The following is a 253,695-nucleotide window of genomic DNA, read 5'->3' as shown; positions in this document are numbered from 1 at the left end:
AGTAGAGGCCGCAACAGTGAGACCCACGTACCGAAAAGAAAAGAAGAAAAAAAGGCAATAGTAAGGTTCCAAATGAGCTGAGAAATGACCTTCTAAAAGGGCTCTCAATCTGGCCTCTGGTAGATGTCTGTCGGGGTTTCTGCCCAGCCTAGACCTTCCTCAGGAGAGAAGACGTTTAGGGCTTACAGTGGGCTGACTGGTGGCCCCAAAGATCTCAGGCTCTAATCCCTGGGACCTGAGAATGTTACCTTACAAGGTAAAGTTTTGCAGATATAAGGATTTTGAGTTGAGACTATCCTCGCCCTAAGTGCCATCTGTAAGTGTACTTATAAGTGAGAGACAGGAGGAGATTATATACAAAGAAGAGGCGGAGGCAGTGACCACAGAGGCAGGACTAGAGTGCTGCACCTACAAGTCAAGGGATGCCAGCAGCTTCTGTGGTTAGAGTCTTTTGAACTCCTTGGCTTTTCAGCTCCTAGGCTGTTAGATTTGAATCCGCAAATGCCCCAAGGAGAAAAGCTGCACCCAATGTCAAGCTTGCGTCTGTGTTTCCCTTCTCTCCAGAACTTGGCCCACATGTCTTGGTGTCTCTCTAACATTCAGATGCCAGCGAACAGATGTTTTCTTACTTTATCCAGGTTTTCTAAAATTTCTTTAGACTTCACCTGATCTTATGTTATTATTGAACTACCATCTCAATTACCCCTAGGAAGAAAATTTACAATTTTTAGAGAAAATGGAACCCTGGTACAGTGTTGGTAAGAATGTAAACTGGCACAGCCACTGTGGAAAACAGTATGGAGGGTTCTCAGAAAACTAAAAATAGAACTACCATATGACCTCGAAACTCAACTCCTTGGTATAAATCCGAAAAAAACAAAAACACGTGTTTTCAAAAACATGCATTTGAAAAGATACATGCACCCCAATGTTCAGAGCATCATTATTTGCAATTACCAAGATATGGAAGCAACCTAAGTGTCATCAAGAGATGAATGGATAGGGGCTTCCCTGGTGGCGCAGTGGTTGACAGTCCGCCTGCCGATGCAGGGGACACGGGTTCGTGCCCCGGTCCGGGAAGATCCCACATGCCGCAGAGCGGCTCTGCCCGTGAGCCATGGCCACTGAGCCTGCCCGTCCCAAGCCTGTGCTCCGCAATGGGAGAGGCCACAACTGTGAGAGGCCCGCATACCGCAAAAAAACCACACAAAAACCCCAAAACAAAACTAAAAAACACCCCGTGGGTAGTCAGAGGAGAGGACCGTCACAGCTCATCCCCCTGTGCCGTGTGCCAGGCATGATCTGAGCACCTGTACACATGTTAACTTATTAAAATACTTCTAACAATCCTATCAGGTTGGGACTACCATCACCCCGCGTACAGACTGAACAAAAGGAAAGAGAATATGGTGTCCTCCTTGTGTTCACAAAGCCCGTTAACTGGCAGAGGCAGGACTTGAAGGCCACAGTCCGGCTCCCGAGTCCATGCCATGCTTTACAGCCTCCAGCTTCTCACGCTCATTCCTAGAGCCACCTGGGAAGGAGGAACCAGGCAACTAAAGACTGGGTTTGAATCAGACTCCACGTCTGACCAGCCACGTGATCCCGAGCAGGGGGCCTCGCCTCTCTGAGTCTCAACCTGGCTCCCTTGCAAAATGGGCACATTAATGGGAACGTCAGCCTTCAGCAACGCTGTGACGAGTATCAGTGTAGCATGTGTGAACGGGCTCTGTAAACTCTGGAGTGTTCTGTGAGGTATAAACTACCCTCTATTCTCATTAGAGGGAATTCATTTCATAACCTGCTCCCGGCTCTTGAACTTTGCTGTGCATCCAGTCAGTGCTGGATGATCTGGAACCAACAGCTGGTCTATTTATGGCTGAAAACCCACAGGTCATAGGAAGACAGCAGCACCCGAGCCCCTGGGTGGCCACAAAGATAAGGTCCGCGTCTCGAGGACCGATGACATGGTGGTCACTGAAGGAACAGGCCCCCTCCTGCCCCTTCCACTAGTGACAACTGAAAACCTTGGTTTCCCCAACACCCCGATCCAAGATCAACCCGACTCTGCCCAATGTTGGAGAAGTACCGGCGTGTCCTGCAGGCCTGGCTGGCCCCCTCTGACTGTGTGTTGCCTCTTTCCACAGATCAGTGCCCTACAGCAAGGCTACAACCAGGTGCTGTGCCAGACCCTGTCTGAGAGAAACTTAGAAATCACCTCCCTGAAGCACGAGGCCGAGAACTTAAGGAGGGAGGCCGCCATCACGTCAGGTGAGGCCCTTCTGCATTCAGGCCCCAGAGCTTCTGCCCTCCCCCTGCAGACATCACCAGTCAACCAGCACACCTGTGCCCGTGACCTGGGTGCAGCCTCAGGGATCACCCGTGTCGGTGCATTAGAGTTCTCCCTCAGTGGAGGTTTCTTGCCACCCAGTTCCGAGGGCAGGGCCTGGTAAATATTTGAGAGAATGGTATCTCTTGGCTACAAGGTCTCCTGAGCACTGGCCCCACCAGGGAGAACACAGGTCGCCTTGTGGCTTGGGTGGTTCCACAAAGCAGCCTGAGTGCAAACTAGAGCGTGGACAAAATGGGGTCACTCCTTTAAGGCACCCATGGTCTCACCCATTTCAGCCGAGTGCACTTGGGCCTAAGGGAAACCATTTTCTAATTTGATCAGAGGTGGTTGCCTGATAAAGGGCTTGGGTTGGGAGAGGGGCAGCCAACGCACAGCTGTAGCTGAGCTTTGATTCCCTGGATTCCTTCATTGCTTCCACATGTTTCTTGAGCTCCTACTAGGTGTCAGGCCCCGTTCCAGGCTCCGGGGAGGGAGAGCCAAGCAAGACAGTCAGATTCCTGTACTCACAGATTCAGGAGGGGGTGACAGACAATAAAAGTAAACGGATGAATAAACAAGCCCACTTCAGAGAGCAGTGGTGCTGTGGAGAAAATAAACTGTGTGTCGTGGTGGCCAGCGCTTCAAGGGGGGAGGCCAAGGGGGACCAGCTTAGTGGGTGTGCAACCATGGAACTCAGGTGGGACTTGAACCCGTGGGCTAGGACTCGAACCCAGTCAGAACCCACTATCTTTTAATCGAGATCACGCATCTGGTCTCGGGACTTAATAAAGCTCACTCAGGTTCTTTATGTCTCATCGCAGAAAGCATTCAGTGAGAGACAAAGTAAGAAGTGGATTTCTTTAGAGAGAAACACACTCCACAGAGTGTGGGCCATTTCAGAAGGCTAGAGGCCCCCAAATATGGGGCAGTTAGTTTTTATGGGCTGGGTAATTTTATAGGCTAATGAGTGGGAGGATTGGGACAACTCTAATATTTTGGGGAAGGGGCGGGGATTTCCAGGAATTGGGCCAACACCCACTTTTTTTTTTTTTTTTTTTTTTTTCTGTACGCGGGCCTCTCACTGTTGTGGCCTCTCCCGTTGCAGAGCACAGGCTCCGGACGCGCAGGCTCAGCGGCCATGGTTCACAGGCCCAGCCGCTCTGCGGCATGTGGGATCTTCCCGGACCGGGGCACGAGCCCGTGTCCCCTGCATCGGCAGGCGGACTCTCAACCACCGCGCCACCAGGGGAGCCCCCCCACCCTCTTTTTGACCTTTATGGTCAGCCTCGGAACTGTCCTGGTGCTGGTGCGTGTGTCATTTCGCTCATGTGTTACAATGAGCCTGTAATGGGGCTCCAGTTCCCCTGGAAGTCGAATCTTATGCCCCCTTGGACCTAGCCGATTCTAACCAGTTCATATTGTATCCTCCACCGCTATGTCCTTCTTTTAGAGTGGACCTGTTTCAGGTGGGAAGGGACAAGCCAAGGGCAAGAGAGGCTGCATGGAGTGAACAGGGGATTGTGGGGCTGGGCAGGGTCGGGGGGTCTGGGTTTTTATTCCAAGGGTGTTGGGAATCCAGTGGAGGTTTTTAAGCAGAAACTGACATGCCTAGAGACCTGAAGAGGATGGGACCACTCACAGACGAGGGGAGGGAGAGAAGCAGGTGACAGGGAGGAGGCAGTGAGCCTCGGAGGGGCACATCACTCTGAAAGCAGCCAGCGCGTGGCAGGAAACATGCCCACAGCTGTAGAAGCCAGGCATAGCATTGAGTCGCACGTGAATCCCCATCTCTGTATGAGTCTGTGCTTCTCTTCTGCCTCACTCTGCAACTTAATCACACCCAGCCCCACCCCCTGCTGCCCCCAGGTCTCTGCTTATTCTCCTCCCTCACTTGGGATGTCCTCAGAGATTTTCTGAGCACCTCCCCCAGGCTAGGTGCTGTTCTGGGCACCAGGAATGGAAGGATGAACTCGCTGGTCCTCACCTTCCTCCCGTATGTCGGCCAGTGAAACCTCATCCAAGCATCAAGCCTGTCTCAGATCCCACCTTCTCCGATCAGGGAGTCGGACAGACCTGGGTTGGGATAACGCTTGAGATGGGCTGGACCCACTCAAAGTGTGGCAAGCCCCAGAGGGATTTCCAAGTAACTGAACTGTGTCCTGGAGGCAAAGCTCATTTTTAAAATGAAATTCTGGAGCATTTTGTGCTTTATTTCATAGACATTCTTGATTGATACCTACCACTAAAACTGGGCCTGATGTTCTTTCAAGAAAAGAACCGTAGGAGATAACCCAATACCACTGCATTTATGCACCCTTCTTCCCACTTTTATTCAAAATGATACTACAATGCAAGAGGGAAGAGATATGGGGAGATATGTATATGCATAACTGATTCACTTGGTTATAAAGCAGAAACTAACACACCATTGTAAAGCAATTATACTCCAATAAAGATGTTAAAAAAAATGATGCTACAGTAATGGAGTAGTTATCTATTGCTGCATAACAAGTTACCCCAAAATGTAATGGATAAACCCCCAACCAATATTTATTATCTCCCCCAGTTTCTGTAGTTCAGGAATTTGAGTGGGGGGTGACTTAGTTCTCATGAGTTGCAGTCAAGATGTCGGCTGTGGCATCAGTCATGTCATCTAAAGCCTCGGGGGGAGCTGGAGGATCCCCCTTCAGAATGGCTGCTCATGTGGCTATTGGCTGGAGGCCTTAGTCCCTGAGCACACATGCTTCTCTCTAGGGCTGCTTGAGTGTCCTCACAACACAGCAGTTGGCTTCCCCCAGAGTGAGTGATTCAAGAGGGAGCAAAGAGTTGGCCACAGTGTCTTTTATGACCAAGCCTGAGAGGAAACAGTCCGTCATTTCCAGAGTATCATATTGGTTACCCATGGCAGCCCTATTCAGGGTGGGAGGGGCTACACAGGGCATGAATTTTAGGCGGCAGGGATCATTGGGGCCATTTTGGAAGCTGGTTGCCGAGAAAAATCATAGGTGCCACGGAACAAACATAATTTAGCCACTTTGTGTTCTTGGGACATACCGCATCATTTGACCCTTACAATAACTCTGTGTGGGACAGACAGTGGGAGGTGAAATAGCTTGTCCAAGACCACCAAGCTAATAAGTGGTAGAGAGGGTTCCAAACTCAGAGGACTGTGAAACCAACCACCCCATCAATAGTGTCCAGCAGTGCCCTCTGGCACACGCCCGTCTCCTGGCCTCTGGAGAAGAATTCCTAGACCTTCCCTGTGCTGGGCCTTTGTTCCCCAGGCCCATGGTGTGGACAGCGTGTCTGTGGCTCAGAAGAAGCATAATAGATTTTCAAATCCAGCAAACATTTTCTAAGCCCTATTATAAATGAGTTTGTTTAATCCCAACAACAAACCCACCTATGAGCATATACTGCCATTGCAAAGTTTAACATTAAACAGAATACGATCTCCCTGTGAGCACGGATGACCACACGGCTGCATCGTGGTCCCAGCACCGCTGGTTCTCATAACTGTCTTCACAGCAGAACGTCTGAAGATCCAGATGCAAACACGCAGACGCTCATTTCTTCCTTAGACTTTAGTGTGTGGAATGTCTCTAGGGAAGATGAACGTGGTAGGCAAGCAAAGAGCTTTTTACATGTAACTTTGACCCTTTGCAAATCTTGCCTTCAATGCTAACTTTAGAATCCTGCCCCTATAGGATAAGATTTCTCAGTATTTGTATGATGTGCCTGTTTCTGTGAGTCAAGGTAAAACCTCAAAGCTTTCATCTCAGGTGGCAACTCAGAGATTCCCAGAGGCTACCCGATAGCTAGGTCTGCATGGGGGTGGGGTGAGAACAGATCTTGAGGTTCCAAGGAAAAGGCACAGTAAGTAATACCTGGAACGTAGTACCATACCCAGTTTGGAGCTGGTGAAAGGCACTGCATGAGCTTTGGGATCAGACAGACCAGGGTCCCATCCCAGAGCTTTCTTTTATTGTAACTTATTTGGCCTCCATTTCCCCATCTGTGAAATGGGGATGACAAAATCGTTTTCCGAGAAGTGGGAGGCTGGTTTTAGTTGTGCTCTTCTGCCTCTGCCCGAGGTCAGCTGCCTGGCCAAGCCCTCTGCATTCGTTTCTCCCAAGCAGAGTGTCTTCCCAGGCATGTGCTATAGCTGTTTAATGTGGTGTGTGTGTGTGTGTGTGTGTGTGTGTGTGTGTGTGTGTTGGGGACGGGAAGGGGATGCAGAGCTGGTGCTAAGTAGAAGGAATCTGCAAAGACAGCACCTGCTTGGCTCTTCTACCTCCTGAAATGCATTTGGATGATTTATGTCCCCGTTTCCCCTTCCTCGTTGACCTTGGAATGAGGTCCCTTCTCCTCTAGACTGTGCTGGCCAATAGCACAAGGGTTCATTACCACCAAGGGTACTGCTCTTGTGAACATTTGAGATGTCTTTTTTTTAATGACATACATCATGTGTGTTAATTTTAGAAAAATAAGTAGATGACATTGAGAAGAAAAAATAAAAAGAGAGGAGAGGAAATTCTACCTTGAGAAATCAGTGTTAATATGTTCATGTCTGTTTTTCCAGTCTTGTTTCTATATATTGCCTAGAAATCAATCAATCAATCATTTTATAGTTAATTTATACTATGCACATTTTTTAAATTTTTAAATACTTATTATTTTTCCATTCTAATAAATCAACGCTCTTATCATTCGTCTTAAAAGCTACATACTTTCTCCTGGATGTACCCAGTGTTATAAGTGGTCTGCTGTTCTAAACAACACTTGGGTTGTTTCCTCTTTTTTTTTTTTTCTTCCACTGTTACTGACAATTCTGTGAAGAGCATCCTTGAAACTACAGATTTACTTATTTCTCCAGTCATTGTCCTTAAGGTACATTCCTAAAGTGGGAATTGCTGGGTCAAAATAAGGCACATCCATCCTTATGCCGTTAATGCCTGTTGCCAAGCCGCCCTCGGGCAAGACAGCTCCTTTTACCCCTCCACACCAGTCGGGGCAGTTGTGTCTTTGAGATGCAACCTGCACAAAAGCCCTAAGATGGACCCCAGCTCACTGCCTCGGGCCCCCTCCACCCTCACCAGTCACAGCGTGAAAACATCCCAATTCCTGCACCCTAAGTACCCAGAGTCTACAAAGCTGGATTTCCCCTGCAGTGAAGTTTGCTGGCTTTTGAAGAGGAATTTAGACGCTCTGTTCCTCAGAACTCATGAGAGGCATGAACTGGGAACAACTGCAGGATCCCGTGCTCCCATCACACAAATGGTCTCGCCTCTCAGAATTCAGAGGTGTGATTGGGTTATACAGCAGGAAACACTCCTGGGCGTGAACACAGGTACTTGGGACCCCCAGCCAAGCCCCCGTGGCCTTGTCCTTTTTCTCCACAGTGCTCAGTGCTGAAAGAAGAGTTACAGAAGGAAGATGCCCAGAAGGAGAAGTGGGAAGCCCAAGAGAAAGAGTTAAAACTCTGCAAAACCGTGCGTTGAACCTCCTGACCCCTCGGTGTCCACTGAAAGCCTAGATTGTGGCCTTGAGGGTTTTGGAGTGGTTCCTTGGCCCATTAGCTAGCAGAAGCTCTGGGGCTTTCTGGGTGTTTGTCTGTTAATTTAGTCTCCTAATTCTTTGATTTGCTGGCCTCAAAGAGATGGGTGAAAAGACCATGGAAAACACACTCTCCCCAGATTTTCTGGGCAGTTGGCTCAAGGCCCCTCATCAGGTTTCCCCTGGGGAAAGGGACGGGAGGTGGCCACCGTATGCTGCTAGAAATTCACCGTGGTCCCTACCCCTGGACTTGTGATGCCCAGACTTTCATGATCCACTGTCACAAGTTTTATCACAGCCCTGAGCACTGCTATTAACACAACTCTTCTTGAAGTATTTTTGCTTAAATACATTCAATTTTACAACAATTCATAAAAACAAAATAAAAAGCAAATGTATCACTGGCCTTGTATGGAAGGCGAACATAAAAATGAATACAATGAAAAGATGACCACTCAATGTTAATGTTCACCCCCTGTACCGGCCCGAACCCTCGTGCACATCACCAGGCATACGTTTTCCATCCGTTGGGAAGCCCGGTGCCTGGGACGGGGGCAGGAGACGTGTGTTCTTCTCTCTGGCAGGAGCACACTTCTCTGCCTCAAATGAGAAAAAAGAAAAATGTCATTGTTCTTTTCTTCCAAACTGTGCCCATTGTGTCTTCCAAACAGCCCTTATTTAGATTGAACTCAAAAATATACCCCAAGGAAAGAGATTCTAATGAGTGGATAGGTATCTTGTACTGTTTAATCCAGGATCCATGCTGATCTTCAAAAGAAACTCAAATTTTCCCTCACCCAGCCCTTTCATTGCATCCGTTGAAAGAAAGTCTACTTTGCCTCAAAGATGTGGAATTGTCCCCCAAGGGAAGGAATGAAGCGAATCCCAGACTAGGTTTCTGCCTTAATGAACCGGATGAAATGAGTTCTGAAGTTGACTTCCCTGTTGTTGGAACTCTTTCAGCAAATCCATGACATGGAAAAAGAAATGAGGAAGCTCAGGGTGGAGCTGAAAAGGAGCAGTACCGAGCAGAGCCTGATCTCTATGACGCTGCGGGAAAAGAGCAAGGTATGGCAGGGACAGGTTGGCCTGGGAACCACTCTGGGGCCAGCACTCCACCTGCATCATCTCTGTTCATCCTCACAATGACCCCATGCGGTCTATACTGGTATTAACCCCACTTTACAGTCGGGAAAACTGAGGCTCACAGAGGTGAAGGAAGTTATCCAAGTTCACTTGCATAAAGTAGTTGTGGCAGAACTTGAATCCAGGTCTGCCTGACTCCAAAGCTCCTGTGTGTAACCACAACCCTAGACTGCCTTCAGATCTTAATTGTGAAATTATCTAAGAAAGAATTGATCCATTAAACCAAGTTTGCCAATGATGTTGTTCCAACTTAAATTCTCATATTGATTTTTTTTCTTTTTGTTCCATCATTGAGAATGTTTTTAAAAATCTCAACATGTTTGTCATTTGTGTGTTTCTTCTTTTAATATGAACGATTTTTGCTTTATATATTTTGAGGCTGTGTTACTAGGTGCATATAAATTTAGAATCCTAATACTTCCTGTAGAGCAAAACTTTAGATCATCATGAAATGTCCCTTTTCATCTCTAGTAGTGTTTCTCCCTTAATGTCTCCTTTGTCATTTAGCTTCATCACTGGCTTTCTCTTGGTTAGAGTTTTCATACCATATCTTTTTCATATGTTCTCTGTCAATTTTTGTCTTAAGGTTTAGACATATGCCTTCAAATAACGTATCATTTTTACAAAATCCAGTTTGACAATCTTTGACTTTTAGTCCATTTATATTATGTAATTACTCGTGTCCTGGGGTTTAAATCTACCTTCTTGCTCAATACCAGATGTACCATCTGTGGTATGTTCCTTTTTCTCTCCTTTCTTGCCTCCTTCTGAGTGGATGGTTTTCTCTTATTCCACTTTCCCCCTCTATTAGCTTGGAAATATTTCACTTTTTTACTATTCTTTTAGTCATAGTAAGACAATAGCATTCATCCTTGACTCACCAAAATCACACATTAATTAAGTTTTTCACTCTTCTACTATTTTCTTAGTAGTCATCCTGAAGACTATAATGTGCATTCTTTTTTTTTTTTTTTTTTTTTTTTTGTGGTACGCGGGCCTCTCAATGTTGTGGCCTCTCCCGTTGTGGAGCACAGGCTCCGGATGCACAGGCTCAGCGGCCATGGCTCACGGGCCCAGCCGCTCCGCGGCATGTGGGATCCTCCCGGACCAGAACACGAACCCATGTCCCCTGCATCGGCAGGCGGACTCTCAACCACTGCGCCACCAGGGAAGCCCTGCATTCTTAACTTACCAAGAGGCAATAGTAGTTGATAATTATGCCCTTCTCCTTGACAGTGCAAGGAGTTTCAAACACCTTAACTTCACTTACCCCCTCCAGATTTATAAGCCATTGCTGTCATTTTCTAAACTCCTCTTGATAGTTAATACCCCACAAGACATTATTAGTGTTTTTCTATAGTCAGTATCATATCCACACATTACCCTTACTGTTGCTTGTCTTTTCTGCATCTCTGATCACCCACCTGGGTTCATTTTTCTTGTGTCTGAAGAATACCCTTTAATGTTTTCCCTCATTGTGGCTCTGCTGATGACAAATTCTCAAATGTGCCTGTGTGTCTGTCTGGAGATGTATATTTAACCTTCACTCTTAAAACACATTTGACTGCGTATTGAATTCTACAAGGGCAACTCTTTTCTTTCAGCACATTAGATACAGCATTAGATGTGTCACTATTGTCTTGTGGCTCCTATTATTCCTATTTAGAAGTCATCTGTAAGCCTAACTGTTGTACCTTTGCATAATCTGTCTTTTTCTCCAGTTGCTTTTAAGATTGTCTTTTCCCTTGATTTCCAGCAGTTTTATTATGGTTTATCTAGGGGTGGATTCAGTTTTATTTACCTCGTTCAGAGTTCGTACGGGCTTCTTGAATCCCTGGTTTGGTGTTTTGCCTTACTTCAGGCGCTTGGGCTCTGTACCACACAGGCAGTGGGGAGCTCCTAAGGCTTCTGAACAAGTGACTGATGCAATGACATTCGTGGACAGTAATCAGGGTGAAAATGATAGTTACAATTTCTCACGTACTAGGCGTTCCCTTGAACATTTCATCTCTTCATCTTCACAACAGCACTGTGATCTAGAAATCATCCTCTCCATTTTACAGATGAGAAAGTCAAGGCTACTAGTTACTAGTAAAGTAACTAGCCCAATGGCACAGTCGGTTTTGTCTGACTCCAGGTTCGTCTGACTTCAGTGACGCTGGCGTAGCAAACAGCCACATGCTACTGTTTACACTGAAATTAATGAAAATTAACTAAAATTTTTAGTTCAGTTCCTCCGTCACACCAGCCACATTTCGAGTGCTCGATCCCCAGGTGTGGCTGATGGCTGCCATATTAGACAACACAGCCTCGCTCAGAGTACCTGTACCGTCGCAGAAAGTTCTGTTGGACAGAGCTGCCTTACAGCTGGGTAACTCTCACAGTACCGTTAAGATTGCACTGGAAGAAACTAAACTCGAGGCGAGGAGGCCAGTTGTCACAGTCCAGCTTGCATGTGAGAGGGGTTGGTGGACAGGCATGAGACCCCCGAGTGTGAGAGAGGGAGCAGGGCGGACGCTGAGGGTGACTCTGAGGCTTGGGGACGGGAACGGGGGCTGTTCATGCAGAACACAGACGGGGCAGAGTCCAAGGCTGGACTTGGCTTTTGCAGCACATGAAAAAGGCTGCTGACATAGAAGTCAGAGCATGTTTAGACCTGGGAGAAAACTAAGGCCCAGAGAGCTTAGATGACTTTTCCAAGGTAATGGAGCTGGGTAGAGGCTCTTCCACTGGACCACACTACTCAGAAGAAAGCTCTTAAGGGCTTTTCTGGGTCTTTTATTACATCCCTGTGATCCCCCTCTTCAGATCCCTAAAAAGACAGCCTGTGAATTTGTTTCAGCACTAAAACGTTCCATTTATTTACGAGAGTTTGCCTCATTTCCTGTTAGTGCCAGGGCCCAGGGCTCAGCAGGTGCATCCAAGAATTGAGCAGCTGCGAGGCCTACACTGGCCAGCCAAGGGTAGCGTGGAGCACTCCCAAGCTTACTGTGCGTTGACTGTTACCTAAGCAAGGGGGGAAAAGTAGGCAAGCTTCTCCACTTTAAATGCCTTCGTTTGCAGGCTGCAATTCTTAATAGACATTGCTTTGGCAAGCCTCCAGAGAGGTTACCACCAGTGAGTGTGCTCCAAGTGGTAACGACAAACAGTTATGATAATAAACCCAATCATAACATTTCCAAGTACCCATCACGAGTTATTAGAACGAGACTGTACGGCGGACATTCCCGTCCACCTTTCATAGGTTACAACAGTACTCAACACACTCACAGAGCCCTTAAGCACTATTCCAAACATTGAATCCCCACAATAACTCTATGCAGTGATACTAGTATCATCATCCCCATTTGACAGATGAGGACACTGAGTCACGGAGCAGTGAAATAACTTTCTGAGTGTCGTACGGCTTGTTAGGGACCGAGCTGGGATGGGAGTGTGCGGTAGAACATAGTTGAGCCCCGGGTGCAGAGCTCGGCCCTTTCCCGTAGTGGGCAACTCCCTGTGAGTTTGCCTCCACCCTGTGCATGCCTGTGACCCCTGCTACTGGGCTGCAGCTGTCCCTACCCCTCTGGGGCTCCCCCACTGCCATTAGCCCCCCCAGAAGAGTTTCCCCAGAGGGCATGATGATCACATTAGCAGCAAGCCCACGCTTTCATCATCCTTTCAGGTGGAAGAGAAGCTTCGGGAGGATTCCAGAAGGAAATTGCTTCAGCTGCAAGAAATGAGGAACAGAGCAAACCTCATTAAAGCCAATTTGGAAAGGGCAGTAGGTCAGGTAGGCGTGCTGCAGAGCCCCTTCACGGGCCCATGCTCTCCACGGAATCCCGCACCCAAGCGGCCGGCAGGGATGAAAGAGGAGGAAGACGGCCTGCCTTAGTTCACCCGCTTATTTTCTATACGAAGAAGTGTCTAGAAAGAACTAGAGCTGAGATTCTATCTAGATCTAGAGTCTGAGCTCTAAACCACGATGCTCTACTACTTCGCTATTAGTTACTAAGCTAAGCATCATTTTTCTGTGTTTTGAAGAAAGTTTCGTGAACCTTTGTCCCGCCCCCAAAGGTAGTGGAAATGACTCCTGTGTTAGTCCTGTCCCCCATCAGCTGCAGTTCCCCTTCTCCTCATTTCAGATGAAGATTAACAGTTCTCGGGAAACTCAGCAGTATTTGCTGCAAGAAGAGTTACGGCAGCATCTGGCAGAGAAGGAGAAGCTGACCGAGGAAAGGCTACAGCAAGAGGAGAAGCTGAGAGCCAGAGTCAAGCGGCTAATGGCAGAGAAATCGGTAAGGTGGTCCCTGTCCTTCTCTTTACTACTGGAAACTGATGAAATGGGCTTTCCTATGAGAAACAGAGGGCATGTACTTAGATGGAGGGATCTCAGCAACTCCTTGTTGGGAGCTAAATTAATTAAAGAGGGTGAATGATGTAGGAGGAATTAACAGGAAGCTTGAATCCTAAAACTCAGAGATCAACTTGAAGAGGCAAGGTTATTGAAATGTCTAGAAATGGTACTTTGTTTATATACCGCAGCTGATTTTATTGATACAAATCCCAGTCGTTACTGCGGGTCCTGGTTTGTGTCTCAGTGAGTGCAAGACCAACCAATAGTATTTCAGTCTTTTGCTTTCTCTTCATGCATATCAGGGGAAACACATGGCCAAAACGGCTACTTACTTTTCCCGAAACCAGCCAATTAGAGGATAGTTTACAGTGGCGCATCTCAACTCAAAGCTGTCCACAGATCATATGGGGATGTTGAAATGCAGATTGTGACTCAGCAGGTCTCGGGTTGGGGGAGCCTGGGATTCTGCATTTCTGAACAGCTCCCAGCTGGTACCGATAGCACAGCTCTGCAGACTACATTTTCAGCCACAAAGTCTTAGAAGAAGGTTTTCCCCAAGTTGGCCGATAAGAACCACCTGGGGCTTCCCTGGTGGCGCAGTGGTTGACAGTCTGCCTGCCGATGCAGGGGACACGGGTTCATGCCCTGGTCTGGGAAGATCCCACATGCCACGGAGCGGCTGGGCCTGTGAGCCATGGCCGCTGAGCCTGCGCGTCCGGAGCCTGTACTCTGCAACGGGAGAGGCCACAACACTGAGAGGCCCGTGTACCGCAAAAAAAAAAAGGGAGGGGGAGGGGGCTTTTTTAAGGATATAGGGTTGAGTGCCTCATAAAAACTGGGAGCTGAAAGAGAGCCTGGCCTCGAAATAGAACTGGTAAGCCATCAGATCTCAGGCATCATCTCTTTTACACACACACAAGCATGCGCACACGCACACACAGGCCGTATCTCCTCTCTGTGTCTCTGTGTGGCTCCCCTGATCTCTGCTCTCTCCAGTCATGTGACAGGAAGGAATGACCTCATGGTCCCCCAGTTCAAAGGACCAGCCCAGGAAGCAAGTAGCATCTTAGAGCCCATAACCCCAAATCCTGGGAGTGACCATCTTAAAAGCCCAGCCCGTGCCAAGTGCCCGATCAGCTATGACCAGGGACAGAGTCACACACATGGCTGCCTGGATCCAGGAGTAGTGCTCAGAAAAGGGTTAGACAGACCCCCTAGAGTATGCTGCATTTTACCCTCCTAAGACATCAGAGACATAAGGCATTCAGTTCAGTAACAGCTTTTCGAGAGAAAGTCCATCCCAATGAAATTGCCTATCATCAGAAACTCCTGGTTCAAAAAAAGATGCAAATGTCAGAAGAAAACGTTATCTGTGTATCTGGAAGAGTGTACACCAAAATGTGAATAAGGTTACCTGTGGGTAGTGTGATAATGGTGGATCATTTTTCCTTCGTTTTGCTCACGTCTATGTGTGTATATAAATATTTTTTACAACAAAGATTTTATTTTGAGTAAAAAAAAATGCCATTTGAGAAATATTTGGGGGTCTCCCTACAATTATAGAGTTTGGGCGTTTGTTGCTCTTGCTTGTTGTAGGTTGGAGCCAGAAAAGGCACCCCAAAGATGGACCAAGGAAGGGAGATGCTGAAGAGAGAAATGTCCAGCAAATCCAGCCAGAGCCTTCTGTTTTCTAAACCTGGTGGAAGGAACTAGAAACGTCGTCCCGCTGGGCCTCACGTGATCCTCCGTGAGTCAGTGTAACTCTTCTGCGTCCAACTACTAAGATGCTTTGTTAGGACATTAAAGGTTGCTACCCTAGTGTGTTGCTTCCTAGACTGGTATTTTGCACAATACTGTATTTTGGAGTGTGTGAGGAGAGGGGTCCTTTTCACAGATATTATGAATGTAAACATACGCAGGCGTATGAAGAATAAGTTTGAAATTCAGACTCCTAGGCCTGGTAGATGCAATTATGTGTTTGGGTAGTGACAAACCCAAATGTCACACCTCCAGGGAGCTCTGAGAAGCCCACAGTTGAGAAAACCCAGGGCGTGTACTGGGGCCACAGGACAGAATGGTAACCTCAGGGCTGTTGGGGCCATGGTATAGTGCATTTATATCTGAATTGATTATAATAAGTGTGAACAGCAACCAGTTTTATCGCTTCCATAACAGTGAGTCATGTTTATAGGGCGCTCTGCGGTGTTCAAAACACTTCTCGTCTAATCCTCTCTCAAGCCCTGGGAGGTAAATAGCATTATGTTCCCCATTTTACAAATGAGGAAGCTGAGGCCAGAGAGGTTAAATGGCCCGTCTAAAGTCACACAGCTAGTAAATTCAAGAATTGGGTCTGGAACCCAGGTTTCTAACTCCATCTCACGCTGCCCATTCTGCCGCACCAAGACAGCCCAGTAGGTCAAGTCCTAGGCCATCAGGACAGACCAAGTACCCAGTCATCAAAGAACACACACTGCCCAGGTGGACACACCCCTTTCCCGTGGTGTTTGAAGAGATCCTCATTTTTGCCTTCTCTCCAGCCATCTGTTCTCTCCCTGCCTTTCTTGTACGGCCAGAGACCACCAAACAAAACAGGAGGAAGAGCCAGAAGCCATGAATATCATTTATTTTTTATTTTTAAAAAGGCACAATAAAAGTATTTTGATATCTTAAAACCAAATGCATTCTTTATACTAATTAAAACTAGAAGGAAATGGGAAAAATGATTTGCATGATCTTCCACTAAAGGTACTTCTTACACAGTGAGAAGGGTGAGCATCACCTGACCTTAAAAATAATCTTGAAAATCCCAGCAGTTTTCCATAAAGAACATATTACTTATACTGTACCATATCCCCCAAATCCAAAACAGCAATCTCCAGCACCAGAAAAGATCACTTGGTCAGGCAGTAGTTAAGTAGCTGGCTCATGTTTGGAAGCCAAATTGTGTGGGAAAAAAAATACTTTGGTTGAATACAAATATTTGAATTTGCATAAGTTAAATGTAATGCCTATGTGGCTCCACTGTATTTGAGGTCTTTCAAAGGACGTGTTCATCTTTATCGTATCAACATTGCAACCCACAATAGCAATGTCCTTTCTTCACTCCTTGAACTAGATGGTTCTTTAGGTGTCTCCTCAGCCACACACCCCTTTCTCTGAGAATGCACATTCCCCAACCAGGTTTACCCTACCTACTGCTGCTCTCTTGGCCACACCTGACTGGCTGATCAGTAGATAGTCTACCCAAGCCAGACCAATCAGGTTTCTCTTCTAACCCAAGCTGGGCCAATCAGCACCTGTGCCCTTGATATTTGGAAGTGGGACATGGAGTTACCACACAGGTCATTAATGGCCCGGAGCTGAAAGTCTTGATGCAGTTCCCAGCTGGGGTGGCCATTTCTCCCACTGTGTTTGGAGAAACAAAGCCAGTGTTAGAAAGAGATGGCCAGGATAGATAAGCAACAGGTAGAGACAAGAAACCAAGCCCCAGGGAATTCCCTGGCAGTCCACCCTGCGCTTTCACTGCCAAGGACCTGGACTCAATCCCTGATCAGGGAGCTAGGATCCCACAAGCCACACCGTGTGGCAAAAAAAAAAGAAGAAGAAGAAACCAAGACGACCCCCAGAGAGACAGTGCAGCAGACACTACAAGCCCCTTAGTCATTGCCTCCCTCTACTGTATAAGCAGCACGTGAAATGCCCTCATTTCCCAGCCTCCCTTGCAGCTAGACCTGGCTGTGTTGTTCAGTTCTGGCCAGTGACATGCAGGTGAAGGCCCTAGGCAGGGCTTCCCTTCTGGAACTAAAGGCAAGGCTTTGCTAGGAGAAAGTTTTTCTCTTTGTCCCTTTGCCTTGTCTCCTTTTCCTCTCCTGGAGCTCGGACTAGGAGCTGGAGAAGCCATGTTGGGGATCACCAGGTAACAAGCAAGAGACCAAAGCCCACCTCAAAGGACAATGGAGTGGAAAGACATGAAAAGCCTGGGTGGGAGCCTAGCGGCATCACTGTGCTCTGCAGTGTACCTGAACTGCTTACCTCTGTACATCCTGTTGTATAAATAAATCAATCCTATCAGTTTAAGCCACTGTGGTCAGATGTACCTGTTTGTGCTGTGGAGCAAATCACTCAAAAGTTAGTGACTTAAAATGGCGACTATTAGTTCTCATGATTCCAGGCGTCAAGCTGGCCACTTGTACTGGTCTGGTTGGTTTGGCTGGGGCTCGTTTAGGGTGGCTTCGTGTACATACCTGCCTGGTCATTGCCAGGCAAGCTGGGTTAGGACAGTGGTTCTCAACTCGGGGCATTTTGCCACCCAGGGGGTATTGGGCAATGTCTGGACACACTTTGGTTGTTAAACTGGGGTGGGGGTGATACTATCATCACGGGGTAGAGGCCAGGGATGCTGCTAAACATCCTGCAGTGCACAGAACAGCTGCCCACAACCAAGACTTATTTGATCCAATATGTCAATAGTACCGAGAATGAGAAACCCTGGTCTAGAAAGGCCTCAGCTGGGACGTCGGATTCTGCCTGGTGTGGTCCCTCATCACCCAGCAGGCCAGACCACGCCACGTGTGGTGGGTACAGGTTTCCAAGAGCAAGAGGAGAGAGAAAGCCCCAAAGCACACTTTTCAAGTCTCCACCTGCCATGTGTTTGCCAACATCTCATCAGACAAAGCAAGCCACATGGCTAGAGTTCATTTGGGAGGGGCTTCAAATTTTTACCATCTACCCACATCCAGGTTTCTGTTATTTAAAGCTGAAGGCAGCGCGCGCCCAGAGCGTTAACGGGCGGGGGCGGGGGTGTGGAGTTGGGAGGTCAACTGGGCCTCCTGGTAGCCTCCCTGAGTTCAACCAATCCAGTGAGGAGAAGCCGTGGGCGGGGCGAGCTCCGCTGCCAGAGTGGCGTGAAAAATTTCCCAAGGCAGAGCGAAAACTTCCTGAGCGACTGAGCATGCCCGCTGGTGAAAGGTCCAGCCCAGCTTTCACCACATCCCAGACTCCAGAGGGACTTTTCTGAAACCCAGAGAATTGACCATGTCCTCAAACAGCTTAAAAATCTTCCATGGCTCCCCCATGCCTCCTCAGGAAAAAAAGATCACACTTCAGTGGGTTTTTTATGCTTCATCCTCAACCAATTTCTTCAGCCACGTCTCCCACTACTTTTGCAAGAACTCTTTTGCTCCACGGATGTTGAAAACTTGCAGCTTCTCATACATACCATGTTCTCTGTGCACAGAGGTTCACCTACCTGCGATTCTCTGCCCAGGCCCTCTCTACCAGGATAATTGCATCTGTGCTTTCTAGGTCTATGAAGACAGTCATGCTTCATCCCTCTGGCATAGCTCTTGTTTTTTTTTTTTTTTTTTTTTTTTTGCATCTTTGTTGGAGTGTAGTTGCTCTACAATGGTGTGTCGGTTTCTGCTTTGTGGCAGGGTGAATCAGTTATGCATGTGCATGTGTTCCCATGTCTCTTCCCTCTTGCGTCTCCCTCCCTCCCACCCTCCCTGTCCCATCCCTCTAGGTGGTCGCGGGGTGCCGAGCTGATCTCCCTGTGCTGTGCGGCTGCTTCCCACTAGCTATCTATTTGATGTTTGCTGGTGTATATGTGTCCATGGCATAGCTCTTCTTATTCTGTGTTGTGAATATACTCTATGTGCTCACATGTCTTATCTTCACTAGAATGTGAGCTACTTGAGGGCAGGGGTCTTGGCATATTTTATACCTGTATGGAACTCTAAGACCGACCAGGGTGCCTGGCACAGGATAGATACTCAATAATTGTTTATTGAATAAATGAATGGATTATGAGCTCCATGAAGGAAAAAAAAAAAAAAGCTGAAGGCATTCCAACTGATGCAGAAAGTTGCCCTGATTCCTGATGACTTTCTGGTTCCTGGTTTCTTTCCTTGGAAAGGCCCATTCCAATGCCTGCCCTTGGGTTCCACTAGGACTTTTTGTATCACTCAAGATTCTCTGGTTGCAACCAACAGAAATCTCCTGTGCCTAACTTAAACAGAAAAGGAGTTTACTGAAAGGAAATGAGGAAGGTTAGAGAATCAAAGGGCAAGCAAAGCGGAGGAGTCTGGACAGGCAGGAGCCATCTTTTCTTCCCCGTAGATGTCCCCTTTTTTGCTTCAGCCGGTTTGAGTTTCTGTTATTTGCAACCAAAATGGCATTTACTAAGACGCTCTGCACAGCCCCAACTGGTAGCTCTGAGAAGCTACCAGCGACCTTTCTTTCCCCTGACGTTGTACCAAGGGACAGCAGGGTACCTGCAGTCCCCCCACCAGAACTCCCAACCTTCTGATCCCCCAAGAAGCTAAGCCAAACAACTTCCTTCCACCCTTGCCAATATGGGCCCATTTGGATTCGTGACTTTGCAGATAAGGTGCCCTTCTCCAGCAACTTGGCAGAGCCAGCAGTGCCTGCTGTTGTGGAAACCGGGGTCATGAAGTGTCTACGGAAGAAAACAGCTTTCCCCGGATCCGTGTTGCAAAGTGTGTTCCTGGTAAGTGGAGTGGTTTCTAATTTTTTAGCGTCTTAGGAATGAAAGCAATACACTAACGATGAGAGGAAACCCAAAATCTGCTAATGCATTTATTTTTTTTTATTATTTTTTTTTTTAAAGTTATGGCTGCATTGGGTCTTCGTTGCTGCACCCAGGCTTTCTCTAGTTGTGGCGAGCAGGGGTTACTCTTTGTTGTGTTGCGCGGGCTTCTCATTCCATGGCCTTCTCTTGTTGCGGAGCACAGGCTCTAGGCATGGAAGCTTCAGCCTGGCTCGCAGGCTCAAGAACGCAGGCTCAGTAGTTGTGGGGCACGGGCTTAGTTGCTCCGCGGCATGTGGGATCTTCCTGGACCAGGGCTCGAGCCTCTGTCCCCTGCATTGGCAGGCGGATTCTTAACCACTGCACCACCAGGGAAGCCCCTCATTTACTCTTAATGCTTCCCCCTGTTGAGGACAAACAGGAGGAAAAAAGAAAGGGCAGGGCTTCCTTGGTGGCACAGTGGTTGAGAGTCCGCCTGCCAGTGCAGGGGACATGGGTTCGTGCTCCGGTCCGGGAGGATCCCACATGCCACCGAGCAGCTGGGCCCGTGAGCCATGGCTGCTGAGCCTGTGCGTCCAGAGCCTGTGCTCCGCAGTGGTAGAGGCCGCAACAGTGAGAGACCCACGTACCGAAAAGAAAAGAAAAAAAAAAAAGGGCAATAGCAAGGTTCCAAATGAGCTGAGAATTGACCTTCTAAAAGGGCTCTCAATCTGGCCTCTGGTAGATGTCTGTCGGGGTTTCTGCCCAGCCTAGACCCTCCTCAGGAGAGAAGATGTTTAGGGCTTACAGTGGGCTGACTGGTGGCCCCAGAGATCTCAGGCTCTAATCCCTGGGACCTGAGAATATTACCTTACAAGGTAAAGTTTTGCGGATATAAGGATTTTGAGTTGAGACTATCCTCGCCCTAAGTGCCATCTGTAAGTGTACTTATAAGTGAGAGACAGGAGGAGATTATATACAAAGAAGAGGCAGAGGCAGTGACCACAGAGGCAGGACTAGAGTGCTGCACCTACAAGTCAAGGGATGCCAGCAGCTTCTGTGGTTAGAGTCTTTTGAACTCCTTGGCTTTTCAGCTCCTAGGCTGTTAGATTTGAATCCGCAAATGCCCCAAGGAGAAAAGCTGCACCCAATGTCAAGCTTGCGTCTGTGTTTCCCTTCTCTCCAGAACTTGGCCCACATGTCTTGGTGTCTCTCTAACATTCAGATGCCAGCGAACAGATGTTTTCTTACTTTATCCAGGTTTTCTAAAATTTCTTTAGACTTCACCTGATCTTATGTTATTATTGAACTACCATCTCAATTACCCCTAGGAAGAAAATTTACAATGTTTAGAGAAAATGGAACCCTGGTACAGTGTTGGTAGGAATGTAAACTGGCACAGCCACTGTGGAAAACAGTATGGAGGGTTCTCAGAAAACTAAAAATAGAACTACCATATGACCTCGAAACTCAACTCCTGGGTATAAATCCGAAAAAAACAAAAACACGTGTTTTCAAAAACATGTATTTGAAAAGATACATGCACCCCAATGTTCAGAGCATCATTATTTACAATTACCAAGATATGGAAGCAACCTAAGTGTCATCAAGAGATGAATGGATAGGGGCTTCCCTGGTGGCGCAGTGGTTGAGAGTCCGCCTGCCGATGCAGGGGACACGGGTTTGTGCCCCGGTCCAGGAAGATCCCACATGCTGCGGTGAGGCTGGGCCCGTGAGCCATGGCCGTTGAGCCTGTGCATCTGGAGCCTGTGCTCTGCAACGGGGGAGGCCACAACAGTGAGAGGCCCGCGTACCGCAAAAAAAAAAAAAAAATTTAAAAGAGATGAATGGTTCAAGAAGATGTGGTACATATAACCAATGGAATACTACTCAGCCTTAAAAAAGAACGAAATTTTGCCATTTGCAGCAACATGGGTGGACTTGGAGGGCATTGTGGTAAGTGAAATAAGTCAAACAAAAACAAATACTGTAGGATATCACCTATATATGGAATGTAAAAAATACAACAAACTACCGAATATACCAAAAAAGAAGGAGAGTCACAGATATAGAGAACAAACTAATGGTTGCCAGCGCGGAGGGGGAGGAGGGTACAATACAGGGTGGGGAGGTGAGAGATGTAAACTTCTGGGTGTACGATAGGCTCAAGGATGTATTGTACAACACAGGGAATATAGCCAATATTTTGTAATAACTGTAAATGTAAAGTAACCTTGAAAAAGTATATAAAAATTTTTTTAAAAGAAATCATATTGAAAATTGGAAACAATTTAAATGTCCATCAACAGGAAAATGCACATATAAATTATTGTATTTCCCTAGATAGGAATCCTACATAGCGAGAAAAAAAAGAAAAAGAAAAAAGGGATGCCAGCAGCCACCAGAGCTGGAAGAGGCAAGGGATGGACTCCTCCCTAGAGCATCCAAGGGAGTTTGGTCCTTCTGAAAAACCTTGATTGCAGCCCAGCTGATGCTGATTTGGGGCTTCCAGCCCCCAGACCCATGAGAGAATACGTTTGTTGTTTTAGGCCACTAAGCTTGTGGGAATTCATCACTGTGTTTAGCAAACCAACACGGGGCTCAATCTTCAACTCATTAGAGACCAGCCCCCCACTTTGATCTGAACACTTCTGGACTCTTCCTATACGGCAGGAGTGCTGTGGGAATTGCACAAAGGACCTTAGTTGTTTTGTATGTGTGGAAACAATCAAGTAGAAAATTATTCACGTTGTTCAGAGACTAGCTCATGGATGTTTAGTACGTAAAATATGGAGCATGGATGCACCTCCGTCTAAAAGGAAGGCAGGGAGAATGTTAGCTGGGAATGGTAGCAATAGGCTGGAGCCCTGAATAGTGCCTAGGAAGACAAGGAAGTTATCTGCAAGAGTAAATTAAAACCAAAGCAGGAGGTCACTTTCACCTCAAAATTCCCGAAGGCACACTCGTCCTGCTTGTTCACTGGTTCAGACTTCTCAGAGCTCTCTATCTTTTCACTACAGAAAAAGCTAAAAAGGTAAAAACCAGAAGAAAGACCCTGGCCCTTCCTTTCCTCTCCGCCGTGTTTTTGTTCTTAGACTAAATATAAGAAAGGCAGAGACAGGGGAGAAAAATCAAAAGCCACCCACCTCACCTGTTCTTGGGCCCTAACTGGCCCCAGGGCTATGAAAGAGCAAAGAAAATTCCCCCCAGCACTCCCACCCCACCCAAAAGGAGGAATCTCAGCAGCCATATTGGTGCCATGTGACCTCCACCCTCTCAAGTCACAGCTGATAGGTATGTGTTCACCTGACCCAGGAGAACCAATCAGAAGCTGGGCTGGGCTAGGCTCATCTCTCCCAGGTCCTGGGTTGGGCAATGTGGTATCAGGGATTAAGGGGCCACAGGTGAGTGAAGCAGGGGACGTACCTCAGCACAGAGAGAAGCTGACTGCTGAAAGAGGCCGACATGAGGATGAGACCTCAGACATAGCTGTGTCCTGATGACTTTCTGGTCTTTGGTCCTGATGCCTTGGAAAGCCCAGCTGTACTTCTGCCCCTGGGTTCCACAAGAAATGCTGTGTCCTCCCAATAAATTCCCCTTTTAAGGTCGGATCCTAAATGTAGTCCATGTCCTTGAAGGCGGGCCCTGCCTTTGCATCATATCAGGCAGTGCTGGGCCCACAGTGGATACTCCACCTGGTCTCAATTTTGATTTTCACTTTTCTCAGACCAGTTACAGTTCTGAAAAGGGGAGCCACAAGCAGATGATTGAGATAAAGATCGTGTTGGGGCACAACTGTGACTGCAGTGCAGAGCGCTGCCTGGTGTGTGTGTGCAGCTAAGTCAGCTGCTTCCACCCACAGGTAAGTATGGAGCTCCACAGATATGTGCCAGGGTACTGTTCTGGGTTCTGGGGACAAAGCATGAAGCCCCGCTCTCCATGGGAAGGGTCCTTGCTTGAACAGTGTTTCCCAAAGTGGGTCCCGTGGCCTTGGGTGACCATGACCATGGTCATTGTGGACTGGCTACTTGCACTGGATCTAATCAACTTGAAAGCCACCAGGGAGCCACGTGCACAGAGAAAGCTGCTCTGCAAGAGGAGACTCATGAAGCAGAGGTTCACGGAGAAAACAGTCCTTCAGAGAAAGAGGCAGTTCTGGGCTCTCCTTAGCCTGGCCTCACTCACTGTCCTATAGGATGCCCCAGGCTACTTTCAATAAAGCCCTATCTTATGCTTAAACGAGTTGCAGTGGGTTTCTGTTGCTTGATGCCCAATGTTCTGAGACGCCTTGGCTCTGGATGAACACGTGTGAGATGGGAACTCTAAACTAAACCCACAACTGTGGAGCAAAACTGAAAATGGGACACAGCTTTATCCCTGGAAATGGATGGATCAATCAGACCACAGGCCATAAATGGGCAGTACACGAAGAGCCCTTCTGAGGATTACTGGTCTCATTTGTTGCCTTAAGGGCCCTGGCCAGGCCCATTTAGCTCCTAGGACAAATTGTGCTGAGTATTTAAGTGTGGAGGTACAAAAGGACAGCCCCTGTTCTGTATGCAAGCGCAGAGGGCGAGAGATGGGCTTTCAACTGGGGAGGACTTTGTTTTAATCCAAGCACTGCTGCTTCCTAGAAGGATGATCGTGAGCAAATAATTGGATCCCTCTGAGCCTTCCTCTCTACACCAGCAAAATGGAGTTTCCTAATTTTTTTTTTTTTTTTTTTTTTTGTGGTACGCAGGCCTCTCACTGTTGTGGTCTCTCCCGTTGTGGAGCACAGGCTCCAGATGCACAGGTCCAGCAGCCATGGCTCATGGGCCCAGCCGCTCCGTGGCATGTGGGAACCTCCTGGACCGGGGCACGAACCCGCGTCCCCTGCATCGGCAGGCGGACTCCCAACCACTGCGCCACCAGGGAAGCCTTGGAGTTTCCTACTTTTGAGCACCTGAGGAAACCACAGGCAAAGTGCCTAAGCTACACCTGACACAGAGTGGAGGCGGGGGTGCGGGGGGGAGTTGCCACGTGGTGGCTGTGACTAGACCACAGTCTCCTGATGGAGAACTTGAAGATACAAGCACTTCTCCAAGTGTGAGCCTCACACTCATTTCTGAAACCGTGTTTTGGGAAAATTCACCAGGCGCCGCCAATAGTTTGCAAGGAATCTTCATATAAAGCCATCTCAGGAAAACGGCAGCAGGGCCACGTAGGTAAGACCAGTTGAGGCAGCCCTGGGGTCAGCCTTGCACAAGGCTTGGTTCCTCAAGGCACGTGATGGCAACTCTCATGACGTCCGTTTTGTTTGTTTTCAGTCTAACGCCGAGTTGTCTGTGTACTCAGAACTAAGTGGCTGGTACTAGGAACCACGGCCCTCAGGAGTTTAGCCACCCTCTTCCTGGTGAGTCCCCAAGCACATTTCCCAGGGTTTTAATGGGAAAACATCCCTGATGAGCTCCATTTGGGAATCTCCAAGTTAAACAGTCTATTCATTCAACACATTTTTATTGAGCACCTACTATGGGTCACATGCTAGGGATAATCTGCAAACAAATGGATCAAGTCCCTGCTGACACAGAGGGCACATCTTGGGTGGAGGGGGGACATAAAATAAACCAATAAATAAAATATGATGCAATGTCAGAAAATGAGAAGTGCTGTGAAGACAAATGAGGCAGGGTAAAGGACAGATGAGAAGGGATCACAAATCTGGGTGATCAGGAAAAGTCTCGAGGGAAATCACATTGCAGAAAAATGACGAGTGAGCCACATGGATACCTGGGTGCCGAGAATTCCAGAAAATGTCTCAAATGTTTGTGCACATTATGAATCTCCAAACAGATGCTGTATGACATCACATTTCCCAAACCCATTTGGCCACAAAACTCTTTTTCCCCACAGAGCATCTTCCAGGGTCAGCTTTCACAGAACACCCTGCAGGGAATGGTGATGGAGCCAAATGTGATATTCTGCAGGGGGAGAAACAGGCCCAGAGCAGACAAGGGTTGCCCATAGTCCTACAGCTCATTGATGAAGTCGTCCATCAGCTTTCTCACTAGGTGGCATTCAGATCTCAGATCACCAGTAAGGGCAAGCCACTAAGATGGCCCAGCAGCGCCTGGCAGTGGTGGCGGTGGGCAGCGGGGTAGAACCAAGTTCATGGGTGCAGGATGAGCCAGGCACAGGCGCCTGGAACCTCCAGCTCAGACCCCCCTGTGTCCACTCCCCGACAGGGAAGCGTGTGCCTCTGATGGGAAGCCTGCACCCCCTCATGACAGCCTCATGGCAGAGGGATGGATGCTTTCCAAAGTTCTTGCCACCTGTGTGGGTGGTGGTTCGCAAGTCACCGTCAGACCATTCAGAAGCACCTTTCATGCTGAGCCGACAGCAGAAAGCCATTCCCCGGTGTCTTTGTAGCAATGCAGCTGGCCTAGGAAGCAATGTCCCAGAGTGCCTGAAGATGGGATGGTACGTGACAGCGAGCCACAGCACATCAGGCTCAGATCCTCCAATAACTGAAGGAGAGTAGTGGTCAGGAAACCTGCTCTCCTTGGACATTGCGAAGCAAGCTGACCCAGAGAGGGAGGGAAAGATAGGGAAATACGAGCACACAATACACAGATGCAAATTTCTCCAGAAAAGCCACTAGAGAGAACATGTATACACGTGCACCAGACACCTTTAAAACGTAGCCCTGGCAACAGGAGTTTCCTTGGGACCAACCCGCCTGACTGCCATGTGTCTCATCAGACCCCTGGAACTCTGCACTTTCCAGGAAGGCAGTTAGGTGGATGACATGCTGATACAAGCCGACCAGCTCCCAGATGCAACATGTGACAAAACGTTCTCAGCTTGCAGTGACACTGTTAAGGATTCAAGCCAACGCCAGAACTGAATGTTCTCACCTCAGATCAGTGGTTCTCAACCAGGATTGGGTTTGCCCCCCAGTGGACATTTGGCAAAGTCACAGTGGCCGGAGGGGGAGCTGCTGCTGGCATCTAGGAGAGCAGGGATTCTGCTAAACACCCACCAATGCATAGGACAGTCCCCACAACAAAGAACTGTTCTACCCCACAGTCAATGGGGCTGAGTTTGAAAAACGCTGCCCTGAACAAAGGAAAATCCATTCTCTTGGGCAGTGAGGATTCCCAGCAGAGAGCCTGGCCACCCGATGTCAGTTCCATAAGAAAGAAGCAGGAAACAATCATCCTTGGAGACCAGTCTGAGTGTGGTACTTACCATTTTCCTTTAAAGAAACAGTCTTTTACAAAGACTGTTTTCCTATCCCTCCCCAGTCCAAAACTATAAATCAAATTCTCCATGGCATGATATAAACAGACTTCTCTTCCCTTTCTCCTTTTCTCTATCTCCAGTCCCAACTCTGTGCATTAAAACCTGGAATTTAATTGTAATATAAAAAATGTGGGAAAGAAAAGAGTCAGTAGTAGTTAGAAACTCAAATTGATTGGGAGAAATTTTAGATTATTTAAAAGCATACTTGGAACTAATGGAGGTTGAATAACCACAACAAAACCAACTAGAATACAATTTGGGAAGCAAAAGTTATGGCAAAAAGCCTTCTGGGCTATAGGTGTTCCTTATCAGAAAAAAGAACCAATGTCAAACAATACAGCATGCATCTCAGAGATCACCTAGGCTCAATACTGTATAAAATTGGAGAAGTGCATGGGAACTTTAAATGCAAGAAAATGTCCTTAGTGTTTATCATCAAGATGACTTATTTCAGAAAGCATCCTTGATGATATGTCCAGTCAAGAAAAATCATCAGCATCTACTTTAACAAAACACAAAAGAGAGAAAAATCATATAATAATGGGATAGCAAGCTTTTTCCTTCACTTTTTGGGTAAAACTTGACAAGCTGTGAATATATGTGTTGGTAAGAGAAATTGTGTGAATACTTGATATAAACAAGTGAGTAAATGTACCTGCCTGGGCTTCCCTGGTGGCACAGTGGTTAAGAATCCGCCTGCCAATGCAGGGGGCATGGGTTCGAGCCCTGGTCTGGGAAGATCTCACATGCCGCGGAGCAACTAAGCCCATGTGTGACAACTACCGAGCCTGTGCTCTAGAGTCCGCGTGCCACAACTACTGAAGCCCATGTGCCTAGAGCCCGTGCTTCGCAACAAGAGAAGCCACTGCAATGAGAAGCCCGCGCACCGCAACGAATAGTAGCCCCCGCTCGCGGCAACTAGAGAAAGCCAGTGCGCAGCAAAAAAGACCCAACGCAGCCAAAAATAAAAATAACTGTACCTGCCTTATCTAAATGCTGCCTCTTTCAAAGCTGAACAACAACCACAAAAAAGATAAAAGCTGCATTTTTTTTTGTTTCTGACAAATTAGTTGTCTGTTTTGAAAATCAGAATCAAAGTATGAGCCCACGAATTGACTTTTTGATTAGGAAAGGAAACACCATTCTAGCAGTTGCCTATGATAAATTCATTTTAGCACCAAGTGGGTTCTTTCAAATCAGCACAAAAGCATGAGAGAGAAAGAATCAGGAATACACATCTCACAGGAGATGCTGTGAGCAGAAGAGAGCAATAATTTGAAAGGTAATGCTAAGTTTATTGAAAATATCCACTCAATGAATTAGAATGGCAAAGAGGAATTGGGACCAAAAATATCTAACTGCTATTTACGATAAAAGTTGATTTTGATGTTTATTTCCCGAGTCTAAAAAAAAAATTTAAGACCTAAGATTTTTCCATTGACCTGAAAGCAGTAAAAATTGTCCATTAACCTTCCCTCAGGCCAATAATAGAAAGGTCTCAAGGGGTAGAATAGGAGCCAGAAATAAGATTGAAGGGGAAACAGTAAGGAGATGCACATCAAATGACTAAATTCTATGGGTAGGTTAAAAACAGACGATCTCATTGTCCTACGTCATGTATAGCCGAATTCTGTGATGTGTACATTTTTATATGTACTTCCTTTCACTGAAACATATAAGTAAGAGGAATATGATTTTATCTCTATGGATTTCTTCAAGTCAGGGTTTCTCAGCTTTGACACTAATGATATTTGGTGCCGGAGAGCATTTACGTGAGGGGGGCCGTCCTGTGCACTGTAGGATGTTTAGCAGCATCCCTGGCCTCTACCTACTGGATACCAGTAGCTCCTCCCTGGTGTGACAATCCAACATGTCTCTAGACATTGTCAAAAGTCCCCTGGGAGGCAAAATATCCCTAACTGAGAGGTACAGCTTTAAGTCTACTGGGGGAAAATGCAGTATGGAGAAGTAGACTAAAAACAGTATCAGCAAGGTGGCAATTTTCATGTTTCTGAAAGGAAGGTGTTGGTAACTGCATTCAGTCACAGGACTGGAAGAATCCAATGACTAAATCATACTGTTCTATGTAATGAAAATGCTACAAAAGGGAGAGTTTTGAACAGGAATGGTGCTCGAGCTCATTTTGTCCAACTTCCTTGTACAGCGAAGGAAAACTGAGAGGCAGAGTTGTTTGTCTAAAGACCACACCAATGCAATACAAACATAGGTGGTTCCAAGTAAATACTGCGTAGTTTCCACCTGGAAAAACAAAAACACGGGAGCCAACCTGCATGAACCCCTGAGGTGGCATAGTACGAGCCTCAAACCACATAATGAGTTCAGTGGATTAAAACACATCTACACTGTTTAAATCAAAGACTCCTAATGATATTTTTTAAAACTCACTGGTCACTTTGGCAGTTGTTTCTTTGAATAATGACACATAGGAGGAAAGAACCAATCTCTTATTCTGCCTTCCCTGAACCAACTGTATTTTATGATAAACAAATAAACAAATGGTTGATGAAGGATTCTAGCTAATAATTACCAAAGGAATAACAATCAGAAAAAAATCACAACTCTGTGACCCCACAAGAAATACGGATCCAGGGAATGATCCTCAAAGGATGCTAAACCTATTAGGTAAAAAGTTGATGGATGAGCTCCAGTGCCCATTTACAAATGAATGGATAAAACAAGGTATATACACACAAGGAAATATTATTCGGCCTTAAAAAGGAAGGAAATTCTGACACATGCTACAACATGGATGAACCTTGAGGATATTATGCTAAGTGAAAGAAGCTGGTCACTAAAAAGACAAATACCGTATGATTCCACTTATATGAGGTCCCTAGCGTAGCCAGATTCATAGAAGTAGAAAATAGATGGGTGGTTGCCAGGGGCTGCAGTAAGGGGAAAATGGAGAGTAGTTGTTTAAGGGGTACACAGTTTCGGTTTAACATGATGAACAGTTTTTGGAGGTTGGTTAAGCAACAATGTGAATATCCTTAACATTAGTGAACTGTATATTTTTAAATGGTTAAGATGGTAAATGTTATGTTATGTATATTTTACCATAATGAAAAATTAAAAATGTTAATTATTGGGGGAAAAAAAAGCCGTTGGAGACGTTGTAATGGATGGCTCAGTCTGTTAGCATTGGACCTACCATTCAATCTCAATATCGTTAAAAACAGGATGACCAGACATTATGTGCTCACTGTGTGATGCAGGATGGATCACACAGTACTGCCTATGAAGGCGTCTGGACAACAAAAAGACTTTGATCTCCTCAGTCCTCTAGATCTAACTATTAGTTTACAGGAAACATGGGGAAAAGAAGAACAAGTTAACTGAAACCAAGAGGAAGTGATCAGCCAAATCCAGGATGTGAATATTCTACAGGACACAAGACCCAGTTTCTCCAACAAATCAGTGGCTGGGGGATGAAAAAGGTCAGAGGCGGGGAGTTGCTGTTACAGAATTAAAGACATGTCAGAGACATAACAACAAAGTGTAATGTGTGGACATTGTCTGGATCCTGATTCTAACAAACCAACAGTAAAAAAGATATTTCTGAGAGAATCAAGGAAATGTGAGCATGGACTGAATATTAGATGATATTCAGGAATGATTATAAGTATTTTTAGCTGTGATCATGTCAAGGCGGGGATAATGTAAAGGAAAAAAAAGTCCTTTCAGTTAGGATGTCTTTATGGGTGAAATGACACAACTTCCTTTAAATTAACCTAGAAAAAAACTCAAAAAGGAAGAAAAAAGAATGAAAGAACACTCGGAAAATGTTGAAGCTGGATGATGAATACATGGAGTTAATCGCAGGCTTCTCTAGTTTTGTGTGTGTTTCCAAAATCCCATAATAAAAAACAATTTTTATGTAGGCAATCTCAAAGGAACATACAGACACACACACAAACAGAGTGAGCTACAACCAAAGCGTAAGCAAATGAGGAAGCCATTTGCGTTTAATAAGTGCAGGAAAAGGGAGATTAAGCATTGGGCCTTGCAAAGTGAGCTAACCAAGTCTAAGATGCCTGTATTAAGCTGGCACCCTCAAAGATGCTCCACACCCTGGCAAGAGGAGGGCTTAAAATTTTTTTTTCTGGTCTTTCAGAAAGCGCAGCCTATGAAAACCTGTAGTTTTCAATGTGGCTCTGGAGGGGAAAGCTAATAATGGCCACAATACTGATGATGATGATGATCACCCTGAAGGTTTGTAACCACGTGGGTCTGGGGCTCAAGTTTACACTCCATGTATTCAGTGAGAAAACTCCAAGTTGAGGAAATAAATGTCAGTGTTCAGAGGTTATTAGCATCCCTGGCATCCAGCTGAAACAAACAAAAAAGACTTCCGAGAGCAAAGCAGCCAGGAATCAGACCCCTCAGGATTCCCACAGATTAAGTTCAATCAAGAATGAGATCACAGTCAAATTACTAAACATCCAAGCAATAAGTCAGTATGAGCCAGAGTAAGCAGACACAACAAACAAGACATTGAGACCCCCCCCCCGCCACTCCCACCCAAAGACTTCAGATGTTGGAATTATCAGATAACAGATTCTAAAATCACTATGTATTCAATATTTTTTTTAAAGAAGGCTTTTAAAATGAGCAAGGAATGAGACTATCAAAATGGCCAGACATTTGTCCTCAGGAGTTTGTGGGAGCACAGGAGAGCTATTTGACCCCTGTACATTTGGCTCTTCCATTCTGGTGGGGAAAACAGATTTCTTTACAGAATCAAATTATGCTGGCAATAAATATTCAAGTGCTTCCAGGAGCCAGAGAGGAAATATGAGCAGTGCATTGGGCAGGCAGAACATAGGCTGTATCTAAAGAGGGAGCCTCTTCTCAACCCCAGCAGATTGTTGATCTATATACAAGAAGAGAGTCCAGGTATTGCCAGATATTCCCATTTTCCCAAAAAAAGGCATAAATCCAGATGTCAATGATCTGTACATGTTGGCTACTGTGGTAGACATCTGGTTTTTGTCACCTAATAACAATTCACCTCTCTTCTAAAATATTATGGGGTAATGATCCCCCTTTGGGGACAACACCTTTCTCCTAGTCTCAGTCCAGTTTCTCAGAGATGGTGTTGATTCCACCTCTGGCTTCAGGGATGGACACGTTGGCTCAAGCTCAGCCAATCAGAGCAGTCTCCTGGGCCACAATAATTGGCTCAGGAATGGGCTTGTGACCCACCCAGAGAAAATGAGAAGCAGTGAGGCCATTGGGGGAAGCTTAGGAAAAAGACTCTTATCCTTCCCTATGGAATTCAAAGCTGAGAAGATGTAAGGGCTGGAGCTTTGGCCGCCTTTTTGTGACCATTATACAGAGATTCTGTCTAAGGTTGGATCCACGTGGTTCAAAGATACCCTGAGAGCTGGAGAGAGGCCAAGGCCTCATGAAATCATCTGAGCCTGAACCCAGAGTTTCCCTCTAGACTTTTCATTTTTGGTAACCAGTGAATTTGCATTCGTGCTAAAGACAATTTGAATAGGTTTCTCTGTCACTCCACAGAAAGAGGCCTCTCCATTCAGCAACTATTTAAAAGTCTTTTAACACGCTGGGAAAGCTAGACAAACATATCTGAGGGCTGACCATGGACCTTCAGTCTGCGGTCTCAGCACCTGGCCAACCCTCTCCTTCTGTACTCCTGTCCCTAGCTTCTCTGATGACTCATCTTCTAGCCTCCATTCCCACTGCTCCTGCCCTGGACCATCCTCTTCTCTCCCTGCTCTGCCTCCGGAAATCCTACTCATCCTTCAGAACTCAAGTCAAATGGGTCCTTTTTTCTTAGCGCTTTCCTGACCACCCCACCCTAAGCCCTACCCGAGGCAGAAGAAGATACCTCTCCCTCCATCCCCAGGCCCCTCTGACCCCCCCCCGATGAACACTCAGCCCTTCTGCTGAGGATCCTAATTACGCAGCCACGTTCCTGTCTCCCCTGCTTCTTGACCGTGATCCAAATTCAGACGCAGATTAGAAGGGATGATATTTGAGGCTTAAGTTTCAAAAAACAATCAGTTCTTAGGAGAAGTCAGAAAACATGGTGAAAGATGAGGATTTGGGTCAGGGATTCGAAAGAAAAGAACAGTTGTTCCGGGGAAAAGAGAGGGTCTATGTGGAGTGCAGTGAGGAAGGAGGAAACACTGGACATATTTAGACCAAACGAAATGATTCAGAGGAAACCTGAGAAGAAATGTCTAGAGAGGAATGAGATTGATCTGACTGTAAAGGAATACAAAAAATGTGTGACGGGAATGACCCAAAACAACAACGACAAAATGCCCAAAATAGGTGCACTGTTCACATGAGAAAAGAATGCAGACAGCAACAAGACGCTGAGAAACCTCCAGAAAACAAGAGAGAAGGTGACAAAGGATGAGGTCATTTCAAACCAGATAAACTGGGAGGCTTTCTATGGATTGAAAGGGGTTTTTCAAAAGCTAGGGCTCATGTTGGCTTGCCCCTGATGGAAACTCAGGGCACCGAGGCCTTCTGGAATTTTCTGTTCAACAGATAGACACAGGGAGGGTCCCAGGAGGCCAGGCAGTTGCTAGATGTACCAAAAGACCTACCATGGGTCAAAGGTCAAAACAAGCAAGGTCTCAGTTTATGAGCCACCCCAGGCAAGCACTGTCTCGCTTTTTACTTCTAAGGACCATGGGACCTTGTCCACAGTTCCCATGCCTCCTACCGTGGGACCAGTTGTTTCTTCATGTGATAAAATACCTAAGCCGGACAGTAGCCAATCACAGCGGCCTTTAACCTTTGTTGGGGACATACCTGGTTGAGGTTCTGAGCCCTCTTCCCAGAAAAATTGCCACAGCCTCAGTCACAACAAAGTTTCCTTCCCGTTTAAGCAGTTTATACCCGCCCTGGGGCCCATCTCTTGAACAATATTTCCTAAACTCATTCACTTAATCAAAAAAACATTTATTGAGTGCCAGCTCCCTGGTACCTGCCAGGCACTGCTGCCAAGTACTGCTCCGGGCACCAAGGATACAGGGATCCTCGCCTCATGGAGTGGACCTTCCAGTTTGTATCTGAGCCCTCAAATGATCAGAATGTCTGGCGAAGCGGCCCGGGAATTCAGTGATTCTGACAAGGGGCTAGAATTAGGACCTGTCGTCCCAAAGAGCCCCAGCTCAAACACCCCTTCTGTAAGGAGAGAGGGGAGGAGTGTATTGAAAGCATGTGCTCTAACTGGGAAGCTCATAGCCTGCTGAGGGAGTGTAGAGGGTACCTGCACTTTGGAAAAATGTTTGGCAGAATCTCGTAAAGCGGGACGTATGTGTGACCCAGAAATTCTACTCCTAGATATATACCCAAGAGATATGTGCACATGTGCAGACCAAAAGGCATACACAACGGCCCCCAATTATCCCTGGTGTTCACACCTCTGTGTCCCCTCCCCTTGAGAGTAGGCAGGACTGTACCTTATTTCTAATCAGTAGATGCTGCAAAGGTGATGGGCATGTCATTTCTGTGACTATGTTACAGAAGATTGTAACTTCCATCTTGCCTGGAGACTCTCTCTATGGACTCTCACTGGCTTTGATGAAGCAAGCCACCTTATGGAGAGGCCCACATGGCAAGAAACAGTGCAGGATCTCTGGCTAACAGCCAGCAAGGAGGTGAGGCCCTCAGACTAACTAACAACCCTCAGGAAACTGTATCCTGCCAACCACCACATGAACTGGAAAGAGGATCCTTCCCCAGCTGACCCTCAGATGAGACCCCAGCCCTGGCCACCTCCCTCATTGCAGCCTGGGAGAGACCCTGAGCAGAGAACCCAGCTAAGCAGTGCCCGGATTCCTGACCCACACAAACTGTGACATAAGTGTATGTTTTTTTGGATCCGTTAAGTTTGCCATAATTTGTTCTGCAGGAATAGATAACAGAGTGTAAAGCAATGCAGCAGTGAGAGTGAATGAACCACAACTACATCAGACAACGTGGTCGAACCTCACATAGTTGAGTGAAAGAAACCAGGCAGCAAATGGAATCTGTAAGATTCCATTTCCATGAAGTTCAAAAACAAGCAGAACTAATCTATGATTGGAAGTCAGACAAGCGGGAGGGGGTAACCAGAAGTGAGCACAGGGAGTCTTCTCGGAGGGGTGGGGGCGGGTGGTGATGTTCTGCTTCTTGTTCTGGGTTCTGGTTAGGGTGGGTGCATACACTTTGTGAAAATTCTTCAAGCGTACACTTATCAGTTGTGCTCTTTTCGAGATGTAGATTATGTTTTGAAAACAAAAGTTTACAAAAATGACAATATGCTGGAGTCAAACAGCCAGGGTTCGAATCTTGGACCTATCACTTACAAGATTTGTAACTGGGCAAGTTACTTGACTTTTCTGAGCCCGCCTCTGTAAAATGGGTTGGGCTAAGAATTAAATAAAACAGTGCATGGCATAGCAGCTGGTACCTAACAAGCCTCAATAAATATTAGCTAGTTTGGTTCACCTCATTCATAATGGTTCATTGTTAATCTCAAAAAAAAAGAAGTAGTGGAGGTTGATTTGCCTGGATGCCTGCAAGTCGAATTTATGGAGTTGTCCTGCAGGTGCCACCCCACAGAGACCAGCTGGATTCTCAGAATCCCTCTAGCAGCGATCAGGGGAGCTCAGCCTGCCTCTGACACCCACACCCAGAAAGGTCCCTGGGCAACAAGCAAGATGATATGCGAGTGTTCTGAGGTCAACTTTGCTCTGGGTTGGGACTGAGACGATGCAAATCAAAGCTCTCCCCAGGATGGCTGTGATCGGGTTGAGATGGTGCTGTCCTCCCACATCATCAAGAAAGCAACAAAAACAAGCAAAGAGACAGACAGCAACGCGGACATTCACAGAAGGAGTCTGTGGTACCGGGCACAGTTTACTACTTCACACATATTAACCCATTTGGTCTTTACAGTCAATGCTGTTATTACCTCCATTTTACAGGTGAGAGAAGTGAGGTACAGACAGAATAAAACAAACAAACAAACGAAACCAGGCCGATCAGAGGTGGGATCAGCACCCTTCATCTGCAGCTTTCAAACAGAACATACAGACTGACCTCCCTGGCAAACCTTTTTTTCTGTGTTGTTGTTTTTTAGAGAGAGTAGTATTTTGTTTTTGTTTTAATTTTTAAAAATTAATTAATTTATTTATTTTTGGCTGTGTTGGGTCTTCGTTTCTGTGCGAGGGCTTTCTCCAGTTGTGGCAAGCGGGGGTCACTCTTCATCACGGTGCACAGGCCTCTCACTATCGTGGCCTCTCTTGTTGCAGAGCACAAGCTCCAGACGCGCAGGCTCAGTAGTTGTGGCTCACGGGCCTAGTTGCTCCGCGGCATGTGGGATCCTCCCAGACAAGGGCTCGAACCCACGTCCCCTGCATTGGCAGGCAGATTCTCAACCACTGCGCCACCAGGGAAGCCCCCTGGCAAAGCTCTGATTTGCAAGAGATGAAGGTCCCAACCAGCCTTGTCTCTATCTGAGAAAACACCTGGGTGATTTCTCATTTTCTGACAGGGGAAGGGGGTGAGCACGGCTGCAGAAGGCCTCAGTGACCAGCTGTGATTTTGTGGTTTGAATTTATTTTTGTGAACCTGTGTGTGTGTGTGTGTATAAAAACCTGCATTTCCTTAGCCCATAGCGTCAGGTTATGAATGGACTGTGGAGCCTCCAATGGCCCTTTGCTCTCCCATCTGACACCTACTCAACAGCTTAGCTACTTCCTGATCTTCGAGCGCTCTCTCTCTCTTTTACACTCCCTTTCTCCTGTTCTAGCTCTTTCCCTGGCTCTCTCTTACCCCTTAAAGGCTGGGCAAGCTCCCTACCTCTTCCAGGCAGGAGGCCAGCATTCATTTCTTGTTGGAATGCAGGGGACAACAAGCAGATCTGGGGAGGGGGCACAGTGAATGGGCTCTCCCAGTCAAGGACAGCCCAGGGAAGGTAACTGCGGCCCAATGAGATTTTATGGGGCAGAGGTCCTGCAGGAAAGAAGCCCAGTGGGTGGCAGGAGAGGTCCCTGGCAAGCCCCAGCTACGTCCTCTTGGCCTCAGCTCCCTCCCCCTCTTGCTGCAGGCACTGCCCAAACTTCAGGACAGCCAGAAGCCCAGATTGTTCAGGGCTGAGGGAAAGCAGGTGGTGAGCATGGGTGTCTCGTGGCTGTGACACCTGTCACCTGTGGTCCCCGGGGAAAATACCTTCCCAGCACAGTCATCTAGATTGAAATCCTTTTCTGGCTGTGTCACCTTGGTCACATACCTCCATGTCTCTTGAGCCTTATTTTCCTGTTCAAGTGGGAGTGATGTGATAGAAATAATACCCATCACGACATTTTTGAGCATTTCTCTGCAGAGCTCCCTGTTCCAGGTGTTTCACACACACCTACTGCCCCAGGTTATGGTGAGGATTAAATGAGATGATCTACAGGAAGGACTGGGACAGTGCCCTGCGGGTGGAAAGCCCGGAGTTAACATCACTCGCTCCAGTATTAGGAGGACAGCTGGGAATGACAAAGCTGGGACATGGACCCAGGCCTTTCAGACACCAACATCCTGATGTTGATGGAGATACAGTACAGCCTTGGTAGCCACCCAGAGCTCAATAAGATTGATTGATTACAGGCATCACCAAGGAGCCCATATTAGCTAGAAACCTCTTTTTTTTTTTTGGCCATGCCGTGTGGCTTGCGGGATCTTAATTTCCCCACCAGGGATTGAACCCGGGCCATGGCAGTGAAAGCACCAAGTCCGAACCAGTGGACCGCCAGGGAATTCCCCAGGTGCAGTATTTTGATCACCCTATCATTGCAAAGTACAACTCTCACTCAGCCCAGGACATGCTATGATAAAGCCATGAGTTATTGGGGTATTTTAGTTTCTGTTTTTGAAATTTAAGTGGATGACATTGAACTGGGTTTTTAGACTTTCACACACCCTTTCAGATGACTGTGGCATCCTGTGGGGAGCGGCAGGATCCAATCAAGATTTGGCAATTTCTGCTCCAGTGAGCCTGAATGCCAGCTTTGTTCTGCGTTTAGTATTTCCTCATCGAGAGATGGACTAATGGTAACAGATGCTCTCCCAAGCCTATCAGGGGGCCATGGGCAGCTCCGGCTCCAGGCTGGCCTGGATGGGCTCCATAGGGTCTGACTGACAGTGAGCAGGGTTGCATTCTGTGCTCATGTTGATGAGACTGAAGACAAGCATGGAGATGGGGGTGGGGCTGGGGAGGGCCAAGGCTACAGAAGCCTAGGTCCTGGGGTAAGGACAGTTCAGCTCAGCAGCTCAAGAGTAGTAGGCAAGGCTGTGGGCGGGTGGCAAGGGTTGGCCCTGTTCATTCACTCATTCGTTCATTCAGGCACTGTTCTAGGTACTGGTGATACAGCAGTGAACAAAAGAGAAAAGAAATCCCTGCCCTCATGGAGCTTAAGTTGGGGGGCAGGGGGGAGTTGGGAGTGAGGAGACTGACAAAAAATAAGAGAAGGAAACTAAATAAATAGCATGTTAGAGGAGTGGTAAGATGAAGGGAAGAGCAATAGAGTGAGGTGTTTGTTTTGTTCTTCATGTTTTTTGGGGGGTGTTTTTTGTTTTGTTTTGTTTTTTTGGGTGGCATCATGGGGCTTGCAGGATCGACCAGGGATCGAACCAGGCAGTGAAAGCACCGAGTCCTAAACACTGGACCACCAGGGAATTCCAAGACCATTTTAAATAGGGTGATATTTGAGTAAAAATCTAAAGGAGCTGAAGGAGATCCCTGGGGGAATTGCCCTGTAGGGAGAAGAAACATTAACTGCAAAGGCCCTGAGGCAGAAATGTGCCTGGAGAGTTGAGCCCGACCCTCTCTGTTCCTCTGAAGTTACCACTCAGGGCCCCGGCCTCTGTGGTCACTCCTCATACATTCCTAAGGTCTTTCTGGTCGAATGGCAGAACCTTCCAGGCTGACTGAGGGCCTGGAAGAGATTTCTAGGGAAAAGTTCTGGGAGGGCTCTGCCATTCAACTGCAGGGTTGAATAAGTCCTGAGGTTTTGCCAAGCTTTTAACAAATGCACAAGGAATTTGCAAGAATGCAACAAATTCATTCCTGGACCATGCTCCAGAGCTGCTTAATCAGAATCTCTGAGGTCTGTGCCAGGGAATGTGCATTTCCAAGAGCCTCTAGGCATGTGGGAGCATCTTTACCATATATTCCATCCCATATCGATTTCCATGATTTTTCTCTCTTATATCTTCTTCTAATTGACTAGAGTGGAGTCTGCCATCTTTCATCTTTCTCAGATGAATATTTTGAGTTTGTCTTGGGGCACCTTGTCAGTCATTTCCTGGCAGGGAAATGAGGCATTCTGTAGGTAGTCAGCGGGGCTGTTCTGCTCCCAGACAGAAGGGGCTGATCTGAAAAGAGGTGACATGGGGTGAGGGGAGATAGTTAGCATTTGCATGTCTTCTCCACACGCTCCATCCCCCCAGCCCCATGCCCATGGGGAGTGCGGGGGGGTTTCTTAAGGATCTGATCCAGGTCAACACTGGGGCCACCGTCTGACCTTGTAGGGACTCAGGTGATGTTTGTAGAAGTAAAGAACACATGAATGAATAAACGCGAGTTTTGACAGGGAAGGACAGGAACAGTAAGGTTGTGGGCTTGTAAATACCCTTTTCCTAGCACGTGGGAGAATCTTCCATTCTTTCAGAAGTGTTCCTTCCACCGCACCTATCTCCCATCTCCACCCCCATCCCCAGAAGTGATGGTCCCCCAGCTTACTCTGTTTTCTCCTCCACAACAGAGAGAACTAGAGATTCGGGTGGGACGGGGGGACTAACCTCCAGGCTTCTCGTGGTTCAGCTCCATTACCCTCCCACGCCTGACCACCCCCTCCTCAACGCACCGAGCCTAGAGCTAAGGTCAGTAGGAAGGATTCTCGAGTCTGCTCCTTCCCCGCTGTAAGACTTGGAGCTACTTCTGTGAACACTGAGCCTGTTTCCCCATCCTGGAAACGGGGCTGGGGACCTCTAGGGGGCAGGTCGGGGAGGGCTCGCAGCGCTGCAGCGGGCTGTAATTGGCCGGGTGCTGCCAGCGCACCTCCCCCTCATCCTCGGGCGCCGCGCACGCCACGCCCCTCCCCAGCTCGGCCGTCATAATGGCGTTGCCGTGGCGACGTTCATACAAAGGCCGGGCGGGCGCGCGGGCTGCGGGCTGTCGCCTGGAGACTCCGCGGGAGGGCGGCAGAGCGGAGGTCAGGGCTTCTTGGCAGAGGACGAGGCGTGGGCTTCTTCCTCAGGCCAGGTGAGAGCGGCGCGCGAGGAGGCGGCGGGCGGAAACCTGGGCCGGAGGAGGCCAGCCCTGCGAGGTCAAGGGCGTTGGGGTAGGCAGGGGACCCGGCGCCAGCCGAGTCCGAACTCTCTGATCCAGGCTCGGGTCGCCAGGAGCACCCCAGAAAAGGTGCCCCAACACCAGCCGTTCCTTCCTAAGTGCAGCCCCTACCTCGCCCCCCAAGGGAGGCGGCACGGGAGCTTTAAGCCTCTCCTGGGCACCAGCTCTTGGATGTCCTGTGGGTATAGCTGGGATTAAGAGAGGAACCCCTGTTTCCCCTGATTTATGGACAACACCCACCCAATGGTCAGAGACACACACACACACACACACCCGCCCCTTACCTGAACTCCCCTTCTTTAAGGAACTTTGAGGCCACTGTAAACCTCAAAAGAAAGTTTGCTCCTATAGCCCAATTCTGAGCCATCCAAAGTGGTCGGGGGAACGCAGATGACTGAAGCCCTTTTGCTCTTTCCTGTGGCTGGTGCTCCATGGCCCTGAGTAAGAACGAATTCACAGAGCTCCACACATTCAAATTACTTTGACAGTGTTTTCACGCAAGGAAGTGATGCACAGGGCAAAATGAAGGTGGAGAAATATTGTCCAATCCAAAAGCTAAAGAGATAGAATTTAGGTTTTCCAAGGAGTCATCTAAGCTAGATACTGACAGGAAAAATGAAAGGGAGTTACTATCAAAGCTTCCTAGCCAGCTGGCTGTACTGACTTGCTTTGAGGTGCCCTTTGTATTTTCATTCACTCAGCAAGTGTTTCCCAAGCACCTACTATGTGTCAGGTTCTGCCCCCCCGCCGCCCCCTACCCTGGAGAAGGGGTAATGCACAGAACTGGCAGGAACTGCAAAGGGTCTGACATTTGACCCTGTTTGAAAGTTAGTAAGTTAGCCTGCCCAGCTTATAGTTCCTGGCAGAAGACAAGAGACTCCTGGGCCAGAAACAAAGAACTTGATTACTCACAGCACAGCCGACATAACAGGCAGCAGAGCTGCATATGCGCATTGGTTCCTGTTGCCCTGAAAGTCCCTCGGGGTGGTGCAGAGCAGCCAGTGTGGATGCTGTGCGCACAGTGGGTCTGTGTCCCAGGTAAGGAACTCCAAACTCAGGAAACTGCAATCTTTGAAAGGGGCTGCTAGCAAACCTGCCCAACTTTTGCCCCAGAAGGAGCCGTTATCTTTATTAGAAACATTACCTGTATCCTCCCAAGCTGTTTGCCATACAAGCATCCTCGGAAAGTGAGTGCAGGACAAAATCTTTCAATGCCTTTGCTCTGAAGATGGGTACAAACACAACATACCCATGAAGAATTGCTTCTGAACAAAATGAACACAGTTCTGGTTTTCCAGGAACATATATGTTAGTGAAAGAGAAACCAACAGCAAGCATAACTAAAGAAAGGAACAAGAACATGTCAGAGAATGATAAGTACAAGGAAGGAAACCCAGCAGGGGAAAACTAGCAGGGGAATAACATGACTGAGGGTGCCTTTAGCCAGAGTGGTCAGGTGGTTGCCCCGAGGGGGGACGTCTGAGCAGAGAGAAGACCCCAGCCTTGGGGACGTCTGGGGTGAGAGCTAAAAAACAAATATGTGCATAATCCAAGTTTAAGTTTTAGATTAGTGGCTTTTCCTGTGGTTTTCCTGCAGAAGAGACATTTCTTGGAAGTTTCCATTTTAGCTTAATTAGACTTGAATGTGTTGCGTGCTAACATGGTCCTCTGCAATTGAAGATTAATAACTGAAGGCAGCAGAGCATGGTTCTTTGGGAAGAGGAAATGTCTTTTCCCCTGTATACATGACAGCGAACTTAATCAAATGTATTTCTCATTATCTGAAAGCATCAATATTTGTGGGACATCCACAGGCCTCAAAGTTTACAAATATAAACTATGCTGCTTATTTTTATTTCTCTTACCCCCAGGTAGGGTCTCGTCTTCCTTTCAGAGGATAGAATGCTGGTTTCAAGGACTTTCTTTTATTACATGTGCCAAGTGTCAGCAGACAGTGCAATTCCCCCACCCCTACTCTGCCTCACCAGCAGCAATGGAGGTTTGTACACTGGTTACATGCAAAGGCCCAGAGTTGTCACACACTTACTACTGTGTGACCTTAACTTCTCTGAGTCTCAGTTTCCTCATTTGTAAAGCGGGACAATACTGACACCTGCCTCGCAGGGTGGTTCTGAGGATGAAAAGAGGCCATGTGTGTAAAAGGATAGCCCAGTGCCTGGCACTTAGTAGGGATTCAGTGATGGAATGATGATGGAGATGTTGATGGAAAGCAGAGCCAGACCGGAGACCCTCTACGGTCAGACCTAGAGATTTTTGTTTTTATCCACAGTTTAACAACTTCACACTTCAGTGACCTTTCAGTTGAAAAGAGACTTTGGGGACTTTCCTGGTGGCTCAGCGGTTAAGAATCCACCTGCCAATGCAGGGGACACGGGTTCGAGCCCTGGTCCAGGAAGATCCCACATGCCTCGGAGCAACTAAGCCAGTGCACCACAACTGAGCCTGCACTCTAGAGCCAGCGAGCCACAAGTAAGGCCTGTGTGCCACAACTACTGAGCCCACGTGCTGCAAGTACTGAAGCCTGCACACCTAGAGCCCATGCTCCCCAACAGGAGAAGCCACCGCAGTGAGAAGCCTGCGCACCGTGAGGAAGAGTAGCCTCCGCTCGCCGCAACTAGAGAAAGCCCGCATGCAGCAACGAAGACCCCACACAGAGACTTTCTTTGACATGGCACTGAGATGGATCAGAATTCAAATATCATGTGAATTATCATCAATATCTTGGAACCAGCTGAAGTCACTGAAATTTTTATGTTTTAAAAAACATGTATATATGGGCTTCCCTGGTGGCACAGTGGTTGAGAGTCCGCCTGCCGATGCAGGGGACACGGGTTCGTGCCCCGGTCTTGGAGGATCCCACATGCTGCGGAGCGGCTGGGCCCGTGAGCCATGGCCTCTGAGCCTGTGCGTCCGGAGCCTGTGCTCCGCAACGGGAGAGGCCACAACAGTGAGAGGCCCGCGTAACGCAAAAAAAAAAAAAATAATTAAAATAAATAAATAAATAAATAAATAAAAAATAAAAAACATGTATAGGGCTTCCCTGGTGGCGCAGTGGTTGAGAATCTGCCTGCTAATACAGGGGACATGGGTTCGAGCCCTGGTCTGGGAAGATCCCACGTGCCGCGGAGCAGCTAGGCCCGCGAGCCACAACTACTGAGCCTGCGCATCTGGAGCCTGTGCTCCACAACAAGAGAGGCCGCGATAGTGAGAGTCCCGTGCACCGTGATGAAGAGTGGCCCCCGCTTGCCACAACTAGAGAAAGCCCTCGCACAGGAACGAAGACCCAACACAGCCAAAAATAAATAAATAAAATTTAAAAACATGTATAGGGTTTACTTTGAAATGCATTAAAATATAAAATGTATAGATGGGTAGATATGTGATAAAGCAAATAGAACAAAATGTTGATTGTAGAATCTGAGTGGTGGTTCTATACAAGTTCACCATCCACTTCTTTCAACTTTTCTGTGTGTTTGACATTTTCCTAATAAAATGCCAGGAAAAGATACGTACAGAGTCTTGACCGTACAGCCAAGCTATAATCTTGATATTTTGTCTTTGGAAATCATTTTTTTTTCAACCTAAATATATGAAGGAATGCGGTGACTTAAAAAGAAAGTATCTTCTAATTCCCATTTCCTTGATGACTGACTCTTCCACACTTTAAGAAGCTCTGTAGAAGTTGGAGTTTCTTGAGTCAAAGTTCAGAAGCCCAAGATTAATAACAGTCACAATCACAGTAGGACAAATGGGTGTTTAGTGTAGCAATCACCATTCTAGATGCTTCACATTTAATCCTCACAAAACTCTTTGGGATACAGAGTATCATTAGCCCCATTTTACAGATGAGGAAACAGAGGCATAGAGAGAGAATAAGTAACTCACTCAGAGTCACAGAGCTAGTAAGTGGTGGGTTAGTAACACTGAGTATTTGATTCTGTCAGATAACTAACCCCAAACTAAACTTAACGGGAGGTGGAGAGCGGTTATCAGTGGAATTCAGATTTGTTTGGTTTTTTTTTTTTTGCTATTGCTTGTTTGTGCTCTGAGTTACATAAAGGATGTCCTCTTGTGATCAGAAGCAAGCTCATCTATGCCGGCTATCACTGTTAAAAGGACAGTCTTAAAAATGTGCGGAATTATCATTGTGATCATTGTTAAATCCAGCTATCCACTCCTACCTCTGCTGACTTCTCCTGTGGACATTATGGTGTATTCCATTCATTCTAAATATGACATTGAATAATTAGAGGACTGTATTTTTCTAACAAAATTGTTTTCTGAAAACCTTTTATAGGGAAAGCAGAGAATATGAAAGCCTATCTAAAGAGTGCAGAAGGCTATTTTGTCCTGAATAAAAGCACTACGATTGGAAGGCATGAAAATTCAGACCTTGTTTTAGAGGTAAGACCTCTTCCTAGCCAGTCCCCGACCCTCCCTACCCCTCACACCACCAAAAGTCCTTACTGTTCTGTGGACTCCAGTCTCTTGTAAAGCACAGCCTCTGGCTAACAGTCCCAGCCTTCCTCGGTGTGCCACCAATAACCAATCCCGGCATGTGCTGGGTCTCCCTGGCACATGTGGTAAGAATGAGCACAGTGCAAAGTGCGATGGGCCCTGTGTCCTTTGCTGACTGTGCAGTGTCCCACCCTGATGGCGTGGTTTGGAAGGTGGGCTTAGAGCTGATGCTTGACCTTCACCTGCTCCGCGTGTGGCAGCCACGGCCACCTGAAGTGCCCAGCTTGAGCAATGGCCTCTCGCCCTTTCCAGAGCTTCTGGAGACTATGGGCCCCTCAGAGCCCTCCCCCGCCCACGTACCTCCAAGTAGTAAATCAGGGTAAGCCCTGCGCATGGCCTCAGCGCTCTCTCACTTCATTTCATTCCATTCTCTGAATTAGCTGTGGCTTGGTCCACAGTCCCAGCTCATTGACAGCCAAGGAAGTTGGAAGAAATTGTAAGTAAGGAATTATAAAAACAGTGGCTTTGAGCCTTTTAACATTTTGAAAGGGATTAAAATATTGAAGCAGAAAGAGAAATGCAATGGAATCCCTTTAGGACTGTGAAAGGCAGACCACTCTCAGACTTCACTCAACAGAGTTTTTTAAACTTTATTTTGAAATAATTATAGATGCACAAATGGTAGAGAGAATGGCACGAAGCATGTGTGGAGTCCTGTGCCATTTTACCACGTGTGGATTTGGGTGTGGCCCTCAGGATATAGGAGTATTCCATCATCAGAGATGTCCCTTGAGATGCTCCTTTTATAGTCACAATTCCTCCTCCCACCATCGTCCCCACGCTCCGAAAAGCACTAATCTGTTCTCCGTCTCTATAATTTTCATCATTTATCTATGACCTTTGCGATTGATTTTTTTTTTTTTTTTTTTAGTCATTGTAATGCCCTTGACATCCATTTAGGTTATTAGCTTGTTCTTTTATTGCTGAGTAATAGTCCACGGTATGGACGTATCACCTATGTTTAACCATTCACTTTTTGAAGGACATTTTGTTTCCATTTGGGGCTATTACAAATAAATGTACCATAAACATTTGTGTACAGGTTTTTGTGTGAACATAAGTTTTTATTTCTCTGTGATAAATGCTCAGGAGTATGATTGCATGGATTAACATATGTGTTTATATAGATTCGGTTTGTAAAGAAACTGCCAGGCTTATCCAGCGTGGCTGTACCATTTTTCATTTCCACCAGCAATGTGTGAGACACATCCTCACCAGCAATTAGCCTAAACACTGTTTTTCATTTTAGCTGTTTTAGTAAGTGTGTAGTGGTATCTCATCATAGTCTTAACTTGCATTTCCCAAATCGATAGTGATGTTAAATGTCTTTTCATGTACGTGTTTGCCTTCTGCATATCCTCTTCAGTGAAATATCTCTTCATATCTTTTAAGTATTTCTAATCGAATTGTTAATTTTTTTACCATTGAGTTTTGAGAATTCTTTCTGTATTTTAGATATGAGTCCCTTGTCAGATAGATGGTTTGCAAATATTTTCTCCCATCCGTAGCTTGTCTTTTCATTCTCTTAGCAGAGTATTTCACAGAGCAAAAGCTTTAACTTTTGATGAAGTCCAGGTAGTTATTTTTTCTTTTATAGATCATGCTTTTAGTGTCATGTCTAAGAACATGCCACCAGGTCCCTGACCCTGAGGATTTTCTCTTATGTTTTCTTCTAAGTGTTTTATAGTTTTATGTTTAAATCTATGAACCATTTTGGGTTCACTGTCGTTTATGATGTGAGATTTAGGTCAAAGTTCATTTTTCTTCCATGTGGATATTTAGTTGTTCCAGAACCATTTGTTGAAAAGACTATCCTTTCTCCATTGAATTGCTTTTGCAAGTTTGTCAAAAATAATCTGGCCATACTTTCTATGGGGGCTACTTCTTAGTTCCCTATTATGTTTCATGGATCTATTTGTCATAATGGATCTACCATTATGAGATAGCCTTGATTACTGTCGCTATGTAACTCTTAAATCAGGTAGTGTGATTCCTCCCACTTTTCTTTAAAAAATTTTTTTAACCTATTCTAGTTCCTTTGCCTTTCCATTTACATTTTAGTGTAAGCCTGTCTGTATATACAAAATATCATGCTGTAATTTTGATTGGAATTGTGTTTAATCCTATATAACAATGTGAGAATAATTGATATACTCCTACATTGTCTTCCAATTCATGATCATGGTATATTTCTCCATTTATTCAGTGTCTCTCATGAGTGTTTTGTAGTTTTCAGCATACGAGTCCTGAACATGTTTTGTTAGATTTACACTTAAGTATATCTCTCTTTTTTTTTTTGAGTGATTGTAAATGGTATTATATTTTTAATTTTGGTGTCCACATGTTAATTGACAGTATATAGAAATACAGTTGATTTTTGTATGCTTCTTGGTATCTTGGAACCTTAACTGCACTTTCTTTTTTTTTTTTTTTTTTTCCGTACGCGGGCCTCTCACTGTTGTGGCCTCTCCCGTTGCGGAGCACAGGCTCCGGATGCGCAGGCTCAGCGGCCATGGCTCACGGGCCCAGCCGCTCCGCGGCATATGGGATCCTCCCAGACCGGGGCACGAACCCGTATCCCCTGCATCGGCAGGCGGACTCTCAACCACTGCGCCACCAGGGAGGCCCTGCACTTTCTTATATAAGGGCTTTTGTAGATTTCTTGGGATTTTATACATAAACAATCATGTCATCTGCAAATAAGAACAATTTTATTTCTCCTTTCAGAAAAGGAGATGTGAATGCCTTGAATCTTCTTTTCCTTGCTTTATTTCCCTGGTTAAGACTTCCAGGACTCTGCTGAACAAGAGCAGTGTATAAATCCTTATATTCACTTGTTCCTGACCTTAGGGGAAAAAAGTCAGTCTTTAACCGTTAAGTACGAGGTTAGCTGTAGGGTATTTATACATGTTCTTACCAAGTGAGAAATTTCCCCCTTTATTCCTAGTTTTCTGAGAATGTTTATTGTAAACGCAACAGATTTAAAGATAACTCCATGAACGTCCCCGTGAGATTCTCCTCCATGATATGGTCTCCCTTCAAGGACACAGAACATCTGTTCAGTGTGCAAAGTGGGAGGAAAAAGAAGAAGAAGAAGAACTGTAGTTTCTTCTTTATCCTAACAAGGCATAGATTTGGGGTAGTTTTATTTCCTGTCTGGCTAAAGTAGAGACAGAGATCTCTGTTTTGAACCGGACTATGATATTAGAAAACTGTAGTAATTTTTAAAAGCACAGGCTTTGGAGATAGACAGAGCTGGGTTTGAATCTCATTAGGCTACTTTGTGGCTGAGTGACTTCAACCAAATTACTTAATCACTCTGAGCTCCTTTTCCCTGTCTGTAAACCTCTTACCTCACAGGGTTATTCTGAGGATTAAGTGAGAAATGCATAGAAAGAGCCTGGCATGTGGTGCTCAGTGAATGACACAATGATCATTATTATGGTCTCCTAAAACAGAGACTGAGAAGAATCCTCAGAGGTGCACAGGGTTGAGATGAGGATCCACTGACATTAATAAGCCATTTGGAAAAGGGAACTAATGAGGACAGTTATTAACTAGACAGAAATTGAGTTGCGTTCATTGTATATAAATAATTCACTGCTGACTGCTCCTCGGACTTAGCTTAAGAAATACGTCACTAGGCTTCCCTGGTGGCGAAGTGGTTGAGATTCCGCCTGCCGATGCAAGGGACACGGGTTCGTGCCCGTTCCGGGAATATCCCACATGCCGCGGAGCGGCTGGGCCCGTGAGCCATGGCCGCTGAGCCAGCGTGTCCGGAGCCTGAGCTCTGCAACGGGAGAGGCCACAACAGTGAGAGGCCCGCGTACCGAAAAAAAAAAAAAAAAAAAAAAAAAAAATTCAGGGATTTATATTACTAAAAAGTCATCATTGCATTTACCCAGAGGTTACATCTAGCAAATAAAAAAGATTGTTTTATTTGCTTGGATCAATCCTAAAGAATAGGCAGTCATGCTTCTAAAGATTTCTACTCATCAGCAAGGCTGACATGTTGTTTTGACTATTGGTATCGTAGTATTTCGACATCATTTACTCTTTCCGATAATGGAAGGTAGTTACATGCTTCTTGTTTTTAAAAATTGGGAGAAAGGAAAATATAAGGAAGAAAATAAAAGTCACTTGTAATCATTTGGCTCAGGGAAATATCAATATTGATATTTGCAGGGTTTTACCTTCCAGACTTTTTTCTATATCCTGTAAGGAGTTTGGTTCCCTAAGGCAATAGGAAGCCTGTTTATAGCCAGGCTAGTGAGAACTGTTTATAGTCAACAGTGATAACTGTTGCTATCACTCATTCATTGCACAGTATTTACCCAGAGCCTCAGCACCGAGCCTAGTCTACGGGTACAGTGATGGCAGAACTGGACATGGTCCCTGACATCAGGAAGCTGCCAGGAGAGAGAGAAATAAGTCAAATGATCCCACAAAGGTGTGACTAATTCCATTCCAACATTGGGGCTGTAAAGGAAAGGAATATGGAAGACAAGGAGGACTTAACTAGACAATAGGAGAAGGGAATGGCATGTGCAAGGGCCCTGAGGTGGAAGAGCATATTGTGAACCCAAGGGACTGAGAGAAAACCAGGGCGTCCAGAAGTCAGAGTGGGAAGGAGGAGGGCTAAGGGACAAGTCGGCCTCCTTCATGTCACCATAAGGGTTTGGATCTTTATCTGAAAAGCAGTGGGAAGAAGGCTTGAAGGATTGTAAACAAGGGGGAGACCTGCCAGTGAACATCCCAGCTGCTGTGTGCAGGCGAGCCATCAGGAGCTCTATTCACAATCTCCCCTCTCCCATTTTACATGGCTCAAAAGCCTCAGCCTTGCTCATTTCACAGCTAAACATTGCAAGTTATAATTTATATGATTTGTTGTGCCTTGTAAACTGTAATCTTTAGAGTTGGATGTGGCTGTTATTTAAACTCTGCTGAGAAAGGGACTCAGTTCTTCCAGAATGAAGAAACACCAAAGCCAGTGGTTTTTGGATTTTCCGCATGTTTAAGAGTGGTTGTTCAACATGAACTCCTAGGCATTCTGACCCCGTGGGTTTGGGGTAAGGCCCAGGAATCTTCACATTTATATGCTCCCCAGGTTCAGGTGGGGGGAATGGAGTCCCCTGGAGTTGGCTCCAGGACCACACTTTGAGAACCCCACCATCAGTGCTCCCTCCCTCTCCGTTCTTGATCAGCAGAGCTCCTGCTTTTGTGTGTGTGTGTGTGTGTGTGTGTGTGTATTCTTTCAATAAACTTTGTTTTGAGGAAAAGAGAAGCGAAGGGTAAACAATGAAGGGCTGACTGACCCTACCCCTCCCCAGGGACTCCCTCAGTCCCACCCTGGGGAAGTCCCAGGATCCCTAGAAGACTGAGCTCTAGGACAGCCCAAGTCAGCGCAGGGCTGCAGCTACGAGGGTGGAGATGGAAGAGAAAAAGAAAGAACAGACATGACAGGGGGATGAAATGCTGGTGTCCACCCCTCACCCTCGGTGATCAGTGTCCTGCCAGCCATCTCCTTTCTCATGGGTGGAGCCATCTCTCCAGCCTGTGTCAGCCCTTCTAGCGTGGGATCTGAGGGTCGTGAAGCCAGACTGATCTCATACACACACCCCAGATCCCATCCAGCCGGATGACTCTCGTCCCTTTTCCTGGCCCCTGCCAGTTCTGGGCTCCCTCTCAGAAAAGAACCAGAGCCTACACCATAATCTTGTTTATTATTATTAAACAAGGCTGCTGGGATTCTCCTATTATTTGCATCATTTCACGGACGTGCAGGTATGTCTGCTCTGTCAAAGGACACATACAGCTGTAACTCTGATGGGCATGGCCAAATTGCCCACCAGAGGTTTCCGGATGTGGTGTCCTGCCAGCAGTGGACGCCCGTCTCCCACTCCCTCCCCAGCCTAGGGTGCTGACCCCCCATTGGATCTTCACTGATCTACGGGGTGAAGTATGGTACCTGTGTCATTTTAATTCACATTTCTGTTATTCTAAGCGAACACCTGCATTTTGAGACAGAAGGTGACAGGTGGACTCTCTGTGGGGAAATCCACGGAATGAAACAGGCCTGGGAGGGTGCACTTGCTGGCTCCCCATCTGCATCGCGCTTGTCCTCCTGCCTGGGTCGTGCTCCCATCCTCCCCCCTCACCCCCACCTCACCCTTGGCTTCTCCCCAAGTGCTCCTTGCTCTGGGGGTTCACCTGTTTGGTCTCACCAGTCCTCAGGGAATGTTTTGTCCCCTGTTTGGGAACTGGCGGCTGGTTTCATTGGTCAGTACCCACCACAGCAACTGATGGGACTAGTTTCTCACCAGCAGATGGAGGGCTTCCAAGAGGAAAAAGTTCAGAGGAAAGGGCTAGATCGTGATCTCATTTTTCTCATTTTTTTTTATTGTGGTAAGATATGCATAACATAAAATTTACCATCTTAACCACTTTTATTAAGTGTGCAGTGCAGTGGCATTAAATATATTCACACTGTTGTGCAGCCATCACCCCCATCCATCTCCAGAACTCTTTGAATCTTGCAGAACTGAAACTGCACCCATGAAACAACAACTCCCCTTGTCCCCCCATCCCAGCCCCCAGCAACCACCGTTCTGCTTTCTGTCTCTATGACCTTGGCTACTCTGGGTATCTCATATAAGTAGAATCATAACAGTATTTGTCTTTTCATGACTGGCTTCTTTCACTGAGTATAATATGCTTTCACTGAGTATAATGTCCATGTTCATCCATGCTGCAGCATGTGTCCGAATTTCCTTCCTTTTTTAAGGCTGAATAATATTCCATTGTGTGGATTCACCACATTTTGTTTATTCATTCATCTACTGATGGACACTTGGGTTGTTTCCACCTTTTGGCTGTTGCAAACAATGCTATGAACATGGGTGTATAAATATCTCTTCAAGGCCCTGCTTTCAGTTCTTTGGGATATATACCCAAAAGTAGACTTGCTGGATCATATGATAATTTTATTTTTAATTGTTTGAGGAACTGCCATGCTGTTTTCCATAGTGGCTGCACCAAGTTACATTCTCACAACAGGGCACAAGGGTTCCACTTTCCCTGCGTCCTCACCAACACTTGTTATTTCCCTTTTTTTTTTTATAGTAGCCATTCTGATGGATGTGAGATGAAAGAAATTTTCGATCATAATCTTTTGAATAGCATACATAATGCAAACAGCTACAGCATACATTTATGGACTACTTACTGTATCTCACATGGCTTTATACATCATCTATGTATGTTCTGTATATATATTTATAGAATTATATCCACAAAACAAATCCTGTGCAGGTGAGAACTACTATTATCATTATTATCCTCATTTGATGACATGGACATGGGACTCAGAAAGGTTAAGGAACTGGCCCAAATCACACAGCTAGACGGGGGAGGTGGGGCTGAGTTTCAGACTGAGCTGACTCAAGCTTCTAAAAACAGAAGCTTCACTTTTTGAGTGTAAATTTAGCTTTGGGAACATCTAATATCTAAATTGGAAATTCTCAGTTAACTGAGATAACAAGAGAATTGAGTAAGCTAGGGAAATTCCACCCTGTGGAATGGAGAATGGGGGTTGTCAGTGAAATGTGAGATCAATGTTCTAGTGATCCTCATTCATGCAACAGACTGAGGTGTTGCCATCTAGGGGGGGATTTGGGTAAAGAGGAAACGTTGACCTGGTGCTTTCCCAGGAAGAGGAGCATTGGGGCTGTTAAGTGGGGGCCCAGCAAGAAACACCACTTATCTCTCCAATCCAGCCAGAGTAAGTTCTCTGCTTATAAGGACTGGTGGAGTTCAATTAGTCCCACCTGGATAACCCAGGATAGCCTCCCACTTTTAAAAAAATTTTTTTAAAGTTTTTGGCTGGGTTTGGTCTTCGTTGCTGAGCACAGGCTTTCTCTAGTTGCAGCGAGTGAGGGTTACTCTTTGTTGCGGTGCACGGGCTTCTCATTGCAGTGGCTTTTCTTGTTGTAGAGCACGGGCTCTAGGCACGCAGATTCAGTAGTTGTGGCACGTGGGCTCAGTAGTTGTGGCTCGTGGGCTCTGGAGCGCAGGCTCAGTAGTTGTGGCACACGGGCTTCGTTGCTCCATGGCATGTGGGATCTTCCCGGACCAGGGCTCGAACCCGTGTCTCTTGCATTGGCAGGCGGATTCTTAACCACTGCAACACCAGGGAAGTCCTTAGTCTCCCTCTTTTAAGAGCACTGATTAGTAACCTTGACATCGGCACAGTCCCTTTGGCCACGTCATGGAGCATATTCCCAGGTTCTGGGGATCAGGGCATGGGCATCTTTGGGAGACCATTCTGCCCACCACATTAATACTACCACCTGACTGGACCGTTGCTTTGGGACTGGTCTGAGAGCTTTCTGGAAGAATCAGTAGAATCAATGCCACAGGCCACGGAGAAAGATGGCTGGATGAGCTGGCAGGTGATAATACCGTTACCAAGAGGGGAGGAAGCAGGACTGGTTGAGTGAGCACCTGAACATCCCTGAAGCAGCCAGGCAGTTTGGGGCCTGGAGATGAGCCAGGGGTTGGAAATACACACCTGCGAATCGACGGGGTGGCACAGTGGCCCCAGCCCATGGACAGAGTGCGGAGGAAACGGACATTTGAGGGGAGAGGAGCCCGGCGTGGAGACCTGGAAGCAGTCAGAGAGGTGAGGGAGCCAGAGAGCTGCTTCCAGGCTGAGGGTATTCATCACAGAGACAGCTTGCTTTGTGCCAGGTACTGTTCTGGGCACTTTCGAGTGTATTAACTCATTTCATCCTTAGGAGGTTAGTGTTGTTTGCCCCACTTTACAGATGAGGGCGTTGAGGCACAGATAGGCTGAGTATCCTGCCTGAGGTCACAGAGGGAGGCTGGGGCACTGGGCACCACGCTCGGGCAGTCTGATTTCAGGACCAGCCTCTCCTGAGGCCTTGCCGGTCCACAGGGCTCTCCCGGGGAGACCGGGGAGGAAGGATCCAGCTGACGGGGAAGCAGAGAAGCTTCTTCTTTCCTTCCAATCCCAGACTCGTCGTCTCACCAGCGCCTGGCCGTTTCCTCATATCCTTATTCTTTTGAAAACCCCATTTTTTTTTTTTACTATTTCTGCACTACATCCCTTTCTGGAGGCAGTGGGGGGATGGGGCTGGGGGATGGGATAGCCTAGAACCAAAAGGTTAAAAGAAATAGATAAAACACACACACACACACACACACAAACACACACACACAAGTTAATTTCAAAAATGTTATCCCACTCCTTTGAACATGTCACCAAGCAGTACCTTTTGTCAATCCTACGAAGCCCAGCTTATCAAACTCATTTTTGCTGCTCAGGGAGCAACCAAAGAGAAGCAAAGAACCGTGCCCCAGGCTGCACAGCTGGAAGGTAGCAGAGGTGGGACTTGAACTCAAGGCTTTCTAACTCCAGAGCCCATCCTCTTGCTCATAATAGAGAACATTTCCCATTTGCCCTATGTTCTCTTCTAAGTGCTTTTGTATGTATTATATCATTTATACATCACCAGTAGCTTATAAGACTGTCCTTTTGTTACCTTACAGATGAGGAAGCTGAGGTATCACTTGCCCAAGGTCACCCTGCTAGGAAGTAGGAGAGCTGGACTCGAGCCCAGTCTAATAACCACCACGTTGCCCTGCTCCCCCAACCCCTGAACCACCAGGCCACGTGCCTCTCTCTGACAACTGTGTCACATGTCACAGGGAGGCCGAGAGCCCGAGGAGGCCCCCGAGGGCAATGGCAGTGGGTTGAGGACCCAGCGGGAGAGGAACCTCTTGAAGCCATTTGACAATAAAGGAAAGGAAGGGGGAAGGGGCGGTGTTTCCAGGCCGAGGGGGTGGTGAGCACGTTCACAGGTTAGACGGAAGTTACACTGTCAAGGTGAGGATGCAGAAGAGGAGATGGTTGAGGAGAGGGACCAGACCAGGGTGGGATGAAGGCAGGACCACCCGGAGGCCCTTGGCAGCTAGGAGAAGCCTTGAGGTTCCCATCTAGGAGCTTCTCCATGCCTGGGAAGTCCAGGTCCTGGCAGGGAGCTGAAGGCACATTCACAGGGGTGTGGAGTGATGGAGGGGAGTTTCCTGAAGGGACTCCATAGGGAGTGGGCAGGGCTCAGAGAAACCACAAAGGATAGTGCAGTGCCCAGAGCTAGTATGAGTGAGGACTGTTCCCACCCCCAGAGCTGAGGGGTGAGGGGCAGGGGCATTTCCTGGGACCCGGAGACCCCGAGGGCTGGGTAGAGTCCTCTGAGGGAAGCTGTGTGGCCCCAGAGAATGGAAGCCAGGGGAGTAAGTACCCCAAGCTCTCTCCTCCCTGCTCTGATCTCTAACCCCCCCATTGGCCAAACCCAACCAGAAACCAGACACAAGGAGCCCATCAGCCCATGGATGTAGCCGCACAGGTGGGCCTGCTGGGCAGAGGGCGCCGTGTAAAGGGATGGAGGAGGGTCGGGAGAAGCAGACGGAGGATGCAGGCAGGTGCAGGAGGTGAAGACCTAGGAGGCTGTTGTCAAAGTAGAATGAAAAGCCTGAGAGCAGGGACCTGCTGGCTGGGGGGCCCAAAGGGCACTGGGCCAGCCTCAGGACAGAAGTGTGAGGGTGGCAGGAGGGTTTGGGGGCCAGGATGGACTTGAAGGAGCTGGTGAGCTTGAGCAGGGCCCAGGCTGGGTGAGCATAGGGCATTACCCATAGGGAGCAAACAGGGAGCAAAGGCTACGTGACTCAAGGAGAGGACGAGACAGAGGATAAGGAAGGCCGGGAGTGGGAGGTTATGGTCTGAGATGGGGCTTCCCAGTGCCAGGTGATGCAAGGTTGAAACCTAGCTCCAAAGGACGGTTCCAGGTACACGTCGAACCTCAGCGACAATGTCAGTGAACCTCAGGGCAATGTCATAACTAAGTCAGCTTCCCGAGGAGGCTTCCTTAAAGCACAGGGGTCGTCAGAGCAGATGGTCATTGTTAATAGAAGTTTAAACGTCTCAATATTTTATGGACTCACTATATACTTTTTAAAGACATTTTCAATGCAGGAGCCTTAAAAAATGCACTTGTTTTGTATATTAGGTCCTGCCTGTCTCCTCTCTCATTATTAAATCACTCTCTACTCTGAAAATCACAGGGTACAAATCAAAGGTACAAGTTTTGGAATTAGACTTGGGTTCAAACCCTGACATTGCCCTGGGCCAGCATCCTGATGTTGAGTGAGTCCCTTCATCTTAGCCATTTTTTAAATCGTGGTAAAATACCTATAAAGTTTACCATCTTAACCACTTTTAAGTGTACAGATCAGTAGTTGTAAGTTATTCACATTGTTGTGCAACCAGCCTCAGAATTTTTCATCTTGCAAAACTGAAACTGTACCCATTAAAGAACAATTCCCCGTTTCCCCTTCCCCAGCTCCTGGCAACCCCCGTTCTATTTTGTTTCTATGAGCTTGACTACTTTATGTACCTCACACAGTGGAATCATACAAAATTTGCTTTTTTGTGACACTTACTTCACATAATGTCCTCACGGTTCATCCATGTTGTAGCATGTGTCAGAATTTCCTTCCTCCTACACTGAATAATATTCCACTGTATGGATGGACCACATTTTGCTTATCCAATCATCAGTCAGTGGGCACTTGGGTGGCTTCCACCTTTTGGCAATTGTGAATAATGCTACTATAAACATGAGTGTACAAATAACTCTTTAAGTTCCTACTTTCAATTCTTTGGGGTATATACCCAGAAGTGGACTTGCTGGATCATATGATAATTTTATTCTAAATTGTTTGAGAAGCCGCTCTACTGTTTTCCATATCAGCTGCACCATTTTACATTCTCAGCAGTGCATAAGTGTTCCCCTACTCTACATCCTTGCCAACACTTGTTATTTTCTGTTGCTGTTTGTTTGTTTTTGATAGTAGCCATCCTAATGGGTATGAGGTGGTATCTCACTGTGGTTTGGATTTGCATTTCCCTAATGACTAGTAATGTTGAGCATCTTTTTATATGCTTGTTGGACATTTATATATCTTCTTTGGAGAAATGTCTATTCCAGTTCTTTGCCCATATTTGATCAGGTTATTTGGGGGTTCTTTTTTGTTGTTGTTGTTGAGTTATAGTTCTCTATATATTCTTCATATTAACCCTTTTTCAGATTTGTGTTTTGCAACTATTTTCTCCCATTCTCTAGATGGCCTTTCACCCTGTTTATTGTGTCCTTTGATTCACAGAAGTTTTAATTTTTGATATAGTTGAATTTATCTATTTTTACTTTTGCTGCCTATGCTTTTGGTATCATATCCAATAATGCATTGCCAAATCCAATGTCATAAAGCTTTCCTCCTGTGCTTTCCTCTAAAAGTTTTATAGTTTTAGACTCTGTTTAAGTCTTTGATCCACTTTGAGTTAATTTTTATACATGGTGTAAGGTAAGAGTTCAACTTAATTCTTTTGCAGTCTTTCCCAGCATCATTTGTTGAAAATACTGCTCTTTCCCCATTGAATAATCTTGGCACCCTTGTCAAAAATCATTGGACCATATATGCAAAGTTTTATTTCTGTGCTCTCTATTCTATTCTATTGGCCTATGTGCCTGACCTTATGTCAGTATCACACTGTTTTGATTACTGTACCTTTGTATGCAGTAAGTTTTGAAATCAGGAAGTGTGAGACCTCCAACTTTGCTTTTCTTTCTCAATAGTATTTTGGCTATTTGGGGTCCACTGAGATTCCATATGAATTTTAGGATGGATTTTTCTATTTCTGCCAAAACTGCTGTTGGGATTTTGAATCTGTAGATCCTGCTGTGTAGTAATGACATCTTAACAATATTAAGTCTTCCAACCCACGAATACAGGGTGTCTTTCCATTTATTTGTGTCTTTAATTTCTTTCAGCAGCACTTTGTAGTTTTCAGTGTACACATCTTTTACCACCTTGGTTAAATTTATCCCAAAATATGTTATTCATTTTGATGCTATTGTAAATGAAATTATTTTCTTAACTTCCTTTTCAGATTGTTCATTGTGAGCATATAGAAACACAGCTGATGTTTGTGTGTTGATTTTGTGTCCTATGATTTTGCTAGTGAATGTTATTTTTTAGTTCTAAGAGGGTTGTGGTTTTTCATGGACTCTTTAGGATTTTGTACAGGTAAGATCATGTTGCCTGTGAACAGAGATAATTTTACTTCTTCCTTTCGAATTTGGATGCCTTTATTTCTTTTTCTTGCCTAATTGCTCTGGCTAGGACTTCCAGCACTTTGTTGAATAGAAGTGGCAAAAGCAGGTATCCTTATCTTATTCTTGAAATTAGAGGAAAAGCTTTCAGTCTTTCACCTTTGAGTATGATGCTACCTGTGGGCCTTTCATATTTGACCTTTATTATGTTGAGGTAATTTCCCACTATTCCCTATTTGTTGAGTGCTTTTATCATGAAAGAGTGTTGCATTTTGTCAAATGCTTTTTGTACATCAATCGAGATGATCATTTTTTTCCTTCTTTCTGTTAATGTGATGTATTACATGGATAAATTTTCATATGTTGAACCATCAAGTCTGCATTCCAAGAGTAAATCCCACTTGGTCATAGTGTATGATCCTTTTTTTTTTTTTTTTTTTGCTGTATGCGGGCCTCTCACTGTTGTGGCCTCTCCCGTTGCGGAGCACAGGCTCCGGACGCGCAGGCCCAGCGGCCACGGCTCACGGGCCCAGCCGCTCCGCGGCATATGGGATCCTCCCAGACCGGGGCACGAACCCGTATCCCCTGCATCGGCAGGCGGACTCTCAACCACTGCGCCACCAGGGAGGCCCTGTATGATCCTTTTAATGTGCTGTTGAATTCGGTTTCCTCCTATTTTGTTGAGGATTGTGGTATCAGTGTTCATAAGAGATATTGGTCTGTAGTTTTCTTGTAGTGTCTTTGTCTGGGTTTGGTATCAAGGTAATGCTGTCCTCTCACTTCGCCTTTTGAGTCTCAGCTTCTTCATCTCTAAGATGGAGATAATAATAAAGTCCCTGTTTAGGGCTGTCATGCAGATTAAATGATAAAAATGCACACAAAATGCTTCAGCAGGGCCCAGTTCACAGGAAGCCCTCAAAATATGTTAGAGGATGATAAGGATAATAATAAAAATAATAATAAATAAATAACAGTTCATCTCATAGTTGGACAGCTCAGTAGGCTGGGGCTTATAGAGTCAGTCTGTATTAGCAGCAGGGCGTCTGTCCAGTAGCAGCATTTAGCAATTTTCCAAGTAAAGGGAGCGAGTGATATTATAGGGCCAAACTAGGAAGCTGTCTCCTGGCCTAACATGTGGTAGAGGCTCACCCGAATTTGTGGAGTCATTTAAAACTTCCTGCTTGCTTTGATTTCTTAATAATGGCTTGACAGTTTTTGAGGAACTGAAAGCAGTGAAGCCTGGCAAGAGACAAACAAAATGTAACACAGAATTTCTCTCATTCATGGGTTATCAAAGGTTCAAAGGACACAAAGATCAATGGCAATGATGATGAAGATGATGTGGGTGACATTTTCCAAAGAACTAATGTGTTTTCATTTTTTTAAATACTTTATTTTTTGAACAGTTTTAGGTTTACAGGAAATTGAGCAGAGAATACAGAGAGTTCCCATATATCCACCCCTCCAATACACACAGTTTCCCCTATTATTAACATCATGCATTAGTGCGGTACATTTGTTACAACTGATGAACCAATATTGATATGCTATTATTAACTAAGTCCATAGTTTACATTAGGGTTCACTCTTTGCGTTGTACGTTCTTTCCTTTTGACAAATGTATAGTGACAAGTATCCACCATTACAGTATCATAAAAAATATTTTCACTGCCCTGAAATCCTCTGTGCCCCTCCTCTTCATTCTGAGCCCCAGAGCCCCCGTGCCCCTGGCAAGCACTGATCTTTTACTCTCCTTATAGTTTTACTTTTTCCAGAATTTCATACAGTTGGAATCATATGGTATGTAACCTTTTCAGACTAGGTTCTTTCACTAAGCAATATGCATTTAAGATTCCTCCATGTCTTTTTTGTTATTTGATAACTCAGTTATTTTTATCACTAGTATTTCATTGTATGGATGTACCACAATTTGTCTATCCATTTACCTTTTAAAGGACATCTTGGTTGCTTCCAGTTTTTGGCAGTTATGAATAAAGATGCTGTAAGCATGTATCCAAAATCAATGAGTCTTCATGGATATAGAGAACAGACTGTGGTTGCCAAGGGGGAGGGGGTTGAGGGAGAGATGGAGTGGGGGGTTGAGGTTAGCAGATGTGAGCTGTTACATCCAGGATGGAGAAACAACAAGGTCCTACTGTAGAGCACAGGGAACTATATTCAATATCCTGTGATAAACCATAATGGAAAAGAATATTTTAAAAAGAATGTATATATATGTATAACTGAATCACTTTGCTGTACAGCAGAAATTAATACAACATTGTAAATCGACTACATTTCAATAAAATAAATAAATAAACAATATAAATGAGTCTTAAAAATCAACAATAAGAAACCAAACAACCCAACTTAAAAATGGGCAAAAGAGCTCAACAGACACCTCACCAAAGAAAATCTACAGATGTCAAATAAGCATATGAAAAGATGTTAAACATCATATATCATTAAGGAATTTCAAATAAACATGAAATATCTCTTCATTTATTTAGACTACTTTGATTTCTTTCATCAACATTTTGTAGTTTTCTTCATATACCTCTTCATATAGCTAAGTATTTTGTTAGATTTATTCCTAAGTACTTCATTTTTTTTTTGGTGCTAATGTAAATGGTGTTGTGTTTTTAATTTCATATTCCACTTGTTCATTGTTGGTATATAGGAAAGCAATTGACTTTTGTATATTAATCATGTATTCTGCAACCTGGGTACAATTGCTCATTAGTTCCAGGAGGGCTTTCTGTCGGTTCTTTGGGATTTTCTGCATAGACAATCATGCCATCTGCAAAATGGGCAAAAGATCTGAACAAACACCTCACCAAAGAAGATTTCTTTTTCCTTCCCAATCTATCTTTTATTCTCTTTTCTTGCCTTGTTGCATTAGCTAGGAGATACAGTACAATGTTGAAAATGCGTGGTGAAAGGGGACATCTTCACCTTATTCCTGATCTTAATTGGAAAGTTTCTAGTTTCTCACCATTAAATATGACGTTAGCTTTAGGGTTTTTATAGATGTACTTTATCAGGTTGAGGAAGTTCCCCTCCATCCCTAATTTGCCAAGAGTTGTTGTGGTGGTTCGGTGGTTTGTTAGTTTATCATGGATGGTGTTTAATTTTGTCAAATGCTCTTTTTGCATCTACTGTTATGATAATGCGATTTCTCTTTTCTACGCTGTTGATGTGATGGATTACATTAATTGATTTCCAAATGTTGAACCAGCCTTGCATACCTGGAATAAATCCCACTTGACTGTGGTGTATAAGTCTTTTTATACATCACTGGATTCAATTTGCTAATATTTTGTTGAGGATTTTGCATCTATGTTCATGGGAGGTATTGGTCTGCAATTTTCCTGTTTTGCAATATCTTTATCTGGTTTTGCTATTAGAATAAGCTTGGCCTCACAGAATGAGCTGGGAAGTGTTCTCTCTTCTTCTATTTTCTGGAAGAGATTATTGAGAACTGGGATCATTCTTTCCTTAATGTTTGATAGAGTTGACCAGTGAACCCATCCAGGCCTGGTGCTTTCCATTTTGGAAGGTTATTCATTATTGATTCAAATTCTTTACTAGATATGAGTCTATTCAGAGTATTTATTTCTCCTTGTGTGAGTTTCAGTAGATTGTGTCTTTCAAGGAAATGGTCCACTTCATTAACTTATAAAATCTGTGGGCATAGAATTATTCATAATATTCCTTTAGTATCCCTTCAGTGTCCATGAGATCAGTAGTGATGCCATCGCTTTCATTTCTTTTTTTTTTTTTTTTTTTGCGGTACGCGGGCCTCTCACTGTTGTGGCCTCTCCTGTTGTGGAGCGCAGGCTCCAGACGCGCAGGCTCAGCGGCCATGGCTCATGGGCCTAGCTGCTCTGCGGCATGTGGGATTTTCCCAGACCGGGGCACGAACCCGTGTCCCCTGCATCGGCAGGCGGATTCTCAACAACTGCGCCACCAGGGAAGCCCTCATTTCTGATTTGAGTAATTTGTATCTTCTCTCTTTTTTTCTTGGTTATCCTGCTAGAGGTTTGTCAATTTTATTGATCTTTACAAAAAAAAAAAAAAAAAGACCAAACAGCTCTTTATTTTGCTGACTTTTCTCTCTTGTTTTCCTGCTTTTTATTTCATGTATTGCTTCTTTTCTTCTGCTTGTGGTAGGCTCATATTGCTCTTCTTTCTCTAGTTTCATAAGGTGGAAGCTTAGATCTTTTCAAATGTATGCCTTCAATGCCATAAACTTCCCTCCAAGCACTGCTTTCACTGCATCTTGCAAATTTTCATAGGTTGTATTTTCATTTTCATTTAGCTCAAGATAAATTTTTATTTCCCATGAGACTCCCTCCTTGACCCATCTGTTATTTAGAGGTGTGTTGTTTAATCTGAAAATATTTGGGGATTTTCCAGCTGTCTTTCTGGTATTGGTTTCTAGCCTAATTCCATTGTGTTCTGAAAACGTACTTTGCATAATTTCTATTCTTTTACATTTGTTGAGGTATATTTTGTGGCCTGGAATGTGGTCTGCTTGGTGAATGTTCCATGGGAGCTTGAGAAGGATGTGTGTTTTGTTGCTGTGGGATGAAGCTGTGTGGTTGCCAGTTAGATCCAGATGATGGTAGTGCTGTTCAGTTCAACTTCATTCTTCCTAATTTTCTGCCTGGTGGGTCTGCCCGTCACTGACAGAGGGCTGTTGAGGTCTCCAGCTACCATGATGGATTCATCTGCTTCTCCTTGCAGTCCTATCAGTTTTTGCCTTCCATACTTTGATGCTCTATTGTTGGGTACATACAATGAAGGACTGTTATGTCTGCTTGGAGAATCGACCCCTTTATCACTATGTATCGCCTCTCTTTATCCCTGATAACTTTCCTTCCTCTGAAGTTGGCTCTGCCTGAAATTAATAGAGCTACTCCTGCTTTCTTCTTGTGTTTCAGTATTTTAAGTGCCAAAGTGTTTGGTAGGAATTTGAAAAGTGGGTAAAGGCACAGTCATTTGAATCAGGCAAACCTGGGAACAAGCCAAGCAAGTCAAAGTGGCTGACTGTGGGCACACTTAATCGTTCTATGCCTCAGTTTCCTCATCTAAGAAATGAGTAACTATCGGACCTACTGTACAGCACAGGGAACTATATTCAATATCTTGCAGTAACCTGTGATAGAAAAGAATCTGAAAAAGAATAGATATTATATATATGTATAACTGAATCACTTTGCTGTACACCTGAAACTAACACAACATTGTAAATCAACTAGACTTCAATAAAAAATTAAATTTTTTTTGAAATGAGGAAGTATCCCTTTGAATTATTGTGAAGATGAAACGGGATAATGCAGTAAAGCACTTAGCAAATTTCCTGGCATTTGTGTAATTACACATAATGTGTCATTAATATATTCTACTAATATATGCAGTTATATTATTATCTATTCATATACTATAAGCTATTATTACTATAAGCTATTGGTTATAATTATATTGTGGGACATTAGTATAGATTTCTAAGTCCAAGTACTCTCTATGAAAGTTGGATGAGGCACTCTGAGAAGAGTAAGTTAGAAAATAGTTGCAAAGTCTCAGGCTGGAGTGGATGGCTCATAGGCAGTGTCCTGAGAAGACAGAAGACTTCGCACGTGCCCTGCAGCCCATAGTCCAGGGCGCCGGGGCCAGGGGGGGATGTGATATTTCCTCCTTGGTGCCGAGTTTTGCTCATTCTTCTTATTAAAGTGGTTACACAGGAGGTTTCTGACGCCACTGACAAATCACTGTCTGGGGTCTCTCTCTTTTGAGGGAAATGTGGTCACACCAGGGCCCCTATTGAAAAATAGATCATCTTTGGTTAGATAAATTCTGATTAGCTTTTAAGAAGCAACAGTAATAATTAAGCACATGGGAAAAACCTTCATTGTACACCAAGGCTTTTAAAAGGTAGTTATAAAACTATGTTTTGTGGTGTGAGCTCAATTGTGTTTAAACTTTTTAAAAAGATTGTAAGCATAGAGAAAAGACTGGAAGGATGTGAACCACCGTGTTCTCGGTGCCTGCCTCTGGGGGACGGGAGTCTAAGTGATTTTAATGTCTTCTTTGTGTTTTTCTCTAGTTCTCATTTTCTGCATTATTACAAAAAACATGTTATTTTAAAAATGAATAGAACAAACAACAATTATTACAAAACCTCCCCTGAACTTTAACACTTGCAGTAAATGGACAGTTGTCACTTGCCAACTGACCTTTCTGGTTTGTGTTGGGCCATTTCTGCTGTCTTGCCACTCGGGACAACCAAAAGGCTACTTGCATGGGATCAGAGAACTATCAAGTGGCCAATTCCTGGCCAATTCCCCCCGAGTTCCCTCTTGCCTCTGTGTTGCCTGACGCCCTACCCCAAAACTGGGCATCTATTCTGGGTCTGCTGTCAGGGTCTGGTGACCCTCCACTCACTAGCTGTGTGGCCTTAGGCAAGTCACTTAACCTCTCTGACCCTCAGCATCCTCCTCTTAAAATGAGGATTGCAGTGACCGTCCAGCCAGATGAAGTGGTTAGCACATTGGGGCCCCCAGTGTCAGTGGCACTAGTTATTCCTTGTTATTCCTGTTATTCCTGGCTCTGACTGTCCCCCTTCTGCATTTCAGTCTGCAGACGTCGACAACCATCACGCACTCATTGAATATAATGAGGCCGAAAGCAGCTTTGTTCTCCACGACTTCAATTCCTGCAACGGCACGTTCGTCAATGAGTGCCACATTCAGAACGTGGCTGTGAAGCTCCTACCCGGAGACATCCTGAGGTTTGGGTCCGGAGGGCTGACCTACGAACTGGTCATCGAAAACCCAGCCTCGGTGAGTCCAGGCCCCTGCGGGGTTGGGGTGGGGTGGGGTGCAGAGGTGCCGTGTTGTGTCACCTTCCGTGCAGCCTAGGGCTCGGGTACGGCCACAGGTGGAGTTCGTCTGGAGCGCGTCACTCTTCCTTTCGCGAGTCTGCGAAGTTCAGCCCCATCGCGTGGGTGCCCGGGGAGAGCGAGTCCTCGCGCCCTCTTCTGGGCATTTCGTGGAATTACATGCAAGGGTTGCCTAGCGACCAGCCCAGAGCGAGAGCGTTTTCCTGAAAAGTGAAGCTTGGCGAGGGGAGGTGGAAAGCAGGTGTGTGCTTTTGAAGATGCAGAGATGGATGCTTCCTTTTTAGGCAGATCAGTGCTCTGCAACTTCCTAGCTTTGTGACCTCGGCCAGGCTTCTCTGTATGCCTGGGTCTGGGTCTTCTCAGCGGTGCAGGGCGTTGAGAGAGTATCTATGTATAAAAAGTCAAAGTCTCTGGCCAGAGTAGACGCTCAAGGCCTGCCAGCTATTATCACACCGGATCAGAAATGTTCCCGGGATCAGGACCTAAAGTATGGCCCCAGGTTAAGCGGAACGTAACCCAAAATTCGCCCAGCAAAGCTCAGTGACCAGAAGTATCTGGTTCAGTAGGGAGGCAGGATGGGGGCTGGTTAGCAACACAGTCCTGGGTCAGAACCCCAGCTCTGCCACTGGCCTACTCGGTGCGCTCTTGCACAAGCCATTGGACCCCTCGGAACCTCGGTTTCCTCATCTACAAAATGGGGCCAACGACAGCAATGACCTTGCAGGCTTATCTCGAGGGCTAAATGAGATGGTTATCATTGTAAACTCCCAGAATAATGCCCATTCGTGGTGAGCACAAAATTAATACCTGTCGTGTGTGTCCCAGAGAGACGGCATGTTAACCTCACTCCCCAGCACCAAGAACCCTGCATGGACTGAGACCTCCGAGGCTTAAAGTCCTTTCGGGGACGAGGCTGGGTATAAATAAATAAAGTTTAGAGAATCTAGACAGAATCCTGGGGTGTGGGTCCACTAGGCAGCCTTAAATACTCACTCAGAGAAGATGAGCACCGTCCCTCAGGCTGCAGGGCCCGTGACACCGCATCCACCACGTTTGGCTTTGAAAACCTGGGGCAGTTTTCTCCTGCTGCTTCTCAGCCCCCTTTTCCTCCTTGGACCAACATTAAAGTGTGCTCACTTGTGGGATGCACTGGGATCCACTGGCCGCCCTGAGGAGGGGCTCCTGACCCAGAAGGTGTTGACCTGATCAGGGGTTCTCAACATGGGTTCTAAGGATCCCCCTCGTCAGAAGCACGTGGGGAGCAGACCCACAGTGCAGATCTGGGCTTCACCCCAGGCCTGAGGACTCATACTTAGGATTCCCAGATGAAATACAGGACACGCAGTTAAATCTGAATTTCAGAGAAGCAACAAATCATTGTTATGTACAGGTGTGGCCCAACTATTGCAAGGAACCACTTATGCTAAAAAAATTATTTGGTGTTTATCTGAAATTCAGATTTAACGGACACCCTATAGTTTATTATATATTGACTTATTCATTTCTTTATTTATGCGAAATCTGGCAACCATACACATCCTCCCTGGGAGCGGGGCCTGGGAATATGCATTCTCACAAGCTCCCTGATGATTCTGATGCACCGCCAATAGGAGGGAAACCGAAATTTAGAATCATCTGTATGGAACACTTACAGAATTTTTTAGGGATCAAAGAAAAGGGGATTTCACACTCCCAAGCCTGAAAATCCAAGTTCATGAAGTTTGATTCAATGTGCCCCAACATGTCTGATTCCAAGAAATTTTCAGGAATGTTCAGTAAAATTACAGGTTCCCAGGCCCCCTCCCTGGGAAATTCTGACTTTGTGCTTGCCCGTGGGGAGAAGAAGAGGGGGAGCAGCAAACAATATCTGCATTTTTTTCTTCTTTTTTCCTACAAAGATATTTATTGAAATATTATTGATAGGGGCATAAAATTTGAAACCTAAATTTCCATCCAAAGGAGGCATTGTTTAATAAATTATATTGTTTAATATATTCTAAGGAGTTTAATATATTATAAGCAGTTCGTTATATATGGAATACTCTTCTGCCTTTTTAAAACACAGCTTTATTAAGATATAATTGACATGCAATAAACAGCACATGTTTAAAGTCTGTAAGTGGATGGGCTTTGACATATGGGTACACCTGTGAAACCATAGCCACAATCAAGACAGTGAACAGCTCCTTCATCCTCCAAAGTTTCCTCCGGATCACAGCATGTGTTTGTTTGCTTGCTTGCTCTTAACAGCTTCACTGAAGTACAATTTACATAACAGAAACTTCACCCATTTGAAGTGTCCAATTCAATCAATTTGAATATATTGATGGAGTTGTGCAGCCATCACCACAACCTGCTCTCAGAACATTTTCCTCCATTTCTATCACCCCAAACCTCGGAGAAACCTTGGAGGTATTTCATTTTGGGGTTTGTTTTTAACTTTTAATTTTCAAAATTATGGTAAAATACACATAAAATTTACCATCTTAACCATGTTTCAGTGTACAGTTCACAGTGGCATTAAATCTATTCACACTGTTGTGCAGCCATCACCCCCATCCATCTTCAGAACTTTGTTCATCTTCCCAAACTGAAACTCTAAGCCCATCACATCAAACCCCCTGCTTCCTTCCTCCCCTCCCACCATGCTTTCTGTGTCTGTGAATTGGACTATTCTAGGTTCCTCATATAAATGGAATCTTACATTGTTTGTCCTTTTGTGACCATCTTATTTCACTTAGTATGATATCCTCATGGTTCATTCCAGTTGAATATTTCATTGTATGGATTCACCACATTTTGTTTACCTGTTCATCCATCCATGGCCACTTCGGTTGCTTCCACTTTTTGGCCATTTTGAGTAAGTTTGTTATGCACACGGGTGTACAACTATGGAATGGGGACTTTATTTTACAAGGTGCTTCTTATATAATTGTGGGAAAAAGTGATGACGACCTCTAACCTTGAGTAGATAAGACGGAAGAAGATGCTTTGTAAGAAGAGAAACCAGGAGAGCAGCAGGAGGAATCACTGGCGTGAACAGCACTGTGCTAAGCAATTCACCTGCTCTCCCTTATTTCACGCTCATAGCAACCTATGAGATGGGTTCTCCCATGATCCCCATTTGACAGACAAGGAATCCGAAACTTAGAGAGGTTAAGTAATTTCCCCAGGGCCACACAGCTTGTCAGTGCAAATTAAACACTATCCCCACTTGTGGAAAAAGGAGGGGAGAAAACCATTTAGTCTGATGCTAGCTGGAGCAGTAGCCTTGACTGGTATTCACACCGAGGAAAGCATACTCTCATGGTCACTCGAATATGCACGGATTTTTTCAATTCTTATTCCTACACGCACTTGCACCTTGCTTCATTCCTCGGTTGACTGCAGGCAGCTGCACAAGTGTTCCCCTGGCCTGTGCCCAGGGCACTTTGCAGGACTCTCCACAGCCCCATCTTCTCAAAAGTGCTCTCTGCCGGGGCGTCCCCAGCTTGAGAAGCTTCCATCCATGATGCTCATATTCATGGAGGGGTCCTTTGCAGCGTCCGTGTGAGGGCAGCCTGTGGACTGCCTGACACCTTCCTACAAATTCCACTTCCTGATGACCCCAACCTGCTGGCTATTTAAAAGAAGAGAAAGGAAGAGGGGAAAAGGGAGAGGTATTGAAGAGCATCTCTCATCAAATATTTTGAAGCCCAGTTTTTCTAAAAATTTCGTGGCCCTCTTGCTTCCAGCCTATTCTTGTTTCCAATTGATTTTGGGGTCCCTGGTGAGGGCGCTGTGTTTCCTCCTTGGATGGAGTTTCCATGGAGGACTGCCCTGATATCATACAGATTAAGTATGATGAGAACTGTTCTTCTCCCGACAAAGAGTTCCCAAATGAAAGCATTTAGTTCAGGTGTTGTGGTGACCCTAACCAACAGAGGAGGGTGTGACAGCATTTTACTGGGGGAGGGGGTGAGGTGCGGGGCGCTTAGGAATCCAGATGTGTTTGCAGATGTCACAGTGGTTAGAGCACGTGCCCTGAGGTCAGGCTGACTCCAGCGCCGTCCCAGCCCTGCTCTTGACCGGCTTTTATACTGGACGTGCACAAATCATCTACCTCTCAGGGCCTCGGTCCCCACTCCTGTAACAATAGTTCCTACCACCTTGAGTGACTGTGGTATTAAGTGGGCAAAGTGCGTAAATTGCTTAGTCCAGCGTCTGGCACCTAATAAGCACATGATAACCCTCAGCTTTAGAGTCAAGCAAACCAGCATGGAGCAGCAAAGATGCCTCCTTTGTAAGTGTCCTTTTGGACAGGGAAACCTCCCAAGACCTGCCCCCGCTAGCAGATAAATACATTTGCAGATAAATTACCCATAGAATAACATACAAGATGGAAAAATATAAAGAAAAACTCTTGTTTGACAAAGTGCATTGGCAGCCAGGTTGTGCCCAGGACCATCCTTTTTTTTTTTTTTTTTGTGGTCGCGGGCGTCTCACTGTTGTGGCTTCTCCCGTTGCAGAGCACAGGCTCCGGACGTGCAGGCTCAGCGGCCATGGCTCACAGGTCCAGCCGCTCTGCGGCATGTGGGATCATCTGGGACTGGGGCACAAACCCGTGTCCCCTGCATCGGCTAGTGGACTCTCAACCACTGCACTACCAGGGAAGCCCCCAGGACCATACTTTGTAAATTATACCTCTCTCATCAAAGTATAACCTAGGGCTGCCATATTGCACAACTCCAGGGTCACCATTCACAACGTAGTCCATGTGGATGGCGCCCACTGAAGCTGTGCAGGACATAACCCGCAGGGCCATCTGCAATGCCCTGAAGCAACCGTTGATTAATCCCATAGAGTCTTGGCACCAGGCGTGGGAAATTGAAGTCCCAGAGTCAGGTGTGCTGCCGTGTTGTGGGTTTTGTTTGTTGTTGCCTTTACTCGTGCTTTCTGAGCTCTGGGAAAGGAGGTGTGGAAACAAGCTGTGCTAGTCACAGTGGCGCCGTTCTTACAAGGCAGCTGAGTAAGGAAACCCACGTCACCCGTATGTATCAATCATGTCTTTCTCTGTTCTGAAATACGGCAAAACGGATGGAAATGGCCAGAATGAAAAAGGAAGCCAGGCGCCACAAATGACGTGCCGAGTTGTTCCATGAGGGGGTTGACAACTCCTTGTCGGCAGCCCCCATCCCCATGACTGCCTGTGTCTGGCCTTCCCTGTAGCCTGCTCTGCCCTGTTCCCAGTCCAGCCAGACTCTCCCACGTGGCTCCTGGATAGTGTCTTCTGTCCCTGCAATGTCATGACGTCCTGTCTTGCGAGAAGAGCGCCCTCTGTCGGCCAATATTTCTTGCTGCTTTAATGGGGAAGCTCTGCAGAACACAATCGAGAAAGCAAGGGCTTTGGAGTTGGATGGACCCAAGTTGAAATGCCAGCTGCAACTGGCTTTACCTTTCTGAGCTTCAATTTCCGATTTCTGCCAAGGAGCTACTCATTAATCCCAGGTCCCCTTTCCCCCTTCAGTTGTTTTTATAGAGGTCCCTGGGACCACCCCTATCATGGCATAAACTGAGGCTCAGAGAGTTTCAGTGACTTCCCCAAGGTTAGGCATCAATCATATAGATCCAGAGGCAGGATTAAAAGCCGGCTCTCCTGAGTCCCTTGGAGCCTTTTCCTAATAGCACGAAGCATCGTGGGGCCGTGAGAGCCCAGGCAGGTCCTTCACTGCCCAGCGGTTAATGAAGGTCTTGCATTTCCCAGTCCAACCTGCAATTTCACACGCTGACAGGGGATGATTCATTATGTGGGTAAAAACGAAAGCCACTGATAATAGGAGAAACTGCATTTTCAGTTATCTGGCTTCCTTGCTTGTTTGGCTCCACTAACTTTTTTTTTGGCTACACCAATGCAGGATCTTAGTTCCTCAACCGGGGATCAAACCTGCAGCCCCTGCATTGGAAGCATGGAGTCTTAACCACTGGACGGCCAGGGAAGTCCCTGGCTCCACTAACTTTTTTTCTTTAATTATTTTTCTTTATTTTATTTATTTATTTTTGGCTGCGTTGGGTCTTCGTTGATGCGCGCGGGCTTTCTCTAGTTGCGGCGAGCGGGGGCTACCCTTCTTTGCAGTGCGCGAGTTTCTCTTTGCGGTGGCTTCTCTTGTTGCGGAGCATGGGCTCTAGGTGCGTGGGCTTCAGTAGTTGTGGCACGCGGGCTCAGTAGTTGTGGCTCGCGGGCTCTAGAGCACAGGCTCAGTAGTTGTGGCCCATGGGCTTAGTTGCTCCGCGGCATGTGGGATCTTCCTGGACCAGGGCTCGAATCCCTGTCCCCTGCATTGGCAGGCGGATTCTTAACCACTGCGCCCCCAGGGAAGTCCACCCACTAACTCTTTACCAGGGATATTGCTGCCGTTCCTGGACAAATTCAGTTGCGCCCTTTCTTCTCCTTTTTTGACGATGGTGATCACACCTGGTGGCTAATGTTTTATGCTCATTTATTATGGACCAGGAAGTGTTCCCAGCATTTCACGTGCACTATCTCACCCACTTCTCACAGACTAAGAAATGGCTGTTGGTATCCCTGTGTCTTACAGACAAGGCACAAAAATGACACACTCGTCAGGGTCCCAGAGACGGAGCAGAGCCGGGAACCGGACCAGAGTCTGTGTGACGCCGGATCCCAAGGTCTTAACCCGAGGTCGGCACGTTATGGCCCAGGGCCAAGTGCGGGCCATCGCCTGTTTCTGTAAAGTTTCCTGGGAACACAGCCATCCCATTCATTTCAGTATTGCCTGTGTTGTCGGCTACAATGGCAGAGTAAGCTGGGCAGATCCTATGGCCCACAGGGCTGGAAATGCTTACTGTCTGGCTCTACAGAAAACGTTGACCAGCCTCTGCCTGTAACACTATGCAGTCCTGCCTCTTTCATTTGACTTGGTTTCTAAAAGAAGAACTTAAAATAGAGGGGGGAGCTGGGGAGAAAGAACTCACTCAGATTGAGCCTTACTGTGTGCCAGGAAATGTGCTGGTTAATTGCTTAAGTTTACTGAGGAATAAGAAAAAACAGACAAGCTGGAAAACTAAATTTTGAACAGTCTTTTCAATACCTCTTTAAAAAAGAGCTGGAAATATGTGGTTCTAAATATACATACACATATATATGCATTTGCAAATATAGTAATAATATAATTACATTGACATGGATCTGATAAATGTACTAGACATTAACATATTATATATACAACAGATGCATATTATAAATTTTACCTGTTTCTTCAACTGGAAAGTTTTCTTTTAAAACTGTGGACTGTTGGGAATTCCCTGGTGGTCCAGTGGTTAGGACTCAGTGCTCTCAGTGCTCTCACTGCTGAGGGCCTGGGTTCAATTCCTGGTCAGGTAACTAAGATCCCACAAGTGCACGGCGAGGCCAAAAAACGAAATAAATGAAACTATGGAATGTCTTCCCTGAGTCACTTTTGAAGCAGAAATTTGGGGTTTGTAGTCTGAAGCCTGCTGTAGCTAGAGAACTATTTATCTATCAAAGTTTCTCTAAGCAGCGTTTTACTACTTGTCTTATGATTGGTTCCTTGGTCTTAAATCATTCTTCTCTGGAGATGCTGCTTTACTTTTATAAGTTGAAAGGTAAATTTGGTGCATGGTAACAGTCTGGTGGGTTTTATTTGAGCATGTCATAACCTTTAAAACAACTTTCACTCTGAGTACATAGTGATGCTTATGCTAAAGTCTCAATAAGCATACTGTCCAGGAAATTTGATTGTTTGCAAGTATCAGAAAACCAACTAAAACTAGCCTAGGCAAAAAAAAAAAAAAAAAAAACTCATGGAACTGAAAAGGCCAAAAGCTGCAGCTTAGGCCCAGCTGGATCCAGGCGCCCAAATCATGGTCAGGAATCTGACTCTTTCTTCCCTGTTAGCTTCCCAATCTCAGACAGACTCTTGCCTCACCTGTAGGAAAGTGGCCACCAGCAGCCCCAGCATCCTACAAAGTAGCAATTCCAGGGATAGAGCCAGCATCTTCATTGACAGTGGCTTGGATCACATGGCTTCCCCTGAAGGAATCACTGAGGCCAGGGGCCAGGAATGCTCTGATTGGCCAGGCCTGGGTTATGGTCTCACCCCTGGGGTGGAAGGGTCAGAGTTCTATGGACTCAGGATTGTCAGGGAAAGGGTGTCTTCCCTGAAAAAAAATTAAGGGGCCCATCCAGAAGATGGAAGAAATGGATGCAGGGGAGGCAAAAACAAAGAAGATGTCCATGACATTAGGAAGCATTCCTATTGCCTAAGTGGAGCCTTCCTAACAGGATTTGCCACTAGGGATCTGGGGGGAGGAAAATGATGAATAATCCACTTTTCCATTGGAAAGGTCCCAGGCCAGTCTCCAAGAAGCAGAGTTGCTCATTTCTCTCCTGTGGTGACTGGTGTGATGAGAAGCTCAGAGTCTGGGCCTTAGTTGTCCATCCCCAAGAAGGGTGGTGTTTCCACGTTCCTGGGACCTCTGAATAGGGCCCGTTGTTGAGGAGGATGTGGCTTTACTGTACCGGGGGTTGAGAAGCCGGCAACTGAGTGAATGACCAGAGAGTATGGTGCCCTTCAGAACAAAGCCTCTTTCTGGTCAAGCTTTGTCATCTCCTACCTGACCTTGTAGGATTTCCTCTACCCTGTGCTCTTACAGGTCCTGTGGGGACTTACTTATGTGATGAGAACTCCTGAGGCTGGGTGTTTTATATCAAAGGCGATTTCCCGAGAACAGTGAAGTGGAGGGCACGGGGCAGCAGACAGCCTCAGTCTCGACCTCTGCAGCAGAAACTCACACAAAAGGACCCCTGAGGCTGTGTTGTCACCAGATGTCTACAGGCGATGCAGATGACATCGGGGGAGGTGGAGACGGGAGCGCGGGCTGAACCCTTAGCATCCTGCTGAGACAGAACCCGGACCCGGCCAGGAACCGGGCCGCTTCCTGCTTCCTCTGGCAGACCACACCCTTTGTTACCAAATCAGAACCACGTTGCTCCTTCTCTGAACTTAGTTGATGATCATTCATTCATTCATTCATTCCGTCTCTCTATCTGGCAAGACCGAATTGAAGCAGGCCAAGTTTAGGGGTAGCAAAAGCTATTTGCAAAAATCCGGCTGTTTTCTCATTAGATTCTATTTCCCATTTTATGGACTGACCAGGAAGCTGATTAGAACTTGAAAGGAAAGGAAAAACCGTAAGATTGAAGATTTACAAGAAAATGGGAAAATTAGATGGGCCAGATCTCCTTTAACACAGCTGGGAAAAACCCAAACGAATGGCTTTTCTGAACAGCTCAAAGGGACTTAATTCTTTTAAGTTCCAAAACCTAAAAATAATGTATAACTTGGCGGTTCTGTGTTCTAAATGTATAACCCTGATTTCTCACACTGAAGCCCCGTACGTGATTTACCCTTTTCTTGGGGACATAGAATTATTACCCGTCTCTGAGTTACGGTGACACCCCGGTAGCTGTTGAGATAAAGGCCATTTGTCCTGGCACCAAGTAGCACCCTCTCCTGGCTTCTGAGATCTACTGGCCATGTTTTCTAGTCTCCATTCTGTCTTTCCAGGTCCATGGCTCCTCCATGCTGGGGTCAGTGTGCTTGCTCGCCACCATCACCCCTACCCCCCAGGCCCTTCCAGACCATGGGAATTAAGCTCCACATCTATGTATGTTAAATTCTTCTGTAAGGAAGCCGGTCTCTTCTCCCTCCTTTATGTATTTACTCACTAATGTATCTATGTCAGTATGGATCCATGTATACTGATTTTACGCCTTGAATTATAATCCAATACTCATTAAATATTTCTTCGCTCAAATTCTTCCAGCCTTGGCCACTGGGAGCTCTTTCAGATTGCTTGCTGTGTCCTTGAGCATCTCCCCACCTTTTCGTTTTGGGCACTTGCTTACTCTCTGCTGTTACAAGATGCACCAGGCTTAGCAGGTGTTTTCCCCATCCCAGCCCCAGAATCAAAGTGCTTTTTATTTACACTCCATTTGCCAACTGTTCAGCTCAGTCAGCGAACACCTACCATGAGTAGCAGGCACTCTGCTGGGTGCCAGCACAGCCAGCAATTGGCTGGTAAATATTTAATGACCAGCTCTCTGGAAAAAGTAAAGTACATGGATGCATAGCATAAGGTTTACTGATATAAAGAATGTGTAGCACAGTCTATCCATGTAACAAAATATACAGTACTCTTTCTCGTAAATTCTGTATAGCCAGCTGAGTCTCACAGAATGCTTTCATTGACTTTAGGTGAACTCTTGTATCCATAGCCAATTTCTCATTGCAGTTGACGAATGAGAGAGTTCCCAACCTGAGCACTCGTGGGTATTTTTGGATATTTTGGATTTATGAATAATACAAGTGAAAAAAGAAAGACGTTAGAACTTCACATGTTCATCAGTGACATGAGTGACTTTGTTGCTGCATCAGATAATAATTTTTAAATACTGGAAGAACGTTTCCCCAATTTTTTGCTCTATTCATAACATAACGGCTAAGACACAACGTGCTTTTGTATAATCTGCATTGTTAACATTTTCTCCATTACCGTCTTAAGTCTAGGCAATCAACAAAACAAACAAACAAACAAAATCAAGCTCTACATGAACCACCATTATTAAACCTATTTATAAAACTTTTTAAAAACCAAGCCCTCATTTATAACATTTCCTGATTTCTATGGTGTAATACGCACTCCACGGTCAATTTCCAGCTCCCAATGACACATCCCTGAATACAGAGAAGGAAAGAGAGGTGTGGTAACACATTACTATGTAACATTTCCAACAGAAACATATAGTAGAGTGAAATAACCTCAAGAGCATAGGTAATAATAAAATAGAGTAAAATAATTAGGAAGGGGTGACTTTTAAGTTTGTATACCAATTGTTTCTGATATAATTTAATGGTAAATTTATGTAAGTTAATTCTTATTAATGGCTGTGTTTATCAACCAGTTGGCAAAATTCCTGGACATTTAACAATCGGTTCTCGTGGGCGGGTACCAGCTGGCCCCAGCACTCCTCTGGTACAGCAGTAAACATACCACAGGTCTTCCCGGATGGAGGCTGGGGTCCTCTGAGCTGCTTCCAGGGCGTGGCATGTACCAGAAAGAATAACACTTCCATAAGACAGTTGTCAGTGTTCCTAGAAAATCCCATTTCTAAGTAGCCCATGTGATGTCTTGTGTTTTTTCACACCATCTAATGTTCATTTCCTTTTTTTAACTTGGAAAATATCCTATCATTCACTAACCAATCGTCTAAGATCCGTTTGTGAGTATGGAAAGCAGGTAATAAATCATGACTTCGAGTAACCTAGAAGTCCTAAGAGCACAGGTATTGGAGTCAAATTGTGTCACCACTTCCTGGCCGTGAGACGTTGGGCAAGTCATTTAACCTCTCTGAGCTTCAGTTTCTTAATCCACACAATGAGGGGTAAAATGCCTCCTGCAAGATTATTCTGGAGATCAGATGAGACCACATGCATTAAGTGCCCAGCACAGTCTGTGGCACATCTGTGGCTTCTCTACACAGTGGCTCATAGTCGTTGTATTGTCGACAATTACTTACAAATGGCAGAGCACATAGCAAGCTCTCCAAGGGCAAGGTCTAAGTTTCCACCTTCTCTGCAGGCTCCAGGGCTTCCTGGCAGAATTCATGTGTACTGTAGGCACTCGATGTGCAAACTACTTCGAATGTTTTTTAGTGTTTCCCGTTCAACTTATACTCTTTACAGGGTTAGAAGCAGATATTGGGGAAATAACACAGAGAACAAATAGATAATTTGAAAAAAAATGGATAGTGATTTCTTGAGTAAATCATTGACCTGTGTTTATTAAAGCTAATATAAATTCAGCCGTGGATGTGGTCATGGTTAATCCAGGTGGTTGACAACCTGCTTTTTTTTTTTTTTTCGGTACACGGGCCTCTCACTGTTGTGGCCTCTCCCGTTGCGGAGCACAGGCTCCAGACGCGCAGGTTCAGTGGCCATGTCTCACGGGCCTAGCCGCTCTGTGGCATGTGGGATCTTCCCGGACCGGGGCACGAACCCGTGTTCTCTACATCGGCAGGCGGACTCTCAACCACTGCACCACCAGGGAAGCCCCAACCTGCTATTTTAAAGGTAGTATGGAAAAGAAATCAGGAGTATCACATATGCTACCTCAAAAACAAAACAAAAAACCCAACCATGGCAACATACCATATGGTCAGAGAACAGACACAAAGAAAGAGAAAAGGCATTAGCGTGTATTTTTAAACTAAAGTTTCTAAAAACAGACTTGAAGACTTCCCTGGTGACACAGTGGATAAGAATCCACCTGCCAGTGCAGGGGACACAGGTTCGAGCCCTGGTCTGGGAAGATCCCATATGTCGTGGAGGAACTAAGCCCATGCGCCACAACTACTGAGCCTGCGCTCTAGAGCCCACGTGCCACAACTGCTGAGCCCATGTGCCCCAGCTACTGCAGCCCATGCGCCTAGAGCCCACACTCCGAAACAAGAGAAGCCACCACAAGGAGAAGCCTGCGCACCACAACAAGAGTAGCCCCCCGCTCGCCGCAACTAAAGAAAGCCTGCACGTAGCAACGAAAACCCAACACAGACAAAAATAAATAGAATTAAATCTAAAATAAATAAATAATAAAAACAAACTTGTTGATAACTGACCTTGACCCCATGCTTCCTGTACAGCCCAGAGCTAGCTTTTAATGTGAGTCTTCTTCTTATGTTTGCTTTTCTCCCTGCCTGTATCGTTGTAGTTGCCAGCAGCAATTTCTGAGAAAACCTTGACCTTCCCTTTGATAAAGCAAGCCGGGAAACTAGAGAAAACCAACTTTAACCATCCAACTAAAGCTACCCTCAACCAACATGCTTCAGAGAAAAAAAAAAAAAAAAACCTTTATTTTTAAATTTTTAAACCCGACGAGCTAGGAGTCTCTGCTGCGTTTATACATCTTTGGCTCCTTCCCACTAGGGGCCCTATCGTTCGGGCTCTGTGTGCTGCAAGCAACAGAAACCAGCTCTAGCCAGCCTCAGGGATGGAGCACTTCAGGGTAGCACCCCAGCCAGTGCTCAAAACCAGCTTCCTTATTTTCCCCACCATGTTCACAGCAGCATAGTTATAATAGCCATGAGGTAGAAACCACCCAAGTGCCCATGACGCTTAATGGATAAACAAAATACACTCTAAACTGTATGGTGGAATATTATTTAGCCTTAAAAATGAAGGAAGGGCTTCCCTGGTGGCGCAGTGGTTGAGAGTCCGCCTGCCGATGCAGGGGACACGGGTTCATGCCCCAGTCCGGGAGGATCCCGCATGCCGCGGAGCGGCCGGGCCCGTGAGCCATGGCCGCTGAGCCTGCGCGTCCGGAGCCTGTGCTCCACAACGAGAGAGGCCACAGCAGTGAGAGGCCCGCCTACCACACACACAAAAAAATAATAAAATAAAAGAAGGAAATTCTGACATGTTACAACATGGATGAACCTTGAGGGCATTATGCTAAGTGAAATACGCCCGTCACAAAAAGACAGGTACCATGTGATTTCACTTATTTGAGGTACTTGGTACTTAGAGTAGTCCAATTCATAGAGACAGAATGTTGGTCACCACGGGCTGGGTGGCGGAGGGAATGGGGAGTTGTTGTCTAATGGTTAATAGAGTTTACGTTTTGCAAGACGAAAAAGTTCTGGAGATCCATCTCACAGAAATGTGACTATACTTAACACCACTGAACTGTATACTTTAAAATGGCTAAGATGATAAATTTTATGTTGCAGGTTATTTACCACAATCTGAAAAATAAATAAACAGCTTCCCTCTCTCCATGTCTGGGCTCCACTCCCTCATGCTGGCTGCATTCTGAAGTCCCACCAGGTCACTCCAGATCCTGGTGTCCAGCCAAGTCTTCTTGGTTCTCCTTGGCTCTGATTGGATCACTTGCCCCACCACTGAACCAATCAGTATGTCCAGGGAGTGTGATTGGTTGATTGCTTAGCCCCACCCACAGCAATGGGCCGACAGATTGGGAGGGAGATTCCTGGAATTTCCAGAAGAGCCAGGTGGGTTGCGGCCTGTCCACTACGGCAGTGGATCACTTGAGGCATGAGATATGAGCACTCCCTTCAGCACCCTGGCAGTTAGTGGGCAGTGAGGCACATCTACCTGAGCATCCCAGCACAAAAGGGAATTCCTCCACACTACCCGTGGTCTCTCGATTTGTTTTCTCTCAGGCGGGGGTAAAACATATTCAAATTTCCCCCTTCCCACCTTCAGCCCTTTCATTCGATAAATCTTTATTAAATCGATGAGGAAAGGTTGTAGGAATGATTGAGGCAAGACAGCCCCAGAGGAGAGGACGGGAAGGGATCGGATGGATGGAGAAGTGAGTGCAAGGCAGGAGCAGGACACCTCAGCTTCTGAAAGGAGAGAAAGGAAGAAAGCTTAGGTGGAGACCGAGGTGCCCACAGTGGAGAGAAATTCGAATCTTCACATAAGGTAACAGAGTTCTGGAACACTGCCAAGTCCGTTCCTGAGACAGGTTTCAACGGGGCCAGTGTCATCATAAATGCTGGGCCAGGTGTCGCCAGGCAATTGGAGTTTGATTTTCCCGAACAGTGTTCTCCCTGACTCCAAAAAAGTCTTCAGGGGAATTCACCAGATTCTTGACTTGGCTGGGAAAGACTGTAGCTAAAAGACTGGTTTGGGAACCTGAGTGAGTGGAGAACCTTCCTCTTGAATACAATCCAGCTGGAGCTATAGGAAGTTCTGTCTGCCAGTGCTCCTATTTCGGAAGCATTCTGTCCTGTTTCTCATTATGTGTCTGCAGTCTGCAGAAAGAGAAACGTGACCGCCACAGGCGGCAAACCTTTGAACTTAGCTTCTTCCTTGAAAAGTGTGTTTTTTTCTGCCAAGAGACTGGGGGCGGGGCAGAGAAGGGAGAGAGAGACAGAGAGGGAAAGAGCTTTCCAGAACCCCAGTCCCACCACCCTCTCCACCACCACCTGAGCTTGGTGAAGTCCTTAACCTCTCCAAGCCTCATTTGTAAGCTAGGAATAAGGAGAGCTCCTCCCCTTCAGGGCTATCGCGAGAAATCGGTGAGTAATTACAGTAAATGGTAGCATTCACGATGTCACGGTTTAACCACTAGGCTCGGGGAGGGACGGCCACAACAGCATTAACCAAGACAAAGCCAGGTGTCAGCACCTCTCAGCATTTGCTTCTCCCGGTGTAGATGGATTTTGATGTGCTCTCTAATGAAAGTAGCTACAGACATCTTCCGCCGGGTCAGATGAAAAAAGGTTCCCTCGATAGATATTTATGGAGCGTCTGCCAAGAATCAGATGTGGCAGATGTTGAGGATCACAGGCTAATGAGCCAGCTGGGTTTCGAGCCAGTTGGGGTGCCTGCCACCCCAGAGCTCTCGGCTTCGGGGAACAGGTGGAATGGGAGTGCCAGGGAGACACACAGTGTGAATGTGTGTGTCCTGGAGAGCTGGGCTTGAATCTCGGAGATGTGTTCATTCATTCTTTCAACCAGTATTTAAGGACCTACTGTGTATGTGCCAAGGGTTTATTCTAGGAGCTGAGGATACGGTGCTGAGCAAGGTAGACAAAAAGCTGTCAGCCTCTCAGAGCTCAGAGGTGGCATTGTACCAGCTCAGACGCTCACTGCCAAATCTGTGATCCTGGGAAAGTCACTAGGTCTTGCTCAGCCTCGGGCTCATCACAGAGCATCAGGGGTATTAAATGAGGTAATGCATGTGAATCTCTTGACTGGGTGCCTGGCACGAAGGCTGCACCCAATAAATGGTGGTGTGATAGTGTGCAAGGTGACCCATGGTGGGGACCGCCATCCCAAATTTGGGGAGAGTGTGGGAGGGATTCTTGGGAGAAGTGACTTATACGCCGAAATCTAGGGCAGCAATTATGTCGCCGGGACAGAAAGGTGAAGACCACCCCAGCTGCTCGTAACCTCCCCTGACCCTCTTGTCTGCCCCTGCAGGTCTCCTTCCCATGGGTGAGGGGCCCAGCACCTTGGCCAAGGCCACAGCCACCTTGGGCCACCCAGCAACTGAACCAGTCACCCTCACCAACACAGACCCCCTTCTACTCGGGCATCTGGACAGCGCCAGTGCAGAGGAGCTGGTCGCAGGGGTCCCCCGAGCCCCCCATGGTCCCACCAGCCTCCCACAGGCGGCCCGTGAGTGCCAGCGAGAAGATGTTCTCCTTCAAGGTGGACAGAGCCGCCCACAGCGTTCCCATCATCAGGCAAGGTACTCATGGGCGCTTCCTTGGCGGCTTAGGGGAGGGGCTTTTGCTAGGAGGATGGGTCTCAGTTTCTGCTTTCCCCTTTTTTTAAAAATTTTTATTGAGGTGCAGTTGATTTATAGTGTTGTGTTAGTTTCAGGTATGCAGCACACTGAATCTGTTCAACATATACATGTATCCACTCTTTTTTAGATTCTTTTCCCATATAGACCATTACAGAGTATTGAGGAGAGTTCCCTGTGCTATCCAGTAGGTCCTTCTTAGTTATCTCTTTTATGTATAGTATTGTGTATGTCAATCCCTCTCTTCCAATTTATCCCTCCCACCACTTATTCCCGGTAACCATAAGTTTATTTTCTACATCTGTAACTCTATCTCTGTTTTGTAGATAAGTTCATTTGTACCTTTTTTTAGATTGCACATATAAGCAATATGGTATGATATTTGTCTTTCTCTGGCTTTTGCTTATGTTCTCTGGTTCTGAAGTAGAACATAATCAAATGTGAAAAAATTGGGATAAGCAGAAAGTTAGAAAACAGTAAAAGATAAGCTGTCACCCTTATCACCAGAATTCTCCCTGTTGACTTTTTGGTACAAACTCCTCCAAGACTGTGGTCTGCCCATCTGCACACATCAGTACCTCTGTGGTGAGTGTGTGTGTGTGTGTGTGTTTGTACATATATATGAATATATATGAATCTGTATCAGAATCTAAATTTATATACTTCAACTCAGATGTACAGACATATTGGTAACTGAAATCCCTCTTGCCTTAGGAGGTTTTTAAATATTTTATTACCATTTTACAGGTAAGAGGAGACTGAGGCTTATGGAGAAAATTACTTCTCCAGAGGTTATGTATTCAATCTAATCTAAAATAACGCTTTTCAGTCAAATTTAAGGCTGGTTATCTCAGTGACTGTCACTCACAGCCTGGTCACTTTGGGGACACACAGCCATCAGGGTTTCCTTCTCCCCCCCTCCCCCCCAGAAGGCCTCATGGCACTTGGGGAGGAGACTTCCTGTCTGTCACCATCCTCTTGGCCTTGCCAGGCTTACTGGCAGAGTAGCTGGGTCGACTTAGTCCCTGGCATGATTCCCAGGTTTCTTCTGTGGCCACTGGTGTGAAGGTCCCATTCTCTGTTTTCCGTGTCCCAGCCCCAGACCCCTCTGAGTCCCCAGGTCTCTCGATGCCTCCACACCCTTCCCTGGTCTCACTCAGGACCACTCACCTAGTCACTTCCCTCAGCCATTCAAATAATAGTTATTATTCTGAAATAAACAGACTAAGGAGCAAATGAAAGGTATCTCTGCAGTTTACATCATCATCATCATCATCTAAGGAACGCTCATGTACCAACCACCCAAGTTAAGAAATTACTCAGCCATTTCCCCCCAGCATTTTTTTAAATTTAATTTTATTTATTTCTTTATTTATGGCTGTGTTGGGTCTTCACTTCTGTGCGAGGGCTTTCTCCAGCTGCGGCGAGCAGGGGCCACTCTTCATCGCGGTGCGCGGGCCTCTAACCATCGCGGCCTCTCTTGTTGCGGAGCACAAGTTCCAGCCGCGCAGGCTCAGTAGTTGTGGCTCACGGGTCCAGCTGCTCCGTGGCATGTGGGATCTTCCCAGACCAGGGTTCGAACCCGTGTCCCCTGCATTGGCAGGCAGACTCTCAACCACTGCGCCACCAGGGAAGCCCCCACCCCAGCATTTTAATGTGAAAACGTTCAAACATACAGCAAAGCAAAAATAATTTTACAGAGACAGCTCTCCTCCTAATTCTACCGCTAACACTTTGCTGTACTCTTTATTACATTTCTGTCTACCCATCCTTCTTGTCCTGCATTAATCCATCTTATTTTTTGGATGCATTTCAAAATAAATAGCACACATCTGTAGTCCTCCCCCTAAATGTTTTAGCACATATACCATTAACTAGAACTCAACATGTTTTGTCTCCTTCATGTAAAATGAACACAGAATGTGTATTAGTTATCATGATTGCATAACGAATTCTCCCCAAACGTAGCAGCCTAAAGCAAAATCAAACATGTGTTATCATCTATACGGTTTCTGTGGGGTCAGGAATTTGGCAGCAGCTTAGCAGGACGGCTGTGGCTCAGGGTCCCTCGTAAGGCTGCAGTCATCTGAAGGCTTGACCTGGGCCAGAGGATCCACTTGGAACACGGCTGCTCACATGGGTGTCAGCAGGAGGCCCCTGTTCCTCACCACATGGGCCTCCCCAGAGAGTGGCTCGAGCATTCTCATGACACGGCAGCTGCTCCTCCTGAGCAAGTGATCCTGGAGGACAAGATGGAAATGGCAACATCTCTTGTGACTAAGCCTCAGAAGTCATGCTCTGTCATTGTTGCAATATCCTGCTGGTTACCCAGGGCGTCACCCTCCAGTGTGGGAGAAGACTACACACGGGCCTGAAGACCAGGAGGCGGGGATTATCAGCAGTCATCTTGGAGGCCGGCTACCACAGCCTGCCCTCGGGTCCTCAATGATTCACACTCCTCCTCCTCTCTCCCGAGGCCCCCCAAAATCTCACCCCAGTAACAGCATCGGCTCAAATTCCAGAATCTCGTCTAAATCAAGTCCAGGTACAGATGGGGCTCATGGGTGTAGTACGTTACGTTCAGCTCATCAAGTACTACTTCCAGAAATCTGAAGACCTCTGAACAAAGGGTCTGTCCCTCACACACCCAGCACATATTGGTGGGACAGACATAGCATCACTGCTACATACACTCCTCTTGTTCCAAAAGAAGAAAAACAGGAAACACACAGGAGTCCCTGGCCCAAAGCAGTTCTGAAGTCCAGCTGGGAAAATATCGGCAGTTCCTTGACTGGGCTTCAGTCCAACTCTTGCCCAGAAATGACTTTCCAGGGCTCTTGGCTCTGCCCCTGGTCCGTGAGTTCCGCCTTCTGAGTCGTCCTCCCTTTCCTATGAAAGGTGTCCCATGGATGTGGCTGCATAGTTTTATAGCCTGCTTCCTGCCTGTAGAAGCTTGGTTGTCCAGACGCTTCTTTGACTTTTGTGGGTCTCTGTCAGTCTGAGTTGGCAGTGCTTCTTATTGGGGTTCATCCTATCAGGCAAAACCCACGCCCACAGACTTTTTTGTCACAAGCCCTTCCACCATGGGCTTCTGCAAAGACTGACAAAGGACAGAAGCTTCTTAGAAGCCCAGTTGTTTGACCGAAGGGTTCTCTTGGACACTGCCCTGGATCTGTATTCTTAACAAAGGATTTTACAACCACACCCTCAGCTTCTTCTCTGGACTGTGTTTTCTTGAGAGTGCCCTTGATTTGATCTTTGCCCAGAACCTGTTTCTTACATTTCATTTGCCACCTGGAGAGGCAGGGAATTTTCAAGCCCAGAACATTGCCCTGATTTAACAGCCCTTCCTTTAACTGTCTCTCCCCCTCACATTTCACTATAAGTAGCAAGAAGTAACCAGGCAGCACCTTCCAAGACTCTGTCTGGGACTCTCTTTAGCTTGACCACTTAGCCTCATCACAAACATTTTCTACCTTCCTCATGACCACAGGCAACGTGTTAGGAAACCTTCTGCCACCACCTAACAAGGATCCCTTAACCCCAGTAACATTTTCCTCACTTTCCTGGAACCCTTCCCTCACTGCCTCCTCAAAGGCCATTGGGCTTCTACTAAGACTATTCACGCTTTCTCAAAGACTCTTGGCCAAAGTCCTCCAGCTTCTGGCCACTGTTCCATCCCAAACCACTCCACATTTTAGGGTTTTTGTTAAATTTTGCACCACTCCTGGTGCCCAAACCTGTATTTGCTACTTATTGTTGCATAACAAATTACTGCAGGATGTAATGGCCTAAAACAACAGTAAACATTTATTATCTCATAGCTTCTCTGAGGCAGGAAGTTGGGAATGGCTTAGCTGGGGGATTCTTGCTCAGGCTTGTCCATGAGGTGGCAGTAATGGTGGTGGCTGGGCTGTGGTCCTCTGGGGGCTTGTCTGGGGCTGGAGGACCCACCTCCAGGATGGGTCACTCCCATGGCTTTTGGTAAGAGGCCTCAGTTCTTCACTAAGTGCACCTCTCCATACGTTGCTTGAGCATCCTCAAGCTGCCAGCTCCTCCAGACAAGTGGTCCTAGCGAGTGAGGCAGAAGCTGCAATGTCTTTTATGATCTAACCTCAGGAATCAAACTGTGTCATTTCTGCAATATCCTTGGTTCCATAGAGAAGCTTTGTTACGGACTGAATTGCATTCCCCCAAAATGCATATGCTGAGGCCTCAATCCCAATATCGCAGAATGTGACCATATTTGGAGATAGTGTATTGAAATAGATGAGTAAGTTCAAATGAGATGATTGGGTGGGCCCTAATCCAAGGGCTGGTGTCCTTGTAAGAAGAGAGAGAGAGACGCCAGGGATGCACGTGCACAGAGAAAAGGGCATGTGAGGACACAGCAGGAAGGTGGCCGTCTGCAAGCCAAGGAGAGAGGCCTAACCCTGCCCACACCTTGATCTTGGACTGCCAGCCTCCAGAACTGTGAGAAAATGAATTTCTTTTGTTAAGACCTCCTGTGGTGTTTTGTTATGGCAGCCCCAGCTAACTAATATAAAGTCCATCCAGTATTGGAGAGGATGATGCAAGGGTCTGAATACCAGGAGACAAGAATCAGTGGGGCCATCTTGGAGACTGCCTACCACACCCTGAAAGGTGTAGATCTTGAATGTGCTCACTGAGTTTTGCCAGTCGTGCACAACTATGTAACCCAAATTCCTATCAAGATATAGAACATTACCATCACCCCAGAAAGTTCCCTCATGTCCCTCCCCAGTCAATTCCCAGCCCCAGGCCCCAGAGGCACCCACTCTTCTGAATTCTTTTCCAGCCATGGATTAGATATTCCTGTTCTAGAATCTCAAGTACACAGAACCATGTAGTACATGTTCCTTTGTGGAAGGCTTTTTTCACTCAGCATAGTATTTCTGAGATTCATTCATTTTGTTGTATGGATCATGTTCTGTTTTATGAACATATATACAGGGTTTTGGGGGTTGTTTTTTTAATGCATCCTTTGGACACATGGCACATGGGCTGTTTCATCTCTTTTTTTCACTCCGCCATTTAAATTTTTCCACTGTAATCACCGGTTTCTCCAGTGCCATGCTGAACTTGGGGCTTCTCTGAAGGACTTGGATTCCCCCTGGAGAAATGAAGGATGAGTCGTATGGCTTAGAGTCACTCACATCTACCTGGGCTCTATCTCCTCAGCCTCTCAGCCAGGTCTCATGTTTCCAAACGTTTGCCCTCGTTCCCCTGACACTCTCGCCATCCTCAGAAAAGGACTTTCATCTTCCCGTGTCATGGGGAGTTCCTTTCTGTCTGGGCCTCTCTACTGCACGCTTTAGAGAAAACTCTGTGCTCCAGTCCTCCATGCTGTCTCTTGACAGAAAACACCTCTTTTTAAGGGTTCCAAGAAAGCTCTTTCCTCTCTTAGCAAAGCTGGGCTCTTCCAATTAAATTGGTTTACTGTTAGACTGTCACCTTGCTTTAGACTTGAAAAATTCTATTTGAAAACCCAAAGCCAAGGATTTATTTTCTGCAGATCAGGTCAGGGTTTCTCAATCTTGGCACAGTGACAGGTGGGTCGCATAACTCCTTGTTGAAGGATCTGTCCTGTCCACTGTAGAGTGTTTAGCAGCATCCCTGACTCCTACCCACCAGAGATACCAGTAGCAACACCACCACCACCACCCCTAACTGTGGTTCTCAAAAATGTCTCCAGACGTTGTCAAAAATGAAAACGTTATTTTGCCTGGGGGAAACTCACCCTGTTCTAGTTAATACTCATCCTTCCTGTACCACAAGGCAATAAAACGTCAGCTCCAAGGCCAAATCTTAATGGCAAGAGCTCATGGGAGGTGGGGAAGAATTACTGAGAAAAGAAAATATGTGGAGTGACTTATTAAAATAGCATCTTGATTCATATATATATATATATTTTTCCCAATAATGGGATCATATGAACCTAACATAGGTAACCTTCTTTTTTTTTCTTTTTTTGGCCGTGCCGCTCAGCTTGCAGGATCTTTGTTCCCCAGCCAGGGATGGAACCTGTGCCCCCTGCAGTGGAAGCACAGAATCCTAATCACTGGACTGCCAAGGAATTCCCTACCTGATTTTTAAAATTCAATAATATGTCATAAACATCTTCCCACTTCAATACATTGACTACATAGTGGTTAAAAGCATAGGCTCTGAATCCAACAAACTTAGGCTCATCCCTTGACTCTACCACTTACCAGCTGTGTGTCCTTGAGCAGGTGACTTGACGTCTCTCTGCCTCATATCTCTCACGTATAAAATGGAGATGGGAATAATAATGCCTATCTCACTGGGTTGTTATGAAGACGAAATCGTATCCTGCCTGTAAGTGCTGAGCACAGCGCCTGGTGCATAGCGAACATTCAGTAAATATTAAAATATTTAATATTTTATTATTTAAATTTTAAATTTTACAATCTTAATAATTTAAATATTTTAAAATTTAAATATTTAAATTTTAAATATTAAAATTTAAAAATTAAGTTATTACCTAACCATGATTGTTATTTAACTTTTATTTACAACTTACAATGTCTGAAAGACACAGTTAAGGTGCACACATACTGCCCCTGCTGCAGACTGGTGATTATTGGAGCGCACCAGGACAGCTGGGGGTTGTTAAAATATTAAAGTAACTTCCCTGCCTTTTGGCCAACAGCTCATGCCCGAAAATTCTTAAAGTGCCTGCGTCCCCGTATCCGCCGTCCCACCGCCCCAGCCCTCCCGACTCTCCCTGGGGCTTCTCCCCACTGGGACCTCCGAAGGATCCAGCATCTAGAGTTAAGCCGGTTTGGTCATACATGGCCCTTAGGTTCTTTTTGATAAATAACAGTAGCCGGTAAAGAAGTTTGGGGCAGGTGAGGGGTAACTGCTCCCGCACCTCCCTGCCTGGGTGTAAGGAAAGCAAGTCTCAGAGCAAATTCTAGCCCCACAAAGACTTTGAGTAAACACACCTTCCCCAGTAAAGGGACCCCATCGATCAGCCTGTTCTGTAAGATTGATGAAGTCCCCGCTCCGGCCATCATCTTGCAGGGAAGCGTCCCTCAAGACAGCCACGACAGGGTCGTAGAGGCAGCCGGAGTCACCCCTAGAGATGGCATCAGACGCCAGAACTCTAAGCTGAGACCTGACAGGGGCCCAGTTAGGGTCAGACCCCGAGGCCCTCCCTGGGGACACAGGCCAGTCAGTACCTTCCTCCAGTGGGAGCCGATTTCTTGAGGAATCTGAGAACAGATGAAATCTTCCTCCTGAAAACTCAGTTTCCAAATTGAGATACACAATCAGTGTAACATAAACCCCAGATTTCAAAGGCTTCATGCCTCGAAGAAAAAGAATATAAAATATCTCCATATTTTTTGTCGATCACGTGTTGAAATGATGCTTTTTAATATATTGGGTTAAATAAAATTGATCATTAAGAATTCCTCTCTTCTTTTTACCTTTTTAACGTGACTACTAGAAAATTGAAAATTGCATTCTGTAGCTCCCTTATTTCTCTATCAGGCACTGCTGCTATAGTCAGTTAGGACTTTGCTGCTCAGGATCCAAGAGAGTCAGATGGGGGCAGTGAGCTTCAAATAAAAGTTTTCTAATCATGGACCTAGCTGGGGAGGTGGAGGGAGAGAAAATGGGCAGCTGCTGAAGTTCCAGGCCCTTCTGTTCCTCGTGCCCCAGGAAACACTGTGGCCAGGGCTGCTCATTCAACACGCAAGGCTGTGCATTCTCTGGGCACCACAGGCCATCAGTTATGTCCACTAGAGGTTCTGGGGTCCACAAAGAGGTTTGAGACCTGGCTGGGGGGCAGGGATCTTTGATTCTAAAATGCATAAATAAAAAAGGCAGAAGCAAAATGAATAAATGATGAATGTCCACAAACATGACAGTGCGTGCTTCATTCATCATTAATGTTAATACTCATTAAAGTTTCATCACCACTGAAAACAATTTGTTCAGTTTCTCACTTCACAAGAAGATAAGAATGTTCAGTGACTGTCCAGAAACCATAGTCACTTGGAAATTTAAAATATGCTGCTTGGGCCCAAGTGATCTCACACGTAGAATTATAGAAATCTTTACAAACGTTTCTACACCAATAAAAAGAAATGTATTCAGTGTTGATGTGAGTGAATTGCGAGATGTCTGATGTGATACAGAGTGGGGTCCCCAAACACAATGCCATAATCCCTGAAAGTCATATAAAAAGGCCTTGTAATACTGGGGTAAATAAGAAAAAATATAGGAAAGCTTAAATGGCTATCAAGTGGATCCTAGTTAAACACGTTTGGCACACTTGGACAATGGACCACAATGCTACCCTGGAAAAGAACCAAGTACAGCTACAAATACTGACATGGGGAGATGTTTTTGATATTGTTAGCTGAAAAGTAAGCTGGATAAGAATCTCTGTCATGTAAATGCATTTTTGTTTTTTGACAAGATATGACTGCAATAAAAAATATAGCTAATGTTTAGCGCTAAATGCTCTACATGAGGGGTCAGCAAACTTTTCCTGTAAAGAGCCAGATAATAAATACTTTAGGACTTGTGGGTCACATGGTCTCTGCTGCAACTACTCAGCTCTGCCTTTGTAGCTGGAAAGCAGCCATAAATAATATGTAAATGAATCACTGTGGCTGTGTTGCAATAAAACTTTATTTACAAACATAGGCAGAAGGCCAGATTTGGCCGCAGGGCCATAGTTTGCCAACCCCTGCTCTATATCATTATTCTATTTAATCTCCAGATAGCCCTTTATAACAGAGACTATCAGGGATCCTGAATTATGTATGTGGAAACGAAGGCTTAGAAAGAGCAAATGACTTGCCCAAGGTCATCAGCTCTTATGCGGCATAGAAAAAAGTCTGGAAAGAGGCACACCACAGTGCATCAGTGCAGTTAACGCTGGGGAAGAGAAATGAGGCAGCTCTTACCCTTTCCAGTCCTCCTGTAATGCTTTCAGTGCATAAGTCTCATGAATGTGAAGGTTAATCTGAAAATATTCTTTAAGACTTTGGGGAAACTCACAGTCTCCTCTGCATTCTCTGTTGATCTTGTGTGTTAGTGTGGACCAACGCGGCGGAACTGTCGGAACAATCAGTGGCCGAGGAAATTCCTGGGGCAGAGCCCTACAGAGAAATTTTTGTGGACCAGGACCTGTCCCAGCACGATAAGGTGAGGGGTCTTGGGGAAGCACAGAGCTACAGCAGCAAGAGGGACCATGGAGAGATTGCCACTGCCTCTTGTTCTCTGTGTCTCAAGGACTGTCCCTTTTTCCTACTTCCAAGAAACCACCTCTTCCTCCCAAGACATTCAGCCAGGTTTGGCCACTGCTCATTTTATCCCAAATAACATCTACAACTACAAGGTACTGAGCACCTACTGTGTGCTGGGCCATGTCCTGTGCACTTGACATTTATTAGCTCGTTAATCTTCACCATCTTCAAAATAGATTTTATCAGCCTCACTTTGCAGATGAGGAAACTGAAGCTCAGAGAGGTTCAGTGATGTGTTCACGGCTGCCCAATGCAAGGAGCAGTGTTAGGATTCAAAGCGAGGTCTGGTTAGCTTCTCAGCGGGTACTTCTAACTCCCACACAGTAATCACTTGGTCAACCTTCAGTGATGGAACAGTGATGCAAAAACACATTCCTAGCAGGAGGAATTGAGCCCTGAAGTCAGGGAGGCCTGGGCCAAGAGACTCGTTAAAGAACCAGAGAGGTTTAAAGCAGGGATGCGAGCAGAACAGGTGGATTCAAGTCAAGCCATCCTGGGAAGGGCCCAGGTCAATTTCTCCCCACTTAGACACGACCTGAAAGTTACTCTAAAAGAAGCAGTCTATAATATCTCGCTTTCCTTCAGGGCCAGGGCCTGCTCCTGCAGCAATTCTCAGAGTTTGTGAGGAGCAGACCTACCTGGGGTTCTTGTCAGACATGGAAATCCAAACCTTCAGGAGGCAGGGGGTTCCAACCAGGCATCCTGGGACCAGACTCTGAAAAATGTTGCAGAAAGGCGAGAAGCCACACTCAGATTCTGTATTTATCGCTGTGTAACAAGCCATCCCAAAACTTAGCGGCTTCAAACAGCAACTCATTATTCCCCAGAATCTATGGGTTGACCTGGAAGGTTCCTTTGCTCGCGTCCCCTGGCCTCACTCATGCGGCCTCAGTCAGCCGCTGGCTTGGCCAGTTTGGTGGTCGGTCTCCATTGGCCTCCTTCCCACATCTAGGGCCTCAGCCAGGACGCCTGGACTGGTGCGCCCCTTTGTGCATGTGGTTTTTCATCACAGCACGGTGGTCTCGGGGTTCCCAGGGGGCCAGAGCAGAAGCTGCACAGCCTGTAAGAACTTGCCTGGAGATCATGCAGCATCACTTCCACTCCATTCCGTTGGTTAAAGCAAGTCACGGGGCCAGCCCAGACTAGAGGGTGGGGAAATAGACTGGATGGCAAAACTGCAAAGTATTTGTTGCCATTTTTCAACCTGCCTCAATTTTAACTCGGAAATATAGTGCAACCACTATAATTTTTTCTATTTATAGAAAATGTTTATAAGCCATTTATCATTTTTTCTATTTATAATAGAAAGAATTCTTTCTCTTTATAAGTCGTTTATACCCTAACTTGCCAGGACTCCTTCAAGTGACAATAAACAAATTAGCTTGAGGGGGAGCATCGATTAGCTCAACTTATTGGAAAATTTAAAGGGCCACTAGCTTCAGGTATGGCTAGATCCAGGAGCTTGAATAATGTCATCAGAACACCTCCCCACTACCAACCTCTCCCCTCTGTTTCCCTCAGAGTCTGGCTTTCTACATGAGGCTGGCTTTGTGTGTCAGAAAAGACAAACTAAGGCAAACAAGCCTACATATTTAAAGTTTATGATCCAAAAGAAGGCAAGATGCTCTCCCTCTGTAATCGATGTGTGAAATCTCTGATTGACCAGCTTGGGCCACATGCACATGGGGAGGTGGGACAGGAAGGAGCAGGGCACATGACTGACAATCCTACCCAGACCCCATGGAAGGAGGAACGCTCCCTCCAGAAGGGCAAGGGGACCCTCACCAGGAAAGCAGAACCCACAGCTGTCCACTGCCCTCTGCAAACTTCTTATATTCCAGCACTGTCACGGGGCCTGGCACTTAGTTGCTGCCCGATGAATGTTTGTTGCATGAAAAATGAATAAGCACCTGGCTGATCATAACAGGGTGAAACAGGGGAAACTGCCCATGAGTAGGGAATATGTCTGATACTCTCTCTTGAAGTTTTGCCACCAACTTTCACAAGGACCCAAAGGAAGGCCCCTGGCAGCAGCTGGCAATGTCAGACAGGCTTTCTCATGAGCAAGGCCCTGTCCTTCCCCAGGTCACGGAGCTAGCAGGTCGTGAGGCTGACTGGACGGCTCTCCTGGGAATGAGCTGGCCCAGAAATTGCCCATTTACCTCCTCCCGTGACTGCTTTGGAAAAGGCCTCTGGGGAATTTTTTCTTCTTCTTCTTCTTCAGTTTTTCTGACATTTTATTGATAACGTCTGGTGAGAAGTTTGGGGGAATTTTTTTTTCCTTTTTTGGAAAACCTAACCAATTCTTTGGCTGCAGAGCTTTATCACTGGAGAGATGGAGGACAGGGTTAATTATACCTGTGGGTACAGTCTACCAGCAATTTTGTTTTTCCAGCCGAAAGTTGACATGAGCCCATGCAAATAAATCAGTATTCCTGTCTCATTTACTTTCCAGATTGAGTTACCTGGAAAAAATTCATACATGAATAGCCAAAAGAGGCAGGAAATATTAGAAGAGAGGAAAGGGAAAACAAATAGTTAAGAATGTTTTAACTTAAAACAAATAACCCTCATTATAGGCAGAATGTGGTCAAACAGAATGTTGTTTTCCTAACTACCTTTCCTAGGTCCCCAGTGTGCTAGGCTGTATATTATAAATGAAAACACTGTAAGTAAACTTTCTAGCAACAAAAATTCCCAAGTGGGATGGTTGTTCTTAATATGAAAGTCTAATTCTCGGGGAAAGGAAAGTTTCCGTACCTGTGAGGTATAGACATCCATTACAGGAGTCTATATACAAGTACATCATTTTAACCCAATTCTTGTCTCTATGAGATTTTCGAAGTGACAGAGATAGCCTTGAAAGTCTGCTTTTTCCCTCCCTGCCTGCCCTCACCTTCCCAAAGAATGATACCATATTTTTCCTGTCTTTCTTTAAATGGGCTCAGCCTTACACCCAGACCCACACCTAGTAAATTTCCCATCTGTCCTCCACCCAGGATGAAATAATTCGGCTGCTGGGAAAAGAAGTCAGCCGTCTCTCCGATTTTGAACTTGAATCTAAATACAAAGACACCGTGATAGCAAGCCTGCAGAACCAAGTGGCCAACCTGAGCCAGAAGCTGTTGGAAACAGCTGCCTCCAGGCAGAAGGAGAGGGTGATCCCGCCCAAGTTTCAGGTTCTGCATGAAGAGGACGATGCCCAACAGAGAGAGATCCAGAGCTTGAAAAACCAGGTAGGGCTCAGAGACAAGTGGGTCGGGGCCTTGGGGTCACAACACAGGGTGACAGCTCTCAGGTAGAGCCTGTTGGGAGCCACCCAGGTAGTTAGAAATGGGCAGTGAGCACAGCATGGTGAGGAGTACAGTTCCAGGGAGTGGAGGGTTGGCAAGTTTCTAGCCTTGTAAGAACAATATTAGATTTGATTAAGTGCCTACCATGTTCAGGCCCCGGTGCAGGTGCTTTGGGTGCATTAGCTTATTTATTTATTTATTTATTTATTTATTTATTTATTTTATTTATTTAATTTATTTATTTATGGCTGCATTGGGTCTTCGTTGCTGTGCACGGGCTTTCTCTAGTTGCAGTGAGCAGGGTCTACTCTTCACTGTGGTGCATGGGCTTCTCATTGCAGTGGCTTCTCTTGCTGCAGACCATGGGCTCTAGGCACGTGGGCTTCAGTAGTTGCAGCATGAGGGCTTCAGTAGCTGTGGCTCACGGACTCTAGAGTGTAGGCTCAGTAGTTGTGGCCCACGGGCATAGTTCTCCACAGCATGTGGGATCTTCCTGGACCAGGGCTCGAACTCCTGTCCCCTGCATTGGCAGGGGGATTCTTAAACACTGCACCATGAGGGAAGTCCCCTCATTAGCTATTTAAACCTCAGTCTTCTGACACATGCCATTCTACAGATGAGGAGACTGAGGCACGCTCAGCGATGCCCAGGAGCTTGTTACAGCTTGCACAGCAAGTGAGAGACAGTGATGTGATTTGGGCTCAGCTCTGCCACCTTGTACACCTCATGCTTTCACACCCACTTTGCATTTCCACCCAACTCCTGTCGCTTCAGTGACCACTTCTCACACCCACCCGGACCCAGCCAGAAAGAGCTGGAGATGGGGAGAAGGAACCCCACAGTGTTCCAAACACTGAGGCCTTTATCAAACCCTGAAGGCAGCTGCTGGTTCATTTATAGGGAATTTCACCAAAAATTCTCCACCCAGAATGTCTGGATTTACCAGTCAACTTCCTTCCTCCTGAAACTAAATCCAAAAGAAAAAAAAAATTTTTCTTAAGTTTTAAAGAACTACTTTAAAATTGGCCACTGATCTGGTACATAAATTATATCTCAACAACGTTGATAAAAAAGCAATTGGAAATTGATGAATTTTGGCCTCAGTGCATAATTCTGCTTAAAACCGTAGTCAGATTTGGTTCAACATGACGGAGTGGAAGGACATGCTGTCACTCCCTCTTTCGAGAACACTGGAATCACAACTAACTGCTGAACAATCATCGACAGGAAGACACTGGAACTCACCAAAAAAGATACCCCACATGCAAAGACAAAGGAGAAGGCGCAAAGAGACAGTAGGAGGGGCGCAATCCCAATGAAATCAAATCCCATCACTGCTGGGTGGGTGACTCACAAACTGGAGAACACTTATACCACAGAAGTCCACCCACTGGAGTGAAGGTTCTGAGCCCCACGTCGGGCTTCCCAACCTGGGGGTCTGGCAATGGGAGGAGGAATTCCTAGAGACTCAGACTTTGAAGGCTAGTGGGATTTGATTGCAGGACTTTGGCAGGACTGGGGGAAAGAGCGATTCCACTCTTGGAGGGCACACACAAAGTAGTGTGTGCATTGGGACCCAGGGGAAGGAGCAGTGACCCCATAGGAGACTGAACCAGACCTACCTGCTAGTGTTGGTGGGTCTCCTGCAGAGGCGGGGGGCAGCTGTGGCTCACCAAGGGACAAGGACACTGGCAGCAGAAGTTCTGGGAAGTATTCCTTGGCATGAGCCCTCCCAGAGTATGCCATTAAACCCACCAAAGAGCCCGGGTAGGCTCCAGTGTTGGGTCACTTCAGGCCAAACAACTAACAGGGAGGGAACCCAGACCCACCCATCAGCAGACAAGCAGATTAAAGTTTTACTGAGCTCTGCCTACCAATGCCACAGCCAGCTCTACCCACCACCAGTCCCTCCTATCAGGAAACTTCCACAAGCCTCTTAGATAGCCTCATCCACCAGAGGGCAGACAGCAGCAACAAGAAGAACTACAATCCTGCAGCTTGTGGAACAAAAACAATATTCACAGAAAGACAGAAAAGATGAAAAGGCAGAGGGCTATGTAACAGATGAAAGAACAAGGTAAAACCCCAGAAAACAACTAAATGAAATGGAGATAGGCAACCTTCCAGAAAAAGAATTCAGAATAATGATAGTGAAGATGATCCTGGACCTCAGAAAAAGAATGGAGGCAAAGATCGAGAAGATGCAAGAAATGTTTAACAAAGATCTAGAAGAATTCAAGAACAAACAAACAGAGATGAACAATACAATAACTGAAAAAAAAAACACACTAGAAGGAATCAATAGAATAACTGAGGCAAAAGAACGGATAAGTGACCTGGAAGACAGAATGGTGGAATTCACTGCTGCGGAACAGAATAAAGAAAAAAGAATGAAAAGAAATGAAGACAGCTTAAGAGACCTCTGGGACAACATTAAACACAACAACGTTCACATTGTACGGGTCCCAGAAGGAGAAGAGAGAGAGAAAGGACCCGAGAAGATATTGAAGAGATTATAGTCAAAAACTTCCCTAACATCGGAAAGGAAATAGCCACCCAAGTCCAGGAAGCACAGAGAGTCCCATACAGGAGAAACCCAAGGAGAAACACACCGAGACACATAGTAATCAACTTGGCAAAAATTAAAGAAAAATTATTGACAGCAGCAAGGGAAAAATGACAAATAACATACAAGGGAACTCCCAGAAGGTTAACAGCTGATTTCTCAGCAGAAACTCTACCAACCAGAAGGGAGTGGCATGATATACTTAAAGTGATGAAAGGGAAGAACCTACAACCAAGATTACTCTACCCAGCAAGGATCTCATTGAGATTCGATGGAGAAATCAAAAGCTTTACAGACAAGCAAAAGCTAAGAGAATTGAGCACCACCAAACCAGCTCTACAACAAATGTTAAAGGAACTTCTGTAAGTGGGAAACACAAGAGAAGAAAAGGACCTACAAAAACAAACCCAAAACAATTAAGAAAATGGTCATAGAAACATACATATCGATAATTACCTTAAATGTGAATGGATCAAATGCTCTAACCAAAAGACACAGGGTTGCTGAAAGGATACAAAAACAAGACCCATCTATATGCTGTCTCCAGGCGACCCACTTCAGACCTAGGGACACATACAGACTGAAAGTGAGGGGATGGAAAAAGATATTCCATGCAAATGGAAATCAAAGGAAAGCTGGAGTAGCAATACTCATATCAGGTAAAATACACTTTAAAATAAAGAATGTTACAAGAGACAAGGAAGGACACTACGTAATGATCAAGGGATCAATCCAAGAGGAAGATATAACAATTATAAATATATATGCACCCAACATAGGAACACCTCAATACAAAAGGCAATCGCTAACAGCTCTAAAAGAGGAAATCAACAGTAACACAATAATAGTGGGGGACTTGAACACCTCACTTACACCAATGGACAGATCATCCAAAGAGAAAATTAATAAGGAAACACAAGCTTTAAATGACACAATAGACCAGATAGATTTAATTGATATTTGTAGGACATTCCATCCTAAAACAGCAGATTACACTTTCTTCTCAAGTGCGCACGGAACATTTTCCAGGATAGATCACGTTTTGGGTCACAAATCAAGCCTCAGGAAATTTAAGAAAATTAAAATCATATCAAGCATCTTTTCTGACCACAACGCTATGAGATTAGAAATGAATTACAGGGAAAAACCTGTAAAAAACACAAACACATAGAGGCTAAACATTACGTTACTAAATAACCAAGAGATCACTGAAGAAATCAAAGAGGAAATCAAAAAATACCTTGAGACAAATGACAATGAAAACATGACGATCCAAAACCTATGGGATGCAGCAAAAGCATCCCATAGTTCTAAGAGGGAAGTTCATAGCTATACAAGCCTACCTCAAGAAACAAGAAAAATCTCAAATAAACAATCTAACGTTACACCTAAAGGAACTAGAGAAAGAAGAACAAACAAAACCCAAAGTTAGCAGAAGGAAAGAAATCATAAAGATCAGAGCAGAAATAAATGAAATAGAAACAAAGAAACCAATAGCAAAGATCAATAAAACTAAAAGCTGGTTCTTTGAGAAGTTAAACAAAATTGATAAACCATTAGCCAGACTCATCAAGAAAAAGAGGGAGAGGACTCAAATCAATAAAATTAGAAAGGAAAAAGAAGTTACAACAGACACCGCAGAAATACAAAGCATCCTAAGAGACAACTACAAGCAACTCTATGCCAATAAAATGGACAACCTGGAAGACATGAACAAATTCTTAGAAAGTTATAACCTTTCAAGTCTGAACCAGGAAGAAATAGAAAATATGAACAGACCAATCACAAGTAATGAAATTGAAACTGTGATTAAAAATCTTCCAACAAACAGAAGTCCAGGACCAGAAGGCTTCACAGGTGAATGCTATCAAAAATTTAGAGACGAGCTAACACCCATCTTTCTCAAACTCTTCCAAAAAATTGCAGAGGAAGGAACACTCCCAAACTCATTCTCTGAGGCCACCATCACCCTGATACCAAAACCAGACAAAGATACTACAAAAAAAGAAAATTACAGACCAATATCACTGATGAATATAGATGCAAAAATCCTCAACAAAATACTAGCAAACAGAATCCAACAACACATTAAAAGGATCATACACCATGATCAAGTGGGATTTATCCCAAAGAGGCAAGGATTCTTCAATATATGCAAATCAATCAATGTGATACACCATATTAACAAATTGAAAAAGAAAAACCATATGATCATCTCAATGGATGCAGAAAAAGCTTTTGACAAAATTCAACTCTGATTTATGATATAAACTCTCCAGAAAGTGGGCATAGAGGGAACCTACTTCACCATAGTAAAGGCCATATATGACAAAGGCACAGCAAACATCATTCTCAATGGTGAAAAACTGAAAGCATTTCCTCTAAGATCAGGAACAAGACAAGGATGTCCACTCTCACTACTATTCTTCAACATAGTTTTGGAAGTCCTAGCCACAGCAATCAGTGAAGAAAAAGCAATAAAAGGTATCCAAATTGAAAAAGAAGAAGTAAAACTGTCACTGTTTGCAGATGACAGGATACTCTACAGAGAGAATCCTAAAGATGCCACCAGAAATCTACTAGAGCTAATCAATGAACTTGGTCAAGTTGCAGGACACAAAATGAATGCACAGAAATCTCTTGCATTCCTATACACTAATGATGAAAAATCTGAAAGAGAAATTAAGGAAACACTCTCATGTACCACTGCAACCAAAAAATACAATACCTAGGAATAAACCTACCTAGGGAGACAAAGACCTGTATGCAGAAAACTGTAAGACACTGATGAAAGCAATTAAAGATGATAGCAACAGATGGAGAGATATACCATGTTCTTGGATTGGAAGCATCAATATTGTGAAAATGACTCTACTACCCAAAGCAATCTACAGATTCAATGCAATCCCTATCAAATTACCAATGGCATTTTTTAGAGAACTAGAACAGAAAAGCTTAAAATTTGTGTGGAGACACAAAAGACCCCGAATAGCCAAAGCAGTCTTGAGGGAAAAAAACGGAGCTGGAGGAATCAGACTCCCTAACTTCAGCCTATACTACAAAGCCACACTAATCAAGACAATATGGTACTGGCACAAAAACAGAAATATAGGTCAATGGAACAGAATAGAAAGCCCAGAGATAAACCCACACACCTATGGTCAACTAATCTATGACAAAGGAGTCAAGGATATACAGTGGAGAAAAAACAGTCTCTTCAATAAGTGGTGATGGGAAAACTGGACAGCTACATGTAAAAGAATGAAATTAGAACACTCCCTAACGCCATACACAAAAATAAACTCAAAACGGATTAGAGACCTAAATGTAAGACCAGACACTCTAAAATTCTTAGAGGAAAACATAGGAAGAACACTCTTTGACATAAATCACAGCAAGATATTTTTTGATCCACTTCCTAGAGTAATGGAGATAAATACAAAAATAAACAAATGGGACCTAATGAAACTTCAAAGCTTTTGCACAGCAAAGGAAACCATAAACAGGATGAAAAGACAACCCTCAGACTGGGGGAAAATATTTGCAAAGGAAGCAACTGACAAATGATTAATATCCAAAATATATAAAGAGCTCATGCAGCTCAATATTAAAAAAACAAACAACCCAATCCAAAAATGTGCAGAATACCTAAATAGACGTTTCTCCAAAGAAGATATACCGCTGGCCAAGAAGCACATGAAAAGCTGCTCAACATCATTAATTATTAGAGAAATGCAAATCAAAACTGCAATGAGGTATCACCTCACACCAGTTAGAATGGGCATCATCAGAAAATCTACAAACAACAAATGCTGGAGACGGTGTGGAGAAAAGGGGACCGTCTTGCACTGCTGGTGGGAATGTAAATTGATACAGCCACGATGGAGAACAGTATGGAGGTTCCTTACAAAACGAAAAATAGAATTACCATAGGACCCAGCAATCCCACTACTGGGCATATACCCAGAGAAAACCATAATTCAAAAAGCCACATGCACCCCAATGTTCATTGCAGTACTATTTACAACAGCCAGATCATGGAAGCAACCTAAATGCCCATCGACGGACGAATGGTTAAAGAGGAAGTGGTACATATATACAATGGAATATTACTCAGCCATAAAAAGGAACAAAATTGGGTCATTTGTAGAGACGTGGATGCATCTAGAGACTGCCATACAGAGTGAAGTAAGTCAGAAAGAGAAGAACAAATATCATATATTAACGCATATATGTGGAACCTAGAAAAATGGTAAAGATGAACCAGTTTGCAGAGCAGAAATGGAGACACACATGTAGAGAACAAACGTATGGACACCAAGGGGAGAAAGCGGCAGGGGGTGGGGGTGGTGGTATGATGAATTGAGAGATTGGGATTTACATGTATACACTGATGTGTATAAAATGGGTGACTAATAAGAAAAATATAAATAAATAAACATTTTAAAAAAAGGAGAGAGGAAAAAAAAAACCATAGTCAATGCTTGGGGGCCTTTGTTCTCTTGTTCTCTGTTTACTGTCTTTCCCTCTGTAACCGATTCTAGGTACACAGTTTCAATCCTAGAAATGGTGCTCTAGAAAGGACACAGATTGTGTATGGTGAACCTAGGAGATTCTAGCAGGAAACTGTAAGCTCCATGAAGGCAAAGGTTGGGCCCAGTAACCTTCTAGAACTCTGTTAGGACCGTGTCTGTTTGTCTGTTCTTTATTCATCCATCCACCCATCCGTCCATTAATCCAAAGAAATATTTTGGGGGGCCTATCCCGTGCCATGCCCTCTTCCAGGCTCTGAGAATTCAGCAGAGAACAAGACAGACATGATCCTTCCCCCTGTTATGCTCTAGTGAGGGAGACAGAAAAAACAAGTCAACAAATACATGCTCTAATATTTAAATGAACTAATGACTCTCCTTCAAACCTGGTTTTGAAAAAACAATGAAAGTAACAGGTCCTGTAGGAATTATTAGTGCAAACAGCTACCTTGACATGTAGCTGACACATTAATGAGCACCTTTTTCTTGAACTGAACCCAATTTTGCTGAAATATTCCTTTCAGTTATTCTCCCATTTCAGAGCTTTCCTGAGAAAATGACATGTCTTTTTCAGGTACATGGATGAGGCTGAATTATTCCCACATACCTTTTTTATTTTTGGCCATACCACGCGGCTTGCAGGATCTTAGTTCCCTGACCAGGGATCAAACCCAGGCCTCCAGCAGTGGAAGCACAGAGTCCTAACCACTGGACTGCCAGGGAATTCCCCACATACCTTTTTTTAAATAATTGAAATATATTTGACATAGAATATTATATAATTTCCACATATCTTTGAATATCAGCCGGTCCCAATTTGAGTATTATTTAAAGTGGCTGCCGATATCTGGGGGAAAAAATGTTTTTTTACAAAGAAATTATCTAGAAATAATTACACTGATGCATCATGCTCTTGCCTCCCCTACCACTGGAGCTTCACTTATAACTGAAGAAGAATATTTTATAGCAAGGCATATATGAACCAGAGGCTCCATCAGTTTGAACTCAAATCGAGTTTCAACCACTGACATTTTAGTTTCTTAACTATTCTACTGCCTGCAGAGCATTCCACCAGAAGTGTAAGCCACATGGCAGGTTGATTTATGGTTCTGATTACTTTATGTGTTTTCCCTGGTCCCCGAAGGTGTGTGCATAATGATTTGCTCTCAGAGATCTTCGATCTGCTACAGTATCACTAGAAAATTCTTACCTCCATGTGCTCTTATACGCCTGTGCTAATTAGAAACCAAATTATCATCCTGAAACAATCACTCCTCCTAGCACTCTTAACTTTCTTATGATTCAGTGCCCATTTTATTACACAGCTTAACAGACATTAAACATCTTGGAATTTATGCCATTACAAACAATATGGATATTTACTTTGATAGTAAAAGTATCAAAGAGGTTTGAAGACTCTTTGGAGTTTTCCAGCAATCCAAAATCCTAAAACTCTGACACTCAGATTGAAATATTTTCAATCTGTCAAAACCACTGGAGTCTTAGAGGGGAACGTATGTTTTCCCTTCTGGAAGTTTGTCTCTGTGTGTTCTATCTCTGGTATCATGCAAATAAAAGCATTAAGCTGAGAAGAGCTTACAAACACTTTCAGTGTTCCAAGGACCTTTTATGGAAAAGTTGTATTTACCCCCAACAGAGAAAAGTAAGATGTGAAAGAATTTTTTCACTCAAAGTTTCCAAAGCACAAACATGCAAAAGTATAGCCTTGGGGAGAGTGGGGGTCAGAGTGGCCTGTGTCCCCGCAACTTCTAGCATAGACCCCCCCCCAATAATGTCTCAGGTGCCCCAGGGAAAAAGTAAGTGTAACTGCCCCAAATGTCCTAGACTCTGAACCATGATGGTGTATGAAACGAGTCAGAAAACTTGTGAGACCTTGACGGTTCTGTTAATTCTACCAGAGTAATGACAAGATTTCCAAGGATACAAACCAAGACCAAAGGCTGTGAGCGCCATCTGGTGGCCATATCAGCACGCCCGAACTCCATTACCTGGGCATGCCCACCACCTCCCCCCAATCTTTTTTTTTTTTTTTTTTTTTAGCGTGATGCCCGCAACCTGGTCTGATTGTAAACAGGGAATTTCCTGTATTTCTTCTTTTGGAGGGATTATTTTTATTTAAGACACTGAGTCTCTATTTACTCTTATAACAGTTATTTTTAATTTAATGCACGTTTTTAAGTTTAAAAAGGGAGCTGCTTCTACGAAAAACGCTAAGAAATTATAGTGGGACTAGCCAAGAGACATGGGAAAAATAGTGAAAGTGGTATATGAATGACTGAAGTTTAGGAACTCTCTTCGGGTGGGGTTGCCAGATAAAGTAAGGACACCCAGTTAAATTTGAATTTTAGAATTTCGTTGTAGTGTGTGTCCCAAATATTGCATGGGACACATTTGCACTGAAATATTATTCATTATCTGAAATCCTATTTTAAGTGAACATCCTTTTTTCCTCCCCTAAATCTGGCAACCTTACCTTAGGAGAACAAAGAAATTGCACCCAGGACTTCCCTGGTGGCACAGGGGTTAGGGATCCGCCTGCCAGTGCAGGGGACACGGGATCGAGCCCTGGTCCGGGAAGATCCCACCTGCCGTGGAGCATCTAAGCCTGTGCGCCACAACTACTGAGCGCTCGTGCCACAACTACTGAAGCCCGTGTGCTTAGAGCCCAGGCTCCGCAACAAGAGAAGGTGCCGCAATAAGCCTATGCACCGCAACAAAGACCCAACGCAGCCAAAAATAAATTAATAAATAAATAAAATTTATTTTTAAAAAAGGAAAAGAAATTGCATCCTTCTCCTTGTCACTTCCATTTTGATCTATCAAAACAAGCTAGTGGGGCTTCCCTGGTGGTGCAGTGGTTGACAGTCCGCCTGCCGATGCAGGGGACACAGGTTCGTGCCCCGGTCTGGGAAGATCCCACATGCTGCGGAGCGGCTGGGCCCGTGGGCCATGGCCACTGAGCCTGCACTTCCGGAGCCTGTGCTCCACAACGGGAGAGGCCACAACAGTGAGAAGCCCGCGTACAGCAAAAAAAAAAAAAAAAAAAAACAAAAAACAAGCTAGCTCTTGTCCTGTCTACGGATTGCTTGACATTTATGCCCCAATAAATGTGTCCCTGTGGGAGTACTGAGGCCTGACATCTGAAAAATCACAGGGCAAAGGCCCACAGTGCACCTTGAGGTGGGAATGTCCGGGCCACTCAGAACAAGCAGTCTGGCCACATCAGACGGAGAGGGAGGGGGTTCTGGGCCCAGCTCTCTTTCCCGGCCTCTCGGGTACCTGCTCTGTGGAGGCCGAGGCCTGGCAGCTACTTTCGGGCCCTTACAAACGTTGCATTTGATGGAGAGCCTTCCGCACCCCACGTGTAGACCTAGACCCCTGGAGGGGGGCCCGCCCTTGAGGGGGCTCTGAGCCATGGACTTAGAGGGTGCTCACAGCAGCCATAGATAGAGCCGGCCTGTGGTGCTCCCACCCACGATTCCTGTATTTCCTTTATTTTTTTATTATTATTTTTTTTTGCGGTACGCGGGCCTCTCACTGTTGTGGCCTCTCCCATTGCGGAGCACAGGCTCCAGATGCGCAGGCTCGGCGGCCATGGCCCACAGACCCAGCCGCACCGCGGCATGTGGGATCTTCCCGGACTGGGTCACGAACCCGCGTCCCCTGCATCGGCAGGCGGACTGTCACCCACCTCGTCACCAGGGAAGCCCCTGTATTTCCTCTTAATAACAACCACACTGGCGTTTAAGTGAGCCTGGCAAGGCTTACAAATGCACACATAAAGATTACCAACTACCTTCCCCAGAGACGGACGAGGGAAGTTGAAGCTAAAACACACCGTGAGGGCTTCCCTGGTGGCGCAGTGGTCGAGAGTCCACCTGCCGATGCAGGGGACACGGGTTCGTGCCCCGGTCCGGAAAGATACCACATGCCGCGGAGTGGCTGGGCCCCTGAGCCATGGTCGCTGAGCCTGCGCGACCGGAGCCTGTGCTCTGCAATGGGAGAGGCCACAACTGTGAGAGGCCCGCGTACCGCAAAAAAAAACCAAAATAAACCCAAAACAAAAGAAAAAAAACACCCAGTGGGTAGTCAGAGGAGAGGACCGTCAATAGCTCTTCCCCCTGTGCCGTGTGCCAGGCTTGATCTGAGCACCTGTACACATGTTAACTTATTAAAATACTTCTAACAATCCTATCAGGTTGGGACTACCATCACCCCGCGTGCAGACTGAACAAAAGGAAACAGAATATGGTGTCCTCCTTGTGCTCACAAAGCCCGTTAACTGGCAGAGACAGGACTTGAAGGCCACAGTTCGGCTCCCTAGTCCATGCCATGCTTTACAGCCTCCAACTTCTCACGCTCATTCCTAGAGCCACCTGGGAAGGAGGAACCAGGCAACTAAAGACTGGGTTTGAATCAGACTCCACGTCTGACCAGCCGCGTGATCCCGAGCAGGGGGCCTCGCCTCTCTGAGTCTCAACCTGGCTCCCTTGCAAAATGGGCACATTAATGGGAACGTCAGCCTTCAGCAACGCTGTGACGAGTATCAGTGTAGCATGTGTGAACGGGCTCTGTAAACTCTGGAGTGTTCTGTGAGGTATAAACTACCCTCTATTCTCATTAGAGGGAATTCATTTCATAACCTGCTCCCGGCTCTTGAACTTTGCTGTGCATCCAGTCAGTGCTGGATGATCTGGAACCAACAGCTGGTCTATTTATGGATGAAAACCCACAGGTCATAGGAAGACAGCAGCACCGGAGCCCCTGGGTGGCCACAAAGATAAGGTTCGTGTCTTGAGGACCGATGACATGGTGGTCACTGAAGGAACAGGCCCCTCCTGCCCCTTCCACTAGTGACAACTGAAAACCTTGGTTTCCCCAACACCCCGATCCAAGATCAGCCCGACTCTTTGCCCAACGTTGGAGAAGTACCGGCGTGTCCTGCAGGCCTGGCTGACCCCCTCTGACTGTGTGTTGCCTCCTTCCACAGATCAGTGCCCTACAGCAAGGCTACAACCAGGTGCTGAGCCAGACCCTGGAAATCACCTCCCTGAAGCACGAGGCCGAGAACTTAAGGAGGGATGCCGCAATCACGTCAGGTGAGGCCCTTCTGCATTCAGGCCCCAGAGCTTCTGCCCTCCCGCTGCAGACATCACCAGTCAACCAGCACACCTGTGCCCGTGACCTGGGTGCAGCCTCAGGGATCACCCGTGTCGGTGCATTAGAGTTCTCCCTCAGTGGAGGTTTCTTGCCACCCAGTTCCGAGGGCACGGCCTGGTAAATATTTGAGAGAATGGTATCTCTTGGCTACAAGGTCTCCTGAGCACTGGCCCCACCAGGGAGAACACAGGTCGCCTTGTGGCTTGGGTGGTTCCACAAAGCAGCCTGAGTGCAAACTAGAGCATGGACAAAATGGGGTCACTCCTTTAAGGCACCCATAGTCTCACCCATTTCAGCCGAGTGCACTTGGGCCCAAAGGAAACCATTTTCTAATTTGATCAGAGGTGGTTCCCTGATAAAGGGCTTGGGTTGGGAGAGGGGCAGCCAATGCACAGCTGTGACTGAGCTTTGATTCCCTGGATTCCTTCATTGCTTCCACATGTTTCTTGAGCTCCTTCTAGGTGTCAGGCCCCGTTCCAGGCTCCGGGGAGGGAGAGCCAAGCAAGACAGTCAGATTCCTGTACTCACAGATTTGGGAGGGGGTGACAGACAATAAAAGTAAACGGATGAATAAACAAGCCCACTTCAGAGAGCAGTGGTGCTGTGGAGAAAATAAACTGTGTGTCGTGGTGGCCAGCGCTTCAAGGGGGGAGGCCAAGGGGGACCAGCTTAGTGGGTGTGCAACCATGGAACTCAGGTGGGACTTGAACCCGTGGGCTGGGACTCGAACCCAGTCAGAACCCACTATCTTTTAATCGAGATCATGCATCTGGTCTCGGGACTTACTAAAGCTCAGGTTCTTTATGTCTCATCGCAGAAAGAATTCAGTGAGAGACAAAGTGAGAAGTGGATTTCTTTAGAGAGAAACACACTCCACAGACAGAGTGTGGGCCATCTCAGAAGGCTAGAGGCCCCCAAATATGGGGCGGTTAGTTTTTATGGGCTGGGTAATTTTATAGGCTAATGATTGGGACAACTCTAATATTTTGGGGAAGAGGCGGGGATTTCCAGGAATTGGGCCAACACCCACTTTTTTTTTTTTTTTTTTTCTGTACGCGGGCCTCTCGCTGTTGTGGCCTCTCCCGTTGCGGAGCACAGGCTCTGGACACGCAGGCTCAGTGGCCATGGCTCACGGGCCCATCCGCTCCACGGCATGTGGGATCTTCCCGGACCGGGGCACGAACCCATGTCCCCTGCATCGGCAGGCGGACTGTCAACCACCGCGCCACCAGGGAAGCCCCACCACCCACTTTTTGACCTTTATGGTCAGCCTCGGAACAGTCCTGGTGCTGGTGCGTGTGTCATTTTGCTCATGTATTACAATGAGCCTGTAATGGGGCTCCAGTTCCCCTGGAAGTCGAATCTTACGCCCCCTTGGACCTAGCCGATTCTAACCAGTTTATGCTGTATCCTCCACGGCTATGTCCTTCTTTTAGAGAGGACCTGTTTCAGGTGGGCAAGGACAAGCCAAGGGCAAGCGAGGCTGCGTGGAGTGAACAGAGGATTGTGGGGCTGGGCAGGGTCGGGGGGTCTGGGTTTTTATTCCAAGGGTGTTGGGAATCCAGTGGAGTTTTTTAAGCCGAAACTGACATGCCTAGAGACCTGAAGAGGATGGGACCACTCACAGACGAGGGGAGGGAGAGAAGCAGGTGACAGGGAGGAGGCAGTGAGCCTCGGAGGGGCACATCACTCTGAAGGCAGCCAGCGCGTAGCAGGAAACATACCCACTGCTGTAGAAGCCAGGCACAGCATTGAGTCGCACGTGAATCCCCATCTCTGTATGAATCTGTGCTTTTCTTCTGCCTCACTCTGCAACTTAATCACACCCAGCCCCACCCCCTGCTGCCCCCAGGTCTCTGCTTATTCTCCTCCCTCACTTGGGATGTCCTCAGATATTTTCTGAGCACCTCCCCCAGGCTAGGTGCTGTTCTGGGCACCAGGAATGGAAGGATGAACTCGCTGGTCCTCACCTTCCTCCCGTATGTCGGCCAGTGAAACCTCATCCAAGCATCAAGCCTGTCTCAGATCCCACCTTCTCCGATCAGGGAGTCGGACAGACCTGGGTTGGGATAATGCTTGAGATGGGCTGGACCCACTCAAAGTGTGGCAAGCCCCAGAGGGATTTCCAAGTAACTGAACTGTGTCCTGGAGGCAAAGCTCATTTTTAAAATGAAATTCTGGAGCATTTTGTGCTTTATTTCATAGACATTCTTGATTGAAACCTACCACTAAAACTGGGCCTGATGTTCTTTTAAGAAAAGAACCGTAGGAGATAACCCAATACCACTGCATTTATGCACCCTTCTTCCCACTTTTATTCAAAATGATACTACAATGCAAGAGGGAAGAGATATGGGGAGATATGTATATGCATAACTGATTCACTTGGTTATAAAGCAGAAACTAACACACCATTGTAAAGCAATTATACTCCAATAAAGATGTTTAAAAAAATGATACTACAGTAATGGAGTAGTTATCTATTGCTGCATAACAAGTTACCCCAAAATGTAATGGATAAAACCCCAACCAATATTTATTATCTCCCCCAGTTTCTGTAGTTCAGGAATTTGAGCGGGGGGTGACTTAGTTCTCATGAGTTGCAGGCAAGATGTCGGCTGGGGCATCAGTCATGTCATCTAAAGCCTCGGGGGGAGCCGGAGGATCCCCCTTCAAAATGGCTGCTCATGTGGCTATTGGCTGGAGGCCTTAGTCCCTCAGCACACATGCTTCTCTCTAGGGCTGCTTGAGTGTCGTCACGACACAGCAGTTGGCTTCCCCCAGAGTGAATGATTGGAGAGAGAGCAAAGAGGAGGCCACAGTGTGTTTTATGACCCAGCCTGAGAGGAAACAGTCCGTCATTTCCAGAGTATCATATTGGTTACCCATGGCAGCCCTATTCAGGGTGGGAGGGGCTACACAAGGCATGAATTCTAGGTGGTAGGGATCATTGGGCCCATTTTGGAAGCTGGCTGCCGAGAAAAATCATAGGCGCCATGGAACAAACATAATTTAGCCACTTTGTGTTCTTGGGACATACCACATCATTTGACCCTTACAATAACTCTGTGTGGGACAGACAGTGGGAGGTGAAATAGCTTGTCCAAGACCACCAAGCTAATAAGTGGTAGAGAGGGGTCCAAACTCAGAGGACTGTGAAACCAACCACCCACCCCATCAATAGTGTCCAGCAGTTCCCTCTGCCACACGCCCGTCTCCTGGCCTCTGGAGAAGAATTCCTGGACCTTCCCTGTGCTGGGCCTTTGTTCCCCAGGCCCATGGTGTGGCCTCTCCTCCCGGCTTTGCCTGGCCTGTGCCCACAAGGGGCCCCCAAAGGCTTCTCCTCTCGCTGGTGCTGACTGCCCCTCATTCTCACTGAAGCCTCAAACCCTGTTCCGTGGACTTTGCTCTCATTCCCATTCCTGCTCTGTGACCCTTGGAAAAAGCCTCCCCAGTTCTAGGCGGGCACCGGTGGTGGCCCGGGTTTGGAACGTCTTGTCCGAACGTTGGCTGAGAGCCATGGTGTTGCCAAGAATCCTTCTTGCCTCTTTGACCTCCATGAGTCTTTTGTTTTGGTTTGGTTTGGTTCTTTTACAGAGATGGTGTCATCTTTGCAAAGAGACGTGTTAGTAAAGGATGGTCAAGTTCAACAACTACAACAGGAGGTGAATCAACTGAAAAGTGAGAACAAAGAAAAGGATCACCAGCTCGAAGCCCTCAGCTCCAGAGTGAGTGTCGGGTCATCAGCAAATTGTAGCTGCGAAAAGCAGACACAGTGGAGTCACATGACACACGGTGGTGAGATGAGGCCAGTGCCCAAGGACACAGGGAGGGTAGCTGCTGGGCAGGTGGCCAACTTCTCTGAAGCCTTTCAAAGGACAGTGTGTATGTGGCTCAGAAGAAGCATAATAGATTTTCACATCCAGCAAACATTTTCTAACCCCTATTATAAATTAGTTTGTTTAATCCCAGCAACAAACCCACCTATGAGCATATACTGCCATTGCAAAGTTTAACATTAAACAGAATACGATCTCTCTGTGAGCACGGATGACCACACGGCTGCATCGTGGTCCCAGCACCGCTGGTTCTCATAACTGTCTTCACAGCAGAACGTCTGAAGATCCAGATGCAAACACGCAGACGCTCATTTCTTCCTTAGACTCTAGTGTGTAGAATGTCTCTATGGAAGATGAACGTGGTAGGCAAGCAAAGAGCTTTTTACATGTAACTTTGACCCTTTGCAAATCTTGCCTTCAATGCTAACTTTAGAATCCTGACTCTATAGGATAAGATTTCTCAGTATTTGCATGATGTGCCTGTTTCTGTGAGTCAAGGTAAAACCTCAAAGCTTTCATCTCAGGTGGCAACTCAGAGATTCCCAGAGGCTACCCGATAGCTAGGTCTGCATGGGGCTGGGGTGAGAACAGATCTTGAGGTTCCAAGGAAAAGGCACAGTAAGTAATACCTGGTACGTAGTACCATACCCAGTTTGGAGCTGGTGAAAGGCACTGCACGAGCTTTGGGATCAGACAGACCAGGGTCCCATCCCAGAGCTTTCTTTTATTGTAACTTATTTGGCCTCCATTTCCCCATCTGTGAAATGGGGATGACAAAATCATTTTCTGAGAAGTGGGAGGCTGGTTTTCGTTGTGCTCTTCTGCCTCTGCCCCGGGTCAGCTGCCTGGCCAAGCCCTCTGCATTCGTTTCTCCCAAGCAGGGTGACTTCCCAGGCATGTGCTATAGCTGTTTAATGTGGTGTGTGTGTGTGTGTGTGTGTGTGTGTGTTGGGGACGGGAAGGGGATGCAGAGCTGGTGCTAAGTACAAGGAATCTGCAAAGACAGCACCTGCTTGGCTCTTCTACCTCCTGAAGTGCATTTGGATGATTTATGTCCCCGTTTCCCCTTCCTCGTTGACCTTGGAATGAGGTCCCTTCTCCTCTAGACTGTGCTGGCCAATAGCACAAGGGCTCGTCACCACCAAGGATACTGCTCTTGTGAACATTTGAGATGCCTTTTTTTTAATGACATATATCATGTGTGTTAATTTTAGAAAAATAAGTAGATGACATTGAGAAGAAAAAATAAAAAGAGAGGAGAGGAAATGCTACCTTGAGAAATCAGTGTTAATATTTTCATGTATGTTCTTCCAGTCTTGTTTCTATATATTGCCTAGAATTCAATCAATCAATCATTTTATAGTGAATTTATACTATGCACATTTTTTAAATTTTTAAATGCTTACTATTTTCCCGTGCTAATAAATCAACGCTCTTATCATTCGTCTTAAAAGCTACATACTTTCTCCTGGATGTATCCAGTGTTATAAAGTGGTCTGCTGTTATAAACAACACTTGGGTTGTTTCCTCTTTTTTTTTTTTTCTTCCACTGTTACTGACAATTCTGTGAAGAGCATCCTTGAAACTACAGATTTACTTATTTCTCCAGTCATTGTCCTTAAGGTACATTCCTAAAGTGGGAATTGCTGGGTCAAAAGAAGGCACATCCATCCTTATGCCCTTAATGCCTGTTGCCAAGCCGCCCTCGGGCAAGACAGCTCCGTTTACCCCTCCACACCAGTCGGGGCAGTTGTTTCTTTGAGATGCAACCTGCACAAAAGCCCTAAGATGGACCTGAGCTCACTGGCTCAGCCCCCTCCGCCCTCACTGGTCACAGCGTGAAAACATCCCAATTCCTGCACCCTAAGTCCCCAGACTCTACAAAGCTGGATTTCCCCTGCAGTGAAGTTTGCTGGCTTTTGAAGAGGAACTTAGATGCTCTATTCCTCAGAACTCAGGAGAGGGGTGAACTGGGAAGGACTGCAGGATCCCATGCTCCCATCACACAAATGGTCTCGCCTCTCAGAATTCAGAGGTGTGATTGGGTTATACAACAGGAAACACTCCTGGGCATGAACACAGGTACTTGGGACCCCCAGCCAAGCCCCCGTGGCCTTGTCCTTTTTCTCCACAGTGCTCAGTGCTGAAAGAAGAGTTACAGAAGGAAGATGCCCAGAAGGAGAACTGGGAAGCCCAAGAGAAAGAGTTAAAACTCTGCAAAACCGTGCGTTGAACCTCCTGACCCCTAGGTGTCCACTGAAAGCCTAGATTGTGGCCTTGAGGGTTTTGGAGGGGTTCCTTGGCCCATTAGCTAGCACAAGCTCTGGGGCTTTCTGGGTGTTTGTCTGTTAATGTAGTCTCCTAATTCTTTGATTTGCTGGCCTCAAAGAGATGGGTGAAAAGACCATGGAAAACACACTCTCCCCAGATTTTCTGGGCAGTTGGCTCAAGGCCCCTCATCAGGTTTCCCCTGGGGAAAGGGATGGGAGGTGGCCACCATATGCTGCTAGAAATTCACCGTGGTCCCTACCCCTGGACTTGTGATGCCCAGACTTTCATGATCCACTGTCACAAGTTTTATCACGGCCCTGAGCACTGTTATTAACACAACTCTTCTTGAAGTATTTTTACTTAAATACATTCAATTTTACAACAATTCATAAAAACAAAATAAAAAGCAAATGTATCACTGGCCTTGTATGGAAGGTGAACATAAAAATGAATACAATGAAAAGATGACCACTCAATGTAAATGTTCACCCCCGTACCGGCCCGAACCCTCGTGCACATCACCAGGCATACGTTTTCCATCCGTTGGGAAGGACGGTGCCTGGGACGGGAGCAGGAGACATGTGTTCTTCTCTCTGTCAGGAGCACACTTCTCTGCCTCAAATGAGAAAAAAGAAAAATGTCATTGTTCTTTTCTTCTAAACTGTGCCCATTGTGTCTTCCAAACAGCCCTTATTTAGATTGAACTCAAAAATGTGCCCCAAGGAAAGAGACTCTAATGAGTGGATAGGTATCTTGTACTGTTTAATCCAGGATCCATGCTGATCTTCAAAAGAAACTCAAATTTTCCCTCACCCAGCCCTTTCATTGCATCCGTTGAAAGAAAGTCTACTTTGCCTCAAATACGTGGAATTGTCCCCCAAGGGAAGGAGTTAAGCGAATCCCAGACTTGGTTTCTGCCTTAATGAACCGGATGAAATGAGTTGTGAAGTTGACTTCCCTGTTGTTGGAACTCTTTCAGCAAATCCATGACATGGAAAAAGAAATGAGGAAGCTCAGGGTGGAGCTGAAAATGAGCAGTACCGAGCAGAGCCTGATCTCTATGACGCTGTGGGAAAAGAGCAAGGTATGGCAGGGACAGGTCGGCCTGGGAACCACTCTGTGGCCAGCACTCCACCTGCATCATCTCTGTTCATCCTCACAATGACCCCATGCGGTCTATACTGGTATTAACCCCACTTTACAGTCGGGAAAACTGAGGCTCACAGAGGTGAAGGAAGTTATCCAAGTTCACTTGCATAAAGTAGTTGTGGCAGAACTTGAATCCAGGTCTGCCTGACTCCAAAGCTCCTGTGTGTAACCACAACCCTAGACTGCCTTCAGATCTTAATTGTGAAATTATCTAAGAAAGAATTGATCCATTAAATCAAGTTTGCCAATGATGTTGATCCAACTTAAATTCTCATATTGATTTTTTTTTGTCTTTTTGAGAATGTTTTTAAAAATCTCAACATGTTTGTCATTTGTGTGTTTCTTCTTTTAATATGAACGATGTTTGCTTTATATATTTTGAGGCTGTGTTACTAGGTGCATATAAATTTAGAATCCTAATACTTCCTGTAGAGCAAAACTTTAGATCATCATGAAATATCCCTTTTCATCTCTAGTAGTGTTTCTCCCTTAATGTCTCCTTTGTCATTTAGCTTCACCACTGGCTTTCTGTTGGTTAGAGTTTTCATACCATATCTTTTTCATATGTTCTCTGTCAATTTTTGTCTTAAGGTTTAGACATATGCCTTCAGATAGCGTATCATTTTTACAAAATCCAGTTTGACAATCTTTGACTTTTAGTCCATTTATATTATGTAATTACTCGTGTACTGGGGTTTAAATCTACCTTCTTGCTCAATACCAGATGTACCATCTGTGGTATGTTCCTTTTTCTCTCCTTTCTTGCCTCCTTCTGAGTGGATGGTTTTCTCTTATTCCACTTTCCCCCTCTATTATCTTGGAAATATTTCACTTTTTTACTATTCTCTTAGTAATAGTAATACAATAGCATTCATCCTTGACTCACCAAAATCACACATTAATTAAGTTTTTCACTCTTCTACTATTCTCTTAGTAGTCATCCTGAAGACTACAATATGCATTCTTTTTTTTTTTTTTTTTTTTTTTTGCGGTACGCGGGCCTCTCACTGTTGTGGCCTCTCCCGTAGTGGAGCACAGGCTCCGGATGCACAGGCTCAGCCGCCATGGCTCACGGGCCCAGCCGCTCCGTGGCATGTGGGATCCTTCCGGACCGGAACACGAACCCATGTCCCCTGCATCGGCAGGCGGACTCTCCACCACTGCACCACCAGGGAAGCCCTGCATTCTTAACTTACCAAGAGGCAATAGTAGTTGATAATTATGCCCTTCTCCTTGACAGTGCAATGAGTTTCAAACACCTTAACTTCACTTACCCCCTCCAGATTTATAAGCCATTGCTGTAATTTTCTAAACTCCTCTTGATACTTAAAACCCCACAAGACATTATTAGTGTTTTTCTATAGTCAGTATCATATCCACACATTACCCTTACTGTTGCTTGTCTTTTCTGCATCTCTGATCACCCACCTGGGTTCATTTTTCTTGTGTCTGAAGAATACCCTTTAATGTTTTCCCTCATTGTGGCTCTGCTGATGACAAATTCTCAAATGTGCCTGTGTGTCTGTCTGGAGATGTATATTTAACCTTCATTCTTAAAACACATTTGACTGCGTATTGAATTCTACAAGGGCAATTCTTTTCTTTCAGCACATTAGATACAGCATTAGATATGTCACTATTGTCTTGTGGCTCCTATTATTTCTATTTAGAAGTCATCTGTAAGCCTAACTGTTGTACCTTTGCATAATCTGTCTTTTTCTCCGGTTGCTTTTAAGATTGTCTTTTCCCTTGATTTCCAGCAGTTTTATTATGGTTTATCTAGGTGTGGATTCAGTTTTATTTACCTAGTTGAGTTCGTAGGGGCTTCTTGAATCCCTGGCTTGGTGTTTTGCCTTAGTTCAGGTGCTTGAGCTCTGTACCACACAGGCAGTGGGGAGCTACTAAGGCTTCTGAACAAGTGACTGATGCAATGACATTCGTGGACAGTAATCAGGGTGAAAATGGTAGTTACAATTTCTCACGTACTAGGAGTTACCTTGAACATTTCATCTCTTCATCTTCACAACAGTGCTGTGATCTAGAAATCATCCTCTCCATTTTACAGATGAGAAAGTCAAGGCTACTAGTTACTAGTAAAGTAACTAGCCCAATGGCACAGTCGGTTTTGTCTGACTCCAGGTTCGTCTGACTTCAGTGACCCTGGCGTAGCAAACAGCCACATGCTACTGTTTACACTGAAATTAATGAAAATTAACTAAAATTTTTAGTTCAGTTCCTCCGTCACACCATCCCCATTTCGAGTGCTCGATCCCCAGATGTGCCTGGTGGCTGCCATATTAGACAACACAGCCTCGCTCAGAGTACCTGTATCATTGCAGAAAGTTCTGTTGGACAGAGCTGCCTTACAGCTGGGTAACTCTCACAGTACCGTTAAGATTGCACTGGAAGAAACTAAACTCGAGGCGAGGAGGCCACTTGTCACAGTCCAGCTTGCATGTGAGAGGGGTTGGAGGACAGGCATGAGACCCCCGAGTGTGAGAGAGGGAGCAGGGCGGCTGTTGAAGGTGACTCTGAGGCTTGGGGACGGGAACGGGGGCTGTTCATGCAGAGCACAGATAAGGGCAGAGTCCAAGGCTGGACTTGGCTTTTGCAGCATATGAAAAAGGCTGCTGACATAGAAGTCAGAGCATGTTTAGACCTGGGAGAAAACTAAGGCCCAGAGAGCTTAGATGACTTTTCCAAGGTAACGGAGCTGGGTAGAGGCTCTTCCACTGGACCACACTACTCAGAAGAAAGCTCTTAAGGGCTTTTCTGGGTCTTTTATTACATCCCTGTGATCCCCCTCTTCAGATCCCTAAAAAAACAGCCTGTGAATTTGTTTCAGCACAAAAACTTTCCATTTATTTACGAGAGTTTGCCTCATTTCCTGTTAGTGCCAGGGCCCAGGGCTCAGCAGGTGCATCCAAGAACTGAGCAGCTGTGAGGCCTACACTGGCCAGCCAAGGGTAGCGTGGAGCACGCCCAAGCTTACCGTGTGTTGACTGTTACCCAAGCAAGGGGGGAAAAGTAGGCAAGCTTCTCCACTTTAAAGGCCTTCCTTGGCAGGCTGCAGTTCTTAATAGACATTGCTTTGGCAAGCCTCCAGAGAGGTTACCACCAGTGAGTGTGCTCAAAGTGGTAACGACAAACAGTTATGATAATAAACCCAATCATAACATTTCCAAGTACCCATCACGAGTTATTAGAACGAGACTGTACGGCGGACATTCCCGTCCACCTTTCATAGGTTACAACGGTACTTAACACTCTCACAGAGCCCTTAAGCACTATTCCAAACATTGAATCCCCACAATAACTCTATGCAGTGATACTAGTATCATCATCCCCATTTGACGGATGAGGACACTGAGTCACGGAGCAGTGAAATAACTTTCCGAGTGTCGTACGGCTGGTTAGGGACCGAGCTGGGATGGGAGTGTGCGGTAGAACATAGTTGAGCCCCGGGTGCAGAGCTCGGCCCTTTCCCATAGGGGGCAACTCCCTGTGAGTTTGCCTCCACCCTGTGCATGCCTGTGACCCCTGCTGCTGGGCTGCAGCTGTCCCTACCCCTCAGGGACTCCCCCACTGCCATTAGCCCCCCCAGAAGAGTTTCCCCAGAGGGCATGATGATCACATTAGCAGCAAGCCCTCGGTTTCATCATCCTTTCAGGTTGAAGAGAAGCTTCGGCAGGATTCCAGAAGGAAATTGCTTCAGCTGAAAGAAATGAGGAACAGAGCAAACCTCATTAAAGCCAATTTGGAAAGGGCAGTAGGTCAGGTAGGCGTGCTGCAGAGCCCCTTCACGGGCCCGTGCTCTCCACGGAATCCCGCACCCAAGCGGCCGGCAGGGATGAATGAGGAGGAAGACGGCCTGCCTTAGTTCACCCACTTATTTTCTATACGAAGAAGTGTCTAGAAAGAACTAGAGCTGAGATTCTATCTAGATCTAGAGTCTGAGCTTTTAACCACGATGCTCTACTACTTCGCTATTAGTTACTAAGCTAAGCATCATTTTTCTGTGTTTTGAAGAAAGTTTAGTGAACCTTTGTCCCGCCCCCAAAGGTAGTGGAAATGACTCCTGCATTAGTCCTGTCCCCCATCAGCTGCAGTTCCCCTTCCCCTCATTTCAGATGAAGATCAACAGTTCTCGGGAAACTCAGCAGTATTTGCTGCAAGAAGAGTTACAGCAGCATCTGGCAGAGAAGGAGAAGCTGACCGAGGAAAGACCGCAGCAAGAGGAGAAGCTGAAAGCCAGAGTCAAGCGGCTAATGGCAGAGAAATCGGTAAGGTGGTCCCCGTCCTTCTCTTTACTACTGGAAACTGATGAAATGGGCTTTCCTATGAGAAACAGAGGGCATGTACTTAGATGGAGGAATCTCAGCAACTCCTTGTTGGGAACTAAATTAATTAAAGAGGGTGAATGATGTAGGAGGAATTAACATGAAGCTTGAATCCTAAAACTCAGAGATCAACTTGAAGATCAACTTGAAGAGGCAAGGTTATTGAAATGTCTAGAAATGGTACTTTGTTTATATACCGCAGCTGATTTTATTGATACAAATCCCAGTCGTTACTGCGGCTCCTGGCTTGTGTCTAAGTGTGTGCAAGACCAACCAATAGTATTTCAGTCTTTCTCTTCATGCATATCAGGGGAAACACATGGCCAAAACTGCTACTTACTTTTCCAGAAACCAGCCAATTAGAGGATACTTTACAGTGGCACCTCTCAACTCAAAGGTGTCCACGGATCATATGGGGATGTTGTTGAAATGCAGATTGTGACTCAGCAGGTCTCGGGTGGGGGGAGCCTGGGATTCTGCATTTCTGAACAGCTCCCAGCTGGTACCGATAGCACAGCTCTGCAGACTACATTTTCAGCCACAAAGTCTGAGAAGAAGGTTTTCCCCAAGTTGGCCGATAAGAACCACCTGGGGCTTCCCTGGTGGCGCAGTGCGTTGAGAGTCTGCCTGCCGATGCAGGGGACACCGGTTCATGCCTCGGTCCGGGAGGATCCCACATGCCGCGGAGCAGCTGGGCCTGTGAGCCATGGCCACTGAGTTGCGTGTCCGGAGCCTGTGCTCCGCAACCGGAAAGGCCACAAGAGTGAGAGGCCCACGTAACGCAGAAAAAAAATAAATAAATAAAAGCCCCTCCAGGGACTTCCCTGGTGTTCCAGTTATTAAGACTCTGTGCTTCCGCTGCAGGGGGCGCGGTTTCGATCCCCGGTCAGGGAACTAAGATCCCGCATGCCTCATGGTGCAGGCAAAAAAAAAAAGCCCCTCCAGGAGCAAATTTGATGTGATTGTTCAGAGATGAGACCAGAATGACAACAAGTGGAAACCCAAGCTTAGAAGAACATTAGAAGAAAAAAAGAAATAAAACATGGGGAGGGAACATAGCGGGGATCTCTTATTTATAATGATGCTAAGTAGGTAGGAAAGTTGGAAATCTTCCTAGATGTGACTTTGTATTCGAAATGAAATTTTTAAATTCCTTCTCTGCTGAAGCCCTGTAATGATATTTTCCAAGGTACTAAGTAAGTGACAGGGTTTCTGCTAATCCATGATTTGTTCATGTTTCTTCAAATACAAGAGAGTGAGATTGTGATCACTGATAAAGCTGCTGTCCTCACCATTCTGGCCACAGGAGCAGTCCTTCAGTGATCTAGGAGCCAAGTGCAAAGGGTCCCGACATGAGGAAGTCATTCAGTGTCAGAAAAAGGCCTTATCTGAGCTTCGTGCGCGAATTAAAGAACTTGAGAAGGCCAGCTTGTCAAGTAAGTTTCCTCCTGCTTAGTCATCCCTCTGTGCTGAGAACCATGGGCCCCAGACTTGAGGGTTCACTTTAGGGACTAACCAATTTGCCAGGACCACCATCTTCTATCCCCATCATTTCATAACTAAAAAAACATAGTTATAAAAAAAAGATGGGCAGGAAAAAAAATAGATGTGTAGGCATGAGCTCAGAGTCAAGAGCAGGCCTTGATATTAAATAAACAGGATTTCATGAAAAACTCAGAACCTTGTCCTTCTTTTTCTTATTTCACTGTGGCCCAGTGGAAACTTTTTCATAGACGCATGCTGTGCAAGGACCAACCTTGGGGAACTTCCCAGGATAAATACCCTGTTTAGAGGGAATAGGGCTTTCAAGAAACCAAGCTTGCTGCTGGGTGGAGCCCTGGGCTAGGACACAGAAGCCTGGGTTCAAGTCCATCCTCACACCTGTGGCCGAAGGTTCCCCCTCAGTGCCCCCGCCCTGGGAGGCTGCAGCCTCATATGAGCTGTGTGGCCTTGGACAAGTCATTTCACCTCTCTGGGCCTCGATGCCTCACCTGCCAAGGGAGGATGGTGAGCTAATTAGTACTGGCCTGTGGTAAGTGTCCAGTAAATAGCAGCTGTGACTTTTACATGCAGTAACTTCTTCCTGAGCCTTTCTTTTGAGTGTAAATTATTTCTTTTATAGATCACAAGGACCACATGGATGAATCATTTCTAGACTTAAAGACCCTCGGGATGGAAAAAAATGTTCGGAAAATATTGGATGCAAAACCTGACTTGCCAACTTTTTCAAGAGTAGAGATCCGAACGGTAACCAAAGAAACTTTGTCTCTGCATTGACTGACACGTGGGGAGGGTGGGCATGAGGACAGACACGAGCCGTGTGCCCTGGCACCACTGTATACATCATTGGTTCGAGGCCAGGTCCTCCCTGATGGGCTAACACCTGTATGGACTGGTTGGTGCCTGGCCGTACCAGTGATCCAATGTTTGAATAGAAAGGCGGCTTCCCATCGTGTACAGCATGATATAACATTGCACTGATGCTGGCCCGGACAATCTCTGGGCCCTCCTTTTCACATCACATGTTGTATTCTGCAGAAAAGATTCAACAAGCTAATGTACAACATTATGCCATGAGCTTGCCTAACATTTGCTTTTTGCTATAAACTGAAAAACATGAACACATAAAGGGCAGCAGAAGGGAGCCATGATGATTAAGAAGACACAAGTTCTAGAATCAGAGACCTGTGTCCTAATCCCAGCTCTGCAAGCTCTGTGACCTTGGGCAGCCTCCTAACCTTTCTGGGACTTCAATTTCCCAGCTGTAAAATGATGATGGAAAAATTAAAGGAGATCATTATGTAAAGTGCTTATCCCAGTGCCTAGCTCATAGCGAGCACTTTAATAGATGATAGTTATTATTGTCAAACAGTTTTTAAAGAGTATTATCCAAGAAAACCTTCCTTTCTTAGGGAGCATAGTTTGTGTTTTCCAGGATTTTCAGAAGTAATTTGATTGTTAGGTTGAAGGTGCCCTGTATCCTAAATGGATGTTTGATCGGGTGTTTGATTGACACATGACAATGGACAGCTCTGATCAGCGTGGCTTGCTGCGGCAGCTGGTCTAAACCAGCTTTTGGAAAACATAATAAAGCCATCCTCTCTGTACCAGCATTTTCTCCTACAATTTTTCTAGACATTTGCCCACACGTCTAGAGATGTGAGTCTTCAGAAATGTGTTGGTTTTCCTGATAAAATCGAACCTTCCTTCTCTGAGGCTGGGAGTGGAGGGCCCATCTCCAGGTGGGGAGCTCAGCTGGATCTCATGTCCTGATGGTCCTGCTTCCAAGATTGACCTTCCCCTTGGCAACAAGCCCTCATCCCACCACTGACACCACAGAGCAGGAAACCTCCTAACTCTCAATCCTCCAAGGTTGGCAGTAATTAAAGGAAAGAGCAGGAGGAAGAATAGCTGACATCTGTGAACTGCTTACTGTGTGCCAGGCGTTGAGCTCAGCCGGCTCCATGCCTTATGTCATTGAACCATCGTAGCAGCCTTGTGTCATAGTTACTATTATTGTCCCCATTTAACAGATAAGAAAAAGTAAGGCTTCAGGAGGTCAAGTACCTCACCCAAGGTCACAGAATAATGATTGAAGACACACCAGGGGTGTGTCCCTGGTGGTGTGTCTGCTAGCCTGCAGAGACCGGGTGGGGACTGCGTGCTTGGATCCTGTAGCCCAGGCTCTTCCTTAGTGACCCTCCCCTCAGGAAAAGAGGGGGCGTCTGGAGAGGTACAGAGGATGCAGCTCAGGGTAGCTGAAGACACTGAGCAGCATCTCAGGTTCTTTTTGCAGCAGATCTGCCCGGTTTATTGTCATCTTCAGATACCCTCTTTTATTCTCATCTCCATAGATACATAGACAAATATGTCCACTCTTGTCTATCACAGTCACTTGGGGGCCTTTATATTTTTGTAGTTGTTTTTTTTAAAATCTCAGAGGTTTTCAGGGTAGTGCCAACAAATGCTAGGGCTAAGAGATGCTCATGGCAAGCATTAAAAGCCAATTTATTTTTTAAGGAGTCTTATTATGGTTATTTGTGGTCGTTCAGATCAGGTCCCCTATTCAGTCTGGTGGCCTTTCCATGCAGTCAGTTGGGCTTCCAACAGCCAGCTGGCTGGTTGGGGTCTTAGGGAGATGCAGCTGCAAACACTATCTGCATTGTCTCTGGAAAGGTTCTGAAGGGATGCCCACCCACCAGGTTCCAGAACTAGGAGAAGGTTGGGCCAAATTTTGTGAGGGTATGGTTTCTGCTGCACAGAAATGAGATTCCTTTAATAAAAAGGAGGGAGGCTATTTTCCACTTAACCTTCATTCGTTCATTCCACAAACATGCCCACTATGCACCACTCGTTGCCAGGTGCCATGCTGGGCACAAGGAGGGAGATAGTGAGCAAAAGCCACATGGTCCCCATTTTTCTGGAGCTTGTCTTCTCAACATCAGCGGTACTGATTTTTTGAGCCAGGTAACTCTTTGTTTGGGAGACTGCCCTATGCATCGTGGGGTGTTTAGCAGCATCCTTGTCCTCTACCCACTAGACGCCAGCAGCAATTATGACAACCACAAATGTGCCCAGGAATTGCTAAATGTCCTGGAGGGGGTAGGGTGGACAGAGTCACCCCCGGTTGAGAACCACTGGCCTAAAGGGAAGACAGACGAGACGGTGGCCAAAGAACGGCACAAGTGATGCATCATTTCAAAGGCAGTCGTGCTCTGAAGGGGTAGGAACACAGTCATATAGAAAGCAGTTCACAGAGTCAGAATGGATTTAAAACCAACTCTCTTGGCATGGACATATATACACACACACGCTACCAAAGGTAAAATAGATAGCTCGTGGGAAGCAGCTGCATCACACAGGGAGAGCAGGTCGGTGCTGTGTGTCTACCTAGAGGGGTGGGATAGGGAGGGTGGGAGGGAGACGCAAGAGGCAGGGGATATGGGGATATATGGATACGTATAGGTGATTCACTTTTTGATACAGCAGAAACGAACATACACCATTGTATAGCAATTATACTCCAATAAAGATGATATAAAAAATCAACTCTCTCAAATTATTTTTTCCAGTTCTTGCATTATTCTTTGGGTTATTCTTCTGGATGTAGAAAATCATAATGGAATGCCAAGTGAGTTTTTTTCTTTTGTTTTATTTCAGCCTCAAAATGGCCTTTCCAGCCCAGGGTCCATCATGGTCTCTGAGAAGTTAAGGAAAATGGATGTGGCTGACGCTTTAGATCTTAGTGAAAAGCTGGTAGGTATACCCAGCATCAGTCCCCTCCTGTCCAAACCTGCGTGCCCTGCAGATAGTTTACACATCAGCTCCACATACATTTTAGTTGTTACAGTAGCTCCACGAGACCCATCTCCTATCCCAGCATGGGCTGGAAATTGCAGAGCCCAATTCCTTGCAAGACTGGGTAGTAAGAATGAATGTTTATGTCTGTTGTCATTCCCCCTCCACCCCTCCCCCCAATTCTCAAAAAGGCATAGTGTAAATGGATGCGGGGGAAAATGAAAGTCGTACTAAAAGCCCCAAATGCACTCATTTGCAAAGCATGTGTTTCTTCTCTGCAACTGCAGAAAATGAATGAAACAGAATTAGACGTTTGCCTCCTCAAAGTGGCCACCAGCGGTCTTGGGCCAGGCCTCTTACCTGTGAAACGCTTTCTCGTAGTACTTGGATATGAGCAAAACCCTCGGGACTATGCTGAACATCAAAGATATGTCAGGTCACGTGTCCATGAAACACCTCTCCCCAAAAGAGAGGGAGAGAGTCCACCAGCTTCGACAAAGAGACCTGTACCTGGTGTTTGATAAGATCACCCTACTCAAGAACCAGCTGCAGAGGAAAGAAGAGCTTTTGAGACGATACGAGAAGGACATTGAACAGCTCAAGTATGGCCCGTGTCCCCGGCAAAAGGCCCAGGCCTCCATTCTCCAGGCTAAACCTCGGTGCAGCTGCAGACCCGTAGGGACCAGGACAAGAGGACAGAGGCCTGGGTGTGGAGTGGGGAGGCGGGATGGTGACTCAGGGCCTGATGGACCCAAGTCTCTGGGCAAGAAAGCAGCAGTTAGAGTACCCTACTGTTAAGGAATAAGGTGCACCTTTTATAAATGTGTCTGATGTTTCACCATGTGTGTGCTTTTCGTAATTCCATCGTATTTTCAGTGGTATCCATTCCCCCATCCTCTCTGGGAAATTGGGAGGGGCTGGTAGCATAACCTGTGCCCCCTTCATGCTGCACATCCACAGCCAATGGGCTATTTATTCTGCCCTCTAGTCCCCACATCTTCAGCCTTCCCCCAACTTGTAAGGAAACCGCGAAGCCAAGCATATATGGAAGTGTTCGGAGGATCTCCCAGGTCGGGAGCATTGGTGGTGAGTGAGAAAGCTGAGGAGAAAAGAGACTTTGTCTCTCCTGTGTGCTCAGGCAGAGCAAAGTGTCGGTTCAGATGTACCAGTCACAGGTGGCAAAGCTGAAGGACATCTTCAGAGAGGCCGAAGAAAAGGCGCCGCTGAAGGAGGCCCTGGCGCACATGGAAGAGCGGCTGCACCAGGAGAAGAGGGTCACCAGGGCGATCAGGCAGCAGAAGGTGAGAGGTCCCTGCTCGGAGCAGAGCCTCTGAGGCTGCCCCTCAGCTCCCTTTAGAAACAGCCAACTGAGGTCCCAGTGGGATCCAGGCAGCACAGAATGCATTCGCTCATTGCAAAGGAAGGTGGCAGAATAGCTTTAGCGTTAGGCAGACTTAGGTTTAGACTCTTGTTCTGCCATTTACTGTGTGGCTTCAGGCAGCTTTTTTTTTTAACATCTTTATTGGAGTATAATTGCTTTACAGTGTGGTGTTCGTTTCTGCTGTATAACAAAGTGAATCAGCTATATGCATACGTATATCCTCACATCCCTCCCTCTTGTGTCTCCCTCACACCCTCCTTATCCCACCCCTCTAGATGGTCGCAAAGCACTGAGCTGTTCTCCCTGTGCCATGCGGCTGCTTCCCACTAGCTATCTGTTTTACATTTGGTAGTGTATATATGTCCATGCCACTCTCTCACTTCGTCCCAGCTTACCCTTCCCCCTCCCCATGTCCTCAAGTCCATTCTCTACATCTGTGTCTTTATTCCTGGCCTGCCCCTAGGTTCATCAGAACATTTTTTTTTTTTTAGATTCTATATATATATGTCAGCTTAACCTCTCTGAGACTCATAGTCTAGCTTGCCTCTATTTTTTTAAACTTTCTTTTTTTTTAAGTTAATTTTTATTTTATATTGGAGTATAGTTGATTTACAGTGTTGTGTTAGTTTCACGTGTACAGCAAAGTGATTCAGTTATACATACACATATATCTATTCTTTTTCAGATTCTTTTCCCATATAAGTTATTACAGAATATTGAGTAGAGTTCCCTGTGCTATACAGTAGGTCCTTGTTGATTACATATTTTATATATAATAGTGTGTATATGTTAATCCCAAACTCCTAATTTATCCCTCCCCACCACATTTCCACTTTGGTAACCATAAGTTTGTTTTCAAAGTCTGTGAGTCTGTTTCTGTTTTGTAAATAAGCTCATTTGTATCATTTTTTTTTAGATTCCACATATAAGTGATATCATATGATACTTGTCTTTGTCTGACTTACTTCACATCGTATGATAGTCTCTAGGTCCATCCATGTTGCTGCAAATGGCATTACTTCATTCTTTTTTATGGCTGAGTAGTATTCCACTGTATATTTGTACCACATCTTCTTTATCCACTCCTCCATCGACATTTAGGCTGCTTCCATGTCCTGGCTGTTGTGAACAGTGCTTTCTGAGACTCATAGTCTAGCTCGTCTGTATTTTTTTAACTTTTGATAATTCGTGTATTTTATCTTGTTCTTTCTATCCAGATAACTGTTTTTTCTACCAGTTTTATTGAGACATAATTGACACACAGCACTGTACTGAGCTTAAGGGTGTCCAGCATCATGATCTGACTTCCCTGCCTCCTGAAAAGATGACCACAATTAGTTGAGTGAACAGCCCGAGTGTTTTTAAAGGCGGCGCTTCTGATTTTCATTGTTCTGCCAGGTGCCAGGGATACACCGAGGAATAAGCTCTCTGAGAATAAAGATTTGGGTTTCCTCTTCTGAGTAGCCAGAATAGTACGCCAGTCTTTCTGACTTGGGGCTGTGTATATGTACACGCATGCTTGCGTGTATGTGTGTACATGTGAGTATGTGCTGTGGGTTGGCATGTGTGTGTATTTGTATGTGTGTGTTTGTTGCCTGCATGAGCTCTAAGGAGGCCAAGGTCATAGAAGGGTGCCCTTCTCCTCAACCAGGAGGTGATGGTCAGATAGTTCTTTGCAGAAGCCTGCCCTCCATCCTGCGAACCTTCCAGGCAATAGGTTTCCAGACAGCAGGCTCTCTGGCTTAGAGCCCCAGAAATGAAAAGTGGCTGTCCTGCTCTGAGGGAGCCTGGATGCAGTGTTTCCAGTGCTCACTGCTCTGAATTAAACATCACAGGCCTTAGTCTGTGTGTGACATGGGGCTGCCTCAGGCAGAGGACAGTTTCCTTTCACACCAAGCAATGCCAGGGAGAGCTGGGCCAGTGACAGAGTTGTGACTTTCCCTTTGATGTGCCCTCTGGAGAGCTCACCCCTCCCCAAGGTGCCCACCCCCGCCCCCAGGGCTTGGCAGACTAGGTCCCAAAGCAGAGACACCAGACCACAGAATGGGACAGAGAAGGGCCCCAAAAAAGCCATTGTCATGTACTGAAAACCTGAGGATTTACATAATGAGGTTTCACATGCATTATTCCTGGGCTGCATCATTCACACACAACGCAAGGGACATGCCAGCCTGTTTGGCGCTGGACATCCCTCAGCCGAGAAGGGTCTGAAATGGCCAAGCTGAACCTGTGTCAGGGTCCCCAGAAGAGCTACAGCTAGAAGCTTTCAAATTCGTGGAGTTCACAACTGGGGGAAAGACTTACCAAGGGACAGGCACCTGCTCCACACCGCACATGCTTCATCTCTCCCATCAACCCGCAAGGGATGCTGGCAAGTGTCAGCCCCTTAGAGAGAGGGGAAAGGTGAGTTGACAGAGGGTACCGTTCCCTGGCTACTAAGTGGCAGAAACAGGATTCCCTCCCCACCTGCTGCCCTCCCCCGCCCATGTTCACTTTTCCACACCCCCTCCTTCTGTGTCTCCCTTACCAGGGTGGCCCCCTTGGATACATCGCACCATTGCTCCTGGGGGTTTCACTCCAGGACTCAGGTTTGCATTTCAGGCTTGTTGTTAATATGTCGTCAGAAATCCCTGTTTGTCGGGAAGAAAACAATAATACATTTGAAAGTTTTGCTGGATCCTAAAGGGCACTTGTATACATCTGTCTTGGCATCCGTTCCTTCCAGGGAGTATATCTTCGTTGTCTTTAAGCAGAAAAGAACAGAAAGTAGAATTCCTCTTTCCTAAGTTTTACACTTAGTATTTTCACAAGGAGCCTTAGTTTTTTAGCCTCCTGTATGAAACTTTGAAACTCTTCACCCGTTCACAGAGGTGGCAAGGTTGAAGCACTGAGATGAAATTACACATCTTAAGCTTCAGAATTGCCCCCCCCCAAAAAAAAATGGAGTTTGTAGTTTAAATGTTTGACCATCTCTTCACCAAGCAGACCTTTCAAGAATCAAAAGTCCTATTTCCACACTAATATCTCTGGCTGTGAAAATGAGACTTGGTATAAGATGCTGGGCCTTCACAGCGAACTGGGTCTGTGGCTCTGTCCATGTGGCAGAGGGACGGGAACCGCGGCCCAGGCCGTGCTCACTCGAATCCACTTCCCACATCACTCGAGAAGCCGGCAGTGTCTCTCAGAGTTCAGAGGCCAGATTTGGAGTCAAACAAATAGGGGTCAAGCCCCACCACTGCCCCGAATGACCCTGAGTAAGTGGCTTGACCTCTGTATCCCAGGTTCCTCAACAAAAGCAACCAAAACTGTTAGCAAGGGGCCTACTCCGTGGGGCAGCGGGAGGGTTAAATGGCAAAATGCCTGCAGTGCCTGGCATATCACAAGCCCCGTTTCTAAGGGGGAAGAATAGGCAGCTCATGGACGGGTGGGGATTCCTCTATTTCTTTCAGGGAGCTTCCTGCCAGCTGACGCCTTCCCCGGTCCTCCCAAAGCCGCCAGCTCTTATGGGACGCGCTCTTCTCTTTGGTGAATACGACTAGGCCACGGCCAAGAAAGGACCCAGATACCTTTTGTGAATGGGCTAAGGCTGGGATTTTCAAGAGGAAATTTTTAAATGCACAGAAGTTGCCACTTGGGAAGCACGCAAGCCCTTTCTCAGGGCTTGAAGTGGAAGAAAGGCTGAAGGGCAGCGGCTGCTTCTGGCAGGAGAAGCCGCTCAGCTCTCCTGCCAATCAAATCTCCAGCCAATCAAGTCCTGGCTAGGACGCGTGACCACCGCTTTGTCTTGTGGTCTCAGCCAGGAAAAGCCCCTAACCTTCCCTCTGCTTAATTAGCTCAGATCCCTCTTCTTTAAGATGAGAATAAAAATGGCACCTAGCTCGTAGCCTTCCCAATGGGAGCTTGTATACAAAACCCTTAGTACATAGGCCCACAAAGCATACATGCTCTCCTACCATCGTCATTATCCTCACTATTCTCTTTAACTCACTATCTTCCAAGATTTCCTTGGGCCCAGGTATTCTCAAGATTCTGGCTTCCTCTGTGCCACTTGTGTGTTTTGTTTGTTTGTTTGTTTTTGCGGTACGCAGGCCTCTCACTGTTGTGGCCTCTCCCATTGTGGAGCACAGGCTCTGGACGCGCAGGCTCAGCGGCCATGTCTCACGGGCCCAGCCGCTCTGTGGCATGTGGCATCTTCCCGGACCGGGGCACGAACACGCGTCCCCTGCATCGGCAAGCGGACTCTCAACCACTGTGCCACCAGGGAAGCCCGAACTGTATATTTTTAAATGGTTAAGATGGTAAATGTTATATTATGTATATTTTACCATAATGAATAATTAAAAATGTTAATTATTGGGGGAAAAAAAGCCGTTGGGGACTTTGTAATGGATGGCTCAGTCTGTTAGCACTGGACCTACCATTCAATCTCAATATCGTTAAAAACAGGATGACCAGACATTATGTGCTCACTGTGTGATGCAGGATGGATCACACAGTACCGCCTATGAAGGCGTCTGGACAACAAAAAGACTTTGATCTCCTCAGACCTCTAGATCTAACTATTTGTTTACAGGAAACATGGGGAAAAGAGGAACAAGTTAACTGAAACCAAGAAGAAGTGATCAGCCAAATCCAGGATGTGAATGTTCTCCAGGACAAAAGACCCAGTTTCTCCAACAAATCAGTGGCTGGGGGATAAAAAAGGTCAGGGGCGGGGAGTTGCTGTTACAGAATTAAAGACATTTCAGAGACATAACAACCAAGTGTAATGTGTGGACCTTGTCTGGATCCTGATTCTAACAAAGATAAAAGTAAAAAAGATATCTCTGAGAGAATCAAGGAAATGTGAGCATGGACTGAATATTAGATGATATTCAGGAATGATTATAAGTATTTTTAGCTGTGATCATGTCAAGGCGGGGATAATATAAAGGAAAAAAAGGTCCTTTCAGTTAGGATGTCTTTATGGGTGAAATGACACAACTTGCTTTAAATTAACCTAGAAAAAAACTCAAAAAGGGAGAAAAAAGAATGAGAGAACACTGGGAAAATGTTGAAGCTGGATGATGAATACATGGAGTTAATCGCAGGCTTCTCTAGTTTCGTGTGTGTTTCCAAAATCCCAGAATAAAAAACAATTTTTATGTAGGCAATCTCAAAGGAACATACAGACACACACACAAACAGAGTGAGCTACAACCAAAGCATAAGCAAATGAGGAAGCCATTTGCCTTTAGTAAGTGCAGGAAAAGGGAGATTAAGCCTTGGGCCTTTGCAAGATGAGCTAACCAAGTCTAAGATGCCTGTATTAAGCTGGCACCCTCAAAGATGCTCCACACCCTGGCAAGAGGAGGGCTTAAAAAAATTTTTTTTCTGGACTTTCAGAAAGGAGAGCCTATGAAAACCTGTAGTTTTCAATGTGGCTCTGGAGGGGAAAACTAATAATGGCCACAATACTGATGATGATGATGATCACCCTGAAGGTTTGTAACCACGTGGGTCTGGGGCTCAAGTTTATACTCCATGTATTCAGTGGGAAAACTCCAAGTTGAGGAAATAAATGTCAGTGTTCAGAGGTTATTAGCATCCCCGGCATCCAGCTGAAACAAACAAAAAAGACTTCCGAGAGAAAAGCAGCCAGGAATCAGACCCCTCAGGATTCCCACAGATTAAGTTCAATCAAGAATGAGATCACAGTCAAATTACTAAACATCCAAGCAATAAGTCAGTATGAGCCAGAGTAAGCAGACACAACAAACAAGACATTGAGACACCACCCCTCTGCCACTCCCACCCAAAGACTTCAGATGTTGGAATTATCAGATAACAGATTCTAAAATCACTATGTATTCAATATTTTTTTTTAAAGAAGGCTTTTAAAATGAGCAAGGAATGAGACTATTAAAAATGGCCAGGCATTTGTCCTCAGGAGTTTGTGGGAGCACAGGAGAGCTATTTGACCCCTGTACATTTGGCTCTTCCATTCTGGTGGGAAAAACAGATTTCTTTACAGAATCAAATTATGCTGGCAATAAAAATTCAAGTGCTTCCAGGAGCCAGAGAGGAAATATGAGCAGTGCATTGGGCAGGCAGAACATAGGCTGTATCTAAAGAGGGAGCCTCTACTCAGCCCCAGCAGATTGCTGATCTATATACAAGAAGAGAGTCCAGGTATTGCCAGATATTCCCATTTTCGCAAAAAAAGGCATAAATCCAGATGTTAATGATCTGTACATGTTGGCTACTGTGGTAGACATCTGGTTTTCGTCACCTAATAACAATTCACCTCTTCTAAAATATTATGGCGTTATGATCCTCCTTTGGGGACAACACCTTTCTCCTAGTCTCAGTCCAGTTTCTCAGAGACGCTGTTGATTCCACCTCTGGCTGCAGGGATGGGCATGTTGGCTCAAGCTCAGCCAATCAGAGCAGTCTCCTGGGCCACAATAATTGGCTCAGCAATGGGCTTGTGACCCACCCAGAGAAAATGAGAAGCAGTGAGGCCATTGGGGGAAGCTTAGGAAAAAGACTCCTATACTTCCCTATGGAATTTAAAGCTGAGAAGATGTAAGGGTTGGAGCTTCGGCCGCCTTTTTGTGACCATTATACAGAGATTCTGTCTAAGGTTGGGTCCACATGGTACAAAGAATCCCTGAGAGCTGGAGAGAGGCCAAGGCCTCATGAAATCATCTGAGCCTGAACCCAGAGGTTCCCTCTAGAATTTTCATTTTTGGTAACCAGTGAATTTGCATTCATGCTGAAGCCAATTTGAATAGGTTTCTCTGTCACTCCACAGAAAGAGGCCTATTCCTTCAGCAACTAATTAAAAGTCTTTTAACACGTTGGGAAAGCCAGACAAACATATCTGAAGGCTGACCATGGACCTTCAGTGTGCGGTCTCAGCACCTGGCCACCCCTCTCCTTCTGTACTCCTGTCCCTAGCGTCTCTGATGACTCATCTTCTAGCCTCCATTCCCACTGCTCCTTCCCTGGACTATCCTCTGCTCTCCCTGCTCTACCTCCGGAAATCCTACTCTTCCTTCAGAACTCAAGTCAAATGGGTCCTTTTTTCTTAGCGCTTTCCTGACAACCCCACCCTAAGCCCTACCCGAGGCAGAAGAAGATACCTCTCCCTCCATCCCCAGGCCCCTCTGACCCCCCGATGAACACTCAGCCCTTCTGCTGAGGATCCTAATTACCCAGCCACATTCCTGTCTCGCCTGCTTCTTGACCGTGATCCAAATTCAGACGCAGATTAGAAGGGATGATATTTGAGGCTTAAGTTTCAAAAAACAATCAGTTCTTAGGAGAAGTCAAATAACATGGTGAAAGATGAGGATTTGGGTCAGGGATTCGAAAGAAAAGAACAGTTATTCCGGGGAAAAGAGAGGGTCTATGTGGAGTGCAGTGAGGAAGGAGGAAACACTGGACATATTTAGACCGAACGAAATGATTCAGAGGAAACCTGAGAAGAAATGTCTAGAGAGGCATGAGGTTGATCTGACTGGAAAGGAATACAAAAAATGTGTGATGGGAATGACCCAAAACAACAACGACAAAATGCCCAAAATAGGTGCACTGTTCACGTGAGAAAAGAATGCAGAGAGCAGCAAGACGCTGAGCAACCTCCAGAAAACAAGAGAGAAGGTGACAAAGGATGAGGTCATCTCAAACCAGATAAACTGGGAGGCTTTCTATGGATTGAAAGCGGTTTTTCAAAAGCTAGGGCTCATGTTGGCTTGCCCCTGATGGAAACTCAGGGCACCGAGGCCTTCTGGAATTTTCTGTTCAACAGACAGACACAGGGAGGGTCCCAAGAGGCCAGGCAGTGGCTAGATGTACCAAAAGAGTTACCATGGGTCAAAGGTCAAAACAAGCAAGGTCTCAGTTTATGAGCCACCCCAGGCAAGCACTGTCTCGCTTTTTACTTCTAAGGACCATGGGACCTTGTCCACAGTTCCCATGCCACCTACCCCGGGACCAATTCTTTCTTCATGTGATAAAATACCTAAGCCGGACAGTAGCCAATCACAGCGGCCTTTAACCTTTGTTGGGGACATACCTGGTTGAGGTTCTGAGCCCTCTTCCCAGAAAAATGAACACAGCCTCAGTCACAACAAAGTTTCCTTCCCGTTTAAGCAGCTTATACCCGCCCTGGGGCCCATCTCTTGAACAATAGTTCCTAAACTCATTCACTTAATCAAAAAAACATTTATTGAGTGCCAGCTCCCTGGTACCTGCCAGGTACTGCTGCCAGGTACTGCTCCGGGCACCAAGGGTACAGGGATCCTCGCCTTATGGAGTGGACCTTCCAGTTTGTATCTGAGCCCTCAAATGATCAGAATGTCTGGCGAAGCGGCCCGGGAATTCAGTGATTCTGACATGGGCCCAGAATTAGGACCTGTGGTTCCGAAGAGCCCCAGCTCAAACACCCCTTCTGTAAGAAGAGAGGGGAGGAGTGTATTGAAAGCATGTGCTCTAACTGGGAAGCTCATAGCCTGCTGAGGGAGTGTAGAGGGTACCTGCACTTTGGAAAAATGTTTGGCAGAATCTCGTAAAGCGGGACGTATGTGGGACCCAGAAATTCTACTCCTAGATATATACCCAAGAGATATGTGCACATGTGCAGACCAAAAGGCATACACAACGGCCCCCAATTATCCCTGGTGTTCACACCTCTGTGTCCCCTCCCCTTGCGAGTAGGCAGGACTGTACCTTATTTCTAATCAGTAGATGCTGCAAAGGTGATGGGCATGTCATTTCTGTGATTATGTTACAGAAGATTGTAACTTCCATCTTGCCTGGAGACTCTCTCTAAGGACTCTCACTGGCTTTGATGAAGCAAGCCACCTTATGGAGAGGCCCACATGGCAAGAAACAGTGCAGGATCTCTGGCTAACAGCCAGCAAGGAGGTGAGGCCCTCAGACTAACTAACAACCCTCAGGAAACTGTATCCTGCCAACCACCACATGAACTGGAAAGAGGGTCCTTCCCCAGCTGAGCCTCAGATGAGACCCCAGCCCTGGCCACCTCCCTCATTGCAGCCTGGGAGAGACCATGAGCAGAGAACCCAGCTAAGCAGTGCCCGGATTCCTGACCCACACAAACTGTGACATAAGTGTGTGTTTTTTGGATCCGTTAAGTTTGCCATAATTTGTTCTGCAGGAATAGATAACAGAGTGTAAAGCAATGCAGCAGTGAGAATGAATGAACCACAGCTACATCAGACAACATGGTCGAACCTCACATAGTTGAGTGAAAGAAACCAGGCAGCGAATGGAATCTGTAAGATTCCATTTCCATGAAGTTCAAAAACAAGCAGAACTAATCTATGATTGGAAGTCAGACAAGCGGGAGGGGCTAACCAGAAGTGAGCACAGGGAGTCTTCTCGGAGGGGTGGGGGCGGGTGGTAATGTTCTGCTTCTTGTTCTGGGTTCTGGTTAGGGTGGGTGCATACACTTTGTGAAAATTCTTCAAGCGTACACTTATCAGTTGTGCTCTTTTCGAGATGTAGATTATGTTTTGAAAACAAAAGTTTACAAAAATGACAATATGCTGGAGTCCAACAGCTAGGGTTCGAATCTTGGACCTATCACTTACAAGATTTGTAACTGGGCAAGTTACTTGACTTTTCTGAGCCCGCTTCTGTAAAATGGGTTGGGCTAAGAATTAAATAAAACAGTGCATGGCATAGTGGCTGGTACCTAACAAGCCTCAATAAATATTAGCTAGTTTGGTTCACCTCATTCATAATGGTTCATTGTTAATCTCAAAAAAAGAAGTAGTGGAGGTTGATTTGCCTGGATGCCTGCAAGTCGAATTTATGGAGTTGTCCTGCAGGTGCCACTCCACAGAGACCAGCTGGATTCTCAGAATCCCTCTAGCAGCGATCAGGGGAGCTCAGCCTGCCTCTGACACCCACACCCAGAAAGGTCCCTGGGCAACAAGCAAGATGATATGCGAGTGTTCTGAGGTCAAGTTTGCTCTGGGTTGGGACTGAGACGATGCAAATCAAAGTTCTCGCCAGGATGGCCGTGATCGGGTTGAGATGGTGCTGTCCTCCCACATCATCAAGAAAACAACAAAAACAAGCAAAGAGACAGACAGCAACGCGGACATTCACAGAAGGAGTGTGTGGTACCGGGCACAGTTTACTACTTCACACATATTAACCCATGTGGTCTTTACAGTCAATGCTGTTATTACCTCCATTTTACAGGTGAGAGAAGTGAGGTACAGACAGAATAAAACAAACAAACAAACGAAACCAGGCCCATCAGAGGTGGGATCAGCACCCTTCATCTGCAGTTTTCAAACAGAACATACAGACTGACCTCCCTGGCAAAGCTTTTTTTCTGTGTTGTTGTTTTTTTTTTGAGAGAGTAGTTTTTTGTTTTTGTTTTAATTTTTTTAAATTAATTAATTTATTTATTTTTGGCTGTGTTGGGTCTTCGTTTCTGTGCGAGGGCTTTCTCCAGGTGTGGCAAGCGGGGGTCACTCTTCATCACGGTGCAGAGGCCTCTCACTATCGCGGCCTCTCTTGTTGCAGAGCACAAGCTCCAGACGTGCAGGCTCAGTAGTTGTGGCTCACGGGCCTAGATGCTCCGCGGCATGTGGGATCCTCCCGGACAAGGGCTCGAACCCACGTCCCCTGCATTGGCAGGCAGATTCTCAACCACTGCGCCACCAGGGAAGGCCCCGGCAAAGCTCTGATTTGCAAGAGATGAATGTCCCAACCAGCCTTGTCTCTATCTGAGAAAACACCTGGGTGATTTCTCATTTTCTGACAGGGGAAGGGGGTGAGCACGGCTGCAGAAGGCCTCAGTGACCAGCTGTGATTTTGTGGTTTGAATTTATTTTTGTGAACCTGTGTGTGTGTGTGTGTATAAAAACCTGCATTTCCTTAGCCCATAGCGTCAGGTTATGAATGGACTGTGGAGCCTCCAATGGCCCTTTGCTCTCCCATCTGACACCTACTCAACAGCTTAGCTACTTCCTGATCTTCGAGAGCTCTCTCTCTCTTTTACACTCCCTTTCTCCTGTTCCAGCTCTTTCCCTGGCTCTCTCTTACCCCTTAAAGGCTGGGCAAGCTCCCTACCTCTTCCAGGCGGGAGGCCAGCATTCATTTCTTGTTGGAATGCAGGGGACAACAAGCAGATCTCGGGAGGGGGCACAGTGGATGGGCTCTCCCAGTCAAGGACAGCCCAGGGAAGGTAACTGTGGCCCAATGAGATTTTATGGGGCAGAGGTCCTGCAGGAAAGAAGCCCAGTGGGTGGCAGGAGAGGTCCCTGGCAAGCTCCAGCTACGCCCTCTTGGCCTCAGCTCCCTCCCCCTCTTGCTGCAGGCACTGCCCAAACTTCAGGACAGCCAGAAGCCCAGATTGTTCAGGGCTGAGGGAAAGCAGGTGGTGAGCATGGGTGTCTCGTGGCTGTGACACCTGTCACCTGTGGTCCCCGGGGAAAATACCTTCCCATCACAGTCATCTAGATTCAAATCCTTTTCTGGCTGTGTCACCTTGGTCACATACCTCCATGTCTCTTGAGCCTTATTTTCCTGTTCAAGTGGGAGTGATGTGATAGAAATAATACCCATCACGACATTTTTGAGCATTTCTCTGCAGAGCTCCCTGTTCCAGGTGTTTCATACACACCTACTGCCCCAGGTTATGGTGAGGATTAAATGAGATGATCCACAGGAAGGACTGGGACAGTGCCCTGCGGGTGGAAAGCCCGGAGTTAACATCACTCGCTCCAGTATTAGGAGGACAGCTGGGAATGACAAAGCTGGGACATGGACCCAGGCCTTTCAGACACCAGCATCCTGATGTTGATTGAGATACAGTACAGCCTTGGTAGCCACCCAGAGCTCAATAAGATTGATTGATTACAGGCATCACCAAGGAGCCCATATAAGCTAGAAACCTCTTTTTTTTTTTTTTGGCCATGCCGTGTGGCTTGCGGGATCTTAATTTCCCCACCAGGGATTGAACCCGGGCCATGGCAGTGAAAGCACCAAGTCCGAACCAGTGGACCGCCAGGGAATTCCCCAGGTGCAGTATTTTGATCACCCTATCATTGCAAAGTACAACTCTCACTCAGCCCAGGACATGCTATGATAAAGCCATGAGTTATTGGGGTATTTTAGTTTCTGTTTTTGAAATTTAAGTGGATGACATGGAACTGGGTTTTTAGACTTTCACACACCCTTTGAGATGACTGTGGCATCCTGTGGGGAGCGGCAGGATCCAATCAAGATTTGGCAATTTCTGCTCCAGTGAGCCTGAATGTCAGCTTTGTTCTGCGTTTAGTATTTCCTCATCGAGAGATGGACTAATGGCAACATATGCTCTCCCAAGCCTATCAGGGGGCCATGAGCGGCTCCGGCTCCAGGCTGGCCTGAATGGGCTCCATAGGGTCTGGCTGGCAGTGAGCAGGGTTGCTGTTCTGTGCTCATGTTGATGAGACTGAAGACAAGCATGGAGATGGGGGTGGGGCTGGGGAGGGCCAAGGCTACAGAAGCCTAGGTCCTGGGGTAAGGACAGTTCAGCTCAGCAGCTCAAGAGTAGGAGGCAAGGCTGTGGGCAGGTGGCAAGGGCTGCCCCTGTTCATTCACTCATTCGTTCATTCAGGCACTGTTCTAGGTACTGGTGATACAGCAGTGAACAAAAGAGAAAAAAATCCCTGCCCTCATGGAGCTTAAGTTGGGGGCAGGGGGGAGTTGGGAGTGGGGAGACTGACAACAAATAAGAGAAGAAAACTAAATAAATAGCATGTTAGAGGAGTGGTAAGATGAAGGGAAGAGCAATAGAGTGAGGTGTTTGTTTTGTTATTCATGTTTTTGGGGGGGTGTTTTTTGTTTTGTTTTGTTTTTTTGGGTGGCATCATGGGGCTTGCAGGATTGACCAGGGATCGAACCGGGCAGTGAAAGCACCGAGTCCTAAACACTGGATCGCCAGGGAATTCCAAGACCCTTTTAAATAGGGTGATACTTGAGTAAAAATCTAAAGGAGCTGAAGGAGATCCCTGGGGGAAGTGCCTGGTAGGGAGAAGAAACAGTAACTGCAAAGGCCCTGAGGCAGAAATGTGCCTGGAGAGTTGAGCCTGACCCTCTCTGTTCCTCTGAAGTTACCACTCAGGGCCCCGGCCTCTGTGGTCACTCCTCATACATTCCTAAGGTCTTTCTGGTCGAATGGCAGAACCTTCCAGGCTAACTGAGGGCCTGGAAGAGATTTCTAGGGAAAAGTTCTGGGAGGGCTCTGCCATTCAACTGCAGGGTTGAATAAGTCCTGAGGTTTTGCCAAGCTTTTAACAAATGCACAAGGAATTTGCAAGAATGCAACAAATTCATTCCTGGACCATGCTCCAGAGCTGCTTAATCAGAATCTCTGAGGTCTGTGCCAGGAAATGTGCATTTCTAAGAGCCTCTAGGCATGTGGGAGCATCTTTACCATATATTCCATCCCATATCGATTTCCATGATTTTTCTCTCTTATATCTTCTTCTAATTGACTAGAGTGGAGTCTGCCATCTTTCATCTTTCTCAGATGAATATTTTGAGTTTGTCTTGGGGCACCTTGTCAGTCATTTCCTGGCAGGGAAATGAGGCATTCTGTAGGTAGTCAGCAGGTCTGTTCTGCTCCCAGACAGAAGGGGCTGATCTGAAAAGAGGTGACATGGGGTGAGGGGAGATAGTTGGCATTTGCATGTCTTCTCCACACGCTCCATCCCCCCAGCCCCGTGCCCATGGGGGGTGCGGGGGGATTTCTTAAGGATCTGATCCAGGTCAACACTGGGGCCACCGTCTGACCTTGTAGGGACTCAGGTGATGTTTGTAGAAGTAAAGAACACATGAATGAATAAACGCGAGTTTTGACAGGGAAGGACAGGAACAGTAAGGCTGTGGGCTTGTAAATACCCCTTCCCTAGCACGTGGGAGAATCTTCCATTCTTTCAGAAGCGTTCCCTCCACCGCACCCATCTCCCATCTCCACCCCCATCCCCAGAAGTGATGGTCCCCCAGCTTACTCTGTTTTCTCCTCCACAACAGAGAGAACTAGAGATTCGGGTGGGACGGGGGGGACCAACCTCCAGGCTTCTCGTGGTTCAGCTCCATTACCCTCCCACGCCTGACCACCCCCTCCTCAACGCACCGAGCCTAGAGCTAAGGTCAGTAGGAAGGATTCTCGAGTCTGCTCCTTCCCCGCTGTAAGACTTGGAGCTACTTCTGTGAACACTGAGCCTGTTTCCCCATCCTGGAAACGGGGCTGGGGACCTCTAGGGGGCAGGTCGGGGAGGGCTCGCAGCGCTGCAGCGGGCTGTAATTGGCCGGGTGCTGCCAGCGCACCTCCCCCTCATCCTCGGGCGCCGCGCACGCCACGCCCCTCCCCAGCTCGGCCGTCATAATGGCGTTGCCGTGGCGACGTTCGTACAAAGGCCGGGCGGGCGCACGGGCTGCGGGCTGTCGCCTGGAGACTCCGCGGGAGGGCGGCAGGGCGGAGGTCAGGGCTTCTTGGCAGAGGACGAGGCGTGGGCTTCTTCCTCAGGCCAGGTGAGAGCGGCGCGCGAGGAGGCGGCGGGAGGAAACCTGGGCCGGAGGAGGCCAGCCCTGCGAGGTCAAGGGTGTTGGGATAGGCAGGGGACCCGGCGCCAGCCGAGTCCGAACTCTCTGATCCAGGCTCGGGTCGCCAGGAGCACCCCAGAAAAGGTGCCCCAACACCAGCCGTTCCTTCCTAAGTGCAGCCCCTACCTCGCCCCCCAAGGGAGGCGGCACGGGAGCTTTAAGCCTCTCCTGGGCACCAGCTCTTGGATGTCCTGTGGGTATAGCTGGGATTAAGAGAGGAACCCCTGTTTCCCCTGATTTATGGACAACACCCACCCAATGGTCAGAGACACACACACACACACACCCGCCCCTTACCTGAACTCCCCTTCTTTAAGGAACTTTGAGGCCACTGTAAACCTCAAAAGAAAGTTTGCTCCTATAGCCCAATTCTGAGCCATCCAAAGTGGTCGGGGGAACGCAGATGACTGAAGCCCTTTTGCTCTTTCCTGTGGCTGGTGCTCCATGGCACTGAGTAAGAACGAATTCACAGAGCTCCACACATTCAAATTACTTTGACAGTGTTTTCACGCAAGGAAGTGATGCACAGGGCAAAATGAAGGTGGAGAAATATTGTCCAATCCAAAAGCTAAAGAGATAGAATTTAGGTTTTCCAAGGAGTCATCTAAGCTAGATACTGACAGGAAAAATGAAAGGTAGTTACTATCAAAGCTTCCTAGCCAGCTGGCTGTACTGACTTGCTTTGAGGTGCCCTTTGTATTTTCATTCACTCAGCAAGTGTTTCCCAAGCACCTACTATGTGTCAGGTTCTGCCCCCCCGCCGCCCCCTACCCTGGAGAAGGGGTAATGCACAGAACTGGCAGGAACTGCAAAGGGTCTGACATTTGACCCTGTTTGAAAGTTAGTAAGTTAGCCTGCCCAGCTTATAGTTCCTGGCAGAAGACAAGAGACTCCTGGGCCAGAAACAAAGAACTTGATTACTCACAGCACAGCCGACATAACAGGCAGCAGAGCTGCATATGCACATTGGTTCCTGTTGCCCTGAAAGTCCCTCGGGGTGGTGCAGAGCAGCCAGTGTGGATGCTGTGCGCACAGTGGGTCTGTGTCCCAGGTAAGGAACTCCAAACTCAGGAAACTGCAATCTTTGAAAGGGGCTGCTAGCAAACCTGCCCAACTTTTGCCCCAGAAGGAGCCGTTATCTTTATTAGAAACATTACCTCTATCCTCCCAGGCTGTTTGCCATACAAGCAGCCTCGGAAAGTGAGTGCAGGACAAAATCTTTCAATGCCTTTGCTCTGAAGATGGGTACAAACACAAAATACCCATGAAGAATCGCTTCTGAACAAAATGAACACAGTCCTGGTTTTCCAGGAACATATATGTTAGTGAAAGAGAAACCAACAGCAAGCATAACTAAAGAAAGGAACAAGAACATGTCAGAGAATGATAAGTACAAGGAAGGAAACACAGCAGGGGAAAACTAGCAGGGGAATAACATGACTGAGGGTGCCTTTAGCCAGAGTGGTCAGGTGGTTGCCCCGAAGGGGGACGTCTGAGCAGAGAGAAGACCCCAGCCTTGGGGACGTCTGGGGTGAGAGCTAAACAACAAATATGTGCATAATCCAAGTTTAAGTTTTCGATTAGTGGCGTTTCCTGTGGTTTTCCTGCAGAAGAGACATTTCTTGGAAGTTTCCATTTTAGCTTAATTAGACTTGAATGTGTTGCGTGCTAACATGGTCCTCTGCAATTGAAGATTAATAACTGAAGGCAGCAGAGCATGGTTCTTTGGGAAGAGGAAATGTCTTTTCCCCTGTATACATGACAGCGAACTTAATCAAATCTATTTCTCATTATATGAAAGCATCAATATTTGTGGGACATCCACAGGCCTCAAAGTTTACAAATATAAACTATCCAGCTTATTTTTATTTCTCTTACCCCCAGGTAGGGTCTCGTCTTCCTTTCAGAGGATAGAATGCTGGTTTCAAGGACTTTCTTTTATTACATGTGCCAAGTGTCAGCAGACAGTGCAATTCCCCCACCCCTACTCTGCCCCACCAGCAGCAATGGAGGTTTGTACACTGGTTACATGCAAAGGCCCAGAGTTGTCACACACTTACTACTGTGTGACCTTAACTTCTCTGAGTCTCAGTTTCCTCATTTGTAAAGCGGGACAATACTGACACCTGCCTCGCAGGGTGGTTCTGAGGATGAAAAGAGGCCATGTGTGTAAAAGGATAGCCCAGTGCCTGGCACTTAGTAGGGATTCAGTGATGGAATGATGATGGAGATGTTGATGGAAAGCAGAGCCAGACAGGAGACCCTCTACGGTCAGACCTAGAGATTTTAGTTTTTATCCACAGTTTAACAACTTCACACTTCAGTGACCTTTCAGTTGAAAAGAGACTTTGGGGACTTTCCTGGTGGCTCAGCAGTTAAGAATCCACCTGCCAATGCAGGGGACTCGGGTTCGAGCCCTGGTCCAGGAAGATCCCACATGCCTCGGAGCAACTAAGCCAGTGCACCACAACTGAGCCTGCACTCTAGAGCCAGCGAGCCACAGCTAGGGCCCTAGTGCCGCAACTACTGAGCCCACGTGCTCCAACTACTGAAGCCTGCACACCTAGAGCCCATGCTCCACAACAGGAGAAGCCACCACAGTGAGAAGCCTGCGCACCGTGAGGAAGAGTAGCCTCCGCTCGCCGCAACTAGAGAAAGCCCGCATGCAGCAACGAAGACCCAACAGAGCCAAAAAAAAAAAAAAAGGAAATAAAGAAAAGAGACTATCTTTGACATGGCACTGAGATGGATCAGAATTCAAATATCATGTGAATTATCATCAACATCTTGGAACCAGCTGAAGTCACTGAAATTTTTGTTTTAAAAAACATGTATATATGGGCTTCCCTGGTGGCACAGTGGTTGAGAGTCTGCCTGCCGATGCAGGGGACACGGGTTCGTGCCCCGGTCTTGGAGGATCCCACATGCTGCGGAGCGGCTGGGCCCGTGAGCCATGGCCGCTGAGCCTGTGCGTCCGGAGCCTGTGCTCCGCAACGGGAGAGGCCACAACAGTGAGAGGCCCGCGTAACGCAAAAAAAAAAAAAAAAAAAATTAAAATAAATAAATAAATAAATAAATAAATAAATAATAAAAAACATGTATAGGGCTTCCCTGGTGGCGCAGTGGTTGAGAATCTGCCCGCTAATACAGGGCACATGGGTTCGAGCCCTGGTCTGGGAAGATCCCACGTGCCGCGGAGCAACTAGGCCCGCGAGCCACAACTACTGAGCTTGCGCATGTGGAGCCTGTGCTCCACAACAACAGAGGCCGCGATAGTGAGAGGCCCGCACACCGCGATGAAGAGTGGCCCCCGCTTGCCACAACTAGAGAAAGCCCTCGCGCAGAAACGAAGACCCAACACAGCCAAAAATTAATAAATAAATTTTAAAACCATGTATAGGATTTACTTTGAAATGCATTAAAATATAAAATGTATAGATGGGTAGATATGTGATAAAGCAAATAGAACAAAATGTTGATTGTAGAATCTGGGTGGTGGTTCTATAGAAGTTCACCATCCACTTCTTTCAACTTTTCTGTGTGTTTGACATTTTCATAATAAAATGCCAGCAAAAGATACGTACAGAGTCTTGACCGTACAGCCAAGCTATGATCTTGATATTTTGTCTTTGGAAATCATTTTTTTCAACCTAAATATATGAAGGAATGCGGTGACTTAAAAAGAAAGTATCTTCTAATGCCCATTTCCTTGATGACTGACTCTTCCACACTTTAAGAAGCTCTGTAGAAGTTGGGGTTTCTTGAGTCAAAGTTCAGAAGCCCAAGATTAATAACAGTCACAATCACAGTAGGACAAATGGGTGTTTAGTGTAGCAATCACCATTCTAGATGCTTCACATTTAATCCTCACAAAACTCTTTGGGATACAGAGTATTATTAGCCCCATTTTACAGATGAGGAAACAGAGGCATAGAGAGAGAATAAGTAAATCACCCAGAGTCACAGAGCTAGTAAGTGGTGGGTTAGTAACACTGAGTACTTGATTCTGTCAGATAACTAACCCCAAACTAAGCTTAATGGGAGGTGGAGAGCGGTTATCAGTGGAATTCGGATTTGTTTGTTTTTTTTTGTTTGTTTGTTATTGCTTGTTTGTGCTCTGAATTACATAAAGGATGTCCTCTTGTGATCAGAAGCAAGCTCATCTATGCCGGCTATCACTGTTAAAAGGACAGTCTTAAAAATGTGCGGAATTATCATTGTGATCATTGTTAAATCCAGCTATCCACTCCTACCTCTGCTGACTTCTCCTGTGGACATTATGGTGTATTCCCTTCATTCTAAATATGACATTGAATAATTAGAGGACTGTATTTTTCTAACAAAATTGTTTTCTGAAAACCTTTTATAGGGAAAGCAGAGAATATGAAAGCCTATCTAAAGAGTGCAGAAGGCTATTTTGTCCTGAATAAAAGCACTACGATTGGAAGGCATGAAAATTCAGACCTTGTTTTAGAGGTAAGACCTCTTCCTAGCCAGTCCCCGACCCTCCCTACCCCTCACACCACCAAAAGTCCTGGCTGTTCTGTGGACTCCAGTCTCTTGTAAAGCACAGCCTCTGGCTAACAGTCCCAGCCTTCCTCGGTGTGCCACCAATAACCATTCCCCACATGTGCTGGGTCTCCCTGGCACATGTGGTAAGAATGAGCACAGTGCAAAGTGCGATGGGCCCTGTGTCCTTTGCTGACTGTGTGTGCAGTGTCCCACCCTGATGGCGCGGTTTGGAAGGTGGGCGTAGAGCTGATGCTTGACCTTCACCTGCTCCGCGTCTGGCAGCCACGGCCACCTGAAGTGCCCAGCTTGAGCAATGGCCTCTCGCCCTTTCCAGAGCTTCTGGAGACTACGGGCCCCTCAGAGCCCTCCCCCGCCCCTGTACCTCCAAGTAGTAAATCAGGGTAAGCCCTGGGCATGGCCTCAGTGCTCTCTCACTTCATTTCATTCCATTCTCTGAATTAGCTGTGGCTTGGTCCACAGTCCCAGCTCATTGACAGCCAAGGAAGTTGGAAGAAATTGTAAGTAAGGAATTATAAAAACAGTGGCTTTGAGCCTTTTAACATTTTGAAAGGGATAAAATATTGAAGCAGAAAGAGAAATGCAATGGAATCCCTTTAGGACTGTGAAAGGCAGACCACTGTCAGACTTCACTCAACAGAGTTTTTTAAACTTTATTTTGAAATAATTATAGATGCACAAATGGTAGAGAGAATGGCACGAAGCATGTGTGGAGTCCTGTGCCATTTTACCACGTGTGGATTTGGGTGTGGCCCTCAGGATATAGGAGTATTCCATCATCAGAGATGTCCCTTGTGATGCTCCTTTTATAGTCACAATTCCTCCTCCCACCATCGTCCCCACGCTCCGAAAACCACTAATCTGTTCTCCGTCTCTATAATTTTCATCATTTATCTATGACCTTTGCGATTGTTTTTTTTTTTTTTTTTAGTCATTGTAATGCCCTTGACATCCATTTAGGTTATTAGCTTGTTCTTTTATTGCTGAGTAATAGTCCACGGTATGGACGTATCACCTATGTTTAACCATTCACTTTTTGAAGGACATTTTGTTTCCATTTGGGGCTATTACAAATAAATGTACTATAAACATTTGTATACAGGTTTTTGTGTGAACATAAGTTTTTATTTCTCTGTGATAAATGCTCAGGAGTATGATTGCATGGATTAACATATGTGTTTATATAGATTCGGTTTGTAAAGAAACTGCCAGACTTATCCAGCATGGCTGTACCATTTTTCATTTCCACCAGCAATGTATGAGACACATCCTCACCAGCAATTAGCATAAACACTGTTTTTCATTTTAGCTGTTTTAGTAAGTGTGTAGTGGTATCTCATCATAGTCTTAACTTGCATTTCCCAAATCGATAGTGATGTTAAATGTCTTTTCATGTACGTGTTTGCCTTCTGCATATCCTCTTCAGTGAAATATCTCTTCATATCTTTTAAGTGTCTCTAATCGAATTGTTAATTTTTTTACCATTGAGTTTTGAGAATTCTTTATGTATTTTAGATATGAGTCCCTTGTCAGATAGATGGTTTGCAAATATTTTCTCCCATCCATAGCTTGTCTTTTCATTCTCTTAGCAGAGTATTTCACAGAGCAAAAGCTTTAACTTTTGATGAAGTCCAGGTAGTTATTTTTTCTTTTATAGATCATGCTTTTAGTGTCATGTCTAAGAACATGCCACCAGGTCCCTGACCCTGAGGATTTTCTCTTATGTTTTCTTCTAAGTGTTTTATAGTTTTATGTTTAAATCTATGAACCATTTTGGGTTCACTGTCGTTTATGATGTGAGATTTAGGTCAAAGTTCATTTTTCTTGCATGTGGATATTTAGTTGTTCCAGAACCATTTGTTGAACAGACTATCCTTTCTCCATTGAATTGCTTTTGCAAGTTTGTCAAAAATAATCTGGCCATACTTTCTATGGGGGCTACTTCTTAGTTCCCTATTATGTTTCATGGATCTATTTGTCATAATGGATCTACCATTATGAGATAGCCTTGATTACTGTCGCTATGTAAGTCTTAAATCAGGTAGAGTGATTCCTCCCACTTTTCTTTAAAAAAAATTTTTAACCTATTCTAGTTCCTTTGCCTTTCCATTTACATTTTAGTGTAAGCCTGTCTGTATATACAAAATATCATGCTGTAATTTTGATTGGAATTGTGTTTAATCCTATATAACAATGTGAGAATAATTGATATACTCCTACATTGTCTTCCAATTCATGAACATGGTATATTTCTCCATTTATTCAGTGTCTCTCATGAGTGTTTTGTAGTTTTCAGCATACGAGTCCTGAACATGTTTTGTTAGATTTACACTTAAGTATATCTCTCTCTTTTTTTTTTTGAGTGATTGTAAATGGTATTATATTTTTAATTTTGGTGTCCACATGTTCATTGACAGTATATAGATATACAGTTGATTTTTGTATGCTTCTTGGTATCTTGGAACCTTAACTGTACTTTCTTATATAAGGGCTTTTGTAGATTTCTTGGGATTTTATACATAAACAATCATGTCATCTGCAAATAAGAACAATTTTATTTCTCCTTTCAGAAAAGGAGATGTGAATGCCTTGAATCTTCTTTTCCTTGCTTTATTTCCCTGGTTAAGACTTCCAGGACTCTGCTGAACAAGAGCAGTGTATAAATCCTTATATTCACTTGTTCCTGACCTTAGGGGAAAAAAGTCAGTCTTTAACCGTTAAGTACGAGGTTAGCTGTAGGGTATTTATACATGTTCTTACCAAGTGAGAAATTTCCCCCTTTATTCCTAGTTTTCTGAGAATGTTTATTGTAAACGCAACAGATTTAAAGATAACTCCATGAACGTCCCCGTGAGATTCTCCTCCATGATATGGTCTCCCTTCAAGGACACAGAACATCTGTTCAGTGTGCAAAGTGGGAGGAAAAAGAAGAAGAAGAAGAACTGTAGTTTCTTCTTTATCCTAACAAGGCATAGATTTGGGGTAGTTTTATTTCCTGTCTGGCTAAAGTAGAGACAGAGATCTCTGTTTTGAACCTGACTATGATATTAGAAAACTGTAGTAATTTTTAAAAGCACAGGCTTTGGAGATAGACAGAGCTGGGTTTGAATCTCATTAGGCTACTTTGTGGCTGAGTGACTTCAACCAAATTACTTAATCACTCTGAGTTCCTTTTCCCTGTCTGTAAACCTCTTACCTCACAGGTTTATTCTGAGGATTAAGTGAGAAATGCATAGAAAGAGCCTGGCATGTGGTGGTCAGTGAATGACACAATGATCATTATTATGGTCTCCTAAAACAGAGACTGAGAAGAATCCTCAGAGGTGCACAGGGTTGAGATGAGGATCCACTGACATTAATAAGCCATTTGGAAAAGGGAACTAATGAGGACAGTTATTAACTAGACAGAAATTGAGTTGCATTCATTGTATATAAATAATTGACTGCTTACTGCTCCTCGGACTTAGCTTAAGAAATACGTCACTAGGCTTCCCTGGTGGCGAAGTGGTTGAGAGTCCGCCTGCCGATGCAAGGGACACGGGTTCGTGCCTGGTCCGGGAATATCCCACATGCCGCGGAGCGGCTGGGCCCGTGAGCCATGGCCGCTGAGCCAGCGTGTCCGGAGCCTGAGCTCTGCAACGGGAGAGGCCACAACAGTGAGAGGCCCGCGTACCGCAAAAAAAAAAAAAAAAAAAAAAAAAATTCAGGGATTTATATTACTAAAAAGTCATCATTGCATTTACCCAGAGGTTACATCTAGCAAATAAAAAAGATTGTTTATTTGCTTGGATCAATCCTAAAGAATAGGCAGTCATGCTTCTAAAGATTTCTACTCATCAGCAAGGCTGACATGTTGTTTGACTATTGGTATCATAGTATTTCGACATCATTTACTCTTTCCGATAATGGAAGGTAGTTACATGCTTCTTGTTTTTAAAAATTGGGAGAAAGGAAAATATAAGGAAGAAAATAAAGGTCACTTGTAATCATTTGGCTCAAGGAAATATCAATATTGATATTTGCAGGGTTTTACCCTCCAGACTTTTTTCTATATCCTGTAAGGAGTTTGGTTCCCTAAGGCAATAGGAAGCCTGTTTATAGCCAGGCTAGTGAGAACTGTTTATAGTCAACAGTGATAACTGTTGCTATCACTCATTCATTGCACAGTATTTACCCAGAGCCTCAGCACCGAGCCTAGTCTACGGGTACAGTGATGGCAGAACTGGACATGGTCCCTGCCATCAGGAAGCTGCCAGGAGAGAGAGAAATAAGTCAAATGATCCCACAAAGGTGTGACTAATTCCATTCCAACATTGGGGCTGTAAAGGAAAGGAATATGGAAGACAAGGAGGACTTAACTAGACAATAGGAGAAGGGAATGGCATGTGCAAGGGCCCTGGGGTGGAAGAGCATATTGTGAACCCAAGGGACTGAGAGAAAACCAGGGCGTCCAGAAGTCAGAGTGGGAAGGAGGAGGGCTAAGGGACAAGTCGGCCTCCTTCATGTCACCATAAGGGTTTTGATCTTTATCTGAAAGCAGTGGGAAGAAGGCTTGAAGGATTGTAAACAAGGGGGAGACCTGCCAGTGAACATCCCAGCTGCTGTGTGCAGGCGAGCCATCAGGAGCTCTATTCACAATCTCCCCTCTCCCATTTTACATGGCTCAAAAGCCTCAGCCTTGCTCATTTCACAGCTAAACCTTGCAAGTTATAATTTATATGATTTGATGTGCCTTGTAAACTGTAATCTTTAGAGTTGGATGTGGCTGTTATTTAAACTCTGCTGAGAAAGGGACTCAGTTCTTCCAGAATGAAGAAACACCAAAGCCAGTGGTTGTTGGATTTTCCGCATGTTTAAGAGTGGTTGTTCAACATGAACTCCTAGGCATTCTGACCCAGTGGGTTTGGGGTAAGGCCCAGGAATCTTCACATTTATATGCTCCCCAGGTTCAGGTGGGGGGAATGGAGTCCCCTGGAGTTGGCTCCAGGACCACACTTTGAGAACCCCACCATCAGTGCTCCCTCCCTCTCCGTTCTTGATCAGCAGAACTCCTGCTTGTGTGTGTGTGTGTGTGTGTGTGTGTGTGTGTGTATTCTTTCAATAAACTTTGTTTTGAGGAAAAGAGAAGCGAAGGGTAAACAATGAAGGGCTGACTGACCCTACCCCTCCCCAGGGACTCCCCCAGTCCCACCCTGGGGAAGTCCTAGGATCCCTAGAAGACTGAGCTCTAGGACAGCCCAAGTCAGCGCAGGGCTGCAGCTACGAGGGTGGAGATGGAAGAGAAAAAGAAAGAACAGACATGACAGGGGGATGAAATGCTGGTGTCCACCCCTCACCCTCGGTGATCAGTGTCCTGCCAGCCATCTCCTTTCTCATGGGTGGAGCCATCTCTCCAGCCTGTGTCAGCCCTTCTAGCGTGGTATCTGAGGGTCGTGAAGCCAGACTGATCTCATACACACACCCCAGATCCCATCCAGCCGGATGACTCTCGTCCCTTTTCCTGGCCCCTGCCAGTTCTGGGCTCCCTCTCAGAAAAGAACCAGAGCCTACACCATAATCTTGTTTATTATTATTAAACAAGGCTGCTGGGATTCTCCTATTATTTGCATCATTTCACGGACGTGCAGGTATGTCTGCTCTGTCAAAGGACACATACAGCTGTAACTCTGATGGGCATAGCCAAATTGTCCACCAGAGGTTTCCGGATGTGGTGTCCTGCCAGCAGTGGACGCCCGTCTCCCACTCCCTCCCCAGCCTAGGGTGCTGACCCCCCATTGGATGTTCACTGATCTACGGGGTGAAGTATGGTACCTGTGTAATTCACATTTCTGTTATTCTAAGCGAACACCTGCATTTTGGGACATAAGGTGACAGGTGGACTCTCTGTGGGGAAATCCACGGAATGAAACAGGCCTGGGAGGGTGCACTTGCTGGCTCCCCATCTGCATCACGCTTGTCCTCCTGCCTGGGTCGTGCTCCCATCCTCCCCCCTCACCCCCACCTCACCCCTGGCTTCTCCCCAAGTGCTCCTTGCTCTGGGGGTTCACCTGTTTGGTCTCACCAGTCCTCAGGGAATGTTTTGTCCCCTGTTTGGGAACTGGCGGCTGATTTCATTGGTCAGTACCCACCACAGCAATTGATGGGACTAGTTTCTCACCAGCAGATGGAGGGCTTCCAAGAGGAAACGTTCAGAGGAAAGGGCTAGATCGTGATCTCATTTTTCTTTTTTTTTTTTATTGTGGTAAGATATGCATAACATAAAATTTACCATCTTAACCACTTTTATTAAGTGTGCAGTTCAGTGGCATTAAATATATTCACACTGTTGTGCAGCCATCACCCCCATCCATCTCCAGAACTGTTTGAGTCTTGCAGAACTGAAACTGCACCCATGAAACAACAACTCCCCTTATCCCCCAATCCCAGCCCCCAGCAACCACCGTTCTGCTTTCTGTCTCTATGACCTTGGCTACTCTGGGTATCTCATATAAGTAGAATCATAACAGTATTTGTCTTTTCATGACTGGCTTCTTTCACTGAGTATAATATCCTTTCACTGAGTATAATGTCCATGTTCATCCAGGCTGTATCATGTGTCCGAATTTCCTTCCTTTTTTAAGGCTGAATAATATTCCATTGTGTGGATTCACCACATTTTGTTAATTCATTCATCTACTGATGGACACTTGGGTTGTTTCCACCTTTTGGCTGTTGCAAACAATGCTATGAACATGGGTGTATAAATATCTCTTCAAGGCCCTGCTTTCAGTTCTTTGGGATATATACCCAAAAGTAGACTTGCTGGATCATATGATAATTTTATTTTTAATTGTTTGAGGAACTGCCATGCTGTTTTCCATAGTGGCTGCACCAAGTTACATTCTCACAACAGGGCACAAGGGTTCCACTTTCCCTGCGTCCTCACCAACACTTGTTATTTCCCTTTTTTTTTTAATAGTAGCCATTCTGATGGATGTGATATGAAAGAAAGATCATAATCTTTTGAATAGCATACATAATACAAACAGCTACAGCATACATTTATGGACTACTTACTGTATCTCACATGGCTTTATACATCATCTATGTATGTTCTGTATATATATTTATAGAATTATATCCACAAAACAAATCCTGTGAAGGTGAGAACTACTATTATCATTATTGTCCTCATTTGATGACATGGACATGGGACTCAGAAAGGTTAAGGAACTGGCCCAAATCACACAGCTAGACGGTGGAGGTGGGGCTGAGTTTCAGACTGAGCTGACTCAAGCTTCTAAAAACAGAAGCTTCACTTTTTGAGTGTAAATTTAGCTTTGGGAACATCTAATATCTAAATTGGAAATTCTCAGTTAACTGAGATAACAAGATAATTGACTAAGCTAGGGAAATTCCACTCTGTGGAATCGAGAATGGGGGTTGTCAGTGAAATGTGAGATGAATGTTCTTGTGATCCTCATTCATGCAACAGACTGAGGTGTTGCCATCTAGGGGGGGATTTGGGTAAAGAGGAAACGTTGACCTGGTGCTTTCCCAGGAAGAGGAGCATTGGGGCTGTTAAATGGGGGCCCAGCAAGAAACACCACTTATCTCTCCAATACAGCCAGAGTAAGTCCTCTGCTTATAAGGACTGGTGGAGTTCAATTAGTCCCACCTGGATAACCCAGGATAGTCTCCCACTTTTTAAAAATTTTTTTAAAAGTTTTTGGCTGGGTTTGGTCTTCGTTGCTGAGCACAGGCTTTCTCTAGTTGCAGCGAGCGAGGGTTACTCTTTGTTGCGGTGCACGGGCTTCTCATTGCAGTGGCTTCTCTTGTTGTGGAGCACGGGCTCTAGGCACGCAGATTCAGTAGTTGTGGCTCGTGGGCTCTGGAGCGCAGGCTCGGTAGTTGTGGCACACGGGCTTTGTTGCTCCATGGCATGTAGGATCTTCCCGGACCAGGGCTCGAACCCGTGTCTCTTGCATTGGCAGGCGGATTCTTAACCACTGCAACACCAGGAAAGTCCTTAGTCTCCCTCTTTTAAGAGCACTGATTAGTAACCTTGACATCATCACAGTCCCTTTGGCCACGTCATGGAGCATATTCCCAGGTTCTGGGGATCAGGGCATGGGCATCTTTGGGAGACCATTCTGCCCAGCACATTAATACTACCACTTGACTGGACCGTTGCTTTGGGACTGGTCTGAGAGCTTTCTGGAAGAATCAGTAGGATCAATGCCACAGGCCACGGAGAAAGATGGCTGGATGAGCTGGCAGGTGATAATCCCGTTACCAAGAGGGCAGGAAGCAGGACTGGTTGAGTGAGCACCTGAACATCCCGGAAGCGGCCAGGCAGTTTGGGGCCTGGAGATGAACCAGGGGTTGGAAATACACACCTGCGAATCGAGGGGGTGGCACAGTGGCCCCAGCCCATGGACAGAGTGAGGAGGAAACGGACATCTGAGGGGAGAGGAGCCCGGCGTGGAGACCTGGAAGCAGTCAGAGAGGTGAGGGAGCCAGAGAGCTGCTGCCAGGCTGAGGGTATTCATCACAGAGACAGCTTGCTTTGTGCCAGGTACTGTTCTGGGCACTTTCGAGTGTATTAACTCATTTCATCCTTAGGAGGTTAGTGTTGTTTGCCCCACTTTACAGATGAGGGCGTTGAGGCACAGATAGGCTGATTATCCTGCCTGAGGTCACAGAGGGAGGCTGGGGCACTGGGCACCACGCTCAGGCAGTCTGATTTCAGGACCAGCCTCTCCTGAGGCCTTGCCGGTCCACAGGGCTCTCCCGGGGAGACCGGGGAGGAAGGATCCAGCTGACGGGGAAGCAGAGAAGCTTCTTCTTTCCTTCCAATCCCAGACCCGTCGTCTCACCAGCGCCTGGCCGTTTCCTCATATCCTTATTCTTTTGAAAACCCCATTTTTTTTTTTTTTTACTATTTCTGCACTACATCCCTTTCTGGAGGCAGTGGGGGGATGGGGCTGGGGGATGGGATAGCCTAGAACCAAAAGGTTAAAAGAAATAGATAAAACACACACACACACACACACACAAACACACACACACAAGTTAATTTCAAAAATGTTATCCCACTCCTTTGAACATGTCACCAAGCAGTACCTTTTGTCAATCCTACGAAGCCCAGCTTATCAAACTCATTTTTGCTGCTCAGGGAGCAACCAAAGAGAAGCAAAGAACCATGCCCCAGGCTGCACAGCTGGAAGGTAGCAGAGGTGAGACTTGAACTCAAGGCTTTCTAACTCCAGAGCCCATCCTCTTGCTCATAATAGAGAACATTTCCCATTTGCCCTATGTTCTCTTCTAAGTGCTTTAGTATGTATTATATCATTTATACGTCACCAGTAGCTTATAAGACTGTCCTTTTGTTACCTTACAGATGAGGAAGCTGAGGTATCACTTGCCCAAGGTCACCCTGCTAGGAAGTAGGAGAGCTGGACTCGAGCCCAGTCTAATAACCACCACGTTGCCCTGCTCCCCCAACCCCTGAACCACCAGGCCACGTGCCTCTCTCTGACAACTGTGTCACATGTCACAGGGAGGCCGACAGCCCGAGGAGGCCCCCGAGGGCAATGGCAGTGGGTTGAGGACCCAGCGGGAGAGGAACCTCTTGAAGCCATTTGACAATAAAGGAAAGGAAGGGGGAAGGGGCGGTGTTTCCAGGCCGAGGGGGTGGTGAGCACGTTCACAGGTTAGACGGAAGTTACACTGTCAAGGTGAGGATGCAGAAGAGGAGATGGTTGAGGAGAGGGACCAGACCAGGGTGGGATGAAGGCAGGACCACCCGGAGGCCCTTGGCAGCTAGGAGAAGTCTTGAAGGTCCCATCTAGGAGCTTCTCCATGCCTGGGAAGTCCAGGTCCTGGCAGGGAGCTGAAGGCACATTCACAGGGGTGTGGAGTGATGGAGGGGAGTTTCCTGAAGGGACTCCATAGGGAGTGGGCAGGGCTCAGAGAAACCACAAAGGATAGTGCAGGGCCCAGAGCTAGTATGAGTGAGGACTGTTCCCACCCCCAGAGCTGAGGGGTGAGGGGCAGGGGCATTTCCTGGGACCCGGAGACCCCGAGGGCTGGGTAGAGTCCTCTGAGGGAAGCTGTGTGGCCCCAGAGAATGGAAGCCAGGGGAGTAAGTACCCCAAGCTCTCTCCTCCCTGCTCTGATCTCTAACCCCCCCATTGGCCAAACCCAACCAGAAACCAGACACAAGGAGCCCATCAGCCCATGGATGTAGCCGCACAGGTGGGCCTGCTGGGCAGAGGGCGCCGTGTAAAGGGATGGAGGAGGGTCGGGAGAAGCAGACGGAGGATGCAGGCAGGTGCAGGAGGTGAAGACCTAGGAGGCTGTTGTCAAAGTAGAATGAAAAGCCTGAGAGCAGGGACCTGCTGGCTGGGGGGCCCAAAGGGCACTGGGCCAGCCTCAGGACAGAAGTGTGAGGGTGGCAGGAGGGTTTGGGGGCCAGGATGGACTTGAAGGAGCTGGTGAGCTTGAGCAGGGCCCAGGCTGGGTGAGCATAGGGCATTACCCATAGGGAGCAAACAGGGAGCAAAGGCTACGTGACTCAAGGAGAGGACGAGACAGAGGATAAGGAAGGCCGGGAGTGGGAGGTTATGGTCTGAGATGGGGCTTCCCAGTGCCAGGTGATGCAAGGTTGAAACCTAGCTCCAAAGGACGGTTCCAGGTACACGTCGAACCTCAGCGACAATGTCAGTGAACCTCAGGGCAATGTCATAACTAAGTCAGCTTCCCGAGGAGGCTTCCTTAAAGCACAGGGGTCGTCAGAGCAGATGGTCATTGTTAATAGAAGTTTAAACGTCTCAATATTTTATGGACTCACTATATACTTTTTAAAGACATTTTCAATGCAGGAGCCTTAAAAAATGCACTTGTTTTGTATATTAGGTCCTGCCTGTCTCCTCTCTCATTATTAAATCACTCTCTACTCTGAAAATCACAGGGTACAAATCAAAGGTACAAGTTTTGGAATTAGACTTGGGTTCAAACCCTGACATTGCCCTGGGCCAGCATCCTGATGTTGAGTGAGTCCCTTCATCTTAGCCATTTTTTAAATCGTGGTAAAATACCTATAAAGTTTACCGTCTTAACCACTTTTAAGTGTACAGATCAGTAGTTGTAAGTTATTCACATTGTTGTGCAACCAGCCTCAGAATTTTTCATCTTGCAAAACTGAAACTGTACCCATTAAAGAACAATTCCCCGTTTCCCCTTCCCCAGCTCCTGGCAACCCCCGTTCTATTTTGTTTCTATGAACTTGACTACTTTATGTACCTCACACAGTGGAATCATACAAAATTTGCTTTTTTGTGACACTTACTTCACATAATGTCCTCACGGTTCATCCATGTTGTAGCATGTGTCAGAATTTCCTTCCTCCTACACTGAATAATATTCCACTGTATGGATGGACCACATTTTGCTTATCCAATCATCGGTCAGTGGGCACTTGGGTGGCTTCCACCTTTTGGCAATTGTGAATAATGCTACTATAAACATGAGTGTACAAATAACTCTTTAAGTTCCTGCTTTCAATTCTTTGGGGTATATACCCAGAAGTGGACTTGCTGGATCATATGATAATTTTATTCTAAATTGTTTGAGAAGCCGCTCTACTGTTTTCCATATCAGCTGCACCATTTTACATTCTCAGCAGTGCATAAGTGTTCCCCTACTCTACATCCTTGCCAACACTTGTTATTTTCTGTTGCTGTTTGTTTGTTTTTGATAGTAGCCATCCTAATGGGTATGAGGTGGTATCTCACTGTGGTTTTGATTTGCATTTCCCTAATGACTAGTAATGTTGAGCATCTTTTTATATGCTTGTTGGACATTTATATATCTTCTTTGGAGAAATGTCTATTCCAGTTCTTTGCCCATATTTGATCAGGTTATTTGGGGGTTCTTTTTTGTTGTTGTTGTTGAGTTATAGTTCTCTATATATTCTTCATATTAACCCTTTTTCAGATTTGTGTTTTGCAACTATTTTCTCCCATTCTCTAGATGGCCTTTCACCCTGTTTATTGTGTCCTTTGATTCACAGAAGTTTTAATTTTTGATATAGTTGAATTTATCTATTTTTACTTTTGCTGCCTATGCTTTTGGTATCATATCCAATAATGCATTGCCAAATCCAATGTCATAAAGCTTTCCTCCTGTGCTTTCCTCTAAAAGTTTTATAGTTTTAGACTCTGTTTAAGTCTTTGATCCACTTTGAGTTAATTTTTATACATGGTGTAAGGTAAGAGTTCAACTTAATTCTTTTGCAGTCTTTCCCAGCATCATTTGTTGAAAATACTGCTCTTTCCCCATTGAATAATCTTGGCACCCTTGTCAAAAATCATTGGACCATATATGCAAAGTTTTATTTCTGTGCTCTCTATTCTATTCTATTGGCCTATGTGCCTGACCTTATGTCAGTATCACACTGTTTTGATTACTGTACCTTTGTATGCAGTAAGTTTTGAAATCAGGAAGTGTGAGACCTCCAACTTTGCTTTTCTTTCTCAAGAGTATTTTGGCTATTTGGGGCCCACTGAGATTCCATATGAATTTTAGGATGGATTTTTCTATTTCTGCCAAAACTGCTGTTGGGATTTTGAATCTGTAGATCCTGCTGTGTAGTAATGACATCTTAACAATATTAAGTCTTCCAACCCACGAATACAGGGTGTCTTTCCATTTATTTGTGTCTTTAATTTCTTTCAGCAGCCCTTTGTAGTTTTCAGTGTACACATCTTTTACCACCTTGGTTAAATTTATCCCAAAATATGTTATTCATTTTGATGCTATTGTAAATGAAATTATTTTCTTAACTTCCTTTTCAGATTGTTCATTGTGAGCATATAGAAACACAACTGATGTTTGTGTGTTGATTTTGTGTCCTACGATTTTGCTAGTGAATGTTATTTATTAGTTCTAGGAGGGTTGTGGTTTTTCATGGACTCTTTAGGATTTTGTACATGTAAGATCATGTTGCCTGTGAACAGAGATAATTTTACTTCTTCCTTTCGAATTTGGATGCCTTTATTTCTTTGTCTTGCCTAATTGCTCTGGCTAGGACTTCCAGTACTTTGTTGAATAGAAGTGGCAAAAGCAGGTATCCTTATCTTATTCTTGAAATTAGAGGAAAAGCTTTCAGTCTTTCACCTTTGAGTATGATGCTACCTGTGGGCCTTTCATATTTGACCTTTATTATGTTGAGGTAATTTCCCTCTATTCCCTGTTTGTTGAGTGCTTTTATCATGAAAGAGTGTTGCATTTTGTCAAATGCTTTTTGTACATCAATCGAGATGATCATTTTTTTCTTTCTTTCTGTTAATGTGATGTATTACGTGGATTAATTTTCATATGTTGAACCATCAAGTCTGCATTCCAAGAATAAATCCCACTTGGTCATAGTGTATGATCCTTTTAATGTGCTGTTGAATTTGGTTTCCTCCTATTTTGTTGAGGATTGTGGTATCAGTGTTCATAAGAGATACTGGTCTGTAGTTTTCTTGTAGTGTCTTTGTCTGGGTTTGGTATCAATGTAATGCTGTCCTCTCACTTCACCATTTGAGTCTCAGCTTCTTCATCTCTAAGATGGAGATAATAATAGAGACCCTGTTTAGGGCTGTCATGCAGATTAAATGATAAAAATGCACACAAAATGCTTCAGCAGGGCCCAGTTCACAGGATGCCCTCACAATATGTTAGATGATGATAAGGATAATAATAAAAATAATAATAAATAAATAACAGTTCATCTCATAGTTGGACAGCTGAGTAGGATGGAGCTTATACAGTCAGTCTGTATTAGCAGCAGGGCGTCTGTCCAGGAGCAGCATTTAGCAATTTTTGCAAGTAAAGGGAGCGAGTGATATTATAGGGCCGAACTACGAAGCTGTCTCCTGGCCTGACATGTGGCAGATGCTCACCCAAATTTGTGGAGTCATTTAAAACTTCCTGCTTGCTTTGATTTCTTAATAATGGCTTGACAGTTTTTGAGGAACTGAAAGCAGTGAAGCCTGGCAAGAGACAAACAAAATGTAACACACAGATTTTCTCTCATTCATGGGTTATCAAAGGTTCAAAGGACACAAAGATCAATGGCAATGGTGATGAAGATGATGTGGGTGACATTTTCCAAAGAACTAATGTGTTTTCATTTTTTTAATACTTTATTTTTTTGAACAGTTTTAGGTTTACAGGAATTTTAGCAGAGAATACAGAGAGTTCCCATATATCCACCCCTCCAATACACACAGTTTCCCCTATTATTAACATCATGCATTAGTGCGGTACATTTGTTACAACTGATGAACCAATATTGATATGCTATTATTAACTAACTCCATAGTTTACATTAGGGTTCACTCTTTGCATTGTACGTTCTTTCGTTTTGACAAATGTATAGTGACAAGTATCCACCATTACAGTATCATAAAAAAATATTTTCACTGCCGTAAAATCCCCTGTGCCCCTCGTCTTCATCCTGAGCCCCAGAGCCCCTGTGCCCCTGGCAAGCACTGATCTTTTACTCTCCTTATAGTTTTACTTTTTCCAGAATTTCATACAGTTGGAATCATACGGTATGTAACCTTTTCAGACTAGGTTCTTTCACTAAGCAATATGCATTTAAGATTCCTCCATGTCTTTTTTGTTATTTGATAACTCATTTATTTTTATCACTAGTATTTCATTGTATGGATGTACCACAATTTGTCTATCCATTTACCTTTTAAAGGACATCTTGGTTGCTTCCAGTTTTTGGCAGTTATGAAGAAAGATGCTGTAAGCATGTATCCAAAATCAATGAGTCTTCATGGATATAGAGAACAGACTGTGGTTGCCAAGGGGGAGGGGGTTGAGGGAGAGATGGAGTGGGGGGTTGAGGTTAGCAGATGTGAGCTGTTACATCCAGGATGGAGAAACAACAAGGTCCTACTGTAGAGCACAGGGAACTATATTCAATATCCTGTGATAAAGCATAATGGAAAAGAATATTTTAAAAAGAATGTATATATATGTATAACTGAATCACTTTGCTGTACAGCAGAAATTAATACAACATTGTAAATCGACTACATTTCAATAAAATAAATAAATAAACAATATAAATGAGTCTTAAATGTCAACAATAAGAAACCAAACAACCCAACTTAAAAATGGGCAAAAGAGCTCAACAGACACCTCACCAAAGAAAATCTACAGATGTCAAATCAGCATATGAAAAGATCTTAAACATCATACATCATTAAGGAATTTCAAATAAACATGAAATATCTCTTCATTTATTTAGACTACTTTGATTTCTTTCATCAACATTTTGTAGTTTTCTTCATATACCTCTTCATATAGCTAAGTATTTTGTTAGATTTATTCCTAAGTACTTCAGTTTTTTTTTTTTTTTGGTGCTAATGTAAATGGTGTTGTGTTTTTAATTTCATATTCCACTTGTTCATTGTTGGTATATAGGAAATCAATTGACTTTTGTATATTAATCATGTATCCTGCAACCTGGTTATAATTGCTCATTAGTTCCAGGAGGGCTTTTTGTCGGTTCTTTGGGATTTTCTGCATAGACAACCATGCCATCTGCAAAATGGGCAAAGATCTGAACAAACACCTCACCAAAGAAGATTTCTTTTTCCTTCCCAATCTATCTTTTATTCTCTTTTCTTGCCTTGTTGCATTAGCTAGGAGATACAGTACAATGTTGAAAATGCGTGGTGAAAGGGGACATCTTCACCTTATTCCTGATCTTAATTGGAAAGTTTCTAGTTTCTCACCATTAAATATGACGTTAGCTTTAGGGTTTTTATAGATGTACTTTATCAGGTTGAGGAAGTTCCCCTCCATCCCTAATTTGCCAAGAGTTGTTGTGGTGGTTTGGTGGTTTGTTAGTTTATCATGGATGGTGTTTAATTTTGTCAAATGCTCTTTTTGCATCTACTGTTATGATAATGCGATTTCTCTGCGCTGTTGATGTGATGGATTACATTAATTGATTTCCAAATATTGAACCAGCCTTGCATACCTGGAATAAATCCCACTTGTCTGTGGTGTAGAACTCTTTTTATACATCACTGGATTCAATTTGCTCATATTTTGTTGAGGATTTTGCATCTATGTTCATGGGAGGTATTGGTCTGCAATTTTCCTGTTTTGCAATATCTTTATCTGGTTTTGCTATTAGAATAAGCTTGGCCTCACAGAATGAGCTGGGAAGTGTTCTCTCTTCTTCTATTTTCTGGAAGAGATTATTGAGAACTGGTATCATTCTTTCCTTAATGTTTGATAGAGTTGACCAGTGAACCCATCCAGGCCTGGTGCTTTCCATTTTGGAAGGTTATTCATTATTGATTCAAATTCTTTACTAGATATGAGTCTTTTCAGAGTATTTATTTCTCCTTGTGTGAGTTTCAGTAGATTGTGTCTTTCAAGGAAATGGTCCACTTCATTAACTTATAAAATCTGTGGGCATAGAATTATTCATAATATTCCTTTATTATCCCTTCAGTGTCCATGAGATCAGTAGTGATGCCATCGCTTTCATTTCTGATCTGAGTAATTTGTATCTTCTCTCTTTTTTTCTTGGTTATCCTGCTAGAGGTTTGTCAATTTTATTGATCTTTACAAAAAAAAACCAAACAGCTCTTTATTTTGCTGACTTTTCTCTCTTGTTTTCCTGCTTTTTATTTCATTCATTGCTTCTTTTCTTCTGCTTGTGGTAGGCTTATATTGCTCTTCTTTCTCTAGTTTCATAAGGTGGAAGCTTAGATCTTTTCAAATGTATGCCTTCAATGCCATAAACTTCCCTCCAAGCACTGCTTTCACTGCATCTTGCAAATTTTCATAGGTTGTATTTTCATTTTCATTTAGCTCAAGATAAATTTTTATTTCCCATGAGACTCCCTCCTTGACCCATCTGTTATTTAGAGGTGTGTTGTTTAATCTCCAAATATTTGGGGATTTTCCAGCTGTCTTTCTGGTATTGGTTTCTAGCCTAATTCCATTGTGTTCTGAAAACGTACTTTGCATAATTTCTATTCTTTTACATTTGTTGAGGTATATTTCGTGGCCTGGAATGTGGTCTGCTTGGTGAATGTTCCATGGGAGCTTGAGAAGGATGTGTGTTTTGTTGCTGTGGGATGAAGCTGTGTGGTTGCCAGTTAGATCCAGATGATGGTAGTGCTGTTCAGTTCAACTTCATTCTTACTAATTTTCTGCCTGGTGGGTCTGCCCGTCACTGACAGAGGGCTGTTGAGGTCTCCAGCTACCATGATGGATTCATCTGCTTCTCCTTGCAGTCCTATCAGTTTTTGCCTTCCATACTTTGATGCTCTATTGTTGGGTACATACAATGAAGGACTGTTATGTCTGCTTGGAGAATCGACCCCTTTATCACTATGTATCGCCTCTCTTTATCCCTGATAACTTTCCTTCCTCTGAAGTTGGCTCTGCCTGAAATTAATAGAGCTACTCCTGCTTTCTTCTTGTGTTTCAGTATTTTAAGTGCCAAAGTGTTTGGTAGGAATTTGAAAAGTGGGTAAAGGCACAGTCATTTGAATCAGGCAAACCTGGGAACAAGCCAAGCGAGTCAAAGTGGCTGACTGTGGGCACACTTAATCGTTCTATGCCTCAGTTTCCTCATCTAAGAAATGAGTAACTATCGGACCTACTGTACAGCACAGGGAACTATATTCAATATCTTGCAGTAACCTGTGATAGAAAAGAATCTGAAAAAGAATAGATATTATATATATGTATAACTGAATCACTTTGCTGTACACCTGAAACTAACACAACATTGTAAATCAACTAGACTTCAATAAAAAATTAAATTTTTTTTTAAATGAGGAAGTATCCCTTTGAATTATTGTGAAGATGAAACGGGATAATGCAGTAAAGCACTTAGCAAATTTCCTGGCATTTGTGTAATTACACATAATGTGTCATTAATATATTCTACTAATATATGCAGTTATATTATTATCTATTCATATACTATAAGCTATTATTACTATAAGCTATTGGTTATAATTATATTGTGGGACATTAGTATAGATTTCTAAGTCCAAGTACTCTCTATGAAAGTTGGATGAGGCACTCTGAGAAGAGTAAGTTAGAAAATAGTTGCAAAGTCTCAGGCTGGAGTGGATGGCTCATAGGCAGTGTCCTGAGAAGACAGAAGACTTCGCACGTGCCCTGCAGCCCATAGTCCAGGGCGCCGGGGCCAGGGGGGGATGTGATATTTCCTCCTTGGTGCCGAGTTTTGCTCATTCTTCTTATTAAAGTGGTTACACAGGAGGTTTCTGACGCCACTGACAAATCACTGTCTGGGGTCTCTCTCTTTTGAGGGAAATGTGGTCACACCAGGGCCCCTATTGAAAAATAGATCATCTTTGGTTAGATAAATTCTGATTAGCTTTTAAGAAGCAACAGTAATAATTAAGCACATGGGAAAAACCTTCATTGTACACCAAGGCTTTTAAAAGGTAGTTATAAAACTATGTTTTGTGGTGTGAGCTCAATTGTGTTTAAACTTTTTAAAAAGATTGTAAGCATAGAGAAAAGACTGGAAGGATGTGAACCACCGTGTTCTCGGTGCCTGCCTCTGGGGGACGGGAGTCTAAGTGATTTTAATGTCTTCTTTGTGTTTTTCTCTAGTTCTCATTTTCTGCATTATTACAAAAAACATGTTATTTTAAAAATGAATAGAACAAACAACAATTATTACAAAACCTCCCCTGAACTTTAACACTTGCAGTAAATGGACAGTTGTCACTTGCCAACTGACCTTTCTGGTTTGTGTTGGGCCATTTCTGCTGTCTTGCCACTCGGGACAACCAAAAGGCTACTTGCATGGGATCAGAGAACTATCAAGTGGCCAATTCCTGGCCAATTCCCCCCGAGTTCCCTCTTGCCTCTGTGTTGCCTGACGCCCTACCCCAAAACTGGGCATCTATTCTGGGTCTGCTGTCAGGGTCTGGTGACCCTCCACTCACTAGCTGTGTGGCCTTAGGCAAGTCACTTAACCTCTCTGACCCTCAGCATCCTCCTCTTAAAATGAGGATTGCAGTGACCGTCCAGCCAGATGAAGTGGTTAGCACATTGGGGCCCCCAGTGTCAGTGGCACTAGTTATTCCTTGTTATTCCTGTTATTCCTGGCTCTGACTGTCCCCCTTCTGCATTTCAGTCTGCAGACGTCGACAACCATCACGCACTCATTGAATATAATGAGGCCGAAAGCAGCTTTGTTCTCCACGACTTCAATTCCTGCAACGGCACGTTCGTCAATGAGTGCCACATTCAGAACGTGGCTGTGAAGCTCCTACCCGGAGACATCCTGAGGTTTGGGTCCGGAGGGCTGACCTACGAACTGGTCATCGAAAACCCAGCCTCGGTGAGTCCAGGCCCCTGCGGGGTTGGGGTGGGGTGGGGTGCAGAGGTGCCGTGTTGTGTCACCTTCCGTGCAGCCTAGGGCTCGGGTACGGCCACAGGTGGAGTTCGTCTGGAGCGCGTCACTCTTCCTTTCGCGAGTCTGCGAAGTTCAGCCCCATCGCGTGGGTGCCCGGGGAGAGCGAGTCCTCGCGCCCTCTTCTGGGCATTTCGTGGAATTACATGCAAGGGTTGCCTAGCGACCAGCCCAGAGCGAGAGCGTTTTCCTGAAAAGTGAAGCTTGGCGAGGGGAGGTGGAAAGCAGGTGTGTGCTTTTGAAGATGCAGAGATGGATGCTTCCTTTTTAGGCAGATCAGTGCTCTGCAACTTCCTAGCTTTGTGACCTCGGCCAGGCTTCTCTGTATGCCTGGGTCTGGGTCTTCTCAGCGGTGCAGGGCGTTGAGAGAGTATCTATGTATAAAAAGTCAAAGTCTCTGGCCAGAGTAGACGCTCAAGGCCTGCCAGCTATTATCACACCGGATCAGAAATGTTCCCGGGATCAGGACCTAAAGTATGGCCCCAGGTTAAGCGGAACGTAACCCAAAATTCGCCCAGCAAAGCTCAGTGACCAGAAGTATCTGGTTCAGTAGGGAGGCAGGATGGGGGCTGGTTAGCAACACAGTCCTGGGTCAGAACCCCAGCTCTGCCACTGGCCTACTCGGTACGCTCTTGCACAAGCCATTGGACCCCTCGGAACCTCGGTTTCCTCATCTACAAAATGGGGCCAACGACAGCAATGACCTTGCAGGCTTATCTCGAGGGCTAAATGAGATGGTTCTAATTGTAAAACTCCCAGAATAATGCCCATTCGTGGTGAGCACACAATTAATACCTGTCGTGTGTGTCCCAGAGAGACGGCGTGTTAACCTCACTCCCCAGCACCAAGAACCCTGCATGGACTGAGACCTCCGAGGCTTAAAGTCCTTTCGGGGACGAGGCTGGGTATAAATAAATAAAGTTTAGAGAATCTAGACAGAATCCTGGGGTGTGGGTCCCCTAGGCAGCCCTAAATACTCACTCAGAGAAGATGAGCACCGTCCCTCAGGCTGCAGGGCCCGTGACACCGCATCCACCACGTTTGGCTTTGAAAACCTGGGGCAGTTTTGTCCTGCTGCTTCTCAGCCCCCTTTTCCTCCTTGGACCAACATTAAAGTGTGCTCACTTGTGGGATGCACTGGGATCCACTGGCCGCCCTGAGGAGGGGCTCCTGACCCAGAAGGTGTTGACCTGATCAGGGGTTCTCAACATGGGTTCTAAGGATCCCCCTCGTCAGAAGCACGTGGGGAGCAGACCCACAGTGCAGATCTGGGCTTCACCCCAGGCCTGAGGACTCATACTTAGGATTCCCAGATGAAATACAGGACACGCAGTGAAATCTGAATTTCAGAGAAGCAACAAATCATTGTTATGTGCAGGTGTGGCCCAACTATTGCAAGGAACCCCTTATGCTAAAATAATTATTTGGTGTTTATCTGAGCTTCAGATTTAACGGACACCCTATAGTTTATTATATATTGATTTATTCATTTCTTTATTTATGCGAAATCTGGCAACCATACACATCCTCCCTGGGAGTAGGGCCTGGGAATATGCATTCTCACAAGCTCCCTGATGATTCTGATGCACCGCCAATAGGAGGGAAACCGAAATTTAGAATCATTTGTATGGAACACTTACAGAATTTTTTAGGGATCAAAGAAAAGGGGATTTCACACTCCCAAGCCTGAAAATCCAAGTTCATGAAGTTTGATTCAATGTGCCCCAACATGTCTGATTCCAAGAATTTTTCAGGAATGTTCAGTAAAATTACAGGTTCCCAGGCCCCCTCCCTGGGAAATTCTGACTTTGTGGCTTGCCCGTGGGGAGAAGAAGAGGGGGAGCAGCAAACAATATCTGCATTTTTTTCTTCTTTTTTCCTACAAAGATATTTATTGAAATATTATTGATAGGGGCATAAAATTTGAAACCTAAATTTCCATCCAAAGGGGGCATTGTTTAATAAATTATATTGTTTAATATATTCTAAGGAGTTTAATATATTATAAGGAGTTTGTTATATATGGAATACTCTTCTGCCTTTTTAAAACACAGCTTTATTAAGATATAATTGACATGCAATAAACAGCACATGTTTAAAGTCTGTAAGTGGATGGGCTTTGACATATGGGTACACCTGTGAAACCATAGCCACAATCAAGACAGTGAACAGCTCCTTCATCCTCCAAAGTTTCCTCCGGATCACAGCATGTGTTTGTTTGCTTGCTTGCTCTTAACAGCTTCACTGAAGTACAATTTACATAACAGAAACTTCACCCATTTGAAGTGTCCAATTCAATCAATTTGAATATATTGATGGAGTTGTGCAGCCATCACCACAACCTGCTCTCAGAACATTTTCCTCCATTTCTATCACCCCAAACCTCGGAGAAACCTTGGAGGTATTTCATTTTGGGGTTTGTTTTTAACTTTTAATTTTCAAAATTATGGTAAAATACACATAAAATTTACCATCTTAACCATGTTTCAGTGTACAGTTCACAGTGGCATTAAATCTATTCACACTGTTGTGCAGCCATCACCCCCATCCATCTTCAGAACTTTGTTCATCTTCCCAAACTGAAACTCTAAGCCCAGCACATCAAACCCCCTGCTTCCTTCCTCCCCTCCCACCATGCTTTCTGTGTCTGTGAATTGGACTATTCTAGGTTCCTCATATAAATGGAACCTTACATTGTTTGTCCTTTTGTGACCATCTTATTTCACTTAGTATGATATCCTCATGGTTCATTCCAGTTGAATATTTCATTGTATGGATTCACCACATTTTGTTTACCTGTTCATCCATCCATGGCCACTTGGGTTGCTTCCACCTTTTGGCCATTTTGAGTAAGTTTGTTATGCACACGGGTGTACAACTATGGAATGGGGACTTTATTTTACAAGGTGCTTCTTATATAATTGTGGGAAAAAGTGATGACGACCTCTAACCTTGAGTAGATAAGACGGAAGAAGATGCTTTGTAAGAAGAGAAACCAGGAGAGCAGCAGGAGGAATCACTGACGTGAACAGCACTGTGCTAAGCAATTCACCTGCTCTCCCTTATTTCACGCTCATAGCAACCTATGAGATGGGTTCTCCCATGATCCCCATTTGACAGACAAGGAATCCGAAACTTAGAGAGGTTAAGTAATTTCCCCAGGGCCACACAGCTTGTCAGTGCAAATTAAACACTATCCCCACTTGCGGAAAAAGGAGGGGAGAAAACCATTTAGTCTGATGCTAGCTGGAGCAGTAGCCTTGACTGGTTTTCACACCGAGGAAAGCATACTCTCACGGTCACTCGAATATGCACGGATTTTTTCAATTCTTATTCCTACACGCACTTGCACCTTGCTTCATTCCTCGGTTGACTGCAGGCAGCTGCACAAGTGTTCCCCTGGCCTGTGCCCAGGGCACTTTACAGGACTCTCCACAGCCCCATCTTCTCAAAAGCGCTGTCTGCCGGGGCGTCCCCAGCTTGAGAAGCTTCCATCCATGACGCTCATATTCATGGAGGGGTCCTTTGCAGCGTCCGTGTGAGGGCGGCCTGTGGACTGACTGACACCTTCCTACAAATTCCACTTCCTGATGACTCCAACCTGCTGGCTGTTTAAAAGAAGAGAAAGGAAGAGGGGAAAAAGGGAGAGGTATTGAAGAGCATCTCTCATCAAATATTTTGAAGCCCAGTTTTTCTAAAAAATTCGTGGCCATCTTGCTTCCGGCATATTCTTGTTTCCAATTGATTTTGGGGTCCCTGGTGAGGGCGCTGTGTTTCCTCCTTGGATGGAGTTTCCACGGAGGACTGCCCTGATATCATACAGATTAAGTATGATGAGAACTGTTCTTCTCCCGACAAAGAGTTCCCAAATGAAAGCATTTAGTTCAGGTTTTGTGGTGACCCTAACCAATAGAGGAGGGTGTGACAGCATTTTACTGGGGGAGGGGGGTGAGGTGTGGGGCGCTTAGGAATCCAGATGTGTGTGCAGATATCTCAGTGGTTAGAGCACATGCCCTGAGGTCAGGCTGACTCCAGCGCCGTCCCAGCCCTGCTCTTGACCGGCTTTTATACTGGACGTGCACAAATCATCTACCTCTCAGGGCCTCGGTCCCCACTCCTGTAACAATAGTTCCTACCACCTTGAGTGACTGTGGTATTAAGTGGGCAAAGTGCGTAAATTGCTTAGTCCAGCGTCTGGCACCTAATAAGCACATGATAACCCTCAGCTTTAGAGTCAAGCAAACCAGCATGGAGCAGCCAAGATGCCTCCTTTGTAAGTGTCCTTTTGGACAGGGAAACCTCCCAAGACCTGCCCCCGCTAGCAGATAATACATTTGCAGATAAATTACCCATAGAATAACATACAAGATGGAAAAATATAAAGAAAAACTCTTGTTTGACAAAGTGCATTGGCAGCCAGGTTGTGCCCAGGACCATCCTTTTTTTTTTTTTTTTGTGGTCACGGGCGTCTCACTGTTGTGGCTTCTCCCGTTGCAGAGCACAGGCTCCGGACGTGCAGGCTCATCGGCCATGGCTCACAGGCCCAGCCGCTCCGCGGCATGTGGGATCTTCCCGGACCGGGGCCCAAACCCGTGTCCCCTGCATCGGCAGGTGGACTCTCAACCACTGCGCCACCAGGGAAGCCCCCAGGACCATACTGTGTAAATTATACCTCTCTCATCAAAGTATAACCTAGGGCTGCCATATTGCACAACTCCAGGGTCACCATTCACAACGTAGTCCATGTGGATGGCGCCCACTGAAACTGTGCAGGACATAACCCGCAGGGCCATCTGCAATGCCCTGAAGAAACCGTTGATTAATCCCATAGAGTCTTGGCACCAGGCGTGGGAAATTGAAGTCCCAGAGTCAGGTGTGCTGCCGTGTTGTGGGTTTTGTTGGTTGTTGCCTTTACTCGTGCTTTCTGAGCTCTGGGAAAGGAGGTGTGGAAACAAGCTGTGCTAGTCACAGTGGCGCCGTTCTTACAAGGCAGCTGAGTAAGGAAACCCACGTCACCCGTATGTATCAATCATGTCTTTCTCTGTTCTGAAATACGGCAAAACGGATGGAAATGGCCAGAATGAAAAAGGAAGCCAGGCGCCACAAATGACGTGCCGAGTTGTTCCATGAGGGGGTTGACAGCTCCTTGTCGGCAGCCCCCATCCCCATGACTGCCTGTGTCTGGCCTTCCCTGTAGCCTGCTCTGCCCTGTTCCCAGTCCAGCCAGACTCTCCCACGTGGCTCCTGGATACTGTCTTCTGTCCCTGCAATGTCATGACGTCCTGTCTTGCGAGAAGAGCGCCCTCTGTCGGCCAATATTCCTTGCTGCTTTAATGGGGAAGCTCTGCAGAACACAATCGAGAAAGCAAGGGCTTTGGAGTTGGATGGACCCAAGTTGAAATGCCAGCTGCAACTGGCTTTACCTTTCTGAGCTTCAATTTCCAATTTCTGCCAAGGAGCTACTCATTAATCCCAGGTCCCCTTTCCCCCTTCAGTTGTTTTTATAGAGGTCCCTGGGACCACCCCTATCATGGCATAAACTGAGGCTTCAGAGAGTTTCAGTGACTTCCCCAAGGTTAGGCATCAATCATATAGATCCAGAGGCAGGATTAAAAGCCGGCTCTCCTGAGTCCCTTGGAGCCTTTTCCTAATAGCACGAAGCATCGTGGGGCCGTGAGAGCCCAGGCAGGTCCTTCACTGCCCAGCGGTTAATGAAGGTCTTGCAATTCCCAGTCCAACCTGCAATTTCACACGCTGACAGGGGATGATTCATTATGTGGGTAAAAACGAAAGCCACTGATAATAGGAGAAACTGCATTTTCAGTTATCTGGCTTCCTTGCTTGTTTGGCTCCACTAACTTTTTTTTTGGCTATACCAATGCAGGATCTTAGTTCCTCAACCGGGGATCAAACCTGCACCCCCTGCATTGGAAGCGTGGAGTCTTAACCACTGGACGGCCAGGGAAGTCCCTGGCTCCACTAACTTTTTTTCTTTAATTATTTTCTTTATTTTATTTATTTATTTTTGGCTGCGTTGGGTCTTCGTTGATGCGCACGGGCTTTCTCTAGTTGCGGCGAGCGGGGGCTACCCTTCTTTGCAGTGCGCGAGTTTCTCTTTGCGGTGGCTTCTCTTGTTGCGGAGCATGGGCTCTAGGTGCGTGGGCTTCAGTAGTTGTGGCACGCGGGCTCAGTAGTTGTGGCTCGCGGGCTCTAGAGCACAGGCTCAGTAGTTGTGGCCCATGGGCTTAGTTGCTCCGCGGCATGTGGGATCTTCCTGGACCAGGGCTCGAATCCCTGTCCCCTGCATTGGCAGGCGGATTCTTAACCACTGCGCCCCCAGGGAAGTCCACCCACTAACTCTTTACCAGGGATATTGCTGCCGTTCCTGGACAAATTCAGTTGCGCCCTTTCTTCTCCTTTTTTGACGATGGTGATCACACCTGGTGGCTAATGTTTTATGCTCATTTATTATGGACCAGGAAGTGTTCCCAGCATTTCACGTGCACTATCTCACCCACTTCTCACAGACTAAGAAATGGTTGTTGGTATCCCTGTGTCTTACAGACAAGGCACAGAAATGACACACTCGTCAGGGTCCCAGAGACGGAGCAGAGCCGGGAGCCGGACCAGAGTCTGTGTGACGCCGGATCCCAAGGTCTTAACCCGAGGTCGGCACGTTATGGCCCAAGGCCAATGAGGGCCATCGCCTGCTTTTGTAAAGTTTCCTGGGAACACAGCCATCCCATTCATTTCAGTATTGCCTGTGTTGTCGGCTACAACGGCAGAGTAAGCTGGGCAGATCCTATGGCCCACAGGGCTGGAAATGCTTACTGTCTGGCTCTACACAAAACGTTTACCAGCCTCTGCTTGTAACATTATGCAGTACTGCCTCTTTCATTTGACTTGGTTTCTAAAAGAAGGACTTACAATAGAGGGGGGAGCTGGGGAGAAAGAACTCACTCAGATTGAGCCTTACTGTGTGCCAGGAAATGTGCTGGTTAATTGCTTAAGTTTACTGAGGAATAAGAAGAAACAGACAAGCTGGAAAACTAAACTTTGAACAGTCTTTTCAATACCTCTTTAAAAAAGAGCTGGAAATATGTGGTTCTAAATATACATACACATATATATGCATTTGCAAATATAGTAATAATATAATTACATTGACATGGATCTGATAAATATACTAGACATTAACATATTATATATACAACGGATGCATATTACAAATTTTGCCTGTTTCTTCAACTGGAAAGTTTTCTTTTAAAACTGTGGACTGTTGGGAATTCCCTGGTGGTCCAGTGGTTAGGACTCAGTGCTCTCACTGCTGAGGGCCTGGGTTCAATTTCTGGTCAGGTAACTAAGATCCCACAAGTGCACGGCGAGGCCAAAAAGCTAAATAAATAAAACTATGGAATGTCTTCCCTGAGTCACTTTTGAAGCAGAAATTTGGGATTTGTAGTCTGAAGCCTGCTGTAGCTAGAGAACTATTTATCTATCAAAGTTTCTCTAAGCAGCGTTTTACTACTTGTCTTATGATTGATTCCTTGGTCTTAAATCATTCTTCTCTGGAGATGCTGCTTTACTTTTATAAGTTGAAAGGTAAATTTGGTGCATGATGACAGTCTGGTGGGTTTTATTTGAGCATGTCATAACCTTTAAAACAACTTTCACTCTGAGTACATAGTGATGCTTATGCTAAAGTCTCAGTAAGCATACTGTCCAGGAAATTTGATTGTTTGCAAGTATCAGAAAACCAACTAAAACTAGCCTAGGCAAAAAAAAAAAAAAAAAAAAAAGCTCATGGAACTGAAAAGGGCAAAAGCTGCAGCTTAGGCCCAGCTGGATCCAGGCGCCCAAATCATGGTCAGGAATCTGACTCTTTCTTCCCTGTTAGCTTCCCAATCTCAGACAGACTCTTGCCTCACCTGTAGGAAAGTAGCCACCAGCAGCCCCAGCATCCTACAAAGTAGCAGTTCCAGGGAAAGAGCCAGCATCTTCATTGGCAGTGGCTTGGATCACGTGGCTTCCCCTGAACCAATCACTGAGGCCAGGGGCCAGGAATGCTCTGATTGGCCAGGCCTGGTTTATGGTCTCACCCCTGGGGTGGAAGGGTCAGAATTCTATGGACTCAGGATTGTCAGGGAAAGGGTGTCTTGCCTGCAAAAAAATTAAGGTGCCCATCCAAAAGATGGAAGAAATGGATGCGGGGGAGGCAAAAACAAAGAAGATGTCCATGACATTAGGAAGCATTCCTATTGCCTAAGTGGAGCCTTCCGAACGGGATTTGCTACTAGGGATGTGGGGGGGAGGAAAATGACGAATAATCCACTTTTCCATTGGAAAAGTCCCAGGCCAGTCTCCAAGGAAGCAGAGTTGCTCATTTCTCTCCTGTGGTGAACAGGTGTGATGAGAAGCTCAGAGTCAGGGCCTTAGTTGTCCATCCCCAAGAAGGGTGGTGTTTCCACATTCCTGGGACCTCTGAATAGGGCCCGTTGTTGAGGAGGATGTGGCTTTACTGTACTGGGGTTTGAGGAGCCGGCAACGGAGTGAATGACCAGAGAGCATGGTGCCCTTCAGAACAAAACCTGTTTCTTGTCAAGCTTTGTCATCTCCTACCTGACCTTATAGGATTTCCTCTACCCTGTGCTCTTACAGGTCCTGTGGGGACTTACTGATGTGATGAGAACTCCTGAGGCTGGGTGTTTTATATTAAAGGCGATTTCCCGAGACCAGTGAAGTGGAGGGCACGGGGCAGCAGGCAGCCTCAGGCTCGGCCTCCGCAGCAAAAACTCACACAAAAGGACCCCTGAGGCTGTGTTGTCACCAGATGTCTACAGGCGATGCAGATGACATCGGGGGAGGTGGAGACGGGAGCGCGGGCTGAACCCTTAGCATCCTGCTGAGACAGAACCCGGACCCGGCCAGGAACCGGGCCGCTTCCTGCTTCCTCTGGCAGACCACACCCTTTGTTACCAAATCAGAACCACGTTGCTTCTTCTCTGAACTTAGTTGATGATCATTCATTCATTCATTCATTCATTCCGTCTCTCTATCTGGCAAGACCGAATTGAAGCAGGCCAAGTCTACGGGTAGCAAAAGCTATTTGCAAAAATCCGGCTGTTTTCTCATTAGATTCTATTTCCCATTTTATGGACTGACCAGGAAGCTGATTAGAACTTGAAAGGAAAGGAAAAACCATAAGATTGAAGATTTACAAGAAAATGGGAAAATTAGATGGGCCAGATCTCCTTTAACACAGCTGGGAAAACCCCAAACGAATGGCTTTTCTGAACAGCTCAAAGGGACTTAATTCTTTTAAGTTCCAAAACCTAAAAATAATGTATAACTTGGCGGTTCTGTGTTCTAAATGTATAACCCTGATTTCTCACACTGAAACCCCGTACATGATTTACCCTTTTCTTGGGGACATAGAATTATTATCCGTCTCTGAGTTACGGTGACATCCCGGGACTTGTTGAGATAAAGGCCATTTGTCCTGGCACCATGTAGCCCCCTCTCCTGGCTTCTGAGTTCTACTGGCCATGTTTTCTAGTCTCCATTCTGCCTTTCCAGGTCCATGGCTCCTCCATGCTGCGGTCAGTGTGCCTGCTCGCCACCATCACCCCTACCCCCCAGGCCCTTCCATACTGTGGGAATTAAGCTCCACATCTATGTATGTTAAATTCTTCTGTAAGGAAGCCGGTCTCTTCTCCCTCCTTTATGTATTTACTCACTAATGTATCTATGTCAGTATGGACCCATGTATACTGATTTTACACTTTGAGTTATAATCCAATACTCATTAACTATTACTTTGCTCAAATTCTTCCAGCCTTGGCCACTGGGGGCTCTTTCAGGTTGGTTGCTGTGTCCTTGAGCATCTCCCCACCTTTTCATTTTGGGCACTTCCTTACTCTCTGCTGTTACAAGATGTGCCAGGCTTATCATGTATTTTCCCCATCCCAGCCCCAGAATCAAAGTGCTTTTTATTTACACTATATTTGCCAACTGTTCAGCTCAGTCAGCGAACACCTACCATGAGTAGTAGGCACTCTGCTGGGTGCCAGCACAGCCAGCGATTGGCTGGTAAATATTTAATGACCAGCTCTCTGGAAAAAGTAAAGTACATGGATGCATAGCATAAGGTTTACTGATATAAAGAATGTGTAGCACAGTCTTTCCATGTAACAAGAAATGCAGTACTCTTTCTTGTAAATTCTATATAGCCAGCTGAGTCTCACAGAATGCTTTCATTGACTTTAGCCGAACTCTTGTATCCATAGCCAATTTCTCATTGCAGTTGACGAATGAGAGAGTTCCCAACCTGAGCACTCGTGGGTATTTTTGGATATTTTGGATTTATGAATAATACAAGTGAAAAAAGAAAGACGTTAGAACTTCACATGTTCATCAGTGACATGAGTGACTTTGTTGCTGCATCAGATAATAATTTTCAAATACTCGAAGAACGTTTCCTCAATTTTTTTTCTATTCATAACATAATGGCTAAGACACAACATGCTTTTGTATAATCTGCATTGTTAACATTTTCTCCATTACCATCTTAAGTCTAGGCAATCAACAAAACAAACAAAGAAACAAAATCAAACTCTACATGAACCAACATTATTAAACCTATTTATATAATTTTTAAAAATCAAGCCCTGATTTATAGCATTTCCTGATTTCTATCGTGTAATACGCCCTCCACGGTCAATTTCAAGCTCCCAATGACACATCCCTGAATACAGAGATGGAAAGAGAGGTGTGGTAACACATCACTGTGTAGCATTTCCAACAGACACATATAGTAGAGTGAAATAACCTCAAGAGCATAGGTAATAATAAACTAGAGTAAAATAATTAGGAAGGGGTGAGTTTTAAGTTTGTATCACCTTTGTTTCTGATATAATTTAATTGTAAATTTATGTAAGTTAATTCTTATTAATGGCTATGTTTATCAACCAGTTGGCAAAATTCCTGGACATTTAACAATCGGTTCTCGTGGGCGGGTACCAGCTGACCCCAGGACTCCTCTGGTACAGCAGTAAACATACCACAGGTCTTCCCAGATTGAGGCTGGGGTCCTCTGAGCTGCTTCCAGGGCGTGGCATGTACCAGATGAATAACACTTCCATAAGACAGTTGTCAGTGTTCCTAGAAAATCCCATTTCTAAGTAGCCCATGTGATGTCTTGTGGTTTTTCACACCATCTAATGTTCATTTCCTTTTTTTAACTCGGAAAATATCCTATCATTCACTAACCAATCGTCTAAGATCCGTTTGTGAGTATGGAAGGCAGGTAATAAATCATGACTTCGAGTAACCTAGAAGTCCTAAGAGCACAGGTATTGGAGTCCAATAGTGTCACCACTTCCTGGCTGTGAGACCTTGGGCAAGTCATTTAACCTCTCTGAGCTTCAGTTTCTTAATCCACACAATGAGGGGTAAAATGCCTCCTGCAAGATTATTCTGGAGATCAGATGAGACCACATGCATTAAGTGCCCAGCACAGTCTGTGGCACATCTGTGGCTTCTCTACACAGTGGCTCATAGCCGTTGTATTGTCCACAATTACTTACAAATGGCAGAGCACATAACAAGCTCTCCAAGGGCAAGGTCTAAGTTTCCACCTTCTCTGCAGGCTCCAGGGCTTCCTGGCAGAATTCATGTGTACTGTAGGCACTCGATGTGCAAACTACTTCGAATGTTTTTTAGGGTGTCCCGTTCAACTTATACTCTTTACAGGGTTAGAAGCAGATATTTGAGAAATAACACAAAGAACAAGTAGATAATTTGAAAGAAAATGGATAGTGACTTCTTGAGTAAATCATTGACCCGTGTTTTTTAAAGCTAATATAAATTCAGTCGTGGTGTGGTCGTGGTTAATCCAGGTGGTTGACAACTTGCTATTTTAAAGGTGGTATGGAAAAGAAATCAGGAGTATCACATATGCTATCTCAAAAACAAAACAAAAAAACCAACCATGGCAACATACCATATGGTCAGAGAACAGACACAAAGAAAGAGAAAAAGCATTAGTGTGTATTTTTAAACTAAAGTTTCTAAAAACAGACTTGGGGACTTCCCCGGTGACACAGTGGATAAGAACCCACCTGCCAATGCAGGGGACACAGGTTCGAGCCCTGGTCCGGGAAGATCCCACATGTTGCAGAGTAACAGCCCGTGCACCACAACTACTGAGCCTGCGCTCTAGAGCCCACGAGCCACAACTACTGAGCCCATGTGCCCCAGCTACTGCAGCCCATGTGCCTAGAGCCCACACTCCGAAACAAGAGAAGCCACCGCAAGGAGAAGCCCATGCACCACAACGAGGAGTAGCCCCTGCTCGCCGCAACTAAAGAAAGCCTGCACATAGCAACGAAAACCCAACACCGCCAAAAATAAATAAATTTAAATCTAAACTAAAAAAATAATAAGAACAGACTTGTTGATAACTGACATTGACCCCATGCTTCCTGTACAGCCCAGAGCTGGCTTTTAAATGTGAGTCTTTTTCTTATGTTTGCTTTTCTCCCTGCCTGTTTCATTGTAGTTACCATCAGCAATTTCTGAGAAAACCTTGACCGTCCCTGTGATAGAGCAAGCCGGCAAACTAGAGAAAACCCACTTTAACCATCCAACTAAAGCTACCCTCAACCAACACGCTTCAGAGAAAAAAAAAACACTTTATTTTTTAATTTTTAAACCCGAAGAGCTTGGAGTCTGCTGCATTTACACATCTTTGGCTCCTTCCCCATAGGGGCCCTATCGTTCGGGCTCTGTGTGCTGCAAGCGACAGAAACCAGCTCTAGCTGGCCTCAGGGATGGAGCACTTCAGGGTAGCACCCGAGCCAAGGCTCAAAACCAGCTTCCTTATTTTCCCCACCATGTTCACAGCAGCATAGTTACAATAGCCAAGAGGTAGAAACCATCCAAATGTCCGTGACGCTTAATGGATAAACAAAATACACTCTAAACTGTATGATGGAATATTGTTTAGCCTTAAAAATGAAGGAAATTCTAACATGGATGAACCTTGAGGACATTATGCTAAGTGAAATACGCCAGTCACAAAAAGACAAGTACCATGTGATTTCACTTATTTGAGGTACTTGGTACTTAGAGTAGTCCAATTCATAGAGACAGAATGTTGGTCACCACGGCTGGGTGGCGGGGGGAATGGGGAGTTGTTGTCTAATGGTTAATAGAGTTTACGTTTTGCAAGACGAAAAAGTTCTGGAGATCCATCTCACAGAAATGTGAAAATACTTAACACCACTGAACTATTTACTTTAAAATGGCTAAGATGATAAATTTTATGTTGCAGGTTATTTACCACAATTTGAAAAATAAATAAACAGCTTCCCTCTCTCCATGCCTGGACTCCACTCCCTCATGCTGGCTGCATTCTGAAGTCCACCAGGTCACTCCAGATCCTGGTGTCCAGCCAAGTCTTCTTGGGTCTCCTTGGCTCTGATTGGATCACTTGCCCCACCACTGAACCAATCAGTATGTCCAGGGAGTGTGATTGGTTGATTGCTTAGCCCCGCCCACAGCAATGGGCCAACAGATTGGGAGGGAGATTCCTGGAATTCCAGAAGAGCCAGGTGGGTTGCGGCCTGTCCACTACGGCAGTGAACCACTTGAGGCATGAGATATGACCACTCCCTTCAGCACCCTGGCAGTTAGTGGGCAGTGAGGCACATCTACCTGAGCATCCCAGCACAAAAGGGAATTCCTCCACACTACCCGTGGTCTCTCGATTTGTTTTCTATCAGGCGGGGGTAAAACATATTCAAATTTCCCCCTTCCCACCTTCAGCCCTTTCATTCGATAAATCTTTATTAAATCGATGAGGAAAGGTTGTAGGAATGATTGAGGCAAGACAGCCCCAGAGGAGAGGACGGGAAGGGATCGGATGGATGGAGAAGTGAGTGCAAGGCAGGAGCAGGACACCTCAGCTTCTGAAAGGAGAGAAAGGAAGAAAGCTTAGGTGGAGACCGAGGTGCCCACAGTGGAGAGAAATTCGAATCTTCACATAAGGTAACAGAGTTCTGGAACACTGCCAAGTCCGTTCCTGAAACAGGTTTCAACGGGGCCAGTGTCATCATAAATGCTGGGCCAGGTGTCACCAGGCAATTGGAGTTTGATTTTCCCGAACAGTGTTCTCCCTGACTCCAAAAAAGTCTTCAGGGGAATTCACCGGATTCTTGACTTGGCTGGGAAAGACTGTAGCTAAAAGACTGGTTTGGGAACCTGAGTGAGTGGAGAACCTTCCTCTTGAATACAATCCAGCTGGAGCTATAGGAAGTTCTGTCTGCCAGTGCTCCTATTTCGGAAGCATTCTGTCCTGTTTCTCATTACGTGTCTGCAGTCTGCAGAAAGAGAAACGTGACCGCCACAGGCGGCAAACCTTTGAACTTAGCTTCTTCCTTGAAAAGTGTGTTTTTTTCTGCCAAGAGACTGGGGGCGGGGCAGAGAAGGGAGAGAGAGACAGAGAGGGAAAGAGCTTTCCAGAACCCCAGTCCCACCACCCTCTCCACCACCACCTGAGCTTGGTGAAGTCCTTAACCTCTCCAAGCCTCATTTGTAAGCTAGGAATAAGGAGAGCTCCTCCCCTTCAGGGCTATCGCGAGAAATCGGTGAGTAATTACAGTAAATGGTAGCATTCACGATGTCACGGTTTAACCACTAGGCTCGGGGAGGGACGGCCACAACAGCATTAACCAAGACAAAGCCAGGTGTCAGCACCTCTCAGCATTTGCTTCTCCCGGTATAGATGGATTTTGATGTGCTCTCTAATGAAAGTAGCTACAGACATCTTCCGCTGGATCAGATGAAAAAAGGTTCCCTCAATAGATATTTATGGAGCGTCTGCCAAGAATCAGATGTGGCAGATGTTGAGGATCACAGGTTAATGAGCCAGTTGGGGTGCGAGCCAGTTGCCCCAGAGCTCTCGGCTTCGGGGAACAGGTGGAATGGGAGTGCCAGGGAGACACACAGTGTGGACGTGTGTGTCCTGGAGAGCTGGGCTTGAATCTCGGAGATGTGTTCATTCATTCTTTCAACCAGTATTTAAGGACCTACTGTGTATGTGCCAAGGGTTTATTCTAGGAGCTGAGGATACGGTGCTGAGCAAGGTAGACAAAAAGCTGTCAGCCTCTCAGAGCTCAGAGGTGGCGTTGTACCAGCTCAGAAGCTCACTGCCAAATCTGTGATCCTGGGAAAGTCACTAGGTCTTGCTCAGCCTCGGGCTCGTCACAGAGCATCAGGGGTATTAAATGAGGTAATGCATGTGAATCTCTTGACTGGGTGCCTGGCACGAAGGCTGCACCCAATAAATGGTGGTGCGATAGTGTGCAAGGTGACCTATGGTGGGGACCAACATCCCAAATTTGGGGAGTCTGGGAGGGCTTCCTGGGAGAAGTGACTTATACGCCGAAATCTAGGGCAGCAATTATGTCGCCGGGACAGAAAGGTGAAGACCACCCCAGCTGCTCGTAACCTCCCCTGACCCTCTTGTCTGCCCCTGCAGGTCTCCTTCCCATGGGTGAGGGGCCCAGCACCTTGGCCAAGGCCACAGCCACCTTGGGCCACCCAGCAACTGAACCAGTCACCCTCACCAACACAGACCCCCTTCTACCCGGGCATCTGGCCAGCGCCAGTGCAGAGGAGCTGGTCGCAGGGGTCCCCCGAGCCCCCCATGGTCCCACCAGCCTCCCACAGGCAGCCCATGAGTGCCAGCAAGAAGATGTTCTCCTTCGAGGTGGACAGAGCCGCCCACAGCGTTCCCATCATCAGGCAAGGTACTCATGGGCGCTTCCTTGGTGGCTTAGGGGAGGGGCTTTTGCTAGGAGGATGGGTCTCAGTTTCTGCTTTCCCCTTTTTTTAAAAATTTTTATTGAGGTGCAGTTGATTTACAGTGTTGTGTTAGTTTCAGGTATGCAGCACACTGAATCTGTTCAACATATACATGTATCCACTCTTTTTTAGATTCTTTTCCCATATAGACCATTACAGAGTATTGAGGAGAGTTCCCTGTGCTATCCAGTAGGTCGTCCTTAGTTATCTCCTTTATTTATAGTATTGTGTATGTCAATCCCTCTCTTCCAATTTATCCCTCCCCCCTCTTATTCCCGGTAACGATAAGTTTATTTTCTACATCTGTAACTCTATCTCTGTTTTGTAGATAAGTTCATTTGTACCTTTTTTTAGATTCCACATATAAGCAATATGGTATGATATTTGTCTTTCTCTGGCCTTTGCTTATGTTCTCTGGTTCTGAAGTAGAACATAATCAAATGTGAAAAAATTGGGATAAGCAGAAAGTTAGAAAACAGTAAAAGATAAGCTGTCACCCTTATCACCAGAATTCTCCCTGTTGACTTTTTGGTACAAACTCCTCCAAGACTGTGGTCTGCCCATCTGCACACATCAGTACCTCTGTGGTGAGTGTGTGTGTGTGTGTGTGTGTGTTTGTACATATATATGAATATATATGAATGTGTATCAGAATCTAAATTTATATACTTCGACTCAGATGTACAGACATATTGGTAACTGAAATCCCTCTTGCCTTAAGAGGTTTTTAAATATCTTATTACCATTTTACAGGTAAGAGGAGACTGAGGCTTATGGAGAAAATTACTTCTCCGGAGGTTATGTATTCAATCTAATCTAATCTAACGCTTTTCAGTCAAATTTAAGGCTGGTTATCTCAGTGACTGTCACTCACAGCCTGGTCACTTTGGGAACACACAGCCATCAGGGTTTCCTTCTCCCCCCTCCCCCCGAGAAGGCCTCATGGCATTTGGGGAGGAGACTTCCTGTCTGTCACCATCCTCTCGGCCTTGCCAGCCTTACTGGCAGAGTAGCTGGCTCGACTTAGTCCCTGGCATGATTTGCAGGTTTCTTCTGTGGCCACTGGTGTGAAGGTCCCATTCTCTGTTTTCTGCATCCCAGCCCCAGACCCCTCTGAGTCCCCAGGTCTCTCGATGCCTCCACACCCTTCCCTGGTCTCACTCAGGACCACTCACCTAGTCACTTCCCTCAGCCATTCAAATAATAGTTATTATTCTGAAATATACAGACTAAGGGGCAAATGAAAGGTATCTCTGCAGTTTACATAATCATCATCATCATCTAAGGAATGCTCATGTACCTACGACCCAAGTTAAGAAATTACTCAGCCATTTCCCCCCAGCATTTTAATGTGAAAACTTTCAAACATACAGCAAAGCAAAAAGAATTTTACAGAGACAGCTCTCCTCCTAATTCTACCGCTAACACTTTGCTGTACTCTTTATTACATTTCTGTCTACCCATCCTTCTTGTCCTGCATTAATCCATCTTATTTTTTGGATGCATTTCAAAATAAATAGCACACATCTGTAGTCCTCCCCCTAAATGCTTTAGCACATATACCATTAACTAGAATTCAACATTTTTGTCTCCTTCATGTAAAATGAACACACAATGTGTATTAGTTATCATGATTGCATAACAAATTCTCCCCAAACGTAGCAGCCTAAAGCAAAAATCAAACATGTGTTATCATCTATACGGTTTCTGTGGGTCAGGAATTTGGCAGCAGCTTAGCAGGACGGCTGTGGCTCAGGGTCCCTCGTAAGGCTGCAGTCATCTGAAGGCTTGACCTGGGCCGCAGGATCCACTTCCAAGATGGCGTGCTCACATGGCTGTCAGCAGGAGGCCCCGGCTCCTCACCACATGGGCCTCCCCAGAGAGTGGCTCGAGCATTCCCATGACACGGCAGCTGCTCCTCCTGAGCAAGTGATCCTGGAGGACAAGATGGAAGTGGCAACATCTCTTGTGACTAAGCCTCAGAAGTCATGCTCTGTCATTGCTGCAATATCCTGCTGGTTACACAGGGCGTCACCCTCCAGTGTGGGAGAAGACTACACATGGGCCTGAAGACCAGGAGGTGGGGATTATCAGCAGTCATCTTGGAGGCCGGCTACCACAGCCTGCCCTCGGGTCCTCAATGATTCACACTCCTCCTCCTCTCTCCCGAGGCCCCCCAAAATCTCACCCCAGTAACAGCATCGGCTCAAATTCCAGAATCTCATCTAAATCAAGTCCAGGTACAGATGGGGCTCATGGGTGTAGTACCTTACATTCAGCTCATCAAGTACTACTTCCAGAAATCTGAAGACCTCTGAACAAAGGGTCTGTCCCTCATACACCCAGCATATATTGGTGGGACAGACATAGCATAACTGCTACATACACTCCTCTTGTTCCAAAAGAAGAAAAACAGGAAACACACAGGAGTCACTGGCCCAAAGCAGTTCTGAAGTCCAGCTGGGAAAATATCGGCAGTTCCTTGATTGGGCTTCAGTCCAACTCTTGTCCAGAAATGACTTTCCAGGGCTCTTGGGTCTGCCCGCTGGTCCCTGAGTTCCGCCTTCGGAGTCGTCCTCCCTTTCCTATGAAAGGTGTCCCATGGATGTGGCTGCATAGTTTTATAGCCTGCTTCCTGCCTGTAGAAGCTTGGTTGTCCAGACGCTTCTTTGACTTTTGTGGGTCTCTGTCAGTCTGAGTTGGCAGTGCTTCTTATTGGGGTTCATCCTATTAGGCAAAAACCACGCCCACAGACTTTTTTGGACCCAAGCCCTTCCACCATGGACTTCTTCAAAGACTGACAAAGGACAGAAGCTTCTTAGAAGCCCAGTTCTTTGACCGAAGGGTTCTTCTGGACACTGCCCTGGATCTGTATTCTTAACAAAGGATTTTACAACCACACCCTCAGCTTCTTCTCTAGACTGTGTTTTCTTGAGAGTGCCCTTGATTTGATCTTTGCCCAGAACCTGTTTCTTACATTTCATTTGCCACCTGGAGAGGCAGGGAATTTTCAAGCCCAGAACATTGCCCTGGTTTAACAGCCCTTCCTTTAACTGTCTCTCCCCCTCACATTTCACTATAAGTAGCAAGAAGTAACCAGGCAGCACCTTCCAAGACTCTGTCTGGGACTCTCTCTAGCTAGACCATTCAGCCTCATCACAAACATTTTCTACCTTCCTCATGACCACAGGCAACGTGTTAGGAACCCTTCTGCCACCACCTGACAAGGATCCCTTAACCCCAGTAACATTTTCCTCACTTTCCTGGAACCCTTCCCTCACTGCCTCCTCAAAGGCCATCGGGCTTCTACTAAGACTATTCACGCTTTCTCAAAGACCCTTGGCCAAAGTCCTCCAGCTTCTGGCCACTGTTCCATCCCAAACCACTCCACATTGTAGGGTTTTTGTTAAAGTTTCCACCACTCCTGGTGCCCAAACCTGTATTTGCTACTTATTGTTGCATAACAAATTACTGCAGGATGTAATGGCCTAAAACAACAGTAAACATTTATTATCTCATAGTTTCTCTGCGTCAGGAAGTTGGGAATGGCTTAGCTGGGGGATTCTTGCTCAGGATTTTTCATGAAGTTGCAGTAATGGTGTTGGCTGGGGCTGTGGTCCTCCGGAGGCTTGTCTGGGGCTGGAGGACCCACCTCTAGAATGGTTCACTCACATGGCTTTTGGTAAGAGGCCTCAGTTCTTCACTAAGTGCACCTCTCCATACGTTGCTTGAGTATCCTCAAGCTGCCAGCTCCTCCAGACAAGTGGTCCTAGAGAGTGAGGAAGAAGCTGCAATGCCTTTTATGATCTAACCTCAGGAATCAAACTGTGTCATTTCTGCAATATCCTTGGTTCCATAGAGAAGCTTTGTTACGGACTGAATTGCATTCCCCCAAAATTCATATGCTGAGGCCTCAATCCCAATATCGCAGAATGTGACCATATTTGGAGATAGTGTATTGAAATAGATGAGTAAGTTCAAATGAGATGATTGGGTGGGCCCTAATCCAAGGGCTGGTGTCCTTGTAAGAAGAGAGAGAGAGACGCCAGGGATGCACGTGCACAGAGAAAAGGGCATGTGAGGACACAGCAGGAAGGTGGCCGTCTGCAAGCCAAGGAGAGAGGCCTAACCCTGCCCACACCTTGATCTTGGACTGCCAGCCTCCAGAACTGTGAGAAAATGAATTTCTTTTGTTAAGACCTCCTGTGGTGTTTTGTTATGGCAGCCCAAGCTAACTAACATAAAGTCCATCCAGTATTGCAGAGGATGATGCAGGGGTCTGAATACCAAGAGACAAGAAGCAGTGGGGCCATCTTGGAGACTGCCTACCACACCCTGAAAGGTGTAGATCTTGAATGTGTTCACTGAGTTTTGCCAGTCGTGCACACCTATGTAACCCGAATTCCTATCAAGATATAGAACATTACCATCACCCCAGAAAGTTCCCTCATGTCCCTCCCCAGTCAATTCCCAGCCCCAGGCCCCAGAGGCACCCACTCTTCTGAATTCTTTTCCCGCCATGGATTAGATATTCCTGTTCTAGAATCTCAAGTACACAGAACCATGTAGTACATGTTCCTTTGTGGAAGGCTTTTTTCACTCAGCATAGTGTTTCTGAGATTCATTCATTTTGTTGTATGCATCATGTTCTGTCTTATGAACATATATACAGGGTTTTGGGGGGTTTTTTTTAATGCGTCCTTTGGACACATGGCACATGGGCTGTTTCTTTTCTTTTTTTCACTCCGCCATTTAAATTTTTCCACTGTAATCACCGGTTTCTCCAGTGCCATGTTGAACTTGGGGCTTCTCTAAAGGACTTGGATTCCCCCTGGAGAAATGAAGGAAGAGTCGTATGGCTTAGAGTCCCTCACATCTACCTGGGCTCTATCTCCTCAGCCTCTCAGCCAGGTCTCATGTTTCCAAACGTTTGCCCTCATTCCCCTGACTCTCTCCCCATCCTCAGAAAGGGACTTTCATCTTCCCGTGTCATGGGGAGTTCCTTTCTGTCTGGGCCTCTCTACTCCACGCTTCAGAGAAAACTCTGTGCTCCAGTCCTCCATGCTGTCTCTTGACAGAAAACACCTCTTTTTAAGGGTTCTGAGAAAGCTCTTTCCTCTCTTAGCAAAGCTGGGCCCTTCCAATTAAATTGGTTTACTGTTAGACTGTCACCTTGCTTTAGACTTGAAAAATTCTATTTGAAAACCCAAAGCCAAGGATTTATTTACTGCAGATCAGGTCAGGGTTTCTCAATCTTGGCACAGTGACAGGTGGGTCGCATAACTCCTTGTTGTAGGATCTGTCCTGTCCACTGTAGGGTGTTTAGCAGCATCCCTGACTCCTACCCACCAGAGATACCAGTAGCAACACCACCACCACCACCCCTAACTGTGGTTCTCAAAAATGTCTCCAGACGTTGTCAAAAGTCAAAACATCATTTTGCCTGGGGGAAAACTCACCCTGTTCTAGTTAATACTCATCCTTCCTTTACCACAAGGCAATAAAACGTCAGCTCCAAGGCCAAATCTTAATGGCAAGAGCTCATGGGAGGTGGGGAAGATTACTGAGAAAAGAAAATATGTGGAGTGACTTATTAAAATAGCATCTTGATTCATATATATATATTTTTTTTTCACAATAATGGGATCATATGAACCTAACATAGGTAACCTTCTTTTTTTTTCCTTTTTTGGCTGTGCCACTCAGCTTGCAGGATCTTTGTTCCCCAGCCAGGGATGGAACCTGTGCCCCCTGCAGTGGAAGCACAGAATCCTAATCACTGGACTGCCAAGGAATTCCCTACCTGATTTTTAAAATTCAATAATATGTCATAAACATCTTCCCACTTCAATACATTGACTACATAGTCGTTAAAAGCATAGGCTCTGAATCCAACAAACTTAGGTTCATCCCTTGACTCTACCACTTACCAGCTGTGTGTCCTTGAGCAGATGACTTGACGTCTCTGTGCCTCATACCTCTCACGTATAAAATGGAGATGGGAATAATAATGCCTATCTCACTGGGTTGTTATGAAGACGAAATCGTATCCTGCGTGTAAGTGCTGAGCGCAGCGCCAGGTGCATAGCGAACATTCAGTAAATATTAAAATATTTAATATTTTAATATTTAAATTTTAATATTTTAATAATTTTAATATTTAAATTTTAAATATTAAAATTTAAAAATTAAGTTATTACCTAACCATGATTGTTATTTAACTTTTATCTACAACTTACAATGTCTGAAAGACACAGTTAAGGTGCACACATACTGCCCCTGCTGCAGACTGGTGATTATTGGAGCGCACCAGGACAGCTGGGGGTTGTTAAAATATTAAAGTAACTTCCCTGCCCTTTGGCCAACAGCTCATGCCCGAAAATTCTTAAAGTGCCTGCGTCCCCATATCCGCCTTCCCACCGCCCCAGCCCTCCCGACCCTCCCTGGGGCTTCTCCCCACTGGGACCTCCGAAGGATCCGGCAGCTAGAGTTAAGCCGGTTTGGTCATACATGGCCCTTAGGTTCTTTCTGATAAATAACAGCAGCCGGTAAAGAAGTTTGGGGCAGGTGAGGGGTAACTGCTCCAGCACCTCCCTGCCTGGGTGTAAGGAAAGCGAGTCTCAGAGCAAATTCTAGCCCCACAAAGACTTTCGGTAAACACACCTTCCCTAATAAAGGGACCCCATCGATCAGCCTGTTCTGTAAGTTTTATGAAGTCCCCCCTCCGGCCATCATCTTGCGGGGAAGGGTCCCTCAAGACAGCCACGACAGGGTTGCAGAGGCAGCCGGAGTCACCCCTAGAGATGGCATCAGATGCCAGAACTCTAAGCTGAGACTGGACAGGGGCCCATTTAGGGTCAGACCCCGTGGCCCTCCCTGGGGACACAGGCCAGGCAGTACCTTCCTCCAGTGGGAGCCGATTTCTTGAGGAATCTGAAAACAGATCAAGTCTTCCTCCTGAAAATTCAGTTTCCAAATTGAGATACACAATCAGTGTAAAATAAACCCCAGATTTCAAAGGCTTCATGCCTCGAAGAAAAAGAATATAAAATATCTCCATATTTTTTGTCGATTACGTGTTGAAATGATGTTTTTTTAATGTATTGGGTTAAATCAAATTGACCATTAAAAAATTCATCTCTCCTTTTTACCTTTTTAATGCGACTACTAGAAAATTGAAAATTGCATTCTGTAGCTCCCTTTATTTCTCTATCAGGCACTGCTGCTATAGTCAGTTAGGACTTAGCTGCTCAGGATCCAAGAGAGTCAGATGGGGGCAGTGAGCTTCAAATAAAAGTTTTCTAATCATGGACCTAGTTGGGGAGGTGGAGGGAGAGAAAATGGGCAGCTGCTGAAGTTCCAGGCCCTTCTGTTCCTCGTGCCCCAGGAAACACTGTGGCCAGGGCTGCTCATTCAACACGCAAGGCTGTGCATTCTCCGGGCACCACAGGCCATCAGCTATGTCCACTAGAGGTTCTGGGGTCCACAAAGAGGTTTGAGACCTGGCTGCGGGGCAGGAATCTTTGACTCTAAAATGCATAAATAAAAAATACAGAAGCAAAATGAATAAATGATGAATGTCCACAAACATGACAGTGTGTGCTTCATTCATCATTAATGTTAATACTCATTAAAGTTTCATCACCACTGAAAACAATTTGTTCAGCTTCTCACTTCACAGGAAGATAAGAATGTGCAGTGACTGTCCAGAAACCATAGTCACTTGGAAATTTAAAATACGCTGCTTGGGCCCAAGTGGTTTCACAAGTAGAATTATAGAAATCTTTACAAACGTTTCTACACCAAGAAAATGGTTTCTACACCATTCAGTGTTGATGTGAGTGAATTGCGAGATGTCTGATGTGATACAGAGTGGGGCCCCCAAACACAATGCCATACTCCCCGAAAGTCATATAAACAGGCCTTGTAATATTGGGGTAAATAAGAAAAAAATTAGGAAAGCTTAAATGTCTATCAAGTGGATCCTAGTTAAACACGTTTGGCACACTTGGACAATGGACCACAATGCTACCCTTGAAAAGAACCCAGTACAGCCTCAAATACTGACATGGGAAGATGTTTTTCATATTGTTAGCTGAAAAGTAAGCTGGATAAGAATCTCTGACATGTAAATGCATTTTTGTTTTTTGAGAAGATATGACTGCAATAAAAAATATATAGCTAATGTTTAGTGCTAAATGCTCTACTTGAGGGGTCAGCAAACTTTTCCTGTAAAGAGCCAGATAGTAAATACTTTAGGATTTGTGGGTCACATGGTCTGTGCTGCAACTAGTCAGCTCTGCCTTTGTAGCTGGGAAGCAGCCATAAATAATATGTAAATCAATCACTGTGGCTGTGTTGCAATAAAACTTTATTTACAAAAATAGGCAGGGGGCTTCCCTGGTGGCGCAGTGGTTGAGAGTCTGCCTGCCGATGCAGGGGACATAGGTTCGTGCCCCGGTCCGGGAAGATCCCACATGCCGTGGAGCGGCTGGGCCCGTGAGCCACGGCCGCGGAGCCTGTGCTCCACAACAGGAGACACCACAACAGTGAGAGGTCCGCGTACCACAAAAAAAAAAAAAAAAAAAAAAAAAAATAGGCAGAAGGCCAGATTTGGCCGCAGGGCCATAGTTTGCCAACCCCTGCTCTATATCATTATTCTATTTAATCTCCAGATAGCCCTTTATAGCAGAGACTATCAGTGATCCTAAATTATGTATGTGGAAACTAAGGCTTAGAAAGAGCAAATGACTTGCCCAAGGTCCTCAGCTCTTATGCGGCATAGAAAAAAGTCTGGAAAGAGACGCACCACAGTGCATCAGTGCAGTTAATGCTGGGGAAGAGAAATGAGGCAGCTCTTACCCTTTCCTGTCCTCCTGTAATGCTTTCAGTGCATAAGTCTCATGAATGTGAAGGTTAATCTGAAAATATTTTTTAAGACTTTGGGGAAACTCACAGTCTCCTCTGCATTCTCTGTTGATCTTGTGTGTTAGTGTGGACCAACGCGGCGGAACTGTCGGAACAATCAGTGGCCGAGGAAATTCCTGGGGCAGAGCCCTACAGAGAAATTTTTGTGGACCAGGACCTGGCCCAGTACGATAAGGTGAGGGGTCTCGGGGAAGCACAGAGCTACAGCAGCAAGAGGGACCATGGAGAGATTGCCACTGCCTCTTGTTCTCTGTGTCTCAAGGACTGTCCCTTTTTCCTACTTCCAAGAAACCACCTCTTCCTCCCAAGACATTCAGCCAGGTTTGGCCACTGCTCATTTTATCCCAAATAACATCTACAACTACAAGGTACTGAGCACCTACTGTGTGCTGGGCCATGTCCTGTGCACTTGACATTTATTAGCTCGTTAATCTTCACCATCTTCAAAATAGATTTTATCAGCCTCACTTTGCAGATGAGGAAACTGAAGCTCAGAGAGGTTCAGTGATGTGTTCACGGCTGCCCAATGCAAGGAGCAGTGTTAGGATTCAAAGCGAGGTCTGGTTAGCTTCTCAGCGGGTACTTCTAACTCCCACACAGTAATCACTTGGTCAACCTTCAGTGATGGGACAGTGACGCAAAAACACGTTCCTAGCAGGAGGAATTGAGCCCTGAAGTCAGGGAGGCCTGGGCCAAGAGACTCGTTAAAGAACCAGAGAGGTTTAAAGCAGGGATGCGAGCAGAACAGGTGGATTCAAGCCATCCTGGGAAGGGCCCAGGTCAATTTCTCCCCACTTAGACACGACTCGAAAGTTACTCTAAAAGAAGCAGTCTATAATATCTCGCTTTCCTTCAGGGCCAGGGCCTGCTCCTGCAGCAATTCTCAGAGTTTGTGAGGAGCAGACCTACCTGGGGTTCTTGTCAGACACGGAAATCCAAACCTTCAGGAGGCAGGGGGTTCCAACCCAGGCATCCTGGGACCAGACTCTGAAAAATGTTGCAGAAAGGCGAGAAGCCACACTCAGATTCTGTATTTATCACTGTGTAACAAGCATCCCAAAACTTAGCGGCTTCAAACAGCAACTCATTATTCCCCAGAATCTATGGGTTGACCTGGAAGGTTCCTTTGCTCGCGTCCCCTGGCCTCACTCATGCGGCCTCAGTCAGCCGCTGGCTTGGCCAGTTTGGTGGTCCGTCTCCATTGGCCTCCTTCCCACATCTAGGGCCTCAGCCAGGATGCCTGGACTGGTGCGCCCCTTTGTGCATGTGGTTTTTCATCACAGCACGGTGGTCTCAGGGTTCCCAGGGGGCCAGAGCAGAAGCTGCACAGCCTGTAAGAACTTGCCTGGAGATCATGCAGCATCACTTCCACTCCATTCCGTTGGTTAAAGCAAGTCACGGGGCCAGCCCAGACTAGAGGGTGGGGAAATAGACTGGATGGCAAAACTGCAAAGTATTTGTTGCCATTTTTCAACCTGCCTCAATTTTAACTCGGAAATATAGTGCAACCACTATAATTTTTTCTATTTATAGAAAATGTTTATAAGCCATTTATCATTTTTTCTATTTATAATAGAAAGAATTCTTTCTCTTTATAAGTCGTTTATACCCTAACTTGCCAGGACTCCTTCAAGTGACAATAAACAAATTAGCTTGAGGGGGAGCATCGATTAGCTCAACTTATTGGAAAATTTAAAGGGCCACTAGCTTCAGGTATGGCTAGATCCAGGAGCTTGAATAATGTCATCAGAACACCTCCCCACTACCAACCTCTCCCCTCTGTTTCCCTCAGAGTCTGGCTTTCTACATAAGGCTGGCTTTGTGCGTCAGAAAAGACAAACTCAGGCAAACAAGCCTACATATTTAAAGTTTATGATCCAAAAGAAGGCAAGATCCTCTCCCTCTGTAATCGATGTGTGAAATCTCTGATTGACCAGCTTGGGCCACATGCACATGGGGAGGTGGGACAGGAAGGAGCAGGGCACATGACTGACAATCCTACCCAGACCCCATGGAAGGAGGAACGCTCCCTCCAGAAGGGCAAAGGGACCCTCAGCAGGAAAGCAGAACCCACAGCTGTCCACTGCCCTCTGCAAACTTCTTATATTCCAGCACTGTCACGGGGCCTGGCACTTAGTTGCTGCCCTATGAATGTTTGTTGCATGAAAAATGAATAAGCACCTGGCTGATCATAACAGGGTGAAACAGGGGAAACTGCCCAGGAATAGGGAATATGTCTGATGCTCTCTCTTGAAGTTTTGCCACCAACTTTCACAAGGACCCAAAGGAAGGCCCCTGGCAGCAGCTGGCAATGTCAGACAGGCTTTCTCATGAGCGAGACCCTGTCCTTCCCCCGGTCACGGAGCTAGCAGGTCGTGAGGCTGACTGGACGGCTCTCCTGGGAATGAGCTGGCCCAGAAATTGCCCGTTTACCTCCTCCTGTGACTGCTTTGGAAAAGGCCTCTGGGGAATTTTTTCTTCTTCTTCTTCTTCTTCAGTTTTTCTGACATTTTATTGATAACATCTGGTGAGAAGTTTGGGGGAATTTTTTTTTCCTTTTTTGGAAAACCTAACCAATTCTTTGGCTGCAGAGCTTTTTCACTGGAGAGATGGAGGACAGGGTGAATTATACCTGTGGGTAAAGTCTACCAGCAATTTTGTTTTTCCAGCCGAAAGTTTACATGAGCCCATGCAAATAAATCACTATTCCTGTCTCATTTACTTTCCAGATTGAGTTACCTGGAAAAAATTCATACATGAATAGCCAAAAGAGGCAGGAAATATTAGAAGAGAGGAAAGGGAAAACAAATAGTTCAGAATGTTTTAAGTTAAAACAAATAACCCTCATTATAGGCAGAAAGTGGTCAAACAGAATGTTGTTTTCCTAAGTACCTTTCCTAGGTCCCCAGTGTGCTAGGCTGTATATTATAAATGAAATCATTCTAAGTAAACTTTCTAGCAACAAATGTTCCCAAGTGGGATGGTTGTTCTTAATATGAAAGTCTAATTCTCGGGGAAAGGAAAGTTTCCGTACCTGTGAGGTACAGACATCCATTACAGGAGTCTATATACAAGTACATCATTTTAACCCAATTCTTGTCTCTATGAGATTTTCCAAGTGACAGAGATAGCCTTGAAAGTCTGCTTTTTCCCTCCCTGCCTGCCCTCACCTTCCCAAAGAATGATACCATATTTTTCCTGTCTTTCTTTAAATGGGCTCAGCCTTACATCCAGACCCACACCTAGTAAATTTCCCATCTGTCCTCCACCCAGGATGAAATAATTCTGCTGCTGGGAAAAGAAGTCAGCCGTCTCTCCGATTTTGAACTTGAATCTAAATACAAAGACACCGTGATAGCAAGCCTGCAGAACCAAGTGGCCAACCTGAGCCAGAAGCTGTTGGAAACAGCTGCCTCCAGGCAGAAGGAGAGGGTGATCCCGCCCAAGTTTCAGGTTCTGCATGAAGAGGACGATGCCCAACAGAGAGAGATCCAGAGCTTGAAAAACCAGGTAGGGCTCAGAGACAAGTGGGTCGGGGCCTTGGGGTCACAACACAGGGTGACAGCTCTCAGGTAGAGCCTGGGGGGAGCCACCCGGGTAGTTAGAAATGGGCAGTTAGCACAGCATGGTGAAGAGTGCAGATCCAGGGAGTGGAGGGTTGGCAAGTTTCTAGCCTTGTAAGAACAATATTAGATTTGATTAAGTGCCTACCATGTTCAGGCCCCGGTGCAGGTGCTTTGGGTGCATTAGCTTATTTATTTATTTATTTACTTATTTAATGTATTTATTTATGGCTGCATTGGGTCTTCGTTGCTGTGCACGGGCTTTCTCTAGTTGCAGTGAGTAGGGGCTACTCTTCACTGCGGTGCGTGGGCTTCTCATTTCAGTGGCTTCTCTTGCTGCAGAGCATGGGCTCTAGGCACGTGGGCTTCAGTAGTTGCAGCATGAGGGCTTCCGTAGCTGTGGCTCACGGACTCTAGAGTGCAGGCTCAGTAGTTGTGGCCCACGGGCATAGTTTCTCCACAGCATGTGGGATCTTCCTGGACCAGGGCTCGAACTCGTGTCCCCTGCATTGGCAGGCAGATTCTTAACCACTGCACCATGAGGGAAGTCCCCTCATTAGCTATTTAAACCTCAGTCTTCTGGCAGATGCCATTCTACAGATGAGGAGACTGAGGAACGCTCAGAGATGCCCAGGAGCTTGTTACAGCTTGCACAGCAAGTGAGAGGCAGTGTGATTTGGGCTCACCTCTGCCACCTTGTACACCTCATGCTTTCACACCCACTTTGCATTTCCACCCAACTCCTGTCGCTTCAGTGACCACTTCTCACACCCACCCGGACCCAGCCAGAAAGAGCTGGAGATGGGGAGAAGGAACCCCACAGTGTTCCAAACACTGAGGCCTTTATCAAACCCTGAAGGCAGCTGCTGGTTCATTTATAGGGAATTTCACCAAAAATTCTCCACCCAGAATGTTTGGATTTACCAGTCAACTTCCTTCCTCCTGAAACTAAATCCAAAAAAAAAAAAAAAAAAAAAAAAAAATTTAAGTTTTAAAGAACTACTTTAAAATTGGCCACTGATCTTGTTCATAAATTATATCTCAACAAAGTTGATAAAAAAGCAATTGGTCATTGATGAATTTTGGCCTCAGTGCATAATTCTGCTTAAAACCGTAGTCAGATTTGGTTCAACATGGCGGAGTAGAAGGACATGTTCTCACTCCCTCTTTCGAGAACACTGGAATCACAACTAACTGCTGAACAATCATCGACAGGAAGACACTGGAGCTCACCAAAAAGATACCCCACATGCAAAGACAAAGGAGAAGGCGCAAAGAGACAGTAGGAGGGGCGCAATCCCCATAAAATCAAATCCCATAACTGCTGGGTGGGTGACTCACAAACTGGAGAACACTTATACCACAGAAGTCCACCCACTGGAGTGAAGGTTCTGAGCTCAACATCGGGCTTCCCAACCTGGGGGTCTGGCAATGGGAGGAGGAATTCCTAGAGAATCAGACTTTGAAGGCTAGTGGGATTTGATTGCAGGACTTTGGCAGGACTGGGGGAAAGAGAGATTCCACTCTTGGAGGGCACACACAAAGTAGTGTGTGCATTGGGACCCAGGGGAAGGAGCAGTGACCCCCATAGGAGACTGAACCAGACCTACCTGCTAGTGTTGGAGGGTCGCCTGCAGAGGTGGGGGGCAGCTGTGGCTCACCAAGGGACAAGGACACTGGCAGCAGAAGTTCTGGGAAGTATTCCTTGGCATGAGCCCTCCCAGAGTATGCCATTAACCCCACCAAAGAGCCCGGGTAGGCTCCAGTGTTGGGTCACCTCAGGCCAAACAACTAACAGGGAGGGAAACCAACCCACCCATCAGCAGACAAGCAGATTAAAGTTTTACTGAGCTCTGCCCACCATTGCAAGAGCCAGCTCTACCCAGCACCAGTCCCTCCTATCAGGAAACTTCCACAAGCCTCTTAGATAGCCTCATCCACCAGAGGGCAGACAGCAGCAGCAAGAAGAACTACAATCCTGCAGCCTGTGGAACAAAAACCATATCCACAGAAAGACAGCGAAGATGAAAAGGCAGAGGGCTATGTAACAGATGAAGGAACAAGATAAAACCCCAGAAAAACAACTAAATGAAATGGAGAGAGGCAATCTTCCAGAAAAAGAATTCAGAATAATGATAGTGAAGATGATCCTGGACCTCAGAAAAAGAATGGAGGCAAAGATCCAGAAGATGCAAGAAACGTTTAACAAAGATCTAGAAGAATTCAAGAACAAACAAACAGAGATGAAGAATACAATAACTGAAAAAAAAATACACTAGAAGGAATCAATAGAATAACTGGGGCAAAAGAACGGATAAGTGACCTGGAATACAGAATGGTGGAATTCACTGCTGCGGAACAGAATAAAGATAAAAGAATGAAAAGAAATGAAGACAGCTTAAGAGACCTCTGGGACAACATTAAACACAACAACGTTCACATTATACGGGTCCCAGAAGGAGAAGAGAGAGAGACAGGACCCGAGAAGATATTGAAGAGATTATAGTCAAAAACTTCCCTAACATCGGAAAGGAAATAGCCACCCAAGTCCAGGAAGCACAGAGAGTCCCATACAGGAGAAACCCAAGGAGAAACACACCGAGACACATAGTAATCAACTTGGCAAAAATTAAAGAAAAATTATTGACAGCAGCAAGGGAAAAATGACAAATAACATACAAGGGAACTCCCAGAAGGTTACCAGCTGATTTCTCAGCAGAAAGTCTACAAGCCAGAAGGGAGTGGCATGATATACTTAAAGTGATGAAAGGGAAGAACCTACAACCAAGATTACTCTACCCAGCAAGGATCTCATTCAGATTCGATGGAGAAATCAAAAGCTTTACAGACAAGCAAAAGATAAGAGAATTGAGCACCACCAAACCAGCTCTACAACAAATGTTAAAGGAACTTCTGTAAGTGGGAAACACAAGAGAAGAAAAGGACCTACAAAAACAAACCCAAAACAATTAAGAAAATGGTCATAGGAACATACATATCGATAGTTACCTTAAACGCGAATGGATTAAATGCTCCAACCAAAAGACACAGGGTTGCTGAAAGGATACAAAAACAAGAACCATCTATATGCTGTCTACAGGAGACCCACTTCAGACCTAGGGACACATACAGACTGAAAGTGAGGGGATGGAAAAAGATATTCCATGCAAATGGAAATCAAAGGAAAGCTGGAGTAGCAATACTCATATCAGATAAATTAGACTTTAAAATAAAGAATGTTACAAGAGACAAGGAAGGACACTACGTAATGATCAAGGGATCAATCCAAGAAGAAGATATAACAATTATAAATATATATGCACCCAGCATAGGAGCACCTCAATACATAAGGCAACTGCTAACAGCTCTAAAAGAGGAAATCAACAGTAACACAATAATAGTGGGGGACTTGAACACCTCACTTACACCAATGGACAGATCATCCAAAGAGAAAATTAATAAGGAAACACAAGCTTTAAATAACACAATAGACCAGATAGATTTAATTGATATTTGTAGGACATTCCGTCCAAAAACAGCAGATTGCACTTTCTTCTCAAGTGCGCATGGAACATTTTCCAGGATAGATCACGTCTTGGGTCAAAAATCAAGCCTCAGGAAATTTAAGAAAATTAAAATCATATCAAGCATCTTTTCTGACCACAACGCTATGAGATTAGAAATGAATTACAGGGAAAAACCTGTAAAAAACACAAACATACGGAGGCTAAACAGTACGTTACTAAATAACCAAGAGATCACTGAAGAAATCAAAGAGGAAATCAAAAAATACCTTGAGACAAATGACAATGAAAACATGACGATCCAAAACCTATGGGATGCAGCAAAAGCATCCCATAGTTTTAGAGGGAAGTTTATAGCTATAGAAGCCCACCTCAAGAAACAAGAAAAATCTCAAATAAACAATCTAACGTTACACCTAAAGGAACTAGAGAAAGAAGAACAAACAAAACCCAAAGTTAGCAGAAGGAAAGAAATCATAAAGATCAGAGCAGAAATAAATGAAATAGAAACAAAGAAAACAATAGCAAAGATCAATAAAACTAAAAGCTGGTTCTTTGAGAAGTTAAACAAAATTGATAAACCATTAGCCAGACTCATCAAGAAAAAGAGGGAGAGGACTCAAATCAATAAAATTAGAAAGGAAAAAGAAGTTACAACAGACACCACAGAAATACAAAGCATCCTAAGAGACAACTACAAGCAACTCTATGCCAATAAAATGGACAACCTAGAAGACATGAACAAATTCTTAGAAAGTTATAACCTTTCAAGACTGAACCAGGAAGAAATAGAAAATATGAACAGACCAATCACAAGTAATGGAATTGAAACTGTGATTAAAAATCTTCCAACAAACAGAAGTCCAGGACCAGAAGGCTTCACAGGTGAATTCTATCAAACATTTAGAGACGAGCTAACACCCATCCTTCTCAAACTCTTCCAAAAAATTGCAGAGGAAGGAACACTCCCAAACTCATTCTCTGAGGCCACCATCACCCTGATACCAAAACCAGACAAAGATACTACAAAAAATGAAAATTACAGACCAATATCACTGATGAATATAGATGCAAAAATCTTCAACAAAATACTAGCAAACAGAATCCAACAACACATGAAAAGGATCATACACCATGATCAAGTGGGATTTACCCCAGAAAGGCAAGGATTCTTCAATATATGCAAATCAATCAATGTGATACACCATATTAACAAATTGAAAAAGAAAAACCATATGATCATCTCAATGGATGCAGAAAACACTTTTGACAAAATTCAACACTGATTTATGATAAAAACTCTCCAGAAAGTGGGCATAGAGGGCCTACTTCAACATTCTAAAGGCCATATATGACAAAGCCACAGCAAACATCATTCTCAATGGTGAAAAACTGAAAGCATTTCCTCTAAGATCAGGAACAAGACAAGGATGTCCACTCTCACTACTATTCTTCAACATAGTTTTGGAAGTCCTAGCCACAGCAATCAGTGAAGAAAAAGCAATAAAAGGAATCCAAATTGAAAAAGAAGAAGTAAAACTGTCACTGTTTGCAGATGACAGGATACTCTACAGAGAGAATCCTAAAGATGGCACCAGAAAACTACTAGAGCTAATCAGTGAACTTGGTCAAGTTGCAGGACACAAAATGAATGCACAGAAATCTCTTGCATTCCTATACACTAATGATGAAAAATCTGAAAGAGAAATTAAGGAAACACTCCCATGTACCACTGCAACCAAAAAATACAATAGCTAGGAATAAACCTACCTAGGGAGACAAAGACCTGTATGCAGAAAACTGTAAGACACTGATGAAAGAAATTAAAGATGATAGCAACAGATGGAGAGATATACCACGTTCTTGGATTGGAAGAATCAATATTGTGAAAATGGCTATACTACCCAAAGCAATCTACAGATTCAATGCAATCCCTATCAAATTACCAATGGCATTTTTTACAGAACTGGAACAAAAAAGCTTAAAATTTGTGTAGAGACACAAAAGACCCCGAATAGCCAAATCAGTCTTGAGGGGAAAAAACGGAGATGGAGGAATCAGACTCCCTAAATTCAGCCTATACTACAAAGCCACAGTAATCAAGACAATATGGTACTGGCACAAAAACAGAAATATAGGTCAATGGAACTGGATAGAAAGCCCAGAGATAAACCCACGCACCTATGGTCAACTAATCTATGACAAAGAAGGCAAGGATATACAGTGGAGAAAAGACAGTCTCTTCAATAAGTGGTGATGGGAAAACTGGACAGCTACATGTAAAAGAATGAAATTAGAACACTCCCTAATGCCATACACAAAAATAAACTCAAAATGGATTAGAGACCTAAATGTAAGACCAGACACTATAAAATTCTTAGAGGAAAACATAGGAAGAACACTCTTCGACATAAATCACAGCAAGATATTTTTTGATCCACTTCCTAGAGTAATGGAAATAAATACCAAAATAAACAAATGGGACCTAATGAAACTTCAAAGCTTTTGCACAGCAAAGGAAACCATAAACAAGATGAAAAGACAACCCTCAGAATGGGAGAAAATATTTGCAAAGGAAGCAACTGACAAATGATTAATTTCCAAAATATATAAACAGCTCATGCAGCTCAATATTAAAAAAACAAACAACCCAATCCAAAAATGGGCAGAAAACCTAAATAGACATTTCTCCAAAGAAGATATACCGCTGGCCAAGAAGCACATGAAAAGCTGCTCAACATCATTAATTATTAGAGAAATGCAAATCAAAACTACAATGAGGTATCACCTCACACCAGTTAGAATGGGCATCATCAGAAAATCTACAAACAACAAATGCTGGAGACGGTGTGGAGAAAAGGGGACCGTCTTGCACTGTTGGTGGGAATGTAAATTGATACAGCCACTATGGAGAACAGTATGGAGGTTCCTTAAAAAACTAAAAATAGAATTACCATAGGACCCAGCAATCCCACTACTGGGCATATACCCAGTGAAAACCATAATTCAAAAAGCCACATGCACCCCAATGTTCATTGCAGTACTATTTACAATAGCCAGATCATGGAAGCAACCTAAATGCCCATCAACAGACGAATGGTTAAAGAGGAAATGGTCCATATGTACAATGGAATATTACTCAGCCATAAAAAGGAACAAAATTGGGTTATTTGTAGAGACGTGGATGCATCTAGAGACTGCCATACAGAGTGAAGTAAGTCAGAAAGAGAAGAACAAATATCATATATTAACACATATATTTGGAACCTAGAAAAATGGTAAAGATGAACCAGTTTGCAGAGCAGAAATGGAGACACACATGTAGAGAACAAACGTATGGACACCAAGGGGGGAAAACGGCAGGGGGTGGGGATGGTGGTATGATGAATTCAGAGATTGGGATTTACATGTATACACTGATGTGTATAAAATGGGTGACTAATAAGAAAAGTATAAATAAATAAATAAACATTTAAAAAAGAGAGAGAGAGAAAAAAAAAAACCGTAGTCAGTGCTTGGGGGCCTTTGTTCTCTTGTGCTCTGTTTACTGTCTTTCCCTTCTGTAACCGATTCTAGGTACACAGTTTCAGTCCTAGAAATGGTGCTCTAGAAAGGACACAGATTGTGTATGCTGAACCTAGCAGATTCTAGCAGGAAACTGTAAGCTCCATGAAGGCAAAGGTTGGGCGCAGTAACCTTCTAGAACTCTGTTAGGACTGTGGCTGTTTGTTTGTTCTTTATTCATCCATCCATCCATCCGTCCATTAATCCAAAGAAATATTTTGGGGGGCCTATCCTGTGCCATGCCCTCTTCCAGGCTCTGAGAATTCAGCAGAGAACAGGACAGACATGATCCTTCCCCCTGTTATGCTCTAGTGAGGGAGACAGAATAAACAAGTCAACAAATACATGCTCTAATATTTAAATGAACTAATGACTCTCCTTCAAACCTGGTTTTCAAAAAACAATGAAAGTAACAGGTCCTGTAGGAATTATTAGTGCAAACAGCTACCTTGACATGTAGCTGACACATTAATGAGCATCTTTTTCTTGAACTGAACCCAATTTTGCTGAAATATTCCTTTCAGTTATTCTCCCATTTCAGAGCTTTCCTGAGAAAATGACATGTCTTTTTCAGGTACATGTACGAGGCTGAATTATTCCCACATACCTTTTTTTTTTTTTTTTGGCCATACCACGCGGCTTGCAGGATCTTAGTTCCCTGACCAGGGATCAAACCCAGGCCTCCAGCAGTGGAAGCACAGAGTCCTAACCACTGGACTGCCAGGGAATTCCCCACATACCTTTTTTTAAATAATTGAAATATATTTGACATAGAATATTATATAATTTCCACATATCTTTGAATATCAGCCGGTCCCAATTTGAGTTTTATTTAAAGTGGCTGCCGATATCTGGGGGAAAAAATGTTTTTTACAAAGAAATTATCTAGAAATAATTACACTGATGCATCATGCTCTTGCCGCCCCTACCCCTGGAGCTTCACTTATAACTGAAGAAGAATATTTTATAGCAAGGCATATATGAACCAGAGGCTCCATTGGTTTGAACTCAAATCGAGTTTCATCCACTGACATTTTAGTTTCTTAAGTATTCTACTGCCTGCAGAGCATTCCACCAGAAGTGTAAGCCACATGGCAGGTTGATTTATGGTTCTGATTACTTTATGTGTTTTCCCTGGTCCCCGAAGGTGTGTGCATAATGATTTGCTCTCAGAGATCTTCGATCCGCTACAATATCACTAGAAAATTCTTACCTCCATGTGCTCTTATACGCCTGTGCTAATTAGAAGCCAAATTATCATCCTGAAACAATCACTCCTCCTAGCACTCTTAACTTTCTTATGATTCAGTGCCCATTTTATTACACAGCTTAACAGACATTAAACATCTTGGAATTTATGCCATTACAAACAATATGGATATTTACTTTGATAGTAAAAGTATCAAAGAGGTTTGAAGACTCTTTGGAGTTTTCCAGCAATCCGAAATCCTAAAACTCTGACACTCAGATTGAAATATTTTCAATCTGTCAAAACCACTGGAGTCTTAGAGGGGAACATATGTTTTCCCTTCTGGAAGTTTGTCTCTGTGTGTTCTATCTCTGGTATCATGCAAATAAAAGCATTAAGCTGAGAAGAGCTTACAAACACTTTCAGTGTTCCAAGGACCTTTTATGGAAAAGTTGTAGTTCCCCCCAACAGAGAAAAGTAAGATGTGAAAGAATTTTTTCACTCAAAGTTTCCAAAGCACAAACATGCAAAAGTATAGCCTTGGGGAGAGTGGGGGTCAGAGTGACCTGTGTCCCCGCAACTTCTAGCATAGACCCCCCCCAATAATGTCTCAGGTGCCCCAGGGAAAAAGTAAGTGTAACTGCCCCAAATGTCCTAGACTCTGAACCATGATGGTGCATGAAACGAGTCAGAAAACTTGTGAGACCTTGACGTATCTGTTAATTCTAGCAGAGTAATAATGACAAGATTTCCAAGGACACAAACCAAGACCAAAGGCTGTGAGCGCCATCTGGTGGCCATATCAGCACGCCCGAACTCCATTACCTGGGCATGCCCAGCACCTCCCCCCAATCTTTTTTTTTTTTTTTTTTTAGTGTGATGCCCGCAACCTGGTCTGATGGTAAACAGGGAAATTCCTGTATTTCTTCTTTTGGAGGGATTATTTTTATTTAAGATACTGAATCTCTATTTACTCTTATAACAGTTATTTTTAATTTAATGCACGTTTTTAAGTTTAAAAAGGGAGCTGCTTCTACGAAAAATGCTAAGAAATTATAGTGGGGCTAGCCAAGAGACATGGGAAAAATAGTGAAAGTGGTATATGAATGACTGAAGTTTAGGAACTCTCTTCGGGTGGGGTTGCTAGATAAAGTAAGGACACCCAGTTAAATTTGAATTTTAGAATTTCGTTTTAGTGTGTGTCCCAAATATTGCATGGGACACATTTGCACTAAAATATTATTCATTATCTGAAATCCTATTTTAAGTGAACATCCTTTTTTCCTCCCCTAAATCTGGCAACCTTACCTTAGGAGAACAAAGAAATTGCACCCAGGACTTCCCTGGTGGGACAGTGGTTAGGAATCCGCCTGCCAGTGCAGGGGACACGGGCTCGAGCCCTGGTCCGGGAAGATCCCACATGCCGCGGAGCATCTAAGCCCGTGCGCCACAACTACTGAGTCCCTCGTGCCACAACTACTGAAGCCCGTGTGCTTAGAGCCCATGCTCTGCAACAAGAGAAGGCTCTGCAATAAGCCTGTGCACCGCAACAAAGACCCAACGCAACCAAAAATAAATAAATTTATTTTTAAAAAAAGAAAAGAAATTGCACCCTTCTCCTTGTCACTTCCATTTTGATCTATCAGAATAAGCTAGTGGGGCTTCCCTTGTGGTGCAGTGGTTGAGAGTCCGCTTGCCGATGCAGGGGATGCAGGTTCGTGCCCCGGTTCGGGAAGATCCCACATGCCGCAGAGCGGCTGGGCCCATGGGCCATGGCCGCTGAGCCTGTGCGTCCGGAGCCTGTGCCCCACAACGGGAGAGGCCACAACAGTGAGAGGCCCGCGTACAGCAAAAAAAAAAAAAAGAAAAGCAAAACAAGCTAGCTCTTGTCCTGTCTACGGATTGCGTGGCATTTATGCCCCAGTAAACGGGTCCCTGTGGGAGTACTGAGGCCTGACATCTGAAAAATCACAGGGCAAAGGCCCACAGTGCACCTTGAGGTGGGAAAGTCCTGGCCACTCAGAACAAGCAGTCTGGCCACATCAGACCGAGAGGGAGGGGGTTCTGGGCCCAGCTCTCTTTCCCGGCCTCTCGGGTACCTGCTCTGTGGAGGCCGAGGCCTGGCAGCTACTTTCGGGCCCTTACCAACGTTGCATTTGATGGAGAGCCTTCCGCACCCCACGTGTAGACCTAGACCCCTGGAGAGGGACCGGCCCTTGAGGGGGCTCTGATCCATGGATTTAGAGGGTGCTCACAGCAGCCATAGATAGAGCCGGCCTGTGGTGCTCCCACCCACGATTCCTGTATTTCCTCTTTTTTTTTTTTTTTTTTCTTTTTGTGGTACGCATGCCTCTCACTGTTGTGGTCTCTCCCAGTGCAGAGCACAGGCTCCGGACGCGCAGGCTCAGGGGCCATGGCTACGGGCCCAGCCGCTCCGCGGCATGTGGGATCTTCCCAGACCGGGACATGAACACGTGTCCCCTGCATCGGCAGGCAGACTCTCAACCACTGCACCACCAAGGAAGCCCTTGTATTTCCTCTTAATAACAACCACACTGGCGTTTAAGTGAGCCTGGCAAGGCTTACAAATGCACACATAAAGATTACCAACTATCTTCCCCAGAGACGCACGAGGGAAGCTGAAGCTAAAACACCCCGTGAGGGCTTACCTGGTGGCGCAGTGGTTGAGAGTCCGCCTGCCGATGCAGGGGACATGGGTTCGTGCCCCGGTCCGGGAAGATCCCACATGCCATGGAGCGGCTGGGCCCGTGAGCCATGGCCGCTGAGCCTGCGCGTCCGGAGCCTGTGCTCCACAAAGGGAGAGGCCACAACAGTGAGAGGCCCGCGTGCCGCAAAAAAAAAAAAAAAAAAAAAAAGAAAACAAAAAAAACACCCCATGGTAGGTAGAGGAGAGGACCGTCACAGCTCATCCCCCTGTGCCGTGTGCCAGGCATGATCTGAGCACTTGTACACATGTTAACTTATTAAAATACTTCTCACAATCCTATCAGGCTGGGACTACCATCACCCCGCATACAGACTGAACAAAAGGAAACAGTACATGGTGTCCTCCTTGTGTTCCCAAAGCCCGTTAACTGGCAGAGACAGGACTTGAAGGCCACAGTCCGGCTCCCGAGTCCATGCCTTGCTTTACAGCCTCCAACTTCTCACGCTCATTCCTAGAGCCACCTGGGAAGGAGGAACCAGGCAACTAAAGACTGGGTTTGAATCAGACTCCATGTCTGACCAGCCGCGTGATCCCAAGCAGGGGGCCTCGCCTCTCTGAGTCTCAACCTGGCTCCCTTGCAAAATGGGCACATTAATGGGAACGTCAGCCTTCAGCAACGCTGTGACGAGTATCAGTGTAGCATGTGTGAACGGGCTCTGTAAACTCTGGAGTGTTCTGTGAGGTATAAACTACCCTCTATTCTCATTAGAGGGAATTCATTTCATAACCTGCTCCCGGCTCTTGAACTTTGCTGTGCATCCAGTCAGTGCTGGATGATCTGGAACCAACAGCTGGTCTATTTATGGCTGAAAACCCACAGGTCATAGGAAGACAGCAGCACCCGAGCCCCTGGGTGGCCACAAAGATAAGGTCCGTGTCTCGAGGACCGATGACATGGTGGTCACTGAAGGAACAGGCCCCCTCCTGCCCCTTCCACTAGTGACAACGGAAAACCTTGGTTTCCCCAACACCTCGATCCAAGATCAACCCGACTCTTTGCCCAACGTTGGAGAAGTACCGGCGTGTCCTGCAGGCCTGGCTGGCCCCCTCTGACTGTGTGTTGCCTCCTTCCACAGATCAGTGCCCTACAGCAAGGCTACAACCAGGTGCTGTGCCAGACCCTGTCTGAGAGAAACTTAGAAATCACCTCCCTGAAGCACGAGGCCGAGAACTTAAGGAGGGAGACCGCCATCACGTCAGGTGAGGCCCTTCTGCATTCAGGCCCCAGAGCTTCTGCCCTCCCCCTGCAGACATCACCAGTCAACCAGCGCACCTGTGCCCGTGACCTGGGTGCAGCCTCAGGGATCACCCGTGTCAGTGCATTAGAGTTCTCCCTCAGTGGAGGTTTCTTGCCACCCAGTTCCGAGGGCAGGGCCTGGTAAATATTTGAGAGAATGGTATCTCTTGGCTACAAGGTCTCCTGAGCACTGGCCCCACCAGGGAGAACACAGGTCGCCTTGTGGCTTGGGTGGTTCCACAAAGCAGCGTGAGTGCAAACTAGAGCGTGGACAAACTGGGGTCACTCCTTTAAGGCACCCATGGTCTCACCCATTTCAGCCGAGTGCACCTGGGCCCAAGGGAAACCATTTTCTAATTTGATCAGAGGTGGTTCCCTGATAAAGGGCTTGGGTTGGGAGAGGGGCAGCCAACGCACAGCTGTGGCTGAGCTTTGATTCCCTGGATTCCTTCATTGCTTCCACATGTTTCTTGAGCTCCTACTAGGTGTCAGGCCCCGTTCCAGGCTCCGGGGAGGGAGAGCCAAAAAAGACAGTCAGATTCCTGTACTCACAGATTTGGGAGGGGTTGACAGACAATAAAAGTAAAGGGATGAATAAACAAGCCCACTTCAGAGAGCAGTGCTGCTGTGGAGAAAATAAACTGTGTGTCGTGGTGGCCAGCGCTTCAAGGGGGGAGGCCAAGGGGGACCAGCTTAGTGGGTGTGCAACCATGGAACTCAGGTGGGACTTGAACCCGTGGGCTGGGACTCGAACCCACTCAGAACCCACTATCTTTTAATCGAGATCACGCATCTGGTCTCGGGACTTAATAAAGCTCAGGTTCTTTATGTCTCATGCAGAAAGAATTCAGTGAGAGATAAAGTAAGAAGTGGATTTCTTTAGAGAGAAACACACTCCACAGACAGAGTGTGGGCCATTTCAGAAGGCTAGAGACCCCCAAATATGGGGCGGTTAGTTTTTATGGGCTGGGTAATTTTATAGGCTAATGAGTGGGAGGATTGGGATAACTCTAATATTTTGGGGAAGGGGCGGGGATTTCCAGGAATAGGGCCAACACCCACTTTTTTTTTTTTTTTTCCTGTACGCAGGCCTCTCACAGTTGTGGCCTCTCCCATTGCGGAGCACAGGCTCCGGACATGCAGGCTCAGCAGCCATGGCTCACGGGCCCAGCCGCTACGCGGCATGCGGGATATTCCCGGACCGGGGCACGAACCCGTGTCCCCTGCATCGGCAGGCGGACTCTCAACCACCGCGCCACCAGGGAAGCCCCACCACCCACTTTTTGACCTTTATGGTCAGCCTCGGAACAGTCCTGGTGCTGATGGGTGTGTCATTTCGCTCATGTGTTACAATGAGCCTGTAATGGGGCTCCAGTTCCCCTGGAAGTCGAATCTTACGCCCCCTTGGACCTAGCCGATTCTAACCAGTTTATGCTGTATCCTCCACCGCTATGTCCTTCTTTTAGAGAGGACCTGTTTCAGGTGGGCAAGGACAAGCCAAGGGCAAGCGAGCCTGCGTGGAGTGAACAAGGGATTGTGGGGCTGGGCAGGGTCGGGGGGGTCTGGGTTTTTATTCCAAGGGTGTTGGGAATCCAGTGGAGGTTTTTAAGCAGAAACTGACATGTCTACAGACCTGAAGAGGTTGGGGCCACTCACAGACGAGGGGAGAGAGAGAAGCAGGTGACATGGAGGAGGCAGTGAGCCTCGCAGGGGCACATCACTCTGAAAGCAGCCAGTGCGTAGCAGGAAACATGCCCACAGCTGTAGAAGCCAGGCATAGCATTGAGTCGCACGTGACTCCCCATCTCTGTATGAATCTGTGCTTTTCTTCTGCCTCACTCTTCAACTTAATCACACCCACACCCACCCCCTGCTGCCCCCAGGTCTCTGCTTATGCTCCTCCCTCACTTGGGATGTCCTCAGATATTTTCTGAGCACCTCCCCCAGGCTAGGTGCTGTTCTGGGCACCAGGAATGGAAGGATGAACTCGCTGGTCCTCACCTTCCTCCCGTATGTCGGCCAGTGAAACCTCATCCAAGCATCAAGCCTGTCTCAGATCCCACCTTCTCCGATCAGGGAGTCGGACAGGCCTGGGTTGGGATAACGCTTGAGATGGGCTGGACCCACTCAAAGTGTGGCAAGCCCCAGAGGGATTTCCAAGTAACTGAACTGTGTCCTGGAGGCAAAGCTCATTTTTAAAATGAAATTCTGGAGCATTTTGTGCTTTATTTCATAGACATTCTTGATTGATACCTACCACTAAAACTGGGCCTGATGTTCTTTCAAGAAAAGAACCGTAGGAGATAACCCAATACCACTGCATTTATGCACCCTTCTTCCCACTTTTATTCAAAATGATACTACAATGCAAGAGGGAAGAGATATGGGGAGATATGTATATGCATAACTGATTCACTTGGTTATAAAGCAGAAACTAAAACACCATTGTAAAGCAATTATACTCCAATAAAGATGTTAAAAAAATGATACTACAGTAATGGAGGAGTTATCTATTGCTGCATAACAAGTTACCCCAAAATGTAATGGATAAAACCCCAACCAATATTTATTATCTCCTCCAGTTTCTGTAGTTCAGGAATTTGAGCGGGGGGTGACTTAGTTCTCATGAGTTGCAGGCAAGATGTCGGCTGGGGCATCAGTCATGTCATCTAAAGCCTCGGGGGGAGCCGGAGGATCCCCCTTCAGAATGGCTGCTCATGTGGCTATTGGCTGGAGGCCTTAGTCCCTCAGCACACATGCTTCTCTCTAGGGCTGCTTGAGTGTCGTCACGACACAGCAGTTGGCTTCCCCCAGAGTGAGTGATTGGAGAGAGAGCAAAGAGGAGGCCACAGTGTCTTTTATGACCCAGCCTGAGAGGAAACAGTCCGTCATTTCCACAGTATCATATTGGTGACCCATGGCAGCCCTATTCACGGTGGGAGGGGCTACACAAGGCATGAATTCTAGGTGGTAGGGATCATTGGGGCCATTTTGGAAGCTGGCTGCCGAGAAAAATAATAGGCGCCATGTAACAAACATAATTTAGCCACTTTGTGTTCTTGGGGCATACCGTCTCATTTGACCCTTACAATAACTCTGTGTGGGACAGACAGTGGGAGGTGAAATAGCTTGTCCAAGACCACCAAGCTAATAAGTGGTAGAGAGGGGTCCAAACTCAGAGGACTGAGAAACCAACCACCCACCCCATCAATAGTGTCCAGCAGTGCCCTCTGCCACACGCCCGTCTCCTGGCCTCTGGAGAAGAATTCCTGGACCTTCCCTGTGCTGGGCCTTTGTTCCCCAGGCCCATGGTGTGGCCTCTCCTCCCAGCTTTGCCTGGCCTGTGCCCACAAGAGGCCCCCAAAGGCTTCTCCTCTCGCTGGTGCTGACTGCCCCTCATTCTCACTGAAGCCTCAAACCCTGTTCCATGGACTTCGCTCTCATTCCCATTCCTGCTCTGGGACCCTTGGAAAAAGCCTCCCCAGTTCTAGGCGGGCAGCGGTGGTGGCCTGGGCTTGGAAGGTCTTTTCCGACCATTGGCTGACAGCCATGGTGTTGCCAATAATCCTTCCTGCCTCTTTGACCTCCATGAGTCTTTTGTTTTGGTTTGGTTTGGTTCTTTTACAGAGATGGTGTCATCTTTGCAAAGAGACGCGTTAGTAAAGGATGGTCAAGTTCAACAATTACAACAGGAGGTGAATCAACTGAAAAGTGAGAACAAAGAAAAGGATCACCAGCTTGAAGCCCTCAGCTCCAGAGTGAGTGTCGGGTCATCAGCAAATTGTAGCTGCAAAAAGCAGACACAGTGGAGTCACATGACACACGGTGGTGAGATGAGGCCAGTGCCCAAGGACCCAGGGAGGGTAGCTGCTGGGCAGGTGGCCAAGTTCTCTGAAGCCTTTCAAAGGACAGCATGTATGTGGCTCAGAATAAGCATAATAGATTTTCAAATCCAGCAAACATTTTCTAACCCCTATTATAAATGAGTTTGTTTAATCCCAGCAACAAACACACCTATGAGCATATACTGCCATTGCAAAGTTTAACATTAAACAGAATACGATCTCTCTGTGAGCACGGATGACCACACGGCTGCATCGTGGTCCCAGCACCGCTGGTTCTCATAACTGTCTTCACAGCAGAACGTCTGAAGATCCAGATGCAAACACGCAGACGCTCATTCCTTCCTTAGACTTTAGTGTGTAGAATGTCTCTATGGAAGATGGACGTGGTAGGCAAGCAAAGAGCTTTGTACATGTAACTTTGACTATTTGCAAATCTTGCCTTCAATGCTAACTTTAGAATCCTGACTCTATAGGATAAGATTTCTCAGTATTTGCATGATGTGCCTGTTTCTGTGAGTCAAGGTAAAACCTCAAAGCTTTCATCTCAGGTGGCAACTCAGAGATTCCCAGAGGCTACCCGATAGCTAGGTCTGCATGGGGGTGGGGTGAGAACAGATCTTGAGGTTCCAAGGAAAAGGCACAGTAAGTAATACCTGGTACGTAGTACCATACCCAGTTTGGAGCTGGTGAAAGGCACTGCATGAGCTTTGGGATCAGACAGACCAGGGTCCCATCCCAGAGCTTTCTTTTATTGTAACTTATTTGGCCTCCATTTCCCCATGTGTGAAATGGGGATGACAAAATCGTTTTCCAAGAAGTGGGAGGCTGGTTTTAGTTGTGCTCTTCTGCCTCTGCCCTGGGTTGGCTGCCTGGCCAAGCCCTCTGCATTCGTTTCTCCCAAGCAGAGTGTCTTCCCAGGCATGTGCTATAGCTGTTTAATGTGGTGTGTGTGTGTGTGTGTGTGTGTGTGTGTGTTTTGGGGACGGGAAGGGGATGCAGAGCTGGTGCTAAGTAGAAGGAATCTGCAAAGACAGCACCTGCTTGGCTCTTCTACCTCCTGAAGTGCATTTGGATGATTTATGTCCCCATTTCCCCTTCCTCGTTGACCTTGGAATGAGGTCCCTTCTCCTCTAGACTGTGCTGGCCAATAGCACAAGGGCTCGTCACCACCAAGGATACTGCTCTTGTGAACATTTGAGATGCCTTTTTTTTAATGACATATATCATGTGTGTTAATTTTAGAAAAATAAGTAGATGACATTGAGAAGAAAAAATAAAAAGAGAGGAGAGGAAATGCTACCTTGAGAAATCAGTGTTAATATTTTCATGTATGTTCTTCCAGTCTTGTTTCTATATATTGCCTAGAAATCAATCAATCAATCATTTTATAGTGAATTTATACTATGCACATTTTTTAAATTTTTAAATACTTATTATTTTTCCATTCTAATAAATCAACGCTCTTATCATTCGTCTTAAAAGCTACATACTTTCTCCTGGATGTACCCAGTGTTATAAAGTGGTCTGCTGTTCTAAACAACACTTGGGTTGTTTCCTCTTTTTTTTTTTTCTTCCACTGTTACTGACAATTCTGTGAAGAGCATCCTTGAAACTACAGATTTACTTATTTCTCCAGTCATTGTCCTTAAGGTACATTCCTAAAGTGGGAATTGCTGGGTCAAAAGAAGGCACATCCATGCTTACGCCCTTAATGCCTGTTGCCAAGCCGCCCTCGGGCAAGACAGCTCCGTTTACCCCTCCACACCAGTCGGGGCAGTTGTGTCTTTGAGATGCAACCTGCACAAGAGCCCTAAGATGGACCCCAGCTCACTGCCTCGGCCCCCTCCACCCTCACCATTCACAGCGTGAAAACATCCCAATTCCTGCACCCTAAGTCCCCAGACTCTACAAAGCTGGATTTCCCCTGCAGTGAAGTTTGCTGGCTTTTGAAGAGGAATTTAGACGCTCTATTCCTCAGAACTCATGAGAGGGGTGAACTGGGAACGACTGCAGGATCCCGTGCTCCCATCACACAAATGGTCTCACCTCTCAGAATTCAGAGGTGTGATTGCGTTATACAGCAGGAAACACTCCTGGGCGTGAACACAATTACTTGGGACCCCCAGCCAAGCCCCCGTGGCCTTGTCCTTTTTCTCCACAGTGCTCAGTGCTGAAAGAAGAGTTACAGAAGGAAGATGCCCAGAAGGAGAAGTGGGAAGCCCAAGAGAAAGAGTTAAAACTCTGCAAAACCGTGCGTTGAACCTCCTGACCCCTAGGTGTCCACTGAAAGCCTAGATTGGGGCCTTGAGGGTTTTGGAGGGGTTCCTTGGCCCATTAGCTAGCACAAGCTCTGGGGCTTTCTGGGTGTTTGTGTGTTAATGCTTTGATTTGCTAGCCTCAAAGAGATGGGTGAAAAGACCATGGAAAACACACTCTCCCCAGATTTTCTGGGCAGTTGGCTCAAGGCCCCTCATCAGCTTTCCCCTGGGGAAAGGGACGGGAGGTGGCCACCATATGCTGCTGGAAATTCACCGTGGTCCCTACCCCTGGACTTGTGATGCCCAGACTTTCATGATCCACTGTCACAAGTTTTATCACAGCCCTGAGCACTGTTATTAACACAACTCTTCTTGAAGTATTTTTGCTTAAATACATTCAATTTTACAACAATTCTTAAAAACAAAATAAAAAGCAAATGTATCACTGGCCTTGTATGGAAGGTGAACATAAAAATGAATACAATGAAAAGATGGCCACTCAATGTAAATGTTCACCCCCTGTACCGGCCCGAACCCTCGTGCACATCACCAGGCATACGTTTTCCATCCGTTGGGAAGCCCGGTGCCTGGGACAGGGGGAGGAGACGTGTGTTCTTCTCTCTGGCAGGAGCACACTTCTCTGCCTCAAATGAGAAAAAAGAAAAATGTCATTATTCTTATCTTCCAAACTGTGCCCATTGTGTCTTCCAAACAGCCCTTATTTAGATTGAACTCAAAAATATACCCCAAGGAAAGAGATTCTAATGAGTGGATAGGTATCTTGTACTGTTTAATCCAGGATCCATGCTGATCTTCAAAAGAAACTCAAATTTTCCCTCACCCAGCCCTTTCATTGCATCCGTTGAAAGAAAGTCTACTTTGCCTCAAATACCTGGAATTGTCCCCCAAGGGAAGGAATGAAGCGAATCCCAGACTAGGTTTCTGCCTTAATGAACCGGATGAAATGAGTTGTGAAGTTGACTTCCCTGTTGTTGGAACTCTTTCAGCAAATCCATGACATGGAAAAAGAAATGAGGAAGCTCAGGGTGGAGCTGAAAATGAGCAGTACCGAGCAGAGCCTGATCTCTATGACGCTGCGGGAAAAGAGCAAGGTATGGCAGGGACAGGTCGGCCTGGGAACCACTCTGGGGCCAGCACTCCACCTGCATCATCTCTGTTCATCCTCACAATGACCCCATGCGGTCTATACTGGTATTATCCCCACTTTACAGTCGGGAAAACTGAGGCTCACAGAGGTGAAGGAAGTTATCCAAGTTCACTTGCATAAAGTAGTTGTGGCAGAACTTGAATCCAGGTCTGCCTGACTCCAAAGCTCCTGTGTGTAACCACTACCCTAGACTGCCTTCAAATCTTAATTGTGAAATTATCTAAGAAAGAATTGATCCATTAAATCAAGTTTGCCAATGATGTTGTTCCAACTTAAATTCTCATATTGATTTTTTTTGTCTTTTTGTTCCATCATTGAGAATGTTTTTAAAAATCTCAACATGTTTGTAATTTGTGTGTTTCTTATTTTAATATGAACGATGTTTGCTTTATATATTTTGAGGCTGTGTTACTAGGTGCATATAAATTTAGGATCCTAATACTTCCTGTAGAGCAAAACTTTAGATCATCATGAAATGTCCCTTTTCATCTCCAGTAGTGTTTCTCCCTTAACGTCTCCTTTGTCATTTAGCTTCACCACTGGCTTTCTGTTGGTTAGAGTTTTCATACCTTATCTTTTTCATACGTTCTCTGTCAATTTTTGTCTTAAGTTTTAGACATATGCCTTCAAATAGCGTATCATTTTTACAAAATACAGTTTGACCATCTTTGACTTTTAGTCCATTTATATTATGTAATTACTCGTGTACTGGGGTTTAAATCTACCTTCTTGCTCAATACCAGATGTACCATCTGTGGTATGTTCCTTTTTCTCTCCTTTCTTGCCTCCTTCTGAGTGGATGGTTTTCTCTTATTCCACTTTCCCCCTCTATTAGCTTGGAAATATTTCACTTTTTTACTATTCTTTTAGTCATAGTAAGACAATAGCATTCATCCTTGACTCACCAAAATCACACATTAATTAAGTTTTTCACTCTTCTACTATTCTCTTAGTAGTCATCCTGAAGACTATAAAGTGCATTCTTTTTTTTTTTTTTCGGTATGCGGGCCTCTCACTGTTATGGCCTCTTCCGTTGTGGAGCACAGGCTGTGGACGCACAGGCTCAGTGGCCATGGCTCACAGGCCCAGCCGCTCTGCGGCATGTGGGATCCTCCTGGACCAGGACACGAACCCATGTCCCCTGCATCGGCAGGCAGACTCTCAACCGCTGCGCCACCAGGGAAGCCCTGCATTCTTAACTTACCAAGAGGCAATAGTAGTTGATAATGATGCCCTTCTCCTTGACAGTGCAATGAGTTTCAAACACCTTAACTTCACTTACCCCCTCCAGATTTATAAGCCATTACTGTCATTTTCTATACTCCTCTTGATAGTTAAAACCCCACAAGACATTATTAGTGTTTTTCTATAGTCAGTATCATATCCACACATTACCCTTACTGTTGCTTGTCTTTTCTGCATCTCTGATCACCCACCTGGGTTCATTTTTCTTGTGTCTGAAGAATACCCTTTAATGTTTTCCCTCATTGTGGCTCTGCTGATGACAAATTCTCAAATGTGCCTGTGTGTCTGTCTGGAGATGTATATTTAACCTTCATTCTTAAAACACATTTGACTGCGTATTGAATTCTACAATGGCAACTCTTTTCTTTCAGCACATTAGATACAGCATTAGATATGTCACTATTGTCTTGTGGCTCCTATTATTTCTATTTAGAAGTCATCTGTAAGCCTAACTGTTGTACCTTTGCATAATCTGTCTTTTTCTCCGGTTGCTTTTAAGATTGTCTTTTCCCTTGATTTCCAGCAGTTTTATTATGGTTTATCTAGGTGTGGATCCAGTTTTATTTACCTCGTACAGAGTTCGTAGGGGCTTCTTGAATCTCTGGCTTGGTGTTTTGCCTTAGTTCAGGCGCTTGGGCTCTGTACCACACAGGCAGTGGGGAGCTACTAAGCCTCCTGAACAAGTGACTGATGCAATGACATTCGTGGACAGTAATTAGGGTGAAAATGATAGTTACAATTTCTCACGTACTAGGCGTTACCCTGAACTTTTCACCTCTTAATCTTTACAACAGCGCTGTGATCTAGAAATCATCCTCTCCATTTTACAGATGAGAAAGTCAAGGCTACTAGTTACTAGTAAAGTAACTAGCCCAATGGCACAGTCGGTTTTGTCTGACTCCAGGTTTGTCTGACTTCAGTTACCCTGGCATAGCAAACAGCCACATGCTACTGTTTACACTGAAATTAATGAAAATTAAATAAAATTTTAATTCAGTTCCTCCGCCACACCAGCCCCATTTCGAGTGCTCGATCCCCAGATGTGGCTGGTGGCTGCCGTATTAGACAACACAGCCTCGCTCAGAGTACCTGTACCGTTGCAGAAAGTTCTGGTGGACAGAGCTGCCTTATAGCAGGGTAACTCTCACAGTACCGTTAAGATTGCACTGGAAGAAACTAAACTTGAGGCGAGGAGGCCAGTTGTCACAGTCCAGCTTGCATTTGAGAGGGGTTGGAGGACAGGCGTGAGACCCCCGAGTGTGAGAGAGGGAGCAGGGCGGCTGCTGAAGGTGACTCTGAGGCTTGGGGACAGGAACGGGGGCTGTTCATGCAGAACACAAACAGGGGCAGAGTCCAAGGCTGGACTTGGCTTTTGCAGCATATGAAACAGGCTGCTGAAATAGAAGTCAGAGCATGTTTAGACCGGGGAGAAAACTAAGGCCCAGAGAGCTTAGATGACTTTTCCAAGGTAACGGAGCTGGGTAGAGGCTCTTCCACTGGGCCACACTACTCAGAAGAAAGCTCTTAAGGGCTTTTCTGGGTCTTTTATAACATCCCTGTGATCCCCCTCTTCAGATCCCTAAAAACACAGCCTGTGAATTTGTTTCAGCACAAAAACTTTCCATTTATTTACGAGTGTTTGCCTCATTTCCTGTTAGTGCCAGGGCCCAGGGCTCAGCAGGTGCATCCAAGAATTGAGCAGCTGCGAGGCCTACACTGGCCAGCCAAGGGTAGCGTGGAGCACTCCCAAGCTTACCGTGCGTTGACTGTTACCCAAGCAAGGGGGGAAAACTAGGCAAGCTTCTCCACTTTAAACGCCTTCCTTTGCAGGCTGCAGTTCTTAATAGACATTGCTTTGGCAAGCCTCCAGAGAGGTTACCACCAGTGAGTGTGCTCAAAGTGGTAACGACAAACAGTTATGATAATAAACCCAATCATAACATTTCCAAGTACCCATCACGAGTTATTAGAACGAGACTGTACGGCGGACATTCCCTTCCCCCTTTCATAGGTTACAACAGTACTTAACACACTCACAGAGCCCTTAAGCACTATTCCAAACATCGAATCCCCACAATGACTCTATGCAGTGATACTAGTATCATCATCCCCATTTGACAGATGAGGACACTGAGTCACGGAGCAGTGAAGTAACTTTCCGAGTGTCGTACGGCTTGTTAGGGACCGAGCTGGGATGGGAGTGTGCGGTAGAACATAGTTGAGCCCCGGGTGCAGAGCTCGGCCCTTTCCCGTAGGGGGCAACTCCCTGTGAGTTTGCCTCCACCCTGTGCATGCCTGTGACCACTGCTGCTGGGCTGCAGCTGTCCCTACCCCTCAGGGACTCCCCCACTGCCATTAGCACCCCCCCAGAAGAGTTTCCCCAGAGGGCATGATGATCACATTAGCAGCAAGCCCACGCTTTCATCCTCCTTTCAGGTGGAAGAGAAGCTTCGGGAGGATTCCAGAAGGAAATTGCTTCAGCTGAAAGAAATGAGGAACAGAGAAAACCTCATTAAAGCCAATTTGGAAAGGGCAGTAGGTCAGGTAGGCGTGCTGCAGAGCCCCTTCACGGGCCCGTGCTCTCCACAGAATCCCGCACCCAAGCGGCCGGCAGGGATGAATGAGGAGGAAGACGGCCTGGCTTAGTTCACCCGCTTATCTCAGGGGCAGGGCTTTGTGCGGCTTCCGCGTCCCCGTGGATTTCACTAAAGAGGCTTTTCCTTCTGGGAAGCTGCCCACTCCAGTGTTTGCTGTTGCCTGAGACCCTGACCAAGCAGCCAGTCCCAGCTCAAGGCCCACCCCAGTGAACCAGCTGTGCAGTTCCCTCTTGGGAAGGGTTTGAGCTCTTGACCTCGGTGGTGTTTCTAGCACTTTCTCCTTCACATTTTTTGTCCTGACATTTAGAGCGATCTTTCTTCCTCTGGGCCCCCAAAGAGATGCTACAGTCAGTGTCCCCAGGGAATTGCCACATTTCTGTTTGTTTGTTTGTTTGTTTTGTTTGGCCGAACCGCGTGGCTTGCAGGATTTTAGTTCCCCGACCAGGGATGGAACCCGTGCCCCCTGCAGTGGCTGCATGGAGTCTTAACCACTGGAGCGCCAGGGAAGTCCTGCCACTTTTCTTAATAAAGTAAAACCCAGAATACCACAGCTTATGCCAGGTGGAGGTGGGCAGGGTGGGGAGAGGGCCATTTCCCAGGGCTCTGACCCAAGATGGCCCAGTGGCCCTTCCTCTGACACGTGGCACAGACATGAGGGCCAGAACATGCAAACGAGCCTTCACCAAAGGCTAAGGGAGAGCAAACGAGAACCCAAGACGGGGCACTGGCCCTCCAGAACACAGCCCACCGAGGGCAGCCCATCTTGGGCCCCTCCACAAGGCATCCTCTCCTGGCAGCCACGGCTCCAGGGGGACCAAGAACGTTTTGCGTGTATGTGTTTGTGCTTTTCTTTTTCTGGGAGAGTGAGTCCACCTCGTCACTCATTGGATGCTCAGAAGGATTTGTAAACCACCAAAAAAGGTTAAGAACCACGATCCTTAAAGGAGCCCTCCGTCCCACCCAGCCCAGCTCCCAAAGCCCTTGAGTTTGGTAGCATCCAAGCCTGAACCATCAGTGTGACCGGAATTTGTCCCACGCGCTGAACTTCAGAGGCACCCACAAGTTAAATGATGATGCTGACCCTCAGGCAGGTTTGAAAGCCTCTTCAACCAACTTCCACACCATCACCCCCGGTGTCCTTTCTCCTGCAGGGTGCCGACCCCTTAGCAAGGCAGAGAGCCCGCCAGCCTGGGCTTCCCTCCGTGCACCTGGGCTACCCCTCACCTTGCTGGCACTCTGCACCCACGGCGAACACCCGCCTTGAGGGCATGATCTGCGCCACTTGCCGAGCGCCTGGTCATGGCTCTGGCCAGGGGTCATCCAGGAAGACCCTCAGAGACACTGAGATTCCTCCAGGTCTAGACTCGAGAGAGAAAGGACGAACAAGGCTTCTCTGCGCTGCCTGGGCCTTGCTGCTTCACCCCCTTGTCTCCACAGCCCGCTCCCGGCCTGAGGTCCTGCCCTTCCCCAGGCCAGTGACCACAAGACTCAGCCCACCATCCAGCAGGACCTGTCCCTCCCCACCCCCACCCCCCACCAAGCAGTCCTGTAGGGCGCCTCTGGTGATAACACGGGCCATTGCCCACAGGGCCCTCTGCATAACCTCTTCCTCGGGTGAGCTAGGACCCTCCCTTGGCCATGAAACCAGCAGACGACCCAGAGTCCCTCCAATCACCCAGCTGGCTTCTGGCAGGATGACTGCAGAGGTGTCCTTAGGAGAGTCACAATTCCTCTACTTGGCTTCCCAGAGCTCCCTGGTGTGCAGCAGACTCCTGTGTCTTAGGACCTGTTGACGTTCTCATTGATTCCGTGGCCCTTGTGGTCTTTCAGTGCTCTGTTTTAGAGCCTTTCATGACCACATTTTGCCAGTGAGCCAAAAACCCAGTCCAAGGGCCATCACGTTGGGAAATTTCCAGAGAAACTTGGGCTTCTTTGCCGTTCAAGTCTCATGAGCCTGGGGCATCTTGAACTCGTCATTCTAGAAGCCCTGACTTAATTTAACTGCGTTGTTTCATCATCCGTAATATGAAGACACCAGCATCAGGGAGGCACTCAGTAAAAACTGGCTGAACTGAAGGAGAGGACTTTGAACATCTGACTTGACAGGTGTTTCTGTTCTAAGCATTCGATGAACGTTTATTGAGTGCCTGCTGTGTGCCAGGCGCTGCACCAGGCTCCGGGGACCTGGAGAGGAGTACAGGAGACGTCGTCTTCAGGACACAAGGTCTAAGGCACAAAACGGCAGCAGGCAGCTCCTCCTTCTCTCCCCAGGCGCCCTTGCTGATGACACGAGTTACCCGGGCTGGCAGCCTCAATGTTTATCTCACAGCCTGGTGCCAACGTAGCAATTACGGAAGAGCGCTCCCGGCCCTGGACTTCCCACTGGATAATTGGCAGCAAGTGGCTCTTCCGAGAGCCCGAGACGTGTGTGTGCTGACCGTGTGCGTCGGCTAGGTTAGGCGGGCACACCTGAAAAGTCATTAAAACCTGCTGTCCCCCTCGCTTGTGTGGGCACTGCCCCTTCCGGTGAGAGGTGAAGGTGTTAATTACCCATAATGACCACTAAAGGCGTGCAGAGCCTTCTCACCGATTTCTCCCAGACCCAGCGACGGAGGCGCCTCCCCCAGCCTTGCCGCTGCAGCCGCGCCCCTCACCTCATCCCCTTCCCTTTCTTTGTGCTGCAGCTGGAGCTCTTCAGAGGTTAGGTCCTCAAGGCCACCTGCGGACGCGTGAAACCGGTCCAGGACAAACCCGTCTCCAATCAGCAGGCTCGTCTCTCTTCCCCACTTTCTCCTTCAGGGACCCGGGGCTCCAGACACTGGGAGCATATGTTCCTGTTTTTTGTTGGTGGCACATAATTTTCACACTGTTGCTACACCATAAAGATTTGTTTTGATTTTCTGGGATTTCCTGGCTTTTCAAGTAAAAGCCAGTTAAACTCCCTTGCAGTGTTTCTGTGAAAATCAAATTAAACCACCCAGGGCTGTGTCTGGTCGGCAGACCCGCACGGTGAACCTCCGTTAGCCCCGCGAGGAAAGGGGCGGCCTCAGCATGGACGGTGCGTCCTCGCTCGCTCGTTCCTCCTGAAGTGGCAGATGGCAGTGAGGGTGGGCCTCTGGCTGTAACGATGCCTTATTATCCTTCCGTTTATCCTCTCCAATCCTGGGTGTCAGCGCGCGGGTCACAAGATCACACCACGGGCTTCTCTCGGACGACCTCCTTTTTAGGAGCCCACAGCATCAGGCTCAGCGTGATGAATCCCTCCCAGAATGCAGAAGAATCTAGAACACACTCGTGGCCACATGACAGGCCTTTGGCTCTTAAAACACCATCTCTGATCCTGGGAAACATGCCCCGGTGACAGAGCCAATATCCACGCTCCAGAGCCAACCCCAAAACACGCCAGGACCTCCCTCCTCCGAGCTTAAGCTGAAGCCCTCCAGGTCCCCTCCCCCCAGAGCCACCCTGCATTTTAATTAATTAATTAATTAATTTTTGCTGGGTTGGGTCTTCGTTTCTGTGCGAGGGCTTTCTCCAGTTGCGGCGAGCAGGGGCCACCCTTCATCGCGGTGCGCGGGCCTCTCACTATCGCGGCCTCTCTTGTTGCGGAGCACAGGCTCCAGACGCGCAGGCTCAGTAGTTGTGGCTCACAGGCCCAGTTGCTCCGCGGCATGTGGGATCTTCCCAGACCAGGGCTTGAACCCGCATCCCCTGCATCGGCAGGCAGACTCCCAACCACCGCGCCACCAGGGAAGCCCCACCCTGCATTTTAAATCTTTTTTTTTTCTTTTTCTCACCAGTTACCAGAAAAGAGCAGCAGGGTCACAGAGGACAATAGCAACGTTTGGCAGCAAAAGCGGACCCTGCAGAAGGAGACCCAGCTGAGCAGCTGCAAAGAGGAGGAAATCACCCAGAACATCAAGAAGCTGAAGACATCCTTAGACAGTTGCCAGGTGCCCCCTTCTCCATTCCTCAAATGTCCCCTGTGTCTCATTTTTGTGCTCCTTGTTCAGGAAATTGTCCAGCTCTGCTTTTAGTCCACCTTTTCTCTTGTTGGAGAAATCTGTTTGAGATCAGAAAACAAAGGACCTCCAGAAATGCCTCCCAGGTGAACTTGGTGTGGCCAAGGAGAAGCTGCCCGACACACTCCAAGTACTGCCTTTGGGAGGCCCCAGACCCCGGGGGAAAAAAAACAGCCCCGTGTTATTTCCAGAGAAACCAAAGAAACCTTCTGCTCTTTATTTGCAGTTTTCTTTTCTGTCCCAGCAGTGGAAGGCTGCTCTTACCCTTATTGGACCAGAGGGTCTGGCAGAGCCCCCACTTCATGGCCCCCATGCAGGGATCCAGCTTATCACATCAGGCAGCTGCTTCTGCTTTCTCTGGAAATATGCAGCTACTATTTGGGGAGTCTGGGCAAATGTTGGCTTGTCAGCACTCTTTCAAATCAGGAAACCGCACTTTATGACCAGCTTGTGTGTTGATCTCAGCAGGAATTCTGTAACCAAATTTGCTTCTCCTTTCAGCCAAATCGTCCTTGGCAATTTGGCTTTGGAATTGCCTATACCTAAACAAAGGGTCTATTTGTCCATCCAGAGTCCCAGTTAGAGTGCACGTGAAATAAAAGCTGCCTCCTTCCTTCCGCCCCCCGAAAAAGGGAAGTAAAACTGGGCCGTCACAGGGCGGCCAACATACGGCTCTGCCTGCTTCACGGGCCCGTCAAGAACACTGCTCTGTGTGGGTCACAACCGTCAGGTGGTATTTCTGGCGATAGTGCCCGGGCTCCTCACGACCTCATCTCTTTCCAGGCGTGCATGACAATGTCTTGCTCTAGCAATGAGCTGAAGAAGGAGGTCGACCTCCTACAGCACCTGCAGGTGAGCCCACCTGTCTCAGGGCTCCAGAAGGTGGCACTGGACATCTTGCGCCTGTCACTGTCCTGGCTGGAGGAAACGGAGCATCTCCTCCACGAGGTGGGGATCCAGTTCTCCAGCTCCGACAAAGGTGATTGAAACTCTTTTCTCACATAGTTACATGACTGAAATATTGCGTTGAATCTGATCACGATGGGACATCTATTGAGGGAGGCTTCTTAGGTATGTGGCCAAGTGTTCCCTTCTCCAGACTTCACTTTGCTTCACCACTTGAGAAGCAGTGTTCCTGGAAAAAAGTACACAAGTGAGACGTGATTACTGGAGAAAAATGAGACGTGACAGTGGCAAAAGGAAAAATCGAAATTATGCTAAATCTTCTCTCTCAGAAGTAACCATATATATACATATATAGAGTAGAGACGTTTTTTAGAGCAGTTTTATGTTCATGGCAAAATTGAGAGGATGATACAGAGATTTCCCAGGTACCCCCTGTCCCCACTCATACACAGCCTCCCCCATTTATCAGCATCAGCACCAGAGAGGTACAGTTGTCAGGACTGATGAACCTACATTGACACGTCCTAATCACCCAAAGTCCATGGTTTATATTAGGGTTCACTCTTTTTCATTTTAATTTTATTGGAGTGTAGTTGATTTACAGTGCTGTGTAGGGGTCACTCTTGGTGTTGTACATCCTATGGGTTTGGACTTGGACAAATGTGTGATGACATGTATCCACCATTATAATATCATACAGAATCGTTTCCCTGCCCTGGCCTTTCTCGCCTTCTGAGATGGCCCACGCTCTGTCTGTGGAGTGTGTTTCTCTCTAAATAAGTCCACGTCTTACCTATCACTTTGTCTCTCACTGAATTCTTTCTGCGATGAGACATCAACAACCTGAGCTTCATTAAGTCCTGAGACCAGCAGGTCCACCAATAATGAGGCCCACCCCGGGGAGGACCCAGAGGCCCTGTAAATCACGATGCTCCACCGGGAAGATGGTCCAGTCCTGAAGGTGCCTTTGATCCCAAATCTACTGCCCTAAGCAGAAGCCAGGGAGCACGGCGGGGGATGTGGTTCAGATCAGGCCATCTCTGAGCAGATTGGTGGATTCTGTGCACAAAGCCCTGGTATTAGGTCAACTCGATTTATGAGTTTCACTTCTCAGGTCACTCTGTAACTACACAGTAACAGAAAGTACGCAGAATTCATTAAAAGCCACCTGTGGAGTCCATAGAGGGGAAGTGGGGTGGGTGAAGTTACAGATCAGGGACGTGGTAATAAAGCAAAATGATGATAACCCATAAACCCAAATATCTAGAAACTGATATTCTAGAAACTGAGGAAAGTAAAGCTACAAGTTTAACAAAATAAAAAGAAGCAAAGGAGAAGCCAACTTCAGAGCCAGCCTATGCAATTCCTCCATGGCAGCGCATGTTTGTCTGATTGAAGCCTGGCCCTGCTGTTCTTCAGTGCCTTCCTATTAGTGCCTTAAGTAATCAACATCTCCAGTAATCCCTCTGCAGTGTTCAGGAATTCAACTCGTCATGGGGAAACCTGTGGTTTGAGGACTTAAGTTTTTAAGATAACGTCTTTTCTTTTCAAAACTGGACATTTTTATTCCAAATAAAAGAACCTATCCCCCCAAAAAAAAAGAATAGTTTCACTGCCCTGAAAATCCTCTGTGCTCCCTCCCAGCCCCCCCGCAGCCCCTGGCAACCACAGATCTTTTTACCGTCGCCATAGTTTTTGCCTTTTCCAGGATATCATGTAGTTGGAATCATACAACTTTTCAGATTAGTTTTTTTTATTTAGTAATATGCATTTTCGTTTCCTCCAAGTCTTTTCATGGCTTGATAGCTCTTTTTTTCTTTTTAAGTGCCCAATAATATTCCATTATCCATTCACCTACTGAAGGACATCCTGGTGGCTTCCAAGTTTTGGCAGTTATGAATAAAGCTGCCATAAACGTCCACATGCAGGGTTTTGTGTGGACATGTTTTCAACTTCTTTGAGTAAATACCAAGGGCGTGGTTGCTGAATCGTGTGGTTAGAGTACATTTAGTTTTTTTTTTTAATTAATTTATTTTATTTTATTTATTTTTGGCTGCATTGGGTCTTCATTGCTGCGCACGGGCTTTCTCTAGTTACGGCAAGCGGGGGCTACTCTTCCTTGTGGTGCACGGGCTTCTCATTGCAGTGGCTTCTCTTGTTGCGTTGCATGGGCTCTAGGTGCGCAGGCTTCAGTAGTTGTGGCACGTGGGCTCAGTAGTTGTGGCTCACGGGCTCTAGAGCACAGGCTCAGTAGTTGTGGCACACAGGCTTAGTTGCTCCGTGGCATGTGGGATCTTCCCAGACCAGGGCTTGAACCTGTGTCCCTTGCATTGGCAGGCGGATTCTTAACCACTAGGCCACCAGGGAAGTCCGTAGAGTACGTTTAGTTTTTAAGAAAACCACAAAACTCTTTTCCAAAGTGGCTGTTTTGCGTTCCCGCCAACAATGAATGAGAGTTCCTGTTGCTTCACATCCTCGCTAGCGTTTGGTATCGTCACTACGATCATATTTTGTGTGGAACTTCCAGGGCATTTTCCCATGGAAAGAGCTGTGTGATTCTAGGCAAGTTACTTCCCCTCTCTGTGCCTGTTTCTTTACCTGTAAAATGGGGATAATAGGGAATACTCACCCCTTAGGATTTTTGTGAGGATTAAAATGCATTGATACATGTAAAGTACTTAAAATAGTACCTGGCATAAAATAGGCACTACCTATCCACGTGTATTGATTTTTTAACTTTACAAAAGAATAATGTCATATTATACCCAATTTCCTTTAGTTTCATTCCTAACAGTACATCTGGAGCACCCTTCCATGTCAATACACACAGATCTACATCATCGCTGTCACTGATGGCAAGGAACCCCATTCTGAAGGGTGTACTGTAATTTATTTAGCCAGTCCTCTATAATGGGCATTTAAGTTGCTTCCAGTTTTTCACACTTAATAGATGAGGCTGACATAAATATTATTCACACATACCTGTTCATCTTATCTTTATCATCCTAGATGTGGAAGGATATGAACCACTTTCATTCAACAAAGATTTATCGCAGGCCTCCTAGATACCAGGCACAGTGCAGGTTGGAAATATAATGGGGTCAGAAACAGGTAGAATTCAGGTTATGGGGTATATGGATGTTGGCTGTAAAATTCCTCCCTCTTCACTGTACATTTGAAATCTTTCATAATAAAATATTGGGGAACTAACAGGCACTCTCCCTGCGCTTGTAGATCTTAGGGTCTCAGGGAGGAATAGGGGTGGGGCATTAACTGAAAAATCACTCACATGTAAAACTTTAATCATGACAGTTGCTTTGAAGGAGAAGTGCAGGGCTCTGACCTGGTCAGGGACGGCAGGGCAACTGCAGGGTGCATAGGAGTTATTTGCCAAAGAGGGGAGGGGAGGGCATTCTGGGTGGAGGGAGCAGCGTGGTGGGATCGAAGGAAGCATGGAGAACTCAAGGGGCTTAAAGAAATGGAGGCGGAGGGCAGGGACTGGTGAAGGAGGTCCACAGGGGCTGTATCATGTTGTGGCCGGGGGCTTGCAGAGCCCTGGTAAGAAGCTCTGCTTTAACCTGAGAGCAGAGAGAAGCCCACGAAAGGTTTTAAGTAAGGAACTGATGGAACAGGCTTTCATTTGGAGACAGTCATCTTGGCCACGAGTGGAAAAGGTACAGGAAGGTGGCCAGCACAGAACCCCGGGAGAGCAGTTAGGAGGCTGTCACAAGACACGATGGTGGCCCTCACTGTGGCAATGGAGGGGACGGAGCAAGAGAGAAGATTCCAGGGGCATTTAAGAGATGAATCAACAGGCCTCAGTGATGGAGTTAGATATGGCTAGAAGGGAAGTGATGGAGAGAAAGGGGGCTACAGGTCTCCAGGTTTCTGGCTTGTGTTAAAAGTACAGATGTGGTTCCTTCACTAAAATCCAGAGTAAAGAATGCCACAGGAGGACCAGGTTTGAGAGGGAAGATGAGTGTGAGGTGCCTGTTGACATCCAAAGTGAGGTGCCAAGGACGCAGCTGTCACCCTGGATATCCAACCGTATCAGTGATGTGGCCCTGGAACCCAGAAGAACATGTGCCACATAGCGGGTGCTTAGTCAGATGGGATGGATGGACGGGTGGATGGATGGATGGTGATTAAAGCCATACGTGTGAATGGTATCACTAGGAAGAAAGTATTGAATGAGAAGGGAGAGCCCAGGGCCACACCTGGGAAACTCCAACATTTATCCTTGATACTACTTGCCAAAGCGCTCTCCAGAGAGGCTGCGCAAATTTGACATTCTTACAATAATGAATGAGAATAGAGGAGTGATTTTCAACTCTGGTGATTAAGCAACCCCAGCCAGGATATGTCTAAGGTAATCCAGAAGGTGGTGTGAATTTCTTTTAAACGTGTTTAAAAAGAAAGGCAAGGCTTCCCTGGTGGCAGAGTGGTTGGGAGTCTGCCTGCTAATGCAGGGGACACGGGTTCGAGCCCTGGTCTGGGAGGATCCCACATGCTGCGGAGCAGCTAGGCCCGTGAGCCACAACTACTGAGCCTGCGTGTCTGGAGCCTGTGCTCCACAACGAGAGGCCGCGATAGTGAGAGGCCCGCGCACCGGGATGAAGAGTGGCCCCTGCTTGCCGCAGCTAGAGAAAGCCCTTGCACAGAAACGAAGACCCAAGACAGCCAAAAAAATAAATAAATAAACAAATGTGGGGTTTAAGAAAAAAAAGAGAGGCAAAATCCAGATGAACTTTTCTGTAAGTGCCTGCCCCTCCCCGATAGCGTAGAGAACAGGGGCGCTGCATTGCTCCCGGCAACCCAGCCCCTCCCCAACCCCCGTATTACTGTCGTTGTAATCACGGCAGAGTCTGAGTGTGCGTGAAACCAAGAGAGATGTGGCCCACGGTTCTAGCTGTTCTTCAAAATCAGAACTAAAACAAGGAAAGACCATGATCTCTATCCTAGTAATAGCGGGGCCAAGCAATGTGTGCACTGTCCCCTCCCCAGGCTTTAGGAGTCACTGAAGCCTCTGTCTCTAAATCTAGTCTTACATTCCCGTAAAGAAACATGGGTTGCAAAATTAAGCCATCAGGGGCTTCCCTGGTGGCGCAGTGGTTGAGAGTCCGCCTGCTCATGCAAGGGACACGGGTTCGTGCCCCAGTCCGGGAAGATCCCACATGCCGCGGAGCGGCTGGGCCCGTGAGCCATGGCCGCTGAGCCTGCGCGTCCGGAGCCTGTGCTCCGCAACAGGAGAGGCCACAACAGTGAGAGGCCCACGTACCGCAAAAAAAAAAAAAAAAAAAAAAGAAGCTGGCTCAAAAACTTTTTATGTGTTAGTCCACCATGATAAGTGATTCAAGGTACTTCCCATTACTGAGGCCAGCAGGGGATCCCCCAGTCACTCATCACCATACACAAGCAGTCCTAAGAGCCTTGTGTGTTCACAGTTCCTAAGAGGAGGGTAGGAACCATGGTTTGTTTAACTCCTCCTCGGTACTTGTCACTGTGTTAGTTGTTTTACATGTACTGTGTACTTTCATCTTCCAACAGCCCAATGAGCCAGGTACTATTGTCGTCTTTATTTTGCAAGTAAGGAAACTGAGTATCAATAACATTAAGGAACTTGCTCAAAGTCACACAGCTGGTACATGGTAGGGTCAGGACTCAAACTGAGGTCGTTGTGATCCTGGCACTTGTGCTTTTTCTGTGACCCCACACGCCCTCCGAAGATCCAGAGGGGTACCAGGTACATGCCCAGTTCCTAGAGGACAGGTTCTGTCGTTAACTTGAACAGAGACAAACCTGAGAGTTTCATTCCCTGGAGTGAAGGGTGTCTGATGCGCACCACGGGCCTCGCCCCAGCAAAGCCCCATTTGCATTAGAGGGAATAATTCTGAGTTCAGGCTTTGGAGACCAGCTGCTAAGGTGTGACTCTCAAGTGTGCGCTTACTCACTGTGTGAGCAGGTCTCGACTTCTGTGTGCCTCTGTTTACTTGGTTATAAAATGGGGTTAAGATCTCACCAGGTAGTTGTGAGGATTAAACGACGTGGTACCCAAATCATAGGGTCACACATAAGCCTTAGGAAACGGTAGCTGCCATCCACATCAGCCTTGAATACTTGTTGATTTAATGTGAACTAAATGTGGATGGCAAGCAGATGGGTATGCACACAGGCAGGGCAGTTTGATTTACTCACGCCGAGGGGCCTTTACCTGTGACCCCTGCCGCATCTCTATTTGACAGCTAGTCAGATTTTCTTAGCCGTGAGCACTCAGTTCTCTTCCCAGGCCTTCTTCCTCGGCTCTTGACAATGGGCTGCATTTCCTAGCTGCCGAGTGGTAAAGCTGGGACTCCATCCAGGTCCCTCTGACCTCAAAGCCCCTGCTCTGAACCACCATACTACCTGCCTTTTAAAATATTGTCCTAAGGGATAAAACACACGTAACGAGCTAGGTCTGTAAAATCCTGGAATAAATCCCTCAGGGAAATCCAGGTTGAGTAACTATTGTTGGATCATGTCATGAGCAGCCCAGGAGATTGGGGTCACTACTAAAGATCTGATTGGTTAAGATATCACCTAACACCTGTCAGAATGGCCGTCACCAAAAAGAACACAAATAACAACTGTTGGCGAGGCTATGGAGAAAAGGGAACCCTTGTACACTGTTGGTGGAAATGTAAATTGGTGTGGCCACTACGGAAAACAGTTTGAAGGTTTCTCAAAACACTAAAAATAGAACTACCACATGATCCAGCAATTCCACTCCTGGGTATTTATTCCCCTAAAATGGAAAACACTAATTCAGAAAGATACATGCACCCCAATGTTCATAGCAGCATTATATACGATAGCCAAGACATGAAAGCAACCTAAGTGCCCATCCACAGATGAGTGGATAAAGAAGATGCAGTAGGGAATTCCCTGGCGGTCCAGTGGATAGGAGTTGACGCTTTCACTGCTACGGCCCAGGTTCAGTCCCTGGTTGGGGAACTAAGATCCCAGAAGCTGCATGGTGTGGCCCCCCAAAAAAATAGATGTGATATATATATATATATATATATATATGCAGTGGAACAGTACTCAGCCATAAAAAAGAATGCAATTTTGCCATTTGCAGCAACATGGATGGACTTGGAGGGTACTATGCTTAGTGAAATAAGTCAGACAGAGAAAGACAAATACTGTATGATATGACTTTTATGTGGAATCTAAAAAATAAAACTAGTGAATATAAGAAAAAAAGAAATAGACTCACAGATATAGAAAACAAACTAGTGGTTACCAGTGGGGAGCGGGAAAGGGGGAGGGACAAGTTAGAGGTAGGGAAATAAGAGGAACAAACTACCGTGCTCACTTCAGCAGCACATATACTAAAATCGGAACAATACAGAGAAGATTAACATGGCCCCTGTGCAAGGATGACACGGAAATTCATGAAGCGTTCCACCCTTTTGTGACCAGAATGGGAAGGAAATTCAAAAAAGAGGGGCTATATGAATACATAGAGCTGATTCACGTTGCTGTACAGTTGAAACTAACACAACATCGTAAAGCAGCTATACTCCAATTTTAAAAAAAAGAGGTACAAACTACTATGTATAAAATAAATAAGCTACAATGATATATTTTACAGCACAGGGAATATAGCCAATATATTTTTTTTAATTTCACTTTTTCCTAATTTTTTTTCTTTTTTTTTTAAACCCCACATTTGTTCATTTATTTATTTTTTTGGCTGTCTTGGGTCTTCGTTTCTGTGCGAGGGCTTTCTCTAGTTGTGGCAAGCGGGGGCCACTCACTATCGCGGCCTCTCTCATTGCGGAACACAGGCTCCAGACGCGCAGGCTCAGTAGTTGTGGCTCACAGGCCTAGTGGCTCCGCGGCATTTGGGATCCTCCCAGACCAGGGCCCGAACCCGTGTCCCCTGCATTAGCAGGCAGACTCTCAACCACTGCGCCACCAGGGAAGCCCATAGCCAATATTTTATAATAACTATAAATGGAATATAACCTTTAAAAATTGTGAATCACTATGTTGTACACCTGAAACATACAATATTTTACATTGACTATATCTCAATTAAAAAATAAAAAAGCTGCGACCTAAAAAAAAAAAAATCTAATTGGTGAAGGATTACTGTGTGGTCCCACTGGAAGACAGGAAACATCTAAGGAGGACCTTAAAAGTCAGCTCCCCTCTCCTCCTGCCTGGTTTCTCAGCTTCTTTTGATAAGGGAAAGAAAGGACTTTTTACATTGATCTTTGCAAGCTCAGTTGATTGTGTCTATTTCTGCAAGACTTTGTTGCAAATAAAAGGATTCCCTGCATACATAGAAAATCGCTCTTTCTCAGATATCCAAGATACACAGTATTTTTATGTGAAAAAAAAGAAAGTTGTAATACAATATGCACAGTGTTCTCCCCTTTTTTTTCTTTTTTTTTTTTTTCAAATGCCAATATCCAACCACAGGAGAAATCTGGAGGAAAAGACATAAAAGTGTTGAGAGTATTATCCCAGCATGATAAGACTGCGTGAGCCTTGACTTTCCCTCAGTCGTTCAACAGCTATTTATTGCAGCCCTACTGTGTGTCGGCCACTGAGGATACAGCGGGGGGACACTTTCCACTTTATGGGTTTCTGCCCTGTTTGGATTTGTGTAACAGGCATGTGTAAATTTTGTAACCAGAACTATAATCAAGAATTGCTGCTTCTCCCAGAGAAGAAAATCCCTCTTTCCAACAGCCCAAGTCTGCATCACCCATCTCTGCCATCTCGGGATCCACCCAGTGCCCCTCTCCTCACGCACCCTTCACATAAGCCAGCCCAGCGCTTCAGTCTCCAGCCTCTAGTCTCTCTGAAAAGAGAATGAGAGACCTAGGTCTGAATTCTGATCCTACTGCTTACCAGCTCCATAGCTTAACCTTGCTGGGCGTCTGTGTCTCACCTATAAATGCAAACACATTTCCTTGCTAGGCTGTTTGTAATGATCAGAAAATATCACGTGGTAAACTTCTGGCATGGTGCCTGGCACATGGCAAGTGGTTAATACTGAATAGCTATTATTATAATATTATTATTCTCACTCTTCCAAGCTGGAAATTCTCAGCAAGTGGCATTGTCAGAGGTCAAGGGCCCAGGCATGAGCCTATTCAGCTCCCCTCCTGTCTCTCTCCGCACCCACCTTTCCTCCTTTCCCTCCATCTTCCCTCACTACGTTCTCTTTCCAAATGCAGCTCTTCCCTCCCTGAGTCTCCCCTTCTCTCTCCCTCCCAGACCACCTTGTGCACAAGCTCCTGAATCACGACCTCCTTCTTCAGCGTCTACAGCCTCCCACTCTATCTTTCTCCTTCGTCATCAAACATGCACTTCAAGCTGGTGCATCTTCACTGGGACCACTGCTTCTTTAGCTCCTTTTCTACTGCTTGTACTCCTGTCCCACTAAGACCTTGAAGTGCATTACACCCTGTGTGCTCACCACCAACTTCCCACATTGTCTTTGCCTCTTTGGCAACTGACGTGGCCCCCCCTGCACTGAAACCCCAGCTTCCTCCCCCCGCCATGTTCTCTCTGGCCTACCCAACCCTCTCGGTTTGCTTTCTTGAAACCCTCTCATCTTTGATAATTACAGCTTGGGTGGGTGATGCTCCTGGCAGCCAGTAGGTGGAGGCCAGGGATGCTGCTAAACGTCCTACGGTGCCCAGGACGGCTCCCACGACGAGGACTGTCCAGCCCAACACGTCGAGATGCTGCAGCTGAGAAATGCTGCTGGCTCCTTCGTCTCTGATACATCCCGGTTATTTTTCTGAAAAAAAAAATCACCCTTCATTAAGCCAACTCACTGCTCCATCAGAAGCTGAAATAGCAGTGACTCAGACCCTGGAGTCACACCACTGTGATCCCAAGCCCTGGCTCAGCCATTTGCCAGCTGTGTGGCGTCCAGCAGCCACAGGTCTCAGAGCCCGACCGCCTCATGTGTAAAAGGAGGCGATGGCGGGACAATACAGTGGGGTGATGCGTTGATTGCTTGGCAGAGGGCCGGGCACACAGGTCACACTCGTGACATTTCAGTGATGTTTAAATCAAGTTTATACTCTTTAGGCTACTGTTCTAGGCTGGCCACAAACTGAGCTCATCTTTCCATCCCGACTCTTCCCTCTACTCCTCCCCTCCCCCATCATCTGCTCTAACCCAATTAAGCTCTTCCAGAACATGCACTGCATTTCCCCACCTCTCATCCTACCTCCTGCCTTCACCCCCCATATTAGTTTCCTATGGCTGTTCTAACAAATTACCACAAACTTAGGGGCTTAACACAACTCATATTTATTCTTTTACAGTTCTGGAGGCCAAAGGTCCAAAATCAGTTTCGCTAAGGTAAAGGCAAGGGGCTGGTTCCTTCTGGAGGCTCTAGGAAAGAATCCGTTTCCTTGCCTTTTCTAGTCTCTAGACTGGAAAAGGCGAGGAAATAAAAATTCCCCGCTTTCCTTGGCTCACGGCAGAGGAGCACCTTCAACTCTCTGCTTCTGTCACATCACCGTCTCTGTCTGTCTGTAGTCAGAATCCCTGTGTCTGCTTCTTGTAAGAACCCATGCACCTATATTGGGTCCCCCCAGCTAATCCAGGATAAGCCCGCATCTCAAGATCCTTACCTTCATCACATCTGCAAAGGTCCTTCTGCCCTGTCAGGTAATGTTCATAGGCTCTAAGGATTAGGACCCAGACATCTTTGGGGGGGAGGCATCATTCACCCAACCACCTCTTCCATTCTGACACGCCATCCCCTCCAACTCTGCATACCCATGCGTGCCCACGCCCAGTGGGGCCTCAGCCAAGCAGTGATCACACCAGGTGAATGATGGCGCCTCCCCTGGGACTTTTTCATAGACGGATGCTGTGCAAGGACCAACCTTGGGGAACTTCCCAGGATAAATACCGTGTTTAGAGGGAATAGGGCTTTCAAGAAGCCAAGCTTGCTGCTGGGTGGAGCCCTGGGCTAGGACACAGAAGCCTGGGTTCAAGTCCATCCTCACACCTGTGGCCGAAGGTTCCCCCTCAGTGCCCCCGCCCTGGGAGGCTGCAGCCTCATATGAGCTGTGTGGCCTTGGACAAGTCATTTCACCTCTCTGGGCCTCGATGCCTCACCTGCCAAGGGAGGATGGTGAGCTAATTAGTACTGGCCTGTGGTAAGTGTCCAGTAAATAGCAGCTGTGACTTTTACATGCAGTAACTTCTTCCTGAGCCTTTCTTTTGAGTGTAAGTTATTTCTTTTATAGATCACAAGGACCACATGGATGGATCATTTCTAGACTTAAAGACCCTCGGGATGGAAAAAAATGTTCAGAAAATATTGGATGTAAAACCTGACTTGCCAACTTTTTCAAGAGTAGAGATCGGAACGGTAACCAAAGAAACTTTGTCTCTGCATTGACTGACACGTGGGGAGGGTGGGCATGAGGACAGACACGAGCCGTGTGCCCTGGCACCACTGTATACATCATTGGTTCGAGGCCAGGTCCTCCCTGATGGGCTGGCACCTGTATGGACTGATCAGTGCCTGGCTGTACCACCGATCCAATGTTTGAATAGAAAGGCGGCTTCCCATCATGTACAGCATGATATAGCATTGCACTGATGCTGGCCAGGTCAATCTCTGGGCCCTCCTTTTCACATCACATGTTATATTCTGCAGAAAATATCCAACAAGCTAATGTACAACAGTATGTCATGAGCTTGCCTAACATTTGCTTTTTGCTATAAACTGAAAAACATGAACACATAAAGGGCAGCAGAAGGGAGCCATGATGATTAAGAAGACACAAGTTCTAGAATCAGAGACCTGTGTCCTAATCCCAGCTCTGCAAGCTCTGTGACCTTGGGCAGCCTCCTAACCTTTCTGGGACTTCAATTTCCCAGCTGTAAAATGATGATGGAAAAATTAAAGGAGATCATTATGTAAAGTGCTTATCCCAGTGCCTAGCTCATAGCGAGCACTTTAATAGATGATAGTTATTATTGTCAAACAGTTTTTAAAGAGTATTATCCAAGAAAACCTTCCTTTCTTAGGGAGCATAGTTTGTGTTTTCCAGGATTTTCAGAAGTAATTTGATTGTTAGGTTGAAGGTGCCCTGTATCCTAAATGGATGTTTGATCGGGTGTTTGACTGACACATGACAATGGACAGCTCAGGTCAGCGTGGCTTGCTGCGGCAGCTGGTCTAAACCAGCTTTTGGAAAACATAATAAAGCCATCCTCTCTGTACCAGCATTTTCTCCTACAATTTTTCTAGACATTTGCTCACACGTCTAGAGGTGTGAGTCTTCAGAAACGTGTTGGTCTTCCTGATAAAATCGAACCTTCCTTCTCTGAGGTTGGGAGTAGAGGGACCGTCTCCAGGTGGGAAGCTCAGCTGGATCTCATGTCCTGATGGTCCTGCTTCCAAGACCTTCTCCTTGGCAACAAGCCCTCATCCCACCACTGACACCACAGAGCAGGAAACCTCCTAACTCTCAATCCTCCAAGGTTGGCAGTAATTAAATGAAAGAGCAGGAGGAAGAATAGCTGACATCTGTGAACTGCTTACTGTGTGCCAGGCGTTGAGCTCAGCCGGCTCCATGCCTTATGTCATTGAACGATCGTAGCAGCCTTGTGTCATAGTTACTATTATTGTCCCCATTTAACAGATAAGAAAAATTAAGGCTTCAGGAGGTCAAGTACCTCACCCAAGGTCACAGAATAATGATTGAAGACACACCAGGGGTGTGTCCCTGGTGGTGTGTCTGCTAGCCTGCAGAGACCGGGTGGGGACTGTGTGCTTGGATCCTGTAGCCCAGGCTCTTCCTTAGTGACCCTCCCCTCAGGAAAAGAGGGGGCGTCTGGAGAGGTACAGAGGATGCAGCTCAGGGTAGCTGAAGACACTGAGCAGCATCTCAGGTTCTTTTTGCAGCAGATCTGCCCGGTTTATTGCCATCTTCAGATACCCTCTTTTATTCTCATCTCCATAGATACATAGACAAATATGTCCACTCTTATCTATCACAGTCATTTTGGGGGCCATTATAGTTTTTTAGTTGTTTTGTTTTTAATCTCAGAGGTTTTCAGGGTAGTGCCAACAAATGCTAGGGCTAAGAGATGCTCATGGCAAGCATTAAAAGCCAATTTATTTTTTAAGGAGGCTTATTATGGTTATTTGTAGTCGTTCAGATCAGGTAACCTACTCAGACTGGTGGCCATTCCATGCAGTCATTTGGGCTTCCAGCAGCCAGCTGGCTGGTTGGGGTCTTAGGGAGATGCAGCTGCAAACACTATCTGCATTGTCTCTGGAAAGGGTCTGAAGTGATGCTCACCCACCAGGTTCCAGAACTAGGAGAAGGTTGGGCCAAATTTTGTGAGGGTATGGTTTCTGCTGCACAGAAATGAGATTCCTTTAATAAAAAGGAGGGAGGCTATTTTCCACTTAACCTTCATTCGTTCATTCCACAAACATGCCCACTATGCACCACTCGGTGCCAGGTGCCATGCTGGGCACAAGGAGGGAGATAGTGAGCAAAAGCCGCATGGTCCCCATTTTTCTGGAGCTTGTCCTCTCAACATCGGCGGTACTGATTTTTTGAGCCAGGTAACTCTTTGTTTGGGAGACTGCCCTATGCATCGTGGGGTGTTTAGCAGCATCCTTGTCCTCTACCCACTAGACGCCAGCAGCAATTATGACAACCACAAATGTGTCCAGGCATTGCTAAATGTCCTGGAGGGGGTATGGTGGACAGAGTCACCCCCGGTTGAGAACCACTGGCCTAAAGGGAAGACAGACGAGACGGTGGCCAAAGGACGGCACAAGTGATGCATCATTTCAAAGGCAGTCGTGCTCTGAAGGGGTAGGAACACAGTCATAAAGAAAGCAGTTCACAGAGTCAGACTGGATTTAAAACCAACTCTCTTGGCGTGGACATATATACACACACACGCTACCAAAGGTAAAATAGATAGCTCGTGGGAAGCAGCTGCATCACACAGGGAGAGCAGGTCGGTGCTGTGTGTCTACCTAGAGGGGTGGGATAGGGAGGGTGGGAGGGAGACGCAAGAGGCAGGGGATATGGGGATATATGGATACGTATAGCTGATTCACTTTTTGATACAGCAGAAACTAACACACCATTGTAAAGCAATTATACTCCAATAAAGATGTTAAAAAAATTAACTCTCTCAAATTATTCTTTAGTATCTTTCCAGTTCTTCCATTATTCTTTGGGTTATTCTTCTGGATGTAGAAAATCATAATGGAATGCCAAGAGAGTTTTTCTTCTTTTGTTTTATTTCAGCCTCAAAATGGCCTTTCCAGCCCAGGGTCCATCATGGTCTCTGAGAAGTTAAGGAAAATGGATGTGGCTGACGCTTTAGATCTTAGTGAAAAGCTGGTAGGTATACCCAGCATCAGTCCCCTCCTGTCCAAACCTGCGTGCCCTGCAGATAGTTTAAACATCAACTCCACATACATTTTAGTTGTTACAGTAGCTCCACGAGACCCATCTCCTATCCCAGCATGGGCTGGAAATTGCAGAGCCCAATTCCTTGCAAGACTGGGTAGTAAGAATGAATGTTTATGTCTGTTGTCATTCCCCCTCCCCACTTCCCCCCAGTTCTCAAAAAGGCATAGTGTAAATGGATGCGGGGGAAAATGAAAGTCGTACTAGAAACCCCAAATGCACTCATTTGCAAAGCATGTGTTTCTTCTCTGCAACTGCAGAAAATGAATGAAACAGAATTAGACGTTTGCCTCCTCAAAGGGGCCACCAGCGGTCTTGGGCCAGGCCTCTTACCTGCAAAATGCTTTCTCGTAGTACATGGACATGAGCAAAACCCTCGGGACTTTGATGAACATCAAAGGTATGTCAGGTCACGTGTCCATGAAACACCTCTCCCCAAAAGAGAGGGAGAGAGTCTACCAGCTTCGACAAAGAGACCTGTACCTGGTGTTTGATAAGATCACCCTACTCAAGAACCAGCTGCAGAGAAAAGAAGAGCTTTTGAGACGATACGAGAAGGACATTGAACAGGTCAAATATGGCTCATGTCTCCGGCAAAAGGCCCAGGCCTCCATTCTCCAGGCTAAACCTCGGTGCAGCTGCAGACCCGTAGGGACCAGGACAAGAGGACAGAGGCCTGGGTGTGGAGGGGGGCAGGCGGGATGGTGACTCAGGGCCTGATGGACCCAAGTCTCTGGGCAAGAAAGCAGCAGTTAAAGTACCCTACTGTTAAGGAATAAGGTGCACCTTTTATAAATGTGTCTGATGTTTCACCATGTGTGTGCTTTTCATAATTCCATCCTATTTTCAGTAGTATCCGTTCCCCCACCCTCTCTGGAAAATTGGGAGGGGCTGGTAGCATAACCGTTGCCCCCTTCATGCTGCACGTCCACAGCCAATGGGCTATTTATTCTGCCCTCTAGTCCCCACATCTTCAGCCTTCCCCCCACTTGTAAGGAAACCGCGAAGCCAGGCATATATGGAAGTGTTCTGAGGATCTCCCAGGTCGGGAGCATTGGTGGTGAGTGAGAAAGCTGAGGAGAAAAGAGACTTTGTCTCTCCTGTGTGCTCAGGCAGAGCAAAGTGTCGGTTCAGATGTACCAGTCACAGGTGGCAAAGCTGAAGGACGACATCTGCAAAGAGGCCGAAGAAAAGGCGCTGCTGAAGGAGGCCCTGGCGCACATGGAAGAGCGGCTGCACCAGGAGAAGAGGGTCACCAGGGCGATCAGGCAGCAGAAGGTGAGAGGTCCCTGCTCGGAGCAGAGCCTCTGAGGCTGCCCCTCAGCTCCCTTTAGAAACAGCCAACTGAGGTCCCAGTGGGATCCAGGCAGCACAGAATGCATTCGCTCATTGCAAAGGAAGGTGGCTGAATAGCTTTAGCATTAGGCAGACTTAGGTTTAGACTCTTGTTCTGCCATTTACTGTGTGACTTCAGGGAGCTTTTTTTTTTTTTAACATCTTTATTGGAGTATAATTGCTTTACAGTGTTGTGTTCATTTCTGCTGTGTAACAAAGTGAATCAGCTATATGCATATATATATCCTCAGATCCCTCCCTCTTGCGTCTCCCTCCCACCCTCCTTATCCCACCCCTCTAGGTGGTCGCAAAGCAATGAGCTGATCTCCCTGTGCTATGCAGCTGCTTCCCACTAGCTTTCTATTTTACATTTGGTAGTGTATATATGTCCATGCCACTCTCTCACTTCATCACAGCTTACCCTTCCCCCTCCCCATTTCCTCAAGTCCATTCTCTACATCTGTGTCTTTATTCCGGGCTGCCCCTAGGTTCATCAGAACCTTCTTTTTTTTTTTTTTTTTTTAGATTCCATATATATGTGTTAGCTTAACCTCTCTGAGACTCAGTCTAGCTTGCCTCTATTTTTTTTAACTTTCTTTTTTTTTAATTTAATTTTTATTTTATATTGGAGTATAGTTGATTTACAGAGTTGTGTTAGTTTCAGGTGTATAGCAAAGTGATTCAGTTATACATACACATATATCTATTCTTTTTCAGATTCTTTTCCCATATAAGTTATTACAGAATATTGAGTAGAGTTCCCTGTGCTATACAGTAGGTCCTTGTTGATTATATATTTTATATATAATAGTGTGTATATGTTAATCCCAAACTCTTAATTTATCCCTCCCCACCACATTTCCACTTTGGTAACCATAAGTTTGTTTTCAAAGTCTGTGAGTCTCTTTCTGTTTTGTAACTAAGCTCATTTGTATCATTTTTTTTAGATTCCACATATAAGTGATATAATATGATATTTGTCTTTGTCTGACTTACTTCACATAGTATGATAGTCTCTAGGTCCATCCATGTTGCTGCAAATGGCATTACTTCATTCTTTTTTATGGCTGAGTAGTATTCCACTGTATATTTGTACCACATCTTCTTTATCCACTCCTCCATCGACATTTACGCTGCTTCCATGTCCTGGCTGTTGTGAACAGTGCTTTCTGAGACTCATAGTCTAGCTCGTCTGTATTTTTTTAACTTTTGATAATTCGTGTATTTTATCTTGTTTTTTCTATCCAGATAACTATTTTTTCTACCAGTTTTATTGAGACATAATTGACACACAGCACTGTACTGAGCTTAAGGGTGTCCAGCATCATGATCTGACTTCCCTGCCTCCTGCAATGATGACCACAATCAGTTGAGTGAACAGCCCGAGTGTTTTTAAAGGCGGCGCTTCTGATTTTCATTGTTCTGCCAGGTGCCAGGGATACACCGAGGAATAAGCTCTCTGAGAATAAAGATTTGGGTTTGCTCTTCTGAGTAGCCAGAATAGTACTCCAGTCTTTCTGACTTGGGGCTGTGTATTTGTACACGCATGCTTGCGTGTATGTGTGTACATGTGAGTATGTGCTGTGTGTTTGCATGTGTGTGTATTTGCATGTGTGTGTTTGTTGCCTGCATGAGCTCTAAGGAGGCCAAGGTCATAGAAGGGTGCCCTTCTCCTCAACCAGGAGGTGATGGTCAGATAGTTCCTTGCAGAAGCCTGCCCTCCATCCTGAGAACCTTCTAGGCAATAGGTTTCCAGACAGCAGGCTCTCTGGCTTAGAGCCCCAGAAATGAAAAGTGGCTGTCCTGCTCTGAGGGAGCCTGGATGCGGTGTTTCCAGTGCTCACTGCTGTGAATTAAACATCACAGGCCTTAGTCTGCATGTGTCATCGAGCTGCCTCAGGCAGAGGACAGTTTCCTTTCACACCAAGCAATGCCAGGGAGAGCTGGGCCAGTGACAGAGTTGTGACTTTCCCTTTGATGTGCCCTCTGGAGAGCTCACCCCTCCCCGAAATGCCGCCCCCGCCCCCAGGGCTTGGCAGACTAGGTCCCAAAGCAGAGACACCAGACCACAGAATGGGACAGAGAAGGGCCCAAAAAAAGCCATTGTCATGTACTGAAAACCTGAGGATTTACATAATCAGGCTTCACATGCATTATTCATGGGCTGCCTCATTCATACACAGTGCAAGGGACAGGCCAGCCTGTTTGTCAGGAAGAAAACAATAATACATCTTAAAGTTTTGCTGGATCCTAAAGGGCACTTGTATATATCTGTCTTGGCATCCGTTCCTTCCAGGGAGTATATCTTCGTTGTCTTTAAGCAGAAATTAACAGAAAGTAGAATTCCTCTTTTCTAAGTTTTACACTTAGTATTTTCACAAGGAGCCTTAGTTTTTTAGCCTCCTGTATGAAACTTTGAAACTCTTCACCCGTTCACAGAGGTGGCAGTGTTGAAGCACTGAGATGAAATTACACATCTTTAGCCTCAGAATTGCCCACCCCCCCAAAAAAAATGGAGTTTGTAGTTTTAATTTTTGACCATCTCTTCACCAAGCAGACCTTTCAAGAATCAAAAGTCCTATTTCCACACTAATATCTCTGGCTGTGAAAATGAGACTTGGTATAAGATGCTGGGCCTTCACAGCGAACTGGGTCTGTGGCTCTGTCCATGTGGCAGAGGGACGGGAACCGCTGCCCAGGCCGTGCTCACTCGAATCCACTTCCCACATCACTCAAGAAGCCGGCAGTGTCTCTCAGAGTTCAGAGGCCAGATTTGGAGTCAAACAAATAGGGGTCAAGCCCCACCACTGCCCCGAATGACCCTGAGTAAGTGGCTTGACCTCTCTATCCCAGGTTCCTCAACAAAAGCAACCAAAACTGTTAGCAAGGGGCCTACTCCGTGGGGGAGTGGGAGGGTTAAATGGCAAAATGCCTGCAGTGCCTGGCACATCACAAGCCCCGTTTCTAAGGGGGAAGAATAGGCAGCTCATGGATGGGTGGGGATTCCTCTATTTCTTTCAGGGAGCTTCCTGCCAGCTGACGCCTTCCCCGGTCCTCCCAAAGCCGCCAGCTCTTATGGGACGCGCTCTTCTCTTTGGTGAATACGACTAGGCCACGGCCAAGAAAGGACCCAGATACCTTTTGTGAAAGGGCTAAGGCTGGGATTTTCAAGAGGAAATTTTTAAATGCACAGAAGTTGCCACTTGGGAAGCACGCAAGCCCTTTCTTAGGGCTTGAAGTGGAAGAAAGGCTGAAGAGCAACGGCTGCTTCTGGCAGGAGAAGCCGCTCAGCTCTCCTGCCAATCAAATCTCCAGCCAATCAAGTCCTGGCTAGGGGGCGTGACCACCGCTTTGCCTTGTGGTCTCAGCCAGGAAAAGCCACTAACCTTCCCTCTGCTTAATTAGCTCAGATCCCTCTTCTTTAAGATGAGAATAAAAATGGCACCTAGCTCGTAGCCTTCCCAATGGGAGCTTGTATACAAAAGCCTTAGCACATAGGACCACAAAGCATTCACCCTCTCCTACCATCGTCATTATCCTCACTATTCTCTTTAACTCACTATCTTCCAAGATTTCCTTGGGCCCAGGTATTCTCAAGATTCTGGCTTCCTCCGTGCCACTTGTGTGTTTTGTTTGTTTGTTTGTTTGTTTTTGCGGTACGCAGGCCTCTCACTGTTGTGGCCTCTCCCGTTGTGGAGCACAGGCTCCAGACGCGCAGGCTCAGCGGCCATGTCTCACGGGCCCAGCCGCTCCGCGGCATGTGGGATCCTCCTTGACCGGGACACGAACCCGTGTGCCCTGTGTCGGCAGGCGGACTCTCAACCTCTGCGCCACCAGGGAAGCCCCACAATTGGTAGATGTTGTGTAGGAGGAGCGTGGGATGGGAGGGGCTTGGGGTGGTACTCTTCCGCCCACAATGATGAAGTAGAACCATGTGGCCAGGCCTATGCAGCATACGGATAGAAGAAGGCTAAAGAAAAAGACCCTCCCGCACCCCCTTCATCACATCCCAGTGTGTTCAGTAAAGTTCAGGAAAAGCAGGTGCACAGGGGCCAGGCTCTGCCCTTCAGTGCCCAGTTGCCCACTGACGGAACTTAATCCAGGAAGGAATTTTGCAGCAATGTTCAAACTGGGGTTCCCTGGAGCCTTTGGGTGCCATGGAAAGGTGTGACTCTCAAAGCACACACACCTTTCTCCCGCCAGAGAAGCTCTCCATTATCTTATACCCCAAGTTCCTCATGGGATTTTGCTTGGATATACGGTTCTGCCAAAAAAAAGGCGGGGGATGGGGTGGGAGAGAAGAAGGCTGTTGGTTTAAAACTAACCCCTGCTTTATAATATCTGGGAATTTGGATAGTGATTGTCTCAACTGAGTTTGTGATAAATACTGAGTGGCTGCAGGCTCGAGGCCTTCTCCATGGAAAATGCCTGGAGGGCAACTGTCAGTTCAATACGGACCCATCAGCCTTCACAGACAGTCCTCTGAGGGTAGAGTTAGCATCCTTCTGGGAGAATGGAAGAGTCTTGTAAGCACCTATGCCCTGTCCCAAAAGACAGCCTTATTTCCTCCCTGAGTTTTGTGACTACCCGGTAGGGTTGCCAGATTTAGGGGAAAACAAACAAACCAAAAACACGATGCCCAGTTAAATTTTAATTTCAGATAAACAACAAAAGCTATTCAGTATAAATGTCCTAACTATTACACGGGGCATATTCACACTCACAAATTTGTTGGCTTCATTTTGAAATTCAGATTTAACTGGGCATCCTGTATTTTATCTGGCAACCCCTCCAACATTTACTGAGCACCAACTAGACACCAAGCAGGGAGGTTCTGAACCAGGTGTCGCAAGATGGCAGCCCACAGATATATTCCATTTGGCTCATGGGATTTTTTTTGAAGTTACATTTCAAAATAGGGCAGTTTCCTGGAATACTCTGGATTTCCAGCTTCTCTGGGAAACTTGGAAGATGTGGCGACCCTAGGCCCACAGACCCACAAGCCACCATCACAAGCCTCCATCTTCCAGGCCCCTTAGAAAGGCCCTGGGCTCGTGTGTTTGCTGCTGTCCACCACCACCCCAGCTCACTTCACCCACTTCTTTTCCTTTCCTGGCCGCTGTAGGAATCAGGTTGGCGACCCCAGTGGATGCTCAGGGCTCTAGGAGAACGTCTCCTTCCTGACACCACTGCACATTCACCTGCGGAGTGTCAGTCTGCAAGGGAGACCCCAGTTCCCTCTCACTTTTGTGTCTCCAGTGCCTAGGGGATGCTCTTTCTTTGATGAGCTGCCCCTGAGGTGCAGGGTCTTGAGCAGATCAGGGTCAGCAATAGTAATCAAACCCCAGGGGAGCAGCAAGCTCCAGGTTTTCAGTGATGCTGGCTTCCCAACAGGCCCCTGTAGTCCCTGCCAGGGAGGTTAGCCACTGGGGCTTTCAACATTTCCACTGGGTGGAAAGCCACTGGACATCTACAGCCTCTTCCACTGATCTAGGAGGCTCTGCTTCCAGCTAAAGCAGATCTGTCCTCCAAGAAGAATACAGTATCCTTCATAGCCTTCTTGGTTGACCACCTCCTTCTCTGCTGGAATCTGGAACAGAGATTCCCTAAAAGGTGCAGCAGGACAGTGTAGCGTTGCCCCAAAGCCACACCCCCTTCTGCAGACCTCTATCCTCACCTCCTCACCTAGGAAGGCTCAACATTCCATCCAAATGGGTAGCATCTGAAAGTTGAGAAAAATCCATTTTTCTCTGATGCAAAAGGCAAAGAAGAACATAAGCTAAATTTTGTCAATATTCTTTCTGTGTTAAAGAGACGAATGTTTGGAGAGCTGATGAAGAACTCAAAGATGCAGAACTCACATTTCCAGGTGAGCCAGAAGAGAGAAGAGAGAAAACCCTAGAACGTCAGCAGGAAGCCCAGTGGACAGTTATCCCACATCTATTATGTATTGAGCATTTGGCATGTGCCGGGCACAGAGCCAAACACTCGACGTGCAGTATCTCTTTTAAGCTTCACAACAACCCTATGGGGTGGGTGTTGTTATTATACCCAATTTACAGATGAGGTGTCTGAGGTTCAGAGACTTTCTTTGTCCAGAGCCACACAGCTCAGTAGGAGAGCTGGGAATCAGTGCAGATCTGACACCCAGGTGAGTGCTAGCTTTTCCTCCTTTAGGTTAGAAACCTCCAGGTAATAAACCTGATACATTTCCAGTGGTATTTCTCTTAAATTTCAAGGAAGCATCCTCTAGAATTCTCTTCAAAGTTGAGAATTAAGACTATGAAATCTTGAACATGTTGAAACATTGACATTGACAAATCAGCCCTGGAACTGGAATTAAGCCAGTCCACGTTCCCACTTTGCAGACAGTAGAGGCGAGCTCTCAGGAAGCTAGAAAGCCAAACACATTTTGGTTGAATATGAAATAGGAGACATTCAAGTTTGATAAAAGGCCACAGTCATGCTGAGGCAACCAAATTATCATGGGAAGAAACGAAGATATTCTAGGTGAGGGATATATTTGAAAAATAGAAGCTTCTCAACCAGCATCCTTGTGCAAAGACCAGAAGGTGGTTACTCCCCAGAGCAGGATGTTAAGAGGATAGAGAGCATCCTGAGGGCCCCACTTGATCTGAGACGTTTGCCACCCTGCAAAGTGGAAACGACTGGAAGTTTGTTACTTATTCACTCACATATATGACTGAGCTGGGAGGAGGCAGAAACTGCCCTACATCTAGGTTTTGTCTGAGGACCACCTGCGGATGTGAAATGGCAGAGGAGATATTGGGATGGGCCCCGGATGTTGTGGGAACATTGTGCTTCTCTGAGATGTGAGACGCCCTGGAACTTCACGCTGCCTCTGGCTTTAACAGAAGCGGGGCAGATGGTGCTTCGGCTAAGAGCAAAGAGCCAGCTTCCCATTCTCCCTGCCCTCCAGCCTGAGCTTAGAAGTTTGGTGTCTAGGATCTCCTCAGTACAGAAAGGTTTCCTCCAGGTTCCTTGCCAAGTGTACCTTGGGCGACTCCATCCCCAAGAGTGGGCCTTGGGCTTCCCTGGTGGCGCAGTGTTTGAGAGTCTGCCTGCCGATGCAGGGGACACGGGTTCATGCCCCGGTCTGGGAAGATCCCACATGCCGCGGAGCGGCTGGGCCTGTGAGCCATGGCCGCTGAGCCTGCGCATCCCGAGCCTGTGCTCCGCAACGGGAGTGGCCACAACACTGAGAGGCCCGTGTACCGCAAAAAAAAAAAAAGGGGTGGAGGGGGCTTTTTTAAGGATATAGGGGTGAGTGCCTCATAAAAACTGGGAGCTGAAAGAGAGACTGGCCTCGAAATAGAACTGGTAAGCCATCAGATCTCAGGCATCATCTCTTTTACACACACACAAGCATGCGCACACGCACACATAGGCCGTATCTCCTCTCTGTGTCTCTGTGTGGCTCCCCTGATCTCTGCTCTCTCCAGTCATGTGACAGGAAGGAATGACCTCATGGTCCCCCAGTTCAAAGGACCAGCCCAGGAAGCAAGTAGCATCTTAGAACCCATAACCCAAATCCTGGGAGTGACCATCTTAAAAGCCCAGCCCGTGCCAAGTGCCCGATCAGCTATGACCAGGGACAGAGTCACACACATGGCTGCCTGGATCCAGGAGTAGTGCTCAGAAAAGGGTTAGACAGACCCCCTAGAGTATGCTGCATTTTACCCTCCTAAGACATCAGAGACATAAGGCATTCAGTTCATTAACAGCTTTTCGAGAGAAAGTCCATCCCAATGAAATTGCCTATCATCAGAAACTCCTGGTTCAAAAAAAGATGCAAATGTCAGAAGAAAACGTTATCTGTGTATCTGGAAGAGTGTACACCAAAATGTGAATAAGGTTACCTGTGGGTAGTGTGATAATGGTGGATCATTTTACCTTCGTTTTGCTCACGTCTATGTGTATATATAAATATTTTTTACAACAAAGATTTTATTTTCAGTAAAAAAAAAAAATGCCATTTGAGAAATATTTGGGGATCTCCCTACAATTATAGAGTTTGGGCATTTGTTGCTCTTGCTTGTTGTAGGTTGGAGCCAGAAAAGGCACCCCAAAGATGGACCAAGGAAGGGAGATGCTGAAGAGAGAAATGTCCAGCAAATCCAGCCAGAGCCTTCTGTTTTCTAAACCTGGTGGAAGGAACTAGAAACGTCGTCCCGCTGGGCCTCGCGTGATCCTCCGTGACTCAGTGTAACTCTTCTGCGTCCAACTACTAAGATGCTTTTTTAGGACATTAAAGTTTGCTACCATAGTGTGTTGCTTCCTAGACTGGTATTTTGCACAATACTGTATTTTGGAGTGTGTGAGGAGAGGGGTTCTTTTCACAGATATTATGAATGTAAACATACACAGGCATATGAAGAATAAGTTTGAAATTCAGACTCCTAGGCCTGGTAGATGCAATTATGTGTTTGGGTAGTGACAAACCCAAATGTCACACCTCCAAGGAGCTCTGAGAAGCCCGCAGTGGAGAAAACCCAGGGCGTGTACTGGGGCCACAGGACAGAATGGTAACCTCAGGGCTGTTGGGGCCATGGTATAGTGCATTTATATCTGAATTGATTATAATAAATGTGAACAGCAACCAGTTTTATCGCTTCCATAACAGTGAGTCATGTTTATATGGCGCTCTGCGGTGTTCAAAACACTTCTCGTCTAATCCTCTCTCAAGCCCTGGGAGGTAAATAGCATTATGTTCCCCATTTTACAAATGAGGAAGCTGAGGCCCAGAGAGGTTAAATGGCCCGTCTAAAGTCACACAGCTAGTAAATTGAAGAATTGGGGCTGGAACCCAGGTTTCTAACTCCATCTCACGCTGCCCATTCTGCCGCACCAAGACAGCCCAGTAGGTCAAGTCCCAGGCCATCAGGACAGACCAAGTACCCAGTCATCAAAGAACACACACTGCCCAGGTGGACACACCCCTTTCCCGTGGTGTTTGAAGAGACCCTCATTTTTGCCTTCTCTCCAGCCATCTGTTCTCTCCCTGCCTTTCTTGTACGGCCAGAGACCACCAAACAAAACAGGAGGAAGAGCCAGAAGCCATGAATATCATTTATTTTTTATTTTTAAAAAGCCACAATAAAAGTATTTTGATATTTTAAAACCAAATGCATTCTTTATACTGATTAAAACTAGAAGGAAATGGGAAAAATGATTGGCATGATCTTCCACTAAAGGTACTTCTTACACAGTGAGAAGGGGGAGCATCACCTGACCTTAAAAATAATCTTGAAAATCCCAGCAGTTTTCCATAAAGAACATATTACTTATACTGTACCATATCCCCAAAATCCAAAACAGCAATCTCCAGCACCAGAAAAGATCACTTGTTCAGGCAGTAGTTAAGTAGCTGGCTCATGTTTGGAAGCCAAATTGTGTGGGAAAAAAACACTTTGGTTGAATACAAATATTTGAATTTGCATAAGTTAAATGTAATGCCTATGTGGCTCCACTGTATTTGAGGTCTTTCAAAGGACGTGTTAATCTTTATCATATCAACATTGCAACCCACAATGGCAATGTCCTTTCTTCACTCCTTGAACTAGATGGTTCTTTAGGTGTCTCCTCAGCCACACACCGCTTTCTCTGAGAATGCACATTCCCCAACCAGGTTTACCCTACCTACTGCTGCTCTCTTGGCCACACCTGACTGGCTGATCAGTAGATATTCTACCCAAGCCAGACCAATCAGGTTTCTCTTCTAACCCAAGCTGGGCCAATCAGCACCTGTGCCCTTGATATTTGGAAGTGGGACACGGAGTTACCACACAGGTCATTAATGGCCCGGAGCTGAAAGTCTTGATGCAGTTCCCAGCTGGGGTGGCCATTTCTCCCACTGTGTTTGGAGAAACAAAGCCAGTCTTAGAAAGAGATGGCCAGGATAGATAAGCAACAGGTAGAGACAAGAAACCAAGACCCAGGGAATTCCCTGGCAGTCCACCCTGCGCTTTCACTGCCAAGAGCCCGGACTCAATCCCTGGTCAGGGAGCTAGGATCCCATAAGCCACACCGTGTGGAAAAAAAAAAAAAAAAAGAAGAAGAAACCAAGACGACCCCCAGTGAGACAGTGCAGCAGACACTACAAGCCCCTTAGTCATTGCCTCCCTCTACTGTATAAGCAGCACGTGAAATGCCCTCATTTCCCAGCCTCCCTTGCAGCTAGACCTGGCTGTGTTGTTCAGTTCTGGCCAGTGACATGCAGGTGAAGGCCCTGGGCAGGGCTTCCCTTCTGGAATTAAAGGCAAGGCTTTGCTAGGAGAAAGTTTTTCTCTTTGTCCCTTTGCCTTGTCTCCTTTTCCTCTCCTGGAGCTCGGACTAGGAGCTGGAGAAGCCATGTTGGGGATCACCAGGTAACAAGCCAGAGACCAAAGCCCACCTCAAAGGACAGTGGAGTGGAAAGACATGAAAAGCCTGGGTGGGAGCCTAGTGGCATCACTGTGCTCTGCACTGTACCTGAACTGCCTACCTCTGTACATCCTGTTGTAGAAATAAATCAATCCTATCAGTTTCAGCCACTGTGGTCAGATGTACCTGTTTGTGCTGTGGAGCCAAGCACTCAAAAGTTAGTGACTTAAAATGGCGACTATTAGTTCTCATGATTCCAGGCGTCAAGCTGGCCACTTGTACTGGTCTGGTTGGTTTGGCTGGGGCTAGTTTAGGGTGGCTTCGTGTACATGCCTGCCTGGTCATTGCCAGGCAAGCTGGGTTAGGACAGTGGTTCTCAACTCGGGGCATTTTGCCACCCAGGGGGTATTGGGCAATGTCTGGACACACTTTGGTTGTTAAACTGGGGTGGGGGTGATACTATCATCTCGGGGTAGAGGCCAGGGATGCTGCTAAACATCCTGCAGTGCACAGAACAGCTGCCCACAACCAAGACTTATTTGATCCAATATGTCAATAGTACCGAGAACGAGAAACCCTGGTCTAGAAAGGCCTCATCTGGGACGTCGGATTCTGCCTGGTGTGGTCCCTCATCACCCAGCAGGCCAGACCAGGCCACGTGTGGTGGGTACAGGTTTCCAAGAGCAACAGGAGAGAGAAAGCCCCAAAGCACACTTTTCAAGTCTCCACCTGCCATGTGTTTGCCAACATCTCATCAGACAAAGCAAGCCACATGGCTAGAGTTCATTTGGGAGGGGCTCCAAACTTTTACCATCTACCCACATCCAGGTTTCTGTTATTTAAAGCTGAAGGCAGCGCGCGCCCAGAGCGTTAACGGGCGGGGGCGGGGGTGTGGAGTTGGGAGGTCAACTGGGCCTCCTGGTAGCCTCCCTGAGTTCAACCAATCCAGTGAGGAGAAGCCGTGGGCGGGGCGAGCTCCGCTGCCAGAGCGGCGTGAAAAATTTCCCAAGGCAGAGCAAAAACCTTTCCTGAGCGACTGAGCATGCCCACTGGTGAAAGGTCCAGCCCAGCTTTCACCACATTCCAGACTCCAGAGGGACTTTTCTGAAACCCAGAGAATTGACCATGTCCTCAAACAGCTTAAAAGTCTTCCATGGCTCCCCCATGCCTCCTCAGGAAAAAAAGATCACACTTCAGTGGGTTTTTTATGCTTCATCCTCAACCAATTTCTTCAGCCACGTCTCCCACTACTTTTGCAAGAACTCTTTTGCTCCACGGATGTTGCAAACTTGCAGCTTCTCATACACACCATGTTCTCTGTGCACACAGGTTCACCTACCTGCGATTCTCTGCCCAGGCCCTCTCTACCAGGATAATTGCATCTGTGCTTTCTAGGTCTATGAAGACAGTCATGCTTCATCCCTCTGGCATAGCTCTTGTTTTTTTTTTTTTTTTGCATCTTTGTTGGAGTGTAGTTGCTTTACAATGGTGTGTCGGTTTCTGCTTTGTGGCAGGGTGAATCAGTTATGCATGTGCATGTGTTCCCATGTCTCTTCCCTCTTGCGTCTCCCTCCCTCCCGCCCTCCCTGTCCCAAACCTCTAGGTGGTCGCGGGGCGCCGAGCTGATCTCCCTGTGCTGTGCGGCTGCTTCCCACTAGCTATCTATTTTAGGTTTGCTGGTGTATATGTGTCCATGGCATAGCTCTTCTTATTCTGTGTTGTGAATATACTCTATGTGCTCACATGTCTTATCTTCACTAGAATGTGAGCTACTTGAGGGCAGGGGTCTTGGCATATTTTACACCTGTATGGAACTCTAAGACCTAGCAGGGTGCCTGGCACAGGATAGACACTCAATAATTGCTTATTGAATAAATGAATGGATTATGAGCTCCATGAAGGAAAAAAAAAAAAAAAAGCTGAAGGCATTCCAACTGATGCAGAAAGTTGCCCTGATTCCTGATGACTTTCTGGTTCTTGGTTTCTTTCCTTGGAAAGGCCCATTCTAATGCCTGCCCTTGGGTTCCTCTAGGACTTTTTGTATCACTCAAGATTCTCTGGTTGCAACCAACAGAAATCTCCTGTGGCTAACTTAAACAGAAAAGGAGTTTACTGAAAGGAAATGCGGAAGGTTAGAGAATCAACGGGCAAGCAAAGCTGAGGAGTCTGGACAGGCAGGAGCCATCTTTTCTTCCCCGTAGACGTCCCCTTTTTTGCTTCAGCCGGTTTGAGTTTCTGTTATTTGCAACCAAAATGGCATTTACTAAGACGCTCTGCACAGCCCCAACTGGTATCTCTGAGAAGCTACCAGCGACCTTTCTTTCCCCTGACGTTGTACCAAGGGACAGCAAGGTACCTGCAATCCCCCCACCAGAACTCCCAATCTTCTGATCCCCCAAGAAGCTAAGCCAAACAACTTCCTTCCACCCTTGCCAATGGGGGCCCATTTGGATTCGTGGCTTTGCAGATAAGGTGCCCTTCTCCAGCAACTTGGCAGAGCCAGCAGTGCCTGCTGTTGTGGAAACCGGGGTCATGAAGTGTCTACGGAAGAAAACAGCTTCCCCTGGATCCGTGTTGCAAAGTGTGTTCCTGGTAAGTGGAGTGGTTTCCAATTTTTTAGCGTCTTAGGAATGAAAGCAATACACTAACAATGAGAGGAAACCCAAAATCTGCTAATGCATTTATTTTATTATTATTATTATTATTTTTTTAATTTATGGCTGCATTGGGTCTTCGTTGCTGCGCCCGGGCTTTCTCTAGTTGTGTCGAGCAGGGGCTACTGTTTGTTGCGTTGCGCGGGCTTCTCATTCCATGGCCTTCTCTTGTTGCGGAGCACAGGCTCTAGGCATGGAGGCTTCAGTAGTTGTGGCTCGCAGGCTCAAGAACGCAGGCTCAGTAGTTGTGGCGCACGGGCTTAGTTGCTCCGCGGCATGTGGGATCTTCCTGGACCAGGGCTCGAGCCTGTGTCCCCTGCATTGGCAGGCGGATTCTTAACCACTGCACCACCAGGGAAGCCCCTCATTTACTCTTAATGCTTCCCCCTGTTGAGGACAAACAGGAGGAAAAAAGAAAGGGCAGGGCTTCCTTGGTGGCGCAGTGGTTGAGAGTCTGCCTGCCAGTGCAGGGGACACGGGTTCGTGCTCCGGTCCGGGAGGATCCCACATGCCACCGAGCGGCTGGGCCCGTGAGCCATGGCTGCTGAGCCTGTGCGTCCAGAGCCTGTGCTCCGCAGCGGTAGAGGCCGCAACAGTGAGAGACCCACGTACCGAAAAGAAAAGAGAAAAAAAAAAGGGCAATAGCAAGGTTCCAAATGAGCTGAGAAATGACCTTCTAAAAGGGCTCTCAATCTGGCCTCTGGTAGATGTCTGTCGGGGTTACTGCCCAGCCTAGACCTTCCTCAGGAGAGAAGACGTTTAGGGCTTACAGTGGGCTGACTGGTGGCCCCAAAGATCTCAGGCTCTAATCCCTGGGACCTGAGAATGTTACCTTACAAGGTAAAGTTTTGCGGATATAAGGATTTTGAGTTGAGACTATCCTCGCCCTAAGTGCCATCTGTAAGTGTACTTATAAGTGAGAGACAGGAGGAGATTATATACAAAGAAGAGGCGGAGGCAGTGACCACAGAGGCAGGACTAGAGTGCTGCACCTACAAGTCAAGGGATGCCAGCAGCTTCTGTGGTTAGAGTCTTTTGAACTCCTTGGCTTTTCAGCTCCTAGGCTGTAAGATTTGAATCTGCAAATGCCCCAAGGAGAAAAGCTGCACCAAATGTCAAGCTTGCGTCTGTGTTTCCCTTCTCTCCAGAACTTGGCCCACATGTCTTGGTGTCTCTCTAACATTCAGATGCCAGCGAACAGATGTTTTCTTACTTTATCCAGGTTTTCTAAAATTTCTTTAGACATCACCTGATCTTATGTTATTATTGAACTACCATCTCAATTACACCTAGGAAGAAAATTTACAATTTTTAGAGAAAATGGAACCCTGGTACAGTGTTGGTAGGAATGTAAACTGGCACAGCCACTGTGGAAAACAGTATGGAGGGTTCTCAGAAAACTAAAAATAGAACTACCATATGACCTCGAAACTCAACTCCTGGGTATAAATCCGAAAAAAACAAAAACACGTGTTTTCAAAAACATGTATTTGAAAAGATACATGCACCCCAATGTTCAGAGCGTCATTATTTACAATTACCAAGATATGGAAGCAACCTAAGTGTCATCAAGAGATGAATGGATAGGGGCTTCCCTGGTGGCGCAGTGGTTGAGAGTCTGCCTGCCGATGCAGGGGACACGGGTTCGTGCCCCGGTCCAGGAAGATCCCACATGCCACGGAGCGGCTAGGCCAGTGAGCCATGGCAACTGAGCCTGCATGTCCGGAGCCTGTGCTCCACAGCGGGAGAGGCCACAACACTGAGAGGCCCACGTACCACAAAAAAAAAAACTGAGTGACAACTTAAATGATATAAGAAATATTTTGCTGACTTACAAGAACATGCAGAATTAAATATGACCCAGGTGAAATGTTAATTTTATTTTAATGTGTATGTTGGGGTGGAGTCTTCAAGGTGCCAGAAAACAAGCATTCACCCATCCTGTTTGGAACTGCAGCACACAGACACCTTCAGTTACCAGTTCTGTTCATTCTACAGAATCATCTTGAGAAAACATACTGTTTTTTATGGACCTGGTATATATCTTAATTAGTTTGAAGAATTTCCCAAATACCTGTTAATATATAGTTCTCCAATTCCAATCTTGTCACGTCCTGTACCAGTGACACAGCACATAGGAGTTTTATTTCTCTTTCTTTCTCTGGGTTGTTCAGAACCCAGCGAAAGAACAATGGAATGTCATCAAAGAGATCAGGGTTCTTGACTCAGATTTACCGTAAAATAATAGTGTCCTCTTGGGAAAATTATAGTTATTCTAGGCCCCTTTTCCTTTTCTTTCCTTTGACAGAGCTGCACTAGATGACCCCAAGGAACACTGCACTCTTTGCAGTCGTAGCTTAGATGTTACTGGTTTTTCTGAAACAAATGAGGACAATGACACGTGAAACTGTGCAACATCTGTGTAACTATGTGTTCTTAGAGTTGCCTCCATTTTACAGGTGATAAGATGGCTGAGCACAGAAGTAGATGTCTTGACCAGAGGTTCCAGAGTAGATGGAACTGAACCTCAAGTTTCCTTCTTTCCTGAAGCTCACTTAGCCAAAACATAGGCTTCTGAATATTAAGCTGTAAAGCATATTATCAGTATGCTTTAAAAGAAGCGGTTCTTCTAGGATTTCCAATTAATAGCAGGAGGTTTTGAAATTCTTCAAAGATCATCTAATTTTGTGAGATTTACAGCTCTATTTTCCTGTCAAGCAAGTTGTATTACTGCCAGATAATCACGTGAGCTTCCGGATGCTTCTCTGAACCTCTTGAAGTTTTCTTCTTGCTATCTGAAATTCATGCCAGATAAGCCTGTTTCTAGAGCATATGTACAGACTTGTGTGTTTTTATACAGAAAAGCGATGCAGTGAGTCAGGACGGGGGTTAAGCCCTCATTCTCAGAGTGGTGTTGAGCTCCTGGTGAAATATAATCATCATTTCCTCAGAATCGAAAAGCAGTTATCTCTAGTTTTCAATCCCATTAACTATTTATACATTTATGTATGATACGTGTATTTATTGTACCTACTAGGTGTGTTCTCTTTGGGAAGTACAAAGCTCTTTGAGACATAGGTTGTTCATTTTTTTGTTTTCCCACAAATACTGTGACCTTTTGAGCAGGAAGGTCTATATTTTACTAACATCTAGAACCAGCAGTTAACACGGTGTCTAAGATGTAGTCAATAAATATGAAATACATAAATGAACAGATTTTTAAGGAAGGGCCAGGACATGAACAAATAGAACTTTTTCATTTTCAGTCACAAAGCAACCAGAGACATAAAACTGATACAGACAACAAGTGCTACGGTCATTCAAAGAAGGCGTAGAATAGATACAACAAGGATCTCCTCTATGGCACAGGGAACTCTACTCAATATTTTGTGATAACTTATAAGGGAAAAGAATGTGAAAAAGGAATCACTGTGCTGTACACCTGAAAGTAACACAACATTGTAAATCAACTATACTTAAATTAAAAAACAAACAAACAGACAACAACAACAAAAAAACCCCGAAAGAGGTCATAGAAGTTTTTATGAGATTCCATAAGAGAAGCCAAATGAGGACGGGAGAGACGGCTTTTGAACCAATTCGGAGGAGAAGTCACAGAGAAACTTGTCTTTGACCTGAACTTGAGTTTCCATTAAAATTGCATCGCAGAGATATTACAGATGAAGGTAATCACATAAACTTACTACACTGAGACTTGCAGAGGTTATGAGTGTTGTTCAAGATCCCAAAGCAAACGCACTGTGGAATCAGAATTTTAAGTGAGGCCTAATGAACTAAAAACAAACAAACAAAAAAACAAACCCTTTCTGTGATACCATGTTGCCTTTGAAGTCGTTATTTTGGTGGGTTGGTAGAAACTGGTTCCAGTGTTTCTTTCAGGAATGACTAGCTCTGTCCCCACCGCGGGCCCCCACCCCCGAGTTGATCCTCAAAGTTTCCTTTAGAATGGACTTGCTAAAATGCAGACCTGCAAGTATTCATGACGCCTGTGTCCAATCATTTCTCCTGCCATTGCCTACTTCACTTCTGGATTATATGAACAATTCACTGTCTTCTTTTATGCTTTTCCCTCCTCCAAGAATTCCTTTCTCCCTATGGGGTACCTGGGCAACCCACTTCATTTTTCAAACCTCAGTTTACATATTATGTCTTTTGTGCAGTCTTCTTTTGAGTGTTGTGATCACACGCTCCTTTTTGCTACCCTTGCACTTCTTCATTCCTGGTTGTTGCACTCGCTACACTGTATTGTGATTGTATTTTTTACATATATCTGTGTTCTCCTGGGCAACATTCCTTGGGGCCAGGGACTACCTTTTTTCATCTATTGATGTTGCCTTAGCGTGTTACTTGTTGCGAAGTAGTTAGTTATAAAAATAAGATTTGATTAAATTGAAAATTGTTATGCACATATTAGTTATTATCATTTACAGATATAACAGGAAAAAATATTAATGTTGGTGCTGAAAGTTCACTTCTAGTAAATGGTGGTGGTACATGACTTCACTTATATTATTTTCCCCACTATTTTATATCTTTCTACCTAATATCTCTTCTTTATTTCCATCTCTTTCTTTATTACTAAACCAAGAAAAACAGGGATGAGGGTAGGGCTAGGCCATACTTGGCTGGAATAGTAAAGCAATTGTGTGGGGTTTTGGTGAGAAAATCCTGAAGCATACAGGTCTGCATCTTCCCTTTTTTGTTTTTTTTTTTTGCGGTACGCGGGCCTCTCACTGTTGTGGCCTCTTCCATTGTGGAGCACAAGCTCCGGACGTGCAGGCTCAGCGGCCATGGCTCACGGGCCTAGCCGCTACGCGGCATGTGGCATCTTC

General features: G+C 45.9%; 1 protein-coding gene and 1 pseudogene across 2 annotated transcripts; both read left to right on the top strand.

Moving 5' to 3' along the window:
* Nucleotides 1-44,905: 44,905 nt before the first annotated feature.
* On the top strand, nt 44,906-243,987 carry LOC309808874 (forkhead-associated domain-containing protein 1-like; the record flags this gene model as incomplete). Its single annotated transcript, XM_082629449.1, has 7 exons — nt 44,906-44,998; nt 64,941-65,147; nt 81,238-81,468; nt 123,283-123,300; nt 123,724-123,944; nt 124,481-124,643; nt 243,871-243,987. 7 exons carry the CDS (start codon nt 44,906-44,908, stop codon nt 243,985-243,987), a joined length of 1,050 nt encoding a protein of 349 aa, XP_082485575.1.
* On the top strand, nt 143,729-240,414 carry LOC309808052 (forkhead-associated domain-containing protein 1-like; annotated as a pseudogene). Its single transcript has 18 exons — nt 143,729-143,821; nt 163,071-163,277; nt 178,891-179,161; nt 188,210-188,319; nt 191,418-191,654; nt 203,789-203,912; nt 207,577-207,707; nt 209,956-210,045; nt 211,060-211,164; nt 214,902-215,009; nt 217,747-217,830; nt 218,863-219,015; nt 219,868-220,068; nt 231,293-231,388; nt 234,306-234,401; nt 234,825-235,045; nt 235,583-235,748; nt 240,400-240,414. The product of its transcript is annotated as a forkhead-associated domain-containing protein 1-like (transcript).
* Nucleotides 243,988-253,695: the final 9,708 nt, after the last annotated feature.

The sequence above is a fragment of the Mesoplodon mirus genome, assembly GCF_964341445.2.
Source record: "Mesoplodon mirus genome assembly, chromosome: 7".
NCBI classification, from domain to species: Eukaryota; Metazoa; Chordata; class Mammalia; order Artiodactyla; family Ziphiidae; genus Mesoplodon; species Mesoplodon mirus.
The sequence above is the reverse complement of the archived record's forward strand: the minus strand, read 5'-3'. Positions and strand labels throughout refer to the sequence as shown.